This window comes from Microtus pennsylvanicus, chromosome 7 (assembly GCF_037038515.1).
Source record: "Microtus pennsylvanicus isolate mMicPen1 chromosome 7, mMicPen1.hap1, whole genome shotgun sequence".
In the NCBI taxonomy this organism is placed as follows: domain Eukaryota; kingdom Metazoa; phylum Chordata; class Mammalia; order Rodentia; family Cricetidae; genus Microtus; species Microtus pennsylvanicus.
Genome location: NC_134585.1, coordinates 53,708,275 through 53,957,453, shown reverse-complemented (window position 1 = coordinate 53,957,453; position 249,179 = coordinate 53,708,275). Strand labels below are relative to the sequence as shown.

The 249,179-nt window shown below is 46.1% G+C and overlaps 10 protein-coding genes across 33 annotated transcripts; 5 read left to right on the top strand and 5 right to left on the bottom strand.

The window, feature by feature from the left end:
- The first annotated feature begins 61,346 nt into the window (after positions 1-61,346).
- Positions 61,347-82,006, top strand: Abcc10 (ATP binding cassette subfamily C member 10). Of its 4 annotated transcripts, none has more exons than XM_075980762.1 (21): positions 61,347-61,576; positions 64,228-65,449; positions 65,556-65,783; positions 67,334-67,490; positions 67,908-68,017; positions 69,532-69,611; positions 70,555-70,726; positions 71,886-71,984; positions 72,390-72,579; positions 73,572-73,649; positions 74,103-74,297; positions 75,123-75,276; positions 75,431-75,611; positions 77,982-78,325; positions 78,544-78,713; positions 79,164-79,324; positions 79,603-79,865; positions 80,696-80,841; positions 80,921-81,018; positions 81,165-81,277; positions 81,604-82,006. In XM_075980762.1, exons 1-21 carry the CDS (start codon positions 61,416-61,418, stop codon positions 81,764-81,766), a joined length of 4,485 nt encoding a protein of 1,494 aa, XP_075836877.1. In that variant the 5' UTR covers positions 61,347-61,415; the 3' UTR covers positions 81,767-82,006. The 4 variants fall into 4 exon arrangements, 3 of the variants coding, with proteins under 3 accessions (XP_075836877.1, XP_075836876.1, XP_075836878.1); XM_075980761.1 differs by having other exon boundaries at positions 61,354-61,576; positions 79,528-79,865; XR_012911361.1 differs by lacking the exon at positions 81,604-82,006 and having other exon boundaries at positions 61,354-61,576; positions 80,721-80,841; positions 81,165-81,203.
- On the bottom strand, positions 81,970-87,370 carry Dlk2 (delta like non-canonical Notch ligand 2). 4 transcript variants are annotated; one of them, XM_075980764.1, is made up of 6 exons: positions 87,085-87,370; positions 85,950-86,080; positions 85,623-85,812; positions 84,338-84,468; positions 83,579-83,723; positions 81,970-82,888 (listed from the first exon to the last, which is right to left on the bottom strand). In XM_075980764.1, the coding sequence occupies exons 1-6, from the start codon at positions 87,132-87,134 to the stop codon at positions 82,156-82,158; spliced, it is 1,380 nt and encodes a 459-aa protein (XP_075836879.1). In that variant the 5' UTR covers positions 87,135-87,370; the 3' UTR covers positions 81,970-82,155. The 4 variants fall into 4 exon arrangements, with proteins under 4 accessions (XP_075836879.1, XP_075836880.1, XP_075836881.1 ...); XM_075980765.1 differs by having other exon boundaries at positions 85,623-85,686; XM_075980766.1 differs by lacking the exon at positions 87,085-87,370 and adding an exon at positions 86,555-86,772.
- A 17,663-nt stretch (positions 87,371-105,033) lies between these two features.
- Tjap1 (tight junction associated protein 1) lies at positions 105,034-131,549 on the top strand. 13 transcript variants are annotated; one of them, XM_075980748.1, is made up of 12 exons: positions 105,045-105,105; positions 105,635-105,725; positions 116,250-116,379; positions 123,886-123,983; positions 125,324-125,446; positions 126,873-126,901; positions 127,722-127,883; positions 128,065-128,131; positions 128,367-128,396; positions 129,104-129,211; positions 129,285-129,368; positions 129,879-131,549. In XM_075980748.1, exons 5-12 carry the CDS (start codon positions 125,348-125,350, stop codon positions 130,950-130,952), a joined length of 1,653 nt encoding a protein of 550 aa, XP_075836863.1. In that variant the 5' UTR covers positions 105,045-105,105; positions 105,635-105,725; positions 116,250-116,379; positions 123,886-123,983; positions 125,324-125,347; the 3' UTR covers positions 130,953-131,549. The 13 variants fall into 13 exon arrangements, with proteins under 13 accessions (XP_075836862.1, XP_075836869.1, XP_075836865.1 ...); XM_075980747.1 differs by lacking the exon at positions 116,250-116,379 and having other exon boundaries at positions 105,034-105,105; positions 105,606-105,725; XM_075980746.1 differs by lacking the exon at positions 116,250-116,379.
- A 613-nt stretch (positions 131,550-132,162) lies between these two features.
- Lrrc73 (leucine rich repeat containing 73) lies at positions 132,163-135,734 on the bottom strand. 2 transcript variants are annotated; one of them, XM_075980760.1, is made up of 6 exons: positions 135,069-135,732; positions 134,337-134,497; positions 133,909-134,031; positions 133,500-133,600; positions 132,606-132,828; positions 132,163-132,475 (listed from the first exon to the last, which is right to left on the bottom strand). In XM_075980760.1, the coding sequence occupies exons 1-6, from the start codon at positions 135,338-135,340 to the stop codon at positions 132,405-132,407; spliced, it is 951 nt and encodes a 316-aa protein (XP_075836875.1). In that variant the 5' UTR covers positions 135,341-135,732; the 3' UTR covers positions 132,163-132,404. The 2 variants fall into 2 exon arrangements, with proteins under 2 accessions (XP_075836875.1, XP_075836873.1); XM_075980758.1 differs by lacking the exon at positions 133,909-134,031 and having other exon boundaries at positions 135,069-135,734.
- Positions 135,735-137,572: 1,838 nt separating this feature from the next.
- On the bottom strand, positions 137,573-142,014 carry Yipf3 (Yip1 domain family member 3). Of its 2 annotated transcripts, XM_075980741.1 has the most exons (9): positions 141,781-141,912; positions 141,017-141,214; positions 140,777-140,883; positions 139,145-139,190; positions 138,952-139,044; positions 138,679-138,810; positions 138,392-138,505; positions 138,152-138,275; positions 137,573-138,051 (listed from the first exon to the last, which is right to left on the bottom strand). In XM_075980741.1, exons 1-9 carry the CDS (start codon positions 141,859-141,861, stop codon positions 137,903-137,905), a joined length of 1,044 nt encoding a protein of 347 aa, XP_075836856.1. In that variant the 5' UTR covers positions 141,862-141,912; the 3' UTR covers positions 137,573-137,902. The 2 variants fall into 2 exon arrangements, with proteins under 2 accessions (XP_075836856.1, XP_075836857.1); XM_075980742.1 differs by lacking the exon at positions 138,152-138,275 and having other exon boundaries at positions 141,781-142,014.
- An 11-nt stretch (positions 142,015-142,025) lies between these two features.
- Polr1c (RNA polymerase I and III subunit C) lies at positions 142,026-146,873 on the top strand. The gene is made up of 9 exons (XM_075980743.1): positions 142,026-142,229; positions 142,340-142,411; positions 144,753-144,860; positions 145,122-145,254; positions 145,686-145,805; positions 145,884-146,036; positions 146,122-146,271; positions 146,382-146,498; positions 146,599-146,873. Exons 1-9 carry the CDS (start codon positions 142,161-142,163, stop codon positions 146,715-146,717), a joined length of 1,041 nt encoding a protein of 346 aa, XP_075836858.1. The 5' UTR covers positions 142,026-142,160; the 3' UTR covers positions 146,718-146,873.
- Positions 146,874-147,196: 323 nt separating this feature from the next.
- On the bottom strand, positions 147,197-186,068 carry Xpo5 (exportin 5). Its single transcript, XM_075980740.1, has 32 exons — positions 185,792-186,068; positions 184,131-184,252; positions 182,328-182,400; positions 180,340-180,477; positions 180,000-180,182; positions 175,506-175,532; positions 174,967-175,152; positions 174,294-174,370; positions 171,523-171,622; positions 170,393-170,476; positions 169,504-169,629; positions 168,371-168,461; positions 167,880-168,008; positions 166,059-166,189; positions 163,426-163,581; positions 162,095-162,136; positions 161,585-161,674; positions 160,646-160,845; positions 159,333-159,432; positions 158,403-158,584; positions 156,185-156,285; positions 155,450-155,546; positions 154,803-154,938; positions 153,327-153,425; positions 152,017-152,063; positions 151,490-151,587; positions 150,915-150,977; positions 150,286-150,368; positions 149,854-149,961; positions 149,050-149,187; positions 148,714-148,878; positions 147,197-148,516 (listed from the first exon to the last, which is right to left on the bottom strand). The coding sequence occupies exons 1-32, from the start codon at positions 185,894-185,896 to the stop codon at positions 148,379-148,381; spliced, it is 3,615 nt and encodes a 1,204-aa protein (XP_075836855.1). The 5' UTR covers positions 185,897-186,068; the 3' UTR covers positions 147,197-148,378.
- Positions 186,069-186,176: 108 nt separating this feature from the next.
- On the top strand, positions 186,177-222,384 carry Polh (DNA polymerase eta). Of its 4 annotated transcripts, XM_075980736.1 has the most exons (11): positions 186,177-186,446; positions 191,053-191,194; positions 191,929-192,063; positions 196,043-196,257; positions 199,074-199,243; positions 205,381-205,484; positions 207,713-207,832; positions 212,018-212,141; positions 213,164-213,229; positions 218,702-218,871; positions 221,031-222,384. In XM_075980736.1, the coding sequence occupies exons 2-11, from the start codon at positions 191,058-191,060 to the stop codon at positions 221,875-221,877; spliced, it is 2,088 nt and encodes a 695-aa protein (XP_075836851.1). In that variant the 5' UTR covers positions 186,177-186,446; positions 191,053-191,057; the 3' UTR covers positions 221,878-222,384. The 4 variants fall into 4 exon arrangements, with proteins under 4 accessions (XP_075836851.1, XP_075836853.1, XP_075836852.1 ...); XM_075980737.1 differs by lacking the exon at positions 186,177-186,446 and having other exon boundaries at positions 191,129-191,190; XM_075980738.1 differs by lacking the exons at positions 186,177-186,446; positions 196,043-196,257 and having other exon boundaries at positions 191,067-191,194.
- Positions 222,385-225,050: 2,666 nt separating this feature from the next.
- Positions 225,051-233,409, bottom strand: Gtpbp2 (GTP binding protein 2). Its single transcript, XM_075980734.1, has 12 exons — positions 233,129-233,409; positions 230,376-230,402; positions 229,723-229,907; positions 229,306-229,414; positions 228,966-229,163; positions 228,534-228,708; positions 228,164-228,383; positions 227,770-227,905; positions 227,579-227,637; positions 226,922-227,093; positions 226,444-226,608; positions 225,051-226,238 (listed from the first exon to the last, which is right to left on the bottom strand). The coding sequence occupies exons 1-12, from the start codon at positions 233,312-233,314 to the stop codon at positions 226,062-226,064; spliced, it is 1,809 nt and encodes a 602-aa protein (XP_075836849.1). The 5' UTR covers positions 233,315-233,409; the 3' UTR covers positions 225,051-226,061.
- A 7,373-nt stretch (positions 233,410-240,782) lies between these two features.
- On the top strand, positions 240,783-247,478 carry Mad2l1bp (MAD2L1 binding protein). Its single transcript, XM_075980733.1, has 3 exons — positions 240,783-240,938; positions 241,346-241,602; positions 246,630-247,478. Exons 1-3 carry the CDS (start codon positions 240,893-240,895, stop codon positions 247,140-247,142), a joined length of 816 nt encoding a protein of 271 aa, XP_075836848.1. The 5' UTR covers positions 240,783-240,892; the 3' UTR covers positions 247,143-247,478.
- The last annotated feature ends 1,701 nt before the right edge of the window (positions 247,479-249,179 follow it).

The following is a 249,179-nucleotide window of genomic DNA, read 5'->3' as shown; positions in this document are numbered from 1 at the left end:
CACGTCTAGTCCAGTGTTACTGCTGCTGTGCACACGTCTAGTCCAGTGTCTTACTGCTGCTGTGCACACGTCTAGTCCAGTGTTACTGCTGCTGTGCACACGTCTAGTCCAGTGTTACTGTTGCTGTGCACACGTCTAGTCCAGTGTTACTGCTGCTGTGCACATGTCCAGTCCAGTGTTACTGCTGCTGTGCACACGTCTAGTCCAGTGTTACTGCTGCTGTGCACACGTCTAGTCCAGTGTTACTGCTGCTGTGCACACGTCTAGTCCAGTGTTACTGCTGCTGTGCACACGTCTAGTCCAGTGTCTTACTGCTGCTGTGCACACGTCTAGTCCAGTGTCTTACTGCTGCTGTGCACATGTCTAGTCCAGTGTCTTACTGCTGCTGTGCACACGTCTAGTCCAGTGTTACTGCTGCTGTGCACACGTCTAGTCCAGTGTTACTGCTGCTGTGCACATGTCTAGTCCAGTGTCTTACTGCTGCTCTGCACATGTCTAGTCCAGTGTTACTGCTGCTGTGCACATGTCTAGTCCAGTGTTACTGCTGCTGTGCACACGTCTAGTCCAGTGTCTTACTGCTGCTGTGCACACGTCTAGTCCAGTGTTACAGCTGCTGTGCACACGTCTAGTCCAGTGTTACTGTTGCTGTGCACACGTCTAGTCCAGTGTTACTGCTGCTGTGCACACGTCTAGTCCAGTGTTACTGCTGCTGTGCACATGTCTAGTCCAGTGTTACTGTTGCTGTGCACACGTCTAGTCCAGTGTTACTGCTGCTGTGCACACGTCTAGTCCAGTGTCTTACTGCTGCTGTGCACACGTCTAGTCCAGTGTCTTACTGCTGCTGTGCACACGTCTAGTCCAGTGTCTTACTGCTGCTGTGCACACGTCTAGTCCAGTGTCTTACTGCTGCTGTGCACACGTCTAGTCCAGTGTTACTGCTGCTGTGCACATGTCTAGTCCAGTGTTACTGCTGCTGTGCACATGTCTAGTCCAGTGTTACTGCTGCTGTGCACATGTCTAGTCCAGTGTTACTGCTGCTGTGCACAAGTCTAGTCCAGTGTTACTGCTGCTGTGCACACGTCTAGTCCAGTGTTACTGCTGCTGTGCACATGTCTAGTCCAGTGTTACTGCTGCTGTGCACATGTCTAGTCCAGTGTTACTGCTGCTGTGCACGCGTCTAGTCCTGTGTTACTGCTGCTGTGCACACGTCTAGTCCAGCGTCTTACTGCTGTGCACACGTCTAGTCCAGTGTTACTGCTGCTGTGCACACATCTAGTCCAGTGTTACTGCTGCTGTGCACACGTCTAGTCCAGTGTTACTGCTGCTGTGCACACGTCTAGTCCAGGGTCACAAAGCCTTCAACAGGCAGGAAGCACACACTTGGGAGACAGCAGCAGGAAGACCAGACCCGCAAGGTCATCCTCGTGGCCTTCCAGAGGTCCAGTCTCAGAAACTATAAACCAAACCAAACAAACCTTTAAACTTCATTTGGGGTAATAGCTCTAGCTTTGAAGCCTAGCAGGTTCAAGGGTCGGCTGGCTTCTCCTCAGCCCTGCCTTTACTCCCTGGAGTTCACTCCTCTTCTCTCTCTGCCTGGTGGCCATTTCTGACAGCAAGGTTTGAAAGAAAGAGGTCAAAAGAACAAGGCCTTTCCCGGGTGGTGCAGGATGCTGTTGTCTTTCAAAATCATTTCCTAAAAATGCATCTATATGGCTATCTTACAAATGATGGCTTTTTTCTCGGCTGTCACCTTGGTGGGTTTTTTAAAAAGGCAATGCTTACCTTTAATCCCAGTACTCCAGAGGTAGGGACAGACAGATCTCTGAGTTTGAGGCCAATCTGACCTGCATATAAGTTCCAGATCAGCCATGAATAATAATATATAATGAAATGCTATCTTTGAGAAATGCAATGATCCTTTCCCTGTTGACGGCCCATGACTCTCCCTTCCCATCCTTGGCCTTCTGAATGCTCGCTCACTTGGGTGTCTACACTGATGGTAATAGCCCTGCAACTATCTCCCTAGACCACACCTGTGCTCTGCCATCCTTACACATCCCCTTGAAGCCCTGAAGTCTCTGTCTAACTGGGCTCTGGGCAAAGGGGGGAAACCATCTCCCGTCCCACAGCAAAGTGATGGGAGAGGAAATGCAGAGCCCACAGGAAACTCTCCCACACAGTCCTCACTCTCTTACGCAGACTGTATTAGGAATGCTGACTGACCACACACTGTTTCTCACCATGTCCCTTTGAGATGACAGAATGGAGCACCCAGCATCTACTAGGTTGCTTTCTTCCTTTGAGGCCTCTGCTGAAAGGCCACAGACAATAGGAAGAATCTAATTAAAAACCGCCCCTTCTGTTGTCTGTCGTCAATTCAATAAATCCTCACTGGGCTTTGGATGAAAATGGTTAAAACGCTTTCTCACGCCGTGAGCTGAGCTGTGCGCCCCAGCCTAGCTCATCTGCAGACACTCCCATTCCTACTGTGATGATTCGGAGATGGTGCTTAGGGTTACAGGAGGTGGTGAGGCAGGGCTCCCTCAATGGGATTGTGCCCTCAGAAGAGGAAGAGACACAGAAGCTTTCTTCTCTGCCGTGTGAGGTCGCAGAGAGAAGATAACCATCTACACATTTCTAAGGAGTTGAATTGCAAACACCTTGATGTCAGACTTTGAAGAATCTAAATCTATGAGAAATAACTCCATTATTGTTATTTTGAGAGAGGGTCTCACATAGCTCTGGTTGGCTTCACACCTACTATGTAGCTGAAGATGCCCTTGGACTCCTGATCTTCCTACCTCTTGAGTACTTAGGGTTATAGGCATATGAAATCACACAAGGCTCTGTTTTTGTTTTGGAGACAACATCACTCGGTAGCCTAGGCAGGCCTGGAACTTACTGTATAGCCCAAACGCATCGTAGGGCTGCCCTCCTGCTTAGTATCCTTCATGCTAGGGTTACAGATGTGTAGTTCAAGAAATCCATGGATGTTTGGGAAGAAAATTTATTAAAGGATGAAAAAGGGAACATATACACTCATAGACAGAGTGGGAAGTGATGCCGTTGCCTCTTTGTCCACCAAGGAATGATGGAGAAAGCTCCGGACCAGGTCACAGAACGGTGCATCAGAAGCCTTCCACATCCAAGTGAGTGAGTGCGGACACGTCCCCAGCCACCACCATTGCCACTTCAGTTCTTATCCAATCACATAGCAATCCACACCCAGGGCAAGTCACCTCCAAATGTCATTGGCTAAACGGGTCAAGCTCCCACAACAGGTGTGAGATGCTGTGCCCTGCTAAATGTCTACTTTTTAAGTCACTCAGTCTAGGGTACTTTGTAATAGCATTCTGTTATGATCTGAATATGAGCTGCCCCCACAGCATTTCCTTGAAGGCTAGCACTTACCCTGGACCCTTCTTGTATTCCAGTCTCCTACTTCCTGGCCACCATGCTATCAGTCTCTTTGCTCTACCACATCGCTCTACAATGATAGAATAAGTTTTGTAAAACTGAGCCAAAATGAATAATCCTTGCTTAAGCTTTCTTCTCTCGGGTATTTGTCAATGTTTGGAACCTCCAGTTCACAGTTGGAACTTCCCCGCTTGATTTGAAGGCCCCATTCTCCCCACCACCACCACACACCCCCCATGCTGTACCTTTTCAGAGAATCTCTAAACAAAGGGAAGGCACCAAAAAGCTCAGTTCCACACTCCTGGCAGCTACAGTAGCTCAAGTCCCTACCCAAGCATTCCAGCTTGTGGCCATACTTGGACACAAGCCCAGCTTGTGGCAGACCCATCACCACCCCTTGCCTACAGGGTATTTAAGCCCCCAGCTTTGTTCAGGTGCCTGACTTCTGCCTCTTCTACCGCCTGGCTCTCTGGGGTTGGAGGGCTCACCTGGGAGTTGCTTTGCTTGAATAAATCTGTTCTTTTGCTTTTTCAGTTTGGCTTGATCTGGCTTACTGCTTCAGTGGAGAAACCCATTGTGCAGTTACAGAAACCCTATTAGTCATGGCTAGAAGAGGCTGCCCAATACAGAAAACGGTACCAGAGCAAGGGAGTTAATGATGGGGTTTGTTAATGCACCTACAGAACTGACTTTCTGGAAGAATTTGGAAGAGTTTGGGAAGTCAGACTAGATAAACCCTAGACTAATTTACTTCGTTTCATTTATCATGTATGTCCAGGCAGTGCTAAGCATGCACAGACAGCCCATTCATGGCATAACTCCAGTTGTTCCTGTCCTAGGAATCCTTGATGCTTGTGTCATTGCCATAGCCAGCATTCCACAGTCTTCCTCTATGCTGTCTACCCAGCATCTTCTGTGCCTTCCTCTTGGCCTTAATCCATGCACTCCTCCAAGCAGTACTATCTTTGGGTATCTGCCGTCATTCATTCTCATTACACGGCTAAAGTATCTCAAGTGTCGTTGCCATATTCTATAGTTTACTTCCTTCTGTAGATGGAGATGTTTCTTTTTTTTTTATTTTTTTATTTTTCGAGACAGGGTTTCTCCGTAGCTTTTTGGTTCCTGTCCTGGAACTAGCTCTTGTAGACCAGGCTGGCCTCGAACTCGGAGATGTTTCTTAATATCCTCATTGCGCAGCCTATCTATCAGTGTGACACCTAGAATCCTCCTGAGACACGTCATCTCTAACACATTCAGCCACTGTTCTGAGGAGCATTGCATTGTCCAGGTTTCAGAGTTGTAAAGAAGGCAGCTCAAGACAAGTGTCCCATGTACCTGTAATTTTGTTGTTGTCATTATGTCTCTTGCTGACCAAACCTTTCCTAGTGCCTGGAATGCAGCCCTCACTGTCCCTATCTGCCTCTTGATGTCTGAAGTAGTTTCCTCCTTTGAACTGAGATTTCCTCTAGGACAGACAAAGTTGACTGTTTGCTTGAGGTTCTGATTCTTTATGACAATGTTAAGATCCTTGTGCACCCTTCCCATGTGTTATGTCTCAGTCTTTTTTTTTTTTTTTTTTGGTTTTTTTTGAGACAGGGTTTCTCTGTGGTTTTGGAGCCTGTCCTGGAACTAGCTCTTGTAGACCTCGAACTCACAGAGATCCGCCTGCCTCTGCCTCCCAAGTGCTGGGATTAAAGGCGTGCGCCACCACCGCCCGGCTTCAGTCTTCTAGATGTTGACTGTCACATCAAGGCTTTCACTTACTTCCACTACTCTACTTACCATGATCCACACACCACCTAGCTGCATGCCTATCTCCTCATCCTGCAGGGCTGTTGCTGTCATTAACTCCAGGAATATATTGAAGAGTAGTGGTGAGAGGACACATCCCTGCAACACTCCTATGTTATCTAAAACTGATCACTCAGTTCTCCACAGACTTTGACTTATGCAAAGGTATCTTTATAGGCATTATCTAGTATTTTTATAAGTTTTTCTGGGTACCTGTAGAATCTCATTGTTTCCCAAAGTCCTTCCTCCAAATACTATCAAATACCTTTCTATAGTTGATGTAACAGACACGTAAGTCTTTTCTAAATTCTTCGTATTTTTCTGCCGGTTGCCTCAAAGTTCAGATCTGACTTATTGTACTCCTGTTAGCGCTGAATCTGCACTGGGCCTCTGCTAGGATTTTCTTTCTTCTGTCTTTGTTTTTTGCAGGCTAATGGAGGAGGAGATCTTTTTGCTATGGCACAACAGACTAATGCCCCTGTAATCGGAGCAGTCCAGCTTGCCCTTCTTCTTGTGTTTGGGAATTATGACTGAGTGCTTCCATTCCGTGGGAATCACTTCATGTTCCCATATCTCTCTGAAGAGTCTAAGAAGCACCTTGGCCCCTGAGCCTATTGCAAATTGCCTCCAGCTCCTCCACCACAATGTCATCCACTCCTGGGGCCTTCCTGTGTTTCACTCTCTTGATAGCTTCCTCTATCTTGCTCCTGTCAATATTTAATATTTCCTCATCGTCTCTGGTATATGATGTGGGAGTGTCACATATCAATCTGTTGATTTCATTGGTTAAGCAATAAAGAAACTGCTTGGCCCTGATAGGTTAAAACATAGGTGGGAGGAGTAAACAGAACAGAATGCTGGGAGGAAGAGGAAGTGAGCTCAGACTCGACAGCTCTGCTCTCTGGAGTAGAGACGCCATGCTCCCCTCTCCCGGGCAGACACGATTCAGCTCTGACCCAGGATGGACGTAGGCTAGAATCTTCCCGGTAAACGCACCTTGGGGTGCTACACACATGATTGGAAATGGGCTAGTCCAGGTGCGAGAGTTAGCCGAGAAGAGGCTAGATATAATGGGCCAAGCAGTGTTTAAAAGAATACAGTGTCCATGTAATTATTTTGGGGTATAAGCTAGCCAGGCCGCCGGGGTGCTGGGGACGCAGCCCCGCCGCTCCTATTACTACAGGTATATGAGTGGCTGCTGAAGTCTTTCTCATTGTAGTCTATGTTGACAGCATTAGTGTTATCATATAGGGTGTCAAAGTACTGTCTCCATCTTTGCTTTACTTCTCCTGATTCTGTTAATAAATGACCTTGCCCATCTTTAATCACCTGAATCTGAGGAGCACATCTAGCAGTTATCTGTCTGATAGCTTCATAGACAAGATATGCTTTATTATGGAGATATGTTTTATTATTACACATTGGAAAGGAACACAAGTACTTGTGTAAATGACTGCAAGATTATAAACTCAAGTGGAGGGGAAAGCACACAGTAGGTGTACCTTTAGTGCTATCCAGTTTGGCCCAAAAAAATGCATGCTCGGGTACAGACCTGTAAATGACCAATTTATATCAGCCAGATTTCAGACAATGACACATCCAGTAACTATCACACAGGTATGCTTGCCAACAGCAGAGGCAGAAGAAGATTCATCAACAGTTTCTACACAGGTCTACAGAATGAGGCCAGCAGGGCACAACACACATCTACAGAACGAGGTCAGCAGGGCGCATAGGAATGACATACTAATCGTTACAGGTGACTGCAATGCAAGAGTGCAATCTGGAGAAAGAACGGACTATCGTGTCATGGGAATGTATGGATTCGGACAAAGGAATGACTGCGGGGAACAACTGCTTGACCTCTGCTAGACAAATGATTTATCCATATCCAACACAAAATTCAAACGGGCCAAACAATCAAGATACTGGACATGGGCATCCCCTGACAAACGCACACACAGCCAAGCTGACTACATTCTAGTCAGCAGGAACCTCTTATCTAACATCCAAAACAGCCGATCATTTCCTAGCGCTGACTTAGGGTCAGATCACCAACTTGCTATGGCCAACATTCAACTTAGGAGGGGCACGCCAGGCAAGACGAACTGGAAGATTGATCGTAAACAACTGATGAACCCAACTGTACGGAGAGAGTACAGGAGAACCGCTGGAAAAAAGACGAGGGAAATCGTTAAACAGCACTTTACAGATATAGAGAGCAAATGGGAGAAAATCAGAAGAGCTCTCTATCCAGGAGGCTTCAAAGGAGACCCTTGGTTATACAAAAAGGGCAACACCAGTAGAATGGCGTACTACAGAGACGATCAGTCTGGCGGAAGGAAGAAGGAAGCCAAAGAGCAAATGAAGAGGAAATCCACAGGCATTAAAACACTACAACTATGGATCCAGGGAGGTCAGGAGGAGAGCAAAGAAGGACAGAGAGCTGTATATACAGGATATATGCAAAGAGGTCGATTGTTTTACTTAATGAGTGGTTTTTGTGGGCTCTCAGAAGACCAGAACGCTAGTATGAATGTGTTCATGAGGTTGCATGTGAAAATGAAGACTGTTGTGGACCAGACTAGAGTCCACTCCTGTTAAGAAACATGTCTAGTGGCTGGAGAGATACCTCAGAGGTTAAGAGCACTGACTGTTCTTACAGAAGTCCTGAGTTCAGTTCCCAGCAACCACAAGATGGCTCACAACCATCAATAATGTGTTCCTCGGTGCTCTCTTCTGGCCTGCAGGCACACATGCAGGCAGAACACTGTGTACATAATCAATAAATAAATATGTTTTAAAATGTCTAAATTTTATCCATGTCCTGAGACTTTGTAGGAGGCCAAGTTTAAATGTCTCAAATTCATCGGGCGGAAGAAATTTCAAAGCAATCTAAACGTTCAGAATGTGACATGGTTGTTTCTCTCTGCTTTTAATCAGACTTGCGATGAGAATCAGTAGCAGAAAGTAAATAAAGAAGACACGAGAAACTTGTAGTTCAGTTAAGAAAAGCCAGAACAAGTTCAGGCTAAGAGATGCTCGTGAGGGCCAGCCATGATAATCTAAGTCCGGGCAGAAAGAAAGTTCTTTCCTTCCTCCAACCATCATCACCTGGGACTCTGGCCATTGATGAATTTAAATGGAGTCTAGAGTCTCAATACTTTACCCTGAGACAAGGCCTGGCAGGCCGAGGTTACCCGACCCCCACCCAAGAGCAGACCATTCAAAGGAAATGCCTGGCATTCCAAACACTGTAGATAGAAACACCTGCCAGCACTTCACCAGGACACCCCTAGACAAATGTCAGCCAATCAGGGGTCCTGAACCTCAGAGACCCTTCACCCCCACCTTTACTATTATAAAAAACCCAATTCTAATTGAGCTCAGGGCACTCCAGTTATTCCAATACGTTGGATGTGTGGAGAGACCGAGTTTGCAAACTCGATTAAAATAAAGGCTCTTTGCTTTTACATATGGGACTCGGTCTCCTTTGTTGGTTTTTGTGGGGACCCACGGATTTGGGCATAACAATGCTAAGGAGGACGTGGTTTCTGAAAATATCAGCAGCGTTCAAAAGACGACTGAGTGTGGTGGTGCGCGCCTTTAATCCAAGCACTGTGGAAGCAGAGACAAGCAGATCTCTGTGAGTTCAAGGACAGCCAGGGCTATAGAGAGAGACTCTGTCTCAAAAAAAATGGGGTGGGGCTGGAGAGGTGGCTCAGTGATTAAGAGCATTAGCTACTCTTCCAAAGGATCCAGATTCGATTCGCAGCACCTATAGGGTGGCTCACAACTGCCCACAACTTCAGTATCTTTTGTGGGCATCAGGCACACACATGGCACACATATATACATGCAAGCAAAATACTCAAACACAAAAGTAAATAATTTTTAAAAAGAAACAAAGTAGCTTGCATCAGAAGATAGGAAACATGTCCAAGGAATGTAAATAATTGTACAGACTTCACTTTACCAACTCAAGAGTAAGAAAGAGTAAAGTCAGCTGGGCAGTTGTGGTGCACGCCTTTCATTCCAGCACTTGGGAGGCAGAGGCAGGTGAAGTTTTGTGAGTTCTGTGTCAGCCTTGTCTACAAAAGCTAGTTCCAGGAGAGGTTCCAAAGCTACAGAGAAACCCTGAGTCAAAAAACAAAAACAAACAAATAATAATAATAATAAAGTCATATGAAAGACCTCATTGGGGGAAAACATACCTCCAGGGCACCTTGCTCACACAGTGACACCTAAGAAGCTGTCTTCCTGGAACAGATTTCACCATGTTCAAATGCTCGGGGAGGCAAATGTGGTCATGGTTCAAGGGGCCTGGCTTGTGCACGAGCCAACAGATGATCTTGGAACTGTCCACACATTGCTGATTTTGTACAAAGAATATGCATGGTTGCAGAGATTTTTCACTCCAGTTTTAGAGGAAATACGAGAAAGCAAGCAGTATCTGAAAGGTCTGAGTCTTTGCAGGCAGCCCCTGAGAAAGCAATGCTCAAAGCTGTGAGAGTAAAATCTCAGCTTCATTGGTAGCCCAGGATGTTGGAGATGCCCAGAACATGGAGATTCCACCAAGGGAAGTGGTAGGCAACAATAAATGGAGCCAGCCCAATAAATATGCCACATGGGCAGAAATGTCAAGGCCAGACGAGCAGGGCTGCCCGAGTTCTGAGGACTCATGCTCAAGTGCCCTGCTGCCAGGCACAAGTTTACAGGACCCGCTGGGTTTTCATCCAATCTTTCCTTGCTAGTCCTCTCCTTTGGAATGAGACTGTTTACTCTATTCCATTTATAATGGAAGTATACATCTTATTTTTTTATTCTTCAGGGACCCACAATTAAGGATTGACTTTTATTATGGACTTTTGAACAATGTTGGATGTTTTGCCTGTGTGCAGAAAATGTGTACCCATTCCCCTGGAGGACAGAAGAGGACATCAGATCCCTCAGAATTAGAGTTACAGATGACTGTGAGCCAACCATGTGGGTGCTGAGAATCAAACATGAGCCCTCTGGGAGAGCAGCCAGTGCTCTTAACCACTGAACAATCTCTCTAGGTCCTTGAGCAATGTTGGAATTGTTAAGATTTGAGAATGGGACTGAATACAGCTTGTGTTATGAAAAAAATCCATGAATGGTTTAGGAGGTCTTTCTGTTTATGTAAAAATTTCCTGCTTTATGAAAATGTCTGCTGAATACTATGAGCCTGTAGGTTAAAGATTGATGCGCCAATGGTACAGAAGAACTTTGGGTGGCTGTACAGGCAGCAAGATGTCTCTGTCATTTCTAGAGTTTTGGAAGTTGCTCACTTCTCGTTTACTTAGGTGATATTATACCCTTCTGGAGTCTTTGATGGAGTTAAAAATAGATAGATAGTTATAGTTTTCCTTTGCTATGATAAAAGATAAAATAGATATAAATATTGTAACTGTAATTCTTGCTTGATAACTGCTTGGTTATATGTAATTTTACTATGTTAAAGTGAAAGCCTTTCTTTTTTTGTTTAAACAGAAAAGGGGAAATGGTGTAGGAGGTCCTTCTGTTTATGTGTTGCTTTCATTGGTTAATCAATAAAGAAACTGCTTGGCCTGATAGGGCAGAACTTAGGTAGGTGGAGTAGACAGAAGTGAATTCTTGGAGGAAGAAAGCAGAGTGAGAGAGCTACCATGGAGACGCCAGGTCAGACATGCTGAATCTTTCCCGGTAAGCCACGACCTCGTGATGAACACAGATTAATAAAAATGGGTTAAATCAAGATGTTAGAGTTAGCCAATAGGAGGCTAGAGCTAATGGCCAAGCAGTGTTATAATACAGTTTCTGTGTGATTATTTCAGGTGTAAGCTAGCCAGGCGGCAGGAACAGAACAAAGGGCCATCCACTCTCCTCATGTAACACACGAACCTTTGGTGATTAGAGGTTGAATGTTGTGATTTCAATATGAAATGTCCCCATGGCGGTGGTGGCGCACGCCTGTAATCCCAGCACTCGGGAGGCAGAGGCAGGCGGATCTCTGTGAGTTCGAGACCAGCCTGGTCTACAAGAGCTAGTTCCAGGACAGGCTCCAAAAACCACGGAGAAACCCTGTCTCGAAACCCCCCCCCAAAAAAAAGACTTAGTCCCAGGTGGTGATGTATTTCTGACCAGGGATGAAGATGTTAGGGACAATAGGATGCTAGGGGCTGCCCTTGAAGCCTCCATCATATGATGTTGAACAATGGGCTCTGAAGGTTACACCTGGCCTCCAGTGTCCCTTCCCCTCTCTGCTTCCTGTCTGCCACAAGGTGAGTAGCCCCAGCCTCATGTTTCCAAGGCTATCATGTCCACCTCACTATTGGTGCAGAATCAACTGTGAATGTTACTTTAACTAGGCAAAGATGTATTACATTTGTTTAACAATGTAAAGATGAGTTGGTTTGCCTGACTAAGGCACCTGATTACTCTAATAAAAAGCTGAACAACTGTTGGGTAGTGGTGGTGGTACATGTCTTTAATCCCAGCACTGGGGAGGCAGAGGCAGGCAGATTTCTATGAGTTCAGGGCCAGCATGGTCTACAGAGTGAGTTCTAGGACAACCAGAAGTGCTTCACAGAGAAACCTTGTCTCAAAAAAAAAAAAACCAAGCAAAACAAACAAACAAAAGCTGAACGACCAATAGGTAGGCAGTAGAGGGAGAGTAGGGGTTGGAGGGCAGAGAGACTAAGAAGGAAGAGGAATCTAGGCTCAAGGAGAGAATGGGAGAATAGAATGAGGAAAAACAGAGGGAGATGCCCAGGCTGGCCAGACAGACAGACAGACATGAAGTAGGACATACAGAATGAGAGAAAGGCAAAACGTAGATGAAGAAAAATAGGTTAAATTATAAGAGCTAGTGGGCCAAGCATAAGAAAAGGCCAAGCATTCATAACTAATATTAAGTCTCCAGGACATGATTTAGGAGCTGGTTGGTGACCCAAAGGGAAACCTACTACAATCAGTGACGCCAAGGACGCTGACACCAGCAGCCTAAAGACTTCACTCTCTTGAGTTGTCTTATGTCAGGAACCTTTCCCAGCAACGAAATGACACACAGAGCGGGAGCTGAGCCCCAGCAGATGCACTCTACAACTCTTCCTTCCCGGCACAGTGAAAATGCTGACACCACAGCCCACCTGGGCTCTGGAATGAATCTATAAATCTATAGATAAGGGTTGCTGTCAGTGTGTGGCGCCCTATGCGGAAAAGGAGATGCAAGTGCCACCTAGGAATAGGAGGACCTGAGCCAGATGTTCAGCTTACAGCCAAGGGCACCCTTGCCTCTGCATGTAAGATCAACAAGACAGTTGCCAACCTTCCGCCTGAGGCTACGTCTTTGTGGAGAGCTATGTGCCAAGTGAGTGGGAAGATAAAGTCAGGCCTTGGCAGTCTAGAGAACTAAGCCGAGGCACTCCTTGTACTATAGTTTAGATAAGAAGTGGCCCCCAAAAGATGCTTGTATTAAAAACTTGGTTGCCACCTAGCAGAGGTAATGCACACCTTTAATCCCGCCACTCAAGAGGCAGAGGCAGGAGAAGCTCTGTGAGTTCGAGGCCAGCCTGGTCTACAGAGCGAGTGCCAGGCCAGGCCAGCAGGACTACACCGAGAAACCCATTTCAAACAAACCAACACAATATAAAAGTGTATGTACGACTGACTGGGAAGTGTGAGGGTGACAGCCCTCACAGCCCGGAACTGTGATCAACAGGAGAGCAGGCCCTCCTGTTGATGTACTAATATCCCTCCATTTTCTCCCCTACCTCATGTCTCCAGGATTGTCTTCTTTTTTAAATGTATTTACTTTATTTTATTTTATTTTTGGTTTTTCGAGACAGGGTTTCTCTGTAGCTTTGGACCCTGTCATGGACCTCACTCTATAGTTCAGGCTGGCTTTGAACTCACAGAGACCCCTCTATCTCTGCCTCCCGAGTGCTGGGATTAAAAGCATGTGCCACCATCAGCTATTTACTTTTATGTGCCACCTGGATAATTTATTTATTCTTATTTTATGTGCATTAGTGTTTTGCCTCTGTGTGAGAGTGTCAGATCTTGGAGTTACAAACTTGAGCCTGACTTTACTCCAAGACAAGGGCCAAGGACTTGAAATCCCCCCAATCACTCGATTTGTCCTACAGGCCACAGAATCCCACCAACCCCCGAGCTTGTCCCCATGTCAGCCTCAGAATCCCATCAAAGTTGTTGGTTGTGTTTGGCTCTTTGCTCTTTGGCTCCTTTGGGGGCCTGCACCCAGCTCCCAAATAAATACACGGAGACTTATTTTTTCTTATGAATGCCTGGCCTTAGCTTGGCTTGTGTCTAGCCAGCTTTTTTTAACTTTAATTATCCTGTCTCCCTGAAACCACCAAGAAAGCCTCTGTAAGCTTGTGCCCTGTTCATTTTGCAGTTGCTTCATACTCTAGCAGAGGCAACCACCCTCCTGGTTTTTTTTCTTCCCAATAAATCTCTTGAGTGAGGTTTGTTGTGCAGTGTGACACCTTCCCCCCAGCAGAGCCCAGCTGTGATGCTTTCATGGGACTAGAGCAGAACTGTAACATTTTCCCTGGGGAAATTTTCCCTAGCAGAGCAGAGTTGCAATTCCGGGGACCTGAGCAGAGCTGTAACCCTTTACCTGGGGAACTTTCCCCAGAGCACAGCTGCTGTGCTTACAGGGACTTCATGGTGCTCCTTGGGTCCACCTGCCAGGACACCTTTCCCTCTGAGCTGCAATGCCTACACTCTGGGAGAGCAATGGATGCTCTTAACCACTGAGCAATGACTCCAACCCAAGATGATATATCTATATATCGCTAGATGTAAATACATATAAATAGGAAAAAGATATAATTTGTCTGGTAAGGACATAATCCTCAGATTGAGCAAGTAGTTTAGCTGACCTGTGTCCATGTCTAAGAAGCACCATCATGTCGATCCTTACTCTTCTGCTGCTTCTGGTTTTGTCCTTTACACCTGTGCCTCGGAGTCTCTGAGCCAGGTTCTGGTTTCTGGGGAGTCTAGGGTAGCATACTAATAAGAACATATTCATATATTTCACTTGATTAAAATTAACTTCTGCTTATCAGAAAACAACATTAAAAAATTGAATGGTGGCTGGAGAGATAGCTTAGTTTGTAAAGCGTGTAGACTTGTGATCCCCACACCTACCACACACACACACACACACACACACACACACACACACACACACACACTGACAAAGGCAGTGCATGCATGTAATTCCAATGCTAGGGAGTTAGAGACAAGATCACTGGGTCTAGCTCTTCAGCCAGTCTAGGAAAATTTGTGAGTACCAGATTTAATGAAACACAGTGTCTGAAAAACTAAGAAAAGGAGGGAGGGAGGGAGGGAAATGGAAGGAGAGCAAGAGAGGGAGAAATTATATGCTTGCCGCTAAACTGGCTTCAAAGGGGGAGACAACAGAAGCAATGACTACCCACCCCTCTATCTGGGTCCCAGTGACAAATGAAGGCATGATTCTGTTAAAGTTCACTCTGGGGGAACCAACAGGCCTATTGGGGCTTCTTTACTGAGTATAGGTGAAGGGTTACTTACAGGGGTGTAGATGCTCCTCCTCCTGAAACAGGCAGCACCCTGAAAACCTTCACCCAGTGGCAGCACAGGAGGAGCCCCCTCCGTTGGCCTTCCCTACCTATACACCCAGTGCCTTCTCGGGGCAACTCTGCCTGAATTGCAGGTCGCCGGCTACTCGGTTGAGGATGTCATGACCCCATCCCCACTCTACACATTTGTGTGGGTGTGTAAACAGTCAAGAAGACCAGTTGAGATATTCATTTTGCAAGGGAGAGAGCTGAACATCTCAAGATGGCTGTTGCTTAGCTTGGAAGACAGGCCATCACAGTAATACTACACAGAAAAAAAAAACACCCACATCAGTGCCCGGCATGGTGGAACCTTTCTTTAATCCCAGTGCTTCAAGAGGTAGAGGCAGGAGAATTTTTGTGAGTTTGAAGCCAGCCTGGTTCACATAGCAAGATATAGGTTAAGTAGGGATATACAATAAGACATTGTCTAAAAAAAAAAGAAAGAAAGAAAAGAAAAGAAAAACAAACAACAACAATAAAAAAAACTAACCAAAACAACTCACATAATTCTATAAACATTTGTAAAATGGCTCATCTCAGAAAAGTGGCTGACCACCTGAGCGAAGGGACCAGCCAGAGCTCCAGCATAGTTGTCCCCTGCCTATGGAGCCTGCTTGCTGGAAATGAGACGGAAAGCGGTCAGGTTCTAGAAGGACTAACCCTGCCTTCACAATCACTAGCTCTCTGATCAAAGCGTGCTTAAGATTGATTTCTTGTCTCTGTGCATGTGAGTGGTTCCAGACAGCATGAGCTTCCACATCCCAGTTAAATATTGTGGCAACTCTTCTGTGGTAGCTTTGGAACTCTCCAGTAGACAGGGTTAGTGCGGAGTCCTGGTGGCTGTCTAGACTCCAGACCAGGAGGCTCTCCTACTTGGGGTTCTTATTGCCACGATAAAATACCATGACCAAGAGCAACTTGCAGAGGAAAGGGTGTATTTCAGTTCCGCATCGGCCCATCACTGAGGGAAACCAGGACAGGAACTCAAACGGGGTAGGAGTCACAGGAGCAAACTGAGGCAAAGACAGTCGAGGATCACTGCTTACTGGCTTGTGCCGCATGGCTTGCTCAACCTGTTTTTGTTTCGTTTTTGTTTTTTGTTTGTTTGTTTGTTTTTGAGACAAGGTTTCTCTGTAGCTTTGGAGCCTGTCCTGGAACTTACTCTGTAGACCAGGCTGGCCTCAAACTCACAGAGATCTGTCTGCCTCTGCCTCTCTAGTTCTGGGATTAAAGGCATGCGCCACCACTGTCCAGCGTCAGCCTGCTTCTTATAGCTGGGTAGGGAGGTGGTGCTGTCCACAGTGAGCTGGGCCCGACCCCATCAATCACCAATCATGAAAATGACCCTGCAGGCTTTCCCAAAGGCCAGTCTGACAGGTGAGCTTTTTTCATTGCAGTTCCTCTTCCCAAATGACTCTGGTTTGTGTCAAATTGACATAAAATCAGCCTACACAAGGACCTTGTCGTGGTTGCCAAATGATTTCCCTAGAGGACTTCCTCTTTCCTGAGTCTCAGCTCCCCATCAGTTCACCTTACAAGTTGAAGCACTGCACTTTCTAATTTCCTTCCTGGTTTAAAAATATGTAGCACAAATAATAGAAACCCAGAGACACATATTGGGTTCAAACTGAAGATCAGAAAAACAAAGCAGCCAACCACTAGAGAGACCTTTTCCTCTACCAAATTTTTGTACTGAAAGGATGAGATCCTGTCTCCTTGAATCCTCAGACTCCACACTCCACTAAGACTCTGTCTCTTCCCTTTTATACATCTCTCTCTGCCTAGCCATATCACTCCTGTCTCTACCTTCCCAGTATTGGGATTAAAGGTGTGTGACTCCCAAATGCTAGGATTAGAATTATGAGCCACCACCACCTGGATCTGTTTCAGGATCAATCTTGTGTAGCCCAGGGTAGCCTTGAACTCACAGAGATCCACCTACCTCTGTCTCCTGAGTCCTGGGATTAAAGATGTGTGCCATCACTTCCTGGCTTCTAGTGGCATGGATCTGCATTCTGATCCTCAGGCAAATCTTATTTATTAAAATACTCCTGGGCTGTGGTGGCACATGCTTTTAATCCCAGCACTCAGGAGGCAGAGGTAGGAGGATCTCTGTGAGTTCCAAGCCAGCCTGGTTTATAAGAGCTAGTTCCAGGATAGGCTCCAAAGCCACAGAGAAACTGTGTCTCGAAAAACCAAAAAAGAAGAATAAGAATAAGAATAAGAATAAGAATAAGAATAAGAAGAAGAAGAAGAAGAAGAAGAAGAAGAAGAAGAAGAAGAAGAAGAAAATAAAATAAAATATTACTACAAGACTACATTGTGACAGATTCAATGCAATGCCCATCAAAATCCCAGCAAAATTCTTCATAGACCTCAAAAGAACAATACTCAACTTCATATGGAAAAGCAAAACACCAAGGATAGCCAAAATAATTCTGTACAATAAAAGAACTTCTAGAGGCATCACAATCCGTGACTTCAAACTCTACTACAAAGCTTCAGTACTGGAAACAGCCTGGTATTGGCATAAGAACAGACAGGAGGACCAATGGAACTGAATAAAAGACCCAGATATCAATCCACACATCTTTGAACACCTGATTTTGACAAAAAGCAAAAAATATCAAATGGAAAAAAAAGATAGCACATTTAACAAGTGGTGCTGGCTAACTGGATATCAACATGTAGGAGAATGAAAATAGACCCATATCTATCACCATGCACAAAACTCAAGTCCAAATGCATCAAAGACCTCAACATAAAGCCAGCTACACTGAACCTTATAGAAGAGAAAGTGGGAAGTACACTTGAATGCCTTGGCACAGGAGACTACCTCATAAATAGAAGCCCAGCAGCACAGATACTGAGAGAAACAATTAAAAATGGAACCTCCTGAAACTGAAAAGCTTCTGTAAAGCAAAGAACACAGTCAACAAGACAAAATGACAGCCTACAGAATGGGAAAAGATCTTCACTAACCCCACATCAGACAGAGGTCTGATCTCCAAAATACACAAAGAACTCAAGAAATTGGACACCAAAAGATCACATAATCCAATAAAAAAAAATGGAGTACAGACCTAAACAGAGAACTCTCAACAGAGGAATCTAAAATGGCTGAAAGACACATAAGGAAATGCTCATCATCTTTAGTCATTAGAGAAATGCAAATCAAAACAACTCTGAGATTACATCTTACACCTGTAAGAATGGCCAAGATCAAAAACACTGATGACAACTTATGCTGGAGAGGTTGTGGGGAAAAGGGAACACTTGCTGGTGGGAGTGCAAGCTGGTAAAAACCCTTTCAATGTCAGTGTGGTGATTTCTCAGAAAATTAGGAAACAACCTTCCTCAAGACCCAGTATACCACTTTTGGATATATACCCAAAGGATGTTCAATCGTGCCACAAGGACATGTGCTCAGCTGTGTACATAGCTGCTTTGTTTGTCATAGCCAGAACCTGGAAACAACCTAAATGCCCCTCAACCGAAGAATGGATAAGAAAAATGTGGTAATTTACATAATGGAGTACTACACAGCAGAAAAAAATAACAACACCTTAAATTTTGCAGGCAAATGGATGGAGCTAGAAAACATCATTTTGAGTGAGGTAACCCAGACACAGAAAGACAATTATCACATGTACTCACTCATAGGTGGTTTTTAAACATAAAGCAAAGAAAACCAGCCTACAAACCACAATCCCAGAGAACTTAAACAACAATGAAGACACTAAGAGAGACTTACACAGATCTAATCTTCATGGGAAGTAGAAAAATACAAGATCTCCTGAGTAAATTGGGAGCATGGGAACCTTGGGGGAGAGTTGAAGGGGGCGGGGAGAGGCAGGGAGGGGAGCATAGAAAAATGTAGAGCTCAATAAATAGCAATTAAAAAAAAAGATGGAGAGAGAGCTTTGCCTGATGCCTGTCAGAACTCTGTTAGAATTATTAGTGTTGTAGCTTCTATTTCTGACAACGCCTTTGTTGGAGCGTCCTGAAAGATTGGTCTCCTTTTACTTACAGCCCTTCGAAAACGGGAGAAAATGGTACATGACTGTAATTCAGTCGATCACGTTAGGTACTGAGTTCTGGGGTGCAGGGCTGAGGACAGTCAATAGGTGGATCTCTAAACTATTGCATTAGGAGCTGGAGAGATGGCTCATCGTTCAGAGTATTTGCTTCTCTTGCAGAGGAACTGGATTCAGTTTCCAGCACTCAAATGGTGACTCACAGTCATCTGTAGTTCCAGTCCCCTTCGACATCCATAGACACCAAGCACATGCATGCATGCAAACAAACACTCATTCACATAAAATAAATATTTTAATTAAAAAAACTAATTTTGCTGGGCTTAGTGGCACATGTCTTTAATCCCAGCACTAGGGAGGCAGAGGCAGGCAGATCGCTGAGTTCAAGGCCAGCCTAGTCTAATTCCAGGACAACCAGGACTGTTACACAGAGAAACTCTCTCAAAAAAACAACAAAAAATAAGCAAACAATAAACAAATAGATAGATGCCGGGCGATGGTGGCGCACGCCTTTAATCCCAGCACTCGGGAGGCAGAGGCAGGAGGATCTCTGTGAGTTCAAGACCAGCCTGGTCTACAAGAGCTAGTTCTGGGACAGGCACCAAAGCTACAGAGAAACCCTGTCTCGAAAACCAAAAAAAAAAGAAGAAAGAAAGAAAGAAAGAAAGAAAGAAAGAAAGAAAGAAAAAAGAAAAAAAGGAAAAAGAAAAAGCTCCTATCAGTCTGTATGACAACTTCAGTTTCTGATGTTTTGTTTTCATTTAAGGAAGTTTTATCTAAGAGTGGGAAACCTGGGAGAAATGGCTTGGCAGGTAATAGCACTGGCTGCTCTTCCTAGAGGGCCTGACTCCAGTGGCCCACATCTGTAATGGGATATGATGCCCTCTACTGGCATCAGATGTGCATGCAGACAGAGCACGCATCTAAATAAATAAATCTTATAAATATAAAAAAAAAGGTGGTAAATCTTGTTTCTCCTTCAATCTCCACTCAGAATTACTGTAATTGATTTTATGCCATTTTGTCTAAAATAGGATGAGAGAAAACTTAATCTGGCCCTGAAATCCCTGAGTAGCAAACCTGTGTCAATATTAGACTTAGGGCCCCTATGTTGTATTCATATTTAAATGAACATGCAAGCTCTCTGGGGCAGCCTGCTAGTGCTGAATCCCACAGCAAGTCTCCACCTGGTCTGCATGGCAGGATAATCTCTCTCTGCTCTTTCTTCTCCTTCGCTCTCTGGGAAAGTGGCCATTTATTATCTACCCTAGTTCACTGGGGACACAGTGGTGTCTTTATACAAAACTAACCTACAGAGTTAACATATAGAGATGTTTGGCTCTGTGTATTTTCTCTCCCTTCTGCCTTCTTGTTTATACCAGGGAACTCATTGTCGAAGGCCATTGGAAGCTTTGTTAAATGCAGCCAACTGATTAAGAAGTATAATATTCTGTAATTATCTCAGATTCATGTGGGACCAAGAGAAAAAAATAAGTAAAAAGAATTTTTAAAAAATCTAAGGCAGGCAATGGTGGCGCACGCCTTTAATCCCAGCACTCGGGAGGCAAAGGCAGGCAGATCTCTGTGAGTTTGAGACCAGCCTGGTCTACAGAGCTAGTTCCAGGACAGGCTCCAAAACCACAGAGAAACCCTGTCTCGAAAAACCAAAAAAAAAATTAAAAATTTTAAAAAATTTAAATAAATAAATAATCTAAGCAGCAGCCGGGCGGTGGTGACGCACGCCTTTAATCCCAGCACTCGGGAGGCAGAGGCAGGTGGATCTCTGTGAGTTCGAGACCAGCCTGGTCTACAAGAGCTAGTTCCAGGAAAGGAACCAAAAAGCTACGGAGGAACCAAAAAGCTACGGAGAAACCCTGTCTCGAAAAATCAAAAAAAAAAAAATCTAAGCAGCAGCTCTGTACTTGTGGCACACTCCCTTAATCCCACCACTCAGGAAGCAGAGGCAGGCAGATCTCTGAGTTTGAGGCCAGCCTGGTCTAAAGAGTACCAGGACAGGCTCCAAAACTATAGAGAAAGATATTCTGTCTCAAAAAAAAAAAAAAAGACAGAGAAAGAAAGGAAGGAAGGGAAGGGAAGGGAAGGGAAAAGAAAAGAGAAAAGAAAAGAAAAGAAAGGAAAAGAAAAGAAAAGAAAAGTAGAAGATGAGAATAACTCCAGAAAGTTCTCCTAGGACCTCCATAAATGCCATGTGAAGGTCCACACTAATATACACATACAAATGCACACACATATATGAATTTAAAGGCTTATATTTAACCAGGGTATTGCTTGTATTTCCTGAAACCTTTCCGATTTTAACCACTAAAGAAACTGAGCCTTAACAAAGTTTCTCCTTCTGCCTATGTTAATATCTTTCAAATGGTCACTTTATAAACAGCTCAAGAGGACTCCAGCAGGAGATGACTAACCTGCATTACATATTGCTAGACTTGCTCAAAATTATAGTCACAGCCATTCCTTTTTTGTTGTTTTTGTTTTTCGTGACAGGGTTTCTTTAGAAAGAAGTTTCTGTTCCACATGGTCCTGTAGTCATATTTCATTTGTATTTTAATAAATAAAGCTCAGCCTGAAGGTCAGAAAAGCAAAACAGTCAGTCACTGGCTTTTACCTCTACCTCAGTTTGAAATGGCGATGCTGCCTCCAAGAATCTCAGAATGAGACTGTGCCTGTGGGCTGTCTCCTCCCATTTTATAATTCTTTCTAGGGCTTAGATTAAAGGCTTACACCACTGGGATTAAAGACATGCACTGCCCAGTTTCTATGGCAAGCTAGTGTTGCTGCTGGGATTAAAATGTGATGCCCACTGCCTAGTCATAAGGCTGACCAGTGGAGCTGTTTTACTCTCTGATCTTCAGGCAAACTTTATTAAAACACTAATGAATTATCACTACATGGTCCCACATTCAGTCCCAAATAAACACACAGAGGCTTATCTTAATTATGTACTGTTTGGCCCATTATCTCAGGCTTATTATTAGCTAGCTCTTACAACTTAAATTAACCCATAATTCTTGTCTATGTTTAGCCACATGGCTTGGTACCTTTTCTCAGTGAGGCATTCTCATCTTGCTTCCTCTGCATCTGGCTGGTTACTATGTCTCTGCCTTTCCTCTTCCCAGAATTCTTTTAGTTTGGTTGCCCAGGTTATATTTCCTACCTGGCTACTGGCCAATCAGCATTTTATTAAACCAATACGAATGAGAAATCTTTACAGTGGATAAAAGCGTTATCCCACAGCAGGTTTTTTGTATCTTTGGCTGTTCTGGAACTAGCTGTGTAGACCAGGCTGGCCTCAAATTCACCGAAGTCCACCTGCCTCTGCCCCCCACATGCTGGGATTAAAGGTGTATGCCACTGCCACCCAACGTAATCACTGCTATTTTAAGCCATAGTTTTGGCCTATTTCTTAAAAATTCACAATCAACTCTGGAAAAATGACTCCAGAAAGTACTTCTTTTTCTCGTGAGTTTTCTTTTAATGCCTGTCCTTATTGTTTGTATTTTACATTGTACTTGTAAATATTAAAACTATTATTGTTGACATTGCACAGAAGTACAATTCTTAACAAAAGAACTTTTTTTTTCTGCATTGGTGTTTTGGCTGCATGTATGTCTGTATGAGGGTGTCAGATCCCCTGGAACTGGAGTTACAGACAGTTGTGAGCTGCCATATGGGTGCTGGGAATTGAACCCAGGTCCTCTGGAAGAGCAGCCAGTGCTCTTAACCGCTGAGTCATCTCTCCAGCCCCATAACAAAAGAACTTGAGCTGTATTTTATTTTCAAAAGATTTATTTATATTTAACTTATCTGTCTGGGTGTTTTGGTCTACATGTGTATCTGTGCACTGAAGCCAGAAGAGATTGCTGAATCCTTGGGAACAGGAATTACTGATGGTTGCTGCCACATGGATGCTGGAACTGAACCCGGATCCCCTGCAAGAGCAGAAAGGGTTTTTAACCACTGAGCAATCTCTCCAACCCATCTCTGAATCATTTTAATGTTTTAACAGTAATCTGGTGGTGGCAGCACGTGCCTTTACTACAACATGCAGGGGCAGAAGCATGCAGATCTCTGAGAGTTCAAGGCCAGCCTGGTCTACAGAGCAAGTTCCAGGAAACCCTGTCTTGAGAAGCAAAACAAAACTCCTAACAGTAGCTATCCAGGATTATGTCTGGTTCTCGTCTATTAGATGAATAACGCATGATCTGTATCTTTGAGATGCTCCCAGGGTTTTGTTCTAGCTTGCTTTCTGTTGCTCTAATGAACACCATGACCAATAGGAACTTGGAGAGAAATGAGTTTATTACATCCTACAGGCTACAGTCTGTTATCGAGAAGAGTCAAGGCAGGAGTGTGATAGCAGAAACCATGGAGGAATACTGTCTTCTGGCTTGCTCCTTTGGGCTTGCTTGGCCTGCTTAGCTTGCTTTCTTATACAGCCCAGTTCACCAGCCTAGGGAAGATACCAACCACAGTGGGCTGGGCCCTCCTACATCATTTAACATCAAGAAAATGCCTCACAAGTCAATCTGATGGAGGCAATCCTTAAATTCAGGCTCCCTCTTCCCAGGTGTGTCAAAGTTGAGAGCCAAGATCAGTCACCACAATTTTGTTAATTCTGTTCCCTGTAGCAGCTCAGGATAGCAATTTTAAAAAGCACATCACCCAGCTTACCTCCACTCCTGGAGACTCTGTGTGCTCTTCCTCCTGCAAACCCAGTTTAGCTCCATCCTGCAGCCCCTCTTGGTCGTCCCTTCCAGCCCATCTCCATTCCTTCAAGTCAACCTCCTAAACCTAAAAACACTGTCTGCCTAGAACCTAGTGGCCACACCAGGCTGGGACTCTGCCAGGTGATTTTCACTATCCTTCCTGTTTGCCACTCTTCTTTCTCCAGTCTCTCCTTCAGGCCTGTAGCAGCTTGCCTGAAGGTGGCCTTCCTTCCACCCTACCTCCACGTCTGGAGACTGCCTCTTAGTGGGGACCCACCTTAGCTCCTCCTGTGGACCCTCACAGCCTTCCCTTCCAGCCTGTCTCCATTCCTCTGTGTCAGTCACAGATGCCTAGAAACACTTTCTGCCTGGGACCCTCAGTGGCCACACGGGGAGGAGACTCAGATCAGGGCCTAGGAGAAGCTTCTGCTTGCAGTAGATGGGAACTAGCACAGACCCACAGCTGGACGGTGTGTGGAGGTGAGAGTCCTAAACAGGATGTCTTCATCACACCCCTCCTTCCGTGTGCAGGAGCTATGCTGAAGAGGAGGCAGAAAGACTGTAAGAGCCGGAGGGAAGCCTTTAATTCCAGCACTTGGGAGGCAGAGGCAGGCAGATTTCTGAGTTCGAAGCCAACCTGGTCTACATAGTGAGTGCCAGGACAGCCAGAGCTACACAGAAAGACCTGTCTTGGAAGACAAAACAAATAAACAAAAGCCAAAGGGGATTAATGACTCCAAGAAAACAGTGTCTTCTAGAAACAAAAGGGCTGATGTGCTCTCGGAGACTGTGGCGGCCTCACAGGCCTGCACAGGTTCAGAGACACAGGGATGCACTCGCAGAGACTGTGGCGGCATCACGGGCCTGCACAGGTTCAGAGACACAGGGATGCACTCGCAGAGACTGTGGCGGCATCACAGGCCTGCACAGGTTCAGAGACACAGGGATGCACTCGCAGAGACTGTGGCGGCATCACGGGCCTGCACAGGTTCAGAGACACAGGGATGCACTCGCAGAGACTGTGGCGGCATCACGGGCCTGCACAGGTTCAGAGACACAGGGATGCACTCGCAGAGACTGTGGCGGCATCACAGGCCTGCACAGGTTCAGCCACACAGGGATGCACTCGCAGAGACTGTGGCGGCATCACGGGCCTGCACAGGTTCAGAGACACAGGGATGCACTCGCAGAGACTGTGGCGGCATCATGGGCCTGCACAGGTTCAGAGACACAGGGATGCACTCGCAGAGACTGTGGCGGCATCACGGGCCTGCACAGGTTCAGCCACACAGGGTCCCAGCGCTAAGAGACAGAAGCGGACACTGGCTTCCACTCCTTAACCAAGAAGCTATCTGCCATTGACGCTTGCAAAGGAAACTTTATTTTTCTCCAATGGAGTCTCACTGAGTACATGAATCACACTTAAGTGCAGGTCCATGCCGAGCAGCAGAGGGTTAACACAAAGTGACCACAACAGAATTTTTGTAGACTTTTTGTCTCATACTACTTTGTTTGGACTTTTTTGTCTGTCTTTTGCTGGTATATTATGTTTTCTGAGTTTTTATGGATTTTTGTGTGTGTTTCTTGTGTTTGCTTTTCTTTCTTTTTTTCTTTTTGTTGCTCTGTTTAATTTTTTTTAATTCCAATTGGGATGTGCTTTTGTTTTAAATTCATTTTATTTTGTCTGTTTGTTTGCTTTCTAAAGAGTGAGAGAAAGAAAGGGTTTGAAGTTGGTTGGGTTGGGGAGGTGGAAAAGATCTGGGAGGAGTTAGGGGAGAAGAAACCATGATCAGAATATATCGTATGAATTTTTTTTTTCAAAACAAAAACTGGGAGGGGACTGGAGAAATGGGTCAGTGGTTAAAAGCACTGGCTGCTCTTCTAGAGGACCCAGCTTCAATTCCCAGCACCCACATCCAGTTCACAACTGTCTGTAACTCCAGTTCCAGCAGATCTAACACCTTCACACAGACAAACATGCAGACAAAACACCAATGCATATAAATAAAAATAAATAAATCATTTAAAAAAGAAAGATAAGCATAAAATCAAAGAAGTAAAAACTTTGTAATCTTACTTGTGAACAAGAAAATACAACCTAAACATATCATATTTTTCCCTAAAATGAACAAAACAAAACTCATCATGAGGTGTATCCAGGTGTAGTCAGGAGCTCAGTATATGAAGACCTCCTAGAGGATGAGGCTGTCCCGAGGAAAGGTTCCATTATGATGATTTCGGTGATGCCCAAGCCAATTTGGCTAGAGTGTGAGACAGTTTAGGGCAGAGAAGACAAAGACATTAACTGGAAACACAGGTTGGCACCGGGCTGGTGGAGGCTTGGATTTCGGGGCTCCACACACTAACTACCCTGTGGAGAGCAGAGACTGAAGAGACCTGCCCTTCCTGTGCTTTAGGAAAAAGGAACTACTAGGTGTGGAGGTGGGGGCAAGTTAGCTCCGAGGAAGAACTGGCGCTGGCTAACTTCCCCTGAAAGCAGCAGCTGAGGCTGTGGCTGTGTGTTGAGGCGTACTCCTGCGACACTGGCGCTCAGAAGGTGCGGGTTATCCTCAGCTACGTCGGAAGTCTGAGGCCAGCCTGGACTCCAGGAGACCCTCATCTAAAAAGGAAAGAGAGGAGTGGAGATGGGAGGGAAAGGTAGAGGGCTTGGGCTGGCAAGATGGCTCAGCAGGCAAAGACGCTGGCTGCTCAGCCTCACAGACCTGAGTTTGATCCTGGGAACCCACATGCTGGAGAAATAACGGACACCTGCAGGTTATCCTCTGGCTTCCACATCTTCCTTCCCAACACAAACTAAATAAATGTAGGGGAGAAAGGGGGAGAGAGAAGAGAGTGACATCTGGTTTAGCTGGTAAAATGACACCTATCCTAACTCCTTTTCAGTATAGTGCTTGGCACCCTAACTAGAGCAGTACGACCGGAGAAGGAAAATAAAAGGATACTGATAAGAAAAGAAATTAAACTATTTTTATTTGCATATGATATGATAAAATACTTAAGAGATCCCAAAGACTCCACCAAAAAAGTCCCTACAACTGGTCAATACTCTCAGCAAAGTGTTGAGACACAAAATAAACATCTAGAAGTCAGCAGTCTTTATATTTATGAAAAAACACACAAGGAGAAAGAAATCAGGGAATCAATCCCATTTACAGTAGCCCCCACAAACAAACAACAACAAAGAAACACAAATCCCTGGGCCTGGCCGTGTGTGTCTTTAGTCCTAGTGTTTGGAGGCAGAGGTAAGCAGATGTATATTAGTTGAAGACCAACCTGGTCTATGAGTTTCAGGACAGCCAGGACTACACAGAGAAAGAGAAAGAAAGAGAGAGAGAGAGAGAGAGAGAGAGAGAGAGAATATCCAAACCCAGGTATGGTGGTGTTTACACTTGTACACAGCACTTGGGAGACAGACGCAGGTGGATCTCTGAGTTTGAGGCCAGCCTGGTGTACATAGCAAGTTCCAGGCTATCCACGACTACATATAATGAGACACTGTTAAAAGGTAGGGGGCAACAACAACAACAACAACAAAAAAAACAGAATAAAAAACGAATAAAAACTTGGAATAAGCCGGGCGGTGGTGGCGCACGCCTTTAATCCCAGCACTCGGGAGGCAGAGGCAGGCGGATCTCTGTGAGTTCGAGACCAGCCTGGTCTACAGAGCTAGTTCCAGGACAGGCTCCAAAGCCACAGAGAAACCCTGTCTCGAAAAACCAAAAAAAAAAAAAAAAAAAACTTGGAATAAACTTAACCCCTTGATGAAAGACCTCTACAGTGAAAGCTTTTAATTCCCCAAAACAGAATGTTTTTTTAACAAGGGGCAAGTGACGACTTAGGATGCCAGTCACCAAGCCTGACAACCTGAATTTGAAACAGACTCTCACTATGCAGTCCTGACTGGCCAGGAACTGTGATTCTCCTGCCTCGACCTCCCAAGTATTGGGATTGCAGCCCTATGCTACCACACTTGGCTCTAAAATCCTTAATTGTTATTTGTACTTTGTTCTTCCTTCTCTTGGCTGTCATTTCCCTGCAGTGACAGGAATCACGGTTGCTCCATGTTCCAGCCACGTGTCTGTAGTAACTTTTTCCTTATTCTAGGCTTCCCAGTAAAAGAACTGTCCTATTCTGGAGGCATCACCATCCCTGACTTCAAACTCTACTACAAAGCTACAGTACAAGCCAGGCGGTGGTGGTGCACGCCTTTAATCCCAGCACTAAGGAGGCAGAGGCAGGCGGATCTCTGTGAGTTCGAGACCAGCCTGGTCTACAAAGCTAGTTCCAGGACAGGCTCCAAAACCACAGAGAAACCCTGTCTCGAAAAAAAAAAAAAAGCTACAGTACTGAAAACAGCCTGGTATTGGCATAAAAACAGAGAGGACCAATGGAACCGTATCAAAGACCCAGATATCAATCCACACACCTACAAACACCTGATTTTTGACAAAGAAGCAAAAAATATAAAATGGAAAAAAGAAAGCATATTCAACAAATGGTACTGGCATAACTGGATATCAACATGTAGAAAAATGAAAATAGATCCATATCTGTATATTACCATGCACAAAACTCAAGTCCAAGGGGATCAAAGACCTCAACATAAAGCCAACCACACTAAATCTCACAGAAGAGAAAGTGGGAAATACACTTGAACGCATTGGCACAAGAGACCACTTCCTAAATATAACCCCAGCAGCACAGACACTGAGAGAAACAATAACTAGGACCTCCTGAAACTGAGAAGCTTCTGTAAAGCAAAGGACACGGTCAACAAATCAAAACGACAGCCTACAGAATGGGAAAAGATCTTCACCAACCTTACATCGGATAGAGGACTAATCTCTAAAATGTACAAAGAACTCAAGAAATTGGTCATCAAAAGAACAAATAATCTAATAAAAAAATGGAGTACAGATCTAAACAGAGAACTCTCAACAGAGGAATCTAAAATGGCTGAAAGACACTTAAAGAAATGTTCAACATCCTTAGTCATCAGAGAAATGCAAATCAAAACAACTCTGAGATTCCATTTTATACCTGTAAGAGTGGCCAAGAACAAACACACTGATGACAACTTATGCTGGAGGGGTTGTGGGGTAAAGGGAACACTCCTGCGTTGCTGGTGGGAATACAAGCTGGTACAGCCCCTTTGGATGTCAGTGTGGTGATTTCTCAGAAAAATTAGGAAACAACCTTCCTCAAGACCCAGTAATACCACTTTTGTGTATATATCCAAAGGATGCTCAATCCTACCACAAGGGCATGTTCTGAACTATATTAATAGCAGCATTGTTTGTCATAGCCAGAACCTGGAAACAACCTAAATGCCCCTCAACCAAAGAATGGATAAGGAAAATGTGGTACATTTACACAATTGAGTAATCCAGAGCAGAGAAAACAGTGACATCTTGAAATTTGCAGGCAAATGGATGGAGCTAGAAAACATCATTTTGAGTGAGGTAACCCAGACACAGAAAGACAATTATCACATGTACTCACTCATAGGTGGTTTTTAAACATAAAGCAAAGAAAACCAGCCTACAAATCACAATCCCAGAGAACCTAGACAACAATGAGGACCCTAAGAGACATACATGGATCTAATCTATATGGGAAGTAGAAAAAGACAGGATCTCCTGAGTAAATTGGGAGCATGGGGACCATTGGTGAGGGTTGAAGTGGAGGGGAGAGAAAAAGAGGAGAGTAGAGAAAAACATGTAACTCAATAAAATCAATTTAAAAAATAAAGGGAAAAAAAGAAGTACTGTTCTATGTCATCTCACACTCTGGGTTTGTCTGTTTGGTGGTCTTTAGTCACAGGGCCAAACCACTGTTTAACTCATCCTTGGACCCAACCTTTGCAGGCAGCAAGAATAGGACAAATTCCCACATTAATCCTGAGCTCCTACCACTAACTGTTTCCTTATCTAACTCTTGTATTCCAACCTATGTCTCCTCTGCCCAGAATCCCTTAGGGCCAAGCTCCCAGCACTAGAAACTCCTCCTGTGTCCCAGAGCCTTATTCAAAGTAGCCACTCCTCAGCTATTTACTCTCCTGCATTGCATTTTCTTCAGAAACCTCAATAAAGCTTGTGGCCCATGCTTTCCTCTGGCTCCTTGATAAACTGTGGGCCTGGTCAAAAGCGTGTGGCTCAGGAGGTCACAGGCTCTAGGGAGAAACCTGCTACTCTGTCCTGCCAAGTGGACGTATTGTCAAACAGCCCTCTAAGTGCTTATGTTTATACACACAGGTTAGTGCTGCTCTTGACCTTGAGCAGCAGCGAATGCAGAGGGACTGGCACACTGGCGAAGGCTCCGGGAACATTTCGGAAGAGTGGCTGGGACCGGTGCAAGAACTGGAAGGCAGGGAAGAAGTGGTGTGCAGCGCTATCTTCACATTACCTCCCTTGGCCATGGCACTCAAAGACTCACTGCCGCTGTGGCTTCTACAAAGGTCAAGCCAACGAGACGGGCTAAGCTTCCAGTGGGCAGCACTAATTGAACTCAACGGCTTACAAAAATAACAGCAACAACCACAGAAGACAGGAAGGTAAGAAGGGGCTGCATCCATGAGCTTCCAGGCAAAGTCAGGGAGGAAGGAGTTAGGAGTAGAGGGGAGCAAGATGATTGTATACTTGTATGAGATTGCCACAGTAAATTAAAGATATTTTTAAAAATAAGTGAATGAAGAAGAGTTCGAGGGCAACCTAAACTACATATGGAGTTTCAGTCCAGCCAGGGCTGCATGGTGAGACCCTCCATAACCTAGTTACACTCCCAGGAAACAAATTAGAGAGAAGCAGGGAGATGAGAAGACTGTCTGTCTACTGACCAGAAAGTAATCAATGAGAAGACTGTCTACCAACCAGAGAGTAGTCAACGAGAAGACTGTCTACTGACCAGAGAGTAGTCAAGCAATTGTTTTGCCCAGAAAAGTCTGTCTGAACCAAAAGAAATGGAGAGAGCAAACAAGTGTGGTGCTCAGGGTGCAGAAGGTTTGCTCAGCAATAGATGACAAAGGCTATTCTTGGCACCCATGTTTACACAAACTTGGAACTACACTATGATTCCAGATGCTATGGTTTCAGTTGGAAATGGCTGTCGTGCTTCTCACCTCTAGGGGGAGCTTCTTCCACAATTGTTTGCATTCTCTGAAGTTAATTTTTTTTTAAGGTCTATATATCTTATGTGTATGAGTGTTTAGTCTGCATGTATGTGTATGCAACATTTGTTTTCAGAGACATCTGTTAAGTCTTTTCTTTGAGACAGCATCTCACTTTGTAGAAATAATTAAAGGTGTGTGCCACCATACTTTTTAAATTAATTTTTGACACTTAACTTTTAAGGCCAGGCTGTGAAATTTTATTAATTCATATTAAATGGTGAATTTAGACCTTTAGATTTGAGAAAAGAGACGGACAGTATTCATTTGACATGGAATACACAGCAGGAATTTTCCAGATCTCACCTCCATATTAGCGCCTCTCCTCCTAAGTATTAACTCCTTTTTCTCTGTTCTGAAATATGCAGAAACTTTCTTTCAAAAAATTACCTGCACGAGCCGGGCGGTGGTGGCACATGCCTTTTTTTTTTTTTTTTTTTTTTTTTTTGATTTTTCGAGACAGGGTTTCTCCGTAGCTTTTGGTTCCTGTCCTGGAACTAGCTCTTGTAGACCAGGCTGGCCTCGAACTCACAGAGATCCACCTGCCTCTGCCAGGTAGAGTTGGCACACGCCTTTAATCCCAGCACTCAGGAGGCAGATTTTTGTGAGTTTGAGGCCAGCCTGGTCTACAAGAGCTAGTTCCAAGACAGGCTCCAAAGCTCCAAAGAGAAATTGTGTCTCGAAAAACAAACAAAACAAAACCAAAAAAAAATTACCTGCATGACTGGTAATTAATCAGTTCTGGAACTCCACAGGCAAATCTCTGTGAGTTCTAGGCTAGCCTGGTCTACATTGTGAGTTCCAGGCTAGCCAGAGCTACAAAATGAGAGACTGTCTTAAAAATAAAAAGCAAAACAAAAATTACTTGCATGGGGTTGGAGAGGTGTTTCAGGAGTTAGGAGCACTGGCTGCTCTTCCAGGAAATCTGGGTTGATTCCCAGCACCCGGGAAACACTGGCAGCCTAAAAACTTCTAGTTCCAAGGGATTCAGTGTCTTGTTTTGGCCTCTGCAGATAACAGGCATGCAAGGGATGCGTGCATGCAGACAAAACATTTATACATATACAATAAAATAAAAAATAAAAATTAGGAAGGAATGTTTGTCCCTTTTTGAGTTGCTGCTGCCTCTTAAGCTACAGCTCTCCTAGTCAGCAACTGCAGCTCTGCCGCTACCAGTTCAGCTACAAGAGCCGCAGCCTCTGCTCTCTTGGGCACTGGCTCTTTCAAAGCTGCAAAGGGAACTTACCTGAATCTCTGTCCCTAAAAAGAACTCGAGATTAAAAGGCCGAGGTAGAACCCTGCTCCTCAGAGTGGCTGAATAGCAAGCAACTCACCTTAGTCTCCCAAGAAGTCCTCGTGCCTTTCTTCGCCCCTCCTTGTAAACCCTTCTCCACCCAGCTCCTCCTTACCGCTTCCTGTTAGCTGCTGCCACAACCTCCTGACTACAGGTGAAATTTTATTTAATCAAACACATCTTTGCATCATCAAACAAATGTTCCAGAGCATAAACAGAAGTAGCACACCTTAATTATTCTACAACATTCTTTGAAAGGCAAAAGACATACATCCGGGCAACAGCTGCCTGGAGCCTGGGTAAAGTGAAGGAATGACCACAGGGGGATGTGAAGAGAGATTCTTAGGCGATGGAAATCTTCTAGCTGTTGATGGTGGTGGGGTTTACATGGATGCACGCATTTGTCAGAGTCATGGAACTACAGTTAATTGGCAAATGTTGGCATATAGACTATACCTCAATAGATTTATTTAAAAACAGAAGAGAAGTGATAAAATATTTGTAACAAACTCAACTTTTTCTGGAAGCGTGATAAAGTAGGTCTTTATGTTCAAACTTCCTACTCAGAATCGTAAAATTCCTTGAATGCATGCATGGATGGCAGCAAGGAATGTTTGGGCCAGAAACCAGGAAAAGGCAGAAACTCAGGTTGTCGGGGAAGAAGAAGCGAACACTGTTGATAGCTGTGCACCTTTTGAACATTGCTGTGTCAAGTGAACCTTAGAGACTTGTGGTTGAATCCAGGGTGGAATGCACATTATTTTGGTGAATTGCCGTGTGTTGTTTGAGCACACTGAGAATCTGCCTCTGAAGTGAAGTTACCCCTCCCCCATTCTCGATCCAAGTATGTTAGTCTCAAAATCCTCCGGGACCCCTTTCCTGAGGATGAGCTGCTGCAGTCCCCACTCTGACAGGAAAGGAAGAAAACAGAAAGAGGACTGGAGTAAAAACATTGTATTCTTGAGAAAGTTTAGAGGTAAATCATTTCCAAGGATGTTGATCTCATTTATCCCACGATATAAAATGTTAGCAGTCAGGGGAAAAAAGCATATCTTCTTTAAAAAAAAAATAAAAAGAGGGCTGGAGAGATGGCTCAGAGGTTAAGAGCACGGACTGCTCTTCAGGAGGTCCTGAGTTCAATTCCCAGCAACCACATGGTGGCTCACAACCATCTGTAATGAGATCTGGTGCCCTCTTCTGGCCTGCAGGCATGGAGGCTGAACACTTTGTACATAATAAATAAATAAACCTTTAAAAAAAATAAATAAATAATAAAAAGAATAGCGCTAGAGGTTGAGTTCTGTGGCTTTATCTTCTTCCTTCTTTTCTTCCTAGGTCTCGCCTTTTCTTCTCTGGTCTATGGTGTGTGTATACCGTGTGTTCACTCAGAGGCCGCAGATGACTTCGTGAAGCTGTTTCTCTCCTTCCGCCTTTATATGAGATCCAGGAATCAACCTCGGCTCCTCAGGTTTGCACGAGTGCTCTGTCTGCCGAGTTATTAATTAATTAATTTACTTTTGAGAAAGGGTCTTATGAAACCCAGGCTGACCTCAAACTGAATCCTCCTGCTTCCGATTCTGAAGTGCTGGGTTATAGACCTGTATTACCCACACCTGCCTAGCTCTACAATAACTCCCTCCTCCCCACTGTCCTTCTTTCCTTCCTCTTCTTTTGTCAAGGTTGCCTGTAGTCCAGGCAGGCCTTAAACTTACTCCGTAGCTAAGGATGGCCTTGAACTTTTCACACTTCTGTCTACACCTCCTGGGTGCTAGAATTATGAATAGATCTGTCCTACCCCATCCTGTTTTTGCAGTACTGAGGATAAAGTCCAAGACTTCACGTATGCTAGGTAAGCACTCTACTGAGTTATACGCCCCATGTTATAAGAGTCTGGGCAAAACACCTTCATTGGTAAAAGACATTTGAACAAACACATTTGATGAGCTTCCAGGTTGGTAACAACAATGTTCAGGGAAGATGATATCCAAAGGAAAAGTATAAAAGTGTAAATCACACACACACACAAATACACCCCTTAATCTTGCCTTTTGCAACTCCATTTGAGTATTTCTGAGATGTATCCTTTATAAACCAGTAATAGTAGTAAAGAAAGCATTTTACTGAGTTCTTTGGATCTTCTTTTAGTGAGTTATAGAACATAAGAACAGGCATGGTGAATCAAGGGAACCCTCCAACTTTGTAACTAAGTCAAACAGAAGTGCCTAATACTTGTATCAGCCATCAGAAGTGGGAACAGTCATGAGACGGGTCCCCTCATCCATGGATTTCACATGCTGGGGGTGGTGTCTTAATTAAATTGTTGAGTTAGCATAGAAGATTCAGAGAGCTGGAGAAGTGGCATTGGGAAAGATTTAGGTTTGGTGTCAGAGAGGAAAGAACCCCTTATTTATAAAAATTAGGGGCTGGAGAGATGGCTTAGGAGTTAAGAGCACTGGCTGCTCTTCCAGAGGTCCTGAGTTCAATTCCCAGCAACCACATGGTGGTTCACAACCATTTATAATAAGAGCTGGTGCCCTCTTCTGGCCTGCAGGAAGAACACTGTATACATAATAAATAAATCTTTAAAAAAAAATGAAACAGTAACTAACTGTTCTAGGATTCTTGTGCAGCTGTTAAGTTATTAGATTTAAATCTCTAGGCTTAAAATAATTACAGAATAATAGTAGGTTAAAAAAAGTAAAATGAACATCAAATATGATTATTCTTTGGTTAAAAAAACATTGATAAACCTGGAGAAAGGTTGTTGAGGAGGTGACAGAGGTCAAAGGGTATTGCCAAAGTCAAGGTCTGCGGCTTCCACATTAGCATCTCCTCCAGACTTCAGGAGGGCTGCCATGAGCTCAGAGCCCTCAGCTTCAAACTCAGTCAAGAGTTGCTGCTTCCCTCCCAGAGATAACATTCCCTTGTCCATTAAAAAGGAATTATCTATTGTGTGTATGTATGTGCCTGAGTGTGTGTGTGCACCATGTGCCCAAAAGTTTAAAAAATGGGTGTTGGATCCTCCCGAAATTGGAGTTACAGGGGTTTGTGAGCTGCCATGTGGGTGCTGGGAACTGAACTTGACCCTGTGCAGAGCAGCAAATGGTCTAAACCTCTGAGCCATCTCTCCAGCCCCTCACTGCTTCTCTTTTAGCATAGCCTCCCTTGGCCAGTTCCAATAGCTGAGGGAAAGGAATGTCCTGCCGAGCCTTTCCTACACCCAATTTGCAATTCTACCCAAATCCATGAGCTGAGAAGAGGTCAGTTACCAGTGAAGGTGTTGTGCCCAGATTCTTGCCCCCAAAGAGACCACCAGAGATCGGGGACTTGGATGCAAAAAACAAGGTTTATTCCTGTCGCGTTCAGCCTCGACCAGCAAGGAAGACGCAACACCCGGAGCTCTTCTTGCAGCAGTTTTATTCAGAACTTTATTCACAGCAATCTTTCTCCTTCTCCTTCTCTTTCTCTCTCTCTCCCCGGGCAAACCTCTCCCAGCCCTTAAGTAGGCATAGGCTACCAACCCCGGATTGCCAGGTGGGCACTGCTCATTGTCCATGCATATGCAAGCAGCTGACAATCATTGCGTGGTGATAGCATAAGTCAGGTCTTAGCCAACATTCAGAGCTGATTATCACAGAGAGCACTCGCTTTCCGGATTGCCGAGGGCGGGAGCCAGTACCATCAGGTGTGGCTCCACGCAGCTCTCTACATTGCCATCAGGTGTGGCTCTCTACGTATTCCAAAGCTCAGTACGGGCCCAGGCAAGGAACTGGTCCAGCACACTCAATGCAGTGAGGGTGGGAGGAGCTGCCTTCCAGAGATTACGGAATGTTTCATAGACAATCTTGCAGGACCACCAGTTCCCACCTAATTTGCATACCCTGACCAAATTGAGGACAGCAAATGATTACAAAAGGGCACGAAATTCAATAAGCATGTTATGATTATGCAAATGAAGTATGGACATAAGTGTGTTCTCAGTTGGCGCATTCCTATCTGTCTTTGGGGTGTGTAGATGAAGTATACTATGGTCACATTTTTAATTGGCCAGTTCTTGGCTGTCCTTGAAACAGTGCTCTCCCAGTTGTTATCGGCTCCTGGCCCTGGTCACGTATGAAATGTTTTAGCCTAAACAGCGTGATTCAGGCAGAAAACAATTAGGTCACTCTGACCCGTTTTTTCATTTCTCTCAAATGGAAAATGTCTGATAGGTTGAAAATTGACTGCTACATTCTAACCGAAAATCTTGACTTTAGGGTGATAGCTCAGTTACAAAGTGCTTGTCTCACAGTGGGACCTGAGTTCCAACCCTCAGATTCCAGGTAGATGCTGAGTGTGATGGGGCCCTGGCACTAGGTGTGGAATATAGATGGCAGACCCCAGGAGCTCTCGGGCCAGCCAGTCTAGCCAATCGGTGAGCTGTGTGCGCAGGGAGCTCATAAAAATGCATCTTTGTCTTGGAGTTTTGGAGGATCTGATGTCATAATCTTCAAGAAAAAAAATCCCATCACCTCTTAAATGCACCTTAGCAACTTTCTTCTTATTCCTTTCATGGATAGAGCCACCCCTAACTGTGCTACGGAATGTGGGGTGCATTGATAACACTGAGGAGAGATTTCATGGGTAGCCAGGGAAAATATCTTCTGAAAAAAATATCAGTTGGGCTGGAGAGATGGCTCAGCAGTTAAAGACACTGACTGCTCTTCCAGGGGACCCAGATTCAATTCCCAGAACCCACATGGCAGCTCACAACTGTCTGTAACTTCAGTTCCAGGGGATCCAGCACCCTCATACAGATAAGCACAGAGGCAAAACATCAACACACATAAAACTGTCAATCAATAGACAGGACTCTTGAGTATCTTCACCTTTGATCATTATCAATGTGGTCATAGTACACATCTCTTATATGCATTATTACTTCCCTTTGAACAAAGTTACCTTTCCACTGCTGCAGATCTGTGTGAATAAGAAGCCAAGAACTGGGGAACATCCAGCCTAGACCCCAACCACCAGTAAAACACTTCTGAATAGAGACACTAAAAATGCCGTATTTGTGCCTTTCCAGCCTCCTTTGCAGTTGGTGGCTGGCTCTCACTTGGGCTGAGCCAATCACAAACACCTCTCTTGAGCTTTGACTCTGTTACCCTTGAAAAGCATGGAAGACAATGGAAGTGCAGTTCAGATGGCAGCCCCTTGTGGTTTCCATGGCAGCTACATCCTATGGAGTTAGTGATGTCAAAGGTGGTGTCTAGTGCATAAGGACGCCCTTACCAGACAAACACTGATCATGAAGCAGTTGGTCTGAGCCTGGCTCTCCAGTTTCCCTGGTGATTTCTGGGAACTATTCAACAGCTAACAGTATTCACTTAGCTTCACTATGGCAACTGGGAACTTGGAGAGATACAGCATTTCATAAAGCGTTCTGCAAGCCGAGATTATCTTTCTCTAAATCACTCATAATCATAGTAATCACGCTATTCTCTTAATGTGTTTATTTTGTGTGTTTGTACTTGAGAGTGTGTTTCTGTGCAAGTGGATGTGTGCCACGTCATGAGGACAACCTTTCAGGGCTGATTCACTCTTTCAAACAAGGGAGGCCTGAGAATAAAGCCCAGATTCTTAAACTTGAGGGCAGGCAACTTTACTCACTAAGCTATCTTGCTAAATTTTCAAAATTTCTGTTCCATTATCAAACAAACAAACAAACAAAGAACCCCAGCTTGGGCTGGAGAGATGACTCAGTGGTTGAGAATACTGTCTGCTCTTGCAAAGAACCTCAGTTTAGTTCCCAGAGTCCATGTGGCAGCTCATAGACATATGTAACTCCAGTCCCAAAGGATCTAATTCTCTCTTCTAGCCTCTGCAGGGAATTTCATGAATGTGGTACACAGAAATGCATGCAAGTAATACACATATGTACAGTGATATCTTGTTTGTACTCTACAAATAAACTTACCTGGAGATTAGAGGGCAGAGCTAGCCACTAGTTAACCATAGAGGTCTGGAGGTCTGTACAGGCAGACAGGAAGTGATATGGTTTGGTGGAAAGGGGAATGTAAGGTGGGAGGAGACAGGTGGTTGGAGTTACAAGATAAGTGTTGGCTGTGGTTTGCCCGATCCTCTCTCTGATCTTTCAGCATTTAACCCAATACCTGGCTCCGGGTTTTTATTACTAAGACCAATTAGAACTCATGCAACAATTGGTGCTCAATGTCGGGCAACTATGTCCACATAAAATCAGAGAAATTGGGAAGGGATTCTAGACACTAAAGAACACACTCAAGCATGACTTCTTGGTAGCAGCATTTTCTCAGGAGGGCTCTGTGGGCTCTGTTTGCTAGTGGCAACCAGAGGTGTGACTCCCTTAAGAGAGGCTTCCTGGCCAAGTGGTGGTGGCACATGCCTTCAATCCCAGCACTTGGGGGGCAGAGGCAGGTGAATCTCTATGAGTTCAAGGCCAGTTTGGTCTACAGAGCAAGTTCCAGGACAGCCAGGGCTATATAGAAAAACCCTGTCACAAAAAAACAAACAAACAAAAAATAAATAAATAAATAAAAAGAGACTCCCTGACTCCGTGTTAGTGGCAAAAAAACATGCTGTTCTTTTAAAGGGCCCTGCTACAAAACACTTAAATGGTGTTTATGAGCAACCAGTGGTATGCTTCTCAGTGGTTATATGGCCCTAGAAACTCAATAGAGTTGTGGCAATAAATGTGGCTCCTGCCAATAACTCTGCCATGAAGCTAGACTCTCAGGAAGCCAAGAAATGTGCAGAGCCAACCACCAAAACTGCCACTTTAATCCTAACCATGTTACTTAGCAGATTAAAGATTCATGTGGTTAGAAAAAGATAGGGATAGCCAGTAAAGAGAGATTCAGATGAAAATAACCTCTAAATGGTTTACAGTGTGTTTAAAAATATACATAGGCTTGGGGGAGAAAAGAAAAAGGATAGAGAAATTTCTTAAAAAAGAAATAGAGTAAAAAAAATAGAATAGGGGCTGGAGAGATGGCTCAGTGGTTAAGAGCATTGCCTGCTCTTCCAAAGGTCCTGAGTTCAATTCCCAGCAACCACATGGTGGCTCACAACCACCTTAATAAGGTCTGGTGCCCTCTTCTGGCCTGCAGGCATACACACAAACTGAATATTGTATACATAATAAGTAAATAAATAAATATTTAAAAAAAAGAATAAAGGGGACTGGAGAGAAGGCTTAGCGCTTAAGACCACTGGCTGCTCTTCCAGAAATTCCAGTTTCAATTTCTAGAACCCACATGGCAGCTCACAACTGTCTGTAAACTCCAGTTCCAGGAGATTCAACACCTTCACACAAACATACATTCAGGCAATACATCAATGTACATAAAATAAAAATAAGCTAAAAAAAGAAATAGAATAATAAAAAAATCCATGTAGCTGGATGGTGGTGGCACACACTTTTAATCCAAGCACTTGGGAGAGGAAGGCAGGCAGATCTCTGTGAGTTCAAGGCCAGCCTTGTCTACAAGAGATAGTTCAGAACAGCTAGGACAGTTACACAGAGAAACCCTGTCTCAAAAACAGCATCAACAACAATAGCAAAAGCCCTCTAAACATGGAAAATACAGAGTCTCAATACCGTTTATAATTATTTTGTCTTTGAGTTGCTTGACTGCTGAGGGAGGAGCAACAGTTGCTAAAACAAATTTGAGTATAAATGCTGCTGGATTAAACCAATCTATATATTTTAAAAATATCTTGACTTCAAAATTTTAGTCAAAAGATATGTTACTTTGGGAAGAAATACTGATTTTATTTCCACAGAAAATGAGAGGCTGTGAATTCATACTGGGTTAAGGAAAATCAAGTTTGACCAATGAAAAATCTCCAGCTAGGTGTGGATAGCCCAGATGATCCAATGTCTCAGAGAGTTTATATTGGAATTTCCTCTAAGTTTTATATCCATAACAACTTCAAGGTGACTGGTTGAGGTGACCCAGCCCTGTAGAATACTCCAGTCAGAATTTGACCATAGTCCTAAATTTTCTCAGAGTCCCCAAAGATTACCATCACCCCCAAACAGCAGGAAGTATCCTAGAAAACTATGGCCACATAAAAAATGGATTATGGATGTTTGTCTTTGTTTAAAGTGCTGGTTACAAGTTGTTATGAATAATGGTCAGGGAAAAGGCTGAACAAATGAGATTAGCTTCAGGGTTCTTGTTTTGAAAAAAGGGAAATGCTGGGGTATAATGCTCTTGTACACTGTAATGTTGCTCATATTGGTTATTAAAACACTAATTGGCCAGTGACTAGGCAGAAAGTATAGGTGGGGAAACCAGAGTAGGAGAATTCTGGGAAGATGAAAGGCAGAGATGCAGTTGCAAACCAGACACAGAGGAATCAAGATGAGAATGCCTTACTGAAAAAACGTACCAAGCAATGTGGCTAAACATAGACAAGAATTATGGGCTAATTTAGTTTAGATTGAATTGTCAAACTGTTTGATGAACTATCACCTCTTCTAATCAAGAGGTCTCTCTTGTTCAAATCTGATCTTTATAGTGTTTGCTTTATGGTTTCTCCCGAATTTTTTATTTTATTTCCTAAAGCTGATCTATCATCCAGAGCACTATGTTTTCTTACAATAGGCATTAGGTTTTTTAATTGCTCTGGGAAGGAGTTTCCTCCACAGTGACAAGAAATGACTGAACTAGATTTGGCATGGGGGCGTATGAGAAGTCTCTTAGGCCCTTTTCCAAAGGCAAAGGATTAGCTACATAGTCCAATACCTGCTCTTGCTACACCTTCTGCATAATCCAGAAGAGAGGGGTGTTCTGTTTTGATTTTGCTTAGAAAAATGTTGTTTCTAGGAATGCTCTGTTTACAATTCCTTTTTTTCCCCCAAGACAGGGATTCTCTGTAGCTTTGAAGCTTGTCCTGGAACTAGCTCTTGTAGACCAGGATGGTCTCAAACTCACAGAAATCCTCCTGCCTCTGCCTCCCGAGTGCTGGGATTAAAGGCGTGCACCACCGCCACCCGGCTACAAATCCTTTTTAGGTGACCGTGTTTACCACAATTGAAATACTTGACATTTTGATTTTTCTTTTTCTTCTTTTTTTTAAAGGATTTATTTATTTACTATGTATACAGTGTTTTGCTGGGATGCATGCTTGCATGCCCAAAGAGGGAGCCAGATCTCACTACAGACAGTTGTGAGCCACCATGTGGTTGCTGAGAGTTGAACTCAGAACCTCTGCAAGAGCAGCTGGTGCTCTTAACCTCTGAGCCATTTCTCCAGCACCTCAATTTTTTCTTCAAAACTCTGGAAATCACCTCTCCTATCCAAGTATCATCACTGTCATGAGATTCAACACTGATTGTGTCTCAGATCCATTCCTCCAAGGGTGCTGATCTTGCCTTTAATGACCTAATTGCCCTTTACATTGTGCATTAGCATCTTCAATAGCCAGAGATTCAATTATTATTTGTCTAGGTTCTGAATTTGGTATTATTCTATTTACTGCTGAAGTCAATCTTTGTAAGAAATACATGACGGTTTCCTTTGGTTCCTGTATAACTTTAGTACATGACTCAGTTTTCTTTCCCACTTCTCCAATTCTGTCCCAAGCATTCAGAACTGCTGTATGGTATAAATCCAGGGTGTGGTCAACATATAGAGATTGCCTTGTATATCAACATAACCTTCCCCTCCAAGAAGTTGGTCTTGGTAGACTTCTATACCTCTTACCTCTAGCCCTACTTTGTTGATCAATGGTCTTAGCTTCATCTTTCCACCAGTTCCTCTACTGTAATTGAGGACCAGGCTCTAAAACTGCTGTAACCAAGTCTCTCTAGTCTTGAAGAATTATTCTATTACAAATTGACCATCAGTTTAGCATTTGCTTCACAAAAGGTAAGTGCATATTCACCATATGCGACTATCGCTTCCTTGAATCTCCTTAAATCTAAAATTTCCACAGGAGTACATTTAATTCTTGCACAGCCTTGGGGATATCTATCATTTGGCAGTTGTTTCTGTAATATTACTGGATAAATTAAAGTTGTCTGCTTGAAAACTTGAGGCTGTTCCTCTCTTACCTTAAAGTTCAATGCTGAGATTGGTTCCCCTTTAAATTTCTCTGTCTGAATCTGACTGTCATTATGATCTGTTTAAATAAGTTTTTCTAAGACCTGTATCTTGACAATCATATTAACCAACTTTTTAAAGGATAAACCAAGAATTATGAAACCAATAATAATGATTATCAAAATGATAATTAACATTATGCCAATCCTACTTAGATTACCCTTCATTTAATTGTTCCAATTTTAGACCATTCATTGCGTAATCATACAGAAACCTAACTCCCTCCATCATAATAGTATTTCACATTTTTTAATGTGGAAAAAAACTCTTTTCTTTTTAAGTAACTCCCTGCTATAAGAATTCCCAGTTGTGCCACCTAATCTACTGATGGTGGAGCATGAGAGTGCTGTTGCATAGCATGTCTGAACAGAGAACACCGGCAGTGAACAGCCTGGTGGAGGACAGCTACAGCTGCCAGTGTGTAGGATGAGCTGAGAATGTGTAGCAGTTGCAACAACAGTAGAAGCCTGAGGAGGTATCAAGGCAGCATCTCAAGGGAGTTCAGGGGAAGCCTGCAATGCACAGGGCGAGGGAACGAGCTGTCTAAAAAATACACACAGGGTTTGTGTGGAAAAAGTACGTGTGGTGGGAGCTGCCTGAAGGCAGAGCCAGCTGGTCTAGGGTAGGTAAGTCCTGTGGAATTTGGAACTCAGGTACTTGTGGAGTTTGGGTGGCATCTGGAGACTTACAGAGAGACTACAATAGGAGAATCCCAAACTCACTCAGAGACTTGGAGGAAAAAGAAAAGAAAACCTAGCCAGTGGGGCAATGATTCTGGTGGGGGCCCTGCATGTGCTAGTGGCTACAAAACCACAGGCAAGCAGCACCCCCAAACAGCAGGAAGTATCCTAGAAAACTATGGCCACATAAAAAATGGACTATGGATGTTTGTCTTTGTTTAAAGTGCTGGTTACAAGTTGTTATGAATAATGGTCAGGGAAAAGGCTGAACAAATGAGATTAGCTTCAGGGTTCTTGTTTTGAAAAAAGGGAAATGCTGGGGTATAATGCTCTTGTACACTGTAATGTTGCTCATATTGGTTATTAAAACACTAATTGGCCAGTGACTAGGCAGAAAGTATAGGTGGGGAAACCAGAGTAGGAGAATTCTGGGAAGATGAAAGGCAGAGATGCAGTTGCAAACCAGACACAGAGGAATCAAGATGAGAATGCCTTACTGAAAAAACGTACCAAGCAATGTGGCTAAACATAGACAAGAATTATGGGTTAAGTTGTAAGTACTAGTTAGTAATAGGTTTGAGCAATGGGCCAAACAGTTTATAATTATCAAATTTATATATATGTCTTATATAATTATCAAATTTCTCAATCTGATCAGATATAATCTGACAAAAGGGAAACTCCCCAAAGTTAGGGTTGGGGCAGGGTTTTCTTTTTGTCTTTTCAAGAAAATAAAGACATCCAGCTAAGGAATCTGAAGAGCACTAGACAAATGAGACGTCTGAGGGAAAAGAATGTTTCATCCAGAGATAATGTCCCAAAAAGAAGAGTAAACTAGCCCTCGGTATATCACATCTCCAACAGGGTAAGACTTCATAAATCTTCCCAAATGTTTGTTTCTGCTGTTCTCTAAGGTTGTATAATGTAAATGGTCTTTTTGTAGTACCAGTCTAATTAAAAATTAAAGCTGGCTTTGGAGCTGCAGTGTGGCTCTCTCCGTGTCTAGACCCAAGCATGTTTGTTACAGTAAAATCCAAAATCTCTGTCTCATGTCAGAAAGACTACCTGATATGGGAGAAAAGAAAAACAAAAATTTAGAAACTATTGTATTGCCACTAAGCTCATAATCTTTTGGTTTTATTTTGATTCTTTAAGGTTTTTCTTGAGATATAAATATTATCTCGAAATTTGTAAGATTAATAAATATATTTTATACTTTTTATCATGATACTAATTGTAATAGAAAGTTCTAATTCTAGAATCAGGCTCCATCTAGCTTCCTGTGCATGATTTCAGGTTTGAGTCTCTACAAGGTAACTAGGAATTAAGTTTTTGTACTCTAGATGCACATAACAAGTATTGATCGTTTAACCTCTTTGAGATCTGCTTTAAAATGTTGAAGTTTCCTGCAGTGAATCATGAGCATGCCTAACAGCAACCTTTAATGTCTCCAAAAGGATGATGGGGACCCACAATGATGATTCCACGAGGACTATGATAACACCACTCAGCTGAAAACACCACCTAAAGATCCTATTTCTATATTCCCCATCTTTCTTTTCAGAGTAGACTCAATAATCTTCCTTTATATCCTTCCTTTTTATCGGCTTTGGACTACAAACTACTCAGGACAATTTTGAGGTGTCTAGCTGAGATGATCTGGTCTTACAGACTACTCTAGCCAGGACTTGAGAGAAGCCCTATGCTTTCCCATTACACAGAGACTGGACAACCAATGATACAGCTACCTCTCCCAGGACTTGAAAATTAACCTAAATTTTTCTTTTTAGGACCCCCTAAAGATGCTATCACCTCCCCTAGACAGCAAGAAGTAATAAGAACATGATGTCCATATTCCCAAGAAGTGAGGTGGTGGTTTTTGGTCGTTCAGTGGGCTATGGATGTTTGTCATTATTTAGGGTGGTTGTTTACAAGTTGTTATTGGTAAGCATCGGGAAGAAAGTAAACAAAGGAGTTTAGATTCAGGGTTCTTGTTTTGAAAAGAGAAAATGGGAATATAGATAGGGTATAAAGGAAGATTATTGAGTCTACTCTGAAAAATAAGAGGGGGAATATAGAAATAGGATAAAAAGGTAGATTACTGAATATACTTTTAAAACAAAGAAGCAACTGCTAGTTTTAAATATTTTACATTGATATGGATTTTGTATATTCATACAAATTTGAGATTTATTTTATTAGAACATACTGTACATATATTTCTAATCTTGTTCAAGGTATTGTACCTACGCAGCTAATTTAACAATGTATGCAATTTTCTACTCCTTGAAAGTTATTATTACCAACTAATAGAATATAAAAAATGCAAGTTAGTAGTTAGTTATTACAATCAAACAGAATCAGAGATCTACAGAATATGACATTTAAGATTTTTTTATTTGCTTTTTTTTTTTTTGCTTTCTCAAGACAGGGTTTCTCTGGGGAGTCTTCCTGAAACTCACTCTGTAGACCAGGATGGCCTTGAACTCGCAGAAATCTTTGCCTTCCGAATATTAGGAGTAGAGGTATGAGCCACCACCACCTAGCCCTCTAAGATGTTTTACTAACATAGGTTCATTTTTTTATGACAATGAGACATATCTGCTCTTGGCAGCACCAGTCTACCTCAGATAAGATGATAGGCATCAAAGAAACTCCATATGGAGTTTACTTTCTGTGTGACAAAACTAAGCCACTGGGCAAGAAAGTGCTCTTGCCTTGACTGCTGACAGTACACTGTCCATACTGGACAAGGACACAAAGGAAAGAACTGCTGACCTTTGCCAAGACAAGGAGGGACAGCCCTGCAGAATATGCTGCTTCACAGAAAAGTCTCCCAGATATGCTAGGCTGGTAGGCTGAAGATGAGTGCCCAACACTGCAGAGGAGCTGCAATGAGTGACTGTCCAGGCAGCCAGCTGTTTCTGTCATTTCTCACATTTTTTTGGAAGATGCTTGCTTGCACTTTTTACTCAGGTAATATTGTTTCCTTCTTGGGTCTCTGATGGAGTTGAAGACTTTATAGTTATAGTTTTCCTTGTTTCAGATTCAGAAAAGAAATTCACTAAAGAGGTGTAAAGTGTATAAGGTTGAGAGATATTAAAAGATAATTTTGGGTTGGTAATGCAAGTTAGAATAGAAAATGAATTGGGTACAAACTTTTGAACTCATCAAGTGATGTGGGAGTGATTTCTTATTAATAAAGAAACTGCCTAGGCCCATTTGATAGGCCAACCCTTAGGTAGGCAGAGAAAACAGAACAGAATGCTGGGAGAAAGAAGCTGAATCAGAGAGTCGCCATGATTCTCCCACTCCAGACAGACGCAGGTTAAGATCTTCCCTGGTAAGCCACTTTGTGGGCTACATAGATTATTAAAAATGGTTTATATCAATATGTAAGAGCTAGCCAATAAGAGGCTGGAACTAATGGGCCAGGCAGTGTTTAAAAGAATACAGTTTCCATGTAATTATTTTGGGTAAAGCTAGCCGGGTGGCGGGAAGCAGCCCTGCCGTTCCTATTACAACAATCAAGATAGGGTAGATATGGAATGTTTTCTCTGAATTTGTCAATTGCTAATGGACTAGACATTGTTGATGTATTTATTGCCTGTGTACACTATATATTGTCATTGTAGTTAATGAATATTTTTTCTTATATTATAACCTTTTTAATTTTAGGCAAAAAAGGAGAAATGTGGTGAAATCTTGTTCGTACTCTAACAAATAAAGCTTGCTTTAATATAAGACACAGACCTAAGTACGAGTTAACCACGGAGGTCTGGAGGTCTGTGCAGACAGACAGGAAGTGATATGGCTAAGCAAACAGAGGAATATAAGGCAGGAGGAGAGAGGACCTCAGCCCCTTTAGCTGAGGAGTTAGCAAAGTAAGAGTTGGCTGTGGCTTGCTCCTTTCTCTCTCTGATCTTTCAGCATTTACCCCAATATCTGACTCTGGGTTGTTATTATTAAGGCCAATTAGAACTCGTGGAACACATATGCCTAAGATAAATAAATGAAAGAAAGAAATTTCTTATTGTGACCCAAGGGAAACCATCACAATTATCTGTTAAACTACTTTTTATGTGAAGTAGACACTGTGTTCATGACTCATAGAGGAGGAGAAAAGATTCTTCTCTTCAAGTGGTTGAAGCCAAGAGTGAGCCTGAATTTGAAGTTTCCATTTCTGTCTCTGTTTTCTATTCTTTCTATTAACTGTGGTTGTATATATGTGTGTGACATCTGTTCCTAACAAATGTCTTTGTTATATATTTAGAGAACAGAAAACATGGTATTGGAAAGGAACAAGGGCTTCCTATATATCCCACAGACAAGGTTTTTCTGTTTAACAGTTCTAGCTATCCTGTAAGTTACTTTGAGGACCAAGCTAGCCTTGAATTCAGAAATTAGCCTGCTGTGACTCCCAAAGGCTGGGACTAAAGGCGTGTGCAACAACCAACAGGCTCCAAAAATATCCTTGAGACAAGGTTTCACTGTGCAGCATTGACTGGCCTGGAACTTGCATGTAAACCAGTCCGAATATGAACTCACGGAGACCTGCTTGCCTCTGCACCACACCCCCACCTGGGAATAAAGGTGTGTGCCACCACCCCTGGCTTTTATGCAAGAATTTAGCAGAGTTTTACAAGGGAAAAGTGCTTTACTTTTACTTTACTGACCACCCAACGAACCAGTATAGAACCCCAAACTGAAAACAGACGTTATCAACCTATATTCATACATTGCTTCCAACCTTTATAGAGGATATTTGCTTTGCTTAAGGTTGCCCTCAAGCAAATGGCTGCTTTTAGCAAATGATTAACACACACGCTATTCTGTCCGGATCAAGGACATGGAAGAATACATACTTTAAGATGAAAACTATGGGTTTGACTTAGGTTGTAAACACTGATTACATGAGAAGTCCAAGGCATAGTAAAGTTGACTCCATAATTTTCCTAAAGGCAAGTTAAACAGACTGAATACACAAGTTTGGTTGGGGGCTTCACCCCAGCCCCCCTGACACCCATTTTGGAAAGTTGGGTGGAAAGCTCCATCTCAAGCCCCCTCCCCTGGGAGTTGCCTCAATCCATACTCCACCTCCAAGAAAGCCCGCCAAGCCCTGGGTCAAGACCACTCCCATAGGCTACTTAAACCGCCCCCCAGAGAATGAACACATGGTTGTTCTGGTTCTCCTTTCTCCCAGCAGCATATGCAGTGGTCACTTCCACTAACACAGTTGAAGGCACCCGCCTGCCAATGGGAACCTCCTCACAAAAGGCTAAATTGCCTTGACTAGAGCATTCCAGATAGCCAAGGGCCAACGGGCTAATATTTATACTGACTCTAACTATGCCTTCTTCATAGCCCATACCCATTCTGCACTCTGGAAGGAAAGAAGCTTCCTTACTATCAATGATACTCCCACAGTTAACAGATCCCTTATAGCCAATCTCTTGAAGCCCTCCAGCTCCTCTTTACCCACCTTCCTCCCCTCCCCTTCCTCCTACTGCCTCTCCCTACCCCTCTATGCCACAACCCACCTCTTTGGACCCCTCCTACACACTGGCCTAACCCCACCCCCAATCCTCCCCTGTCTCCTCTCACCAGGTCTCACCAGAACCCTGCTTTTCTCTGCCCTCTCCAGGAGGTAACAGGAGGTAGGAGGTATTTTTAAAGTCCACGTTCCCTTTGTTAGAAAAGCCGTTGGGTTTCTTCTCTGCTAATCCTTCTGCTTTTATTAAGGAGTTTCGCTATTTCTCCCAGGCCTGTGATTTAACCTGGCATGATTTCTGTCATCCCGGCCTCTACTCTCACTCCTGAAGAGTGAAGTAGGAATAAGGAGTGGCTAGACAGACCCACCTAGTACACAATGCAGTCCCTGTGGGGGAACTGGCCGTGCAGGCTACAGAATCATATACCAGGATTATCAACCAGGCCTAAATGCCAACAGATGGAACATCATGGTCCACTGCCTCCTTCAGAATATGGAGCTGGTCTCGGAGAAAGTTGTTAACTTCAACAAACCCAAGAGATCATACAGCTAGCTGACGAAAACCCGGCCATTTTTTAAACCTATTACAAGAGACCATGGTTCAGCATACTAGGCTGGACCCAGCCTCCCCAGTGGAAGCCACGGTCCTGGCTACCTATTTCATTTCTCAGTTGAAAAACCCCCTGAGTGGGGAGACTCTCACAACCTCCTAGGAACTCAAGAGAGACCGTCCTTGCTGCAATCACACAAGATTTATTGACAGGACAGGAACCAGCTCGCTAGGGCCAAAACTCATTTCCCACACAGGGGTAGAGGAGTTCGACCCAGAGTAGCTGGGAGAGGGGGTATTTAAGGGAAGAAACCCCAATAACCCAAAGGGTATAGGAAGGGCATCACTGGAAAATCCCAAAAATACCAGTGATAATCACAAGGGAGTAACTCCCCGTTTCTCAAGATTATAATCTAACTTTATGGTCAGCTAGCTCCTGGAACAGAGTCACTGAACTGGCCAACCTAGATTTTTGGTTCTTCTCTCCCTGCTAGATTTTTTTGGCTCTACTCTTTCTGCTAGAGGGGTCTGAATTTATCCGGGTCTTTCACAGTCAGCACCAGATATTAGAAAAAAATTTAAAAAGGCTGAGAAGGGTCCCTGTTGCGGGAGGTCCTCCCACTCCTCCAGCCTATCGTCGCTGAGATACCAGCCCCTTGGGGCGTGGTCTCTCTCCCTTTAAAAAAGCGGCCACTTCCCTCTCCTCTCTCTCTTCACTTCCTGCTCCGCTGGCGACTAGACTCCTGGTTGCATTGCGTAGAGGGCCGTTGCCTGGGACAGTGATCTGTAAGTTTTTTCCCCTTTAAATAAATATCACCCTATTAATCATAATCCCAAATTGGTGTGGCATTGTTTGTGACTTACGCCTTCATTTTGGCGCCCAACGTTTGGTTTCAGAACCTCTCCCGGCTCGCAGCCGCGAGTTCGGCTTGGCGGCCGCAAGTTCGGCTTGGCGGCCGCAAGTTCGGCTTGGCGGGAGCCCTTGCTTCCTTAGCCGCTGCCTGTGCCTTGCAGCGGCGGCCTTGGCCTCCCGTGGTTTGCTCTTTTCTGAGTTGTTTTTAAATCTCCCTTGCAAGCACAGCTCTTAAAGTGGCGCGAACCAGAGCACGCGGTTGCTGAAAGCTGCAACCCCTCAGGGTGACTCTGTCACGTGGAGGCATAAGCAGCTTCCAGATTGCTCTTCTCTACCCCTGGATTCTGGGTTTCTGGTTCCATCTCTGGAATTGATTTAATTACATTTGCTTTGTTGAGAAACTTGCGTTTTCCAGTTTTTAACATCTACTAAGGCACTGAAACAGGACCATGTTTTCATCGCGATTCTGCAACAGCGCCACCTGCTGGACAATAGGTAATATGGCAATTTTCGTTTCTAACGCAAATTTTACTGCTTTGTTTTCACTAATACAATGGATTAGTAATTTTGTATTTACTAATACAATGAATTACATCATTCAAGGTTTATATTATTATGGGAATACCTTAATTTGCTTGTTACTAGGCTTCAGTTTTCTTTTCCATATTCTATCATTAAGGAAGAATATGGCACTCCTAAGAATGATAGAATCTTTACGAACTAATAATGAACAACTAATTGACAGGATTAAAATTATTGAAAATCAGAGGTTATCTGAACAAGTGGATACTATGACAGACAAAATTGATTCCATATCCAAGGGTATTAGAAAGTTACCTGAAAGGGTTCAGGCTGTTGAATTTGACCTTCAGAGTTTATCACAAAGTTTTGATAAGGTAACAGACAGAATGTACCTCCAAGATGGGAATCTACATGATATACAAGAAAAGTCTAAGGAGGACATGTTATCTTTAAAGGAAAAAATTAAAGCTTTGGAATCACAGGTGCAGAATGGGGACCAAAAAATTGATACCTCAGTGAAATCACTGGAAATATATACAGGTCAGGAGATTCAGGATTTAAGAGAGACAATGATAAAAAGATTTGAAAAGATTGGAGAAATTATTGCAGCTGGTGAACAGAGTAAGGAGGCACAAGGACAGGATACAATGCCTCCACCAGCTATTAGAACTGGCTTACCCAGGGTTCTAGCGACATACCCTATACTTAATTCTGACAAAGCGTCAACTTCTAAAGGCTCAAAGGGAGTCAGAGAAGCTAGATGGACACCAATAGCAATGAATGATCTGAAAGAAATTAAGCAAGCTGTTGTTAATTTTGGCTTGCACAATGCATATGTAAAGGAAATGATAAAGACTTGGGCTTCTAATGCTAGAGCTATCCCCCATGATTTCCATCAGTTAGTGTCTGCAGTTTTAGATAAGGGACCTTCCTTGATGTTTGGAATTTATTTCAGAGAAGAATCCAAACATATGGAACAGCAAGGAAGAGCAAAAGGTATTGAGGTTTCCCAAGATCAAATTCTTGGTGCAGGAGAATATGCTGATCCACAGGTCCAAGCTCTTTATGATGATGAAGTACTGTGTCTATGTCACCAAGCAGCTTTAAATGCTTTGAATAGGATACAAGATCCAGCAAAAAGGGTTGAATCATATACCAGAATTAGGCAGGGACAGAGAGAACCCTTTATTGACTTTTTGCAAAGATTGATTAAGGCTCTGGACATAGGGGTAACAGACCCAGAATCTAGACGAATACTTCTTGAATCTCTAGCTTTTGAGAATGCAAACATAGAATGCAAAAAGATAATTGGGCCTTTAAAGTCTAGATCAGCACCTATGGATGAATGGATTCAGCATACGATGAATGTTGAGACGTTTAGCTATAATGATGAATCTTGGGTAGGAGAAGTGATTTCCAAAGCAATGAGGAGACATCAAACTGCCAGGTGTTTTAATTGTGGTAAATTAGGACATTTACAAAGGGATTGCAGGCAAAGAATTTCTAGGAATAATATCTCTTCTGGGAATGACAAAAATAGGAGACCTCGGCCTTCAGGTATATGTAGGAGATGTGGTAAAGGCAGGCATTGGTCCAACGAATGTAGGTCAACAACAGATAGACGGGGCAATCCGATATCATCGGGAAACTCCATGGGGGGCCTCTCGCAGGCCCCCAAGCCAACAGTGGCCCAGTCATTCCCAGTCACAGTGGAGAACGTGCCTCACCAAGAAAATTAAAAGCTCCAATTTCTGCTGTAAAAAGTAATACTGGTCTAAATGATGAATTACGTGTGGAGGATGAGTCAAAAAACCCAGTAGGACAGAGTAAATGTATATTTTGGCAGACTTCTATTAATGATCAAAGACCAAAGCTAAGAGTCTGTATAAATGGCACTTTTATTGAAGGCTTATTAGACACAGGTGCGGATGTAAGTATCATTACCCCAGAATCTTGGCATCCGAATTGGCCTCTTCAAGAGGTAGATGTTCAGTTCCTAGGAATTGGAACCCTATCTCGTGTAAAACAAAGCACAAGATGGGTTGAATGCATAGGGCCCGAAGGGCAAATAGGAAGACTAAGGCCATATATAGCTAATATTGCCATAAATTTATGGGGCCGTGACCTGCTACAGCAATGGAATACCCAGATTAACATTCCTGTATTTCCAGGAATTCATAATTCGGGGAAGGATATGATGAGGTATTATGGAAAAAGGTCACCAGCCATTCAGGCTGTACAAGAACATACAGCAAATACCAAACCTTTAGAGGTACCAACAGCCCTACCTTTAAAATGGCTAACTGAGAAGCCAATATGGATCAAACAGTGGCCTCTAGCTGAAGATAAACTACAGGCATTGGAACAGCTGGTGCAAGAGCAACTAGATGCTCACCATATTGAAGAATCAACCAGCCCTTGGAATTCTCCTGTGTTTGTTGTAAAAAAGAAATCTGGTAAATGGAGAATGGTGACAGATCTAAGAGCTGTCAACAAAGTAATTCAACCTATGGGCCCACTACAGTCTGGAATTCCTTTGCCTTCTCTGTTACCAAAAGGATGGCCTCTTATAGTTATTGATTTGAAAGATTGTTTTTTCACTATACCGTTACAAGAAAAGGATAGAGAAAAATTTGCCTTCACAGTGCTTACTTATAATAATTCTCAGCCTAATAAGAGATATCAGTGGACTGTCCTCCCACAGGGTATGCTCAATAGTCCTACACTGTGCCAATATTTTGTAAGTAAGCCATTGGAAATAATTCGTAAACAATTCCCCAAGTCCATCATTTATCATTACATGGATGACATCTTGTTATCTGATTCAAATAAAGATACTTTAGAAAGGATGTTTGAAGAAGTAAAGAAAGTCTTGCCTAGGTGGGGATTACAAATTGCCCCTGAAAAGATTCAAAGAGGAAACTCTATTAATTACCTAGGTTACAGAATAGGGTTAGAGAAAATTAAAACGCAAAAGGCACAAATTAGGAGAGACCGCTTAAAGACTCTTAATGACTTCCAAAGATTGTTAGGAGACATTTCCAGTCTACGACCAGCTGTTGGGATAACACCTGATCTAGTAGTTCATTTAAACAAAACCTTAGATGGTGATAAAGATTTGAATAGTCCAAGAGAACTGACAGCTGAAGCAGAAAAGGAACTGACAATGATTGAGGAAAAATTACAGGAGGCACATGTGGATAGGGTGAACCCAAATCTTAGCTGCATCCTAGTCATATTGCCTTCCAGAATTTCTCCTACAAGGATTCTAATGCAGAGGGAAGATATTATTTTAGAGTGGATATTTATACCTAATAAACCAAGTAAAAAATTAAAAACTTATGTGGAAAAAGTCTCTGAATTAATTATAAAAGGTAAGCTGAGACTTCGTCAACTAGCAGGTATAGACCCAGCAGAAATTATAGTGCCCTTTACTACTGAAGAAATAAAAAAGTTATGGGAAGACAATGAACCGTGGCAAAGAGCTTGTGCTAATTTTTTGGGAGAAATTAATAGCAACTATCCCAAAAGTGGTAGACTTAACCTCATAAAAAGAACTTCTTGGATTCTTCCTAGAATTGTACGTGATGCTCCAATAACCGGAGCCCGTACTTTCTATACTGATGCAAATAAATCAGGGAAAGCAGGTTACAAGTCAGATGAATTGAGTAAGGTGGAACAAAGCCCTTATAATTCTGTCCAGAAGGCAGAATTATATGCCATTCTTATGGTGCTAAGGGATTTTAAAGAACCTCTTAATATAGTTACAGATTCACAATATGCAGAAAGAGTTATCTTGCATATTGAGACAGCTGAATTTATACCAGATGACACAGAGTTGACTTCATTGTTTATCCAGGTACAAGACATAATCAGAAACAGGCTTTGTCCGATGTACATAACACACATCCGTTCCCATACAGGTCTGCCTGGTCCTCTAGCCCAAGGCAATGCTGAGATTGATCAATTATTGATTGGAAGTGTGTTGCAGGCCTCAGAATTTCATAAGAAGCATCATGTCAATAGTAAAGGCCTAAAGAAAGAATTTTCCATTACTTGGCAACAAGCTAAGGACATTATAAAGAGATGTCCTACTTGTTCTTTCTATAATCAAACACCGTTGCCTGCAGGGAGTAACCCAAAGGGCACTAAGAGAAATGAAATCTGGCAGATGGATGTGTTCCACTTTATAGAATTTGGTAAATTAAAATATGTACACCACACCATAGACACGTATTCAGGTTTTCAATGGGCTACTGCCCTGAGCTCAGAAAAGGCTGATTCAGTAATCACACATTTATTGGAAGTTATGGCCATCATGGGTATACCTGCGCAAATAAAGACAGATAATGGTCCAGCATATGTATCTAAGAAAATGAAACGCTTTTTTGATTATTATAATATAAAACACATTACAGGTATACCAAACAATCCTACAGGTCAGGCAGTTATAGAAAGATCAAATCGTACTATAAAGGATATGCTGAACAAACAGAAAGGGACTGAAAATACCCCCAGAAATAGATTACATAATGCTTTATTAACCTTGAATTTTCTTAACGCTAATGAGAAAGGAACGACAGCAGCAGAGAGACATTGGATAATGGAAAAGTCTGCTGAACTAAATCAACTGATTTATTTCAAAGATGTGCTGACCTCTCAGTGGAAGCCAGGAGATGTGCTACGTTGGGGAAGGGGTTTTGCTCTTGTTTCCACAGGAGAAGAAAAATTGTGGATACCATCAAAATTAATAAAGTTTCGATTTGAAGAGGAGAAACCTCTTGGAAAGGAGAAATGACAACTCATCCACAATGATGATATTCATACAGGTGGTAAGAAAAACATATAGAATGGGGGCAGGGTTCTGTTCTTATCTCCACAGGAAAACACTCATCTTTGAGAAATTCAAGGGACCCTGGATGTTTGGATACTGACAGATGGAAAAATACCTGCCCGATAGGAAATATCAAGAAAACTGAATGGGTTGTGTAAGTAATATTAAACCATATTTCTAAATTTATAAAGCTGGTTTTGAAGTTGGACTCTGGCTCAGTCCTTCTCCAATTCCAAGCCTGTTAGTAAGAGAAAAACCCAGAGTTTCTGGAGTTTCTGTCTCATGTCAAGAGCCATGATATGGGACAGAAAGAAATATGAGTTTAGAAAACATCTTTGCTTTTCTTCATATCTATCATACTTTTCATTGAATATATCTATCATGTCTTTCACTGAATATATATATATATATATATATATATATGTCTATATGATTAATGCTTAAGTTTTTCATAATGAACAATGAGTTTTTCCTGAAGTGACATTTGAAGTTTCCAGGAAGAAGATGGGGCCCCATAACAACAACTCCACCTGGTTGATATGACGTCATGATACTGATAGCGCTACAACAAGACCTGCTTTGGGTACCAGCTGCACAAGACAGTTCCAACTTGGTTAGCTGAAATGGTGCACATCTTGTACAACATTCTGGCCAGACCTCCACAAAATACTCAGAGACTATTTGCAATTTTAAAAGACATTGATCTTGAAATTTAACCATCATTTTACTTTCACAGGATCCCCCAGAAAGAACGTCGCCCCTATGACAGCTGGAAGTAATTCTAGAGGACGACGTCCCCTCTCCCAGTAAAGTTTGCCCTTGGGTTTAGGGACATCATTTAGGGGTTGATTATAATTAGTATACGATTGAGGGTTGGGGGAGGAATTTTATAAGCTCAGGGATCATTTTGAAAAAAAAAAAAAGAGGGATGATGGGATAATAGATTTGTAATTGTGAGTTACTGTTGTTAGACAAATATATTGATATAGATTCTTGTATATTGATACAAAGTTAAATTGTATTGACTATTGTATGCATTCATGTTTCTACCTCTGTTTAAAACATTTTTTATGTGTTGACATATATTGTATTGATATATATATATATTGTATATATTTACCATATTGCAGTGTACATTTCTACCTCTGATTAAGATACTTATATAATGTTTGTGTATTGATATATATTTACCTACTGCAATGTATATTTGTACATTGTTTATATTTGGAGGTCATTGTCCTCATTTGTTTCACAGTCGTTTATTGTCTTAGTCTTTAAGTTAGATAGATATTGAGAATTATATAGACTAATAGTCATCTAAGTTTGTCATTTATAATTAGACTAATCAGGTTCTTTAGATATATAGAGATTATACTCAGTATAGATAGATAATCTTCAACTTCTTCAAAGAGCTGTAGAAAATGGCCTTTAATCTAACTCAGAGTTTTGTGGTAGTGAGACACAATTGCTCCTGGCAACACCACTCTATTCCCGAGAGAATGTTGAGCACCAAAGACACTCCACCTGGAGCATTTCTTTTTGGCAGAACTGGCCTTGGGGCAAAGAAATGCCCATACCTCAACCACTGACAAAGATACAGAGCATGCATCAATGGATAAAACAGGGCTGTCTTATCCTGCCAAGACAGGGTAAGATAGTTTTGAAAGTTGCTTGCCTTTGAAAATGGTGTGTCAGTTATGTTAGGCCTTAGCCAAAGTTGGTTGCTTCAACGCTGCTAATGTGACTTTGGGTGATTGCCTAGGTAGCTAGTTGTCTCTGTGATTTGATGCATGTTTTGGAAGTTGTTTTACTGAACTTCCTAATTACCCAGGTAACATTATTTCCCTTCTCAGATCTTTGATGGGGTTGAAGACTATATAAATGTAGTTACTTTCTCTCATGACTTGGCCAAGTTATTTATTATACAAGACCTAAGCTAGTTAGAATAGGATATTTGTACTTATTGTATATAATTTCATAGTAGGTTTAGAACTCTCTTATTTAAACAGAAGGGGGAGGTGTTGCGGGAGGTCCTCCCACTCCTCCAGCCTATCGTCGCTGAGATACCAGCCCCTTGGGGCGTGGTCTCTCTCCCTTTAAAAAAGCGGCCACTTCCCTCTCCTCTCTCTCTTCACTTCCTGCTCCGCTGGCGACTAGACTCCTGGTTGCATTGCGTAGAGGGCCGTTGCCTGGGACAGTGATCTGTAAGTTTTTTCCCCTTTAAATAAATATCACCCTATTAATCATAATCCCAAATTGGTGTGGCATTGTTTGTGACTTACGCCTTCAGGTCCCCAAACCCCCATACAGGAATTGGTGAAAATGGCCTTTAAAGTTTTTAATGCCCTAGAAGAGGCAGCAGACTCCTCCTGACAGGCGAGGCTGCAGCAGGTGGCAATGCTCCAAGCCCTAGCAACTGCCCTGAGGCCACTCTGGAAGGAAAAGGCTTCCTTACTACCAAGGGAACTCCCATAGTTAATGGACCCTTTATAGTCAAGCTATTGGAGGCCCTCCAGCTCCCTGCAGAAGTAGCCATAATTCACTGTCAGGGACACCAATCCTCCAAGGACCCAGCAGCCTTAGGCAATGCCAAGGCTAAGTCAGTGGCCTGGGGCCTGGCCTCCAGCTCCCTTGATTCCACAGAACATATTTTGTTCTTGACTCCCTCTTATCAGCCCTGTTACCAGCCAGAAGAGGGGGATGAGCTCATAAAAAGTTGAGGGTCACAAAAACAAAGGATGCAAGGTTCTACTTAAATAACTGTCTCATCCTTCCTCAAGACCAGGTATTGTCGATCATTTCAGACATCCACCAGACCTTACACATAGGCCGCAGAGCTTTGTTCCATTTCTTAAAGCCCCTCTTTGACCCCACCCATCTCCAAGATCATATTTCGCAGGTTTACTCCTTCTGCCAGACCTGTGCCCAGGCCAATCCACAGGGGGCTCTCCATATACGTCAGTCTCTGCACCAGCTTTGTGGTCATCAACCAGGCGAAGATTGGCAGGTTGATTTCACTCATATGCCTATTCATAAAAACCTCCGTTATCTCCTAACACTTGTGGACACTTAACAGGATGGATAGAAGTGTTTCCGGTCTCCAGGGAAACAGCAGATGTGGTGGCTCAGGTACTCCTGGACCACATCATTCCTTGGTTTGGTGTCCCACGAACCATCCAGACGGACAATGGGCCAGCCTTAACTTCTAGGGTTATGGAGCTTGTGTCAGAAGCTCTCAGCATCTCCTGGAAATTCCACAACCCCTACCATCCACAATCCTCGGGAAAGGTGGAGAGGGCCAATGGACTCATCAAACAACAACTAACCAAGCTCTCCATTGAACTCAGGTTATCTTGGCCCTCCCTTCTCCCCATTGCCCTTACTTGCCTCAGGGCCACCCCACATTCTCTTATGGGTCTGAGCCCTTTGGAGCTCCTTTATGGCAGGCCCTCTCTCCTTAACCCTCACCTCCCAGTCCAAACTCCTCCACTGGCAGGGTACCTACCCTACCTCTCCCTTTTAAGGTCCCTTCTCCATTCACACGCTGACAGTTGTCTCCCTGCCACCACACCAGTGGACCCTAATGCCCCTAAACCTGCCCCGCTCTCCCCAGGGGACAAAGTACTCCTGAAACAGTTAACACCTAGGTCTCTCAAACCTTAATGGGCAGGTCCTCACACGGTAATCCTCACCATTCACTCGGCTTCCAAGCTCTTGGGAACCATCATGCTGGTACCATCTCTCCAGGCTCAAGTGGGCATCTACTCAGGGTACTTGGTTTGTCCAACAGACAGGATCTTCCACCCTCCAGTTTTCCAGGATGCCACAATGAGGGGCCTAGCTACCTGCTCCTTGTCCTGACACACTCATCTTTGTCAAACAAGACAGGTAATAACAATATTTTTTCTCCTAGCCACCTGCCTTCTCACCTTCCTCAAGAAACAGATGCCTGATGTCTCCAGGATGGCAGTAAACTGGATGCCTCTCCAGCCACACCTCTTTCTGAGTGTGAGCCCACCAACTCCCAGATCTCCCCTCTCCCACATTGCCCCATGCCCACAGGAAGTAACCAGACTTGAGTGGGCGCCCCTTTATCCAATAAGTCTGGAATGTTTGTTTGGGGGCTTCACCGCAGCTCCTGGCATCCATTTGGAATGTTGGGTAGAAAGCTCCATTTCAAGACACCTCCCCTGGGAGCTCTGACATCAATTTAACCTGTGCTTTTTCTAATTCGGTCTGATTTGGTCTAATTTGGATTATTGCGTCGGTGGAGAGGTTTACCAGGCCAGGGAAAACTTAACAAATACACAACAGGAAAACGGACTGGGTATACAGTTTTAAATGTCTCAAGATACATCTTTAACTTGGTTGCAATGTCTTTAGTTTCTGAAGGCAAGAGTTATTTTTGAAAAAACTTTTCCCACAATACTGTACACCCCTGTGAAACAGATTCCAATACACGCCTTGTAGACATAAAGCTTAAAATGTAACTGGCCTATGTCATCACACTGTTAAAATTGGTGGGTCAGGATTAGAATCCACATCCATCTGCATAACTAGAAATTTTCCATTATTCTTTTTTTTAAAATATTTATTTATTTATTATGTATACAATATTCTGTCTGTGTGTATGTCTGCAGGCCAGAAGAGGGCATTACAGATGGTTGTGAGCCACCATGTGGTTGCTGGGAATTGAACTCAGGACCTTTGGAAGAGCAGGCAATGCTCTTAACCACTGAGCCATCTCTCCAGCCCCTCCATTATTCTTATTACTATGAAATATTTAGAAATGACTAAGCAAAGCACTTGACCTGAGCATTTTTTAAAAAAAATTCTATGTATGGGCCAGGCGGGGGTAGAGTGTGCCTTTAATTCCAGCACTCCAGAGGCAGAGGCAAGCAGATCTTTGAATTCCAGGTCACCCTGGTCTACAAGCAAAGTTCCTCAGCTAGGGCTGCACAAGGAAATCCTGTCTCAAAAACAAAACAACAACAACAAAAACCAAGAAGGCCTTAGATCCCTGGAGCTGGAGTCATAGGTGTTATGATTTGCGGCACAAGAGGGACCCTTGATGGGTGAGGACCGTGACAGGTAAAGGAACAAACAAATACGCCATGTCGACAGAGATTGAGTGTAAAGTTTTATTAAAGGGGGGTGTAGAGGGGAGGAAGGGTGAAAAAGAGGGGGGAAGAGAGAGAGGGAAGAAGGAGGGAGAGAGAAGAAAATTGAGAGTGGCCACTTCAGAAGAGAAGAGGGAAGAGGGCAGAGACCAGCTTGCCTCAACAGGAAAAAAAAAGAGAGAGAGATTGGGAGTGGGTGGAGCTTGTCTCTTAAAGAGTCAGTCAGTGTCTGGGTTCACACTACCAGGTGACAGGAAGGCCAGCATAATCCTAACAATAGGCAGTTGGACCGGCGTGGGTACTGTGAATCAAATTCAGTTCCTCTGCAAGAGCAGGAAGCACTCTTAACCCCTGAGGCACCACTTCTGCACGCAACGTAAGCATTATATACTACTTATGCAAATCAACTGTACGTGGGTATTATTATCCCCATCGTAAAAAAGTGGATAATTTCCGCTAAGGTCACACAGCCTTAGGACACGGGAATAAACGGTTAGTTACGTGTCCGTAAGCACTTCTCAGTATGGCAGGCATTTTTAGACCTTCCAGCTCTTTAAACATTAGAAGCGCTGTGCATGTGCCGGCTAGTACGCCGTAGATAAATTGGAGCGAGCACTCCACATGACAGGGTACTAAAAATGAATTTGCTGGGTCCCTGTGGAAGCACAATGACAGAATCATGCCCCAGCACAACCACGCTCTCGCAGTCGCTCGCGGCGGCGCTAGGCAGCAGGGAGCTGTGCGCAGGCGCAGAGGCTTGCATGAGGGCGGGACGAACAGCGCCCGCTGACAGGTTTGCCTCTAGGGGGCCCTCGCGGCCCTGGCCCAGCGCCCTGCCCTGCCAGCGCGTTCTTTCTCCCCCACCAACCACTCGAGATATTGAAACTTGGCACAAACGTCTTTAGGCTTGCAGTCCTGGATTCCGGGAGGCTGGAGGCAGAAGCGGCAGCGTAAGTACCAGGACCTAAAAACTCGACCCCTCTGGGTAGCGAGCCTTCCTTGCTAGCCCCGGAAGTCCTGCAAGAATGGGCGGACCCTAGCTGGAGGCGGAAGTGAGGGGCAGTCCGGATTGGGGGCGGGGTTTTGCGGGGGACAGGGTACCGAACCCTGTGACTCTCGGCTTCTGCCCAGGTGAGGTGTCTATGGAGAGGCTCCTGGCCCAGCTGTGTGGCACCGATGAGGCGCGACCGCTCCCGCTGTGGGAAGGGGACACCACGGGCCACTGCTTCACACAGCTGGTGCTCAGCGTCATTCCCCACGCGCTCCTCGCCGTCCTCAGTGCCTGCTACTTGGGCACCCCAAGGTGGGTAACTGAAGCGAGACGCCGTCTCTCCCAGGTGTCACTGGAATTACGAGGTCTCTCGGGTAGGGCAGACGCAGCAGAATAAAAGCTGACTGTTGGCACTTGGTTGAGTCTCAGCAGTGTCGAGAGGGTTAATGAAACAGGGCGTTTAAACAGATACTGCAGTACCGGACTGTGTCCTTAAAGTCGCCAATGCATTTCGTCCAGACACAGCTGCCATGAATTGGAGGCAAACATGGATGAGCGTGTTAGCTGAAAAAGATGACTTATGTTAGTTATAGGGCCAGTGGCACAGAACTTCCATCCATAAAGTCCTGCTGTGCTGTCTGTAGTCAGATGCAGACTCCGCTGAAGAGAAGCTGTGAGGAGAACAAAATCAGAACCCTAGAACTAACTTGGCTTCGTGTTGTAAGACGTTGGTGCTAACTAAACTCGCCTTGATCTTATATTTAGTTCTTGGATGGCCAAGTTGTTAATGAGGCAAAAGCCTAGGGGATCTTATCACAGATAACCACAGCCTGCTCAAATCGATCCAATCAGGAAGAGAGATTGCAATTTGAAAAAAAAAAAAAAAGTAGTGCCCTAGCGGGCAAAGTGGCACATGCTTATAGTCCAAGCTGTCAAGCTGTTCTGCAGGCTGAGGCAGGAAGATCATTTGAAGTCAGCCTGGTCTGCATAGTGAGACCATGTTCCAAAGTGAGGGAAAACAAAACCAGCCAAAGTATTTTGTTTACAATTAAGCTTTGTCGGCATCCCAAAGAGCGTAACAGACTGAGTTGAAATAGAATGTAGACCAGGCTGACCTAGAGATCTGCCTGCTTCTGCCTTCAGAACCCTAGGATTGCAGAAGTCTGTCTCCAGCCTCATGTCAAGGTTTTGAAGATTGATTGATTTATTTTTCCTGAGCGTACGTCTGTGTCCCACATGGGTACAGTGCCTGAGGGAGCCAGAGGAGAGGGCATCAGCTTACCTGGAACTGGAGTTTCAGATGTCTGTGAGCCACCTTGTGGTTGCTGGGAACTGAACCCCTTGGGTCTCTGGAAGTGCAGCCTATGCTCCTGATTGCTGAGCCATCTTTCCAGTCTCAATTTCTTTTTTTTAATTTTATGTATATATGTGTGTGAGAGAGAGAGAAAGTATGTATACATGTATTTATGTACATACATTTATATATACTACATGCATGTCTGGTATCCTTGGAGGGCAAAAGAAGGCATTGGGTGCCCTGGAGCTAGAGTTACAGAGGGCTGTGGGCTATCGTGTGGGTGCTTGGAGCCAAACTCAGATCTTCTGCAAGAACAGCCAACTCTCCTGTGCCATGCCTCCCTTGCCCAGTTTTCTTTTATGTAAACTTTCAATGCATTCTGATATTCACTGCTACATATTTTTTCTATAATTTTTTTTTTGGACAAAGTTTTGCTATGTAGCTTAGGCTGGCCCGGAACTCTCTGTGTAGACCAGGCTGACCTCCAACTCATGGAGATCTTTGCATTTCCACCCTGCCTGGTGCTAGGATTACAAGTGTATATCATCATGCCTGGCTCTGTGTTGGATCCATTTGTGGCGAGAGAGGTGTTGAGATGAGGTGTCCAATAGTCCAGTTTTGCCTTGAGCTAGTGGTCTTCCTGACCCACCTCCCAACTGCTGCGATTACCAGGTGTGCTCCACCATGCCCAACCTGTATTTGAGGGGTTTTGTTTTTCAGGATCTTACTATGTAGTTTCCTGGATGGCCTGGAACTTGCTAAGTAGACCAGGCTGGCTTTGAACTCAGTTCAAACTGACTACCTGCCTCTGCCTTCCTAGTGCTGGGATTAAAGGTGTGCACCTCCATACCTGGTTCTAGCTTGTATTTGATTCTTTTTTTAAAAAAATGCATATATGTGGGTGTTCAGTGTGTGCTGTGTGTGTGTGCACGCACGCGTGCACCTGCAGAGTCTAAAAGAGGGTATAGGATCCTCTGGAGCTGGAGTTATATAGGCAGTTGTGAGCTACTGGGAACTGAACTCGGGTCTTTTGGAAGAGCAGCAAGTACTCTTAACCACTGGGCCATCTCTCCAGCCCTTGTATTTGATTCTTAATGTAAACCTTTTGTTTATGAAAAACATTTATGTTAAGAAGATGTAGGCAGAACTGAAAGACTTTCCTCTCTAGCTGAGAGATCACAGGTTGGCCCACACCACTCTTTACAGTCAGGGGGGAAAGACTGGAGTAGAATATTCTGAGGCTTTGTAAATGGAGGCTCCCCTGTTAGAGGACAAGAGCTGCTTCTAAGTGCATGTCATCCCGCGATACTTCAGATGAGTTTAGTACTCTTGTGTGCATCGTTTTTATAAAAAGTGTTTATCTTCGTGTAAAATTTGTGGGTTTTTTCCTAATTAGAATTTTCATGGTACTTACAACCTTAACTCAGACTTGTTAGTGCCTGTAGCAAAGAAATGAATCAGAAGGCCTGTGGGTAGATTAGAAAATGCATTGGGCAATCTGCGAAGGCTTCCTGGGAGGAAGGCTTTGGGTTCCAGGGTCAAGTAGGGCAGGGATGCCATACACACACCAGAAAGGGGATTTATTTCATCTAGCTTGTTGGAGGCAATGGGCATGTCTGAGTCTAGAGTCAGCCATAATGCACCTCCTTTTCTCTTTTTCCTCTAGGACTTCCAATTATATCTTACCTTTTAATCCCGGTTGGCGCCTCCGACTTGCAGCTTCCTTCCTTCTCTCTATCTTCCCGCTGCTGGACCTCCTTCCAGTTGCTCTGCCACCAGGGTCGCGCCCAGGACCCATAGGGCTAGAGGTGCTGACAGGGTGTGTGACAGCTGTGGCCTGGTTCACCCACAGCCTGGCCCTGTGGGCATTGTTTCATTCCCCGCATGGCCGTTCCCGTGGACCCTTGGCTTTTGCTCTGGCAGCCTTCCTACCAGCACCAGCCCTAGTGCTGACGCTGTTGTGGCATTGCCAACGAGGCACGTTTCTGCCCCCACTTCTCCCAGGTCCCCTGGGCCGTGTATGTCTTCTCATTCTGCAGCTGACAGCTGTCTTGGCCTATGGACTGGGCTGGGCAGCCCCTGGGGGGCCACGAGAGCCCTGGATTCAGGAACGCTTTTTGTCCTCTGAGAGTCAAGAAAGAGAGGTGGCCGAAGATGGAGAGAGTTGGTTGTCACGTTTTTCCTATGCCTGGTTGGCACCCTTACTTGCTCGTGGAGTCCGTGGAGAGCTCCAGCAGCCCCAGGACATTTGCCGGCTCCCCCGAAGGCTGCATCCTGCCTACCTGGCCCGCGCCTTCCAAGCACACTGGAAGGAGGGGGCCCAGCTGTGGAGGGCCCTCTATGGGGCCTTTGGATGTTGCTACCTGGCTCTTGGACTGTTGAAGCTGGTGGGGACCATGCTGTCGTTCTCTGGGCCTCTGCTGCTCTCCCTGCTGGTGGGCTTCCTGGAGGAAGGGCAAGAGCCCCTGAGCCATGGCGTGCTCTACGTTCTGGGCTTGGCCAGTGGGGCCGTGCTAAGTGCGGTGCTGCAGAATCAGTATGGGTACGAGATACGTAAAGTGATGCTTCAGGCACGGGTGGCTGTGCTGAGCGTCCTCTACCGAAAGGCCTTGCAGCTTGGGCCTAACCGCCCTCCTACTGGGGAGGCCCTGAACCTCCTAGGCACCGACTCTGAGAGGCTGCTTAACTTTGCTGGCAGCTTCCACGAGGCCTGGGGCCTCCCTCTGCAGCTGGCCATCACCCTCTACCTGCTGTATCAGCAGGTGGGCATGGCCTTCGTGGCTGGGTTGGTCTTGGCACTGCTATTGGTACCTGTCAACAAAGTGATTGCCACTCGCATCATGGCCAGCAATCAGGAGATGCTACAGCACAAGGATGCACGGGTAAAGGTGAGAACATTCCAGGTTCAGCCAGACAGAGACCCGGCCCGGCGGCGAAGCAGAGGTGTGTGAGTGTTGCCTCACTGTCACCCCACTCTCTTGTCCCTGTCTCCAGCTCATGACAGAGCTGCTGAGTGGCATTCGAGTCATCAAGTTCTTCGGGTGGGAGCAGGCTCTGGGGGACCGAGTAAAGTCCTACCGCTCTCAAGAGTTGGGGAGACTCCGGGTCATCAAGTACCTGGATGCGGCCTGTGTGTACCTGTGGGCTGCTCTGCCAGTTGTCATCTGCATCATCATCTTCATCACCTACGTCCTCATGGGGCACCAGCTCACTGCCACCAAGGTGAGAGCTGGGGAGGGGGTCTTAGGGTTGCCGTGATGAAACACCACAGCCAAAAGCAACTTAGGGAGGAAAGGGTTCATTTCACACACAGTTCCATCATCAAAAGCAGTGAGGACAGGAACTCACATAGGGCAGGATCCTGGAGGCAGGAACGGATGCAGAGGCCATGGAGGGGTGTTGCTCACTGACCCCTCCTCATGGCTTGCTCAGCCCACTTTCTTATAGAACCCAGGACCAGCTGCCCAGACGACATGGGCTGGGCCTTCCCCCATCATTCACTAATTAAGAAAACACCCTACAGGCCTGCCTACAGCTGCGTTTTATGGAGGCGGTTTCTCAGGTCCTCTCTGATGACTGGCTTGGGTCAGGCTGGCATAAACTAGCCAGCACAGAGGGAGAAGGCGGCCCTAGGAAGAAATGGAAAGGGTCTACTGTGGTGTGACCATGTGGGTGTAGGCCCTTAGTGTTAATTGGGGACAGGGAAGAAGGAGGACCCCAGCCACCTTGCACTTTCCCTGCAAAGGAGGTGGTCTCTGAGGGATGCTTTCTGATCTTGTATATATAGCTCTCTGTGTGTGTAAGCAATTCCTTTTTTCCCTCCCTTTATCTTCAACTTCCATTCAGGGCCAGACTTGGGGTCCTCTTGTGGAGAGTGCCTGTTTTTGTTTTGTTTTGTTTTGTTTTAAAGATAAGATCTTTCTGTATAGCCCAGGCTGCTGTCTAACTGGGTTGGGCCACTTTATGTCTATTGACGTGGCCTCTGAGGCAAGGGATCCATAATCTAGTGTTAGGTATGGCCAAGGCTTGAGATCTTCATTGTCACTCAGCTTTTGAGGAAGTCTCAGAGTGACCTAGATTAAGTGCTTATCAAGAGAAGTTTGGGGGTTCCTGTGCAGCTCATGTCAGAGGCAGTGCTCACTGTATGAGGGTTCGTGTGTAGCTCATGTCAGAGCCAGTGCTGACCACATATGAGGGTTCATGTGTAGTTCATGTCAGAGCCAGTCCTGACCACGTATGAGGGTTTGTGAGCAGCTCATGTCAGAGGCAGTGCTGACCACATATGAGGGTTTGTGAGCAGCTCATGTCAGAGGCAGTGCTGACCACATGAGGGTTCATGTGCAGCTCATGTCAGAACCAGTGCTTACCCTGTGTGAGGCTCTGGGTCTGTCTCCAGCATCAAAAATAGTAACCTGCAGCTGGGCGTAGTGGCACACACCTTTAATCCCAGCACTCAGGAGGCAGAGGCAGGTGGATTTCTGTTAATTACAGAGAAATCTTGTCTCGAAAAACAAACAAAAATAGTAACCTGCATTCTTAAGGAACAGTTAGAATTTCTAGGATTCTCTGTCTTTTTCTCCCCAGGGTTTCTCTTTGTAGCCCTGGCTGTCCTAGAACTCTCTCTGTACTGTAGACAGGACCTGCCGTTGCTAACCCCAGGGTAGCCTCACCAGCTCCTCAGGTCTGCTGCTGTCCTGCTCCTGCCTGCATTGATGTGTCCACAGGGATGGTGTTCTACCCTGAGAACAAGACTCACCCTCACTCCCACTTAGGTGTTTACGGCACTGGCACTTGTGCGCCTGCTCATTCTTCCTCTCAACAACTTCCCCTGGGTGATCAATGGCCTCTTGGAGTCCAAAGTATCCCTGGACCGGATCCAGCGTTTCCTTGACCTTCCAAACTACAACCCTGAGGAGTACTACAGCCCTGGTAAGGAGGGGCTGGAGGGAAGGACCTAGCACATGGCAAGGGGGTGATCTTTTCATTTTAAGACTTACTTTATGTGTATGTGTGTGTATGTGTACCACATGTGTGCAGATACCATGGAGACCAGAAGAGGGCACTGGATCCCTTGGAACTAAAGTTAACGGGCATGAGCCTTATGAAGTGGATACTGGGAATGAAACTGGGGTCCTCTGGAAGTGTGCTCATAACCACTGAGTCATCTTTCCAGCCCTAGCCTCTTGAACTCTGTCCAGAGAAGCACAGGTGTCCAGAGAAGTCAGGAACAAAATCTAGACCCAGCAGACTCAGACTGAATTAGCTGTGGGCAGCTCGATCAGGGACAGGTGACTCGCTGACATGCCAGCAGATGAGTGGTGGATGAGCTGCGTCATCCCTGTTTAGATCCCCCCAGCGAGCCATCCACAGTACTGGAGCTGCATGAAGCCCTGTTCTCCTGGGACCCAATTGGAACAAGCCAGAAAACCTTCATCAGTCACCTCCAAGTGAAAAAGGTTTGTGGGACAGACACCCTGGGAGAGTTCCTGGAAAGCAGGATGCCCAGACGGGTACACGAGGACTAATGCAGCTCTACCGGGAGGGAAAGGGGGCTTGGTGTGCAGCTTCTGGTCTGAGGGGAGACAACCCCTCGATGTGTGCATCTCCTCCTCCATGCCCTCTCCTCACACTGGCCACACCTCTCCCTGTATAGGCAGCTGACATCCAGCTTCCTCTCCCGTGTCCCTTTCCAGCTGCAGGGTTCAGAATAGACCCCAGGGCTTTTCCACCATCCTTTCAGGCTGGGAACCTGGGAGAGAGGGCAAGCAACCTCTTTTGGGGACCTTTACAAACAGCTTAGGTGATCCCCCATTTACTCTTGTGAAAAATGTCATACCTTGTGATCCCAACGCAGCATATGTAGTCAGAGAGCTTATAATGGGAAATTCCTACAGGATGGTGACTTCTTCAGGTCTGGAGTTTCTGCTCTCCTGATCTCTGTGTAACCCTTTGCCCCACATCTCAACCTAGAGTTCTCCAACAATGGCTGAATGGCCTCAACCACATTTGGCTCACGTTTCTGGCTTTTGTTGAATGTTTTGTTTTTCTTCTTAGTTCAGGCAAGACAAGGCTGGAATTTTTCAAAGGAATTTTACTAGTGTGTTAGCTTTTTATTTTTACATATAGATAGAAGTCATAGAAACCCACTGGAGCTAGCCTAAGCAAACAAGAATTTGTAATAAGAATACATAGATGAATCACAGAGTTCAAAACAAGAGCGCAGATCTTAGGAGCAGCTCAGAGCCAGGCCTCAACTTGCAGCGCTTTGGGCCTTCTGCTTGTGTATTTACCTCATGCTGTCTGTGGATTCTCCACTGAGCAGAATTGTGACCGCAGTCAGCCTTCCAACTTGTAGGTTCTAGCCAAGAAGAAAGCTGCCTGAGCCCAGTCCATCATTTCAAATGATCAGAGAGCAGCCTGGTACCCATTTGCAGATAGGTCAGCCCTGGCTTGCAAAGTGTGGGCCTCGTGGACAAAGCTACAAGGACCCCTGCACGTTTCTAGGTTTTCTCCATGAGCCAGGAAAGGCTCTGTGCCTGTTCATCACAGCTGAGACGAAGGAAGAACAGATCACAAGAAAGGGCATGTCGCAGTGGGCTGCCTTTGTCCACTGTGATGGGACACTGAAACGTTAGCCAGCCCAGTCACCCCAAAGACAGGAATCCCTCTTCCCATGCCTGCCTCAGCATACCCTAGGAGTTCCTGGATATGTTCCTCTTCTCTGGCAGGTCTCATTCCCTCGAAGGCCTTTTACAGGCAGTGAACTTGAGACTAAAGCGTGTGCAGCTTCTCTGAGGCAGATGCAGGCAGTCACTGGGGCCCACATGGCCTGAGGGATGGAGAGATCTTTTTCCCTGAAGACTTAACTGAGACCAAGAGCGTCATCAGTTGGGGGTTGGCCAGTGAAGAACCTCAGCCCCGTGCCCTTCCTCTGTAGTCAGGCAGTCCTTACTGTGTGGCTTCCCTGCAGGGTGCACTGGTGGGCATCGTGGGAAAGGTGGGCTGTGGGAAGAGTTCGCTGTTGGCCGCCATCACTGGGGAGCTCCACAGGTAATGAACCTCAGTGTGCCCCTGACTCTGGCTTCACCTTTTAGTAGCCATTTGCTGGGTCCCTGGTGTGTGTGGGAATGTCTTGGGTCAGTGTATATGTGTATGTGGAGAGGCAGGGGCACATGTACAAAAAAGGTAAAAGTCAGCCCCTTTGTAGGGAGGGTTCAGTCCGGAGATGTGGAGGGAGGCAGGGTAAATCTGGGCTGAGATGAAGCTCAATTGGTAGAGTACTTGCCTAACTTGTACAGAAGCCTTGAGTTCAATTCCTAGTACCACATAAAACTGGGTGTAGTGGTGTAACTCTATAATCTCTGCGCTCAGGAGGTGGAGGCAGGAGGATAAGGAGTTTAGGTCATTCTTCGATACATAGAAAGTTCAAGACCAGCCTAGGATACATGAGACAAAACTAGTCAATAAAAGAAGCAGGGGAGATCATCATCACACTAGAGCAGTGGTTCTCACCCCTCCTCACGCTGCCACCCTTCAATAAGGCCTTCATGTGCTGACCCCACCCATAAAATGATTTTCCCTGCTACTTCCTAACTGGAATTTTACTACTGTTATGACTCATAATGTAAATCTCTATGCTTTATGATGGCCTTGGGAGTCGAGACCCACAGGTTGAGAACCACTGCAGTCGGGAGTCTTAGTGTTAGAACAAGAAGAGAGGTCACATGTGCTGTTAGCTGTCTTTTCTGAAAATGGGGCTGCACAGGGAAGAGGTCCACAGAGGGGTGAGGACTGAAGGGAAGCTATGCTTGCAGGTGAGGGTGAGCCCCACCTGAGCTCCACCGCATCTATAGGACGCTGCGGGGCTGGAGCCAAAGAGCTGCTTTCTCCAGCCAATAGTGGCCTCAGAGCCTGCCAGCTTCATCTGAGGAGGGCCTGGGCATGCAAGGGCTCATTAAGGAACTGGTCCCCATGCTGCCCTGGCTCTCCGCAGGCTCTGTGGGTGGGTGGCAGTTTCAGAGCTGTCCAGAGGCTTTGGACTGGCCACCCAGGAGCCCTGGATCCAGTGTGCCACTATCCGAGACAATATCCTCTTTGGGAAGACATTTGATGCCCAGCTGTACACGGAGGTGCTAGAGGCCTGCGCCCTCAATGATGATCTCAGTGTGAGTACCTACCTGTCTCAGCTGCCTGCTTTCCCGTATGTCCCTAACATCCCAGACTAGATTACATCTCTGGGAAGGGCTTCTGCACAGGTGTCACTCATCTAGGGCAAGCAACCAGCCTCTGGGCCTCCTAGAGTGTTCATCTGCTTGGTTCCCACTTCCCTGTAAAGCCCAAGAAGGATGGGAGGGTGTTGCACATAGCAGCCCTGAGGCCCCCAAAACCAGGCTAGGGTTCTCTGTGAGGCTTGGCTTGGAAGAGTCAAGGTCTTGTTTAAACCCTTGGGAAAGCTGCCAAGCCCATTAGATTGCCCCATACCCGCAAGCCAAGTACTAAAAACAACAGAGAGAAATCATATTTTTCTGTGAATTTTCCAGCCAATCCCCATGTCTCCTCTAGGACTGTTGTCACCACTGGCCTACTCAGATAAATGTGGAACTTCCTGGGCAGGAGGGCCTTTGACTTTGATCAAGGGTAATCTTGTGTCATTTTATCATTTGCTTTACATCTATGGGCGAGATGGTTCACCTACCTATGCTCTGGTCCCATTTGTGCGGAGGAAATAATGCCAGCCTTATAAGATCTGGCTTCAACTGATGTGATTCTGTGTCTCAGTTACTTTTTTGTTACTGTGATAAACACCATGACCAAGGCAACTTTCGGAAGAAAGAGTTTAGCAAGGGCTTACAGTTCCAGAGAGTTAATCCTTGACGATCATGGCAGGGAGCATGGCACCAGGCAGATAGACGTGGTGCTGGGAGCAGTAGCAAAAAGATCACATCTTGAGACAATAGTCACAAAGCAAAGAGAGCTAACTAGGAACAACATTGCTTTTGTACCTCAAAGACTAACTGCATTGACACACCTCCTCCAACGAGGCCACACCTCTTAATCCTTCCTAAAGAGTTCTACCATTAGAATGGGGGGCCCATTCTTTTTTAAACCACCACAGCCTAGAAGGTGTTAAGTAAGTGTTCAATAGCTCCCAGGCATTGGAATCTGGGCTTCTCTCCTCTAAACCACTTGTCCCAACTGAAGTGCAATCTCAAGCTTATGAGGCCTCTGATCTCTACATTTTCTTTCTTCCCTACAAAGGGAAAGGAGACAGAGTGCAAAGCATGGGGAGTTTGCTAACCCGCTGGGTGTCTTCTCTTCCTTCAGATCCTGCCTGCTGGAGACCAGACAGAGGTGGGAGAGAAGGGTGTGACCCTCAGTGGGGGACAGCGGGCTCGGATTGCACTTGCCCGTGCTGTCTACCAGGTAAATTGAGGTTGTGGGGCAGGGGAGTAGGTTGGTAGTCAGGGGTGTGGAAGCAGTCTAGCGCAGAGGGGGCTTGGCTGAGCAGGGCCAGGCATATTTCTGTTTGCATTTGCTTTTTTCCTCCCTCACTCCACGTTCCAAGGCATTGGCTATCCTACCACCTGTTTTCAGATTCAAGGCAAAAATAAAGGCCTGTTGTACTGGGGCCCAGCAAGGCACTGGACCCACATCTCTGACTTTACACTCAGTTGGAGGGAAGTCTATCGTGTCTCGTCTCTTTCCTACAGTGTAGAGCTGTTCTCACCTGTCATGTCTGATTGCCTTGAAATTTGGGTCTTGGAGAGCCTCCAAGCCAGGAGGCTCAAGGACTTGGGCCATAGTGCCTGCCATGTTCTTTCTGTCTAGGAGAAAACCTTCTATCTCCTTGATGACCCTCTGGCTGCTGTGGATGCAGACGTGGCCAACCACCTGCTGCATAGGTGTATTCTGGGGGTGCTGAGCCACACCACTCGGCTGCTGTGCACCCACCGCACTGAGTACCTCCAGAAGGCTGACGTGGTGCTGTTGATGGAGGCCGGGCACCTGGTCCGGACAGGTATAGAATGGCGGGGGAGTGCCACATGCAGAGCAGACCTGCCACCCTGCCACGTGCAGAGCACACCTGCCACCGTGCCACGTGCAGAGCACACCTGCCACCGTGCCACGTGCAGAGCACACCTGCCACGTGCAGAGCACACCTGCCACCCTGCCACGTTCAGAGCACACCTGCCACGTGCAGAGCACACCTGCCACCCTGCCACGTGCAGAGCACACCTGCCACCCTGCCACGTGCAGAGCACACCTGCCACGTGCAGAGCACACCTGCCACGTGCAGAGCACACCTGCCACCCTGCCACGTGCAGAGCACACCTGCCACCCTGCCACGTGCAGAGCACACCTGCCACCCTGCCACGTGCAGAGCACACCTGCCACCGTGCCACGTGCAGAGCACACCTGCCACGTGCAGAGCACACCTGCCACCGTGCCACGTGCAGAGCACACCTGCCACCATGCCACGTGCAGAGCACACCTGCCACCGTGCCACGTGCAGCCCTGGTGTATTTCAGCTCTTCCTTCCCTCCCCACAGACCCAGCATGAGAAAAGAGGAAAATGGGCAGGGAGTGGGGAGACAATGTGCTTGAGCCTTAGAGTTTAGCTGCCTGGAGCTTTGAGAGCAATCATGTGGCTTCAGAGAAGTGAGCAGTGACCTGAAGAATGGCAGAGCCCTGATGGCTTGTCCAGGGGGGCATGGCCACCTGCAGAGCTCAATGGCAAAGCAACAGGAAGAAGTGAGGCCCAGCTGGAATGATTTGAGCAGAGGCTCCACGGTAGTGACAGCTGACACTGTGCAGGTGGAGGGAAGGGGTGTTTATGTTCATGGTACGAGCTGCTGCTAGCTATGCTCCAGGTACACAGCAGTGGACCTAATGAGCTACTCAGATAGGCTAGTGAGAATGAGCAGAGAGAGGGGAAGCTGGGATCACACACACTTAGAAAAGCCTAGTGTGGACGGACCCATTACAGCGTCCTCCCTTTCTTCCTTACAGGGCCTCCCTCGGAGATTCTGCCATTGGTTCAAGCTGGCCCCACAGCCTGGACCAAGGAGGAAGAAGTGACTGACTCAGGTATGGTCTAGGGGTGGGAAGAAGAGGCTGGGATTTTCTCCTCTTTATTTGTGTCTATATGTGTATCATGGAACGTCCCAGACAGGATCTCACTGTACAGCCCAGGCTGGCCTTGAACTTCCTGAGTGGCCGAGACTGGCTTCAAGAGGCACAGATGTGTGTCACCACACATGGAAACATTGGTTGTCTCTTTTGTTTTAACTCCAAGTCCTGGGAGTCAAACTCAGGGCCCTGCCATGCTCAGCAGAGGCTGTGCTGCCCTTCTTCAGTCTCAGGGTTTGGTTGTTGTTGTTGTTATTGTTGAGACGGGGTTTCTCTGTCCATCACGTCTGTCCTGGAACTCGCTCTACTTTTTGTCAACACGCAATGGGAATGATTTTTAAAGCCTGCCTGCCCCTGTGAAACATTCACATACCAAGTGTAATTCCTCTGAGGTCTTCCTAATTCTCACAGGCAAGTCCCTGTCAGTACAGAACCTGGAGAAAACAACCGAGGGGCTGGAGGTGGAGCAGAGCACGTCTGGCCGCCTAGTGCAGGAAGAAAGCAAATGCGAGGGTGCCGTGGCCCTGCATGTATACCAAGCGTACTGGAGGGCCATGGGCAGTGGCCTGGCTGTCGCCATCCTGGTCTCTCTGCTCCTCATGCAAGGTGAGACTATCCCAGAAGGTCCTGGCCCGCCCCCTCCACCGCATCCCCCGCCGTGCTGTCCAGGCGCTCAGGACTGCATTCACCTGGGAACCACAAGTGCAGAACCTTACCATGCACAGATGACAGTTGATACAAAAAGTGTGCCCCAATTTCGAGGATTCCAGTGGTCAGCTAGGCGTAGTACTCCATCACGGTCCTCTTTTTTAATTAACAAAAATATTCATTTTCTGCATGAGTGTTTGCCTGCATGTATGTCTATGCGCTGTGTGCATGCTTGCTACACACAGGGGTCAGAAGACACCAGGTCATCTGGAACTGGAGTTACAGATGGTTGTAAACGATTATATGGATTTTTGAGGATTGAACTTGGGACCTCTGCAAGAGCAGCAAATGCTCTTAACTGCTGAGCCATCTCTCCAGCCCCCATGATGATCATCTTTTTAAAAACTGTATTATTACGGTTTTTTGAGACAGGGTCTCACTGTGCAGCTCATGCTGGTTTGGTTGGCCTTGCATTTGCAATCCCCCAGCCTTAGCTTTTGAATATGGAAATTATAGGTGTTTACCACCATGCCTGGTTTCCACAGCTAGCTATTGATCTGCCATCCAGGCAAGTTCTGTTCTGCAAAACTGGTCATGTTGTTCATGGAGCTGATGGGTCTAGGAACAGTGTAGAGTAGGAAGGACCAAGGGTAGTGGCAAGATGTGGAGGCCCAGGGAGGCGTGCAAAGGAAGGAAGACTCCACTGCGGGCTGAGAATGTGAATGTCTGAATAGAACCAAGCAGATGAATCTCTGCAACTTCTCCCTCCCCCTCCATGTCCAGCCACACGCAACGGTGCTGACTGGTGGCTCTCTTACTGGCTCTCTCAGCTGAAGACAGCAGGGAATAGCTCCAAGGAGGGTCCAGCTTCCTCCAGCCCAGACTCCACAGTGCTCTTCTCCCCACCGCTGCTTCTCTTCTCCTCCAGAAACTTCTAGTGAGTGGCTGAGGCCAGGAGCAGGTTTGCCTAAGGAGGGAGGGCATGCTTGGAGCTGTCTTTTAGAGGGTGGGAAGAGGTGGCCCTAGAGAAGGGAAGGGACATCTAAGGAAGCCTTCTTTGGGTCACCTACAGTCTCCTCCCCACTACTCAGCACTCCACTGCTCAACGTCGCTTCCAATGGCTCCTCAGATGTCCACTTCTACCTCATCGTGTACGGAGCCATTGCTGGAGTCAACTCTCTCTGCACCCTTCTCCGGGCAGTCCTCTTTGCGGCGGGTGCCCTTCAAGCAGCTGCCACCCTACACCACCGCCTACTGCATCGACTCCTCATGGTGAGGTGATGGGAAGGTGAAAGACATCCCCAGGCTTGTATCCCCCAGTGCATGGACTGCATTCCACATTCCCTGTCCACACAGTAGCCTCTGGCAGGTGGGGCAGCATTAATAGTCTCAGGCCAGAAAGTACCGAGTCGGGAACACCTGGGTGTGAGTCCAATAGTGTCAGCTTATAGCTTTTCATCCATAAAGAGGGCAAATGAGAGGACATTCCTCGGAGATTCATCTAGAACTTTGTAGTTCATTCAAGGCCTGTTTTCTCTTTTGTGTTCTTTATTTCCCTTTATGTCTACACTGTTTCCTTTTCCCTTCCCTTCCTTGATAAGCTTCCTTACTAAGGGTTTTTAATATGTTATCTTATTTGTTTGTTCATTATAGAATGGATGTATTTTATGTGCATGCATATTTTTAAATTTTTATTTCTTGTGTATATATCATTGTTGTTTTTAAGAGTATCTTATTATAGCTCTGACTGACCTGGAACTCACAGACATCCACCTATCTCTGCCTCCCAAGTGATAGGATTACACCCCATTCTGCGCATGTATTTTTAATCCTAGTTATTGATAACTTTTATCTAGAGCTATTTCAAAAATCCACTCCTACCAGGCATACTAATAAGCACCTTTGGAAGGTTGAGGCAGGAATCTCCTGAGTTTGAAGCTAGACTGGGCTACATAGTAAGCTCAAGAGCAGCCTGTGCTAGGATGAGACCTTGTTTTTAAAAAAGTAAAGTTAAGATGCATTGCTATTGTGTATTTTGTCCTTTGCTTTCTCATCTATATAATAAGAAATGAATTGGTTGACATATGAAAAATGCTTAAGTTAGTGCCTGGCACCCAGTAAGTGCTCATTTAGTTGTTATTTGATTTTGTTTTATTAGCAACAGGCTCTCACTGTGTAGGCCAGTCTGGCCTCCAACACTAGATCCTCCTGCCTCTGTCTCCCAAGTGCTGGGGTTAAAGGTGTGTGCCACCACCAATTAGCCCCGAGCCCTTTCTTAACCTGTTATAGTCTCACAGTGCCCTGTGGGGTAATCTTACCCCATTTTACAGGCAAGGGAACTGAAGAGCTGAGCATTGAAATGGCCTGGCCAAGTCTAGGTCTGTGGGAGCCAGTCCGTGGACCTCTCACTGTTTGGATTTTGGTGACTGCCGCATGGGAGCAGTCACCCCCTGTTCTCCCTCTCCTTATTGAGCCAAGGAGGACACTGGGCTTTGAGGGACTAATTTCTCCTAAGTGTGTCTGGAAAGTGACTTCCAATTCATCTGATCTGGTTCCTGCCTTTCAATGGGCTGTTTTTAGAGTAAAAGCAAATGAAGATAAAGACAGGGAAGAATAGTGTTTGAAGCTGTGACTCTCAGTGTTAGTCCAAGCAGCACTTATGAGCACTTATGCCAAGCACTCTGCCTCTCTGAGCTGTTCTAATTCTTTCTCGTTGCGGTCCTGTGAGATGGGGTTGAACTGTCATCCTCACTCTCCCCTTGTTTTTATGACAAGGTCTCACTCTGTAGCTCTGGGTGTCCGGGAACTTGCTGTATAGGCCACGCTGGCCTTGAACCCATAGAGATCTCCCTGCCTCTGCTTCCCCAGTGTTGGAATTAAAGGTGTGTGCCACCAAGCCTGACTGCCCCACACTTTTTTTTCAAGTAGATTGAGCATGGGTTTATTATAGAAAGGAGAGAACTCCCTAGAATGGGAGGAATAAATACCCTGTTGTCCCTGTTTTTAAGCTGAAGATCAGGGATTTTGGAGAGAAAAGCACATTCCTTGCCTGGGGTCTCACATTTCCTAAGTGGCAGACCTGGAAATCAAACTGCAGTCTGAGTACATCTGAGCTTTTGTTTGGTTTGGATTTGGTTTTGTTTTGTTTTTGAGGTAGGGTTTCTTATTGTCTCCGACCCTGAGCTCCTAACTCTCCTGCCTCCATTTCTGAGTGCTGGGATGTGCGCATGCACTAGCACAGCCAGGCTCAGAACCTGACCCTTCCCCACACCTTACCTGGCAGTGCCGCTCCAGCCACAGGCAGGCTTTTCCTCCTAGCGTCTAAGGCTCGCTCGTCGGCCCAAAGTGCCCATCTTGTGGAGAAAGATTAGCTCTCTTTTCTTGAAAGAGCAGTAAGCATGCCCAGCCCAGAGGACGATGAATGCTTAGCATGGCCTTGAAGGGTTCCCCGGTCAGAGGAACTGGGGTCTTTCTCACCTTGAGATAGCTCCCTCCAAGTTCCAGTCCCTCTCTTCCCACACTTTGGGGATATATTATTCTTTTCTCTACTGTAGGCCATCTTTCCTACCTCACCTCTCACCAACCTGCCCACCAACTCTTTTTCTTCAGCCCTTGACCTTGTCCAACCACCTTCTCTTCCAGGCACCAGTGACTTTCTTTGACTCCACGCCCTCAGGCCGGGTCTTGAACCGCTTCTCCTCAGATGTAGCCTGTGTCGATGACAGCCTGCCTTTCCTCCTCAACATTCTGCTGGCCAATTCCATAGGCCTGCTGGGCCTCCTGATTGTGCTAGGCTCTGGTCTGCCCTGGTTGCTGCTGCTGCTGCCACCTCTGAGCTTCATCTACTACCGAGTGCAGCACCGCTACAGGGCCTCCTTCCGGGAGCTGCGGCGCCTGGGCAGCCTCACCCTGTCTCCTCTCTACACCCACATGGCTGACACCCTGGCCGGCCTCCCAGTGCTCCGGGCTGCAGGGGCCACTTACAGGTGCATCTCCCAGCTGGAATCGGGGGTGGGAGGCAAGGTAATGGGGGTGCATTCAGAGGTTAGGAGTAAAGGACACTGGGAAAACGTGAAATGTGAGAATCAGAAGAGAGTAAGGTGGAGCCGGGGTGGGTATGTAGGTCAGTCTCCGGGAAGGGTGCAGGGAAGGGGATATCAGTACAGCAATGGAGTGGCCTCCCTTCCTTCCTGACCTCCTCCAGATTTGAGGAGGAGAACCAGCGACTCTTGGAGCTGAACCAGAGATGCCAGTTTGCTTCCTATGCCACGATGCAGTGGCTGGACATTCGACTGCAGCTCATGGGGGCAGCAGTGGTCAGCGCCATCGCCATCATTGCCCTGGTGCAACACCAGCAGGGACTTGCCAACCCAGGTACCACCGTGAGGCCCATTACCCTTACTTTAGGAGCAGGTCATTCCAGATCCTTGACTCAGACCCCCCCCCACGTCTCCCTCCCTCATCCTGCACCTCTGTCATCTCCTACCCAGTGTTCCCTGTGAGGATGCTTCATCAGAACTGTCATCACCCTCATTTCAGTGCTGAGGAATCCATGGGCAGAGGTGGATCTGGGACCAGACCAAGGCTTCTGCCATCCTCCTTCCCTTGCTCCTGTCTACCCCACTACTCTATCCCATCCCCCTTCATCTCTGGCTTGCCACCCTTCATTGCCTCCTTCTCCAGGTATACTCCAATCCTTCCCTGTCCTCTGCCCACTCCGTCACCTGCAGTCCAATGCTGGGATCCTCTTGCTCTCCACACTCCCTCCCACACACTTGTCAGTGTGTCCAGGTGTCCCCTAGCGGATGGCATTTCTCTCCCTAGGGCTGGTGGGCCTCGTGCTGTCGTATGCCTTGTCCTTGACGGGTCTGCTCTCGGGCCTGGTGAGCAGCTTCACCCAGACAGAAGGCATGATGGTGAGCGTCGAGCGACTGGAGGAGTACTCTTGTGGCGTTCCCCAAGAGCCCCGAGGTCAGCCATTGCAGGTAAGTCGGCCCCTCCATCTAGGCCAGGGGTGCTGGTCCTGGGGTGTCCTCCAGTCTTCCCAGGTCCTTTCCTTTAGCTCCCTGCTGTCTTTTCACATCCCCGAGCCTCTTGGTTTGACTGCTGACATTCTTCACTGTACCCTCATTCCCATGTCCATCCTCCCGTCTGCTCCCTATTTTCTCCACCTGTGCTATCCCCCCAGCCATTTCCTCCGTCTCCCTCCTCCATCCTCCCACTCTGTCCTTGCCACCGTTCTTCCTTCCCCTCTTCCCCACAGACCCCCTACCAGGGCATCAGGTGGCTGACCCGGGGCAGTGTGGAGTTCCAGGATGTGGTGTTGGTGTATCGGCCAGGACTGCCAAATGCCCTGGACAGGGTGACCTTCCGAGTGGAGCCTGGGGAGAAGCTGGGCATCGTAGGCCGCACAGGCTCTGGCAAGTCTTCCCTGTTCTCGGTGCTCTTCCGGCTGCTGGAGCCCAGTGCAGGGCGGGTGCTGCTAGACGGCGTGGACACCAGCCAGCTGGAGCTGGCGGAGCTCAGGTCTGGGGCCAGGTGGTTTGGGGAAGGGGGAGAGGGCAGTGGGAGCCACTCTGGGAAGGTGAAAGGAAACTCAGGGCAGCCAATCAGCAGCCAAGGAAGATGAGATGGACAGGTAAGCTGTGACCCCGGCTGGCTGCAGGTCCATCCTCATCTTTCCTGTACTTCCCAGAAGACACCGTCTCCTCCAAACCCTAGCATAGCATCTAAACCAAGATGCCATGAGCCCTCAGCCTGTGTATTGGTAGCCAGCATGTGGGGTAGCTTGGGGCCTGGGTCAGTTGTACTCAGCCAGAAGTGATCTATTGCATCTGAAACTGTAGGTGCCCCAGCCCATTCCCAGTTTACCTTAGCATCATTTTATCTCAGTTCCGTAACATGGAAGTCTCATCCTGGGCCCACAGCTCCCTGGCCTGCCTCCTCTGCCCTCTCCTAAGTCATGGTGGTTTTTCCTTCTGGCTTGACCTTCTAGCTCCTTGGCCTCCTCCCACTGAGAAGTGCCTCCATCCCCTCCCACTCTCTTCATTTCCTGCCTGGCCACTGCAGGGGTCAGGGTCTCTGGGGCCAGTCCCACAGCTCAGCACAGTGTTCTCTGGTTGGCAAATCTCACTGGGCCAGAGTCTAGGCCTTTCTCTCTTTGGTCCTCCTCACAGTACCAGTGCTGTCCTAGGTGTGTGGCTAACCAGTGAGCTGGTGGATAAAGGGTGGGAAACAGAGGGAATGATATTTCTGTCTCATTCCCATATTTCCTTAGAAGTGCCAGGCCCATAGGTAAACCTATGCCACAAGAAAATGGACACATCCTCAGCCTGCTCCCCCTGTCCTGTTCCCAGATCCCAGCTAGCTATCATCCCCCAGGAGCCTTTTTTGTTCAGCGGGACTGTGCGGGAGAACCTGGACCCCCAGGGCCTGCATGAGGACGGCGCCCTGTGGCAAGCCCTGGAACAGTGCCACCTGAGTGAAGTGATCGTCACTGTGGGTGAGTCCTGGGCCCTGGCCTGAAGAGCAGATGAGAAGCCAAGGGTGGCCCATCGGCAGTGAAGATGCTCTGCTTACAGGGGGTCTGGATGGAGAGCTGGGCGAAAAGGGCCGGAACTTGTCCCTGGGACAGAGGCAGCTGCTGTGTCTGGCCAGGGCTCTCCTTACAGATGCCAAGGTAAGACAAGAGGAAGACACATCCAAGAGGCGGGGATGTGTGCAGGGAGGAGGTGGGTTGGTGAGAGTTTCACGGAAAAGCAGAGGTGGGGAACTGTAGTGATGTTACAGTTTTCTTCTGCTCCCCTCCTGCTCCACATGGTCCAGATCTTATGCATAGATGAGGCCACGGCAAGTGTGGACCAGAAGACAGACCAGCTGCTCCAGCAAACCATCTGCAAACGCTTTGCCAACAAGACCGTGCTGACTATAGCCCACAGGTGTGAGAATACTCAGGGACAGTAGAGGCACAGACCTCTGACCTTTGCCGCCCCAGGGAGATCAGACTCCAGAGATGGCATTGGGTAGGCAGGGGATCAAAGGTCTGGGGACCTCAGCTCTTCTTCCTTCAGGTACAGCCCCAGGGCCCCTGGTAGCACACTATCTGGAAAAACACCACCATTCTTCCCATAGCACAGACCCCAGGGACTCCAACCTGTGGGGGACAAGCCTGTGCAGTCTGGAGGGATCTGGAGGGAAATGGGGTGAGCTTTCTCTTTAGGGCATTGTACCCCTCTCCTACCACTGACAGTCTTCTCCCACACAGGCTCAACACAATCCTAAACTCTGACCGAGTGCTGGTGCTCCAAGCAGGAAGGGTGGTAGAACTGGACACGCCCTCTGTCCTGCGCAGCCAACCCCAGTCTCTGTTCCAGCAGCTCCTGCAGAGCAGCCAGCAGGGAGCCTACCCCCGCCCTGCAGGATGCTGAGCCTCCTTCCCACCAGGGTGGCTCATTTACCTCCCGTCTGAGCCTCTACCTCTCCTCCGCTTCCCCAGATGGGAAAGGGCACCCTGGCTTCCCCATGTAAATCACACGTAGGTGGGTTGAAGGCTGAGGCTTTCTCAGAACTGGTCCACCACGGGCCTCTTCATCCAGAATTCTGGGACAGTTTTTCTTCCATAGACGCCCACTTTTATTTTCATAATTTTATTTGATAAAATTCCTATTTTACATTCTGTGTTTTAAAAAAATAGTATTTCTGGTATGAGGCTGAAATCCCCTGGAAGGGTGGACCAAAGTTGAGGGCTGGTGAGAAAGGACCTCTAGTCTGAGATGTGAAGGAGACAAGGAAGGGGGCCAAAAAGCCCCTGCCTCCATCACAATGCTGTGGTCTTGCCAGGCTCGGGGGGCAGGTCTGGTGGCAGAGGGAACCCTGCTGGCAGCATGCTAACCTGGCACTCCTGGTCCTGCCGAGCTGGGGCATAGTGTGGGGCTGGGTAGCAACAGGGTCCAGTGGGGCAGATGCCCCGGCGCCATGCCCTCAAGGTCAGCAACACAGTGGCCAGGACCAGGGCAGCAGTGAGGGACCCAAACACCACCAGGGCCACCAGGCTAGACTCACCTAGCCCAGCCTCTTGCTTCCGCACCACCTCCTTCACTGAGATCCTCAGGAGGCCTGTCCCTGCACTGTGGGGGGCGGGCCCTGTAGCCGGCACAACTACAGCTGAGGTGGGTGTTTGTGGGATGCCCATTGTGGCGGGGGCTGGAGCGCGTAAGACAAGCTCACAAGTCTTGCCACCATAGCCACTGGGGCAAAGGCAGTCAAAGTCATGGATGCGATCCCGGCAGCGAGCCCCTCTCTGGCATGGGCGGCTGGCACAGTCGTCTAGGTTGATGGTGCAGAATCGTCCAGCAAAGCCCTCGGGACAGAGGCAGGAAAAGCGGTTTATGCCGTCAATACATGTGGCACCATTAGCACAAGGGCGCATCAGGCAGTCGTCCACGTTCACCTCACAGTGGGCGCCCATGAATCCTGCCAAGCAGCGGCAAGTGAAGTTGAGGGCAAAACCCTGGTTGTCCTGGCACTGCCCACCATTCCGGCATGGGGAGCTAAGGTGAGAGAGAACATTGGTATCAACTTGCCAGTCAGTGTCCTGACCACTGCTGCCCCCTTTCTTGCTGTGTCACCTTGGGCTGTTCCTTTTGAGTTTCAAATAACCTTATTTTTAAAATGTGAATAAAAATAGCCACATCGGCTAAATGAGAGAAGCCAAGCAGTTAGCACACATGCGGTCAGGCCCAAAGTCAAGGCTCAGAGAAGTGCTCTGTATTAACTCCACAGGCTCTTAGGCCTGCAGCGGAAATGGGGCAAGTCTAGCCCTGTGGCCGTTTCATAATCCACATAGGAAGAGCCAACTCGTAAGGTTGCTTGTCTGCTTTTGTGAGGAAGGACAGGGAATCCTAGGAGCCTCCCTCCCTGTGCCACCCTCCTCACCATTTGTGGTGAAGAAAGTTTAGAATCTGGAGGGCTGGAGAGTTGGCTCGGTGGTTAAGAGCACTTCTTGTTGCAGAGGACCTGGGTTCGATTCCCAAAACCCTCATGGAGGTCCACCACCTCCTATGCAGGCAAAACACTCATAACAGAAAACAGAAAATAAAAGGTCGAGAATCTGAACCTGGCACACTGTCACCTGAGGTGTCCTTGTCTGAGTCTGACTCTGTCTCCTGCCCTACTGACAGCCCTGACTTTCTCTCACTGCCAAATTCTAGCCCAGCTTCCTCAGGGTCCCGGCAACTCACCCTGCCTGCTCACAGGGTCCGGCCTTGCGCTCACAGCCACGTCCGTGGAAGCCTGGCAGGCACACACAGTGGTACTCACCGCCCCCGTCATACACACACTGGCCTCCATTCTGACAAGGTGACTGTGAGGTACAGATGTGCTCATCTAAAGAGATAAGAAGAGTGGGGTAGCCCCTCATATTGGTCTCCAGAACTCTTGTGGACCAGATCCAAACTGTGAATGTGGCTCATACCTCAGACCCGCCCCTGCCAGTATGGTATGTTGGGGAAAGCTATGCTGAAGTAGGGTTCTGGAAGTTCCTGGCCTCAGCTCTGGCAGTCTGGGTCAAACTGACTTCAGACAAGTCACAGCTCTTGTGTGGACTGTAGTTTCATCATGTTTAAACTGGGTACAACTTTTTTTTCTTTTTTTGGTTTTTCGAAATAGGGTTTCTCTGTAGTTTTGGAGCCTGTCTTGGAACTAGCTCTTGTAGACCAGGCTGGTCTCTAACTCACAGAGATCTGTCTCCCGAGTGCTGGGATTAAAGGTGTGCGCCACCATCGCCCGGCTAAACTGGGTACAACTTTTTAGCAGCTGTCTTTCCAACAGCGCGAGTTGATGTTGAGGATCCTTTCAAACTTCAAGTAGGAATGACATCAATAAGGATGTTCAAATCAATGAGGATTTGAGCAAGACACAATATGTTCTCAGTAAATAGTAAATATTAACGGTTGTTCTAGAGCACATGGGCTCTATTGCCAATAGCCCCTCTACCCTACCTTTGTCACAGAACTTTCCTGCCCAGCCACTGTGGCAGATGCACTGCCACGGCTGGTGGCAGGAACCGTGCTGGCAGCCGGGCATCCTCACACAGCGCTCACAGTGCAGCCCCTCCCAGCCTGGGTCACACCTAGTGGGAGAAAGCACAGGCTCAGGACGTGTGTGTGTGTGTGTGTGTGTGTGTGTGTGTGTGTGTGTGTGTAAGGTAGAACTAGCAGGACATGCAACAGTCCTAAAGGAAAAGCAGACCAGTCCCGGGTAGGTGGAGGGCTGTGCCTAAGCCAAGTGCGAAGGGCAAACACAAGCATCAGACAGACATCAAACTCAGCACCTACATTTTTTTCTGGCTTCTCATAATCTGCTTTCTCACATGGAGGTGAGAAAACACCTTCCTTGAAGGGTATTGTTAAGGAAACAAACCGTGTCTGTAAAGGCCACTGGTGCCCTCCCTGGAGTCTCATTATACACAGTTGAGAGTGAGAGACCCTCCGAGATCACTAGGATCATCTTCCCTTCGGGTTTCAGAGCAAATGGCTGCTGTTTGTTTTACTTTGCTTTTATCAGAGTCAAGAAGACAAGGCTAGCCTGGAATCCTGACCTTCCTGGCCTCACTTCACAATCACTAGGACTTTTGTTGTTTTATTTTTCCAAGACAGTGTTTCTCTGTGTAGTTCTGGCTGCCCTGGAACTCTGTCTCTGTAGACCAGGCGGGCCTCGAACTCAGATTCACCTGCCTCTGCCAGAATTAAAGGCGCACACCACCATTGCCAAGTGACTTATTCTTTTACAAGCCCTCAAGGATGTCTGGTTTCAACCCTCCAGCACGGAGCCCCGTGTAACAACCTGCCTTCGTCGGCTCACTTCTTGTGTCCAAACTTTTCTGCCACAGAATTTGCCCAGTCTGCCCTGGTGAGTCAATTGCAAGATGTGCTAAGAAAACACCCATCCCCACTGCAGCTTTTTTCCAAAGCAGAACTTCTCTTTATATCCCCCTTCATGTGGCTCTGTCTCTAAACTCAACCTTCAGGCGCCTCTACCGGCATCGGCAGAGACAGAAGCCCTTGAGAGAATAAAAGCTCAGATATCCAAGCTCTCCAGTAAGAGGCAAAATGAGATAAGGGGAGGGGAGAAGGGGAGATCGGGGATTGGTCATCCTGTTGTGTGAAAACAAACAATAGGGTCTTAAGCTCCTAGACACTGTTTTGGGTTTTTGACCTGCTCATGGGTGTGGAGGGTCGAAAAGTGGGGAGCAAAGGATTTGAGACACGTGTGCAACAGAAGTACCTGCAGGAGCCGTCAGGAGCGCAGCAGCCGTGGGCCAGGTCACAATGGGAGCTGCAGTCATCCGCTGAAAGAGATTGGTGTAGTACGCGTGAGTCTGAATCAGGGTCTGGCTTCCTGGGACGTGGGACTTGGTAGAAGTTTCTGTAGTTAGAGGTACTCGGCTCTGGGCATGGCAACACCGACAGGCTTCCTATTCCAAAGGGATAGTACTCTCCAGCCAGACGGAATGGGGCAGCTGCAGTGCCGTCTCTAGCCAGCAGAGGTCAACGTGCCAGCGAGGACGGCTTAACAGGGCCGCGACCCGAACCCTGGGGCGCGCTCGCTCACCTCTGGCAGGCTGGCTGGTTGCCCCCAGGATGCACAGCAGGCACATGAGATGTAGACAGCGGCAGCCGCTGGGCATGGTCAGTTCCGGCCCCAGGAGGGACGGACGGATGAACGGCCAGACGTGTAGACACCTGTGGGATGACACTGGCTAGGAGACGGCCAGACTGAGATAGCGGTACTGATACCGGTTCCAAGTGACAGGAGCAGGAGGAGAGGGACTCAACGACTGGGGTGGGAAGCAAAAGGGCGGAGGCGAGGAATGGATGAGCAGACGAAGGGACTGGAGACAGAACCCACTAGCCAGGTCTGAGAGAAGAGGCCAAAGATGGGCAGCGGCGAGCGTGGCCACAGCGTGGGAATGGCCAGGGCTGGTGGTCCAGGTGGAGGGGTCGCAGGGATGGGGACAGCGCTAAGAGGCCAGCGCGACACGACCTGGGGCCCTGGGGGGACGAGGATCGGCTCCCAGTTCCCAGCCACCAGCGGTCTCCGCCAGGGTCCTCCGACACCCACCCACCCACCCAGGCCTGGCTCTCAACCACCCTACTCGCTCCACGGCGCTCGGGCCTGGGGTCCCACCACGCGCCCGTGTCCTCCTGGCTTCTCACCTCCGGCTGGGAGGCGACCGGTCCCCAGGGCGCAGAGTCAAGAGGGATCCGACGGACTGGGCCGGGGGGGGGGGCGCCCCTAGCTGGCCGCGGGGCTCGGCGCCGAGGTGGCTGCCATGCCAGCTGAGCGCTTGGGAATCTGGGGCTGCAGGCGACCCCGAGCGGCAGCGGCGGCTCCTCGCGCGCTCGGCCCCCTGCCAGGGGCGGCGTGTGCCGGCGGAGCCCGCCTCTCCCCTCCCGCCGCCGCGGCCCGCCCCGCACCGACAGCTCCCCGCGCCCACCCCCGCCGCGCACGGCCACACCTCGCGCTGCCACTAGGCCCTGGCGCCCCCAGTCCTCCTCGCCCCCCACGTGGCGACCCCCCAGCTTCCCAGACCCCCAGCCTCGCTTTCTTCACCCGAAACCAGAGTATCAAAGGAACTGAAATGGGCACACACTGTAAAGTGCGGGCGGCCGAAGGTGAGCGCCCTGCTGTTTCTCCATCTCCCACCCCACCCCACCTCCGCCTCTTGCCCCACTCTGCCCATTACCCAGGTCCCGCCTCTGCGCGCCCCTGTCTGCTGCTCATCATGATTCTCATTAGCCCTTCACGGTTCTAACACACTGAAGACATGCTTGCCACCCTCCCCCTGTCACCAGCCCACGCCTCCCAAGCTTGCAGAGCCTTCGTCACTGGCTTCGTAGGTCAGCGCCTGCTCTCTGTTGGCTTCTTTCTTTCTTCGTTACCTCTCCCAGGATGGACCATACCCACTTAGACACCATCCTAGTGTACCCTCCATTCTTGGCTCCCATCTGCTCAGGCTCCTCAGCCCGTTCCTTTCCAAGGCCCGGAAAGTCTGCCTAGACTAGACTGCCGCTGCCTGTCGGTGTTCCCGGCAAGTCCCTGCCTCTGAACATCCCCACATCCTTCGCTGCCCCAGATCTCAAGACTAAGATTTTTGTGGGATGGTGGGGAGAACTGACCTTGTAGGCCTCTTTACCCTCAGAGCCAATGAATGACTCAAAAATCGGAGCAAGACAAAAACCCAAATGTGTTTTGTTGTTCGGTTGGGTACCGGTGCAGAGAAGGGGAAGGCTGTCCACATTCTCCAACGGGCACTTCCCCATCTTTAGATGAAAACATTGGAAGGTGATGTCCCTAGCCTCACAGAGTGGCCTCCTACTGAAGTGGCCACAGGAGCAGAGCAATGCCAGCGCCTACGCCTGACAGAACACACGAGCTCAACCCCAGCTCTCTAGAGGACTTCCTCTTCACTCTGCCTTTTGCTGCAGGCTCTCTGGACTGGAGTCAGATGTGGCTTCTATCATTTATTTTGTTTTGTTGTTTGTTTTTAGCAAACATTGCAAGCTCATAATATCAACAATTAGTGTAGAAAATATAAGCCTGGGGGCTGGAGAGATGGCTCAGTGGTTAAGAGCATTGCCTGCTCTTCCAAAGATCCTGAGTTCAATTCCCGGCAACCACATGGTGGCTCACAACCATCTGTAATGAAGTCTGGTGCCCTCTTCCGGCCTGCAGACATACACGCAGACAGAATATTGTATACATAATAAATAAATACTTTTTAAAAAATAAAAAGCATGTATCTTTCAAAAAAGAAGAAAATATAAGCCTGGCATGCCAACACTTTCTGAGTATTTAACTTTCTGGATTATAAGGATTCTAAAAAATGAGGATTTCAACATGAAGGCAGCCTTAGCTATGTGAGGAGATGGGGGAGAGACACAAAAAGTGGACTTCCATGTTGATAAGATGATGAAACCTCTGCTTGCCTTCTTGGTTAATTGATTCCTTTCTTCCCTTTCTTTCAACAAGGTCTCAAGTAGCCCAGGCTGGCCTGGAACTTACTATGAGCTAAGGATAACCTTGGATTCCTGGTCCTCTTTCCTGTCAGAATTACAAGCATACGATTACCACACCTGGCTCCGTTTTTTTCCTATCAATACTTTTCATCGTCTCTGTTTTTCTCACAGTGAATATGAATAACGTCTTAAAGACTGGAGTAAAACAAGAGCCATCTGTGACCCTTGATCTCCAGAGCCACTATCAGTATTGGTCCCCCATTTCCTACCCAGGAATACATAGGTATAAATACAATGTACTTACAATGCACCATCCTGTTTCAAGAAAACCCATGCCCTATGCTGATAGTCCTCAGAAGCATAATTTTAATGGTTGTATAATAATCCATCACAGAGGGACACTATAATTTACCAACAGAGCCCTGAGCATTGGCCACATACAACTTTTTTTTTTTTTTTTGGTTTTTCGAGACAGGGTTTCTCTGTGACTTTGGAGCCTGTCCTGGAACTAGCTCTGTAGACCAGGCTGGTCTCGAACTCACAGAGATCCGCCTGCCTCTGCCTCCCAAGTGCTGGGATTAAAGGCGTGCGCCACTGTCGCCCGGCACAACTTTTTTTTTTTAAACTTTTTTGGATCATTATAAATTCATTCAATAGGGCTGGAGAGATGGCTCAGGGGTTTAAGTGCACTGACTGCTTTTCCAGAGGACTTGGGTTCGGTTCCCAGCACTCACATGGCAGCTCACGATTGTCTGTAACTCCAGTTTAAAGATAAATATGTATTGGGTGCCTAGGTGCAGTGCCAGGCCATGGGTGCCGTCTTAGGTACTGGAAATGCAGATTCCTGAGAAATAGTAGCTAGTTTTTCCAGTGCTGGAGATGGTCTCTGATCCCCATACACGGTAGGCAAACACTCCACCATGGAGCAAGCAACACCGTTTTCACCAATGAGTCACTGAGTCAAAGGGCTGTGAAGAAAGAACAACTCCTTTTCATTGATGAAATATATGAAAATTCATTGATGAAACTATGAAGATAGTGGAAGCTTTTGAAGTTGATGGAGTCGCTAGCCTCCCCCTCATTCTTTGATGATCTTTCCACCTGACTTATTGTCATTCCCTTCACGCCCACATCTTTCTAATTCCTGATGGCTTTTTTCTTCTTTTGGAGGGGAGTGGGAATTGTTCCAGGCTCTGTGACTCAACAGAGAGTCCCCCCAACTGAGTGGTAGATTGCGCATAAGGACAGCCACCACACTACCTCCTGTCCCATATGACCCATTCCAGGGGCTTGGCTGCTCCCCAGCAGGAGGTGAGTCCCTTGAATTTGGGCTGACGTTATGACTTGCTTTGACTAATAGGATGCAGTAGAAATGACTCTATCTGAGGTCCTGTAGTCAGGGTCTACAGATATCTTGAAAGTCCCCTTGATCTTCCTAGAAAACCTCAATGTCAGTTAAAGAAACTCACGCTAAGAACTGATTGCAATGATGCACACCACACACCTTTGACCCCAACACTTGAGAAGCAGAGGCAGGTGGATCTCTGTGAGTTCAAGCCCAGCTTGATCTACTAAGAGAGGTTTAGGACAGCCGGGGCTACACAGTGAAAGCCTGTCTTAAAAAAAAATGCCATTCAGTGGTGGTGTTTAATCTAAACACTTGGGAGGCAAAGTGAGGCAGATCTCTGTGAGTTCAAGACCAGCCTGATCTACAGAGACAGCTCTGGCTACACAGAGAAACCCTGTCTTTAATAAACAAAAGAAGCTTTCTGTACCAATATCACTCCTGCCAACATGGTGAACGTTCCTAAGACCCGCCTCGAAAAGAACAACAACAAAAAAACCTAAGACCCGCCAGAAAGTCTGCAAGAAGGGGCAAGCACAAACCCCGCAAAGTGGCACAGGACAAGAAGGGCAAGGATTCTTTGTATGTCCAGGGAAAACAGTGTTATGACAGGACACAGTGGCTATGGTGGGCAGACTAGACTAAGCCTACTTTCCGGGGGGGGGTGGGGAGGCTAAAACTACAAAGACTGCGGAGACTTGAGTGTGCTGAGCAGATCTAAGAGGATGCTGGCTAGTAAGAGATGCAAGCCTTTTGAACTGGGAGGAGATAAGAGAAAAGGCCAAGTGATCCAGTTCTAAGCTGATCTTGTTATGAAGACAATAACATCATGAGCTCTTACGCAAAAAGGAAAAAAAAAGATAGAAAGAAAAGAAAAACCAAAACCAAAAGAAAAAAAAGAAAATTGAGAGAAAAGACAAAAAGATAACTTCTGGTTCTCTGCAGATTCCAGCTGCATTTTTTCCTGCTCCCCTTTATTAAAAATGCTTCAAAAATATTTGTTTAAATTAGCTATGGTGACTCACACCTGTGATCCAAGCACTCGGGAGGGTGAGGACCACTGCATATTTCAGAAAGAAGAAAGAAAGAAGCTGTCTTTGCTGTTGCCGGCTCCTTTCCCATTGTACCATCAAGATTACTCCAGTGCCAAGGTCCCCAGTGTCCCCATCAGTGCCAAGGTCCCCAGTGCCCCATCAGTGCCAGCCCGATAATGAAATCTCAGCAGTCATCTCACTGATTGTCAAGTCACCTGACCTAATTCTCCCCCAGCCTGGAGGGTCACTCTCAGCTTCTCTGCCTCTGTAATGGCCACTTCCCCACCCCCTTCGCATCCTCCCATCTCCCAGGACTCCTCCCTGGTCCTCTTTCCTGTCTTTTCTTCCTTCCTCCCTGATGCCATTCAGCCCAGTTACACCAATAACTTTATAAGACACTCATTTCTGTCTTCCCTGCTAAGCTTTCTCCCTGAAATCCAGACTCAGGGACTGTCTGCCTAACCCCTCCACATGGATTAACAGATTTGGCTTTTGCAAACGCGAACCCCTGATTTCTACTCCAAACACCCTTCTTCTGTAGGTCTACCCATCTCAATTAGTGGCTGTTCCACCTGTCATATATTGGAGAGGACAGGTCCTTTGACTTCTCAGGGGCTCTCCATCCACCTTGGTTTTGTTTCCCTTTCTCCCCGCCCCCCAACCAAGACAGGGTTTCTCTGTGTAGCCTTGGCTATCTCTGTAGCCCAGGCTGGCCTCAAACTCCCTGAGATCCACCTGCCTCTGCCTCCTGAGTACCGGATTGAAGGCCTGCGCCACCACTGCTCGACCACCTTGTTTTTGGGGTCACTCACTGGCCTAGAGTTCATGGAGTAGGCAAAGCTAAAGAAAGCTGTCTGCTGGTCAGTGAGCCCAGGGATTATTAAAATGTGCCACCAAATTTGGCTTTTTTTATATGAGTTCTGGAATTAAACTCATGACTTCATGTTTGTATAGCAAACACTTTACTGACTGAGCCATCTCTCCAGTTTTCCTCCTCTTTCTCTTCTATCTTTGTGTGTGTGTTTATGCATGCATGTGTATGATATATGTATGGACATGTATGTATGATGTGTGTGCATGTGCATGTATGGCATGTGTATGTATTTATAGTATGTGTGTGCATGTGTGTTTATGTATGATGTGTGTATGCAAAGGCATGTGAGTGCCTGCACATGTATGTATGATATATGTTTGTATGGTATGTGTGGACATGCACATATATGTATAATGTGTATTATAGTATGTGTGTGCATGTGCATACATGTATACCTGTGGCATGTGTGCATGCACATATATCTATGGTGTGCACATGTGTGGGGGCACATGCCTGCATATGGAGGTCAGAGGACACTTTGTTTGAGGCAGGATATCTTTGTTATTTCCCAATGCACTTATAGTGCCAAGATAGCTGGCTCACAAGCTTCCAGAGAGAGATCTTTCCATAGGAACACCAGAATCACAGAGCTGCAGTATGCCCAGTTTTGTGTAGGTTCTGGAGATTCAGACTCAGGTCTTCATGGTTGTTCAGCAAGAACTGTACCTTCCCGAGCTATCTCCCCAGTCTCTCTTCTTTCTCTTACAATTCACATCCTGCAAGTTCTGCCTTCTAATCTGTCCATATTAGCCAGACATGGTGGCGCACACCTTCAATACCAGCAGTCTGGGGGCAGAGGCAGGTGGATTGCTGAGCTTGAAGCCAGCCTGGTCTACAAAGTGAGTTCCAGGACATCAAAAACTACACATAGAAACCCTGTCTCAAAAACCAAAACCATCACAACAAAGAGAATTTGTATTTGACTCTCTCTCTCTCTTTCTCTTTTTCGAGATAGGGTTTTTCTGTGTAACACTTCTAGCTGTCCTGGAACTAGCTCTGTAGACCAGGCCTCGAACTCACAGAGATCCGCCTGCCTCTGCCTTCCAAGTGCTGGGATTAAAGGCGTGCGCCACCACCGTGCAGCAACATTTGACCACTTTTCACAATTGACGCCAAATACCCTGGTCTGTGCTGCTGTTACTGCTTTCCTTTTCCCAACTTTATTTATTTATTATTTATTGTTTATGTTTATGGATGTACATGTACCACAGCCTGCAGGTGGAAGTCAAAGGAGAACTTTCAGGAGTCAGTTCTCTCCTATGTAGGTTCTAGGGATCGAACTCAGCCTTTAGCCTTAGCCGCAGACACCTTTACCTGCTGAGCCCTCACGGGCCAACTACCACTGCCGTTTCATTGAAATATTGCAACTTTTCAGGAGGGTCCTCTGATGATCACGTATCAGTCAGGGCGATCCTGATAAAAGTGAGGTCAGCTACTTAGACATATTTAGGCATACTTATGACATGGTATCTGAAACTAAATCCTGAAAAACTAGTTGGTAGAGGGCCAGTGAGATGACTCAGCAGATTAAAGCACTTGTCATCAGGCCTGATGTCATGATTAGATCCTGGAGCTCCACACAGTGAGAGGAGAGAACTGACTCCTACATGTTATACCCCGACCTTCACCCGCAGCTACACACATGTATAGACCCAAAATAACTATAGTAATAAAAAACAGATAGATAAACTCCTGTCAAAAATAATTAGCAGTGGGGCTGGAGAGATGGCTCAGTGGTTAAGAGCATTGCCTGCTCTTCCAAAGGTCCTGAGTTCAATTCCCGGCAACCACATGGTGGCTCACAACCGTCTGTAAAGAGGTCTGGTGCCCTCTTCCGGCCTGCAGGCATACACACAGACAGAATATTGTATACATAATAAATAAATAAAATAATTATTAAAAAAAATAATTAGCGGAGGGGTTGGAGAGATAGCTCAATAGTTGGGAGCGCTGACTTTTAGAGAAACCGGGTTCAACTTCCAGAGCCCACATGGCAGCTCATGATACCTTCACACAGACATATATGCAGGCAAAACACCAATGCACATAAAACTAAAATTAATTGGTTGGATTAATTAATTGGTCAATTAATTAATTGGTTAATCAATTAATTAGTGGGAGCCTGGAAAAATCTGAATTAAATCTGGAGTTTATTTCAAGGTTTCTCAGCTTTGACAAATATACCATAATATAGAGTTAACACTAAATAAAAACGGACAAAGGATATATGGGAATTCATTTTCATGCTTTTGTAACTCTTTTTGGTTGTTCTTGTTTCCTGTTTCATCTTTAAAATTTATTTTTATTATTTGTGTGTATGTGTGCATAGTTTATGTTCACATGTGTGTAGGTACCCTTGGAGGCCAGAAGGGGGCATCAGATTCCTGGGAGCTGGAGCTACAGGGGCTTGTAAATTGGCCCCTGTGTGCTGGGAACTGAACTAGGTCTTTTCGAAGATCAGCAAGTGCTCTTAAATATCATCTCTCCAGTCCCCATTTAGTCTTTTGTTGTTGTTTCGTTTTTGTTTTTGTTTTCCTAGGCAGAGAGAAACTGTGTAGTCCTAGAACTCTCAGAGATCTGCCTGCCTCTGCCTCCTGAGTGCTGGGATTAAAGGCGTGCACCACCACACCTGGCTGCTCCCAATGTGCTCTTATGCTGTGACTTTGACCTCATTGAGAGGTGGTGTCTTGTAACAAAAGTAGAAGAGACACTAAGTGACTTCTTTTTCTGTTTGTTTGTTTGTTTGGTTGATTTGTTTTTTGTTTTTTTTTGTTTGTTTGTTTTTGAGACAGGGTTTCTCTGTAGCTTTGGAGCCTGTACTGGAACTAGCTCTTGTAGACCAGGCTGGTCTCGAACTCACAGAGATCCACCTGCCTCTGCCTCCTGAGTGCTGGGATTAAAGGCGTGCACCACCACCGCCCAGCATCATGTGACTTCTAATGTTAACTGGCAAAACATGGCACAGGTTCACCTGATTCTCTTGAGATATGGCATTTGGAGTATGATGAATTGCCATGTAATCAGTCTGAGTGCCCTGAGACCACTGCCCTAGGCGGAGCAGTCACACAGAGAAGCCCCAGACTGTGACACCCAGACAGACCCTGCTGCTTCAGCACCAGTTCCCCAACTGACTGTGTCTGCGTACAAGACAGAGCCACCCAGCTGAGCCTTGCCTCAGTCCCTGCCCACAGGAATCTTAAAGGCCGCTAAATCAGTGGGTTAGTGCAGTGATAGACAACTGATAAAAGGAGGGATGGTGCACTGGTTTGAATACCAAAGACCAGCATAGGTTCATATTTGATTGCTTAGACAATGGCACTATTTGAAAGGATTAGAGGCGTGACCTTGTTGGAGTGGGTACAGCCTTGTTGGAGGAAGTGTGTCACTGAGGGTGTGCTTTGGGGTTTCCAAAGCCCAAGCCAGTTCCAGAGTCTGTCTCTCTTCCTGCTGCTTGTGGATCCTCAGCTATTCCTCGGGCACCATGGCTGTCTGTGTGGCGCCGTGCTCCCTACATGATGACAAAGGGCTAAACCTCTGCAACTGTAAGCTAGCCTCAATCAAATGCTTTCTTTATAAGAGTTGTCATAGTTGTGATGTCTCTTCATAGCCACAGAACAGTGAGTAAGACAGGTGGAGCATCAGAAGCGTCCCAAGGGAGCAAAGTCTCCTATTTCTGGGCCCAAGTTTCACATAAAGAAGGCGTTCATTCAGTGGACTCTAAGGATGCTCCGGCGGCTGTGCTTGATAACACTGCCATATCACTCATTGTCGATTTCACCTCTTCTTTGACATCTGGCAACTATCTTACCTTAATTTCTTAATCCTATAGAGAAATCAAATGCGTGTGGATACCAGTGGCTGTCTAGGGGACAGGTGGTGAGCATCCCTGGTGCCATCTGTCCAGGCTCTCCTGAAGGAGAGTGTGGCACCTGAAAGTAAAGGGACTGGAACTTAGAATCTGGCTGTGGGGACCCGAGGATGGGGGCTTTCTTGTGTCTGTTTCTTTGTATGTAAAATGGAGACATCCCGAGTTCTCAGTGGCCTGCTCCCTGCCCACCCCTTCACCCTCCCTTACCCCATCCTCCTTCCTTCCCTCCCTCCCTCCCTCCCTCCCTCCCTCCCTCCTTCCCTCCCTCTTTCGCTGTGAGGATGGAATGGTTTGTAATGAAATGAACCTTTATAGCAAGCAGGGGGACAGGGGTGGGGGCAAGGTGAGCTAGTGGAGGGTTCCTTGTGGAGTCAAAGTCACTTTTTTGCCCCAGAGTAGGTTTGGCCAGAAGAGTCAGGACAGGAGATGGAGCAGGGCTGTGCTGGACTGTACTGGGACTTGTCTCTCCAAACTGTCTCTGTTGCAGTGGGAATCTGTCCACTTTCAGCCCCTTTACATGTCCTTCGGTCCAGGCTTCTGGCTCTGCAAGGCTTTTGCTAATACACACCCTCCTTCCTTTAAAACCCCCAGGAATAGCAACTAGACTCACCACGTCTCAGGTTTCCCCATCTTTGGCAGAAGCCTCACTTCTCTCTAGGTAACTGAGTCTCCTCCCTTTACCACAGTCCAGGGACCCTTCTATCCCACTGCCTCTGCTCTGCCTAGCATTTCTGTCCTGGTCTTTGCAGCCCATTCCCCCCCCCCTTTTTTCAGTATGCCTTGAGGGTAAACATTGGCCGCCTAAGTTATCCTCTGCTCCTCTCTCCTGCTGTGACGTCATTGCAAATGTTAATGTGATGATACCTAACGATACTCTGCTATACTCATAGATCTGTCCCTAGCCCAACTGTCATCAGAGGCTTCACCCAGCAACTGACGGAAATAGAGACAGAGACCCTCAGTCGGACATTAAGCTGAGCTCAAGGAATCCTGCAGAAGACAGAGAGGAAGGATTGTAGGAGCCAGAGAGGCCAAGTCATCACAAGAAAATGCACAGAATCAACCAGTCTGTGCTCATAGGAGCTCAAAGTCTGAACCGGCATGGGACTGACCTATGCCCTCTGCACATATGGGACAGTTGTGTAGGTTGGTCTTTGTGTAGGACTTCTAACAGTGGGAGCAGGGGCTGTCTCTAATGCTTTTGCTGGCTATTGGGACCCATTCTTCATACTGGGTTCCCTTGCCCAGGCTTAATACAAGGGGAAGTGCTTAGTCTTACTGCAACTTGATATGCCATGTTTTGTTGATATCCATGGGAGACCTGCCCTTTCCTGAACAGAAATGGAGGAGGAGTGGATTGGGAGAGGCAGAGGGGAGATGGGAGAGAGTAACTGGGAGGAGAGGTGGGCGGAGGAACTATGGTTAGGATGTAAAATAAATAAATTAATTTCAAAAAAGAGCTCCGGGCATGGTGGCCCATGCCTTTAATCCCAGCACTTGGGAAGCAGAGGCAGGCAGAATGTGTTTATACAGATATTTGTGCTTTCTTTCCTCAATATCTTTGTTAAGTGATACAATATCAATTAAGAGAATATCAATGGTTATCACATTTAAGTTTGATATATTAAAAGAATGTCCCTCAAAGGACATTCTAAATTTAAAATACATTGCAATTGTACAAGAGATAGTTATAGCATATTAGGTGTAATTATGACCTTGTTAAATATATAATGCATTCACCACTGTACGTGGGATAGCTATATCACGTTAGGAATAATTACGACATAGTTATTGTTTTCGTTTGGAGATTAAGCATGACATGTAGAGATGTGTGTGTCAAGCTTACAAAGGGTGGGAAGTGATGGCTAGTCTCGGTTGTCAACTGGCCACACCTGGAGTTCACTAATGGTGCCCGCGCACTCCTGTGACAGATTTTTGCTTAATTTGTTGAAGTGGAAAGATCCACGTCTAATCTGGATCTTTGAGATGGGAAGACAGACCTTCAGTCTGGAGCACAGCTTGCTAGAAGCCCATGTAAGGGACCTGGAAGAGAGAAGCTGCTCTCTCTGCCTACTTGCTCTCACCTCGCCAGCAAGTCCGTTCCTTCACTGGCATTGGAGCCTACTTCTTTGGGAAGACCAGCTGAGACGTCCAGCCTCATGGGCTGAACAACTACTGGACTCTTGGGCCTTCTGTTCGTAGGCAGTCATTGCTGGGTTAGCTGGACCACAGCCTGTAAGTCAATCTAATAAATCGATATAAATAATATATGTAAAATCTACATATATATATATATATATATTCATTCTGTAAGTTCTGTTCCTCTAGGGAACCCTGGATAACACCCTGACCATGCATTCAGTGTGATCAGCTGCCTCGAGCCCCCCACATGCCGTCTCTGCATTACACACTGTCTCCCCGCAAACTGTGAGTCAGAACTCAGCCCTTCCTTTCTTAAGTTGCTTTTCTCCGAGATTTTGTCACAGCAACCAGAAGGTAATACAGTGACCTTCCAGACACCTGACTTCTCTGAGCCTCAGGGTCCTTGCTGGTGAGAGACCATCCTATGAACTAGGCACTAGCCCAAGTGCTTTGTGGGTATGCAATGACTACCATTAATTGCTACTTGGTACAACCTGCCATCACTTAGAGACAAGCCTTCAAAAGAGATGAGAGCGTTTGTAACCTCTGGTCATGTAGATGAAGGATTGTATTGATAGGTGACTTGGGAAGACTGAGCATTGAACCCGGTGCCTCTTGCCTGCTGGGCACACACTGTACCGAGTGAACCACTCCTGTAGCCCACATTTATACACACACACACACACACACTCCAGATGGACCTGCGGGCTCTGGACCCCGTGGAGTCCTGAGGACGTGCAGATATGGCCTTTGTTCTCACAAAGTTAGGGCAATTGTCTGCTCTGCTGTTTGGTCGTCCTGCTTTCTCTAAGCCAGTTCTAGCCAGTCCAGCAGAGGCCCTAAGCAGTGGGGTTTTTTTCTTTTTTTCTTTTTGTTTTTCTTGACAGGGTTCCTGGGATTAAAGGTGTGTGCCACCCGCTCCCCAGTTTAACCTTCCTAATACTTTGACCCTTTAGTACAGTTCCTCACATTGTAGTGACCCCACCCATAATATTATTTTCATTGCTGTTTCATAACTGTAATTTTGATACTGTGATGTAAATATCTGATGTGGAGGATGTTTGATATGCAACCCCGTGAAAGGATCATTTGACCCCACCCCAAAGGTCGCGAGCCACAGATTGAGAACCACTGTACTAGCGTAGGGGCTGAGCTGGTGCTGGGAGACATATAGATTACATCTTTCATGGGGCATTCTGCCAGCAGAGGGGCCCTTGGGTCCTGCAACAAATGTTCCCTTCCTCTGGCTGCTTCCTGTTTTCCTTCCACCTCCATCCTACCTCACAGCAGTGTCAGAGCCAGCTGTTCAGGAGCTGAAGTCCAAGTTAAACTACTGTTCCCTGCTTACGGTTAGTGTGTGTGTGCACGCATGTGCGTGCATGTATGTGTCCTCAGGGACTGCTGTGCCTAGTCTCAGGCCCTGGATACCATGATTGGGATACCTGGATTTTCCTGTCTGAGCTAGGGTGGGCACTGAGGGTGGACATCCGAGAGCTGAGAAGTAATAGGGGACTGGTCATGCCTGAAGATGGGGTGAGGATGCTCCTTTTGAAAATGCCTGGAGAGGGAGCAGGTCCATTTAGACCCACAAGCCTGTGTAGACACAGGCACAGACCTGGGAGGACAGGAGTCCCACTCATCCAGGCGGTGAGTGTAAGGCCCAATAGTACCAAGCCTTCCCATACTGTGCCGCTTCTGCCACCTGCACTGCCTGGGGTGGATAAAGGGTGACCCTTTTCTGTGTTTTCTGTCTTAAGACATGGTCTCACTAAATTGTCCAAGTGCCTTGAACTTGTGATCCTTGTGTCTAAGCATCCCTAGTAGCGGGAATTACAGATCTGTGCCCCCAGGCTGGGTTCCAGGGTGGCCTCCCATTGTCCTTCTTAACACCTTACTCCACTCTTCGTAGTGTCCTCAAAATCTGTGTATACTGCTGCGCATGTCAGGGTCTCCATGGCTCAGGATAACGCTCATTATGGAAACCAGGCTGGCCTTGAAATCAATGCCTTCCTTCTGCTTCAGCTCCTGGGGGTGGAGATTCCTGGCATGAGATATCATGTCTAGGTTCCTGGATTTCCAATTTGAGTGTGTGTGTGTGTGTGTGTGTGTGTGTGTGCACGCAGATGGATATTAGGGTAGTTTCCATCTTTTGGTTATTGTCAGAGAATGCTGCAATGAATAAGTGCAAATATTAAAGTATTTAAATTTCTGATTTTATTAACTTGCTCGTAGGTGTTGAAGGATTTCAGGAATATGAAAAAGGATCTGGAGAGGTGGTTTGGCAATTAAGAGCATGTCGTGTCCTTTCAGTAGAACTGAATTCGGTTTCCAGCACCCACGTCAGGTGGCCTCCTTGGATACCTGCACAAACACAGCACACACACACACACACACACACACACACACACACAAATAAAAATTAAAATAAAAATTTTTGAGACAGAGTCTTACTGTGTACTCTGGCTAGCCTGGAACTTGCCATGTAGACCGAGCTAGCCTAAAATGGACAGTGATTTGCATGCCTCTCCCTCCCGAGTGCTGGGACTAACAGCACGTGCCACCAAAACAGGAAAAACTAAAAGATCTTATGGTTTTTTTTCATTTGTTTATTTTGTTTGGTTTGGTTTGGTTTTTTGAGACAAAGTTTCTCTGTGTAGCCCTGACTCTCCTGGAACTTGCTCCGTAGACCAGGCTGTTCTTGAACTCAGAGATCCACCTGCCTCTGCCTCCCGAGTGCTGGGATTAAAGGTATGTACCATTACTGACCAGCTTAAAATAAGATTTGAGAAGGAGGAGAAATAGGAGGAGGAGAATAGGAGGAGGGGGGGAAGAAGAGAGAAGAAGAAGAGAGAAGAAGAGAAAGAAGGAGGAGGAGGAAAAGGAGGACGAAGGACCTGTAAAATGGTTCAGTTATTAAAGGAGCTTCCCATCAAGCCCGATACCTTGATTTTGAGAAGAGAACAGATTTCTGAAACTTGTGTTCTAACCTCCAACCTAAGGCTGTGTTTATGCATGAGCTCTCTCTCCCGCCCCTAATGTTCACACACACTCACTAAATTCCAAGATTTTTTTGCTTATTATTTTAATTGTGTGTCTTTGTGTGAGTCTGGGCATGTGCTTGTAGGCACCCGTGGAGGTCAGAGGTGTGAAATCCCCCTGGAGCTGAAGTTACAGGTGCTTCTGACCACCTGACGTGGGTGCTGGAAACTGAATTAGTTCAGGTCCTCAGCAGGAGCCATTTCCTCAACCACTTAACAAATATATTTCGATATGTGCTTGAAAGTAAGAGTTAAGGGAAGGAGAGGTGGTCAGAAAAACATAAAACACACCTGAGAACATGGGTGTGGGCTTCTCCGAGACAGTCAACCAAAGTAAGCTGTACCCAGGAGTGGGAATGGTCACTTTTTCTTTCTTCCTTCCTTCCTTCCTTCCTTCCTTCCTTCCTTCCTTCCTTCCTTCCTTTCTTCCTTCCTTCCTTTTTGTTTCCTTTTGCTCTGTTCTGAGATAGGGTCTCATTCTCTAGCCCAGGCTGGCCTTGAATTCGAAGTGATCTTAGTTCTGAAGATCACTGAAGCAGTGCATTTACCACCATATCCAGCCCAAACTAGATTTCTTAGACTTCCATCAAACTCAATATCCTAAGATTGAAGAAAGGTTATATAGCACAACTTTATCCACCAGAATGGTGGCAAGGGATTTCATTAATAAAAAGAGTTAGCAGACATGGACACAAACTGATCACTACCCTTTAAAGTTTTGAAATTCTCTTTATGCTGGTTTTTTTTTTGACAAGGGCTCATGTGGAGGCATTTCAATTGTATTTTAATAAATAAAGACTGCCTGAAGATCTGAGAGTAAAACAGTCCCACTGGTCAACCTTATAGACTAGATTATGATAACACACATCTTTAATCTCAGTAGCCACAATGACACGCACCTTTAATCCAGGAAGCAACCCTAGTTGTCATAGAAATCGGGTGGTGCACGCCTTTAATCCCAGTCTTCTAAAGGAACATAAAACGGGGATGGAGGGAGATAGCTCTCAGACACAGTCTCATTCTGAGATTCCAGGAGGTAGGATCATCATTTCAGACTGAGGTCGAGGTAAGAGCCAGTGGCTAGCTGTTTTGCTTTTCGCATCTTCAGGTTGAACTCCAGTTTTTGACCCTGAGTTTTTATTAATCTATCTATCCATCCATCCATTATCTATCTATCTATCTATCTATCTATCTATCTACCTATCCATCCATCCATCCATCCATCCATCCATCCATCTATCTATCTATCTATCTATCTATCTATCTATCTATCTATCTATCTATCTATCTATCATCTACCTATCTATCCATCGATCATCTATCTATCCATCAATCTATTATCTATCTATCCATCCATCCATTATCTATCTATCTATCTTCTACCTATCTATCCATCAATCTATTATCTATCTGTCTATCTGTCCATCTGTCCATCTGTCTACCTGTCTACCTGTCCATCCATCTATCTATCTATCTATCTATCTATCTATCTATCTATCTATCTATCTACCTATAGACAGGGTTTCTCTATGTAGCCCTGGCTGTCTTGGAACTCTCTGTTTAGATGAGGCTGGCCTCAAAAGATCTTCTGTTTCCTCAGTGATGGGATTAAAGACATAAGCCTCCACCACCGCTCACTCAGAATTTAAAAAAAAAAAAGAAATCTTATTCCCTTTGAAAACTGGTTTTGCTACCACTGCCCAGCTCATAGTTTTCTATGTAAACCTTTCCTCTCAAGCTAATTTATCTTTATTCTGAGTTTTGATTTCCTTCCACAGCAAACGTCTTGTTTGAAAGTTTTGAATGAGTGACTAAGGGGAACTAAATGGAGATGTGTAATGATCAGGAGTCATTTTGGTTTATTTTGAGTGGGAAGATCAAAATAGGGACTTATTTATGCAAGTAAGGAAGTTTACAAATAAGCAAGCTCCCCCAAGCTACACTTCCAGCCTTTTGTTTTGAGTTTCCTTTAAAAAAAACTATGTGATTAATTTATTCAGTGTAATTTATTTGTTTTAGAAAATATATGTGTTAGAAGAGCAGGAAGGGTGGGAAATAAAAAGTAGGCTCCAGCTGGAAGTTGCAGTGAATCCCAGCACTTGGGAGGCAGAGGCTGATCTATATAGTGAGTTCCAGGATAGTCAGAGCTATGTAGTGAGACCCTGCCTCAATAAATAAATAAATAGATAAGTAAATAAACACATGATAGAAAGGATGAAAGGAAAGACGTGAAATTCTTCTCTAGAGACCTGGGATCCTCTCCGGAGGTTTTGTTTGTGTTGATGGAAATCAGCTCACCCAGAGACAGATCCAACTTCCATCCTGAGCCAGGGAAATGGATACCTCTGTGCACTGAAACCTTAATGAACTGTACGGGGATCAGCACAGGAGCAGCAGATGGAATTCCAGGACAATTGTTCCGGCTGTCACCAGAGAAGACTGGATGGCAGGGGCACTGGATAATTTATAGAGGGACAGATGCTAAAGCTTCCTCGGAACCATCTGGTCAAGAGGGGCCTGGGTTTGGAGTAGATGCCGTCTTTAGATCTGAATAAACTCTGGCCACGTGCCTCCATATCTCCTTTATCCAGTTTCTCCTTCTCCAGGAATCTTTTCAGAAGAGCTGAGCTCCCTGACAACCCAGATGCAGAACTCTAGCTGGTTCTCAGCTCAGGTTTTCCTCCGCTGAATCTGGGGCTTGTTATTGGCTACCTTTCCTGCCAGGACCAGGTGGTGTCGTGGGTGTGGGTGACTTTTCTTGTTGTTCTGTATTTTCGAGTCTTCTTCCCCACTAGTACATGCCAGAATCTTTCAGTCACTCACTTCCCGATCACTTCCTGAATGACAAATATTTATTGAGTACCTACTTTGACAAGCAGTTGTTCGGACACTGAGGCCATAGTGTCCTCCATAGCTGCTGAGGGGGGAGAAAGTTCTGGGGTTTTCACTGTAGTGGGACAGATGGTTGATAGACAGAGACATTTAAGATGATGTCAGGTAATGATAATCTCCGTGGCAGCAAATGTTAAGTGGCGTGGTGGAGGGGAGTGAGGTGCTGAGTGACCGGGGAAGGCTTCTTTGATGTGACAACATTTGAGCAAGGACACAACTGTTGGAGACTACCTAGAAGGAGGACATTCAGTCACAGGAAACATAAGACTGGAAGACCACGGCACAAATATACCGAGCACATCCATCACAGGAAAATCTGCCACCTCGTCACTGAGTATTGCGTGCCACGCACCTGCTGTGGAATAGAGATATACTCAGACATGCCTTGTGACTTGTGGAATAAAGATGATATACTCAGACACACCTTGTGACTTGAAGAAACGCTAGGGTAAAAGGGATACAGTGAGTAAACAATAATTATGGCGCTGAAGAGATGGCCCGGCAGTTAAGAGCATTTGCTGCCCTTGAGAGGACCCAAGCTCAGCTCCTAGCACCCACAGGGTGGCTCAGAACTGCCTATCACCCCAGTTCCCAGGGACCCAATGCCCTTTTCTGACCTCTGCAGGCTCCTGCATGCACTTAGTGTAGGTACGCATAAAATAAGTTAATAGTTACGGTACAGGATATTCATAATGAACGTCTATGGGACTTGTCAGAGCTGTCTAGTAAAAGGTGCCGTCAGAGGTGGTCTGGAAGAGGTGACAAGTGAAGATGAGGGCTAAAAAGCCGGGCGGTGGTGGCGCACGCCTTTAAGCCTTTAATACCAGCACTAGGGAGGCAGAGGCAGGCGGATCTCTGTGAGTTCGAGACCAGCCTGGTCTACAAGAGCTAGTTCCAGGACAGGCTCTAAAACCACAGAGAAACCCTGTCTCGAAAAACAAAACAAAACAAACAAACAAACAAAGGACTGTTTAGGAACCTGAAAACATTGAAAGAGGTGGGAAATGGGCTTGATGAAGGTGGTCATGCGTTGTCTTCTGCCAGGTTGGAAGCTGGCATTTTTCCTTGTAGTATGTGACACTCTGGAAGCAGAGGCAAGCGGACCTCTGTGAGTTAAAGGTTAGCTTGTTCTACAAAGCGAGGTCTGGGAAAGCAATGGAGATCCTGTCAGGTAGCCCTGCCAGGGGTGGGTGGGAGGTAAAGAGGGAGGCGGTGTGTGTTGGTATTTTTCTTTGGATGAGGGGCATCGCCTACTGTATTTTAGAGCGGTGTTCTCTATTATTATCACATTAACAGTCTTTTCCCCTTTCCTGCTGTTGGGCCCTACTCCCGACACCGCCTACTTTTTTCCCTTACCAGGTTTCCTCAGCCTGCTTGGAGGAAATTCTCACTCCCCCCCCCCCCCCCCGCCCCCCATCATCAGGAGTCCCAGGTCTTCAGCCCGTGGCCCCGCCTCCAGGCCCCGCCCCCGATGACGCAGGGCGCCTAGTGCGTGGGGATTCCCGCGGCCCTGTTCCCTACCCGGCCTGCCCCGCGGCAAGATGGCGTCCTGAAGGTTCGGCCCCGGCGGAAAGTTTGTTGTGGGATTTTTGAGTAGTCAAACTGAAAGGCGAGAGTTGGGGAGGATTGCGGAACCCTAGCATGGAGTAGGGATGGAGGGAGGGACCAGCTCCGAGGTGGAGGATAGAGGAGGGTTGGAGGCGAATAGAAAAAAAAAAACAAACACTGGTGGGGGCGGAGGGGAGGGGGCCTGTAATCCTGTGGCCGCCTGAGGGGAGGAGATGGGGCGGGGGAGTTGGTGGAGCCAGAAATGGGTGTGGTTCGGATTCTAGAGAAGCAAACACTCCTGAATTGAAAAAGAATTTCTTTGCAGAGAGTAAAGAATCTGGAGTCTGGGGCAGAGGCCTGGCTGCCTCAGGCCAGTGGGAAGGGAAAGGGCTCCCGTAGTTGTCGGGAGGATTGGGAGTGAGAGCTGGAGTTTGCAGGGCGGTCCTAAGGAGCGGACCGAAACCAGTTAGATGACCCTCTTCCAGGCTGAGCTCAGTCTTTCCATAGCTCCTGTAGCTACATCTACCCCATTTCAGCCGAAGACCAGGGCCCCAGGGACTGGAAGAAATCTCACTGCCTGCCTGGAAAGAAGAGGTAGCGACTTGCCCCAGCCCAACCCCAGAGCGGGTAAGATGGTCTCCAAAGACAGGTTTCTGAGTGGTATTCTCCCTGGGAGAGGATCCGTGGGCTTGGAGAGTCAGTTCATACCAGAAAATTGCTCTTCTAGAGGGTTTGGCTGTTGGCTGTGATCCTTAAGTTGGTGTTTTGGTAGATTGCTGGCTATCTTTTGGGAGTTAATAGAGAATTGAGTTTTGCCTGCCTTTGTCTGTATAAGCAACCCATGGCAAGTAGAGATTAAATGAAAATATTATTGTTATTATTATTATTCTCATGAGAGATAGGGTCTCCATGTGTAGCCTGCCTGGCCTGGAACTCTGGAGACCAGGCTAGAAGTATTCTAACCTGTTCCTGTCAGAAAGCAGTTTCCCACTTGTGTGCCATCTCCTCTTCCCTTTCCCCCTCCCCGTCAGTGTGACGTTCTGCCTGGAGGTAGACCTATTGAGGTGACATGATGGTGCGTCATAAGAAAGCACATTTCTGGTGGGCTTCACTGGCATTGAGGTCTTTTCTATGGGCAACTCCAGAATGTCCCAAAAGCTGCATGTCTGCCTTTTCATTTTTCTTTTGGTAAGAAAAGTTCCTTGGGTGTGGCCTCGGGGAACTGTGCCCCAGGTGAGAGAAAGACAGGATGGAATAGGAAGAAACCCAGATGAGCTTACATGGTAAGGGGTCAGTGTAACTTGGGTAAAGTTTAGATGTCTCTGTATCCTTGATAGAATGTTACTGTGCACTGGGTGGTGATGGCGCATGCCTTTAATCCCAGCACTCGGGAGGCAGAGGCAGGCGGATCTCTGTGAGTTTGAGACCAGCCTGGTCTACAGAGCTAGTTCCAGGACAGGCTCCAAAACCACAGAGAAACCCTGTCTCGAAAAACCAAAAAAAAAAAAAAAAAAAAGAATGTTACTGTGCAGTGGACCAGTGAGATAACAGCAGGACAACGAAGGAGCTTGCCCTTGTCTGTTAGCTTTCTCTCCATCCATCAAATCACACTTAAAAAGAAAGGCAATCCCTGCAGCTGCTCAGAGGAAGCATGGCCTTCCAGCTAGCGAGCCTTCCAGCTAGTGAGCCTGCTGTTGGAGAGGAAGGACTGAAGGCAGAGTATTGTCCTCACTGCTGTTGCTGTCCTAAGTAGACACAGAGCTAGGAGCAGGCTTTTGGCAGTTGATTGTTGTTGGTGGGTTTTTTGTTTGCTTGTGTTTGTTTTTGAGTCACTGTTGAGCCTTGGGTGGCTTGGCACTCTTTAGTAGACCAGACTGGGCTTGAACTCATAGATGTACGGTCTCTGCTTCTGGAGTGCTGAGATTAAAGGTGTGGAACACTATGCCTGGCTTAAGTCATTTATTTTAAATATTTATTTCTATTTTATGTTTGAGTCTTTTGCCTGCATATATGTTTGTGTACCACATGTGTGCCTGGTACCCTTGGAGGCCAGAAGAGAGTGTCAGATCCCTTCGAACTGGAGTTACAGATGGTTAGCTGTAAGACACCATGTAGGTGCTGAGAATTGAACCCACATCTTCTAGAAGAACAGCCAGTCCCTTAACCGCTAAGTCATTTTTCCAGACCCTATTTGTTTACTTTCTATGGGTTTGTGTGTGCCTGCGTGTGTATGTATGTGCACCATGTGTGTGCAGAAGAGGTCAGAAGGGGGCTTCAGATCCCCTGGATTTACAGGCAGGTCTGAACTGCCCTGTGGGTGCTGGGAATTGAACCTGGGTCTTCTACAAGAACAGTACACACTCTGAACTTCTGAGCCATCCCTCCAGCCCCCAGTTAGGGTTTTGAAGATAGTCTCATTCTGGTCCAGTCTGGCCTGGAGCCCACTGTATGCTCAGGCTGGTCTTGAACTTGTGGCAGCTCTTTTCCTGACTTGTCTCTCTCCCAGTTACTGGGATTATCGACATGAATGACTGTCAAGTGTGGACTTTTATTGTTGTTGTTGTTTTGTTTTTCTCTTTTTTCTTTTCTTTTTTGAGGGAGTTTGCCTAGGCTAGACTTAGACTTCTGGGCTCATGTAATCCTTCCACCTCAGTCTCAAGTAACTGAGTATATAGGACTGTAGTTCTGTGCCCAGTGGGATCAAGTTTCTTATTGAAGTCTATTTTGGGACCTGCATCTGTGACGATTGGACCGGAAGGTCTGCCTTGATCTAGAAACTCACCAATCATGTCTTGTTTATTGCACATATGCTCCCGCCCCCAAAAGTTTACTCCAGCTGGAACTCCTTCAGCGTCACTAGTCTGACCTCAGTGTTTCCAGCTCCTAAAGATTTGAGGAGATTTATGTAGCTGTATATTTGTTTCTAGAAGTTTGGGAACCCTTTCTTTCCCTGAGGAGACCTTGTGTTTGTGAGTTCTTGGAAACTGTAATCAGCTAGAACTGTATGGTCCCCATGTATAGTAGCACACACCTGCAACCCTAGCCCTCAGAGGCTGAGGAAAGGACTGGTAGTTTGAGCCTGCGCTGTCTACACAGACCCTGTTTCCAAGAAAAGAAGAGAGAGGGAGGGATGAGGGAGGGGGACAAACGATGTTGAGCAGTTAAGAGTTGAAGCTGGTATACACTGGTAACTTCAGCATTTGAGAAGTGAGGCAGGAGGATCAGGAGTTCAGGATCGCTCTCCAGTTACATATTTGAGCCTGGCCTGGGCCACATGGAACATGTTTCAAAAAGGAAAACGAGAGCTGGGTGGTGGTGGCGCACGCCTTTAATCCCAGCACTTGGGAGGCAGAGGCAGGCGGATCTCTGGGAGTTCGAGGCCAGCCTGGTCTACAAGAGCTAGTTCTGGGACAGGCACCAAAGCTACAGAGAAACCCTGTCTCGAAAACAAAACAAAACAAAACAAAAAAACAAAAAAAGCAAAACGAAAGAACAAAACCTGACACGTAGAGCCAGGTTGCTAGTTGGATCCTGACTGTAGCTATTTGGCCTTCTTAATTGCGTAGTTCTGTGCACCTCAGTTTCTCATTGCTCAGTGGGAGCACCTGTCTCACCGGGTCGTTGTAAAAGTTCATATATTAATGTGCTTTGATTCTATCTGCTGCTTGATAAGTATTGTTATGCCTGTCAGATCTCAGTACTGCCCTATGCCTCGTGACTGACCCTGTGATCTCTGGAGGATTTGTACTAGTGGGCTGCTAGCCCGATGCTACAAGATGAAGTGCAACCTTTTGATAATGGACTGTCTAAGCTGTGTAAAGTGATGTTAAGATGCTGTGAGTTGGGCTGTGGTGGCGCACGCCTTTAATCCCAGCACTGGCTTGGGAGACAGAAGCAGGCAGATCTGGGTTTGAGGCCAGCCTGGTCTACAGAGTGAGTTCCAGGACAGCCAGGGCTACACAGAGAAATCTGTCTTGCAAAACCTTAAAAAAAAAATAAAGATACTATGAGACTGGAAGTTTTGTGTTTGCTGTTGAGCAGTAATGACAGTGAAGAGTCTCTGTGTCTGATACTGTCGGGAATACTTTGCACACAGTAGCTACGTTTTTGGTAACCACTGTACGATGAAGCTAGCATTCTGTTTCACAGATGAACTGAAATAGAGTGGTTGTCGTTTATTCAAAGTACTCCAGTTAGTAAGGGGCAGAGCCCTATAGGATATGAACTCAGGATACCTGACTTCAGCAATTTAATGAATTGGTTTGCGGTTTAAATTTAATTATTTTGTTTGTTTGTTTTGATTTTTTTGAGGCAGGGTTTCTCTGTGTAGTCCTGACTGTCCTAGAACTCACTCTGTAGGCCAGACTGGCCTCAGACTCTCAGAGATCCTCCTGCCTCTGCTTTCCGAGTGATAGGATTGAAGATGTGCTCCACCATCACTCAGCAAATTTAATTAAATTATTTTTGGGCTAGGCATAGTGGTGTGCACCTTTATTCCTTGTACTCAAAAAGGCAGAGGCGTTTGGATCTCTGAATTTGAAGCCAGTCTGGACTCCTTTGCAAGTTCCAGACCAGCCAGGTCTACATAGTGAGAGTCTAACTTTAAAAAAAAGTTATCATTATTACTATTTTAAAAATATATTTATTTTTAATTGTGTGTATGTTTGCATGTATAGGTATGATTATGTGTGTGTGACTGCAGGTGCCCTTGGAAGGTAGAGGTGTAGGATCCCCAGAATTAGAGTTACACATGCTTGTGAACCACCTGATGTGGGTTCTGAGGATTGAACTCAGGTCCTCTAGAAGAGCAGTGCATGTTCTTAAGTGCTGAGAGCCCTCCAGCCTCCTCTCCACCCAAATATCTGTATTTATATGAAGTTACCCTTTTTTGTGGCCCAGCTAGTCACAGCCTCCTGGACACCTCATTGTTATGTGGTGAGGAAGCCCACTGTGCTGTGTTAGCCAGACCTGTTCTCTCTTTTCAGGATTCAGTTTGGTGACTACCCATTGCAAAATGACGTTGGGATTCATTCTAACTCAGGCATGGTAGTGCCCCTGGCCAGATTCAGGAGGCCAGGCTAGCCAGGGCTATGTGTCAGTATCTACGAAACAGCACAGCACCCAAAGCATGCTCTTAGAGTGATCTGTGCCTTTGTGTTAATCTAGACATAAAAACTAAGGCTGCCATTTGATTTTGATCACTAACATGAGATAAAATAGGCACAGTATTAAATCCACAGTCTATATATAATCACTCTTTTAAAAATAACAGCCTACGCAGAGGGAGAGATAGGTGGCATTTTAAATAGCTCTTCCTCCTGCATGTTTTGAGGATGGAAAACAGATGTTCCTGTCCTGAAGCTGTGTTGCCTGCCTGCTGCAGGCCCTGGTGCAAGCTGTGAGTGAGTCTATTCCAGGCTGGGGCAGCCCGCAGCCTGAGGGCAGAGGCTAGTTTCTGGTTTGACTAACTGGCTCTTTTCTGAGTCATGTCCTGTCTATTTAACATACCCTCAGGACCATCTTTTCCTTCAGTAAGCGACTCTCCACCCTGCCACCTTGCCAGTAGGCGCGTGCCTGGTATATAACTGGATTTTAGGGGACTTGGAGGCTCAGGTCTGTGGATTTTCCCCGAGACGTCTGGCCTGGCCCCATAATGAACTTTTCTATCTGTTGTGACACCTGGAAGTCTTGTTCTTGTCCTCCATTGTCTTAGAAGCCACACATCCCCGGGTAACATGCTTTGCCTTGGTTGTGCAGGAGACAAACGTGCTGCGACTCGTTCTCTTAGTAGAGTAGTACACCTTCTATTGTAGTGGAAGTCAGCGGACTGGCTGCATTCAGGTCATTTTAGCCAGTCAGCCCTCCCGCCTTCCCATCGCGTAAGTCAGTTTTCTCTTGAAGTGCCCTTATTTGAATATTACATTCAAATCTCTTCCCTTTATTGCCGTCTCAGCAGATTTGAAAACCCCCCCTGATGAATTGAAACTTTGTGTCTCACCTGGATAGGCTTTCATTTTTTAAAGATTTTTTTTTTTGAGACAGAGTTTCTCTGTAGTCCTGGCACTTGCTCTGTAGACCAATGCTGTGGAATAACCCTTCTGTACACTGTGAATATGTATTACTCTCATTGGTTACTAAAGAAGCTGATTGGTATAGCAAGCAGGATAAAGTTAGGTGGGACAATCAAATTGAGGATACTGGCATGAAGGATGGAGGCAGGGCAGTCTTGGGAGATGCTAGCCAGACGCCTAACAAACAGGATGTGCAAAAAATGAAGTAACGGCCGGGCGATGGTGGCTCATGCCTTTAATCCCAGCACTCGGGAGGCAGAGGCAGGTGGATCTCTGAGTTCGAGACCAGCCTGGTCTACAGAGCTAGTTCCAGGACAGGCTCCAAAGCCACAGAGAAACCCTGTCTCAAAAAAACCAAAAAAACAAAAAAAAAAAAAAAGGTAACGACTCATGAGCCACATGGCAAAGTATAAAAAAGTGGGTTAATTTAAGTGTAAGAGTTAGATAGTAACAAGCCTGAGCTGTCAGCCGAGTATTTGTAGTTCATATTCAGCCTCTGAATTGGTTATTTGGGACTGGGGTGGGGACAGTAAAGGATAAGAAAGGACAAGCTAGCCTTAAACTCAGAGATCTTTCTGCCTCTGCCTCCTGAGTACTGGGATTAAGATGTGTGCCACCACTTCCTGGTTAATGAGGTTTTCTTCTTCTTTTTTTAGTTATGTGTATGTGTGGTTATTAGTTATATGCACTTGAGTGTAGATAACCACAGAAGAGGGCATCATTCTTTATTTATGCTTTGTTGTTTTGTTTTGTTTATTTGGGAGGCAAGGTCTTCTATGTAGTATTTTCTTGCTTGAAACTCACAGAAGAGATCTCCTGTCCTGCCCCCTATATGTTGGTATTGAGGACCCTCGCCATAACACCTAGGAGATCAGGAGATAAGTTTCATTTCTTTTTTTTTTTTTTTCTGAGACAAGGTTTCTCTCTGTAGTCCTGTCTGTCCTCTGCCTCCTGAGTGGTGGGATTAAAGGTGTGTGCCACCACTGTTGGTTCTGACAGCTGTCTAGATTTAGCACATTTTTCTAGCTTCTGGGCTTTTGGACACATAGATACTATTTTCTACTTTCCTGGACCCCTCTCTTTGTTCTCTTCAACCTTCCTTTTCGTCCTTCAGATCTTGTCTTAAATGCCCTTTCTTTAGGACTCTGCCTCTCTTTAATCCCTTTCTTCTGTGCTGGATTCTAGTGCTGTATTTGCACATTTTGTTTTATCTGCCTCTTACAGGTGGTAGGTGTCCTGAGAACAAGCACTGGTCTCATTTACTGTTGTATCTCCAGCATGTGGAGGATGGATAAGGACAATAGGCATTCTCTCCCTGCTTCAGCCTGCCATGTTGCTGTTAAAGCGTTTTCCTGTTAAAGACTCTGCCCTAACAAGGATGACGACCAACCTATAATCTAAGCACTCAGGTACCAAGACAGGGTTTTGAGTTCTAGAACAGCCTGATCTATTATATCCCATGACTCTGTCTCCAAAACAAAACAAACCCAACCTTTAGAAATACTGGAGTTCTCTTTTATTTAACTTAAAGTTTATCCTTTTTAGCTTGGCATGCAAAAAAAATCACCTTGCATTCTGGCCCTGGCCCAAGCATAACTCTTGTCCTGGTTTGCTTGCTTCCCTTCCCTCCCCTCCCCTCCCCTCCCCTCCCCTCCCCTCCCCTCCCCTCCCCTCCCCTCCCCTCCCCTCTCCTCCCCTCCCCTCCTCTCCCCTGTCTTCAAAGTCACAGAGATCTGCCTGCCTCTGCCTCTTGAGTGGTAGGATTAAAGGTGTGAACCACCACCGCCCGGCAAAGCTAAGTTAAACACATTGACGTCATAGCACATAGCATAGTGCTTGGTATATGAAAGGCAGTCCTTAAATATTTGAGAATCTATGGATAAGGACTTTTTTTTTAATACAAGCTAGAATAAGCTTCTTGATTTCTGTCATGTTTTTAGGTAGGGAGTAAAATGGAGAGGGTCTCCTTTCTGATGAAGCAGTAAGGAGGACTCCAGCATAAGAAAGGAGCACCATCAAAGAATAGCTGTGAAAATCAGATTGCAGCGCTGCTCCCAGCTCTTGGGCTGCAGAGGCTCTTGACAGACCACAGTATGTCTGCCAGTTTCCTAGTCCTGGGGAGGTTGGTAGAGACTTCCCGTGTGTGACCATTGGACGGTGGATTGTCATCACTAGAAAGAAGGTCTCATACTGCAAATGGCTGGATGGATTGTGTCTTAGTCATGTTCACTATGCTGTGATGAAACTCCATGACCAAAGCAACTTGGGGCGGACAGGGTTTCTTTGGCTTACTCTTCCACATGACTGTTCATCATCAGAGGACGTCAGGAGAGGAACTTAAACAGGACAGAAACCTAGAGGCAGGAGCTGATGCAGGGGCTACAAAGGAGTGCTTCTCACTGTTCCTCTCCACGGCTTGCTCAGCTTGCTTTCTTACAGAACCCAGAATAACTAGCCCAGGGGTGGCCCCACCTACAATAGCCTTGACTCTTCCCCATCAACCACTAATTAAGAATATGCCCTACAGGCTTGCCTACAGCTCAGTCTTACATTGACATTTTCTTAATTGAGGCCCCCTTTTCTCTGATGACTAGCTTGTATTAAGTTGACAAACCAGTCAGTACAGAGTGCTTTGGGACCCATGTTCCCAAGTGTCTTAGGGACTGAAAAAATGTCGGGAAACCACAGGAAATTATGCAGGCATTGAGTAAGCCAGATTCCTGGGGCCTTGTTGTGGTCTTGGACCTCACCGCTGATGCTCTTCCCAAATGGGCTGGTGACTAAGTCACCATCTGGTCTTTGCATTTGTCTTTCTACTGTAGAGGATGGGAATAGTCTTTAAGGTGCCAGTTCTCAACAATTGCCAGAGGAATTTGTTTCTAGAAGTTAGGATCTCTGAAACTCTGTGTACTCCGGCTGGAATCTGCAGTCAGACGAGGAGGAGCTCCCAGTTCTTTGAAGAGCAGACTTGTTTGGCTACAAATCTCAGCCAGAGCTAGTTGCTTGTCTTGGTGATCTCGAAGCATGTGCCACACTGAGTCACTGTTAACCTGTGTCCTCTCTACTAGAGGGAAAATCGGAGTCTGAGGCTACTTAGGAACAAGGTTCTTACCCAAAGCAAACTTTAAGACCTGTGAGAAAGTGCTGAGCAACCCTGGTTGCCGTGTCACCCAGGCCATCCTTCCTGAGCAGGTTAAAGCAGAGGAGATCGCTCTGGTAAGACCTTCCCAGCTCATAGGATAAAGTCTCATTCTGCAGCCTAGGCTAGATTGAATCTCACTATTTTTTTGGCTTTTTTGAGGCAGATTTAGCTCAGGCTGGCCTCCAACTTTGAGTCCTCCTTTGGTGGCCTCTACACTGGGATTTTGGACATCCACCATCATTCCCAGTATTTTCCTCTTTTCTTTATTTTTTTCTTTGTAGCCCTGGCTGTCCTGGAATTCACTATGTAGACCTGGCTGGCTTTGACCTTTCAGAGAGTCGGCCGCCTCCCTCTCCTGAGTGCCGGGGTTCAGGCAGGTGCCCTCCACCACTCTCCACCACACCTGCTGCTCTACCTCTGGACAGCAGGGCAGACCTAGCTATTGTCTTGAGTTCTTGATGGTGAGGGTTCTGAAGACCGCCTGTCAGTAGCGAGGCTTTCTTCCTTTTTTCCTAGGGAAGAGTTAGTGCTTGTCTATAGACTAGTGATTCTCAACTTTTGAATCAAGACCCCTTTAGGGGCCAAACAACTCTTTCACAGGGGTCACCTAAGACCATCGGAAAGCACTGATATTTACGTTATGATTCGTAACAGTAACAAAATTACAGTTATGACACAAGCAATGAAAATAATGTTATGGCTGGAGGTCACCACAGCAGGAGGAACTGTGTTAAAGGGTCCCAGTGCTAGGAAGGTGCGAACCTTCTTTTCTCCAGGCAGGTGTTGGCTCTTTAAGCTTAGGGACAGTAGGCAGACCAATATGGGGATCTCAGTGAGTGGCAGTTGGGGACTCTGTTGGCTCTTGTTTTTGGTGCCATACTGTGTAGTAAACAGTCTTGCGATGTTAAGTAAACACACTGCTGCTAAGCCATAGCCTCAGTGCCCTCCCCCTTTTTTTGAACATTAAGTAAGTACTCTGCTACTCAGCCATATCCCCAGCCCCCCCCTTTATTTATTTTATTTATTTATTTATTTTGTGATTTTGAGGCAGAGTCTAAGTTGTCCAGGCTGGTTTTGAACTTGTCATCCTCCTGCTTCAGTGTTCTGGGCAGCTGGACTGCCTGCCAGACCCTCATGTGAGGGCAGCATGGAGATGGTGCTTCCGGTTTTGTTGAGGATCTTTCTGTTCTTTCCCTGATGTGTTGGAAACGAACTTCCTGTCCTGCTGCCCAGGGGACACATGTTGTCGGATTCCACTGTCGTGACTGGCACTGACTTCCAAGTTTCTACGTTGGAATATATCACCTCCCCCGAAGGCTTTGGGAAGGGTTGGTGCTTCTTCCTGTCTTACTAGAGACTAGGAGTCTGACAGGGTGGAAGAGCCCCTGTTCGAGGCTGGGGAGCCTTGCTTTGCTTTCACTGTAGTTTCTGGGGTCCTTTGAGGGCTCCCTGGGAAACCGTCTGTCTGGCCTTATAGAAACTGTGAAGTGGCAATGTACCAGCTTTCCCTGACTGGCCCAATTCTGGGCTAGGTCGTACACTGCTCCATTGTACTGTGTGCTCTGATGCAGCTCTTGTCACACACAGCCTTTGACACCCCCCCCCCCCAGCTAGTCTCTTACAGTTCTTTCTCTCAGAGCTCGTGGGAGGTGCTGGAATACACTGTTGGCATAGGCCTGGATGGGTGGTGACTGCAGCTGTGGGAGGATTTGTTCTTACGAGCCCTGGTGCAGCCTGGCAGCAGTGTTTGGGAACTAGGGAGACAGCTGCCTTCCATAATAACTGCCTTCTCTTGACCAACCAGAGAGCCTTGTTGTGTGGGTCTTACTTACAGCTGGACTTACTGTTGGCAAAGTTGGAGGTGCTTTCCCGGACAGAAGAGCAGAGTGTACACCTGAGGGATCCTGCAGCTTGTTCTTCTGTGCTCTTTCTTTGCAGCTCCAGAGTTGGGCTGCTCACACAAACAGCCATCTGTTTATATGGAGTGCCTGGAGGGCGTCTACCATGAGTCTGTTGCTAACACCACTAACCAGGAGAACTGGCTGGCTGGGGAGAAGACACTAACCCTGTGAGTCTGACCTTGACTAGCTAACCTGCCCTGGGATGCCACCAGCAGTGTGCATTCTCCTGCATCCTCTGCCTGGCTGGCTGCCTCTTTCCCTCAGTCTTGCTCCCTCTGCTTTCTGAGTTCCTTCCTTTCCTCTTTTCCATGATGTGGGCAGGATACACCTTCTTTGTCTTAGGTACTTTTCTGTTGCTCTATGAAAACACATGGCCAGGGCAGCTTAGAAAAGAAGGCATTTATTTGGCTCACAGTTTCTGAGGGTTAGAGTCCACGATGACAGATGCAAGACAGCTGAGTGCTCCTGTCTTGATCCACAACCTTGAGACGGAGGGAGAGAGAGAAACAGATAGACACAGAGACAGACACTAGGAATGGTGGGAGTCATTTGAACCACAAGCCAGTCCTTCACAAATGGTTCACCAGCTGGGGACTACGTATTTAAATGTATGAATCTGAGAGGCTGGTCTCCCTCGAACCATCACATCCTTCATGGCCAGAAAAGAGGCAGCTTGCTACAGGACTCCTCTGCCTCTGGCCCTCTTCCGTGCTGGACACTTCAGTCTCCCATGAAACAAATTGATTGGTGTTTCCATTCTTTTTTGTCCTTTTAGCAACAAGGAATTGAAGACTTCTTCAGTTACTGCGCTGTTCCTACTTTTCTACTTCAGAGACGGGTAGAGGCAGGGTAGGAATAGATATACCTTCTGGACCCCTTTAGTTTCCCTCCCTTTGTCCAGAGGATGCAAGTGGGGGCTGGAGAGATAGCTCAGTAGTTAAGAGCGCTGACTGCCCTTCCAGAGGTTGCGAGCTACCACGTGGTTGCTAGGAATTGAACTTGGGACCTTTGGAAGAGCTGGCAGTGCTCTTACCACTGAGCCATCTCTTCAGCCTATTCTTCCAGAGGGCCCACGTTCAGTTTCCAGCACCACATGGCAACTCACAATTATTTGTAACTCTAGGACCCAACACCCTCACACAGACATACATAGAGGTAAAACACCAATGCACAGAAAATAAAAATAAATTTAAAAAAAAAAAGAAGGTGAAAGTGGATGGTTCCACCATTATTCTCACTCAGAATAGGAAGTTAGGTTATCTTCTTCATTTTTGGCTTTTGATTTTGTTGAGACAGGATTTCTCTGTGTAGCTCTGGCTATCCTGGAACTCACTCTGTTGACCAGGCTGTCCTCAAACTCACAGGGATCTGCTTGCCTCTGCCTCCTGAGTGCTAGGATTAATAGTGTGCACCACCACTGCCTGACTAGATTCTCTTCTTGGTTGGGAGGTTGAGGTTTTCCTTGGCTTGGCTCTGGAGACTTCTTGGTAAGAGAGCGGAACAAACTAAGTGCCAGATTCAGGAGTCTGTGCAATGATGTAGTTCCCACTGGTCACTGTTGCTCTGGGAAGTGGAGTTTGGTCTCTTACCTGTTTCCACTCAGAGTGTCAGGTGGACTTTAGCCGAGAACTGGGAGGGTGCCTCAGCGAGATGGGGCAGGTCCTGGCCTTCGCCGGGAGATTGGTGAGTGTTGTCTGGCATGGAGATGCTGCTCCGTACTTGGAACAGAGACGGAACATCTGACAATCCCAAGAAGATCCGTTACCTTATTCTACCTGGTGGTCCAGCAAGGAGCTCTTTACATATACTGTGTCTCCAGGTGAGGCTGGCCTGGAGCCTTGAGACTCCAGGCAGTTCCTGTTCCTGTTGACTGAAGGGAGAAGGCAGGGACCTGACTACAGTGTGGGAAGGGCATGTGTGAGTATGAGGGGCATGGGTGTTTCCAGGCTCCCTAAGAAATTTAGTAGGGAGTTAACAAGCTGAAGGGGGTTTGGGCTTGTCTCTGACTAGAAAAGCCAAAAGGAAGGCACAGCCTTTTTTTACTTCCTTAGGAGAGCACATAGTCTAATGTCAAATACAGGCCACGGACTTGGACACTTTGGCACTGCTTTTGTTGGGAAGGTTTGGTTTGCTTGGATTGCCATCAGTAGTCTTTTCTCCTTTGTTCCTGTCAAGTGTTTGCTGGGTGAGAGTCCGAGTGAATAGATAAGGTGTTTGTTCAGGTGGGAACCCGGTGAGTTCTCACAGGTCACCAGCACTGGTTCTGAGGCTTCATGATTCCTGTGGTTAGAAGGATTCTCTCCCTGTTATGCCTTGAGAGCCCTGCCAGGGTATTCAGCTTAGTGTAGGCAGGGGGCCAGGTGAAAGCGGCAGGCGGCTTATCCCAAGAGGGTGAGGTTGTACTTGTTCAGAGGCATGTGTTGGAGGGGCAGCAGGACTGGTCTGGGCACAGACTGGCATCTTCTACCCTAGTCATCAGCCCAGAGCAGCATCTTTGCCCAGGCCCCACCCTGTGAACTGCTGGCTGCCTGCCTGCCACGCGCCCAGGATTGCTGAGGACTTTGCTCATGTACCTCAGAAACAGCTGCATGCCGGAAACTGGGGACGGAGGCAAACGAAAGGGGCTGGGGGTGCAGTGGGAAAGGCTAAGTCCAGCTTTATTAGGGTCAGCATTGTACTCAGGCCTCTAATCACAGCAGGCAGAGGGTAGGGCTGCAGTGGAGAGGTGGCGATTCTAATGAGCTCTTCTCATGGCTACATTGCTGGCTCATAGGGTTGACTCTTTCAACATGGAGTTTTGTGTTTGGGGGCTTTTTTGATGGAGGTAGAGCCTGGATTTCCGAGGCTCAGAACCATCTAGGTTTGTATGGCAAGCATGTTGCCTACTCCTGTGATGTGCAACTTCCCGAGGTGGCAGAGGTCAGAAACTCCATATCCAAGGCATGCGACTCAGGAAAACTAAGGCAATACCTTGTTTCCTGTGTGACCAGGGTGCTGTGATTTTGACTGATGGGGGCTTCCAGAAGGGCTGGTGTTTGTTTTATTACCTATTTATATTCTGCTAGGTTCCTGGAAAATTAAGACTCTATACGTAGCTCAGCTATCTTCTGAGTAGGGCTGAATTTTCCTTTCGTTTAGAAAGCAGTAGTGGTTACTAACTTCTCTTGAAGTATTATGAATAAAAACTTTAAAGATTCTTATAGTGTGGGCCCCACCCTGATTTAAAAGGTCGGGTTCATTGACCCGTCAAGGTCCCCCAGTAACGTGGTTCTTTTGTAGTTGTGAGCATACTTAGCAGTAAGTTTCACAGTAATCTGAGACCAGATAAATGGCGTCCTTTCCTAAAGAAGGTGCTGGGGGGTAATAGGGAGATGGTCTAATTGGGTCGGATGCTGATCAGGGTCAGCGAACTTGTTCATACTAATAGTACAGAATCTGAGGAGCTGAAGGGACTTTTTATGGCAGAAGGCTGACAAGAAAAAACAAAGAGCAACATCCATTTGGGGCTCAGTCCTGTACCCTCGTCTGTACCAGTGATGGTGTGGGGATGGTAACTTCTGAGTCCTTTATAGGCAGAAAGCTGAATGCAGACCTCAGTAGAATGGCAGGAAGGAATAGGAGGGCATTCCAGACTCTTGGGCTTCTGTTTGCTATGGTCCCTTGAAACATTTGCTGAAAGAGAACAAGAAGAGTAGTTTGGGTGAGTCGGATCTGAAGAGGTTTCTCTTAGGCCATCTACCTCCAGGAGCAGCCATCTCCAGCATCAGTGGACGATGGCCATACCCCCACAAAGGGGGACAGATATGAGTCCCATCTTCAGCATCAGTGGACGGTGGCTATACCCCCACAAAGGGGGACAGATATGAGTCCCATCTCCAGCATCAGTGGACGATGGCCATACCCCCACAAAGGGGGACAGATATGAGTCCCATCTTCAGCATCAGTGGACGATGGCTATACCCCCACAAAGGGGGACAGATATGAGTCCCATCTCCAGGCTAGAGTGCTGTCTTGTTCTTATCTGTCTTCTCTCTGCTCGGCTGCTCCATGGTTTGCAATGCAGGTCCTCTGTACGAGCCTGCCGAGTCCCATTTCTAATGAAAGTAGACTTTGTTCTCTGAAGGCAGCTAATCGTGCCCCATGGGCTGTAATCAGGGAGAAGGTATTTAATACAGGGCAGGTGGCAACAGGCGGCCGCATTGACTGGCAGATTGCAACATGGCAATTAGCGAGCTATCGCCCTCCTCCCCAGCAGATACGAGGTAGTCTTTCCTCTGGATCGACTTTGGGTAGTGAAAAATGAATGCTATGTAAGAGGAAAGAGTCAGTAAGGTTAGCTAGGGTGAGGTGGGGGTGGTGAGGAGAGCCCCTTCTGCTGCAGGGTTTTGGGCGTCTCCCACTGCGGGTCAGCAGGTTCATCCCAAAGAGGCACAGCCCATGCTGGGTCAGCCAGGGGTTCCACCTGGGCATATCCCTTTTAATACATGCTGGTAGCCCCCATCCTGAGTCATCTGACCCTGCCTCCTAAAGGTAGTTGGAGTGCAGTTCTTCCCTGCTCATTGCCAGGTTTTTCTCAAAAAGAGCCTGGCAGCCAGAAGGCACGAGGCCCCACAGGCCAACCTTGGCTGTGGCTTGCTCATGGTGGCCCAGGGGACCTTCTCTTCTTAACGCAAGTCTGGAAAACCTTGAGGTAAAGGAGTTGTGGTCAGTGGAGGCTGTAGCTGCTGTTTGAGACTTCCTGGTGAAACTGCTTTGATGTCTTCTAACTTACCTTTTTGTCTTCTCCAATTTGGGGGCCCCCAAACCCAGCTGTTCTTCATGCTTCCCTGGCCTATTCTCTAGTCCAGGACAGTGGGCTGTCAGGCTTGTTTTCTGTCCAGTGCTGCCCCTTACAGGTTGGATCCAGGGCACTTAGTAGATTGGAAAATTGAAACAAAGGTCCAGGTGTCCCAACATGCTCAAGTATTTATGGACAGAGGGCAGGGAGTGGCACAGATCTGCCTTGGGGAGTAGGGTTGGGGAACCCGGAAGGTTCTCTGGTACATTGTCCCTGCTTCCTAGTAGGAGTGTTTCCCTCCTTGTGATACAGACCTGTTGAAGGGGTCTGATAGAGAAGTAACCTTTGACCCCCACCTCCATCCTTAGAGTCCCTATCTGCATTTACTATCTCTGTCCTTGTCACACCGAGATCATCCCTTAACTCAGCAAACCAGATTGCCTCTAACCTCAGAGGAGGCGGCGCTGTCAGGGCAAGGGAGGGCAAGCTATGTGGTGCCTCAGTGAGGGAGCTCTGCCCACAGACAGAATTACCAAGTGCCTGCATGTGCCCTGCCTGCCCACCGTTCTCATCAGTGCCCTGGTGCCTGGAAGAGAATGTGAGCCTTGGCAGGAAAGTAAAGAAGATGCTCAGGTTGGAGGAAAAGCACACAAAGAGCCTGCAGAGTGAAGGGTTCCTTAACCCCGGGCCGTGGGGGGAGGACACAGGAAGGCCACAGAGAGCTGGCTTGTGGAAGAGAAGGGAGAAGGCAGTGCTAGCTCCTGGGAGCTCTCCCATCATTATCTAGAAACTCCTGTCTCTTCTTTAGTCCATGGCTCTGCTCCTGCCTTGTTTTCCAGGCGTGCACTCCCACTCACACATACCTTTGAGTGTTAGGGCCTGGGTACCTGACTGGTTTAGGACCTTTCAGGGCCCTCTGGAGGACAGCCACAGAGGACTTGTGGTTTCTCTTGTTTGTTTCCCCTTACCCCAGGAATGTGGTGTCCTTTCTGGCCCTCCCAGATTCCTGTGTGGGGAGTCAGCCTGACAGCGTGCTGCTTGTACCCTGTGGGGACACGTTCTGCCTCCTGTCAAAGGGGCGGAGGCTGGTGGCTCGCGCTTCTGCTACTACACCAAGCTTTCCTCCAAACCCAGGCCAGGGACCTTATAGAAGAGGGAGACTACTCCTGCTTCCCCACCCTCCTTTGCCCCCACCCTGATGCCCCAGGCCCTGTTGGAATGTGACAGGAGTCATGGCCAGGGCATGTCCCAACAGTAGGAACACGCTACAGCCTGTAAGGCCTCCTTCAGCCCCCAGCTCTGTTTGGGTTGATGGGGGTGGGAAGAGATTGTTTTCTTATGCTCAGAAAGCCACCTAGGGTTACTATTTCCTCTGATCAGTGTGGTGCCTGCTGCCCCCATGCTGCCACCCAGTTTATTACAGGTGCTTCTCAGAATCCCAAGAAGCGGAGGGCAAGTGCATAGGTGTAGAACAGACTTTTGCAGTTGGGAAGTATGTTACCCGGGCACTTCAGTGTGCTGGAGCAGCCCTGGACCTGGAAACAGGTCTTGGCTCCCCACACTTGGGTTTACATTTTTTTTTCTTTTTTCTTTTCTTTTTTTTTTTTATGAGACAGGTTTCTCTGTAGCTTTGGAGCCTGTCTGACAGGAACTAGCTCTTATTGACCAGGCTGGCCTTGAACTCAGAGATCTGAGTGCTGGGGTTAAAGGCGTGCACCATCATGGCCCAGCTGGGTTTATATTTTTCTATTACTTTTATTTTGAGTGTATGTTCATGGGCACATGATGCTGTAGTGCACTGTGGAGCTCATTTCTCTCCTTTGTGTGAGTCCCAGAAGTCAAGCTTGGGTCGTCAACCTTGGCAGCAAGCACCTTACTACTGAGCCATCCTGCCAGCCCCACAGTGTTTCCTATACAAGCATACCAGCAGTTTCCGGCCTCAGCTCTGTTGACCTTTTACCTTGCCAGCTCTTTGTTATGGCGGCTGTCCTGTGTGTGGTACTGTGCATGGTAGGATGATTCATCAGTGGATGTCCTGGCCTTGACTTACAGTGGACCTCTTCCTCTACAGATTTTGAAAATTAAAAATGTCTCTATGACATTTGCCAGTTGTTCCTAAGAGAAGTAGTGACAAACTCATCCTGATTGAGTACCATTGCTCCCAATTGCTGAGTTTTGGGTGTTCTTTCTTGGACCTATCTTTGCTCATTGCTAAGCTTATTGACCACCATTGTACACAGAAATGGTCTCTGGGCTTCTTGTGGAACTGTTGGTAGGGGCAGTCTCCAGCACCATCGTCATCTTGCTCCTCTTGGGTTCTTGGTAATCTCATTTACAATCTGTGTTCCCGAATTTGCTAGCTGTTTATAGACTCTGAGAAGCCTGGGAGATGAGCAGGACAAATAGGAGGTAGGAATAAGAATAGTGCAGGATGCCGGCAGTGGTGGCTCACACCTGTGATCCCAGCACTTGGGAGGCAGAGGGAATCTCTGAGTTCAAGGCCAGCCTGGTCTACTGAGAGAGGAGAGTTCCGTGACAGCCAGGGGTGTTGCACAGATAAACCTGTTTCAAAAAACCAGACAGAGAAACAAACAAACCAGACAGGCAAAAAAGAATAGTAGCAGAACTATTCCAGAATGGAGCCTATGGTAAGTTGAGACAGTGAATGCATGCACGTAGACCACAGGTGTTGTCTGGACAAAGGCAAGTACTCGTTATTTCAGTTATTTCTTTTTTGAGTTGGCTTCACTATGTAAGCCATGCCACTATCAGGCTACCACCTCTGCCTCTGCTGTGTTCCCCATGCTTGCTGCTTTCTTAGAACCTTCCAGGTCGCACACTGGGCAGGCAGGCGACTGACAGCTGGTGTCCACTTTCTTCCCTTCTCTGGTTTCAGGAGCTCTTGGCTAGAGGAAGTGGAGAGGCTGTGGGATGTGGAGAGCCGAAAGCTAACTCCAGGACAGCAGAACAGCGAGAGCTGCCAACGAACAGACGGTATGTGCTGATGAGGCCTGGATCTCCTACTTGTTCTCTTCTGGGAGTCTGGCAGGTGAGGTGGATAGGTGCTCTCTGTTAGTAGGCGCTAGTGAGAAAAAGAATGTGTCAGCACTGTTGACAGTGTCCAGAGTGCTCTCAGCGTGGAGACACTCATCTCGGAGCCTGAGCTGGGTCAATATCCCCAGACTTTGGAGGACAAACCTGTATTTAACATTCCCTAAGTACTGGGCACTGTTTTTGCTTAAATAGTTTTCCTGTGGAGCCCAGGTGGGCATTAAATTTAGGGTCCTTTTGCCGTTGCCTTCCCCAGTACATAAAATTACAAATGTATCGCTAGCTATGTCTCTATTAAAGCAGGGTTCCAGTGTGTAGGTCTACTGGCCTGAAACCCACCATATAGAGACCAGGCCTCACGCTCACAGAGGTCCACCTGTCTCTGCCTTCTCAGTGCTTTCATAGAAAGTGTGGGCCACTATACAGCCCCATCTGGCACTGTTCTTTCTGATTTTTTTTGTGGATGTCCTGGAACTTACTCTGTAGACCAGGCTAGCCTTGAACTCACAGAGATCATCTGCCTCTACCTCCCAATTTCTGGAATTAAAGGCCTGTGCCACCACTGCCTGGCTCAGACACTGTTGGGTTTTTTTTTTGTTGTTGTTTTGTTTTGGTTTTTTGTTTGTTTTTTTGAGACCGGTTTCTATGTAGCTTTGGAGCTTTTAAACCAGGCTGGCCCCGAACTCACAGAGATCCTTCAGGCACTGTTCTTACAGACTGCTACAGTCTTCACAGTAGCCCTGTGAAACTGGTGCTGCTTTTAGCCTCAGTTTAGAGGTAAAGAGAATTGATGCTTTTGAAGCTCTCTGTGGCCACACAAGTATGAACTGTTCCTGAGGTTCTCACCCCACTTGAAGAGCAAGGCCTGCTCACCCTAGGCCTGCCTTTCCCTCCTGTCTGTTCTCCATTAGTGTCTTGCCCTCATCTCCAGCATTCCTCTGATCGATCCAAAGTCCAGTCCTTCTAATGACTCAGCTGTGACGCAGGCCCGCCTGCCTGTGTGGTGCTGTCTGCAAACATCCTCTGATTCCATGGGCTGCTTACAGTCTGCTTTCCATTCACGTATTTAGTGTCAGCATGGTGTGCGTGTGCCACAGTAGCAGCTGCAGAGGCCAGGGCTAGCTTGTGGGGGTGGGCTCTCTTCTTCCATCATGTAGGTTCTGAGCACAGAAGTCAGGTCGTCAGGAGCAGTGAGTGCCTTTACCCACTGAGCCATCTTGGGGGCCTTTAAAAGCCTCTTACCCACATCTTTGAGCCTGTGTCTTCCTGGCTTCTCTTGGTAGGTAGACAAGCCTGCACCTTCCAGAATGACCAGTGCTGCCCCTGCTAAGAAACCTTACCGGAAGGCACCTCCAGAGCACCGAGAGCTGCGCCTGGAAATCCCTGTGTCCCAGGTCGAGCAAGAGGTCAGCAAGACGTATCTGGCCCTGGCTGGCAGAAGTCAACTGTCAGCTGGCTTCTCAGGCCTGAGATGCTGGTCGTAGTTAAGGCGAGAGATTCGCATTGCTGGCACGGCTGTGGCACTGCCAGTGGGGTTATCTGTATGTGTTCGTGTCCCAGGGAGCCTTAGCAGAATTGGTCCCACATACTGCAGTTCCTGTAACAGCCAGCCCATGTCCAGGCCCTGGCCGTGGGAAGCTGAACCCAGGCTTCTGTAGTGGAGGAAAGTCATTCAGCCTTGGCTCCATAGGGAGCCTAAGGAGGTGGTGCTCAAGCTTCTTCCTACTAACTGTTCCCCATTGTCACTCGGAAGTCCAGCCCTTCCCACAGCTCTCTTCATAACTTCGTATTTTCTGCCAGGAACCATGTTAGGTTTGCCCATAGGAGGCCTGTGGTCAGCTGCCAGACCTTCCAGTTTGGCTCTCTTCCCCTCATTCTACTGAGCATGGGTGGTTTAGTCAGCTTCTTGTTAGACTTCCTCCCACCCCACAGTGCACAGAGTACAGTCTCAGATGCTGAGCATCAGCTGTGTCATGGCTTCCTGTGGACTGTCTGAGGAGAAAATGCTATGATTTGTTCATTGCAGTTCAGGGAGCATCGGGTAAAACTTGCAATTTTTATGCATTTTGCTTGGTACTCTGCGTATATAAATGAGGGAACTACGATTAAGTGAGGTGACGCCCACTAGTGTGTTGCTGAGTAGGTCAGACCCCATTGTCAGGCTAGAGTCCGTTTGCCTCCCTGACTACTCATGGCCTGCAGTGCTAAAGTGTCCCTTCTGCATAGCTTGGGCCTGCTCTGGCACTTGGGTCATGACCGTTGTGGGAGCTTGGGAAAGTTGGTGCAGGGGTTTCAAAGCAAGACACAACATGGTTTGGTGGTAGAGGCTTACACTGGAAGATGGTGGCAGTAAGATCAGGAGTTGATAGTGAGTTAGAGTTCAACCTAGGCTATGTGAGAACCTCCAAACTCAGCAGCCAACAGCCCCATAGCATTTTGCTCCCCAGAGGCTCTTCAGACATTCAGTGTTTCCACCCCAGCCTCCAAGGTCCTTATTCTCTCCATCTCCGTCTGTAGGGGATGCCGTGTTTGGGAGGAGCGTGGTGGATACCTGAGAGGTGCTTTCCAGGAGAGATGGCATGGCTGCCTCGTCCTCTTTGAAGATGGTTTTAGGACTAAGGGTAGATGTTGGAAGAGGTTCTCGAATTTTCTGATTGGCACGGGAGAGGGCACTGTAAACTCATCCAGACATTACTGGGTTTCAGCCATCGCTTGAGGGCCCTCGCTCTCTTCTGTGGCACAGCCCTTTTCAGGCCTGTCTGAAGTGCGAGGCAGCCAGGAGCCCAGTAGCTGCAGCTGAGTCTCACTCACGCTTTTCCTCTTTTTGTCCAGGAGGCCTTGACTGACGCAGAGAGGATGAAGTGAGTACTGACTGCCTGTCACTGTGCTGTGCACTGTGTCCCTTTTCACTCCCTGTGTAGACTATTGGTACTACCACGTTTCTCCTCACATCTGGTCTTCTGACATTCCAACTTCTGACTTTGTGGCACAACGTTGTGACCTGCAGTTGTTCATGTTGAAGAACTATAAATTTGAATTGCAAAACAAACAAAAATTGCAGAAAAAAATATTTTATGTAAGTTTGTTATTTTTGTGTTGGGTTGTTTCTATAGGCTCCTTGGCCACATGTGGCCCATGGACTACTCATGCTTAGCAGAGGTAAAGATGGGATGGGGTGTTTTAGGTGTTCTCCCTGGGAAAAGGGTTTTCCTTGATCTGTGGGCTGAGGACCTGCCTTTGCCCAGCTCCTGGCTCTAGAGAGTGACCTGCCTGGCCAGCTGCCTCTTAAGGCCCTTCCTGTCAGTATTTGAGGCCTCCTGGAGACTATGTTGGCCTGAATTCCCAAGAGATTAATAGTGGAAAAGCCTGATTGTGAAGTGTGGGAACTGGAGCTGCAAGACTTGGTGGCCTGCTGGCCTGGGGGGTAACTGGAGGCAGGTTGGGAGCTGTGACCTTTTGTTCTGACCTAGTATTCTTCTGTATTGGGTGGGGCACTCTGCTTCCACCCCATCCCATCTTCAACCTAGGCCTTGAAGCCAGAGGGCTGTATCTAAAGAGTCTCCCTAGCTAGACTGAAGCTGAAGGGACCCAACCCACCTGTCTGTCCTCTCTTTTCCCAGTCCTGTCTGGTGCTCTAGGGTTAGCTGTCTCTAATGGCTCCCTGTCCGTCCCCCACCCCAGACTTTTGCAGCAGGAAAATGAAGAGCTTCGTCGGCGCTTGGCCTCGGCCACCAGACGCACCGAGGCCTTGGAGCGGGAGCTGGAAATAGGGCAAGACTGCCTGGAACTGGAGTTAGGCCAGAGCCGCGAGGAACTGGACAAGTTTAAAGACAAATTCCGCAGGTGTGGGAATAAGGGGCCAGATATCTCCCCATTCTTGGGAGGTCAGCTGGATGAGCCTCAGATCCCACCTGATTTTATTTAGAAACCCAGGGACTGTCCCAGATCCCCATGTGGAGGAGGGTTTGTAGGGCCTGAAGAACAGGATCTTGACCAAGGCTTTCTGCCTTGTATCCTTCTGTAGGTTGCAGAACAGCTACACAGCTTCCCAGCGGACTAACCAGGAGCTGGAGGACAAGCTGCATACGCTGGTACTATGCTGGGATGGGCAGTTTGACTGGCACTGTGCTACAGCATAGCAGTGGGCCAGGACTTGCCAGGGGGTGCCATTCACCATGGCACTTGGGGAGGGTAGGGCAGGGCAGTGTTGGGGAGGGGACTGCAGTGTGCTGTGCCAGTCGGGACTGTCTTAATGCTCACACTGTTTCTCTTCTCTCTTCGTCTCCCCCTCACGCTGCCACCGCTGCTGCTGCATTCTCCTCTCAGGCCTCTCTTAGCCACAGCTGGATTTTTGCAGTTGCGTCTGAGTTTGTGTGTTCTTCCCCCTGGTCCTGGCCTCCTTGGTCCATTATCAGGGATTGTGGGGCCCTGGCTGTTTCCCTCTGCCCCTCCATTCTTCTCCATCGCTGTGAGGCCCAGTTAGTATTCAGTGCTAACTGGGAAAGAGCTAAGGCTGGGGTTCTGCTCATTGCTGTGGCAGAGGTACTGGCTGATAGCAACCCTCAGAGCTTTCCCAGCTTCCAGCTGCAGTGACAGCAAGCCTGGGCCATAGGGACACGCTAAGGGAACTGAAGATGAGAAATCTACTTGAGCCTGTAGTTCCCTCTGCCCAGCCAGCTAATCTCATAGGCGCCCCACTCCTAGCTTATCCTGGAAACAGCTGCTCACACAGGCTTTAGTCCCTGGCTGAAGTTACTGTCTCTGAGACGCCAGTGCCTTCCTTGCCTGGTGCCTAGTGTCCCTTAAGCTCCCTCAAAGGATGGGTAGTTTCTTAGACTGCCTCTGTCCTGGGTTACCGTGGCATCAGGTCCTTCTCAGAATCCCCTCTCCTGAGCAGCCTGCAGAGCAGGAGAAAGGCCAAGTCTCCTCCTGTCTGTCACCATCTGTCTGCTCTGTCTGCCTTGGCTGCCCTAGCACCTGTGGCCTTGTGTCTGGACTGGAGGTGGTAGAGGGAGCGGGCTGGCTGGGGTCTGGGCTGCCTTTACCACAAGTCTGTGCTTCAGATCAAGAAGGCTGAGATGGATAGAAAGACACTGGACTGGGAGATTGTGGAGCTGACTAACAAGCTACTGGATGCCAAGAATACCATCAACAAGCTGGAAGAGCTCAATGTATGTACCCGTTAGCGTGACTGCGTCTTATCCCCTTGGGTGGCTTGGGCTCTAAGCAAGTCTGTGTCTGCAGGAGCGATACCGGCTAGACTGCAACTTGGCTGTGCAGCTTCTCAAGTGCAACAAATCCCACTTCCGGAACCACAAGTTTGCTGATGTGAGTGACACACCTGCCGGCATCAGTCCTGCCTTTAGGACTCTGAGTCCCCTTCCACTTTCCTTCCTTTTGCTCCCGGTTGCACTTCAATGTGTTTAACCCTGTCTTGCTCCTGGGCACCGCTGAGGCCTGTTACTAGTGTTGGAGCTGCTGTTAGTATTTCTGTAAGGTGCTCTTTGAGCCTGAGGAGCCTGTGTAGGAAGAAGGGGTGGCCAGAGCTAAAGCCCATCTGATCCCACCCTCTCAGGGGCAGAGCCTCTGCCTCCCAGCCTCCAGCCCAAGGCCTCACTGACCTGCAAAACTGGAGGTGTTGACAGGTCATTGACTTCATGTTAAATACCATACCAACTTTTTTCCTCTGTGAGGTGGGGTGTAGAAGTTTAAAAGCTAAGTGCACAGTGTTAACCAGGATATGGTGACTGTTGTTGACCCTGACGCGCCAGCTGTTTTTGCCATGGGTCAGGCTCTCTGCAGCGGGGCTCATTCCTGTCTCTCCCCCTCTTATTCCAGCTGCCCTGTGAGCTGCAGGACATGGTTAGGAAACATCTGCGGAGTGGTCAAGAGGCTGCCAGCCCCAGCCCTTCTTCCAGCCTGGCCGCAGGGGCTGTGGTGCCTACATCAGTCATTGCCCGGGTCTTGGAGAAACCGGAGTCTCTCTTGCTCAATTCAGCCCAGTCAGGCAGTGCTGGACGCCCCTTGGCTGAGGATGTCTTTGTGCATGTGGACATGAGTGGGGATGCACCAGGTGACTCAGCCCCTGGCAGTCGCTCTCCACAACCCAATGGGGAATGCTGCTCTGTGAGCACTGGAGGAGGCTCCCCAGAGGAGGAGCTGCCCCTGCCAGCCTTTGAGAAGTTGAGTCCCTACCCTACCCCTTCTCCGCCACACCCATTGTATCCTGGGCGGAAGGTAATAGAGTTTTCTGAGGATAAGATTCGGATTCCACGCAACAGCCCCCTTCCCAACTGTACTTATGCCACTCGACAGGCCATCTCCCTGAGCCTGGTGGAGGAGGGGAGTGAGCGGGTCCACCGCAGCCCCGTGCCTAGCAGTCCTGCCTCAGCCCAAGGCTCACCCCATCACCAGCCTAGTCCAGCCCCCTCAGCACTCAGTGCCCCAGCCAGCTCTGCCAGCTCTGAAGAGGATCTGCTGGCCAGCTGGCAGCGTGCATTTGTAGACCGCACCCCGCCTCCTGCCGCTGTGGCCCAGCGCACAGCCTTTGGACGCGACGCACTCCCTGAACTACAGCTTCATTTCTCCCCGAGCCACGCTGAGGCCCCACAAACCTCTCCACGCAATGAGAGTGGACTTTTGCTACCAACACAGCCTGACTCTGTCTTTCCCAGGGAAGAGGAAGAAGAAGTGCTGAACCTGCCTGTCAGCCCCGAGGAAGAGCGCCAGAGCCTGTTGCCTGGTAATGAGGGCACAGGGGAAGGACCTAGTACTTCCCACATTGATGGCAGGGCCTGGCCACTCCCCAGTTCCAGCCGCCCCCAGCGCAGCCCCAAGAGAATGGGAGTACACCACTTGCACCGCAAGGACAGCCTAACGCAGGCCCAGGAACAGGGCACCCTGCTTAGCTAAGCCCACTTGCCTTCCTGCCACCATCCCTCAGGGCTGCAGACGGCTTCTGAACCCTTTCCTCAGACCTGGGTAGCTGTGTCCTATGTGCGTGAGGCCCACACCAAATCTTGCACCTGCGTCGGCACTGACTGATACCAGCTTGCCTCCTGATTTTTTCCTTTCCTCTTGGGGTGCTTGTTCTCCAAGGGTAGTGAGAGTCCTGAGCGCTTCCCGCCATTCCGTCTGCCCAGGTGTTTTCATGGGGAAGCGCCCAGCTTGCCAGTGTTCATTTTCCATTCCTCTTCCGTATCCAAGAGCTTTGGTTGTTAGGGGAGGGTATCACTGAAGCTCCTGACCTCTGATTACTCTTTCTGCTGCATGAGCTGCTCTTAGGCGTGGCCCAGCTGGCCCTAGGGACAAGGGTGGACTCACTCAGGGCTCCCCTCTGCTGTTCCCACCATCCCTTCCAGAGAGAGGGTGGGACTTTAGGGGCCACAAGCTAGGCTCCAGGTGAGGCCTGGCCCCCTCTTAACCTTGGCTCTAGACTGTTACTCTGAGATTTGGAAAATTTTTCACATTAATGACTTTTAAAATCAAATAAAACTTATTTTACAGGTATGGTTTAATTTGCCTTAATGACTTTCTCCTTCCTACTGTAATCCCCGTTCTTATTTTTTATTTTTGAATGGCATCTCATGTAGACCAGGCTGGCCTGGAATTCACAGAACCCTCTGCCTCCAGTGCTAAAATTAAAGGTGTGACCTACCATGCCTAGCTAACATTTTTTGAGTGTTTGTGTGTGCGTACGCATGTGCACAGACGTGCATGCAGGTGGCCACAGAGGCCAGAGGTTTGGTACTCTGGAACTGGGGTCATGTGTTAACTGCTGAACACCTGTCCAACACTTGAGTATTTCTAATCCAACTTCTCCTAGTCTTTTCCAGAGACTCCCCTTTAGCCTGTTCTACCTGGCTTCCCTTGGCCAAGGCATGAGGAAGAGGTGTCAGATAACAGCGGGGCTAATATTAAGCTTCCCTGTAGAAGGAGGATAAAGTTCAGCTCAGCTTCTTGCTCCGGTTATCTTCAGGCATCTGAACTCCCAGAACCCCTAGGTCCTAGACCTAGGCTGACCTCTTAAGAGTCTGAGCTGTAGAGTGATATCCCCCTAACACTGATTAGTGGTACTGCCGGTCCCTCCCACTGGTCATCCCCCAGTGACTACAGCTACAAGCCAGGTTGTGCAGTTTATAAAATCTGTTCCGAGCCAGCGGGTTGCAGCCAGAGCTGCCAACAAGTTCAAAGTTCAGTACCCTGGGTTCAAGTCCCATCCCCACCCCATCCCCCAAGGCTGTTGCCCAGTGACAGCTTCCAGAGCCTCCCACCACTGCCAGGAGCTGCCAGAGCCCACTGCCATGTGGAAGAAGGTAGTGGGGACACACAAATGCAATGATGTGCAGAAGCCCACATGGAGAGTCACATCTCGGTCTCTGCTAACAGACTGTCCCCTAGTCCTGATGTCATTAGCACCATCTGAGAGCTGGGATCTGTGAAAGGGTAAAGGATGTTCCTTAGTGAGTGTCACAAACAGATGAAAGCCATGGCCTGGTTTCCCAGCACCACCCCCTTGTTCCAGATCTTCCAGACCTAGCTCTCATTCATTCTCCAGGTTCTTACCGCTGGGGCACATCCAGGAGCTGCCACCCCTCTGGTGGGGAGCAGGCTCCCGGCCTCTCCCCCACTCCTGGGTGTCAACAGCCCCTCCTGCTCCCTCTTCCTCTTCCTCCCCCTCAGAGAGAAGGTCACAGATCTGCTGCTGCAGCTCTGGGCTAATGCTGTTCTCAGCCAACACCAGGCTCCGCAAAGCAGTCGGGTAATTTTCTACCATGTCCAGTAGGGTCTGGGGAAGGGAGAAAAGAGCACAGGAAAGAATGAACAGGAGAGGTGTGGCTCTGTGGTTAAGAGCAATGGCTGCTCTTCCCAGCATCCACACGGCTGTTCATCGCCATCTATCTCCAGATACAAGCTATGTGACATCACCTTCTGACCTCCATGGGCACCACAGACATATAGGTAAAACATTCATTCACAGAAAATAAATATTAAATTATAAAATTAAAACAATGGGGCTGGAGAGATGGCTCAGTGGTTAAGAGCACTGCCTGTTCTTCCAAAGGTCCGGAGTTCAATTCCCAGCAACCACATGGTGGCTCACAACCATCTGTAATGAGGTCTGGTGCCCTCTTCTGGCCTGCAAACATACACACAGACAGAATATTGTATACATAATAAATAAATAAATATTTAAAAAAATAATAAAATAAAATTAAAACAATGAAGCTGGGTGGTGATGGTGCACACTTGGGAGGCAGAGGCAGGTGGATCTCAGTGAGTTCAAGGCCAGCCTGGTCTACAAAGCAAGTTCCAGGACAGCCAGGATGGTACACAGAGAAACCCTGTCTTGAAAAAAAACAAAACAACACAACACAATTTAGGCAGCCCTTGGGTCTGTCCCCGGCACGGATTATCTCAGTCTTTCACCTAGTTGTCTCCAAAACATTGCCCTCTCACCTGAGCTGACTGGTTGGTGAGCCCTGTGCCCTCCAAGTCTAGGACTTCTAGGGTACGGCTTGAGGCCACAGCTACAGCCAGCATCCCTGCCACATGGTCACCTAGGGAGACAGCACAAATTCTCAGCTACCTGAGATTACAGAGGTCTGTTAATCCTTAGTCCTGGTCAGGACCACCATGCCTGGCCGGGAGACGCAGGTGAGTGGCCAGAAAAGGAGTGAGATGCATCAGATCCACGGGTTCTGATGGAGGCTTTAACCTACCTGTTGGTCATCTGGCTCCTTTACAAGACCCCTGGGAGTTCTCATTCATCTTCCCTTCATTGCATGGGGGTTACTATGTGTAGCAACTGGTGGTCTCTGGATGGGGAAGGAGCAGTGAAAATGGAAGGGAATGATCTTAAGCTCACCCAGGGGATTGTAGTCCAGGTTGAGGACGCGGACTTGGGAGCTGTGGGCCACAGCAATGGCGAGGCGGCTCCAGCCCTTAGGGGTGATGCCAGGGTTGGCACTCAGTGTTAGCTCCTTCAAACCTAGGCAGCAGCATCAGTGAGAATCCAGGATGGGTGGAGTCAGGCCCTTCTCCAGTCCCTTCTCTACCATGCATCTATGGGATTAGCCTAATGGCTGGGAGACACCTTGCCCCCAACCATAGTAGTCTGGAGCAATTAGGGACCTACTCACGCCTCCCCTGCTTGGATCACCATTGTTTCCACTTGGCTCAGTCCCTGAACTTCTCCCTTCCTAAGAAGGGTAAGAAGGCATTCCCAGCTCTCAGCACTGGGCCACACCCCCTTCTCCCGCATTCAGCCCATGCACTCAGAAGGGCCCTGCTCACCAGACTTGGCCCCGTCTGGAGGGAGGAGGCCGCAGATGAGGTTGATGGCTTCATCACCCAGCATGCAGTCTCCCAGGTCAAGAGCCACCAGGGCAGGATGGAGAGCCAGGGCAGGGTTCAGCAAGGCCAGTCCCGCATCCGTCAGTGGGCTCCCGTGCAGGCTGAAGGTTGAGATGAGATTACATTGGAATCACGAGCTTTATCTGAGAAAGCTGCCCTTACCCCGAGACAAGAATGGGAGGAAGAACGGAAATTCTAGATTTGAAGGCGTACGATGGAAAGGGAGTGTGGTTTCTTTCTGTTGTAGGAATTGGTAATGAGAACATTGCACAGGGAACGGTGTGGGTAGTGGACTGGGGAGCTGGCATATATGCTCACGATGTCTCTAAGATCTTTCAGTGGGAAGGGCTGGGGTGTAGTCTCCGTGGGAGGTGACCCTTCCTCAGAAATGAGGGGTTCACAATGAAGTAACTGGGGATGGGATGGGGAGGAACGACATTCCCTACCAGGAAGAGCTAGGCATTCCAGCTCTCCTGCGGGGCTGAATGTGGAGCAAAGTCTAGAAATGATCCATGTTTCTGGGAGGGTGTGGTGGACCCAGAAGAAAGATGTGTGCATTAGAGGTTGCGAAGGCGGGACGGTGGAAAAACAGGTACTGGAAGGTAATGTGGAGATGCAGGAGGTGGTAGGGGGTGCAGTAGCCGGGACCCCCTTGCGAGGGGACACACTCACAAGAGGGACTGGATGGAGCGGTTGGTCCGTAGCGCTTCTGCCAGCTGCTTGATGCGGCTGGGGCTGGACACGACGCCCAGGTTAAGGTTGAGCTGCGCCAGGGATGTGGCTCCAGCTAGGGCCCGGCAGATGCGTCCGAAGTCGCGGTCACACAGGCGACAACCGCGCAACGAGAGCAGGCGCACCGCGTTGTCGCGCAGGCCGCGGCAGATATCCCGCACCTCAGCGCCTGACAGCGGCTCCCCGGAAATCTGGATGGAGCTGGGCAGCATGGTCCCCACGAATGGGCCTGGGGGCTGGCACCAGTGTCCCGGCCTGGGCAGAAGTTGGCCCGACTGCGGTCTGGGGCGGGGCAGGGACTGAGGTCTCGATCTCGGTTGGGGTCGCAGCCGGAGCGGAGGCGTCCGTGGCTGTGGCGGGGACGAAGCGAGCCCGGGCCGCGGCGGGAGCGAAAGCAGGCGCGGGCCCGGGATGCGGAGAGGCGGAGGAGCGGCACGGGGGAGGGGGCGGCCCCGGGACAGAGCCGCAGCCGCCCGCGCTGGTCCTTTCCCTCGCGGCTTTGGAGGCCGCGCCCGCTCTGCGGGCCCCGGGCCCGGCAGCACGGCTCTGGGGGACAGCCGGGGCGGGATGCAGCTCAGCTTAGGCTGCTGCAACGGAGCAGGCGGCGAGTTCCTATAGCAACGGTTGCGTCACTGGCTCTTGCCCCGCCCCTCCCGGTATGAACCACGCGGCCGGCGCACGATGCTTGTCTTAGGGCGAAGAACTGGGATCCGAGGGCCTGACAGCTTGAAGAGTACAGGGATTCAGGGTGGAGGCAAGTCACGTTGAGACAGCCTTTGGTGCCATTTCGACTTCATTTACTTATTCTCCAGTGCTTTTCCATTCTTAAAGTCTAAATCCAGAGATTCTGCGCCGTCTCCAATACCCTGAACAATCAGTCCCTAGGCCCTTTAATCCGTGCCCCGCCCCGCCCCATAACCCAGTGACGCGAGGCGTAGCATGCGTGGGGATTCCGGTCCACGGGGACTTCCCGGTCAATACGGCTGCGCAGGACAGAATCCCTAGGGTAGGGCAGGTGAACCAGCCTTGAAGACGTTTTAATATCCAGGAGAATGGGACTGCCAAAATCAAAGGGTGTCACATCAACCCAAAGCTGTGGGGATCGGTGTGGGGGTGGGGATGTGTAAAGTGACTGGAGCAAAGCGAAATCGAATTTTATCCCTATGATTGCAGTGGGGGCTTCATTTGTGCAACAGGGCAGTATAATAGGAAGAAGTGTCATTTTTTCCTTTTAAAAAAGTGAGCTAAAAATTGGACTGTGGTGGCACACACCTATAATCCCAGCACTTGGGAGACAGGCAGGCAGATCTTGGTGATTTCAAAACCAGCCTGGTCTACAGAGTGAGTTCCAGGATAGACAGAGATAAGCTACATAAAGAGACTTTGTCTGGAACTCTCCCTAGCCCCCCGCCCAAAAAAAAGCCCCAAACAAACCCAAAACCAAAAAAAAGAAAAAAAAACCCAGTAAAGCCAAAAGCCCTCCTCCCTCCGTTAACTATTTGAATTTATGTAAATATTTTTAAATTATTATTTTTTTTATTTTTGTGCACACTACAGGTATATAGATGCTTGCAGAAGCCAAAAGGGAGCTAGAGTTACAGGAAAATCTGAGCCAGCCACCTTGGAAGCTGGAACTGAACTACTGAATTCAGGTCCTCTGCAAGAGCAGTGCACTCGTTCCCGAGCCATCTCTCCAAGCCCCAGGTTTTATTTGTAATTGTGTACGCATGTGTCTGTGCAGTGAGTGCAGGTGACCTCGGAGATCACTGGAGCTCCTGGGGCTGGAGGGGAGTTACAAGCAGTTGTGAGCCACCCCCCATGGGTGCTGGGAATGGAACTCAAGTTCTCCCAAAAAGCAGCATCTGGTTTTACCAAGCACTCTGAATTTATTTTTATTGAAACAGGTCTGGCCCTAACTGGCCTGGAACTCACTTTGTAGACAAGGCTGGTCTTGACGTCACAGAGAACCACCAGCCTCTGCCTCCTGAGTGCTGGGATTAAAAGGAATACACCATCACACTCAGCCTGAATTTACTTCTTCAATGGAGGCTAAAGGGTGGTGGTACTCAAAAATAACACCTGGAGGGAAAACAGAAATCTAAGCCTCAGTAGAACCATCTTTGGCTTCAAATATCAGCTGCATGTGGACATTATCTGACAGTGCCCAGGTGCAGAGGTCCTTGCAATGATGCCAGTGGAAACTTATTCATTTGTCATTGCTGCATCGGCTTCTCCAAAGTACAGCCAGCCTGGACTTAAGCCTGGTGTACATGTATGTGAGGATTGTGGCTCTCATGCTTGGTCCTGCCTGCTGTTCTGTGGGTCAAGTATCTCTAGCCCTCAGGGCAGTGTCTATAATCAGAAGACATACGGCATCAGCACTGCTGACAGAACGGAAATGTGTATCTGAGGTAGGGTGACAGGAGAATGGCTGGAACAGGAGCTGTAGTTCCAGACTTCAATCAATATTTTAATTACCAAGTCTATATTTAGCAAGACAGGAGGGAAAGGGAGAGGAAAGAGGGGTAGGTGGTGAGGGCCTCAGAAGAGCTGACCCATATTCTGCACTTGGCTGCAGAGGCTTGCAGTCCTGGCCAGGAGTTTCTGGCCTCGTGCCTTTGAGAAGCCAAGCCCCATGCCAAGGAGGTGTTTAGGAGCGTCAGCTCAGTGTCTGCTGCAGACCTCATCAAAGAGATACACGTCCTCAGTACTGTCCTTCAATCTTCCTCTCTCCAGAGCTGGGGGTCAGGGCTGGCCAAGGCTTTCAGGTAGGGTCAGTGTGACTGCAGGGTCACGGCTATTGCCTTGGCGGTGGCATTAACCACAGTAACAGGAAGCCTGACAGCAGGGAGCACCGCAGGGATGTCTCTTGGGACCCTCTGCATGGGTGGGATATTGGGGCCCTCCAGGGTGTCCAGGATCCCTAAAGGAGGAAGGATGCAGGATGAGTGAGAACTGGCTAGGCAGGCCCCCGGGTCTGCTCATCCAGCCCACTCCCCACTACAGACCCTCCTGCCACTTACCCTCTACCACCTTGTGGTAGGCAAAATGCAGATAGAGCAGAAAGAGCATGTGCAGCGCTGCCAGTGTGCCACAGAGGAGCAGCCGCTGGGTGGGGCCTACAGTCCGTGACACCAACACTGCCACCTAGGGCCACAGGTACACAGTTCAGAAGGCCTGTTTTAAAGGACGGATGGAGAAGATAGCCAGGGCAGAACCTGTAGAGTCCTTTGTGGGTGAACAGCAAAACCTGCTCAGCTTACCATGCGCAGGGTGGAGAGCCCACCCACCAGCAGCCAGAAGAGGTAGAAGAGGGAATGAAGGTGAATGTTATAGGTGATGAACAGGACAATACAGTGCCCGAACAGGCCATAGCCCTGCGGGGAGAGAGATGAGAGCACCATCACTTGGGCTGGAGTGGCCTTTGGCTCCATGGAGGGCTCTCTGGCCTGCTCCTCCCATCCCAGGTCCACAGATGCCTGGAGAGCAGCGGACCAGGACCTTACTGACCTCAGGCTCTCCTTGTCCACTCCCAGGACCGGCTCCTTACCAGCAGTGCGAGCATCTGGAGCATTGTGATCTGGGCATTGCACAGGTAGGCAAGGAAATAAATGAAGGACGAGACACCCAGCCAGTATCCGAAGCAGGTGCCAATGGCTGTGCCCATCAGGGTGCCCTCCCGCTGCGGGGTGAAGGGTGAAGGCTTTGCTTAGGGCTGAGACACTGTGATCTCGCCCAGGTCATCACTCAGGTGTCACACCATCATATCCTCAGCAGTCTTCAACTACGTCAGCCCCACCCCCAAGGTCTGTGTCCTGCTTACGATAATGGTGTCAGAAGTCTTCATCCCATGGAGGAGGATGGCGACCAATGTGAAGACCAGCATGAGGGGTCCGTAGAGCTCACCTGCGACTTTCTGTCAGCACACAATACATTCAGACTGGAGGCTGGGCCTCCTGGCCCACACTCTACCCTGAAGCCTCCCCGGCTCTGCACACATGCCATTCCCTAGTCACCTGGGGGAAGCTGACCATCTTGATAGGGATCATGGACTCCAGGAGCCTAGGAGAGGGGAGAGGAGAGCAGATGCAGCAATATGCTGAGATTCTGAAGGGCAGGGTCTGTATCTTACTCAAGCCTCTATCACCAGGGGACAGGGAGGGGCCAGAGGACATACTGAACGAGGGGGAGGGGAAAAAGACAGGGAATGAAAGGAATCACTTTGTGCGAGGTCAACTCTCTGAGGTGAGTGGAGTAGCAGCTACCTGGAAAACTTGGAGAGAGCCGAGGATTTACTACATGGCCTATAGAAGACAGGCGAAAGCAAGTGGAGGGTACCCAAAATGTGGAAGCCCCGAGAGCAGTGCAACCACTTATATTTTTTCAGGCAGTGGGCGTTTCTCTTGAAAAATGTATTTAAAGTGGTATGGACATGCACACAGAATAAAAAAAGAGGTCATTTCTCTCTTTGTCTACGACTACTATACCTTCGCTTATTCTTGTGTTTTAGCAAGGTTTCTTGGATTATTCTTTTTAGTTTAGACATTACTTCTTCTGGGAAGCTTCCCTTTCGGGCTCAAGTGTCCTTTCTGTGTGTCCCACAGTCGTACTAGAGCACTGTGTTGTGACCGCACTCAACGGCAAGGCTCCCACCTATCCTCACCAATGAATCCGTTATCACAGAATAAAACCTCAGTGTACAGAGCCCTGGGTTCTGTATCAGCACTGGTTCAAGGCTCAGAAAGAACCAAGCCAGGACTGAATCCAGTTCTTGAGAAGTCAGTGAATGACTATGCTCAAGGCGGCAGAGCTTGCTTCAGAGGTGTAGCTGGTCTCTGGGGAGACCAGCCCAGGAATAAGAATGTATTGCTGTCTGAAGAGCTGCCTGGTGGAAGAAAGAAGAGTTGTCTAGGAGTCTGGGGGAATGAGAACAGAGCGAGCACTGTTGGAGCGAGGTGTGGAGGGACAGTGGCTAACATGCTGGATAGAGGACACAGCCGACGGACTTTTGCCATGCTGCAATCGGCAGCAGGTTTGGTGACTAGGGTGATGGGGTTACAGTAGGGGAGCCCGCCAGAGCTTAGGGTCAGTATCTGACTGTAGTCTGGGTGATGGGGTTACAGTAGGGGAGCCCGCCAGAGCTTAGGGTCAGTATCTGACTGTAGTCTGGGTGATGGGGTTACAGTAGGGGAGCCCGCCAGAGCTTAGGGTCAGTATCTGACTGTAGTCTGGGTGATGGGGTTACAGTAGGGGAGCCCGCCAGAGTTTAGGGTCAGTATCTGACTGTAGTCTGGGTGATGGGGTTACAGTAGGGGAGCCTGCCAGAGTTTAGGGTCAGTATCTGACTGTAGTCTGGGTGATGGGGTTACAGTAGGGGAGCCCGCCAGAGTTTAGGGTCAGTATCTGACTGTAGTCTGGGTGATGGGGTTACAGTAGGGGAGCCCGCCAGAGTTTAGGGTCAGTATCTGACTGTAGTCTGGGTGATGGGGTTACAGTTGGGGAGCCCGCCGGAATTTGGGCTCAGTATGACTGAAGGCTGGGTGATGGAGTTACAGAAGGGGAGCCCACCAGAGCTTAGGGTCAGTATCTGGCTGTAGTCTGGGTGAGGACTGGACGTGAGAGCAGACTGGTCTGAGAAGGCTCCTCACCTGCTTCGGACCTGGGCAGGCTCCACATCAAAGTATGGTCTCAGGATGTCGATGTTGGCATACAGACTGAAGGCTCTGGAAGCTTGTCTCTTCCCTGCCTGCCACATCTGAAGGGAGATGGTATTATTACACTCTCGGCTCCGGGCTGTCATCCTGTCTCTGCTGGATTTCTGTGTAATTCTAACTGAAAAACCTACATCAACATGGGACGTACACGGGTCCACTTTCCCATCTGCTTACCTGGTCAGCCACCTGCCGGCTCAGCTGTCCCTTAAAGCCTTTCATGCCAAGGAACTCTCCCTCCTCCTCTTCTGCAGCAGCTGCATCAGCGTCCACTTCTTCCTCACGCAGGCGCTGATGTAACTCACCCATATCCTCGAAGCTGGAGCCTGAGGTATCATCCATGTTCTCCATATCAATCACAGCCGAGCCCCCACCCTGTGAAGACAATGGCTCCTAGAGTGAGGGGCCCATCTGTTCTCTGCTCATCTCATGGGCTGAGGCTGTGCTCCTCCACTGATGAGGATACAGAATTGCTACCCACTAGGCCACACTCCTTCCTTTCATTGCTGGCACACTTGGTGGCCACACTTTCGTGGTCCAGAAAATCTACTACTCGTCTCGGATTCACGTTGTTTTCCTACTTTCTCTCTCGAAGCTCCAGAGAGCGGCACAAGAGCCCATCTTCCTTCCTCAAACAAGCCTATGCACACAGTCCATCTTTAAGGCGTGCCAGTGAATCCTATCCCCTTAGCCCTACACTGTGCCTGACCCGGACAGACTTCCCACCCCGTCCCGCACAGCTCCGGGCAGGCAGAGACCCGAGGCCCGCTGGAGCCTCAGCCTGGCCCTTTCACGTCAGCACAAGCTCTACAGACTTTCGCGTGGCCGACTCAGAGAGGTCAGAAGGTGGCCGACTTCCACGCCGCGCGCGAGAACAGCAGCCACACTCGGGACGGCCGTCAGCCGGGGGCGGGGGGGCTGGCAGCCGGAACTCTCAATACCTGAATGTTTTCTTCGAAGCCTCCCCATTCCGGGCCAGCTCCATTTCGGACGCCGCTGGCCGGCGTCGCCGTAGTCGCCATGTCCCTCGAGGCTTTCCGTCGCTGAAGCTCGTGCTCGTGGGAACAGTGTGAGACCTGAGCCCAGGTGAAAGAAACGTCCAGGGAGAGAGAGGGGCGAGGTAGTACCAGCAGGAATGCAAAAAGGAGAAACCCGGATGTTTGGCCCCAATTGACGTCCGGAAGTGAAGGACGTGGACAGAGGCGGGGCATGCTATCGCGACATTTGAGAGCTCAGGAGGCGGAGCGTTGCCGCGGAGACAGCCACGGGCTGCGTCTGCGTGCGCGGGTTTGGAGGCTTCTCTGGCGGTGCATGGTGGAAAATGGCGGCGGCTCAGGCTGTGGAGGAGATGCGGACTCGCGTGGTTCTGGGAGAGTTTGGGGTTCGCAATGTAAGCTCTGTCTGAGCTGAGGAGAAAGAGGCGGGACAGGGAGGAGGACGCCCTGTTTGGGGCCCGGCTTCGCTGCTGTTTCGTGAACGGATCTCCTCTGTTTGCTCTAGGTCCACACCACTGACTTCCCGGGTAACTATTCGGGTTATGATGATGCTTGGGACCAGGACCGCTTCGAGAAGGTGGGTGGAGCTGGAGGTGTCCCGACGGCTTGAGGGGCCAGACCTCACAAGTTTTGGGGTTGGGAGTCGCTGCTTTCGTAAAACGTAAATTGAGCCATGTGCTAGGAGCTCCATGGACGTCAGGACAGCTCCTGTTCCTGGAACAAGTTGTTCGCTCTCGGTGGGGTAACGGGTCCTGTAAAGAAATGATAATAAATTATCGGTGACGGTGGCTGGGGCGGAGGAATCACATAGATAAACCTAATCCAGCCCATTGGAGGGATGTAGTTAAAGGTCAGTGAAGAAAGAGACATCTGAATTAAGCTTTTTGTGTGTGTGTGTTTTCGAGACAGGGTTTCTCTGTGATTTTGGAGCCTGTCCTGGAACTAGCTCTGTAGACCAGGCTGACCTCCAACTCACAGAGATCCGCCTTCCTCTGCCTCCCGAGTGCTGGGATTAAAGGCGTGCGCCACCACCGCCCGGCTGAATTAAGCTTTTTTTTTTTTTTAAATATTTATTTATTTATTATGTATACAATATTCTGTCTGTGTGTATGCCTGAAGGCCAGAAGAGGGCACCAGACCTCATTAAAGATGGTTGTGAGCCACCATGTGGTTGCTGGGAATTGAACTCAGGACCTTTGGAAGAGCAGACAATGCTCTTAACCTCTGAGCCATCTCTCCAGCCCTGAATTAAGCTTTTTAACTTTGAATAAAGGTTGAGCAATGGCCAGGCAGTGGTGGCGCACGCCTTTAATCCCAGCACTCGGGAGGCAGAGGCAGGCGGATCTCTGTGAATTGGAGGCCAGCCTGGTCTATAGAGTGAGTTCAGGACAGGCTCCAAAGATGCAGAGAAACCCTGTCTCAAAAAACCGAAAGGAAAAAAAGGTGAGCAACGAAGACTCAGTATGCACGGTGTTCTAAGGTTTGCTCTGAGCCTGTTCCAGCAGTTCGTTACTGTCAGAGGTCAGCACGTCGGCATGAGTGGTAGACAAGATTGGGGTGTATCTTAAGCTCTGCAAGATAATAGAGAGCGTTTTGTTTTTTTTGAGGCAGGGTTTCTCGACGTATCCTTGTCTAGGCTAGAACTTGCCTCTGCTTTCCAGGTGCTGACATTAAAGGCGTGCAATACTGGCTTAATGAGAGTTTTTCAGTAGACCGATCAAATTTTGTGACCTTACTAGCTGGGAGGAAATGAATTCTGACAGATCTGCTAGATCTGCGTGTGGCAGCTGAGATCGAGGGCATGGATATGCCACTGATAGTGGAAGTGAGAACTAACAAGTCTGTATCATTGCTTTGGTGAGGGCTGTGTGAGTGAAAATGGACCTTGTGATTTGGAATGTAAGAAAATGTTTTGGGTTTATTTGTTTGCCTGCATGTGTGTTTTTTATGATTCATGTGTGTGGCTGGTGACCCGGGAGGTTGGAGGAGGGAGTTAGGTTCCTGGAACTGGAGTTATGGATGGTGGTGAGCCACTATGTCGGTGCTGGAAACAAAACCCAGCTCTTTAAGTGCTCTTAACTGCTGAGCCATCTCTCCAGCCCCACTGGAGAACTATATCTCGAGAGCGATGTGTGTAGATCAAGAGGATGATGTTTGAAGTGACGTTAAAGGTGAGACCTAGTTTCGGGAGTTGCCGAGCAGTTGCTTAAGCCAGAAATGTGGTTGAAGTCACCCAGGAGGTTAGAATCTAGGGGAAAGTAATATTTACAGGGTGACTGAAAGAGAGACTTTAGGAAGACTGTCAGATAAGAGAACCAAACTGGTGTTTAGAAACCAATGGACTAAGGTTAAAAAAAGAGGGATTAAAAAATAAACAGAAATGCAGCAGTAACTGGTCTAAGTAGTGTGGGAAGTTCTGCTCTTTAGTGCAGCGCTTCTGTGGGTTGTGTGGAGCCATATTGCTTGGCGTCTTCAACTGAAGACAAAACTGAGAAGCCAGACATGGTGGTGCACACCTTTAATCCGAGCACACAGAAGAGCCAGTATGATGGTGCACACCTTTAGTCCTAGCACAAAGAAGAGCCAGAGGTGGTGGTGCACACCTTTAGTCCTAGCACATAGAAGACAATGGCAAGTATTTCTGTGAATTTGAGGGCAGCCAGGGCTATGTAGGGCAACCCTGTGTTTAAAAAAAAAACAACACACACATTCACAGAAAAAGACAAACCAGGCAGGCTTCTTAGGAAACTCAAGAAACTCTCCAACTCAGGGCTGGAGACAAAGGTCTAGTCATCACCTGGGCAGAGGAAGCCTTCAGGTGAGAGAGGGTACAAATCCATTGAGGGTGGGAATAATCAGAGGGAGATGAATTACACAAGAGAACAGGTGTCCCATCAGGTTTTTCTCCATCCCTCTAGAATTTCCGTGTGGACGTAGTACATATGGATGAAAATACATTGGAATTCGACATGGTGGGAATTGATGCTGCCATTGCTAATGCTTTCCGGAGAATTCTGTTAGCTGAGGTAGGAGAAGCATGGTGAGGGGGCTGGAGTGGGGAGTTCTGTCATCACCTCGTAGAAGTGTTCCCCAAAGCCATCCCTTCCAGGTGGGTGGGGTGTAGCACACCTATAAGATGAGCAAGTCTGAGGCCAACCTGGACTAGTGAAACCCTGTCTCAAAAATCTGAAGAACAAAATAAAGGACCATCTCTTAATTTCCTGTGGAGGCAGATAGTTGGACATCACTTGGGTTTTGCAGCTGCATGATTCTGCTTCCTTGAACAGGTGCCCACAATGGCTGTGGAAAAGGTTCTGGTGTATAATAACACATCCATTGTCCAGGATGAGATCCTTGCTCACCGCCTGGGGCTCATCCCCATTCTTGCTGATCCTCGTCTTTTTGAATATCGGAACCAAGGTGAGGATGACAAGATGAGATTCCCAGTTAAGTGGAGCTCTTGGGTTCAGATACCAGGTTTATTGCTGGTACCGTAGTCGAGGTAGTCCGCATTGAGAACGCTTGCCCTTATTATGTCAATATATACATATACATACATAAAACATACACACACAAGCTTTCAGCATTAAAAACTTTATGTGCGGGTGCACATGGGTGTGAAGGTCAGAGGACAACTTTGTAGTAGGTTTTAACTTGAGTTTCAGGGATTGAATTCAAGTCTCCCAAGTTGGCTTGACACCTTTACTGTGTGAGAAGTTACTAGTTAAAGCTAGGACCAGACATGGTGTTGTACATCTTTATGTCCAGCACTGAGCTCAAGGCCAGCCTGCTATGCATAATGATTTCCAGGACAGCCAGGGCTAGTGAAACTCTGCTCCTTACTTATACAGGTGAGGAAGAAGGAACAGAGATAGACACACTGCAGTTTCGACTGCAGGTCAGGTGTACCAGGAATCCCAGTGCTGCTAAGGATTCCTCTGACCCCAATGAACTCTACGTGAACCACAAAGGTGAGCAATGGTAAGGAAGAGGGGGGCTGGTGGGTGCTAATTTTAGGATCCGGGATTTTCTGACATATTTCTCTCCAGTATATACCAGGCATATGACATGGGTCCCCTTGGGAAACCAGGCTGATGTCTTCCCGGAGGGCACAATTCGCCCCGTACATGACGACATCCTCATTGCTCAGCTTCGGCCTGGTCAGGAGATTGACCTGGTCATGCACTGCGTCAAGGGCATTGGTGAGAACCCCTCAGTCTGCCACTGGGTGGGGCAAGTCTGTTTGCAGTGGCCCCTGGCATAGGAGAGTAACAGAGTTTCTCACAGGCAAAGATCATGCCAAGTTCTCACCAGTGGCAACAGCCAGCTATAGGCTCCTGCCAGACATTACTCTGCTTGAACCTGTGGAAGGGGAGGCGGCTGAGGAACTGAGCCGGTGCTTCTCACCAGGCGTGATTGAGGTGCAGGAGGTGCAAGGTATGATGTGTGGTGTGCTGTTGGGATCAAGACCTTTCTGTATTTTCTTCGAAGGTGGCAGAAAATAAAAGCTCTTAGACTTGACTAAGGTGTAACATTGTTTTCCTTAGGTAAAAAGTTGGCCAGAGTTGCCAATCCTCGGTTGGATACCTTCAGCAGAGAAATCTTCCGGAATGAGAAGCTGAAGAAGGCTGTGCGGCTTGCCCGTGTTCGGGACCATTATATCTGTAAGTGGGGGTGGTATTGGTGCTCTTTGGATAGGATTTAGAATTAGCTTGTAGTAAAAGCTAAATCCTGCCAGGGCTGAAGTGTCTCTTTGGTCCCTAGTTTCAGTCGAGTCAACTGGAGTTTTGCCACCAGATGTGTTGGTGAGTGAAGCCATCAAAATACTGATGGGGAAGTGCCAGCGGTTCTTGGACGAGCTGGATGCGGTTCAGATGGACTGATGCTTCATAGCATTTCTGGGATGGCCATGCCAAGTGTGACTAGATGTCCGATTCCAGTCTTATTTCCAGTCAATACATTTTATTAAATGTGCCACAGACTAAAACTTATGCCTTTGTAAGGCCTTTGATGTAAATAAATTGATATCCTAGCAAAAATGTTTTTGGACTTTGTCTAAAAATATGGGGCCTTGTCATAGTTAAGGTTGGCATTAACTAAGGACCAAGCAAAGGTTTCCAGGTCCTTGTCCTAAAGATGTTTGAGAAAGGCCGAATTACCATCGCTATGTAGATGCGGGGGAGAGAAGCTGTAGCTAGTTGCCACTGACAGCTCCACAGAAGATAGCCATTTCCCTAAGAGGGCCAGCTGCCAGGTTTTGGTGGTCAGGGATAGAACTTTGCCTAATAGCTTGGCTAGCCCATCAACAGGTTAAGTCCCCCTAACCAGATTCTCACTGGTTTAAAAAAGGAAGATAGGGCCCTTCTGTATGAAACGGAGATTTTTACTGACATGCACGTACTTTAGAGTTAGCATTTCTACAAAAGGTTCTATAAACAATAGAAAATTCCTAACATGAAGTCATAGGATGTTAAAAATATTACAACATAATAAATACAACTACATCCTCCACAGCCCTAACCAGATAGGAGAAGGCAGCTATCAAGTTTGGAGGGAAACACTGGAATCACCTTGACAACCTGTAGACCCCAAGCACCAGGCAAAGAGGGATGGCCACAGCAGGGACAGTGACCTGGCACTAGTTCCCATTGCCCAGCCTTCTCTCCAACGGCCTAGCTGTGTGCCTGTCAGCACAGACACACACAGAGATCTGCCTTTCCTAACGGGCAGGGCCAGATCTCACACCCATCTTGCTTTGCTGCATGGCCCTCCCAGAGAAAAAGCGATCCTTGAGACGAGTCATCAGAAACTTTCAAAGGCACCTGGACTCAGTCCCAGGGCAGTGGCTTTGCTAGCTTGCCAGGTCTGGATGCCAGTGGTGTCATGTGATGCTCAGTAGGCCCTGAGGCTGGGGAAACCCCTGAGGGTCACTCATAGAAGGGTGCATGTGCATTTTAAGGAACAGTGTTCCTTAAACTCTTGTCCTGCTCTTGTCCCTGGATACTGTGCTCAGTACATAGCAAAAGCCTGTCCCATGGATCCCACCAAGTGACCAGATTCTTGCTTAAGAAAAGGATGAGAACTGGCTAAGGATGGTTCAGCTCGTAGCACCTAGGCCAAACGCCCCTAGGAGTAGAGAAGGACCCCTGCCCGCCTAGCAGCAAGGGGCTCAATTGGGTCCCTTGTAGTCCAAGCCATGCTGGCTGAGCCCTTGCAAGTTTGGTCAGTGGTGTTGGACACAGCACCCTCTCCTGTCTATGCTGGTGCAGCTGCTGTGGGGAAAGGCCATTGTACTCTAGCTTTTCTTGGAAAAGCCAAAATTGCAAGTTGAATGCCAATTCCCTAGGACTCTATGGAATGATGTAAGCCCTAACTCGCTTTTCTCAATACTTCAGTAGAGGGTGTGGGCTCCACACAGGGCCCACTCTTGTCCAGGCTGACACAGTGGAAAGTGAGGCGACAGTACAAGATGGGCCTAGAGATTAGCTACAAAGGGGAGAAGAGATGACAACAAAGGCCGAAGAAGGATGCCCAAAAGCGTGATTCAGGGTTCAAAGAGAGTGGCCAGTCCGCCCCCCTCATTGTCCAACACTTCTGTCTCTAGCATTGGTTTTGGTTTTTTGAAAAGCATAGGAAGGTTCTTAATGTGAACTTCTTTCCGAAACTGTTCTCCCAAGGGTTTCTGTAGAGAACAAAAGAGAAACAGCTCACAGTGGGTCTGGGGTGTGGGTCAGAGGACCCCCCACCTCCAGTCTTAGACACACACACACGCGCGCGCAGAACAGTCAGTGACTAGTTGGTTTCAAATTCACTCACAACAGTGTAAGACAGTACACAACTGTGTGGGGCTGGGAGCCATAACAGGGATGTATGACTTACTCCAATGCAGCCAGCAATGAGACGTTTGAAGTGGTCCTTCCGGCGTTTATCAGCCGTTTTTTGAAGAGAGGGGTTTAAAAGCTTGCAGTCAAATTGGTCCAGGGACTCCTTGTGTATTTCAGGGATCTGCTCCATCACTGCTCTTATCTCTAGATACCTGGGGCGCTGGGTAAGTGGGGGATAAACTCAGTGGATGTAGGTCTGGCCTGTCAGCTTCCCCAACTGCACACCACACCCACCTCTCAGGCAGCACAAGCAGTATGGTAGATGCTCGAGGTCCTGGGAGGTAGGGTAAGTGACTGCCAGCCATCCTGCCCTGATGCCCTCTCCACTTACCAGTGTCTCGTATATCTGGAAGGCCAAGTGGACCAGGGAAGCCATGCACCCATCGTGCTGCCCATGCATCTGTAACCCTTTCAGCACACTGGTGAAAAGCCACGTGACAGCATCTGCGAGCAGGGTCCCAGACATCACCTGGGAAGACAGCTGTGCTCAGGAGCCACGGGAGCCTCAAGGGCCCACCTCCCAGTTCTTCCAACTGACTTACTCTACAAGCCTGACTTAAATTTTCTGAGGCAAGGAGAAGGGGGTGGTAATGAATGAGCCTCTATCTTGTTCTGAATACTCAATCTCTTGATATTTTGAAGGCAGTGGAGCCTTTAGAAGTTGGGGCCTGACTGGCAGAAGTAGGTCACAAGGCTATGATTGCCCCTGGTCAAAACCTCTGCTCTCGGCTTCCTGTCTAAGATGTGGGTAACTATCACTGCGGCTCTTGCCACAGTGAACTTAGCCACGCTTTACCCACCATAGATTGAAATCTCCCTGAAATGGAGTAAAAATAAACCCTCCTTCCAGTCTATATTAGGTGAACTTGGTCACAGCAATACAAAAGTAACTGGTAGGATCTAGGTCTGTAGCCTCAGCTACTCCGAAGGATGAGACAGGCCGGCAAGATGTCAAAGCCTCCCTGGGGTTCAAGGCTAGCTTGGGAAATTTAGTCAGACCATTGTCTCGAAAGAAAAAGGACTTAGGGATGTAGTCCAGCAATAAAGTGCTTGCCTAGCATGCTTATAGCCCTAGGTATGTCTCCCACCATCCCCCCCAAAACAAACCCATCCCCAAAACAATGAACAAGCATACCTGTTTGAGGAGAGGCCAGCAGAGCTGTGTGGTTGCCCTCTGGCAAGACAGAGTATCCTTCCAGGTCAGAGAACTAAATGCTGTAATTAACAGTGCTGTGCAAATATCCTGAACAGGAAGGAAGAAAGATTATTTTTCATCTGATTGCATTATACATCAAGTCGGGCCTGTAGTACCAGCAGCCAACCTGGGCTGTGAGTTCCAGGCTAGCCAGAGTTATGCAAGTGAGACCCTGTCTCTTAAAAAAAAAAAAAACAAAAACAAAAAAACGGGGGGTGGGAGTGGAGAGAACAGGCAAAAAGCTCGGTCCTACAGAGGCTAAACACCAGGTTTCTGTAACAGTGCGCCTGCATTTTACCGAGAACATCTGCCCAGAGCAAGAAAGTGGAATCTGGACCAGGAGAAAAGGTACTATCTGTCCCCTCTACCCACCTCGTGCTTCATCAGGCATTTGCCCAGGTCTGTGAGCTCTGCCACAGATGAAGGGGTTACTTCAGTGGCCATCATCTCTTCATCTGTAAGCAATGCAGACTATTATTAAGCTTCATTCTTTCACAGCAGAGGAATACCCAATGGGAATGTCCTCAGCTGACTGGTCCTGAGCTACATAGCCCTCCCTGCCCCAGGAAGGCTGCTGAAGCTCAGATGTGACACACTCACATATGGATGGTACCCAGAGCACTGCAGGAGATACTAGGATATTTCATATGTGAGTCCATGCTAACAGGCATGGGTTCTGTTACAGGAGTATAAAAGGAACAGCACAGTCCCTTCCCTGGCAGCCTACATAGTGAGGGAGACAATAATAATAATAATAATAATGAATAAATGAATTTAATAAAGGAATTCAGGTAGCTGAAATAAACAGGAAGAGATTACTCAGGGTTTGGGCATGTGAGGTTCGGCAGATTAGACATGAAGGCCTCTTGGAGGAGACATTTGAGCAGAGACTGAATGAGCAAGAGCTTAGAGTCATGTCTATCCTGGATAGAGGAAACAGCATAGACTACAGCTAGATATATCCCAGCTCTTTCTCCAGAGGGGAGCCACAAATGACTCACCATCTCCATCCACAGTGGGAGCAGCGCTGTGCTCAGCAGTCTTCTTTGACACACAGCAGGCCGCTGGAAGAGAGCACAGTTACTAGACCAGAAGAAGGCATCCACCCACGGATGACAGTCACCTCTCCAACTGATCTCGGGCCACTTCTACAAGGAATAAATCAGCTTCACCATTAGAAGGAAGTATTCTGAGAGGACCCCAACCAGACTGTGGGTCCCTCTTCCAGTCAGACTCCTCTGAGAATAAATGACCAGGGAAGGTGACTAACACATCCTTAACGACTTCGGGAATAAATGACTAATATTGAATTCTTCAACGTTTCTGAAAACAGAAAATTGATGTTCGTGTCTAAGAACTGAACTTATAGCTATCTTGATCAAGCTAGAAAGTTACTGCAAACATTAATTCAAGTTCCTGTTTTGGATCCTTGTCTTCTTATATGGCACAATTAAGTTTACAACTCATAAACTGACTTAAGAACTATTAACTTCTGCTTGTCAGTGTGAACCTCTACCACAGCCTAGCCCATGTGGGGCGGTTGAGTGAATTCCCCTGATCCCCACATGCCACTTACTGATTAGGTCCATGACTTCTCGGGTTAACATCCTCACCAGTTGTTCCTCCAGCATTTCTTGAGACTCAGGGTTGTCCTCTGCAATCTCATCCTCTCCACTGCCGAGAACCAAAGGGCAAGTTCCATGGGAGAACAAAGGGAGCAAGATCAAGGAAAGTAGTGACCTCACCAGCACCTGCCCCAGGTCATCCATCCCTCTTCTGGCTCTACCCAGGTCTGTATTCTAAAGGTCCATCAGAGATGGTCAGCAGTCCACTGAGGGACATTATCTCTTGTGACTCTGCTTGGTTGGATGGAGGGCTCAGGATCAAAATCCAGAGTAGGTAAGGGGAAGAAAAGCTTAATCTCAACATCAGGTCACTCACTGGTAACAGCCTGTCCAGATACAAACCATCCCATGCAAGCTTGGAATGACTATACCACTGCTATTTTAGTCCTAGGCTAGTCGAAACCCAGCCCACCCCTTCTTCCTCTACCCTCCCAAAGCTGGCTGCTGGCTCACCCGCCAAGGAGTGGGCACTCCTTACCACAGCACACTCCTCTGGTTGATGATGTGCCACTTCTGGGAAAGTCTCTGGAGAAAAAGGAGGAAGTGCTAAGATGGAGAGAGGCTAGCACATAGCCTACTTCTATTTTTTTTTTTTTTGTGTAAGAGGCTCTTACTCTGTAGCCTAGGTTGGCCTAGAACTCACTATAAATCCCAGGCTGGTCTTAAACTTGTGAGTGATTATCCTCCTATCTATCAGCTTTCTTAGTGCTGGGATTATAGGTATAAGGATCTATACATAGCTGTTAAGGTTTACTTTAGGCAGAACTAATTGTCAAGAAACTCCTTGTATCAACTTAGAGACACTTTCTGAACTATAAACTTTATTGTACCAAAGCCCAAATATTAAAAAGGAATCCAAAATAAATAGGAACTTGAATTAACTTAGCAATACCTTCTAGTATGATCAAAATAGCCAAGAGTTTAATTCTTGATCATGAACATCATTTTCTGGGTTCAGAAATGTTGAAGAATTCAATATTGGTCATTTACTGTCAATACAAGGTAGTCAGGGATATGTCAGACACCTCCCTGGTCATTTATTCTCCCCCTAGCCCTAGCGGACCACCAAATACAATGGAACAAAGATTTAGTTTCTATAACCTTACTCCACTAATGACATGGACACATGCCCCATATCTCTTAGATTAATGATACTTTGAGAAGTTTTGGGTCTCTCTGGGCACAAGTGTTCTCTGTTGAGCTGGACTGTTGCCTCATTCCAGAGCCAAGGACAGACCCAGGGGAAACAGTTCCTTGATCACGTCTACTTGCAGCAAGATGGGAGCAGAATTTACACTTGAAGGCCGCCCACAGCAACGATGCTGAGTTCTTTGGGGCTGTTTAACCCACAGCAGCAGTAATCTCCTGGGATGGTGCTGTACAGCCAGAAGGACAGGGCTGTGACAAACTTTCAGGGTCTTCTCAGGCAAAGATTCAAGAGCAGGCATCCATCTCTGTGTATTTGGTCTATGTGGCTGTTTGGTGTAGAGGCTGGAGATGGATGTCAGATGTCTTCCGCCTATCACTGCCTGCCTTAGTTTCTGAGTGTGATCTCCCTGAACCTGGACTTATTAACATAGTCTCCTTGGCAAAAGAGCTCCAGGGTGTCACCCATCTCTCTACTTCCCGGTGCTGAGGTTACAGATGTGTGGCACCACATCAGGCTTTCATGTGTGTTCTGGCGATCTAAACTTATATCCTTATAGCTGTGGGCACTATGGAGAACATCTCCCCAGTCTGGACCACATATTTAAGAGTATTTTTGTCACGCTTCCCTGACTCACTTACCATGTGGAAGTAGGTGAAGAGAGGTCCAAGGATGGGAGCGATCAGGGTCTCATACTGTTCTGGGGGGCAGAAGAGCACGAGGGGCTTCACAAAGACACGTGCTGCCGTGAGTTAAGTTTTAGCACATAAGTAGACACTTCGCTTTCCAGCCAATAGGCTATGCTCCTGGGCAGTCTACTATAGGGCTTTCAAGACAAAAACATCCCGTGATGGTCCCCTCATCCACAAGGACCTTTCCTGACAGGCAGTCACAGGAGATTAGGATGATCCTTCTTACCTAACGCTGTTTTTTCAGACTCAAGTATATCAACATCCCTCTTTGTCCTAGAATCATAAGCTGTACATATACTCAATTCTTTTGTATTCTTAGCTTAACTGCCTTTTTATTTATCTAAACATTATGGCCCTGGGTTGCTAAAGAGTAGAATTAAAGACACACTCATGTAAAAGGTCTGAAAGATGATGAGGTCTTGAGTGTTCCTCTCAAAAGAAAGCACGTAGCTGGGTGTATAGACATTTGCCTATAGTTCCAGCTAAAGGAGGCTAAGGCGTAAGGGTCACTTGTGCCCAGGAGTCTCAGGTCAGCCTGGAGGACAGTGAGATTATCGCTTAAAACAAAAATCAAAAGCCAAGTGTGATAGTGCCCAGAACTCAGGTGGCAGAACCTGGCCAAGGCTACAGATACCCTGTCTCAAAACCCCAAAGGAAATAAATACAAAACAAAAGCCAGCTGGTGGGGCATGCCCAGAACCCCAGCATTCAGGAGGTAAAGGCATGTTTAGGGCTAGCCTAGACTTCACATATTAAAAAAAACCAAATTGGCCGGGCGGTGGTGGCGCACGCCTTTAATCCCAGCACTTGGGAGGCAGAGGCAGGAGGATCTCTGTGAGTTCGAGACCAGCCTGGTCTACAAGAGCTAGTTCCGGGACAGGCTCCAAAACCACAGAGAAACCCTGTCTCGAAAAACCAAAAAAAAAAAAAGAAAAAAAAAAAACCAAATCAATCAAGAAAGGAAGCACCAAGCAAAATGTAGAAAAAGAAATAAATTAGAAAATACACACACACACTCTTCTTTGATTTTTTTGAGACAGGGTTTCTCTGTGTACCATTGAAGCCTGTCCTAGCACTCACTCTCTAGGCCAGGATGGCCTCGAACTCCCAGAGATCCTCCTGCCTCTGCTCCTAAGTATTGGGATTAAGGGTGTGCGCCACCACCGCTTGGCTAAACTTTTACATTTCTAAGACAATAATCTATAGCCAGAGAAAAGCTCATGGGGTTTTGTAAGATACCCTGTCTTCACCCTGACCTGTCTGCCTGTCCCCTGCTATTTATCTACCTGAGCCCTTCTCTGTAAAGAGGTCAGGATGTACCGAAGTGCACAGTCCCACCTGTTCCTTGCATTAAGCTTTCTTTCCCTCTGTCCCATCTCTAATTTTCTGACCTTCTGGGTTTCTTAGGGTCATTTCAAGGATATGAAGCATAGATTTGAGCCGGAAGTCAGGAATATTGTTCAAGTTGACGAAGGCTGAACCAAGGAGCTGTGTAGCAAGGTCCTCTACAGTGTAGAAATCCTGCTGCATGGAAGGGCCTGCCTTCCCCAGGATGTGGTAACTGTAAGGCAAAGATCACACTGACGGCTGTGCTCATTTATCAACAAGTCTTTAATATTTGGTTAACTGAGGCTACAGCTCTGAATACAATCTGGACGGAGCCAAGTATCACTAAACCCCACAACCAAGACCCAAAGACAAAGATCTGGCTAGACGCTTCTCACTGTTCTATGAGAAATATGGATATTCCTATGGCCTGTGAATACTGCTATGACTGTTTCTTACAGACTACAAGCATTAAGGAGCCAGAGCAGATGGAATCCCACTTCTCTAACTCTTGAGCCTCATCATTATGCACTAGAAACACACAGTGGGCATAAATCTGAAGTCATGGCTAGGACTGTGAGGTGCATGCAACAATTAATATCTAATGCAGGAAGGCAGGTTGCTCCCGTGGACTTAACGCTGCTACCAACTTGCCTTACCTTACCTCTACACTACAATTCTGATCCAAAGTCTCTGTGTTGCCATTCCTACCAAGGAAGCATGGAGCAGCAGAGATAAGTCCTTACCAGTTTTCATAGAGGATGCCAAAGAAACGCTGCATTCTTTCCAAAGTACTTTTGTAGACAGGGTGTTCGTTGACCTCCAAGAGAGGCTGAGGCAATCCTACCAAAAAAAAAAGTCCGGAACATGCTATTCTCAAAGTGCCAACAACTACATGTCTCTGTCTGTGAACATGTGTACTGTATTCCAAAGCAGCTGACCATTCAGTCTCGGAGGAATACTAAGAGTTCTCGGTGGGAAGGTGTTAGTCCTTTCCCTCCGTGCCAACCTTTCCTAAATGGGGACTAGACCCAGGGCCAGGCACATGCTAGTTAAGCTATATTCCCAACCAAGTATCTCCTCTTGCATCAGACATAGTTAGTTTCTACTGGTTCATCAATAACCAATTTCCCAAAGGTACAAGATGGAAGAGAGGTAAAAACACACGAGACAAAACGTGCATTAATATAGATTAATTTAAGTTCTAAGAGATACTGTGACAAGCCTAAGCTATAGGCTGAGCTTTTATAATTAATAAGTTGTCTCCATGTTGTTTTTGTGAGATGGCAGGCCAAAGGAAATCCCTTGACAGGGATAATTAGGGGGAAAGCAGCTCAGAAGACTCTCATAGTTAAGATGAAGAAGAGTGATGACACGTGGGCCCTTTTAGGACCTCCAGGAGCTCCACAAATACATTTCTGGACAGGTGGTTGGTCAGAGGAGGTTAGGATGAACACAGCAAGGAGGCAAAACCTTCTTACCTAATATTGCTGTTTTTTCAGATTCAAGTATATCCAAAACTTTGGTGAAAGGCTCTGCCATTTTGGCTAGCATTTCTGGTGTGTATAAAGTATTGTGGGTTCTGAAAAAAAGTAAGGATGTTATGGAAACATATAGTTAGTCTTTCCAATAGATTTCCCATCAGCATTACTCATAGCAGGAGAAAGGAAACAAACCTTTAGGTATCCCCCAAGAAATGTGCGTCCTTGAAGCCGCTAACTACAGTGTACAATCCCCAGGGCCTAAAGACACAGCAAACGCTGAGATAGCGAGTGACTTAAAACCAAATCCTACTGGACTCGAGATGGTGCTTGACACCACCAGTTTTCAGTGGTACTGGATGAGAGAAATGCCAGCGACACTGTCTGTGCAAAGAACAGGACACAGAGTAATATGACCCATCTTTTCATTTCCTGTCTCTATGTATGGAGCACAGACCTGGCAAAAGTCACTAGAGCTTCTAGAGGAACAAATCCAAACATGCTCCCCATCAGAATGACTGTTGCTAAAGGAAAAGGACTGTGGACAGGACACACCTCCTGCGCACTAATTACATCACTAGTCCGTTTCCCACTATTGCCTTTTTGGAGCGATAAGGAAATATTCAACATCCTTAGTCATCAGAGAAATGCAAATCAAAACAACTCTGAGATTCCATCTTACACCTGTAAGATTGGCCAAGATCAAAACCACTGATGACAACTTATGCTGGAGAGGTTGTGGGGAAAAGGGAACACTTCTGCATTGCTGGTGGGAATGCAAGCTGGTACAGCCCCTTTGGATGTCAGTGTGGCGATTTCTCAGAAAATTAAGAAACAACCTTCCTCAAGACCCAGTAATACCACTTTTGGGTATATATCCGAAGGATGCTCAATCGTACCACAAGGACATGTGCTCAACTATGTTCATAGCAGCTCTGTTTGTCACAGACAGAACACTGAAACACCCTAAATGCCCCTTGACCGAAGGATGGATGAGGAAAATGTGGTACATTTACACAATGGAGTACTACACAGCAGAAAATAATAACGACAGCTTCAATTTTTCAGGAAAATGGATGGAGCTAAAAAACATTATTTTGAGTGAGGTAAAACAGATACAGAAAGACAATATCACATATACTCACTCATAAGTGGTTTTTAAACATAGAGCAAAGAAAGCCTACAATCCACAATCCCAGAGAATTTAGACAACAACAAGGACACTAAGAGAGACTTACATAGATCTAATCTACATGGGAAGTAGAAAGTAGAAAAAGACAAGATCTCCTGAGTAAATTGGGAACATAGGGACCTTGGGGAGGGTTGAAGGAGGAGGATAGACAGGGAGGGGAGCAGAGAAAAATGTAGAGCTCAATAAATATCAATAAAAAATGAATAAAAAAAGAAAAACTCCCCATTATCTTGTTAAAATTCGAAAACTGGAGGGGTCCCTAATTCTGCTGGTCTCACAGTGAAGCACAGCTCAAAGGGGAAAGACAGCTTGCGTTCCCATGGCTAGCTGAGCCAGTGGATGCTTGGCCTACAAGTATTCAGTCATTGGTGAGGAATTCACATTGGTGCCCATGGACATCCCCTGGAGAAACATTACAGAAATAAACTATTCTATTCCCAACAAGCCATTCCCTTACTGGTAAAATTTTAAATAACCTTAAAAGTAGGCATGCACAATGAAGAGGCAGAGAAAAGGGTTAGGAGTACCTCAGCGGTATCTTGCTGCCTTGAACACATAAGGCTCAGTTTAGCCCCAGCAGTACCATCAAAATGACAGCAAGCCAACAAACAAAACAAAATCCCAAACACTATTTTCAAAAAATGATAAAATAAGCTGAGTGGCTGTGGCACATTTGTTTAATCCTAGCACTCAGGAGGCAGAGGCAGGCAGATCTCTGTGAGTTCGAGACAAGCCTGGACTACAGAGCAAATTCCAGGATAGCCAGAGATACACAGAGAAAACCTGTCTCTAAAAACTAAACCAAAAACAACAAGAAAACAAAATCAGAAAGCACTATTCTGGGATTATTTCAATCGTGTACATCTAAAGAGTATGCCTTCCACAAAGGGGATAACTGTCTTTAGAAAGAAAGCTCCTCTCTCAAAAGAACCAGAACCTAACTCAGTATCACCACTATGATCAGATATAAAGATTAAAAATTTGAGATTAGTGGGGTTAAAATAAATACAAAATATTCTGACTCACCTTACAAGGGCAAGCAAATTGTCAAGAAGTCTCAGGATCTGCTCTGTGCAGGGGTTACGGAAGATTGGATTTCCACTAGGTGTGTAACCCACCAAAAAACCCCCAGCTCTGGCCTCTTCTAGGTCGGAAGGCCAGCTAGTTCGTCTCAAAACCCCGAGAATGCCATGCACACAAAAGGTTATCTACAGAGAAAAATGGGAAACAGCAGGGAGTGAGAGGCAAAGCATTATGTACTCATGGTGACAGCACAGCAAGAGGCAGAGAGAGGAAGAAGCCTGTGTCTCCCACCCCGGCAAGATTCCTTTCTTTTCTTTATGGTCCAGTTCAAGAGGGGTCTTTTCACTGCCACTTTGGGACCCTGGTAGCTCTGGAAGCTTCCTTCTCATCAGGACGTCCTTCCAGGGTTAATGACCCTCTCATGGTGGCTTGGATGAGATCTACTACCAGTGTGTTGAAACTGGTGTTGAAATGGCCACTTGACCTTCCACCTGGGACTCCAGAGCTTGCACCCTAGCCCCCAACCCCACATGCCAGGCTGATCCTGTGGCTTTCACCACAGAGGCTGATCTGAATGCGATGCACTGGAAAGCCTCAGGCCATCACTTAGGACTTCACATGCCAGAGAGCAATAGCAGGGAGGACTCACCCTGCGACCAAGTTCTGACCTACTTCCTCATTACACCTCCAGTCTTCCGAGCTACTTAGGAATCCTTAAAGCCAAAATAATGACTTCATAGAAAAGACCATCTGCTCTGTTGTGAGAACTAACTCAAGAATTCAAGACTAAAGAAGAAAAGAAAGGAGAAGCTTAGGGCAGGAGGAAATCCTGGGTTTCTCACCAGCATAGACAAAACAAATCTGAGAACTTGTCAATGGCCACACCCTACTCCTGCCCGTGGCAATGTGACTTCCCATTCCCAGCAGTCTTACTCTGGCACGATTTGCGCCACATGGATCCTCCACAGCTGGGTCACAGGCTTTCACATCAGCACCCACATAGGCAATGAAGGCATCAATATCTGTCAGCACTCTGAAGGTTGGGAAGAAGAAAAGTACATCATGATTTTTTTTTTTTAAGATATAGATTTACTTTATTTTTAGCTAAGTGTATATTTGTTTGCCTATTTGTGCAGGTGGAGGCCAAAAGAGGCCATTGGGTTCCCTGGAGCTAGTTACAGACAGTTGTGAACAGTCAACTTGGTGTTTAGCACTGAACTCTGGTTGTCAAGAAAAGCAATAAGCTCTCATAACCACTGAGCCATCCCTCCAGCCCCTACATCATAATTCAAAAAACAAAACAAAAACAAACAAAACAAAACAAAAAAAACCCCCAAACCAGTTTTTTCCTTGGAGTGTTTGTTTGCATCTATGTCTGGGTACGAGTGTGTCTGGTACTGCAGAGATCAGAAAAGGCACTGGATTCCTTGGGACTGGAGTTACAGGTGGTTGTGAGACACCACATAGATGCTTGGAAATGGATGAACATGGACCCTCTCCAAGAGGAATAAATGCTCTTTTAATATCTGAGCCACCTCTCTAGTCCCCCTCCCCCCAGAATGGACTGAAGGCCTGCATGCGCCACAGCTTCCCTGTATCATGACAACTTCCTCCACAAGAGCTAACAGCAGATAGAGCAAACGTGACTTTCCCTGGTGTGCAATCCCAGCCCATGAAAGGAAGAAGACATTAAGGACCAGCAGCTGAAGGTCATGCTGAGCCCTGTGGTTACAGAAGACCCTATCTCAAGAAACCAAATTTAAAAGCTAACAGATTGTTAGACACCAAACATCAGTTTTTATAGTGAGAGAAATTTAATCATATGAATTATAAGCTGCCACCTGAAAGTTTATGTTAATATCCCCACTTCCAAATATCACTGCATTTTTTTACATATTTATCTTGCATAAATTAAGAAGTTGACAAACAGGTTCTCTACTATGTGGACAACACAGGTCAATCACTGTGATTATTTCTCCAAAGGGGTTGAGGCTGCACGGCACACACCGCGTGACTTTACGTGCTCTGTCTCTGCCCACTGCTTCCCCCCCAAACCTCCACGAGCAAGGCCACATTTCAGATAGGACAATAATGTTAATGCTGGCACAGCTCCGCATCTTTACACCTTCCCCAGACTGGTACAGCCCCGCATCCTTACACCCCTCCCTTACTCTGGCACAGCTTTGGAAATAGACCAGTTCTACTCAAGTGCAGTCAAAGTTAGTGGTCCCCAAGATCTCCTGTACCTGCACATTTCTTCAGAGAGCCAGATGTTGACCACTGGTGCCATCAGCTCTTCTAAGAATAACTTCTGTCGCTCATAATTCTTAAATTGGTTACTAATGAGAACCAGGGCTTCCATGAGGGCACTCTTCTCCATCTGGGTCAGGAGCAGCTCATTGGAGAGAAGTTGTTTCACATGGCTATAAAGCATGTCAAAATTGGGCTGCAAACACAAAGAAAAAAGGCCTGACTTTCAGAGAGATGGGACACTCAAGAATGCCAGAAAACCAAGACAGTCTCTGGAGATCAGGCTGTGTAATTTGTTATAATGTCTGTCTGTCTGAACAGTAAGGAGACAGGCCAAAGGCAGTTGTGTCTGGTGCTTTTCTACATCAGTGTTACTGTACCTTCATCAAAATCAATCTATTGTCTACACACAGAAACAGCTACTATGCATTCAGAAGCAATTTCAAAGTAACTTTTCTAAGTGGGCTAATGTTAACTTTTTAAAGAACCCCCACAAAAATTGCTAAAATCTGCATCTGGATTTTCTCAAAAATCAGACAACCACTTGCAATAGGAATTGAAAACATCACAGAGTAAGAGTGTGTTCATTTATAGGAGTAAACTCACTCATTCACACAAACAAAAATAACCATTCATCTTGAGGAGCTAATTCAATTAAATTTTAAGCTGTATCACTAGGTCAGTGGTTCTCAACCTGTGGGTCATGATCTCTTGATGTCCTACATATCAAATACTTACATTATGATTCATAACAGTAGCAAAATTACAGTTATGAAGCAGCATGAAAATCATTTAACGGTTGGAGGGAACTGGATTAAAGGGCTGTAGCATTAGGAAGGTCCTAGGTAAAGGAAGAACACACCAACTCAAGCCATCTACAAAAAGGTCCAGCCACACAGGACTCAGTGGTGTCGCAGCCAGGGTGCAGCACTTACCAGAACAAGATCAGGGTAGTCCCGACACATCTTGTTGATGGAAGAACAAGCATGTCTCCTCACATTCCTCACTGCACGGGTCCTGGGGGCCTAGAGAGACAGTCCCCAAATACAGAAATATCGATACAACTCATTAATGTAGCTGGAAAGCAGTGACAGTCAGTAGATTCATGATCTCCATAAACCTGTGTTCAGATTTGTCCCAGATGCCTCCAGAAAAACACCTTATGACTACATGTTTTGCTAACCCTTCCATACACCAAAGGAAAAAAAGAAAAACAAAACCAAGATTAAGTATGAGTATGAGGTATCACACTTAAGCTTACAATAAGTTAGAATCCGATAATTTAATGAATCGACTCTGCTGGGCATGGCGGCACATGCCTGTAATCCTAGCACTGGGAGGCAGAGGCAGGAAGGCTGAGTTTAAGGCCAGCCTGAAACGCACAGTAAGACCCTGCTTCAAGAAATGACCCTCCCCCCAAAAAAACCCAGAAAAAATGGTCTTACCTTACTTTCTCCAACAGTTTCAAAAGTAACAGATGAAAATAGCTGCGGGGAAAAGAAAATAAATGTTCACTCCCGTGTTTTTAAAAGAGCATGGATTCCCAACAAACACTGCAAGCATATTCTTGGCATCAATCTGGTGGCAGTGGAGGCAAGGCAGCAGGAGGAGCTTCCCACTGGTGTCATGGACGTCAGAAGTCCACTCTTTCAGACATCTCTGTAAGAGGCTCAGGAGTCCCATCTTGACCTTTGCAACATTTATAAAGCAGAAGGGGGGGATTCTCAGACCCATCAGTCTGTGTCATCGGCCAACGACATGTCTCTTTTCTATTTTTAAACAAGAGACAGACCACCCGAGTCCATTTTGACTGGTCCTCCGCTCCTTCACTAAAGCAGGGAGGGTGTTTCCTCAGCCTTCACAGTAGAAGGCCACTCGCCTGAGGGCAACTCAAGAAAGCCACTGGACTTCTCTAACTCTCCGTGAACTTCGTGCGGCTGGCATGTGCACAGCATTGTCTTCCTCTCCCGAGTGAGCTCTTCCTCCTGGGATGGGCAGGCTGGGGTCTCTGCACTGCTGCTCCACTAACGCTGATACTGGATCCCTGCTAGAGTTAGGCCCTTCCCAGGTGTATACGCAGACCGTCTCCCATGGTTAAATGTCTAGCCTTTTTTCTTTCTTTTTTACATTTATTTATTCATTTTACATGTGTGAGTGTTTTGTCTGCATGTATGCCTACATCACATGCTTTCCTGGTGCCTGAGACCAGCAGAAGCGTCTAAAGGGTCTCTGGCACTGGAGCAGAGGTTGTGAGCAACCACGTGGGTGCTGGGAACTGAACTCTGGCCCTTTGCAAGCACAGCAAGTGTTCTTAAACAGCACTCCAAGAATCCTACACTTACAGTCTTGGTATGAAGTTTAGACACCTAAACTCCAATCGCCGTATTGGGAGCTACCTTAATTTTAACGCTTTACATTAACTTCAAATGCACTGGAACAGAAACCTGAAAAATTACCCAGCCTCTCACAATTCCCACCACCAATCTAACACACTTGGAAACCTTCCTTAGCTCTCCTTTCTGTTTCCTAGCAAGAAAGCCTACTCACTGCAATACCATATGGGTAGATGCAGTGTCTGTTGATGCCTTTCTTCACAATGGTCCTGAGCACTAAGGTACTAGCATAGTGCCCGATCCACAGGAAGCACCAAGCAAAATCATCTAATAAATGAACACATACAGCTGCCTCTTCAACAATTTATAACATATACTTTCAAACAGTTACAAAATGTGACTCACGTTTTAAAATAAAATTTGCAAAGAAGAAAGGCTTATACCTTGGAGAAGACGTGGGGCAGTAACTCAGGTTTGTATGTGACAAATGGGAAGAGTGCGGAAACATTGGTGAGGACACAGGACAGGATGAGAGGATCCTTCATCTCAAAGTTCAAAACCATCTGCAGCAGTTCTATCCCATCACTCACCGGGACTTCCTGGGACAGACAGGAGAGAGAAGTCAATAGGATCACCACCACCACCACCACAGGCACTGCGTTCTCCTTCTCCTCAGATCTGAGGCTGTGAATATACAATACAGCTGGCATACATGTCCGAATCAACTGCACACACAAGTGGTGTGTTGTATTTTGCTGGGACTGAACCCAGAACCTCATGGAGACTAGGACAATGCTCTACCACCAGTAAGCCTCAGTTCTTCCCCCTCTGCCCCTACTTTGCATCTCGAGACAGTTTAAGTTTGTCCAAGCTGGCCTTGAGCTCAGTCTGAAGGCCAAGATAACTTTGAACTTGTAATCCTTCTATCTTAGCTTTTCAAGAAATGGGGATTATAAACCTGCAGTATGACGCCCAGTTTATACACTGCTTTTTAACCATTAAAATCTAAATCACTGTCCCATTTTATTAAAAAAATTTCTGCTGGGCACTGGTGGTGCATGGCTTCACCTTTAATCCCAGCACTTGGGAGGCAGAGGCAGTCATATCTCTGTGAGTTTGAGGACAGTCTGGTCTACAGCGTGAGTTTCAGAACAGCAAGGGCTACAGAGAAATACTGTTGGGGCTGAAGAGATGGCTCAGTGGTTAAGAGCACTAGCTGCTCTTTCAGATCTAGGTTTAATTCCCAGCACCCACATTGCAGCTCACACTTGTCTGTAATTCCAGTTCCTGGGCTTCTGACATCCTCACACAGACGCACATGCAGGCAAAACACAGATAAACATAAAATAAAAATTAAAAATTACATATAAAAAAGAAACCTTGTCTCCAAAAACAAACAAACAAACAAAACCCCCAAATTCCATAAGTGACTACATCACAGAAGGGATATATCATTCCCACCAGACACACACACACACACACACACACACACACACACACACACACACACACACCCTTAGCTAGAGATTATAGAGATCACTGCTACTGAGGACTGAAGAGGCAGAACTGTGGCAGGACAGCCAGCCAGCCAGCACAGCAACACACTGTCTCAAGTAAATAAGTAAAATAAATCCTTTTGCTTAAATTTCTAATTAGTTTATTTGAATAAGAGATTTTAGGAGAATGCCTAAATCTGTTGTGTCAAGCTCTATTTTTCTTTTAAGATTTATTTTTATTATCTCTCTGTGTGTAAGTGTTAAGCTGCTTCTATTTGTCGTGGAGGCGAAAAACAGGCAGCCTGCAAACCGTCACACTAGCAAACAGAGGCAGGCTAAGTTGTCACCTGCACACAAACACACACACACACACACACACACACACACACACACGGGACAAACACTAAAGGCTTCACAAGATGATAAAACCTTATCACCCACGTATTCACCAAATACTTATCTCTCAAGATTAACTCTAACCCAGGGCTGGGCGATAGGTAAGAAGTCAGGTGCAAGATCTGAGATGAAATCACCAGCAACACAGGAAGGAGGAAAATAAGGGCCCACTATAAAATCCAGCCACAGCAACCAGACAGACATCATCAAACCATGAGAAGTCTATCTCCTGCTTCCAAGCAAGATCAGGCCCCCCATATTTATATGCCCACTGGAAGTGTCTGCACTACAGAGGACAGGAAGGGAGTCAACAGCATTGTTTCCCTTCACTGGTAAGGGAAGTTTTTATAGCACCAGACGCACCAGACTTACTCTTAGGCCAGGGTTTCTGTTTGAGGGCCCTGACTGTCCTTTAACTTACTTGGTAAACCAAGCTGGCCTTGAACTCAGAGACCTGCCTGCCTCTGCCTCCAGAGTGCATGGTTTAAAGGTGTGTGCCACCACTGCCCAGCAATGTACTTACTCTTTTAAATAAGTATAATACTACCTGTAAATAAACACAGCTTGGAAAAAAATGCAGAACCCAAGTAGGTTTTGCTATGTTATGGGCCAAACTCAGAGTGTCTTCATTTCAAACTGAGAAGCAGCCAACAGCCACCCTGAGATCTGTTTACACAGCTAAACAAGAACACATTGTGGTGCAATTACCCCAAACTACCTGTGGTTTAATTATTTTGATTTAACTAGCACAGCCAGTACAGCATATGCAGCTATCCGGTGACTTACAGCGAAGGTAATGTTCTAACTGAAGGCGAGCAGGTGACCCCCAGCCCAAATCTTATGCTGCAATCGCACAGCGGAGAAAGCTGATTTATGAAGAGCACCTCTTAGGATGATCCCTGTTTCTGTCACCGTCCTGGCTACAGTTCAGCCTCCATGTGGCTTCCATGCACTAACAGGCTCAACTAGCCATCCCCTCAAAATAGACACTAAATGTGCAAGGGTTTGGAGTCACAGCTGAGCTTGGTCTCAGTTCTACCATGTATTTTGTGTGCACCTGAGTATGTATTTACCCTCTCAAAATCTGTTTTCTCTTTTGTAAGATGCACATCCATGTTTCCCTATCCATCTACCAGCTTACAAAAGATCAAAAATTATTCAGTCAGCATAGGAAAGTTACTTACTTCTTTGTCTATTGTTCGAAACATATGGTTGATCACACTTTCCAAAAAGAAAGTCATAGCTTCCCACTGCACAAATGATGACGAGAAGATGGAGCAGTAGCCTCCCTCTCCGGCTCCAGCTGTAGAACACGCTTTTGAAACACACATGCAGATACTTATCAGTGTGGTAGGATAGCAGAACACAGAGACATAGCCAGGGGCTCAAAGAGCACTTGGTAATTTCAGAGGAAAAAGCGCAGAGATCTGACAGCTCTCACATGTGAGGAGTGAGAAGGCCGCTCTGCTCCCCAACCTGTTTCCACAAACAGTCTGCTGAGACTGTGCATGTGAGTATACATGTGGCTTACAAAGCACCTGAAAAATATTAACTGCTACCCTTGTTAGATGGCAATCTAGGGGACTCCAAATAATTAATATTTGAGATCATAAAGAACTATTCCAGCCAGATGGTGGGGGCGTGCATACCTTTAATCCCAGAACTTGGGAGGCAGAGGCAGGCAGACAGATCTGTGAGTTTGAGGCCAACCTGGTCTACAGAGTGAGTTCTAGGACAGCCAAGGCTACAAAGAGAAACACTGTCTTGAAAAACCAGGAAAAGAAAAAGAACTATTCCAAGCTAGGGCTGTTGCTCAGTGGTAGCATTCTTGCTTAGCATTTATTTACAAGGTCCTGAGTGTATCCCTGCGGTTTAGGAGTAGTGAGGGCATGGATGGACATTGGAATCTTAGCACTCAAGCACTGGGGGATGAGGACAGTTGAGTCTGAGACCAGCTTAGGCTACACAGCAAGTTCTAGGTCAGCCTAGGTTACACAAAGAGACCTTGTTCCAAGCATATATATGCAAGTACTCGCAGACACACACTCCAATACCAACAACAGAAAGAAAAGAACAATTCTTCCAACAGGGAAATTACTTAAGCTATAAAATGCTGCTTCACATCCGATAGCCTCACAGCAATTCTCAGGGCTACATCTAGAGAAATGTGCTAGGGTCCAAGTTGATAGAGACCACCAAACCAGATGACCCAGGAAGAAGCCACAGATAGAGACGAACAGGTTGACAGTCAGCCTCCATCGAGCGCTGCCTTCAACAGTCAAGTCACCTCACCTTCAGAATGGAATCAAGACACTCACAACTGAATGCGGAAGCTCACAATTCAAATCCTTAGTGATTTGGTGCTCTTAGTGACCATCGCCTGGCATGACTTTACACTTACATGTCACCTCTCCTGTTTGATTAATCCCGCCCACAAGGTAAGAGAACTAGTAAGAGAATTAAGGTGAACAGACAAGTTGAACTGGCTGCAGCGCTTGCATAGGGGGCAGGGATTTTGGTTCCACGTAAAGTGAGACTGCCCAAAGGCTCTGAGGTGCTTCATATGGTAAGTCCTTGAAGTGTTCCTGCTAGGACTAACCAGAGATTCTTTCTGAATTTAGGGCTAGTACTATATATTGGCACTTGGTTGAAGCAAAAGTTAGGTCTAGATATGCATTTGATTAATGGTGTCCCTGAGGGGAAACATTAAAAACAACACCTGTTGATTCTATTAGAAGAGAAAAACAAAGACAAAGCTTACAGGGATATGGTGGCTTCACCCTAATTTAAACAACAGCCGCATACCGAGTATTATCTATTTTTTTCCTCTGTGATGAAAGGAAAACATTACCTAGGGGAAAGGAAGTAGGCAGTGGTCAATGGGATTTTTTTTTTTAAAACAGTATTAGCAAACTGCTCTGATATGTAACTCTGGCTTATCTCCTATACAAAGTTTTCATACAACATTAACATTTAGCAATAAGACAAAAAGCAGAATAACTAACAGTTCACAGGTCCCGTGTCAATAGGAGCCGACAGCTGGTACTTGAGCCACTCTGCGGCCATCTGGAAGCTGGTCTTGGTATCAAGGCGGCACACCCATCTCAGCACTTCGCCTTGCTGGGCTCGGGAGGCTGACAGAGAAGAACATGGATCAACACCTGGCACGCAGTACTCAGCAGCCAGTCGTATATCCAGCTGTGAGGACTGGGGTGACGTTCATGGTCTAGATCTAACAGTGGCTCATTATAGGATTCTTGAACTCAACTAAAGATGGTCTAGCTGCTGTGGAGAACAGCCTTATTTCTCAAAAAGTTCAATAAAAGAGGGTACTGGAAGGGATAAACACAATTCATGGGCATAGAATGGTGTTGAAATGTGGCAGCATCCTTCTGTAAGAATCTGGAACTTCAGATTGTTTTCCAGGTTTGAAGATGCGTCACAGCCACAATCACAGCACAAAATGCCATTCTGAGAGTGCTGGAAGGAAGCTTACCGTTGAAGAAAGCATTGAAGTCCTCATCACTATCAAAGTCAAACCGAGAATATTCACAGCTGGGGCTGTCTGTCTTAGAAGGAAAGCCCATCTGGAATAAGAAAGACAATTGGGGAAAAGAATGGACCTACTGAAGAGTATGTGACCAAAGTCCTTCATGATTCACCTAAGAGGAACTAAGGGTTTGCATGACAGCAACTACGTGTGTTCTACCCCAAATCCAGCCAGCACTCCAGCTGCACTCTAGACAGTAATTCAAGGAGAACGCACCCAGCTGATATGCTCCTCAGGGACGATAACTCCCAGGGTTCATTTAAGATCCAAGTATGAACATAGCTCAAGAAGAAGTACTAATTCCATATGCAATAAAGTTGAGGGATCAGCAATTGCTTGTTTCATCATATTACACAACCAAGCTGAGTATGATGGCACACATCTACAATCCCAGCATTTGAGAAAAGGCAAGATGACCTCCAAGTTCAAGGATAGTTTTAGCTACACAGTTTTAGCTTCCAGGACAGACTGAGTTACAGTGAGACCCTGTCTCAAAAAACAAACCAAAACAAAAAAAAAAGAAAAGAAAAGAAAAAAGTACCATAAAACTAGAACACAGTATGTGTAGGATAAATTCTTGAGGAACTAGAGTCCCACTCTATGACTTTACAATCTACAATGAGGGCTAGGCTGTGTTTGTATGTCGTGTGCATCTTGCCTAGCATGTATAAGGCCCTGGAAGGAAGGTAAGAAGGGAGGTCCTCCAGCTGCAGCTCTCAGCAGATCTGAGAATTTCTAGAAACAAGTCTTTGAAGGGGGAGCAATCATAGCTGCTACCCTCATTCCTCACGTGCATTCCCAACTTGCACATGCCCTTCAGAAACAATCCTTAGATATGATTCCATCTTAGAATCCACCTGGTTCCACTGTTTTGTATTTCCAAAACGGTCTACTAAATCTGCTTTTAATTCCTCAGCAGCGATTAGCTCATGGCCCTGTTCTTTCCTTAGGACCATTCTGAACAGCTTCCTTCCTCAACAAGAAAACTTTCTTAGAGGATTTAAAGAGACTCAGTCATGCCAATCAAAGTCTTCTGTCTGCTCAACAACACTCTGCAACTTAGGATTTCCATTACTTACCTTAACTAAGTTGGTCATGGATGCACGAAGATATTTTGGTATTATTGCTAACAGCGAAGGATCACGGGATAGAATCTCATGCCTGAAGAGGGCGCCCCAGGTCATATGAGTTGAAGAGCGTAGAAACTAAAACAAAACAAAAATCCATACAGCTTAGCCTATGGGTTTGGATATGCCTTGACCAAGATTGTTACTCAGCCTAACATTTATCAACAACCATTTTACAGGAGGAAATCTCTGCATTTTGCAATCACTTCTGCAGTATATCAGCAATGGGTGACTGGATAATGACATGCAGAGGCAAGTGGGTCAGGTGTGAACCCTTGGAGCATGGTAAGGATGTCACTTAACCCTTTCTCTGTTCAGATGGCACTAGGATCACAAAGCGAATGTAATCAATCAAAGTAACACAATTCACTAATCTTGGATTTAAATTTTTTCTTGTTTAAATCAACGGGGCCACAACCCATCTCATGGAGCACAATCAGAAAGCCACCTGTGTGGAAACCTGCTGACCAAGACAGTGACATGCTCGAGGAACAGAGCCAATAATTCTTTCATAAAATGTTTGATTGTTTGATTATCTATCTATCTATCTATCTATCTATCTATCTATTTATTTATTTATTTATTATTGTGTGTGGCTCTGTGTGTTACAGCCAGAGGTCAGAGGCCAACTTTCAGAAGTTGGTTCTCTCTCCTGTCACTGTTAGTCTCAGGGACTGAGCTCACACTGCCAGGCTGGTGTAGCAGTGCTTCTTACCCCCAGCCGTCATTCCTTAGGTTCAGTGACATTTGCACACACGTAGGAAATACTCCAGGACACAATACTTAATGTCAGTTGACCATACAAAGTTTGTTAAGTTATTTGCATAAAGTTTTTTTTTACCTGACTTGGATGGGTTGTGAAAGCAAGAAAAGATTCCAGGTACTTTCCAAAATTTACTGGTGTTTGTATATTAGCATCTAAGCCCTAAAGAAGAAAAAGACCACATTAAAGGTATTGAGTAGGAACCAGCTGAAGGGAGATGGCTCAGGGAAAGTAGGGGGAATGAGTAATAAACAGATAACAGAAATAACATTTTGAAGACTAGATGTATTGGTACACGCCTGTTATCTTAACACTAGGAGAGCCAAGGCAGAAGTATGCTGAGTTTAAAAATAGACTAAATTACAAAAAGATACTGTCTCAGAAATTTAAAACCAAGGCTAGAAGAAGACAGTAGTAGCCGGGTGGTGGTGGCGCATGCCTTTAATTCCAGCACTCAGCACTGAGCAGACAGAAGCAAAAGAATCTATGAGTCAGGCTGGCCTGGTCTACAGAGCAAGGTCTATATAGCAAGTTCTGAATTAGCCAGAGCTATTACATGAAGAAACCCTGTCTTTAAGAAAAAAGAAAGAAAAAAAAATATTATTCCATCAGACCTATTCTATTTATATTTTTGTGACCCAATCTGTTAAATACCCATTCAATCCAGGTGTGATTACAGTTACCTTTAATCCCAGCTCTGAAAGGCAGAGGCAGGTGGATCTGTGAGTCTGAGGCCAGCGTGGTCTACACTGTGAGACCCAGGCCAGCCAGGGCTATACAGTGAGATTCTATGTCAACAACAAGCAAACTGCCACCAACAAAAAAACAACAACATTGGGTTGGAGAGATGGCTCAGTGGTTAAAAGCAGCAGCTGCTCTTCCAGAGGTCCTGAGTTCAATTCCCAGCAACCATATGGTGGCTCACAACCACCCATGATGAGACCTAATGCGCTCTTCTGGCAGACATACAGGCAGAACATTGTATAAATAAATAATATATAAAAAAAAAAAACATCAAAGAACCCAGCAACATCAACCTATGCATCCACGCCCACCTTTTTATTGAAGATGATTTACTGTATAGAATCATGTGAAAAAACTGGTAGAGCAATGCCTCATCTATCCCATCAGTGAAGTGGCAGTGCTTCTGATTCCTAAGTAAATGATCCCTCAAGCAGCCCCATGCTCTCCAGAGCACATTTGCTCACCAGCAGTGCACACAGAAGATTGCCCAGTGCACATAACACCTGACAAAGTCTTTTCAGGAAGAGGTAGTGTTTTTCTTCCAAGCCTCCTCCATCTGCGGTCCTGTTAAGGAAGAGAATTGTATGATTAGTTACATGTCAACAAAAGCAAGGAGTCCCACCAGGAAGAAGTTCTACTGACTGGGCCTCACTAATACAATCTTAGTGTTTACTAAGTCAAAAAACAACAGGCCAGTTGTGGTGGCGGAGGCATCTCTGTTGAGTTCAAGGTCAGCCTGGCCTGTAAACGGAAGGCTGTCTCAAAAAACAAGCAAACAAACATACAACTCAACAAGCCAGCATGGTGGCACTTGCCTTTGACCCCAGCACATAGGAGTCTAGCTAGTCCCAGATCAGCCAGGGAGACAAAGTGAGACCCCGTTTCAAACAATGAGCGACAAAGCCCAGCTCTGATGTGGGATATGGTTTCAATGCAGTTTCTTGCCTCATCATTAAACACTCTGATCTGGACATGATAAAAGTGCTTAATACTTTAGGACTTGAATTGTGTGTGACTGATAGAGACAGCATATACACCCAGAAGCAGCAGCACAAAAACACTGGTTGAGACCCAGGGAGATCTTGTAGAGATTCTCAGCATTGGAAAACATGGCATTAATGTAATGATTACTTACACCAGGGATCAAAAAAGGATAGAATAAAAATACTTTATGTCTTCAGCCAGTCAGATGACTTAGTAGGTAGAGAGAGGCACTTGCTGCCAAGCGCAAAGATTTGAGCTCAATTCCTGGGACCCACTGGGTGGTAGGAGAAAACTGGATCTTACAAATTGTCCTCTGATCAAATACATACCATAATGTGTGCCTGTGTATACTTCCGTGCAAATAAAAATAGGTAAATATAATTAAAAAAATATTTTGTTTAAGCATGGTGGTACACACCTTTAACCCTAAGAGACAGGCATTTCTTAGGATTCGAGGCCAGCCTGGTCTATGTACTGAGATCCAGAACAGCTAGGGCTATATAGTGAGACCCTGTCTCAAAAAAAAACAAAAACAAACAAACAAACAAACAAACAAAACAAGCAAAATAAAGTATCTCACTTTCCTAAATTTCCTCCAGAGTATACGTCTGTAATTCATCCATAATCAAATAGCTCTCATAAAAACAAACACACACACACACACACACACAACAAAAGAGACTATAGGGGCTGGAGAGATGGCTCAGTGGTTAAGAGCATTGCCTGCTCTTCCAAAGGTCCTGAGTTTAATTCCCGGCAACCACATGGTGGCTCACAACCACCTATAAAGAGGTCTGGTGCCCTCTTCTGGCCTGCAGACATACACACAGACAGAATATTGTATACATAATAAATAATGTTTAAAAAAAAAAACAAAAGAGACTATATCTGAGTTTTTTTGTTGGTGAAAATTAGCCTAAGACAAAGAAGATTACTGAACCTCAGAAGCAACAACTCATGTGCATTGCAGAAGCAATAACTGAGACCTCAAGGCAGGAGGATGAGAAAACCCGGTCTCAGGGGAACCAGAGACTGCAGGGATGCAGACAGACAGCACATTCTGCAGCCTGCCTATTCTGAACCACAGCCTTCCTAACTGCGGGTGGGTATAACATGTACCAACTGGAGACCTCTGGGAGCATATCACAGTTGTTACAGATTTAAGAGCTAGACCTTAGTAGCAGTAACCACAGTGACAGCCAAAGATATATTATTCAGGTAACAGAATTCCTTAAAAACAGATGCACCCTTCTTAAGACAGCAAATGCCATTCTAGAGTGGATAGTGAGGGATCACAGGCAACAAACACATCTTGTTTCTTACACCCCTTTCCATACTTGTCTTTGGGACTCAGATAAGAGCATCACAAAGAGGGTAGGCCCAGAGAGATGGTTCACAGTGTCTCATTCATTCATATTCTGTCTCTCTCTCTCTTAGACACACATACATACACAAACGCGCACCAGGAAAAACATACTGTAGGAGGGAGGACTTGGGAAGACCTGGGGGAGAAGAAACTGTGGTCAGAATACATTCTATGAAAATAAGCTATTCTCAATAAACTTTAAAATTATTAATTTTAGGGAACTGGAGAGATGGCTCAGTGGTTAGGAGCGTTGCCTGCTCTTCCAGGGGTCATGAGTTCGGTTCCCAGCAGCCACATGGTGGCTCACAACCATCTGTGATGAGGTCTGCTCTGCTGCCCTCTTCTGGTCTACAAACACACACAGACAGAATATTGCATACAAAATAAATAAATAAATATTAAAAAAATTATTAATTTTACTGTATTAATTATACTGTAGGGCTAGGTGGGCTATCAGTGGTATTTCAGTATTTTCTCAGTACGTACAAAGCTTAGCACCAAAATAAGCAACAAACAAACAAACGACAAAAACCCAGCTAAACTAAGGGCTGGAGGTAGCACCAACAGGTTCTGCCCTGTATGAAGACCACAATTGGACTCTCCTGTAAGAGCTGAATTTGCACCTGTAACCCTGGTGCAGGGAGATGAAACAGGCAGACTTTAGAGATTATTGGCCAGCTAGTCTAGCCAAGTGAGTGAATTCCAGGTTCAGTAAAATGTTGGCTCAAAAAACAAGGTACACAGCAATAAAGGAAGACACTGGTATTGACCTCTGACCTTCATGCACAAACAGACATCTATAAACACGATGTACATAAAATGAAAGTAACACAGCAAAAAAACCCACATCAAAACCCCACAAGATATAGAAAGGCAAAGACTCACTGTGCAGCGGAGAGAATATAATGCATAGCAACATCTCCAAATAAGATCATCAACGGTTTCCGGTCTTCCAACTTGCCCTGGATCCAATTTTAGGAAAACATGGTCATATATACTAACTATAGTATAAAAAATAAAAACAAAAAAACCCCTCATAGTACTGATATCTTCTATACCTCTGACATCAAAGTAAGCTTTAAACTTTAATGCTACTTTAATTAAATATAGTGACAAGAATCATGGCTATTTCAAGGAGCCCCTAGCCTAATACATTTTCATATACTATGTTCACGATTTCAATATTTCAATGTTGCAAACTTTTATCTAAAGGCATTGGAGGCAGCTAGTAAGTTGAGGTTAAGGGATAAAATCCCCAACCCTTTAAGCACGAGACACACAGCTGAACTGGGTTTAATACATGCTGGTTTGAATGAGAATGTACTTGGTCTCAGGTGGTGCTGCTGTTTGAGGGAGGACATGGAACCTTTAGGAGGTGCATTCTTGCTGTAGGAAGTAATGTGAATGGGGGGGGGGGTGTCTTTCAGAGTATACGGCCTTCCCTTTTCTAGTTCTCTCAGCTAACCATTCTTATTACCATGGCTGCTGTCACGATGGCCTCCCATCCCTCTGGAACCACTTCCCCAAGTCACCTTTGTCACTGATAGCCAGGGCTTACTTTTCTGCTGACTGCAATGAGCAGACACTCAGCGGCTCCCAACTGCAGCTCCTCTTCATTAAGAAGCAGGCAGAGTGTCTCCAGCAGTTTGCAGTTTTCAGCGACAATGTGATTCAGAGACACCCAGTCAATATAGCCTGCCAGGGTATTCAGTGTTGCAGTGCTTACTCGGCAGTTTGCTTTAGCCTGTGTGAAAACACTTGAGTAAGAGGGACTGAATTAAAACTTATTTTTCAAATTCTGAAATAAAAATAATTCTTAAAAAAAGTTTTCGCATAATTACTGATGGGGAGCTCAAATTTCTTTCCCGATAACGGAACCATTTCTTATCAGCACTGATCACTAACAACAGATTGGCAAGTATGGCATTATATCTTCTTTGAAAAACTCCCACACTGTCATTGTACCTCCTACTATAGTTAAGTGAGGATGGGGGCTTTAGAAGGCTGTGGCCATTCGGAGGCCGCAGTCATTAGGCACACCTACCCATACCTGAGAACTTTAAGAAGCATCCTTCCAACTCCACACAGTGCTCTTACCTCCGCCTCCCGAGAAGCATCAGCCTTCTGGAAGAGAAGTATAAAGAACCCAAGGATTTACTGAGGAAAAGACTCACAATAACTTACTACTCTCTAATAAAGGGGCTGGAAGGATGAGGGTTTACATAGAGCCAACTATTTTGGTTTCTTTTCAGACAAGGTCTTGCTAGTATAGCTCTGGTGTGCCTGGAACTCACTATGTAGTCCAGGCTAACCTCAACCTGAGAGTATCTCCTGCCTCAGCCTCTCAAGTGCTGAGATAAGAAGTCTGAGCAGCTTGTAACATTGGCAACCAAGAGACTGACCAAAAAACAGGTTAAAGAAACAAAACTAATGAATAAAGTTTATGACTACCTATGTATAGTAAATCACGCATGACAAATTAGTAAATACCCAAACACCAAAGTAATGGCTGCTATGCAAAAATATGTACAAATACAGCTGATTTTTATTTATCCTATGTATCAGGCTCTAGGCCAGCCAGGTGACTGTTTCAAATACCTAAAACTCCTCAAGAAAAGGAGAAATAAAAACAAGTGAAAGTAATGACTTCCTACAGTACTTGAAGGCAACTATCATGAGTCATAAAGGATCTAAGCTAGGTCCAGCTTCTATCTTCCATTCCAATGATCCTCTACAAGCCCTGGGGCCAGTGCAGGACAGGGAATGGAAGCCAATAGGCAAGCCTCTTTATTTATCTGAGTTCAAAATTCAGTACTCTCCTTAATTGTGTCTGTGAAGGGATACAAATTAATTGGGACTGAGAATGAATGACACAGAAATTCAAAATACCAGTGCCAGGTAGACTGCGCATGTCTATAATCTCAGCATTTGGAAGGTGGAGGTAGTAGGATGGCGAGTTTGAAGCCAACCCTGGGATATGAGACCATATCTCAAACATGAGTAACAAAGAATAACAAAGTGAAGGAAGGAGACCCCTGTGTGTTTATTTCTTTTCTTTTTTTTTAAAACTTTCTTTTTGTTTTATTGAGAAAAAAAAAACAATTTCCGCCTCCTCCCAGCCTCCCACTCCTCCCCCCCACTCCTCTCCCTCTCCCCCCACTCCTCTCCCCCTCCCTCTCAAGTCTGAAGAGCAGTCAGGGTTCCTTGCCCTGTGGAAAGTCCAAAGTCCTCCCCTCTCCATCAGGACCAAGAAGGGTGCACCCACCCACGGAGACAGTGGGGCTGATCTATTGGGAGCTCACCAAGGCCAGCCGGACTGAGACTGAAAAAGCAGGGGATAAAACCGGACTCTCTGAATATGGCGGACAATGAGGGCTGCTGAGAAGCCAAGGACAATGGCACTGGGTTTTGATCCTACTTCATGTTCTGGCTGTGTGGGAGCCTAGCCAGTTTGGATGTTCACCTTCCCTGTGTGTTTATTTCTAATTTATGTTCAAGCCATAGCCATCACCAATCTGAGCTGCTCTGGCACACACTCTGCTGAGTGCGCCTAATACATAGAAACCAATAGACTGCTCTAACAATAGTTGTCAGCAAGGAAAAAAGTTTTGTAAGCAGAGAAAATGTATTCTTTTTTTTGTAGGGTATATACATGTGGTATATGTACATGTAATGATATGTCTACAGTGTACAGACATATGTGCATGTATGTTGGAGTGATGGAGAGGTTAGAGGTCAACATCGTGTATCTTCTATCCACCTGTTTTTGAGAAAGGGTATTTGACTGAAGCCAGATCTCATTAGTTGGCTAGCCTAGCCATCTAGTAAGTTCTGTGTCCATTGCTCATTACTGGGATTACAGACACCCCCCACACAAAGACGTCATGTGGGTGCTGGAGATCCTAGCTTGGGCCCTCATATTTGTGTGGCAAGAACTTTATTCACTGAACCATTTCCTCAGTTCCTACTGCCTACTGAGTTTTTGTATAATACAAATTATTAGGGGGGCTAGAGAGATGGCTCAGTGGTTAAGAGCACTGGCTGTCCTTCCAGAGGTTCTGAGTTCAATTCCCAGCAACCACATGGTGGCTCACAACCATCTGTAATGAGATCTGGCGTTCTCTTCTCGCCTTCAGGCACACATGCAGACAGAATACTGTATACATAATACGTAAATCTTAAAAATATATATACCATAAGGATTTTCATGACAGGGTTTCAACATGTACCTCTGGCTGTCCTGTCCTGGAACTCACTTTCAAAACACAGATAGCCCAACCTCACAGAGATCTTCCTGCCTCTGCCCACCAAATGTTGAGATTTAAGGCATGAACTACCATGCTCAGCTAACTTTTTCTTTTTAAAAGATTTTTGGGGCCGGAGAAATGGCTCAGCGGTTAAGAGCACTGACTGCTCTTCTAGAGGACCCGGGTTCAATTCCCAGCACCCACATGGCAGCTCACAACTGTCTGAAAATCCAGTTCCAGGGGATCTGACACCTTCACACCAATGCACATAAAATAAAGATAAATAAATCATAAAAATTTAAAAAAAAAAGATTTTTATTCTCACTGGGTGGTGGTGGCACATGTCTTTAATCCCAGCACTCTGGAGACAGAGACAGCTGGATCTCTGGGAGTTCAAGGCCAGCTTGGTCTACAAGAGCTAGTTCTATCTAGGACAGGTTCCAAAGCTACAGGGAAACCCTGCCTCAAAAAAAAAAAAACAGAAAAATAATTATTTTTATTCATGTAAATATGTGTGTCTGCATGAGTGCATGCCACTTGTGTACAGGTATCAGTGGAGGCCAAAGGTTATGGGGTCCTTTGGAGTTGGGATTACAGTTATGGGATGTCATGTAAGTGCTGGGAACCAGACAGGTCCTCAGCACTCTTTCCTGATGAACCATCTCTCAAACTCCAAGATTAATTTTCAAATGCCTTCTGAAAAATTAAAGGTGGGAAAGGCGTTTGTCCACTCTTTTCTGTGGTGTAGGAGGTCCTTCTGTTTGTGTGTTGCTTTCATTGGTTAATCAATAAAGAAACTGCTTGGCCTGATAGGGCAGAACTTAGGGAGGCAGAGAAGACAGAACTGAATTCTGGGAGGAAGAAGCAGAGTCAGAGAGAGAGAGAGAGAGAGAGAGAGAGAGAGAGAGAGAGAGAGAGAGAGAGAGAACGAGCGAGCGCAAGATAGCACCGCCATGGAGCTGCCAGGTCGGACATGCTCAATCTTTCCCAGTAAGCCATGACCCTCGTGGTGACATGCAGATTAATAGAAATGGGTTAAATCAAGATGTGAGAGTTAGCCAATAAGAGGCTAGAGCTAATGGCCAAGCAATGTTTTAATTAATACAGTTACTGTGTGATTATTTCAGGTGTACGCTAGCTGGGCAGCCGGGACGAAAAGCGCCCTCTCCTCTTCCTGTAACATTTCTGCAGAAGCAAAACCCACTGAGAACAAAACACCACATCGCACCTTGACAATACCTACTGCAGCCAACCCACAGCAAAAGGAACCAGGACCAAAGGAACACCCTGACTTATCAGGACTTTATAGACTTGTCAAAAATCTAAAAAGGTTTTGTGGTTGTTGTTTATTGATTATGTGTATGGGTACCAAGTGTGTGTCTGGTTCTTAAGAAGGCCAGAAGAGGGCATGAGAGCCTCTGGGACTTGATTTACAGACGACTGTGAGATACAACGTGGGGTGCTAGGAATCAAATACCATCTAGAGTTTTAATAACAAATTTTAAACTGCAGCTTTATGCTTCTTAGGTTTTGCAGACAAGGTCTCACTATGTACCCCTAGCTAACCTGAAACTCACTAGTATACCAAGCTGGCTTGGAACGTGGGAGATCTGCTTCCCTCTGCTTTCCGTGTAATGGGAATAAAGGAGTGTGTCACCATGCCTGGCTCTTATGCTATTTTAAAAGAATGCTTTTATTTTGAAAGAAATTTACATATAATCTCATTGAGCTGAATATCTGAGAAAATGGTTTAATTTTTCTGACATTTCCTAGAAATTTTGCTCTTAAGATGGCCTTTCCTGCCAGGCAATGGTGGTGCACGCCTTTAATCCCAGCACTTTGGATGCAGAGAGGCAGGTGGATCTTAGTGAGTTAGAGGCCAGTCTGGTCTACAAAGCAAGTTCCAGGACAGACAGATCTCTTACACAGAAAAAAACCTTGTCTTGAAACTCCCCATTTCAAAAAAAAGAAAAAGGCCTTTCTTTTTGCGAAACCATACACTCTCATATCCTCATGGAAAGTCATTTTCACAAAAACAACAAATAAACACCCCAAAACAAAAAAACATTACATTCAGGTCAAATACAGGACATCTGCTGTACCCAGCGCATAGGTCTGCAATCCCAGCTACTCAGGGGGCAAAGGAAAGGATCACAAACTCATGGCCTGCTTGGATGGTAAGTAGGGTCAAGGACATCCTTGGCAACTTAGCAAGAACTTCACTCAAAACAAAAGGCAAGAGTGTGGTAAAGGTACAGCTTCACAGCAGAGTGCTTGCTCAGAATATAAGCAGGGTGTAAGTTCTAGCCTGGGAAGAGAGGACCTTGCGGGGAAGAATCCATACCATTTGCTGGTACTTGTTTACATTTTCCTGAAGTGTGCTGAGCAGAAAGCTGAAGATTCTTTCCATGTTCTGCGTTAATGTTTGTTGAATATCCCTTCTTCTTTGAGTGGGAAGTGTCTGAAAGGTCACTACATCCTCTGCCAACCGCAAAAGGATAAACATCACTAACTCCCTCTGCGTTTCCTAGGCCAACAGAAACAAGCTAGTTAATCAAAAGCACTTTATTGTGTACATATGCTAACAGATGACCTGCTATTGATAAACCGTGAACACGAATACAAAGCAAACTCAACGACTGCTCTAACCATGAGCACACACAGCCAGCACGCACGCTCCATACCCCTTGTCTGGAGAGAGTGTCCAGTTCCAACAGCAGGTCAGGCCAGTGCTGTGGCCATTCTCGTTTGATCATCTCTACCATAATTCTGGACAGAACATCTTTAATGTGGTTCTCCTCTTCCAGAATACTCAACGTTCCCTGAAAGAAAGACATTATGAAGACAGTAAGACTAAACTCTAGGCATAAAAACTCAGAGCCCTTGGACTTCGAATGTGACCCAGTTGGTACAGTATTTGCTGGATCCTGGCTTTAATCCCCAACAGGACATAAACTGAGTGTGGTGGCACACATCTATAATCTCACATATGGGCAGTGGAGGAGGATCAGAAAGTCAAGTCACCCTCTGAGCCAGTGAGACAGCTCAACAAGTAAACAAGCTTTCTGTGTAAGCGCGATGATTTGGGTTCACTCAAGAAACCCATGGCAGAAGGAAAGAACTGACTTCTCAAAGTTGTCCCTTAACCTCCATCAATGTCTGTGCTGCGTATACGCTTGAGTGTGCACACACAGTGACAGAATAGTGTCATTCTCTAAAACATATCAACTTTGTGCCCAGCCTGATCCACATGAAACTGTGCCTCAAAAGAAGGGGTGAGAGGTGTGTGTCAGTGAGGAAAGGTGCTGTGTCCAAGGCTGACAAGCTCAGTCCCATCCCCATAACCCATATGGTAAAAGGAAAGAACTGATCCCCTCTAGTTGTCCTGACTCCCAACGCACGCCATAGTACTCATGCCACACCCAACCCTCCACAGAGACGAATGGAACTGAAAGAATATTCTCCTCTAAACCTAAACCTGTTCTCCACCTATGAATCACTTGTCTTGTGTTCTCAGCAATCCATGTTCCCACGTAAAATATAAACGACAGTTTCAACAGCTAAGTGGCTGTCAGAGTCAGGAAAACACTGCTGCTCTTATTCACAAATGGAAGAGGCTTTCGTATTGCTTCATGGTTTTGAAGATCACAGGGGATGCAGAAGTAAGATGTGCACTGGGAAACTGACAGACTGCAAGGGCATCGAGGAGTGCTGTAACACCAGTAGTTCCAACATTGAAGATTAACTGTCACTGTCTCCCAAGAATTTAAACGTTAAAACTGATAATTCACCACTGCTAGCCTCCACAGGACTAGTAAATTACAAGTCGTAACTAGTTAAACTAATCTAATTTTGTAAAACATCTTTTCCCAATTAGAAGTAGAGAAGGTCAGGTTGGTAGTACTTGTCTGTAATCCCAGTACACAGGAGGGCCAAAAATTTAAGTTTATTCTCAGCTATATAGCAAGACTGAAGTCTCATGGACTTCATGAGAACCTATCTCAAAAACCCCTACTAACTACACATGTATCCCCCTATTAATACACTCTTATAAAAGAAAGGATGGGCATGGTGGCTGATGCCTGCAGTCCCAGAATGCAAGAGGCTGAAGGCAGGTGGAGGCCAATATGGGACACAGAATGAAGTCCTAGTTCAAAAAAAAAAAGAAAGGCTAGCCAGACACGGTACAGTACCTCCGGAACCCCAGTACTTGGAAGGCAGGGGAAGGAGGATAGTTTGAAACCACTCAGAACATAGTGAAACTAACTAAATTAAATAAATAAAAAGGCCACCAATTTATAGTATGTTTGAAGTCTTATTAATGACTGAGACAAATCCACTCTCTATGGTTTCATCACATGGCTCACAGTAGTTAAGCTTTGATATAAAGGAAAAAAGATTCAAAGTGAATGGTGTTGTAATCAACTAATTTACATCTAAGAATCTTATCTATTTATTTTGAGGCAGGATCACTGTAGACCGGTCTGGCCTTGAACTCTGAGAGCTGCCCACTTCTGCCTCCCCAGTGCTGGGATAAAAGGTGTGTGACCATATCCGGCTACATCTAAGAATCATATTCATTCATTTGCTGAGATGTTTAATCTCCTCTGCTCTGTCTTTAAGGTCATGTGGATGTCTGGGAACACAAGCCTCCCAATAACCCTTTGCTCACATTTACGAGCAGCTCCATGACACTGTTCTTCAGATAAACCTTCTCCAATCGTGACATGCTGTTCCAGCGAAACCTGACCACCAAAACAAAATCAACAAAACCATGTTAGAAGACTTTTCTTCATAAGAGAATATCTGTTTCCTGCTTTACATTTTGTAAGAAGTTTCATTAAGAAATTATACTTGCTGTGCTATGGTGGTGCACGCCTTTAATCCCAGCATTCGGGACGCAGAGGCAGGTGGATCTCTGTGAGTCTGAAGTCAGCCTGGTCTACAGAGATTTTCAGGACAGCCAGAGCTGTTACAGAGAAACCCTGTCTTAAAAACAAAAAAAACAAAAAAAAAAAACTACTTTTGGTCAGGTATGGTGGTTGTCACCTTTTATCCCAGCATTAGGGAGGTAGCAGCAGGTGGATCTATGATTTCAAGGCCAGGTTGGTCTACACAGTGAATTCCAGGACAGTCAAGGTGTCATAGAGAGACTCTGTCTCAAGAAATCAAAAACTCATGCTCCCCACCCCCAAACACACTTTCTAGGATGGAGAGGTGTCTCAGTGATTAAGAAGATCTGAGTTTGGTTCCCAGCACCTATGCTGGGCAGCACACAAACACCTGTAAGCTCCATGATGATCACATACCATTATGTGCACTCTACCTTCACTCACAAGCACATACCCATACAAATGCACATTAATTAAAAATAATAAATTCTTGCTGGGTGGTGGTGGTGGTGCACACTTTTAATACCAGTACTTGGAAGGCTGAGGCAGGTGGATTTTAGTGAGTTCAAGGTCAGCCTGGTCTACAAAATGAGTTCCAGGACAGCCAGAACTGTTACACAGAAAAACTGTCTCAAAAAACAAAACAAAACAAAAACTCTTAAAAACATCCTTGGTGCTGGAAAGATGGCTCAGCAGTTAAGAGTACTTGCTACTTTTGCAGAGGATTTGAGTTTGGGTGCCAGCACCCACATGGCAGCTCATCACCATCTGTAACTCCAGTTCCAGGGGATGAAATATGCTCTTCTGGCCTCTGTGAGCACCAGGCATGCACACGGTGCACATATATACAGGCAGGCAAAACACTTATAAACATAAAATAATTAGGTTGACCTATTTAAAAATTCTACTTTTGATTCTGTGCTCCTCAGAGAATGAACAAAAGTCCATTTTAAACAAGTAACACAGAGTCTCGAGGAGCTTTGTAAATGCTTTTGTGCATTAACCAGCATTTACATGAGATTTATGCCACAAACCAGCTTTTCTCCTTGATTCTGTTGAGAGCTCAAAGACAAATTCCATCTAGCATCTACAGTGTCAATGCTTTTCAAAAAAAAAGTTCTTTTGGCTGGGTGTTGGTGGCACATGCACGCCTTTAATCGCAGCACTTGGAAGGCAGAGGCAGGTGGATCTCTGAGTGCAAGGACAGGTTCCAAAGCTACACAGAGAAACCCTAAGGGGTGTGTGCGTGTGTGTGCTCTGTTTCTTTTTTAAATTTTGGTTTCTTGATACAAAGTTTCACTCTATAGCTCACTATACTGGAACTATGTAGCCTATGTGAGCCTGAACTTGTGGCAATATTCCTGCTTCAGTTTCTCTGTGCATGGCCAATGTGAGCCACTATCCCTGGCTTGTTGAATGCTTAGCGTGTATAACAACACATTTACAGAGATGTCTTAACTGAACAAGAAGTAAAAACCCTGAGTTCTGTTCTCTCCTAGCCATTGGAAAAGCACCTGTGGAGGACATGAAAGGATTAAAGAGTTGCTCTCTTCAGCAGACTGTAGTGGCCAAGAGCTCCTTACTTGACAACATGTTCCAGGATCTGAAGGCCAAAATGTCTGACGATGGCAATCTGTGTTATTTCAGCCAACCTCAAGCCACACGGAACACAGATAGGGCACTTTTCTTTAAACTCTTCACAAAACTGAAAGAAGAAAAGTTATTATTTCCATGGGGAAACATGAGAAAATGCATCTCAAGAAAATTCCAACCTTAGCTGATCGCGTGCATCTTCACTGGGAACTGAACCTTCCGTGTGGCAGGCAAGCACGCCATCTCTAAACTAGATCCTCAGCTTTCTCTGTTTGATAAGTGTATGCAGTATATTTAAGTGTGTGCATGTGTATGTAGCTGAGCAAGCAAATGAAAGCCAGAAACTGAACCTGAATGTCTTCTCTCTTGGCTAGACTGGCTAGCCAGCAAACTCAGGGATCTGCTAGTCTCTTCCACAGCTATGCTTGGATGCCAGCACCCAGCAGCTACAATAGCACTTCACCCTCTAAGCAGTTTGTTCACTTCTTGAGAAAGGGTCTCTCGAAATTGCCTGGGCTGATCTTTAACTTTTGAATTTCCCGCCTTAGTCTCCTGAGTACTGAGGATTATAGGCCTGCCTTTTCCACTGTATTTTAAGTTGCAAGATCTAGATTAGTATTACTAATGATCCACTTTCACAGTAATCATGTTAACACTAAAAAGAAAGTGGCCCTAAAAGAAGGAAAAAACGTTAGAGATATACCCATAGAGGGGGAATGGCAACCCCTGGGATTAGCTTTAAAAATTGTGGGTGACAGGAAAAGACAGTAAACAAACACATCTGTGCATCTGCGTTTCGATCACAGGCCTATTCGGGATCTCTGTAGTATTCTATTTCTGTGCCTATGTAAAACTCTTCACAATAAAAACAAAACAAAACAAAACAAAAAAACAAACACACAGCTGTTTGATTCCAAACCCTGTACCACATACACCTATATATTGTTGCTCACTCTAATGAGGAAGAAGCTCTGTTGCAGGTTCCCAAATAGCAAAAGTTGAGATAGACCTTGGGGCAGCACCTGGGACTCAAGAAAACTATTTCCAGGAAAGCAAAGTGCCCTTGTGAAAATGCAAAGCCAGTGGTAAGGCTCATCTTTGCGCAAAAATAGCAGAAGAATATCTCACTCCTATAAACAGTGGAGGAGTGTTAACGAATCAGCGAGAGATGCCCAAGACTAGAAAGAAAGTCATGTAAGACCGTAAGAAAAAGGGATACTCGGGGGTTTGAAATCACCACAAGTCTGGAATGGATCGGCAATGCAATGAGGATGGCACTGGGGACAGAATTTGCACGTGCGCTCCTAGAACGCCAGGCAATGTGGGGCTTGCCCGGGCGTCAGAACGAGCGCAGCCTGCTGTGGTGGAGATCCGTGGGGAGGTCAAGAGTGAAAAAAAGTGAGCAGTGGGCAGAAAGGCTACTGCGAAGTGGCTGGGGAATGCGCAGCACTTAGGGACAGGCGCGCAAGCGAAGAGAAGACCCAAACGAGAAGGGGTGAGGCGGCCAGCGCGACCAGAAGCCACTGTACCAACTGCGAGTGGGAGGTCCAATGGCCGCAGAGGCGGGAGACAAAATGAGCTTGGAAAGGCCGCCGGGGAAAACTGGGATGGGGGTCTCGGGGCAGGCCCAGGGCGCCAGGACCCCAGCTACCTTGAGGGCTTCCAGCCGGTAGCGCTGAGTGGAGCTGGGGTCCATCATGACCGTCACCGCTTTCACTAGCTCCTCGCACAGCGCGTTCACTTGCTCCATATCCATGGCTAGAGCCGGAAACACCACCGCCGACCCGGGAGCACGAGGCGCACACGGCTCCCCTGGCCGGACCACACGTTGATAACCAGGCCGCGGCGGGCTGGGGGTGGGGAACCGGAGGAGGAGGGTGAGCAGCAGAGGCAGGAGCTGGGACGAACACAGCGCTGCGCACGCGCCAGACCCGCCACCGCGCATGCGCGCACGGAAGTGGCGGCTCATTGAGTCGGCCCTGAGTGGGCGGGGCGCGGGAACGGAAGTTTGGCGATGCGCAGGCGCATCAACCGTCCTTCGCTGCGCGCGCGGAGCTGAACTCTATCTCTTCTGGGTTTGCTGTGGGACGCAAACTTTCAGGCTGCGCAGGCTCTTTGCTTGGCGGGATCCTAGGGATACCGGCTCGATTCTCCGTCGACACGGGCAGCCGGTCTCTCGGAACCCACTGACCTGCTCCTGGGAAGGGGACGAGATTGTGTAGACGCCGTCATTTTCCCTCCAGGGGACTCAGCCCGGAGCCCGTAGCACTGCTCTTGGCAGTTTTGACAGGTGCCCGCCGCCGAGGGTAAGGACGTTAAAACTCGGGGTTCGGAATCGCTGTTTCGGATTGCTTCCGTTGCCTTGGCTGTTGGTTTTTCTTGGATAACTGGGGGTATACTTGGCCGAAGTGGAAACCTGCTTCAGTGGCGAGAAGGCCCTGGAATTGTCTCTAAGGAGTGTTGTCTTGTTGAAAGGATTATTTACTTGTAACTTAAACCTTCCTCTCCACCGGTACATATTTTCTTGTGCGTGTTCCTACGCTCCAGATGTGTTTTGTACAGAAGGGAGTAAACCAAAATGTTTTAAAACGCATCCCACTACGCCTCTGGAGGCTGAGACAGTAGAATTGCTTCGGGTTTGAGGACAGCCTGAGCCACAGCGTGAGATTCTGCTTCAGAAAAAAAAAAAAGGAAAAAAGCCAAACCTAAATTAACATAATCCTTTCGGAAGCAAAGTTTCGGCAGTGCGCTGATTTTACACTGATACAGACATTAGTACGAAAGAAACACGTATAAGGTGTTTTTTCTACTTAGTTTATGTTTATGCTTGCTGCCCTTAAATCACGGATTCTTGTTTCACATCTGATATCGATATCGAATGTAGCACTTCCCTGTATTGGCAGCACATTTGCCATTTTCTGGCTTTATCTGTTCCAGTATTACAGAAAAACTTCTTCAAAACAAAGGCATGCCTGACTTGCATAGGTGAGTGATTAGATGGATTTGAAAGGAGTTAAGGCCTCGAACATTCCGATCTTTAATTATTTATTTATTATCTTTACATTAATACTGCAGCTTATTTTTAAGGTGAATGCTCATTTGAAAAAGAAAAATTCAAGTTACGGTTAGGTACTCACTCATCTGTATAGCCTGTTTCTTGTATTTAAATCATGAATTTCCTGTGTTCTTGTGAAAGTGTTAGTTATGATAGGCCATTGGTATGCAAAGCTGCTGTGTAGTGTAAGTGCCTCGAGCACTTACATGATGTACAGCGGTTAGCAGAGCAAGTTTTGAGGCCAATTTGGGCTATGTGACATTCTGTCTTTTAAAAATAAGTAAGTACAGGGGGATAGAAAAAAATAAAGTAACCACTTCTCATAACAACAAAGGAATTGCACAAATAGAAAATCACTGAGCCCCACAAAGTAGTTGTAAGAGGTAGGAGCCTCACAAGGTAGGAGCTGTTGAGAGTTTGCAGAGAAACAGGGTATTTATGTAGTATTAGATTATTCTCTCTCTCTTTCTCTCTCTCTCTCTCTCTCTCTCTCTCTCTCTCTCTCTCTCTCTGTATGTATGTGTGTGTGTTCTTGGAACAAAGTTCTTTCTACATAGCTCAGGTTGATCATGAACTTAAAATCATCTTGCCTTAGCCACTTGAGTGCTAGAATTACAGAAGCATGCCACTATTCTCTATATCCAAAATTTTTAAAAATTATTTCAAAATAAACAGTTTTACCTGATGATAGTTGCAGTGGCAAACACCTTTAGTCCTAGCAGAGGCAGTTGGATCTCTGTGACTTTGAAGCAAACCTGGTCTTTATAGGGAGTTACAGGGTAGCCAGAGCTACACAGTGAGACCCTGTCTCATGCCCCTTCCAATTTTGCATGAATGCTATGATATTTTAGATAGATAGATATAGTCCTCAGGAAGATTGATTCCAGAATACTCTTCCTGAAGCCTGCAGGATACCCAGACTGCAGATGCTTGGGTCTCTTACATAAAATGTCATGTGTAGTGTTTGCATATGACCTATGCCATTGTATATATAGACACACACACATACAGAGTCACTTGCTAAGGTTCAAAGTTGTAGTCTTGAGAATGCTAGGAAAGAGCTCTAACAGTGAGAAACATCCCACCCCACCCTCTCACAAATAGTTCAAATCCTAATACCTAGCACAATATAAATAGATAATCTGTATCTCATAGAGAATGATGGGAAGTATCCATATACAGTCATTGTGCATGCTTTTCCTTGAATGTTTTCAATCTGAGGTTGATTGATATACAACATTTTCTTCTTTTTTTTTTTCCCTAAATTTACAGTTAGGGTTTATCTATCAACTAGATTACCCTTTTGCCCTCTCTACCTAGTGTACTTTGTGGGTTTTTGGTCTGAGTAGTTTTAATGTTCATTTTCCTATGAATTATGATACTGAGTCCATTGTTAGGCACTGTGGTGGTTTGAGTGACAGTGACTGTTCCACCCCCATAGACTCATATGTTTGAATGCTTGGTCTTTAGGTAGTGGAACTGTTTGGACAGAGTTAGAGGTATGACCTTGTTAGAGGGGCTGCGTAAGTGAAAATTCCCTGTCCCAGCAGCCACTTCACAAATAACTACTCAGTCTTAATTATAAATGCTCAATGAATAGCTCAGGCTTGTTGCTAGGTAACTCTTACATTTAAATTAACCCATATTTCTTATCCATGCTTTGCACCATGCCTCTTGACTTGTTACCTCATTTTCTGCACAACCTGCTTCCTCGGCTTCTGGCTGGAGTCTACTCTGACTCCAGAGTCATCTGTTTCTGGTTGTCCCACCTATGCTTTCTGCCTCACTACCAGCCTGTCAGCTTTTTATTAGCCATTGAGAGGCATATATATTCACAGTGTAGGGAGGATTATTCCACAGCAGAGCTGTGCCACTGGGGGTGGGCTTTGAGGTTTCAAAAGCCCACAGTAGGCCCAGTCACTTCTCTCTGCCTATAGATCAGGATGTAACACTTTCCAGCTACCGCTCCAGCCCCATGCCTGTCTGCTTCCTGCCATGATGACCGTGGACTAACCCTCTGTAACCAAGCACCCAATTAAATGCTCTCTTTTATAAGTGTCCCTTCACACAACAGAACAGTAATAAGACAGGCAACTTTGTCTATTTATGAAATGTCTGTTACTGAGAATGAGTAGCCAGGTGTTCTGATGCATGCTTGTAATCCCACCACTTGGGAAATAAAGGCAGGAGAATCTGAGCCCCCTGAAACTGTATTTAAAGCTTTATGTATTACCTTTATAAAATTGTATTACTTATTCTCACGTCAACAGTAAGGAAATGCCTTCCATTCTTCTTAGTTCCCATGCTCCTATTCATGCTGTGGTTCATCAGTTAGAATGTGGAAATACAGTTGTTACTGTTGTTTTGAGAAAGGATCTCACTGTGTAGACCTGAAGATCCATCAAGGGCCATGAGAGGTATAGCAAGATGACTAGTATTCCACAGACTGACCTACCAGATGGGTCATAGGGAGCCACACCTGGAAAGGCTGTGGAGTTACTGGCTGTGGAAATTGGCTGGTCCTCTCTGTAATTTCTCTTATGAGTCACTTCATCTCTTCCCTAGGAATAGCTTTACTGTTTCCCACTATTTTTTTTTGTTTTGTTTTTCGAGACAGGGTTTCTCTGTGGCTTTGGAGCCTGTCCTGGAACTAGCTCTGTAGACCAGGCTGGTCTCGAACTCACAGAGATCCGCCTGCCTCTGCCTCCCGAGTGCTGGGATTAAAGGCGTGCGCCACCATCGCCCGGCCTGTTTCCCACTATTTATCTCATCTACTGGGCTCATATATCTGTGGCTAGCCTGGAAGAGGACTTTTCATTACTGTATAATTTTGATATATAGAATATATACTGGGTGCCCTGAATTCTCCCACAGTCAACTTGGGAAAGCAACCTCAGTTTACCCCTATTCTGCTCTTTACTGCATCGAGTAAAGGATGGTTCCTGCCTTGCTCATGGCTTTACTGATTACAAACGTTTAGCTCTTCACTTAGTCATTTAAGAATATATTGTAGCACATGGATCCCCCTCCCTAGCTTCTCTCTCTTAATTAACCTCCTTCCCCCTTAAGAGTTCACAGAGGCTTTCACAGACCACTCCCACTTTGAGCCAAAAAGTAAGCTGACTGCTACAGCTTTGTGTAAAAATTCTTATCTGTAGTGGTATTTTATTTATGTTTTAATAAATAAGCTTGCCTGAAGATCAGAGGGTAAAACTAAGCCACTAGAGGCCAGGCAATGATGTCACACACCTTTAATCCCAGTACTGAGGAGTCACATGCTTTCAATCCCAGCACTAAAGGAGTATAAAACGGGAGATGACAGGGCTCAGGGCTCAGTCTGCAGTCGCCCAGCCTTGGTAGAGGTGAGGCTTCTCTAGTGGCTTGACTGTTTTGCTTTTCTGATCTTCAGCTTGAACCCCAATATCTGTCTCTGTGTTTTTATTTTATTTTATTTATTTTATTTGTGCCTTTAATGACCCTGAAGGAATTCCAGCCCTGTACCGTGCTATTGCCAGAGAATTGTTGATTGTGTCTATATGTGTATATAAGCTAGGCGAAACTTTTGCAGCAGGACAGAAGAATAAATGGGACGTGATAAGATGTGTGTGAGCTGATTCATTTCCTTTACTCTCATTCCTATAGCCAGTTCCCTCACTTGCTGTAGCATTCCTTTTGGATCCTGAGAGGTTTAGGGGCTGGTACCCCAATAAACCTCAATAAAGATCTATATGCCCCTGCCTCCTGAGTGCTGAGATCAAAGATGTGCACCTACCACACATGGTAGACATATAATAGGGGTCTTTTGTTGTGTTTTTGTATTTTAGATTAATTATTTTCTATTTCTGAATGTCTTCCAGAATAAATGGCTGCTGGGCAGGATCGAGTGGTTGCTCTTGTGGATATGGATTGTTTTTTTGTCCAGGTGGAACAGCGGCAAAATCCTCACTTGAGGAATAAACCTTGTGCAGTTGTACAGTACAAATCATGGAAAGGTGGTGGGTATGTATAATTGATGGTGTCGTGTGTGTGTGTGTGTGTGTGTGTGTGTGTGTGTGTGTACATGTTCACATGCATCAGATTCAGCTAGGCTGACTGGTCAGCAAATCTAGAGAGCCACCTGTTTCTACTCTCACAGACCTGGAATTAAAGGCATGTACTACTGCACCCAGCTTTTTCTGTGGGTCCTAGGGATCCCAACTTAGGTCTACTTACTTGCATGGCAGACACTTTACTGAGACTGAGCCATCTTTCCAGCCCCTCTTAGTATTTAAAAAAAAAACCTATGAGACTGAGCCATCTTTCCAGCCCCTCTTAGTATTTAAAAAAAAAACAAAAAACTATGTGTGTGTTTTGTCCACTTCTGTGTCTGTGTACCACCTGCATACAGTACCCACAGAGGGCAAAATAGGGTGTCAGATCCCCTGGGACTGGAGTTACTGATGAGCCATCATTTGGGTGCTGGGAATCAAGCCCAGGTAAAAAGAGCAAGCAGTGCTCTTAATACTTCACCATCACCCCAGACCCCACTCTTATTTTAGTCTTTGGAAACTCAATGATTCTATTCTAGGTCTTATTTTTGAGGTTTCTGAACTGCTGTGTCTGCAATTGAATAATAGCATCTGTGGTCACAAAGTTTCTAATTTTATGTGTTTACAGCCTACTTCTGTTAACGTTTGTTGTTTGAGATCATGTAATACTTTTGGTTTTGTTTCCTTTTCTCTCCCTAACTTTAGAATTATTGCAGTGAGTTATGAAGCTCGTGCATTTGGGGTCACTAGAAACATGTGGGCAGATGATGCTAAGAAGCTATGTCCAGATCTTCTACTGGCACAAGTTCGTGAGTCCCGTGGGAAAGCTAACCTCACCAAGTAAGCAAAAAACATTGTAAAGGAACATAGAGGACTTAGGCAGTGTTTTGTGGATATGGGAGTGTGGCCTGTGATAGAGTGGTTGCCTAGCATTTATTCAATCCTAGGTTTAATACCAAGGGGCCACTTAAAAAAAAAAGCTACAGGTGATACTTGTTATGCTAGCTTGTTGTTCCCTGCAGTGTACTCAATCAATTGTAGTTCAAACAAATATGAAATGTTTTTCTGTCGACATCCTGTGTCTATGAGTTAAATATTTTATGTGTACTTCAGTAATAATTTTATTACTGCTTTTAAGTTCTTGTCTTTAAGGAACCACTTATTATCTTCCTTGTTTAAAAATCAGTCATGGGGAGATGAAAGATGGCTCAGTGGTTAAGAGGAGGTACTGTTCTCAGAGAGGACCTGAGTTTGTTTCCCAGAACCTACATTGGGCCTTGTTGATGGTGAATGACCCTTCTTATTGCCACCTTCTTTGTGGGAGCCATTTTCCTGACCCCAAGTTGGAAAGGATGGGGGGCACTTTATTTGCCTAGTTTTTTAAAAAAAATTATTTATTTTTATTTAATGTGCATTGGTGTTTTATCTGCATGTATGTCTGTGTGAGGGTGTCAGATACCCTGGAACTGGAGTTATAGACAGTTTTGAGCTGCCATGTGGGTGCAGGGAATTGAAACAAAGAACAGCCAGTGCTCTTAACTGCTTAGCTACCTCTCCAACCCCTGCCTTTTTTCTTCTTCAGTTGATTTTGTCTCTTCAAACTTGAAGGTTTGCCCTAGAATGAGAGACGTGTATAGAGGTAGATACAAGTTCCAGTCATTATAATGGTCCTGCTTTAGTCAGTGTTCTGTTGCTGTGAAGAGACACCAGGACCATGACAGCTCTTATAGAAAGAAAACATTTCATTGTGGCTTGCTTAGACTCTCAGGGGTTTATTAGTCTTTTATTTTCATGCAGAGAGTATGGCAGCACACAGGCAGACAGGGCAGCTCAGAGTTCTTTTTAATTATTATTGTTTTTATTGAGCTATATATTTTCCTCCGCTCTCCTCCCTTCCTATCCCCTCCCCTTCTACCTTCTCCCATAATCCCCATGCTCCTAATTTACTCAGGAGATCTTGTTTTTTTCTACTTCCCGTGTACATTAGATTTATGTATGGCTCTCCTAAGGTCCTCGTTGTTGTCTAGGTTCTCTGGGATTGTGAATTGTAGGCTGGTTTTCTTTGTTTTATGTATAAAAGTCACTTATGAGTGAGTACATATGATAATTGTCTTTCTGGGTCTCAGTTACCTCACTCAATATGGTGTTTTCTAGATCCATCCATTTGCCTGCAAATTTCAAGATGTCATTGTGTTTTTCTGCTCTGTAGTACTCAATTGTGTAAATGTACCACATTTTCCTTATCCATTCTTTGGTCGAGGAGCACTTAGGTTGTTTCCAGGTTCTAGCTATGACAAGTAATGCTGCTATGAACATACTTGAGCACATGTTTTTGTGGTAGGATTGAGCATCCTTTGGGTATATACCCAAAAGTGGTATTGCTGGGTCTTGAGGTAGGTTGTGTCCTAATTTTCTGAGAAATAGCCATGCAGGTATCCAAAGCAGCTGTACCAGTTTGTACTCCCACCAGCAATGCAGGAGTGTTCCCTTTACCCCACATCCTCTTCAGCATAAGTTGTCATCAGTGTTTTTGGTCTTGGCATTCTTACAGGTGTAAGATGAAATCTCAGAGTTGTTTTGATTTGCATTTTTCTGATGGCTAAGGATGTTGAACATTTCCTTAAGTGTCTTTCAGCCATTTGAGATTCCTCTGTTGAGAGTTTTCTGTTTAAGTCTCTACCCTATTTTTGTATTGGATTATTTGTTTTTTTTTTAATATTATTATGTATACAATATTCTGTCTGTGTGTATGCCTGCAGGCCAGAAGAGGGCACCAGACCCCTCTACAGATGGTTGTGAGCCACCATGTGGTTGCTGGGAATTGAACTCAGGACCTTTGGAAGAGCAGGCAATGCTCTTAACCTCTGAGCCATCTCTCCAGCCCCTTATTTGTTCTTTTGATGACTAATTTTTTGAGTCCATGTGGTTGCTGGGAATTGAACTCAGGACCTTTGGAAGAGCAGGCAATGCTCTTAACCTCTGAGCCATCTCTCCAGCCCCTTATTTGTTCTTTTGATGACTAATTTTTTGAGTTCTTTGTATATTTTGGAGATCAGCTGTGTGTCTGATGTGGGTTGGTGAAGCTATTTTCCCGTTTTGTAGGCTGCTGTTTTGTCTTGTTGACTGTGTCCTTTGCTTTACAGAAACTTCTCAGTTTCAGGAGGTCCCATTTATTAATTGTTTCTCTCAGTGTCTGTAGTACTGGGGTTATATTTAGGAAGTGGTCTCCTGTGCCAATGCGATCAAGTGTCCTTCCCACTTTGTCTTCTATGAGGTTCAGTGTAGCTGGCAGCTCTGAGTTCTACATCCAGATCCAAAAGCAGCAGGAAGAGGCAGAGACACTAGGTCTGGCCTGAGCATTTGAAACCCCAAAGCCCACCTGCAGTACAAGCATTTTCTCAGTTGAGTTTTTCTTTTCCCATATGACCTTAGCTTGTGTCAAGTTGACAAAAGGCTATCCATGTCTTAGATAGATCTATAAGATGGTATTCCCCAAAAGAAGGTGACCTCCCTGCCCAAATGTATCACCACATTCTAGGCACTTGTCTTCATAATTTGAATGATAGCATGTCCAGAGCGATTGGCTTACACTAGCTAAACACCATTGACTGAAACTGAAGTCCATAGTCAGTTTGTTAATTTGTAGTGAGAGTGTAGAAAGATCTGTTGTGCTGAGTGCCATGTTCTGCATAAGTTGTCTTGTTTGAAGATAGACTCTGAAGCAAAAGATATTTTGGTTGTATGTAAATAGCAAAGGGATAAGTGAATATAGTTGTAGTGATGCCGAGCGGCGGGCCTGCTTTTCATCCCACCCGGCTCCCGCAGGGCTAGCTTTACACCCAAAATAACAACACACAAATTGTATTCTTTTAAACACTGCCTGGCCCATTAGCTCTAGCTCTTACTGGAAAACTCTCACACCTTGATTAACCCATTTCTATTAATGTGTGTAGCACCACGAGGTGGTGACTTACTGGGAAGATTCTAACCTATGTCCTTCTTGAGCCGGAGCTTCATCGTGTCTTCCTCACTGCCTTCTTCCTCCCAGCATTCTGTTCTGTCTACTCCACCCACCTATGTTCTGACCTATCAGGCCAAGCAGTTTCTTTATTAATTAACCAATGAAAGCAACAGATAGATAGAAGACCCACCTACATCATATAGTAGAATGTTTCATGGTGCAAGGCATTTCTTTTCCTTTTAGAGAGGTCTTTTTTTGTTTGTTTGTTTGTTTGTTTTTTTTTTGTTTGTTTGTTTTTCGAGACAGGGTTTCTCTGTGGCTTTGGAGCCTGTCCTGGAACTAGCTCTATAGACCAGGCTGGTTTCGAACTCACAGAGATCCTCCTGCCTCTGCCTCCCGAGTGCTGGGATTAAAGGCGTGCACCACCATCGCCCGGCTAGAGAGGTCCTTAACGCATGAGTATGTTCAGGGTCTGTATGCTTTTTAACTTGGCATAATGCTAGCACTGCATGAAAAGGTTTTCCTAGGATTCTTCCTTTTTCTTGTTTCTATTGTTTGTCTACCTAGCCATTGTTTCCTTCAGTTGAGTAATTAATACATCTTTATTAAGCCACTTGTCACTTGCTTATGGATTTTTTTTTTTTGAGACAGAGTTTCTGTGTAGTCCTGGCTGTCCTGAAACTCATTGTGTAGACCAGGCTGGCCTCCCAATTCAGAGATCTCTCTGCCTCTGCCTGTGCCTCCCATGTGCTGGGATTACAGGCATGTATTCTTGTTCATTATGGAAAGAACAACATGGGGCTGACAGTCTCAAGGTTGTATTCATTTATGGCCTGCATGTATGATCCTTATACTTAGGTACCGGGAAGCTAGTGTTGAAGTCATGGAGATTATGTCTCAGTTTGCTGTGATTGAACGTGCCAGCATCGATGAGGCTTATATAGACCTAACCAGTGCTGTGCAAGAAAGACTTGAAAAGTTACAAGGTCAGCTTATCTCAGCAGACTTGTTACCCAGCACTTACATTGAAGGGTTGCCCCGAGGCCCTACAGTAGAAGAGACTATCCAGAAAGGTACTTGTATCACATTACTTCTGCTTCCTGCTTTTGGAACCTGCTTTGCCTGGTTATGCTGATTTTTTTTTTTAGAATGATACTTAAATTGTTGCCTGTATGTATCACAAAAACTCGCATGAAAGGATATACAATTTTTCTTTATCTTTCCAGGAATATGCATGATGAGAAGCTGTGAAATTTGTTTGAAAGTAAATATCTCTTTAGCTATATAACCACGTCAGTTTAGTGTTATCAACAGAAGGTAGAAGGCTGACTGCTTCCTTCATCTGTAGATTAATTCATAGTGTTGAACCCAGGTCCTCTGGAAGAGCAGTCAGTGCTCTAACTGCTGAGCCATCTCTCCAGCCCCAGAATGAACTTTTTAAATGGAGAACCTTTTTAAAAGTAGGGGTTGACCAATTTAAAATTTTTTCTCAAGAGAAAGGGTCTTCCTCTGTAGCCCAGGCTGCCTCAAATTCTCCACACCATTCTCCCCCCGCCCCCCCAGCCATTGTAGTTACTAGGATTACAAGCATATACTACCACACCCAATCACACATAAATCTTTTAGGTTGCAAGTTTTGTGAGAGATATCTGCAATTTAAACAGGAAGATAAGGTTGATAGATTGATAATATTAGTAGTTGAGAGTGTTTAAATTATGGGCATTATATGGTGAGTTTTGAGTTTGAGGCTTTTATTTTGTTTTACACTAGAGACAAACACAGGACCTCCAGTGTACTAGCAAGTGCTTGTCCTCAAGTATACTCTCAAACCAAGTGGGAAGAGTTGAGGTGGATGTCTTACTTTTCTATTGCTGTGCAGATGCCATGATCAGGGCAACTTATAGAAAGAGTTTATTGGGCTTACAGTTTCAGTTGGGGAGTCCTTGACCGTCATGGGGAACATGGCATAAGTCAGATAGTCATAGTGCTGGAACAGTCGCTGAGAACTTAATTGTTGGACAACAACCTTGAGAGAGAGAGAGAGAGAGAGAGAGAGAGAGAGAGAGAGAGAGAGAGAGAGAGAGAGAGAGAGAGAACGCTAACCAGAAATGTCATGGGCTTTTTAAAAAAACCTCAAAGCCTATCCCCAGGGACATGCCTCTTCCAACAAGACTATACCTTCTAATTCTTTTCAAACATTTTGTACCAGCCGAGGACCAAGTATTCAAATATATGAGCTTCCAGGACACCATTCTCATTCAAAGCACCACAGCAAGTGAAGGCACTTACTGATGCCTGATGACCTGAGTTCAGCCCCTAGAACCTGCACTGTGAATGGAAAGCACTTACTCCTGCAAGTTGTTCTCTGATCTCCACATGTGTGCTTTGGTGCATACCCCATTCCCCAACTTACAAAATAAATACATCTTAATTTGTTTTTAAATTAAAGAGATGGCTCAGTGGTCAGGAGCACACACTGCTCTTGTAGAAGACCCACATTTGGTTCCCAACACCCACATCAGACAGTTTACAACCACCTGTAACTCCAGGAATTTGATGCTCTCTTCTGAGAACACCTGCACTCACATGCACACTCATACAAAAACACACAAGTGTACACATAATTAAAAACAAATACTTTTTTTAAAGAGTTAGGGTAGTGTAAGTAAGAAACAAAAGGTGAGTAAAGCAGGAATAGTTATACTGTTGTGGGAAATAATTTTGAAGTGGGCTCTGTTGACTGACTGCACAGTGGAAAATGGGTGGGGGTGGAGTTAATTCTAAACTTTTATTAAGAATAGAGTGTAGACTGGGCGGTGGTGACGCACACCTTTAATCCCAGTACTTGGGAGGCAGGGGCAGGCAGATCTCTGTGAGTTCAAGACCAGGCTGGTCTACAAGAACAAGTTCCAGGACAGCCAGGGCTGTTACACAGAGAAACCCTGCCTCGTTTAAAAAAAAAAAAGGATAGAGTATAACCCAGCAGTGATGGTGTATGCCTTTAATCCCAGGCAGATGGATCTCAGAGTTCAAGGTCAGCCTTTTCTACAGAGTGAGTTCCAGGACTATCAAGGATACACAGAAATGTAAAGAAGAAAATTTGAGGGAACATGCTTTTAAATCATAGTTGCTAGACTGGGAGTATAGATCAATGGTAGCATGTTTGAAGTATGGATTCTAGCCTCAGCACTGCAAAAATCAATAAATCATTATTCATGAATGATTATTAACATAAAAAATATTTGTTACACATTATTACTATAAGTTTTAACCTAAGCTGAAACTAAGCTGCAGCAATTGGTATGTTTGAATATGATTGGTTTCATAAATGTATGTATCTAGGGCTGGCGAGATGTTTCCGCAGATAAAAGGGCAGCAGCCAAACCTAACAACCTGGGTTTGATCCCTTTGACTACGTGAGCTGAAGAGACAGATGGCTTAGTAGTTAAAAGCACTTGCTGCTCCTCTAGAGGGCCCAGATTTGGTTCCCAACATTCACATTGTGAGACAACCACCTTCAACTCTGGCTCCAAAGGATCCCAGATCTTCTTCTGGCTCCCAGAGGTGCCCACACACATGGTATACACGGACACACAAAATACGGTTTGAAGTAAAACTATGTGTCTAAAGTACTTGAACTCAAGCCATTGTTGCATTGAATGGCAAATACAGTTATGTGCTACTTAATGTCAGGCTCTGGGAAATGTGTTGGTGATTTCATCATTGTGCAAATATCATGTACTTGGAGAAAGCTAGATCATATAGCCTACTATACATTAAGTTCTAAAGCCATATACCATGATATATGTAGTCTTCCCTTGAGAAAATGTTACGTGATTCATGACTGAAAAATTTTAAAATGTCTAAATGTAATCTCAACTTTTTTCAGAGGAAAATCGAAAACAAGGCTTACTTGAGTGGCTTGGTTCTCTTCAGATTGGTGATACCACCTCTCCAGACCTACACTTGACCGTGGGAGCAGTGATTGTGGAAGAAATGAGAGCAACCATAGAGAGGAAGACTGGTTTTCAGTGTTCAGCTGGAATTTCACACAATAAGGTGAATGCTTACTGTAGACTTCAAAGAGGAAGTACAGCAAGGATGAATGTTAGTGGATATTAAAATGCATGTGGAGAGCCTGATGATGTAGCCCATGTCTGCACCTCCACCACTTGGGAGGTGCAAGCAGGAAAATCAAGAGTTCTACAGTTCCAGGCCAGTCTACTCTATGTAAGACTTTGACTCAAAAAAAAAACTTAAAAAAAAATAGAAAATAAAAAATGAGGGACAGGAGAGGGGACTCAGTGGTTGAGAGCACTGGCTGTTCTGTAGAGGACATGGATTCAATTCCCACCATCCACATGGTAGTTCTCAACCGTCTGTAAATATAGTTCTAGGGACCCAACACGTCTTCTGTCATGCTGTAAGACATGAATGCAGGCAAAACACCTAGACACATAAAATAAATTTTCTTAATTGTTTGGAGTTTTGGGACTGGTGAGATGGTTCGGTGGGTAAAGGCACTTGCCACCAAGTTTAACGACCTGAGTTGTACCTAGAATACACATGGTGGAAGACGAGAACCAGGTTGTTCTTTGACCTCCATATGTGCAATGCCCCTCAAAATTGTAATTTTTAAAAAACTTAGATAAAATAAAATTCATATTGAGATTCAAATAAAAGCTTAAGTAATGACATTAATTGACATTACATAAGTACTTTCCTAAACAGCAGCCTAAAATCTGACCAAAAAAGAAATTATTTTCTTAATGTCTGAACCATCTGTATAGAAAAGCTGAGACATGAGCTGGAGAGATGGCACAGCGATTAAAATACTGGCTGTTTTTCCAGAGAGGACCTTGGTTCAATTCCCAGCACCCTCGTGGCAACTTATAGCTGTCTGTAACTCCAATTCCAAGGGATCCAACACCCTCACACAGACATACATGCAGGCAAAACACCAATGCACATAAAAGTAAACTTATATTATTATTATTTTTTTTTAAAAAAGCAAGGTAGTTGGATATCTGTGAGTTTAAGGCCAGTCTGGTCTACAAATTGAGTTCCAGGACAGCTAGAGCTGTTACATAGAGAAAGAGAAACTCTGTCACGAAAAGAAAAAGAAAAAAAGCTGAGGCTTTGAAAATTTATATATTAGCCTATTTCTTTTATTTTCACTTGCTGTATATTTTGTTGTTGTTGTTTCATCCTATATATTTTGACTTTTTGACGCAGGGTCTCATGTAGCTCAGGTTAGCCTTGAACTTCTTGTGTACCAAAGACAACGTTGATCCTCCTGTCTCTACTTCCCAAGTCCTGGGATTACAGGCATCTGCTACTACTTTTAGCTCTGTTGTTTCCTTATATGGAATTGCCTGGATATTTTATGCGTTTATCTGTTCCTTGTCCATATATGTATATGGGTGTGAGTTTGACATGTGTTTGTGATGTGTGCATGTGTGTCATACTCTGTCATTCTCTGCTGGACTTCTTTTAGGCAGGGTCTCTTTCTGAACCTACAACTGCATTTATTTGGAGGAGAGTGGGCTATCCTAGCAGCCAACAAGTTCCAGAGATGTTTCTGCTCTTCCCCTCCAGTGCTGGGGTTGCAGGTGTGTGCAGGATTATGCACAGATTGATTCATAGTTGCAGGCTTGAGCAGTTGGGACAATAAGCAAAAGGTGGCAGTAAAATTTTACTTTGGACCACTATTTTGTTTCACTTTGTTTTTTTGTTTCTCCAGACAGGTATTCTCTGTGTAACAGTCCTGACTGTCATAGAACTCGCTTTGTAGACCAGACTGGCCTCGAACTCACAAAGATCCACCTGCCTCTGCCTCCCAGGTGCTTGGATTAAAGGCATGCACCACTACTGCCTGGCTGGACCACTATTTTTAAAATAGGAAAAACAGATAATTCTCAAAAATCCAGGAGCAGAATAATTCATTTATAAGTAGCTGTGACTGAAGTGCAGTGAGACTCTGAGACTTCAGACCCTCTAAGCAGGCTCAGTCATTGAGCAGTAGCTGGCCAGCTTGTTGCCACCTGCTTCTCCCTCTAATAGAAGGAAAGTTGCTAAGCTGCCCACAAGAAATTTTGGGGTTTTTTAGCCATATGAAAGGAAGGGAAACAATATTCCTAATGTAATATAGATTATACTAAATGTTGCCTAGTTGAAGTTACTAAGGATTCTTACCAATAGCTGATCATGGTGGTGCACATTTTGTATGTGTTATTGTTGTTTTAATTCATATATTATTGATTGCTTGATTTTTAAAGACAGGGTTTCTCTGTAGCTTTGGAGCCTGTCCTGGAACTCAGAGACCTCCCTGCCTCTGCCTCCCAAGTGCTGGGATTAAAGGCATGGGTCATCACCGCCTGACCTTATCTATATACATCCAGCACAGCCTCCCCCCATTCTCCCCCTCAGACCTTCTTCATCCCCCCCTCCCACTCCCAATGCCCTCTTCTTTCATCTCTAGGAAAGCACAAGGCTCCCAGGAGAATTAATAAAACATGGCATATCAAGTTTCAGTAAGGCTAAGCACCGCCCCATGTGTTAAGAATGGGCAAGGCATCCTAGTATGAGAAGGGTCCTGAAAGCCAGTAAGAGTTGGAGACAGCACCCGTTACCACTGTTAGGAGTTCCATAAGACAACCAAGCTACACAACTGTAACATATATGCAGAGGGCCTAGGACATTCTCATGCAGGCTCCTCCCTGGTTGTCATTTAAGTCTCTCTGAGCCTTTACGTGTTGTCCTTGACCCCTCTGGCTCTATACTCCTTTCTTCTTGGTAAGATTCTCAAGCTCCACCTAATGTTTGGCTGTGGGTCTCTGCTTCTGCCTCTGTCAGTTGCTGATGGCACCTCTCTGATGACAACTGAGTCAGGCACCGATGTGCTCACAGGAGATGACCAGTTCAGGCTACTTATCTGTTCTTGCTAGGAGTATAAGCTGGGGTTCTCCCCCATAGACTCCTGGGAGATTCCTCTGCACCAGGCTTCCATCTGACCACCAAAATGGCAGTCCCCCTCAGCGCTCTCCCCCTCCATGCATCCCGCCCACGTGATTGCTCAAGGAACCATCCTCATCTGCCCTCAGTCACTCACCAAATCTCTTCTATTTCCCCCTCCAGGGAGATATGGGTCTCCCCTCATGAACCCTCCTTGTTACCTAGTCTCTCTGGGTCTGTGAGTTGTAGCATAGTTATTTATTTTAGAGCTAATTCCACTTAGGAGTGAGTATATACCATATTTGTCATTCTCAGTCTGGATTACCTCACTCGGGATGATTTTATCAAGTTCCCTCCATTTGCCTGCAGATTTTCTGGTGCTCTTAACAGCTGAGTAATCCTCCATTATGTAAATATACCACATTTTCATTATCCATTTCTCAGTTGACGGACATCTAGGTTGTTTCCAGGTTCTGGCTATTACAAATAAAGCTGCTATGAACATAGTTGAGCAAATGTCCTTGTGGTATGATTGAGCATCCTTTGGGTATATGCCCAAGAGTTGTGTAACTGGGTCTTGTGGTAGGTTGATTCCCAGTTATCTGAGAAACTATCACACTGACTTCCAAAGTGGGTCCAAATTTACACTCCCACCAGCAATGGAGGAATGTTCCCCAGGTGGTGCACACTTTTAATTTTTAATTTTTTAATTTTTTGATTTTTTTTTTCCATTTGGGAGGCAGAGGTGAGTGGATCTTTGAATTCTAGGCCAGCCTTGTCTAGTGAGTTCCAGGACAGCCAGAGCCTGCCTTATAATAGAGAGACTGTGTATTAGTCAGGGTTCTCTAGAGCAGTGGTTCTGAATCTGTGGGTTGCAACCCCTTTGGGTGCTGAAAGACCCTTTCACAGGGGTCAGAAATCAGATATTCTGCATGTCAGATATTTACATAATGATTCATAACTAGCAAATTACAGTTATTAAATAGCAACAAAAATAATTTTATGGTTGGGGGGTCACCACAACATGAGGAACTGTATTAAATGGTTGCAGTGTTAGGAAGGTTGAGAACCACTTCTCTAGAGGAACAGAACTTACAGAATGAAAATATATATATATGTATATATATGTGTGTGTGTGTGTATATATATATATATATTAGATTTATTAATGGCTTACAGGCTGTGGACCAGCTTGTCTAACAATGGTGTCTACTAATGAAAGGTCCAAGAATCTAGTAGTTGTTCAGTCTGTGAGGCTAGATGTCTCAGTTGGTCTTCAATATATGCCAGGATCCAAAAGAAATAGGCTCTAATGCCAGTGAAGGAATGGACTTGCCAGCAAGAGTAAGCTTCCTTCTTCCATGTTCTTTAAATGTAGGCTACATGTAGAAGGTATGTCACAGATTAAAGGTGGAACTTCCTACCTCAACTGATTACAACTGGGTCTTGCCAGGTGGTGTTGCATACCTTAGTTAATCCCAGCACTATGGAGGCAGAGGCAGGCCAACCTCTGAGTTCAGGGCCACCCTGGTTTATAGAGTGAGTTCCAGGACAGCCAAGACTACACAGAAAAACCCTGACTTGAGGGGGAGAAAGGTCTTCCCACGTCAAATTATTTAGTAAAGTACAGGAAAAATTCTTTACAGGTATACCCAGCCACTTTGGTTTTAGTTAATCCAGATGTAGACAAGTTGACAACCAAGAATAGCCATCTCAGACCATGCTGCAAAGAAAGAAAAAAAAAAAGACTCTTACTAGTGAAATTAAGGAATGATTTTATTTATATATATATCAATGTATATTTGTGTGGAGGGAGGTAAACTTTTTTTAATTTTCAGTTCTATGTGCTTGTCTGTGTGTAGGTCAGGGCCAGTCTTGAGCTCCTGCTCTTCCCACCCTCACTTCCAAACATTTGAATGACAGGACTGCACCACCTATTCTAGCATTTTCATATTCACATAAATATGTGAATCTTACTTGCATTTTTTCTCTGTTTTTTAAATCTATTTTGAGAAAAATCTCAAATAGATGGAAAAGAAAAAATGACACGAGGAAAATTGATATTAGGAGAGTGTGGGGAGACTTGCGCCCAGACTTCTTGCCCCCAAAGAGACCACCAGGGAACCGGGACTTGGGTACAAAAGCAAGGTTTATTCCAAATGAGCCTAGGCATGGAACTTGTCCAGCACACTAACTCAGTGAAGGTGGGAAGAGTTCTCTTTCAGATCAGAGATTATAGGATGTTTTATACACAACTTCGCAGGACCACCAGTTTTCACCTAATTTTCATACCCGGACCTAATTGAGAACAGCAAATTCAATAAGCATTATGTAAATGAAGTATGGACATGAGTATATTCTATTCTTGGTTGGCTCGTTCCTCTCTGTTTTTGGGTTATGTAGATGAAGCATACTATGGACATATTTTTAATTGGCCAGTTCTTGGCTCTCTTTGAAGCACTGCCCTCCCTGTTGTTATTGGCTCCTGCCCTTGTCACACATGAAATGTTTATTCTTTTAGCCTAGCCTAAGCAGCGTGGTTCAGGCGGAGAGCATTTAGGTCACTCTGACACTCTGACCAGTTTTTCATTTTCAATGGGGAAAATGGTTTCCCAGAGGATTCTGTGTAACACAGCGGTGTAGTACAAATTCTAAGTGCTCTTAATAATAAAATCCCAGAGTCAGATATAGGGGTAAATTCTGAAAGACAAAGGAGCAAGCCACAACTCAACCTGGACAACTCAACCTGAAAGGGGCTAAGGTCCAATTCTACAAATTCTCAGACTGAATGGATTGCCCAGGAAACCGTGTCCACCCGCCTTATATTCTCTCTGTGTCCAGCCCTATCATTTCCTATCTCCACCTCCCTAGTGCTGGGATTAAAGGCATGAGCTTCCCAGTGCTGGGATTAAAAGTGTGAGCCTAGCTCTGTTTGTCTTGTAGCCCAGGGTGGCCTTGAACTCACAGAGATGCACCTGCTTCTGTCCTGAGTAATGGGATTAAAGGTGTGTGTCACCACTGCCTGGCCTCTATGGTTAACTAGTGGCTAGCTCCACCTCTGTTCTCCAGGTAAGCTTATTTGTTAGAGTACAAACAAAATATCACAGAGATTTTCAGGTGTTTTGAATTTCTGATTACATTTTGATTCTCTGTGTATGTGTATGCATACTTTAATATTTACCAACTCTACATAGTTACCTTACTAATAATATTAATGATCTTATTGTTCTCTGTGCTTCCAGGTCCTGGCAAAACTCGCCTGTGGACTAAACAAGCCCAACCGCCAAACTCTGGTCTCTCATGGGTCAGTCCCACAGCTATTCAGCCAGATGCCAATTCGTAAAATGTAGGTATTCAGTTTCATCATGTGAACGATCCCTGCTTGTAGTGGCTCTTGTGCCTCGTAGTGATTCAGTCTCAGAGAAAATAGGTACCAGTCAGAGAGGCAACACTGAAAAATTTATAAGCTACATTTAGGCCTTTTTTCTAGATGAATTTTCAATTTGTGGTAATCTGTGGTATATAACTAATCCTGAATTTAAGGGCAAAACAAAACTTCCAGGTGTAGTGGTGTACACCTTTAATCTTAGCATTCAAGAGACAGAGGCAAAAGGCTCTCTGAGTTGAGTCAACCTGGTTTACATATCAAGTTCCAGGACAGCCAGGACTATGTAAAAAAAAAAAAACCTGTCTCAAAACAACAACAACAACAAAAGAACTGAAAGTTAGATTGCTGATATATGCATATATGCTGTAATCCCAGCACTGGAGGGGCGGGGATGGTCAGGAGCACCACTGAGGAACTCACAGCCACATAGTGAATACTTGGTCCCCCAGGGCTGCATAGCTGGACCCTCCCCAAATAAAACTAAGGGGGCTAGGAAGATAGCTCACTGGGTAAGACACTTGTTGCCCAAGTATAAGGAGCAGAGTTCAGAATCCCTAGTACATTCATAAAAAGGCAGATGTGATTGCTTGTGCACTCCTTGTAACCTCAGTGAGGTGGAGGGAGGAGAGTGCCCTAAAGCACCTAAACTGTAGGGGATGGAGATGGGCTTTCCCAGGGCTTCGCTGGCTGCCACCCAGCCCCAGATACAGTGAAAGACCCTGTCTCAAGGAAATCATTCTGAGAATGACGACAGGACATTTAATATCCTGTAGCTTCCACGTGTGCACATATACTACACATTTCACACATACACCTGAGTTTTAGCTCTGTGCCTGACTTCCTTCTGGCTTTTTATTCAAGTGTATTAAATGTGTAACAAATAAAAATTTCACTTCTCTTGGGAGGGTGTTGAGATAAGGTCTCACTAAACAGTCTAGGCTGACCTCATTCTGGTGGTGTTCCTTCTGCCTCAACCTCCTAAATGCTAGGATTATGGGTACAAGCTTCTATATCCAGCTGGAATTTTACTTTACTATCAAATCGAGAGTTTATAAAATCTGCTTATTGAGACAGAGTTTCACTCTGTAGTCCAAGCTAGCCTGGAATTCACTATGCCACTCACTTAAAACTATTTAATTCCCCTGTTTCAGCTTACTGAATGTAATTACAGACAGAAGTCCCTTTACCTGGCTCAGTCAAGGTTTTCAGTTCTGTCAAATTGCTCTCCAATGAGGCATGAAAATGAAACTGATCTGAGAAAGGTTTATGAACTGGAGGTGACAAAGCAGCATGGAGACATTTAGCAGAAAGAAGGAAAGTTTAATATGTTCTCAGTGAACCTAGGGAGACATGAAATAGTCCGCATTGCTGAAGACACTCAACCCGAAGGACTGAGGGTAGACCAAGTACGGGTTGTAGGTCACTTCAAAGCCAGCTGGCTATGGAAAAGATTTGTTTTGGGTTTGGAACGTTTAGAGGGGTAGTTTTTATTTGTTTGTTTGTTTGTTTTTCAAGACGGTTTCTCTGTGTAGCTCTAGCTGTCCTGAAACTCACTCTGTAACTAGGCTGGCCTGGAACTCTGAGATCCCTGCTTGCCTCTGTATCCCCAATGCTGGAGTTAAAGGCGTGCACCACCTCTGCCGGGCTTGTTTGGTTTCAAGACAGGGTCTTATTATGTAGCTTTGGTTGTCCTAGAACTTACTAGGTAGAGTAGGCTGACCTCAAAAATGTGCCACTACACCTAATTTTAATCTCCAAACAGGACAGACGGTAGATTAAACACAACTGAAAATTTAATATACAAGACCATGAAAAATAAAGTTTTATGTATACTTGACTTGATAACAAATTAATGATAAATCTTTATTTATGCTTCTGTTAATCTTCCCAGCTCCCAGCTGGGAGGAGTCATCAGTTTTCTTCATTTGTACTCTGTGTGCATGTGTGTGGGAGTACAGGTGCACTCATTGAGATGGGGGCTCAGGGGTCAGACTCTAACCATCAGCACCTTTACTTGCTGAGCTCTCTAGCCCTTGGCTTTATGCTGTACAGTAAGAGTCTGCCGAACAAAAACATTCTCTGATCTCTGAATCTTTGGGAGAGCTGCTTGGAGCAACAGAATGTCTTGGTTTTTGTTAACTGTGTATTTAAATGTGACCTAAAAATTCCTTCTCTTTATTGTTTAGCCGCAGTCTTGGAGGAAAACTCGGGGCTTCTGTCATTGAAATCCTTGGGATAGAATACATGGGTGAACTGACCCAGTTCACTGAAGCCCAGCTACAGAACCATTTTGGAGAGAAGAACGGGTAAGTAAGTGGTTTATAATAGTTATTATTATTATTGTTTTGGTTTTTCAAGACTGGGTTTCTCTATGCAGCCCTGGCTGTTTTGGAACTCAGAGATAACCTGCCTCTGCCTCTGCTGGGATTAAAGGTGCATGCCACCACACTTACCTGTAAGTGGTTTATATTTTTTTTTTTATTTTATTTTTACTTTATGTGCATTGGTGTCTTGGCTGCATGTGTATCTGTGTGAGGGTGTCAGAACCCATGGAACTGGAGTCACAGAAAGTCTTGAGCTGCCATGTGGGTGCTGGGAATTGAACTTGGGTCCTCTGGAAGAGCATCCATCTCTTTAACCCCTGTTTATATTATTTTTCACACATAACCTTTATACGGATATTAAATTCAATATAGATAAAAGCTTTTAATAGACAGGGTCAAATAGCCCAAGCCAGATTTAAGCTTGGTATATAACCAAAGGGAGTATTGAAGTGCTGATCCTCTTGACTCTCTACCTTCCAAATTTTTAGATAACAGACATGCACCAGGATACCCAGCCTGTGTTTCATGAGGTCATTTCATGGTTTGGTCCTTTAGAATATTAGATTCCAAAGCCAGGCGGTGGTGGCACAAACTTTTAATCCCAGTACTCAGGAGGCAGAGGCAGGTGATTTCTGTGAGTTTGAGGCCAGTCTGGTCTACAAGAGCTAGTAGTTCCAGGACAGGCTCCAAAGCTACAGAGAAACCCTGTCTCGAAAAAAATAAAGAAATACCAAATATTAGATTCCACCAGACATAGTAGACTGTTATCTTAGTGTTTGGTAGACAGAACCACAAGTTCAAGATCAAAAAGAAAGGCTTGAGATAGGATTCATTGGCGGACACTTTTCTAACATGCTACAAGGCTTCTGGTTCTATCCCCAGCACCGAAAACATTCTAAAAGTAAAATAATTCAGTCTCTATGGCCAATCCCTCTAAAATAGCTTTGTCATATTCCTGGGTAGTTGATAGGAGCCTGGATATGTACTCTTTATATGTTTGTTTTTGCAATACTGGGAATTTAATCCAGGGCCTTGCACATGCTAGACAAGCATCCTACTATGAAGATTAACAGCTTTTTGCCTTTACTTTTAATTCAAGTCTTACCAAGTTGTCCAGGCAGGCTTTGAACATGTAATTCTTCTGCCTCAGATGCTCCAGGCTTGTCCTAATATATCATTTATATTTGCTATTTTGCTGATGTTATACTCAAATCTTTGTGTTTCAGCCCTAGTAAGCACAAAAAGATGAATTGGTAGCTTATTAATTGGTACTTTGCAAAGAACACAAATAGTGACTTGCTTTAGAAAATAGGATTAGTTCTCCCCTTACCAGTGTCTTACATTAGAACTATCTAAGAAGGGTAAGAGCTCTGTCAGAACTTAGGTATGTTTTATTTTAGAGATAGTTTTCTTTCTTTGGTTCTTTTTTTCCTTTTTTGAGACAGGTGTTGACTGAGGTTTCTGTCCCACCTGGTCCCATAGCTGTTCAGTCCCAAAGAAGCACACAGAAGTCTACATTAATCATAAACTGGTTGGCTATTAGCTCAGGCTTCTTATTTCTTATTGACTCTTATATCTTATATTAGCCTATTATTCTTGTCTGTGTTAGCTACATGGCTTGGTACCTTTCATCAGCAAGGCATTCTCATCTTGCTTCCTCTATCTGGGTGACTGCAGGCTAAACGTTTCCTCTTCCCAGAATTCTCCTCGTCATCCTACCTCTACTTCCTGCCTGGTTACCCCGCCTATACGTCCTGCCTGGCTACTGGCCAATCAGTGTTAAAATACAAGTGACAGGATACAGGCCATTGTCCCACAGAACCTCCCCCCCCCCTTTTATTTTTTCAAAACTAGAACTCTTAATTGAATCTCCTTTGGTTAGCTTTTCTCCTGACCATTATCCATAACTTTTAACCAACATTCTAAACAAAGGCAAACATCCATAGTCCATTTTTTTGGAATGTGGGCAGTTTTCCAGGCTACTTCCTGCTGATTGAGGGTGCAGATAATCCTATAGGGACCTAAAGAAGATTTAGAATTATGATCAAGTCCTGACTGGAGTATTTTGTGAGGCTTGATCATCTCAGCTAGCAGTCTTGAAACTATTCTGGATGCAGAACTCCAACAGAAGTCCTCTGAAAATGTTGGATCATCTGGACTCTGCTCCTATTGGAAATTTCTCAGGTGGTCTTCCTTGATCAGACCTGATTTTTCTTAGCTCAGAATGAATCCATAGCCTCTCATTTCCTGTGGAAACAAAAGCAAAATCTCTTCTCCAAAGTAACTTACCTTTTGACTTAAATTTTGAAGTCAAGGCATTTTCAAAATACATATGTTGGATTACTCCAGTAGCATTAATAATCAAATGTCTTTTAGCAGCTGTTGCTTCCTTAGCAGTCATACAATTCAAAGACAACACAACAGTATCCAGATTCTCTGTGTATTTTTCATCTTTACGTGACTTTATTTTAAACTCTATTTTATTTTTACTTTTTGGCTTTTTGAGACAGGGTTTCTCTGTGTATCTTTGGTTGTCCTTGAACTCACTGAGATCTGCCTGCCTCTGCCTCCCAAGTGTTGGGATTAAAAATGTGTGCCACCACACTCAACTATTCTCTTTCTTAAGGACTTTATTTTTTTTTCTTTCCGAAGCCTACATATATTTTTTTAACACACTCTAAACTGTTTAGAGGGGTATTTTTTTGTCTGAATCTGTCTGTAATTACTGTATATCTCTCTTTTTCTGACCACATGAGTCTTTAATTTTCTAAGTGATAATGGCTAGGATTAAAGCCGTGGCTTTGAAGGCTGGATCTACCACATTCCTTACCTTTCTGAGAGTCTAGCTTCATAGCAGAGGTACTGGTGGGAGCCATGTTTACTGCCACAACTCTGTGGAGTTTCAAGGTCTCTGATACCACCAAGAAGCATGCTGTCAGCTATTCATAAACACCATTTAAGTGTTTGGTGGTGGGACCATTTAAAAGAGCTGCAAGGTTTTTGCAGCTAAAGCTGAGTCGGGAAGCCTCTTTTAAATGAGACGTGCTTGCCTCTAACAAACAAAGCCTACCTGAGAAAATGCTGCTAAAAAGAAGCCATGCTTAACTCTGTTCTTTTTGTTTGTTTGTTTGTTTTGTTTTTCGAGACAGGGTTTCTCTGTGGCTTTGGAGCCTGTCCTGGAACTAGCTCTGTAGACCAGGCAGGTCTCGAACTCACATAGATCCGCCTGCCTCTGCCTCCCCAGTGCTGGGATTAAAGGCGTGCGCCACCATCACCCGGCCTAACTCTGTTCTTTTATGTGTAGAATTACTTCCCAAACTCTCTCAGGTTTTACGTGGATATAGTTGTCCACGTTGGCACCATTCTGTTGACTGAGGTTTCTGTCCTGCCTAGTCCCATAGCCATTCAGTTTCAAAGAAACACACAGAGGTCTACAGTAATCATAAACTGGTTGGCCTATTATCTCAGGCTTCTTAATTCTTACATCTTATATTAGCCCATTATTCTTGTCTGTGTTAGCTTTATGGCTTGGTACCTTACATCAGTGAGGCATTCTCATCTTGCTTCCTCTCTGGGTGACAACTGCAGACTGAACCTATCCTCTTTCCAGAATTTTCCTATTCTCATTTCCCTCCCTATACTTTCTGCCTGGCTACTGGCCAATCAGTGTTTTATTAAAATACAAATGATAGGGTAAAGAACATTGTCCCACAGCAGACAGGGTCTCAAGTAACACAGGCCTTGAGCTCCTTGATCCTTTACCTCCACCTTACACATACCAGGACACACCTAGCTGTTAATTTTCTTTGTTTGTAGTGCTGGGGATTGAACCTAGGGCATTGTACATGTTAGCCATGTGGTGTACCCTTGAGCTATATCCCTAGCCTCAGTCATTTGTCAGGAAGAGTATAAAAGGCTAATGTAGGTGTTTTGTTTTAACAAGGGTGCTGGGGCAGGAGGATCATGAGCTGGAGGCCAGCCTGAGCTGCACAGTTAAATGCTGTTTATAAATAGGTAAAAAAACAAGCCATGGTGGCTCTCACCTGTAACCCCAGTAGAATCACAATTTAAGGTCAGTAGACTACTGTGAGATCCTCTCTAGGAAGCAAAGAAAAAACAAGGAGAATGATCATGCTTACATCTTAATGTTGTTTGCTGGTTTTATAGATCTTGGCTGTATGCCATGTGCCGAGGGATTGAACATGATCCAGTTAAACCCAGGCAGTTACCTAAAACTATTGGCTGTAGCAAGAACTTCCCAGGGAAAACAGCTTTGGCTACTCGGGAGCAGGTAAGCAAGCTTCTGAACAGAGTACTGCCTCTCTTTAAGGAGAGAGTGGATCTTGGTAGCTGTGCAAAGTTACTGGGTTAGATGATTACCTTTATTATGGGATAAGAAAATTATAAATTTTGATGAAATTTATTTTACCAAATGGAATAGGAATTGCTTTTTTTTTTTTTAAGTTGAAATAACTAGTGTCATTTTTTCCCCTCTTCAATCTAAAAAGGTATAAGATAGGACTGGCTGAAATGGCCAGTGGAGGAGTTTCTTGTCTTTTTCTGTAGGTAGGAACTTCAAAAACCTAAAATATTATGCTTCACTCAGTTTGAGTTCTTCCTTGGAATTGGCCCACGGTAGAATTTACCCGATGGCACCAGCAGGGAAAGTGAGGTGAAAGACTTGGAGCCTGAGCCTAGGAGGGCGTACCTATAATCCCGGCACACAGGAAGCTGAATCAGTACACTAAGAGTTGGAGACCATTCTGGGTTGTAATAGCGGCTAAACAAATTATGTGTTGTGCGTGTGTGTTGGTGTGTGTACCTTTACACGCATATGTAGACAGTAGAGGAAGCTCTCAGATGTCCTGTTCTATCACCCTGCCTTATTCTCTTGTTGAACCTGAAACTATGCTGGCAGCCAGCAAATCCCAGTGACCCTATTGTCTAGTTCCACTAGTCCTGAGTTATAATAGCTCCATATGCAGCTATGCCCAACTTTGTGTTGTGGGTGCTGGGAATTCATATTCTTGTCTTCATTCTTGCACAGCATGTGCTCTTTTCCCTTTCCCCGTAATTTAAAGCCATTCTTTTTTCTTGTTGTGGAGATAAGTTTTTGCTATATAACCCAGCCATGATCTCATGACCCTTCTGCCTCAACCTCTAGAGTCTGGACCTAACTGAAAATCTTCATCTAGAGGATGACAGAGTGCTGAGATCTTCCTGATCTAGTTATAGCGACAAATCCACTGTCTGCTTCCATATGTCTACTTAAATGAAAGATTAATTTTAGTTTGTTTGTTGTTTGTTTTTTAGGTACAGTGGTGGCTCTTGCAGTTAGCCTTGGAACTTGAGGAGAGACTAACCAAAGACCGAAATGATGTAAGATTTTTTTGTCTATTAGTCTTTGGGATTTAAATGCCACGTGCTCCTTACCCTATGGAGAAGGAACAAGAAAATAGCATCAGCCTAGGAAATTTTAAGAAAGTTTGTTTGGCCAACATGGTAGTGCACACCTTTAATCCCAGCACTAGGAAGGCAGAGGCAGGTGGATCTCTATGTTGGAGGCCAGCCTGGTCTACAGAGAGAGTTCCAGGAATCCAAGGCTACACAGAGAGACCATTTCCAAAAAAAAAAGTTTGTTAAAATAGTAGTCCAGGTAGGGAGGCAGAGGTATGGATCTCTGAGTTTGAGGCTACCCTGGTTTACAGAGTGAGTTTTCAGGACAGCCAGGACTACACAGAAAAACCCTGTCTTGAAAAATCAATATAAATATATTTTTATGGTAGTCCAGGCTTAGCCTTAAACTGGCTAGTCCTCCTACCTTTAGGCTCTCAGTTTCTAGGATTATAGTCATGAGTTACCAAGCTTGGCTGAGAATTCTTTCTTTTAACACTTTCTTTTAAAATGGAACATCCTGGGGTTGGGTTGAGGGCACACCTTAGTTGGTAGAGTGTTTGCTTAGCATGCTTAAAGTTCTGAGTTTGACCCCTAGCACCCCACAAATACCAGGGGTTAAGGTCATCCTGACAAAAAAGGCGTTAGACCTCTGAGAGTTTCTCCTCTCTTTTTAAGGATCTGTGTTTTGTTTTGAGATGGTTTCTCAGTTGGCTGTGCTGGAACGCAGAGTGATCCACCTGCTTCTACCTCCCAAGTGCTAGGATGGGTTATGGTCTACTCCCTGCCCCGATTATATGTGCTTCATATACATAAAGTATATCCAAGTGTACAATTCAATGGTTTTAGCACCTTCCAGAGTTGTATAACTCCAATCAGTTTTTTTTGTTTGGTTTGGGTTTTTGGTTTTTGGGGTTTTTTTGTTGTTGTTGGTGGTGGTGGTGGGTTTTTTTGTTTTGTTTTTGAGACAGGCACTCCCTGTGTATACCTGGTTGGCCTGAATGTAACATTATACAGACTAGGCTGTCTTTGAACTGATAGATCTGTCTTCCTGCCTCTGCTTCCTGAGTTCTGGACTACAGGTGCATGCCACCACACCCAGATTTTCAGTCAGCTTAGTATTTTTAATTACTCCCCAGAGAAATTCTGTACCCATTAGCAGCCACTCCCCATTTCTTCCCTCATCTGAAGTCCCTGGCATCCATGTAGTATGATTTTTGAGCCAAGAACAGTGGTGCACACCTTTCATCCCATCCCTGTATGAGAGGCTGAAGTCGAACTTCTGTGACCATTCCTTCAAAAAGAAAGAAGGAAGGAAGGAAAAAGTCCTGGACATTTCATATAACTGAAATCATGCAGCCCATGGCTCTTTCGACAGTCTTGAAGAGTCTTTCACTTAGTTGACACAGGTGATAGTGTGTGTCAGTGATTACTTTTTTTAGGACTGGGTAAGAGTTATCAGTAAATAGTTATTTGGGTTATTTCTACCTTGAGTCTTTATCAGTAATGCTGTTATGAACGTTGCACATTTTCATCCTAGGGGCACAATTCACTGGGTCACATGGTAATTATGTTTAGCATTTTAAGAGATTTGGTGACTGCTTTCTGTAGTGGCTTATCATTTTAGATTCCTGCTAGCAATGTAAAGAGGAGCGATAAACATGTTATGGGAGCCCGCTTGTTTGTTCCTGGCTGCTCAGCCTTGAAATAACCACACAGAAACTGTATTAATTAAATCATGCTTGGGGGCTGGAGAGATGGCTCAATGGTTAAGAGCATTGCCTGCTCTTCCAAAGGTCCTGAGTTCAATTCCCAGCAACCACGTGGTGGCTCACAACCATCTGTAATGAGATCTGGTGCTCTCTTCTGACTTGCAGGCATGCATGCAGACAGAATATTGTATAATAAATAAATAAGTAAATAAATATTTTTAAAAAATCATGCTTGGCCTATCAGCTCTAGTTTTTTAATGGCTAGCTCTTACATCTTAATTTAACCCATTTCTATTAATCTGTATATCACCATGTGGCTGTGGCTTATGGGCAAGGTTCCAGCTGTTCCCACAGTGTCTCCTGACTCTACCTTGTTTCTTCCCCATTCAGTTTAGTTTTCCCCACCTAGCTCTACTCTGCCCTATCACAGGCTCAAGACGGTTTCTTTATTAACCAATGGTACTCCCAGTATACAGAGGGGAATCCCACATCACCTCCCATTTTCTGTTTAAATAAAAAGGAAGGTTTTAACTTTAACATAATAAAACAGGTATCAATTAAGAATTACAGTTACAAGCTGGACAGTGGTTCCGCATGCCTTTAATCCCAGCACTCAGGAGGCAGAGGCAGGCGGATCCTTGTGAGTTCAAGACCACCTAGGGTCTACAAGCTAGTTCTAGAACAGGCTCCAAAACTACAAAGAAACCCTGTCTCAAAAAAAAAGTTAAAATATTTATATTTTTATCATAACTAAGGAAAACTATAAATTTTAACTCGATTAAAGACTCCGGAAGGATATACTATTATCTAAGTAAACAGAAAGTGTATTGTAAGCAACTTCCAAAACTCTAAACTCTAGAATTGACAGAGCCATCCACTGTCTGGACAGTCACCCAAAGCTTTTTGGTAACATTGTAGGCACCCATCTTCAACCTGCAGGCCCATAGTATCCAAGCAGACTTTTCCATGAAGCAGGAAATTTTACAGACAGTTTCACCTATATTGGCAGTTTGTCAGTCACTTTTTTCTGTATCCTGTAGAATGTCTGGCAGACTCTTTCATGAAGCAGGAACCCTGAAGGACCGTCTGACCTTTAGACAGGTTCTGCACTTCCAGTTCATACAGCATAACATTAAGCAGTCCGGGCAAGAGCAGTTTCTTGCCCAATGGCTAGCAAACTCCATCAGGAGCCTCTTTGGTACCCATCTTTCTCTTGAAGTTATTGGTGCTGCCAGGGCAGATATGTCTCATTATCATGAAAAATCTTAAGTTTTTAAAACATTTAAATGTCATATTTTGTTAGCTTTTGAAAGATTTGAAGAGCTGGGCGGTGGTGGCGCACGCCTTTAATCCCAGCACTTGGGAGGCAGAGGCAGGCGGATCTCTTTTAATCCCAGCACTTGGGAGGCAGAGGCAGGCGGATCTCTGTGAGTTCGAGACCAGCCTGGTCTACAAGAGCTAGTTCCAGGACAGGCTCCAAAAACCACAGAGAAACCCTATCTCGAAAAAAAAAAAAAAAAAAAAGATTTGAAGAATCCCTATCTAACTGAAATATATCTCTATATCTAGAAAACCTGATTGTCTATTAATGTATTTTTAATTATACATTATATTTTTAAATAAGCTGTACAAACACAATACCTTAATCAAGAGCAGAAATGCACATACACAATATAACAAAATTGACCTTAAATTTGTATCAATAAACCAAGATCCATACCAATGCAAAGTATCCATCTCTACAGCATAGCCCCCTTTAAATGTAAAGAAACATTTATAATCAATCATTTAGGGAATTCAGACGTGTACGTACACGTGAGTGCAGGTGTCTGCAGAGGCCAGAAGATTGGATCCCTTGGAACTGAAGTTACAGGCAGTTGTGCGCCACTTGATGAGGATGCTAGGAACTGAACTCTGGTCCTAGGCTAGATTTATATTTACTCTTTTTTTGGGGTTAGGGGTAGGGGGTGTTTCAAGACAGGGTTGCTCTGTGTATCTTTGGCTGTGCTGGAACTCTGTAGACCAGGCTGGCTTCAAACTCACAGAGATCCACTTGTCTGCTTTCCGAGTGCTGGGATTAAAGGTGTGTGCCCTCCTTGATTTATATTCGTTCACTCTTAACCACTGAAGCATCTCTTGAGCTGACTCATTGTGATTTTTGTTTACTTTTTTCTTTTTTTAATGAAGCACAAATTTTCCCATATTTAAGGCTACGCTGATCTTCTCTGTATTCCAGTTTTAGTTTGTATGATGCTTAATCTGATAGCTAAACCTATTTTCATGTGGGTTTTTTGGTTGTTTGGTTTTGTTTCTAAGTCAGGGTTTCCTTGTGTAGTCCTGGCTGTGGTGGAACTCAGTCTGTAGACCAGGCTGACCTTGACTCACAGAGATCTGCCTGCCTCTGCCTCTGGAGTGCCGGGTTAAAGGTATCCACCACTACACCCAACTATTTTCATGTGGTGTATTGACCATTTATGCATCTTCCTTAGACGAATGTTAGGCTTTGCCCTAGTGCTGTGAGTGGCAGGGACCAAAGGATCACGGAGGCTTGGAGGCTGACAGCCTAGAAAGGAAAAGGCAAGCTGCAGTTCAGTGAGAGACCCTGACTTCGGGGAGTAACACTGAGAGCACTGCAGGAAGACATGTCCTCCTCTGGAGCCACATGAGTCCACGCATGGGCATATATACCCTACACAGCACGCACACACACGCACACCTATAAAAAAAAAATAAGACCATGAGGGTCTAAGCTTTAGTTTTCTCTTGCATCTCTAGGCATACATTACATCCAGCTGTAATTACAGAACTCAAATTATCCTTTGTAATCTATTCTTTAAAGATGCAAACCTCTATCTATAACTATGTTTTATAAACCACCCCCGGGTTGCACTCTTGACTCATGGAGTTTCTGGGCATTCTTGCTAGTCTGACTTTGAAAAGGAGCCTTACATAGACTTTTGACCTTACATACTCTACATAATGATCTTATTTGTTTGCTGGGTGTGGTATCCAGATGCTCTCACTTGACTGAAGAGTCTGCTGTCTCTGGAGGTATTCTACGTTATTTTCTTTTTTCCCTTTTTCTTGTTTTAGTGCTGAGGATCAAATCCAAGATCTCACGCATGCTTCTTTTTTATATAATTTATTTAATTTTACTTTTATGTACATTGGTGTGAGGGTTTCAGATCCCCCTGGAATTGGAGTTACAGCTGTGAGCTGCCATGTGGGTGCTGGGAACGCAACCCGGATCCTCTGAAAGAGCAGTCAGTCCTCTTATCCGCTGTGCCATCTCTCCAGCCCTCATATATGCTTCTTATGTCTAGAAATAGCACAAACTCTTTTTTGTGAAATCCTGTAGTCAGATTTTTATTCAGAAATTTTACTATAGTCTATGTTCTGTATTTTTTGTATCCTTTATAGTACTGAAAATATATCCTTAGTAGGTGTTTAGTGTACATTTGTATTTTATATAAATAGGTACTAGAATAGCCTCATTTTTTTTGTCTACTAAAAAAATATTTTTTTTAAAGGAAGGGTCTTACTATGCAGTAAGTACTGGGTTACCTGGAACTTGCTATGTGGACCAGGATGACTTTGAACTCACAGAGATCCATCTACCTCTGCTTCTCAGTGCTGGAATTAAAGGAGCCCTATTCTTGGATTTTAATTGAATTTCCCAATTATTGTATTATTCTACAGATGGTCTTAGTAACGATTTCTGGTCTCAATCCTTTACTTTCCACAGAATGACAGGGTGGCCACTCAGTTGGCTGTCAGTATTCGTTTTCAAGGAGACAAACGTCTGAGCAGCCTGCGCCGTTGCTGTGCCCTCACTCGCTATGATGCTCATAAGATGAGCCAGGATGCATTTGCTGCCATCAGGAACTGTAATACTTCTGGAGTCCAAACTGAGTGGTGAGGCTCCTTTTTTTGTTTGGTTTGGTTTTTGTTTTTTTAGTTTGTGTGTGTGTGTTTGTTTTTTAAGAAAAGGGCCAGGGCCGGGCGATGGTGGCGCACGCCTTTAATCCCAGCACTTGGGAGGCAGAGGCAGGCGGATCTTTGTGAGTTCGAGACCAACAGAGCTAGTTCCAGGACAGGAACCAAAACTACAGAGAAACCCTGTCTCGAAAAAACCAAAAAAAAAAAAAGGCCAGGAAGTGGTGGTGCACGCCTTTAATCCCAGCACTCAGAAGGCACAGGCAGGGGGCTGGAGAGATGGCTCAGAGGTTAAGAGCACTGCCTGCTCTTCCAAAGGTCCTGAGTTCAATTCCCAGCAACCACATGGTGGCTCACAACCATCTGTAATGAGGTCTGGTGCCCTCTTCTGGCCTGCAGGCATACACACAGAATAATGTATACATAATAAATAAATATTTAAAAAAAAAAAACAAAAGAAGGCACAGGCAGGCCGAGTTCGAGGCCAGCTTGGTCTACAAGAGCTATAGTTCTTCCAGGGCAAGCTCCAAAACTACAGAGAAACCCTGTCTTGAAAAACCAAAACCAAAAACAAAAAAGGTATTGTGTGGCTTCAATCAGTGAGCCTCTGAACTTTCACCTGAAGTAGCTTGTGACTTGACTAGCCACACCTCATAGAGAGGGTGATCAAGGGCTAAGGAAGGTGAGAAGAAAGCAAGTTCACTCACAAGGTTTTTGTTTGTTTTTCCTACATTTGATACATTCTGGGACCCAAGGGTGTAGTAGTATCTAGAAGACAACATGAACTAGTGCCAGCACGCTGCCTTCAGGGAAATGACCGCCGGTAACAGTATTAAGCTTTTTATGTCCTGAATTATCAGGAATTTTTTTTAAGATAAAGACTCCTGTATTCCAGGCAAGTAGCTAGAGATGACTATGTACATCTTTTTTGTTTGTTTTGGTTTTGGAGACAGGGTTTTGCTGTGCAGCCCTGACTTTCCTAGAACTCACTTTAGAGACCAGGAGGGCCTTGAACTCCACCTGCCTCTGTCCCCTCCCCAAGTGCTGGGGTTAAAGGCGTGTGCCAGCACACACTGGATTTTACACTTCTGATGCTCTTGCCGCCATCTCCCAAGTACTGAGATTACAGGCCAGGACTATCACCTACTTGAAGTGCTGGGATTAAAAGCGTGGCCACCCCTGCCTGGCAATAGTCTGGATCCTGAAGATTAAACCTAGGTCCTTGAACATGCGAGGCAAGTGTTCTACTACTAAGCTACACCTTCAGATTTTTCATAAGAACTTTAGGAAAGAATGAGTAAATAAATATGTAAAACATAATACAACAAATCGACCAATATCTTGAAATGTTTCCCTTTGGTTGTATTTCTCGAGACAGAGTTCTCTGTGTGACCACTCTGGCTGTCCTGGAGCTCACTGCAGACCAGACTGAGACTAGAAACCAAAAGCTTGATAGGGAATTTCATCTTGAAAAATTCTAGAGTTATGGATTAGGATAAGAATTTTTTTCCCACTTATCTTGTGTGTGTATGTGTCGTAATTTGTGTACTACTTGCGAAATATCTGAGTTGGTCCTACACACCAAACTCAGGCCATCCAGTTTGGTGGCAAGTGCCACCCCGAGCCAACTGGGGATGACCCTGAGCTATGATTTGCTTATTTCTCCTGTTGTTGTCTTGAATAAAATTTGTGTAGTCCCAAGCCAGGTGTGGTGGCACACACCTTTAATCTCAGCACTTAGGAGGCACAGTCTGACTGATCTCTGAATTCAGTGCTAGCCTGGTCTAAAGACCGAGTTCTAGGACAGACAGCCAGAGCTACACAGTGAAACTCTCTCTCAAAAAAAAAAAAAAAAAAAAAAAAAGAGCAAGGTGGTGGTGCACACCTTTAATCCCAGCACTCAGGAGGCAGAAGCAGGTGGATCTCTGTGAGTTCGAGGCCAGCCTCGTCTTAGCCTCATCCTCAGAGCGAGTCTCAGGACATGTTCCAAAGTTAGAGAAACCTTGTCTTGAAAAGGGGGTGGGGAGAAGTAATAGAATTTCCTTTCATGTAGAACCAGAACTTGTCATTCATTAATAAAATCTAGGCTCTTAAAACAGTGACTTGGTAATGTCCTTGTTCCATTACTTTGTACACAGGTCCCCTCCCCTCACGATGCTCTTCCTCTGTGCCACCAAGTTCTCTGCCTCTGCCCCTTCATCTCACACAGATATCACCGTCTTCTTGAGCAGTGACTCAAGTTGTCAGTCAAAGGTGCCAACTGCCAGCTCTGAAACTAAGACCCAGGGAACTGGTGCGGCTTTGCCCACATCTAGAAAGCCAGCCACCTCTCTGGAGTCTTTTTTTCAAAAGGCTGCCAAAAAGCAGACAGTGAAAGAGACTTCCCTTGCTCCTCTCAACACATCCACAGACAAGTCACCAGTCAAGCCCGCACTACCGTTCCAAAGCAGCCGGACTGCAGGAATCGAGCCCTTCTTCAAGCAGAAGAGGCTGTTATCACAGCAAACACAGCTTAATAGTCCTTCAGCTCCTCACTCTCCACAGAAGAACTCAGAAGCGATATCAAGCTATTTTCCCACAGTGTGTGCAGATGGTGGTCCTCTTTATGAAAGAGTGTTGAAACCACTATCTTCTAAAGCAATTTCTACAGAAAAGGATGTGGCTGGGAACAGTCCAAACATGCCTAATTCTTCTGTTTACAACTCTGAGGAGGTGGCCCACACTACAGCTGAGGACCAAATGCTCTGTGAGAAGTGTGACTCGCTGGTCCCAGTGTGGGACATGCCAGAACACATAGACTACCATTTTGCATTGGAGTTGCAGAAGTCTTTTTTGCAGCCTTGTACTTCAAAGCCCCACACTGTTCCTGCAATGTCTCCTCAGGGCAAAAGAAATCCCAAGAGTCCTTTGGCTTCCAGTAATAAACGGCTTAGGCTCCAAGGCATGCAGACACTGGAATCATTTTTTAAGCCATTGACACATTAATGCTGCCCTCTGGCTTGTAGAACTTTACAATAGTTAGTTGTAATTGAGCGATGGGATCACGTGGATTTCTCAAGGGAATCTATAAAATTGTTAATACAAAATTAGGTTCCTCTATTCCAGTGGGATCCTGATCCTGTTTCTGATCAAAATGTTTTTAATGTCTTTAGGGAGACGGTGTCGTAAAAGGTGTAAGGAGCCTGGGCAAACTCCTTCAACATTGAGCTTTCTTACTCATCTATAAAACTAAAGACCATACGTGATATATTTAGGGGTGTAACTCCTAATAACCCCCCATGCCAGGCGGTGATGGTGCACGCCTTTAATCCCAGCACTGAGGAGGCAGAGGCAGGCAGAACTCTGTGAGTTCAAGACTAGCCTGGTCTATAAGAGCAAATTCCAGGACAGACAGGGCTATACAGAGAAACCCTGTCTCACAAAAACCAAAAGACCCCCCCCCTCAAAAAAACAAACAACAACAACAAAAAAAAAAAAAAAAAAAAAAACAAAGTCCTAACTTGAAATTGGAACAGAATGGGGGAAAATTGAATGGGGATATAACTCAGTGGTGGAACACTGGCCTAGGGTAGCATGTGCAACACCCTGTCTGTGTACAATTCCCAGTACTGAGTGGGAATAAAACAAAACAGTACATTAGCCAAAAGGCTAAAGTAATGGATTTAATAAATAATCTTTTTAATGAGACGTGTAATCTTCCTTAGCCACCCAGGTGTTAGGCTTTTCTGATATGACCTTGAATTTTATATGCAAAACCAGGTAGTGGGTTAAATGAGTAGGAAGATAGCACACACCGCTCTTCCCATACTAAATACAAACCAACTTTGTTTTCCATATTTATAAATTGTGCCTTTGTATTTTACTTCAAGGGGAAGGTTTAAAGCTAACTGTGTTTAGCAGGAATTGACCTCCCTTGAATTTACTGTGGCTTTTCCCTAGCTGGGTCAGTAGCTTCTTAAAGGCAAGAATTCTGGCAGTGCCTTACACATAGTGTGTTCTTGATTATTGGTTGATGTATGTAATAAAAATTATACATGATTGCCCACACTAGGAAAATAAAAATGTACTCTTTGAGGACCTGCCTTGCACACTTTTATTTCCTCTAAATGTTCTGTTAATGTACTGGTAACTTTGGCATTGGGGTGGGTAGGCTAGGCTAAATGGTCTTCACAACTCTGATCCTCCTACTTCAGTTTTCTGTGTGCTGGAATCGTATGTGTATACAAATGTACCTGTGCAACTGTCCTCTCCTTTTGGTTGCAGTTGGGATGACTGCAAGGAGTAGTCGTAGAGAAAAATAAGGTGTGGCGAGGTGTTTTGTACATGCTTGGAATCCCAACACTTTAAAGGGTAAAGGAAGGAGAATCGAATCAATCTGGAGTTAAAATCATCCTGACTGGCTAGATAGCAAGTCTGGGGCAACCTGGGCTACATGAAGGGAGTAAAGATTGGGGGTGTAAGCTAGTGGTAGAGTACTTGCTTAGTATGACATTTTAAAAGGGAAGAACAAAAATCTAGATGTGACAATGTGTAAGCCTAGGATTCTGGAGGTGGAGGCAGGAGGATCTGGAATTAAGCTCCAGGTCATCTTGGTTAATTCAGTAGCAGAAACTTAGGTGTCACTTGATCTCTAGAGATAAGCGGAGGTCAGGTGGAGGGTGGCTAGTGACCAATGGAAGGCAAAGCCAGCAGTATACCTTGTCCTGGGCAGCCCTGCCCTGTTGCGCACAGTCTATAGGAGAACAGACAGCAGGCCTTCATCAGTGCTGGGAAAGTACCATTATGCTACAAGGTGACCTTGCCTTCCTCACTGCTCACAGCTTTTAATACAGGAGGCAGTCTACCCACAGGCTTCTTAGTAGTATGTTAAGCCAATGGCAATTTTTGGTTTTTGTTTTTCCAGATGGGGTTTTTCTGTATAGCGTTGGCTGTCCTGGAACTCATTTTGTAGACCAGGCTGGCCTTGAACTCAGAGATCCAACCATCATGCTCGGCTACCAATGGGTATTTAAAAAAAAAGATCAGGGGCTGGAGAGATGGCTCAGTGGTTAAGAGCACTGGCTGCTCTTCCAGAGGACCTGAGTTCAATTCCCAGCACCCACATGGTGGCTCACAACCATCTGTAATGAGATCTGGTGCCCTCTTCTGGAATGTGGGCATACATGCAGGCAGAATGTTGCATACATAATAAATAAATCTATAAAAAAAAAATCAGATATGGTGGCCCATACCTGTAACCCTAGCTGAAGAAGGCAAGGTAGGACTACTGTTAGTTAAGGCTAAAGAGCCAAGAGCCTGTCTAAAAGTACTACATATAGGACTGGAGGATACAGCTCAGCAGGTGCCTAAAATTCAGAAGACCTACGTTTGAGCCTTAGCATGGGGTAAAATCAGGTACGAGTCGTGTCTGTAACCCCAGCAATTGAGAGGTAGAAGGATCAACAGTTTAAAGTCACCCTCAATTACATAGTCTGATGCCAGCCTGGGCTAGAAACTTATCTCAAAAAATAAAACTCCGGTGGCAGAATGCTGCATAAGGCTTTGGACCACATGTATGTATAATTTGCTTTGCCAGGATTAGTATTCCAAATAGATTCCCTACTTTTGCAGTAGTCCTTTAGCCTTAGACCCTACTTAATATGGGATAGGCTGGGAATAGAGCTCAATGGTGGTATCTGGTTAGCATGGACTCTAAATCTATGATAGTCTGAACACAGAAATAGGAAAGGCCAAGGTTTCTCCAAGAACCTAGGCTTAAAAGAAGTGTGAGGACCGCATTACCATTCCCCTCTGAGTCTTCACCCCTGCACAGCTGGTACTCTGAGGAGAGTCTTCATCCCTGCACAGCTGGTACTCTGAGGAGAGTCTTCACCCCTGCACAGCTGGTACTCTGAGGAGAGGGCTCCTCCTAGTGAACACTGGCAGGCGCAATGCAGCTAACTATTTGAGCTGAAAAGGCCTCTTCACTCTGCTCACTTGCAGAATGAAGCAAATAGTCAGAACACACAGAATGCTGATCCTATGGGGATAGGAAAAGAATGGCCAATGAGATAAGGGATGACTTCTTTCACCAATGGTAGGGAGTCACTTGTCTGTAATCCTGAGGGAGAACCCAGTTGTGGAGGCGGAACCTTTGTCTTAAGTATAAGCACAGAATATCCAATAAAACATTTTTATTCTGTACAATATATATGTGTATTTAAATATATGTACATATATATATACACATGTGCAGAGAATCTTCAGCCAACAAATCCCTGAGTTCATGGGAACCCAGGATGCTAACAAAGGGAAAGGAGGGAGTCCATGCCTAGAATGACATCCTTCCCTTTCCTCCTGGTTCCCGGCACTACAGAGTACTAAAACAAGAAAAATTTATGTGGGAGCAGGAATGGGGATGAGGATGTCAGGATACATAACTGTGGGTCAAGGTCCTGCAGCTACCAGTCTGGGAAAGGAAACAGAGTACTTGATCTAGTATGAAAACCAACCGATGACTTGAGAGGAGAAACTGACATGCAGCTGGCCTTCAGTGTGCCAAGTCTTAGCTTGGCAGCCCCACGCCTAGGCCAGCACCACAAATAGCACCAAGTGGGGCCTATAACAGGAGGATCTGGGCAAAGGGCCCTTGAGTAAAGGACAATGAAATAAAGCCAGAAATATGCATCAGGACTCAACACAGGGTAGGAACACAGTCTTTCATGGTCTCTGTGCCATTTCTTCCGTCCCTGGGTCCACAGATAGTGAGGGGCACTGCCTTTCATCCAGTCAGGTGGAGAAGGGAACTCACGTGGCCCTGAGAGGAGGTGTAAGAAGTACTTTCAAGGGCCAACCCAGGTATGACAATTCCTGAAGTGCAGAGGTCACACTGGTGAGTCATGCCCAGTCCTGAGAGTGGCGTCCAGTCGACAAGGTCACGCAGCTGCCAGGGTTAATGAGCCAACCGGGGGGCACACAGCTGCTGAGAACTGCCCTGAATTGTCTTCTCCCTCAGGACTGCCCCTCCCTGACCACGCCAAGCTTGACACCTCTCCAGAGGGTGGCAGGAAGCAAGTGGCAGCAGACACTAATCTGCCTAGCCTATGAACACACAGAGCCGCCGACGGTGGGCAGCATGGCCGGAAGTCACCTTATTATTGTAGCGACAGCAGTAGAGCTGTTTTGAGGACTCAGAAGCCCATGCTGGCCTGGGCTTCTCCTGCTGTGATGGCTTGCACATCTGTGACATGACCGATGCCCTTGGTAACACCCTCCCGGAACAGCAGTTTGGCGCCCACCTTCAGGTATTCTGGGTGTTTCAGGAAGCGGAAACGTACTACTGCTTTCTCCCCTGTCCGCAACTTGTCCTTCAGGAGAAAAGTGGTCACAGCCCTGGCCAATGCCTCTCATCCCATCCTCTGTCAGCCTTGGCTCCACCCTTGAAGTCCCCAGGTGGGCTGCGACCCTTCCTGTATGGGCTTTGTTCCCTTTATGGGATCAGGCAACTCTAAGCCAAGTGTAATGTGTAAAGTGTAAGCCAAGGGCTCCCTCCCATGGCTGGGTGGCTCTCACCTTTGCATGGATCTTTTCCACCACTGCTGTTTGACGTACGTTGCCCACATGTACTGTCACCTGGAATCCCCGCCGGAAGGTGGTGGCATGGAACAGCAGGACTATCTCTGCCTCAAACACTGAGCAGATGGTGGGATTCATCTCGGGACTCACCATCACCATGCCCTGGGGAGGCACAGCCAGGGAGACACAAGCCAGATCCAAGAAGGGCAGACCTGGCGTTAGACTCCATTTCCAGACATTCTGCACACTTTAGAACTCCTGAACCCCCTTTTCTTCTATATGCCTCCAGGGAAAAGCCTCAGAAGGCCATGGTACCATGGTACCATGGTACCTGTTTTGAGTATCCTAAGCCCTTTCAATAGTCTATATAGCCAGGCCTACACTCCCAAGTTAGAGACCACCATGTTTCCTTAGGTTTCAATGGCCAGTCTTTCAGACACTTGTATTCCCTCTCCAACCCCCCTGTTCACCTCACCTTGCGAAGCAGTGCACGGTCAAAGTCTCCAAGGGCTAGTGTAGCAGCCTGACCAGCTCGCAGCACACGACAGGCAGAGCGATTGCGCTGGATGCTGCATACTCTCAGCTCCAGGAAGCAGCCATCATCTGTTGGGCCTACCACCAGCTGGTCACCCTCACGGCAGATCCCACTGCAGCCCAGACAGCAGGTAACACATGTCAGCATAGGTCCCTCTGGCTTCTCTGCTAGGGACACTCAGAATACACTCGCCCTCGAATTAGGGCAAAAGAACCCTAAATTCCAGCTTGGAAGTAGGGAGATGACTGCCTTGTCCAGTCTAGCATTTAGATTCTGAATGCCAGCAGTAACGGCTGGCAGGGCCACACCTGTGGCTTCGCTAACACCAGCTCACTAAACAAGTCACATCCTCGGGCTTCCTCACTTCCCTGCTCTGAGATGCTAGGTGAATGCACTGCTTCTTCCTAGAGCCCATGACCATAGACTCGGGACCTGGAGAGTCCCCTAAAGCAGCAATGCCATTGCTCCCTCAGAAGCCAAGAGTACTAGGATCCCACGTTCTGTGCATGAGCTCAGCCCAACCCAGGGCCTGCTTCAGGCAAGAGGTCTTCAAGTACAGGGGTACACAGGCAAGGACGAGTAACACAAGGCAGTCACCTGGACAGTGTTCCTCCAACCACAGTCCCCACCTCTGGGACTGTGTAGATTTCATCCACCTAGGGCCAAAGAAAACTCTGTCAATATCCTGCCACTAGGGCTTGTAGACCCAAGCTTTGTAAATACGCTCAGGCTGTCAGAACTGGGCTGGCCCTGCCCTGCCCCTCCCTCCTGTTTGTTGGATCAACTACCTGGAATTCCGTCAACTGCTGCATAAGCTCTTCCTGCTCTTTGCTGTTTGTGAGTGGAGGCAGGATATTCAGGAAGACTTTAAGAAGGTCCAGACTCTCTCCAGACACACTGGACAGTGTGAATATAGGCGTGACACTGTGGAGAGACAAATGTGTAACAACAGTCTTAACAGGAAACAGTAGCCAGAGGCCCCTTCTGACTGTGAGCAAGCCAGGGAATTGGACAGGGAATGTCTTCAAGGGCCCAAGCATAGCTCCCTCCCACAATCCCAAGCTGAAAAAGGCAAAGAAATGAACTACAATGGATCTGGCCCTAGAGGTGGGACACCATGCTCCTGGACCCTGTGGCAGCCTTCCCTGTCCATCAAGGCTTGAGGGTGAGAGGCAGGCTCACTTGGGTGACTGGGCAAATTGCTGAGCAGCAGTGACAGCATCATCCTCAGAGGTGACCAGCATAGGGACCTTGTGGCAGCCAGGCTGCTTGAGGACCCGCTCCAGCTGGCGTACTGTCCTCTCCACTGTGGTCTTAGCACACAGGTCCACTTTACTGACCACGATGAAGAAGGGCACTTTCAGGGCCAAGGCCAGCCCCAGATGTTCCCGTGTGGTGCCGGCTACCTCATAGAAAAGAGGTAGGTGGCAGGAGAGAGAATTTGGGAGGAAGGAAAAGGAAGAGTTGGTGTTGCTCCCAGCTCTGAGGGGGCTCAGGGCAGAAGAGAGTCAGCTCCTCCCTTTGCCCTGCCCCTCTGCTCAGTATCTCGTACCGATTCCAGTGTTGGCACTGACGAGGAGCAGGGCACAGTCAGGGCAGTAGGAGGTGAGGCCGAAGATGGTGGTGTGCAGGTATTTATGGTGGCCCGCCAGGTCGATGAAGGTGATCATCTTGGAGCTGCTTTCACAGATCTCTTCTGCAGTCCGTGAGTCGCTGTAATTCACCACCTAGCCCAGGGCCAGGGCTCTCAGTGTCCCTGTGACCTCCCCAACCCTTCAGAAGTCACCAGGACCTAGTCTAGTCCCTAGCCCATTTTCTATTCACTCCGTAGATTCTCACTTGGTTTTTAAGAAGGAAAGAACTGTTCACAGGTACCCTCAGACTTCTCCAAGAGGTCTCCGCACCCTGCCCCCAGCCTCTGCCTTCACCTCTACCAGCCCATCCTCAGAGTCTGGCCCCACTGGGTCCCGCTGATCCCATGCACCTCTCCCTTGCTGTTAAAGCCCAGGATCTCAAAGCTGATGCTGGAGGTTCGGCCAGACTGAATCTCATGCAGGTGGCGGAAAAGGTTGAGCCGGGCTCGGCCCCGCCCGTTGTCCAGCTCTCCTTGGGTCAAGACTCCAAGCAAGGTCGACTTCCCCGAGTCCACATTCCCTAGGACTGCCACTCGGAGATCTAGGAACTGTGAGGAATGTGGCAGAGGTGAGTTCACCTCACACTGAAGGTTAAGGTTCTCATACTCCCTGGAGCACCCCCTCAGGAGCCTAGGCCAGTGGAAAGCCTAGCAACACAGCTTTTGCTGGGAGGAGAGCATGGGCGCTCACCTGCTGATTGTCAGGAACCTTTCGCACCAGCACCTCAGTGATCTTCCGGGGCACGTCACTATCATAATCCACTTCTCGCTCCCGGAGAACAGTGATGTCTGCCCCAACCCTGTCACAGAGAAGCCACAGCTGCCATATTTCACATTATTCCCCTATTCCAGTCTGGCTCTGACCACAGAGGTCCTGACACCTCACTGAACTTCCTACCCCCCCCCACTTCTTTTGAAACAAGCATCTTAAATCAAAAGGAGTGGGGAGTCTAGGCACAGTGAGATGAGCGCAACAACCGGACTCACTCTGCCCCTGTCAGGAGACTGCTACAGGAGGAACCCACCTCACCCCAGTCCCTCTGGACCTGGCTGGCTGGATATGTATGGGTCCTCCCTAAAGTAGGGGAGAGGGGAGAAGGAAGCATACTTCTCTGCCATCCGGTGCAGGGTCTTGAGGGAAGCCCGCATCTCCTCCTCAGCCAGCCCCACCAGCAGCCCATTGTCCTCTACCCCAATCTGGTAGACAGCCTCACCGCGACCCTCCTGGAGCCGCCACTTCATTTGCGTCACCAAGTGTTCAAAGCGGTACTGTGATGGATTCACCAGCTTCAGCTTGGGACAGATGTGGTATCATGAGAAGAAAGCAGGGTGCTCCTCCCAGACTCTAAATGTGGTCCCTACCTGTCCTGCTACAGTAACCAGCACCTTTCTTTTCCACTTAAAACCCTTGCCCCTGGGAATGGAGAAATGGTTCAGTGGTTAAGAGAACTCAGGTCAGGGGCTGACAAGTGCCTGAAATGACAGCTCAAGGGGAATCTGACACCCTATTCTGACCTCTGAGATACTGGTACTCAGAAGTACATAACTACCTACACACACACACACACAAATTAAAAATCTTAAAAAAACCAAACCCTTACCCCTGACCACACTAGCAGTGATTCTCCCCCTGACACAGTGGGGTTCAGAGAGCCCAGCATGATGACCATGCAGTGTGGAGTGGGAAGGATAGCAGAGAAATCACCTTATACTGACTAGGGCAACTACTCTATCCCATCTCCTCCCCAACCTAAGACTCACTTTATATTCGATGTTACCATCTTCAGCCTAAAAAGAAACAGGAAACAGTTAGCACACCCTGTTCAGACCCAATCCCTACTTTCTCAATCCCCAATGACCTCGGGCATATAAGACAAGCCATGGTGGCCCTTGCCCATGCTCCCAGGTAGCCTCTGAGGAAAGGCTGTAAGGATCCAGTGAACCACCCACTTATCCAAGGACGGAATTGCAGATCCTCAGCATGTTCTTTCTAGATGCAAGATCACCTCTTCCTCCCCAACCTCCATAGCTGACACTGCTGGCCAGTCTGGGTGTTCTGGTTTTGGTTTCGTTTTCTTTCTGTGTTCAGGCTGTTGCTGCCTTTCTTTGACACTCATCTAGTAGACACCACTTCCTTCTTGCCCCTCCCTCTCAGCTGATGCCATAAAGTGTAAGAGATTACAAGGGACTCTGGGCCAGCTCCAAAGTGTGAGCTCAGCACTGGTCACTGCAAACTCACTGACATAGGAGGCCCAGGTAGAGGAGTAAAACTCCAAAGTTGGGGCTTACATTTTATTTTTTTTTATTTATTTATTTATTTTGGTTTTTCGAGACAGGGTTTCTCCGTAGTTTTTGGTTCCTATCCTGGAACTAGCTCTTGTAGACCAGGCTGGCCTCGAACTCACAGAAATCTGCCTGCTTCTGCCTCCAAAGTGGGGCTTACATTTTAAGAAAAAGAAAGAAAAGAAATTTATTAAAGGGACAGATGTCATAAACTGAACTTACTATGGCTTTTTCCCCTGTTCCTGCCTCAGTTGAGGCGAAACTCTGAACAATCCCATATCATAGGCTCTCTCAGAGCTGCCACCTTTTGGGCTGTGTGCTACACATACCTGCCTCACCCCACCCACCCCCTGTACTTTTTTTTTTAATTTATTTATTTATTATGTATACAGTGTTCTGTCTGTTTGTATGCTTGCTGGACATGATGAGGGCACCAGACCTCATTACAGATGGTTGTGAGCCACCATGTGGTTGCTGGGAATTGAACTCAGGACCTCTGGAAGAACAGCCAGTGCTCTTAACCTCTGAGCCATCTCTCCAGCCCCACCCCCTGTACTTTTTTTTAATATTTATTTATTATGTATACAATAGTCTGTCTGTGTGTATGCTCGAAGGCCAGAAGAGGGCACCAGACCCCATTACAGATGGTTGTGAGCCACCATGTGGTTGCTGGGAATTGAACTCAGGACGTTTGGAAGAGCAGGCAATGCTCTTAACCTCTGAGCCATCTCTCCAGCCCCCCACCCCCTGTACTTTTGTCACAAGGTTGTGACATCTTCTCATATTTCTGCCCTTCTCTATTTCTGCATTCTTCCTCTCTGGCGTTTTATTTTTCTATTTCCCTTTCTGTCATGATTCCATCTTTAAAGTCCTTAGAAGAGTCTTTACCCACAATCTCAATGCCATGGAATGTGTGGGAGCTCTTTCCCCATCAACAAAAACACTTTTTTACTATTCTGCTGATGGTGAACAATTAGGATAGTAGACTTTAAAGATGGTATAAAGATAATCTAGGCCGGGTGATGGTGGCACATGCCTTTAATCCCAGCACTCGGGAGGCAGAGGCAGGCGGATCTCTGGGAGTTCGAGGCCAGCCTAGTCTACAGAGCTAGTTCCAGGACAGGCTCCAAAACCACAGTGAAACCCTGTCTCGAAAAACCAAAAAAAAAAAAAAGATAATCTAGGCCAATGGTTCTCAAAGTGTGGTTCTGAGACCAACAACATTATAGTGTAAGAAATGCCAAATTTGCTGGGTGGTAGTGGTGCATGCATTTAATCCCAGCACTCAGGAGGCAGAGGTAGAAATATCTTTGTGAGTTCGAGGCCAGCCTGGCCTACAAAAGCTAGTTCCAGGACAGCTAGCGCTGTTTCACAGAGAAACCCTGTCTGGAAAAACCAAAGGGGAAACAAAACCAAAAGAAATGCCAAATTCTCAGACCCATCCCTCACCTAGTGGATCAGAAATTCTGTGAACAGAACAGCAATCTGGATAACTCTGGCGCATACTTAAAGTCTGATAACCACTATTTGAAGCCCTTCCCACCTTGGGTCCTTCTATCTTTTGTTTGTTTTGTTTTCAGAAACAAGGTATCCCTGGCTGCCCTGGAACTCGCTCTGTAGACCAGACTGGCATGGAACTAGGAGAAATTCTCCTGCCTCTGCTTCCTGAATGCTGGGTTCTCCTATATAAAGAGGAAGAAGGAAGGTGGTCTTCTTTGCTTTAAGGACTCATGGAGCATATGGGGGCTCTTCTCTGTCTCCACGCCCCAACAGGACAAGGGAAAGGCAGAGGGCTATGTCTAACTGTTCTCTGTTTTGTGTGTGTGAGTACCGAGGGCGTAGCGAAGGAACACATTGCTCTAGTCCAGACTACTCCCCTCCCTGTGGACCAAGTTTAGAAAAGCGGTGGTTACTCTGCTAGCCTACTTAACTCAGTTAGGCTTCTTTCCCACTCTCAGGGGGATGGGATCCCCGTCCTCACTTCTCCAAAGGTTGTTAGTGAAAGGGGCAGTCCCTTCCCGAGGTCCTGACACCGAAAAGAATCGTCTAGTCTTGACGCCCCTCTTTTCTAAGGGGTCCTGAGACAGGAGGAGGGGTTTTCTTCCCCAGTCCTTCCTCCCTGGGGTCTTGACACCGGAAAGGGGGATTAATTATCTCTGTCCCGCCTCCCTGGAGTCTCGGGGACCGGAAAGAGTAGTTCCCTGTGCCCCGCCAATTTTTCAGGTGCTCACCTCTGGGGGCAGGTACGGAGGGTTGTTGGCTTTACCTCCTCTGTTCCTTCCGTTCTTCTTCTTCCCCTTTGGGCCCCCGCAACTGCTGCTACCGCCGGCCCCACGAGCTTTGAGGTTTCCGCCCATGGCCGGGCCTCCTCCGGGCCGGCAGCAGCCGCCGAACAGCTCCGATACCCGCGAGTCCATCCGCTGCTGCCACCAGCCCCCCGCCCGACCCCTCCCCCCCAGCCACTGCCACCGCCCCTACTGCCACCGCCGCGTCGGGCCAGCCGGAGGAGAGCGGGGTGTGGCCCAGCGCAGGCCACGCCCCTGCCTACCCTGGCCTCCCCGTCGCGTCAGAAAAAGCCGCAGGGCACCAAGGGATACCGAGTTCGCGGGCCTAAGATTTAGTGCTAAAGACTATGAGCTTGAACTACAATTCCCAGGAAGCATCACTACGCAAGGACTGCAGGTGGTTTTGGGGGCGTGGGTAGCAAGCGCGCCTTGCGCGCAAAACCCTAAGGGAGTTGTAGTCCGCATCCCATTCCCTGCGCTGCTTTCGGCTCCTTTTCTAAGGGCAGTAAGAAAGCCCTGCGACCTGATATTGAGGACAATCACCGGAGGCAAAGGGCTCATATCAGAATCAAACTGGGTTTGACCACTCAGCGCGGATCCCAGACAACAAGTTAAAATTCAGGGCTGCTGACATCCTGCTGGCTCCACCTCTGCCTCAGTTTCTTCCCGACAGCTGGCGTGCTGTCGAGTGAGTCAGGGCAAAAGCCAGGGCGGAGGCAGATGGTAGTTATAGCATAATTAGAGCTGTTATTGTGACGATGATTATGCCACTCTTGCACCGTAGTCACTGCTTTATTACTTGCCTGGCACAGTCTGTGGGCTGGTTTTAACAGCCCCAGGCACCGCGGCCGCCAGACACGTGTCCAGAACCCTTAAACCAGCCAGCTGCTTCAGGGGTTTGAGGATGCTTTCAGCAAGTATCTCTCCTCCCCTTTGTTTTGATGTTGAACCAATCCGGGAAAACCGAGTTTGATTTAAAATTAGTCCGGAGGAGGGGCCTGGCCCCCACTTGGGGCGGAGCTGGGATTCCAGACACGTCAACCGCCAGGGGGCGGGGGAAGTGGCCAGGAATAGAAACTTGTCCGAGGTCCCAGGGAATTGTTGACCTGTCTTTCTAGCCAAACAGTTTCTCCTGTCCTTTAGAACTCTGGAAGCGACATAAACCAGTGTACAAGGCACCAAAAGGGCACAGAATTGCATGGCCAAGAGTCAGGACGCTAGGGTTCAAATCCCAGCTCCGTAGTTAGCTTATGACTCACAGTGTGTCCACTCCCTTCTGCACAAACAACCAGGTGTTTATATATAGTCAAGGAATTAAACAGCTTTTGCCTCCAAAATTTTGAAGTTTTCCCCGGTAAACTAGGAACAGCAATAGAGTCTTACCTCTGGTACACTCTGCAGGAGCTCAGGCCTGGTCGAGGCCATGTCTTCATAGGCCCACGTGGAAGGAGGTGGATCTATCGCACATGCAGCTGCTGTCCACATTAGATAACTTCCACACCAACGAGACCAGAAGAACCAAGATCTTAAAAAAAGGCCTTGCAGGTCTAGTCAATGACATGAGTCTCCAGGGAGGAAAAGCAGGTCTCCCTTCTGTACGCTATCCTGTATGGTTGAGGACAACCTTAGCCCAGCCCAGGACTACCAGGAAAACTTTTAGAGACTGAGACGAGAGAACTCAGAAATCGTAAAGAATGGGAATTGAAAGGCAGAGATAACGCCAGGCAGCAGTGGCTCATGCCTTTAATCCCAGCAGAGGCAGGCAGATCTCTGTGAGTTCAAGACCAGCCTGGTCTACAGAGCTAGTTCCAGTACAGGCTCCAAAGCTACACAGAGAAACCCTGTATCTCAAAAAACCAAAGAGAGAGAGAAAGAGACAGAGAGGCCCCACCCACACCCATAACATTATCACACTATCACCACTAGCAGTCCTGGGCCTGAACAGCTGCAACTCAACAGATAACGTTTGTTGTTGTTTAAATACCCATGGATCTTCTAGCAGTCTACTTTTCACACACAATTTCACCCCACCCATTCCAATCCCCATATGAGATGATGATGGGGGATAACCCGTTCTTGAACAAAATGGCTTACCGCCACAGACAGAAGTGAAGGCTGACAGAGGAACAGGTCAACAGGGCATCTGCCAGGAGAGCTCAGGGTCCTGGGGAGTGGATGTGATGTAAGTGACCAGTTTCCTGGACCAGTTGCTTATGAGGTGCCCATGATGTGGTTGGCTATCGGCTGTGTGTGTATACTGTTGTTACATACACATCACATGCAAATATTTTTCCTGGCTGGTAATGAGTCATTTGCTTTTATGCGTAGTACCTCTGTGTGCACATGCATTTTGTGAATGGCACCTTTATATGCTCTGGCTTATTGCAACCCTTTCCCTCTGCTTTCTTGCTTTCCTATCATCCTTATGTAAACTTCACATATTATTATGTAATATATCTTTGAGGAGATTTAAAAAATTTTTACACTTGGGGCTCTAAAGAGATGGCTCAGTAGTTAAGTGTTCTTGTTGTTCTTACAGACGCCCAGAGTTCAGTTCCCAGCATCAATTTTGGTTGAGTTAGCACTGCCTTTAACTCCAACTCCAGGGGACCTGGTAGCCTCTTCACGAGATTACACTTATGTGCACAGTCCTAATTATAGATATACACATAATTAAAAATTACATCTGTTAAAATTTTACATTTATTCTATGTGCACGTGTGTACACTATGATGTACATGTGGGGCTCAGAGGGCAACTTGCAGGAATCTATCATGCCCTATTACATGGGCTCTGGAATTAAATTCAGGTCACCAGACTTGGCAGCAAGTGCCTTTACCCACTAAGCCATCTTGCTGGCCTTTTGGTGTTTTTTTTTATACTAACATTTGAACCCAGAGCCTCATTGCTTGATGTGCAGCTTTCCACTGTGCTTCTCTGCTAGCTTCCTACAGCGATTTTCCTGCATGTTCTGAGACAGGGTTTCTCCATGTAGCCCTGGCTGTCCTGGAACTCACTCTGTAGACCAGGCTGGTCTTGAACTCTCAGAGATCTGCCTGCCTCTGCCTCCTGAGAGCTGGGATTAAAGTAGTGAACAACCACCACCAGCACCCTGCTGTCTTTCAGGTGTATTTTACACTTACTTTAATCCACTTGAACTATACCATTTTTAGTGTATAGTAGAAACTAATTTTATTTTTAATGGATCTCCCCCATCCTGTTTCTCAAGCATTCTACTGTACACCTATCTTTCCTGACCCTGTTTTTCACTTTTTGAGAAAGTACCTTGCTAAATTATCCAGATTAGCCTTGAACTTGTTGACTCACCTATCTCAGCTATCCACTGAGCTGGGACTGCAGGCCTTCAGCACCAGACCTGGGTTTACCTTGTGGTAGTTACTTGAAGAAGCTGCCACTATTGTATACTAAGATCTACATATACACCTATCTGTTCTGGGTTCCAATGTTTAATTTCTTTTATTCTATTATCAATTTCCTACACAGTGTTGGCCCAAACTGTCGTGCATTCTAGCCCAGCATTCTACCACTGTGCTATACCTCCAGCTCAACACCACGCCACTTTTTCCCTGTATCTTTTTAGAGATTGGATTTCTCTGTGTAGTCCTGGTTGTCCTGGACTTCACTCTGTAGAACAAGCTGGCCTCAAACCCAGAGTTCCAGCTGCCTCTGCCTCCAAAGTACTGGAATTAATGATGCACACCACTCTGGTCAACTTCACAGTGTTTTTAATTGTGTAAGTATGTGAGTGAGTTTTACAAATGAGGGCCATGCCCTTAGAGGTAGCAGAGAGTGTCGTGTCCCCTGAGGCTGATTGTGACCCACTTTGAGGGGTTGATGGGAACTGAACCTGGCACCTTTGCAAGAGCAGAATGTACTCTTAACCACTGAACCATCTCTCCAGCCTCTTACAATATATTAATCATTGTGCTATTACAGTATGTTTTGACCTCTGGTCCCTACTTCCCAAAACACACTCTAGTCTTGATCTCTGTGCCCTGGCCCTTGCCTCTTTCTTCATACTTTTCTCAGCATTCCTCGGTGGCTCCTGCAGGCTCTTTTCTCTCCCTAATGGCTTCAGGATCTGGCTTATTCTGTTTTATACATCCTCTCTGGGTCATATAATCAGAGTTCATACTGAGGACTCCCTCATACTTGCCTCTATTGTAAATAAAGTATGTTCTACATATACTACTACTGTATCCAAGAGATATTTAACTCTCCCTGGGAAAAGCTGAGCTTATCTTTCCCCCTTCCTAATATGCCTTCATCTCCAATTTTGTCAACCACTATACAGCTGGTCCTATGGCCGCTGAAGTCAGAAACCTACTTGTCTTTTTCTTTTTCACTTTATTATTATTTTTTTTTTGAGACAGGGTTTCTTAGTAGCTATGGAGCCAGTCCTGGAACTTGCTCTGTAGACCAGGCTGTCCTTGAACTTACAGAGATCCACCTGCCTCTAAGTGCTGAGATTAAAGGCGCGTGCCACCAACCATCTTCATTTTTTGTTTGTTTTAAAGAAAGGGTCTCAAGGGTCAGCGAGAAGATTCAGTGGGTAAAAGAACTTTCTGTTTAAATCTGATGACAGAAATTCTGTTTCTGGAACCCACAGGCGACAGAGTCACTATGTATGTATTCTAGGCTTGTGTCAAAATCTCCGAGGTGCTGAGATCTCAGGTGCTGGCCACTGCATGGCTGCTCTTGTCTTCCTGAGGGTGACTTTCTATTTCTTCTCCTCTTCAAACCCACCGCTACATTAAATTATATTCACTAGACATGCTGTTGATTATTTTTCACTCTTACTCTTTTGACTCTTTACTTGTTGGAGGCCCACCATCCAGCTCCCAAATCAATCACATGGAGACTAATTTCTTATAAATGCTTGGCCTAAGCTTGGCTTATTTTTAACTAGTTTTTTTTTTAACTTAAATTATCTGTCTATCTTTTGCTTCTGGGCTTTTACCTTTCTCTAGACTTCTTACTCCATGGCTTGACTTGTTGTGTAGCTGGGTGACTGGACCCTTGAGTCCTCTCACACTTTCCTCCTCCTTCTATTTATCCTCTCTGCCTACCAGCCCCGCCTATCCTTTCTCCTGCCTCACTATTGGCCATTCAGCTCTTTATTAGACCAATCAGGTGTTATAGACAGGCAAAGTAACACAGCTTCACAGAGTTAAACAAATGCAACATAAAAGAATGTGACATATCTTTGCATCATTAAACAAATGTTCCACAGCATAAACAAATTTAACCCATCTTAAAATAATATTCCACAACAAGAATATTTTCCTTCTTAGATGGAGACAGGGTTTTTCTATGTTACCCTGGCTGTCCTGGAACTAATTCTGTAGACAAGGCTGGCCTCAACCAGGTAACGAGCCACAGAACAGAATGCAGATTAGAAAAAAGGGTTAATATAAGCTACAAGAGCTAGTGGGACAAGGCTAAGCTAAGGCTGACCTTTCATAATTAATAAGAAATCTCCATGTCATTTCTGAGCTGGCAGTCCTAATAAAATCCGACTACATCAGTCTATCTTTGTATTAGAGGAACAAGCACATCCATTTCATTAGGATGAAAATTTGCTTTTGTCTCTAATAAATAGTAAAATTATATGTACATCAAAGAACTGTTTTAGAAATCTATTTAAATGTTTCTTAGCCACTTAAATTGGGATAGGTTGTGTTATACCCAAACCTGTGGGTCCCCACAAAAGCCAACAAAGGAGACTGAGTCCCATATGTAAAAGCAAAGAGCCTTTATTTTAATCAAGTTTGCAAACTCGGTCTCTCCACACGTCCAACGTATTGAAACATCTGGAGAGCCCCGAGCTCAATTAGAATTGGGTTTTCATAGTAGTAAGGGTGGGGGTGAGGGGTCTCTGAGGTTCAGGACCCCTGATTGGCTGACATTTGTCTAGGGGTGTCCTGGTAAAATTCTAGCAGGTGTTTCTATCTACAGTGCTTGGAATGCCAGGAATTTCCTTTGAATGATCTGCTCCTGGGTGGGGGTCTGGCAACCTCGGCCTGCCAGGCATTGTCTCAGGGTAAACTATTGAGACTCCAGATTCCATTTAAATTTATCGATGGCCAGAGTCCCAGGTGATAATGGTTGGAAATAAAGAACTTCCTTTGGATGACCTGCTCAGACTTGTCTTTCAAGGCTGGCCCCCACAGGTTGCACTTTTTGTAGTTCTGGGAATCAAACCTATAGGGTTCATGCACAATACGAACTGAACCATGTCCCCAGACAGGTTTAAAATAAACTTCTTCGATTTATTATCGTCAAATGTTTAATTTGTATGCCCATTTTTGTTGGTTTCTTATTTGGTTTGGTTTTTTTTTTCAAGACAGGATTTCTCTGTGTTGCCCTGTCTGTCCTGGAACTCACTCTGTAGACCAGGTTGGCCTCGAACTCAGAGATCTGCCTGCTAGGATTAAAGGTGTGTGCCAGGACTGCCCAGCTGTATCACTCAAAGTCAAATAAATATTAGGTGGGATGGATGGGGGGGGCACACACCCTAATCCCAGCACTTGGGAGGCAGAGGCAAGTAGATCTCTGTGAGATCCAGGCCAGCATAGCTACATAGTGAGACTTTGTATCAAACAAAACAAATTTCTCTAGTTGCAACCTCTTTCACCAAGCACTGAACCACGTTGGTACCACCTCTAACTGGGAAGCCTGCCTCATCGTCCCTGTCAGTCAGTCTACACTGTAGCAAGTGTAAGGGTTATGTTTACAAAAATGTAAATTAAAATGGTTACATTTGTGTGGCACTCATGTGTGGTGCTGAGGTGAGAGGACAGCTTGTGGGAGTCTGTTCTCTTCTCCTATTATGTGTGTCAGGAGAATTGTATTCAAGCCATCAGTTCTGACTGCAAGTGCCTTTATCTTCTCAGCCATCTTGCATGCGGGCCCCCAAACAGGCAGTTTGCTACTTTGTGTTTCTGTGTGAGCCTGTCATAGAGTAGTGTGGAGGGAGTCTGTCCTTTCTTTTTCTTCCTTCCTTCCATCCTTCCTTTTCTTGTTTGAGACAGGGTTTCTCTGTCGGTTTGGAACCTATCCTGGAACTCACTCTGTAGACCAGGTTGGCCTCGAACTCAGAGATCCGCTTATAGTGTTAGGATTAAAGTCATGTGCCACCACCACTGGGAAAAACCTTTAACTCTATATTTCTTCTAGTCCTTGAACAGAGAACGTTGTCTCTCAAGATCTCAAACACTAGGATCTTCTTTTTTACCTAGCTAACTTTACCTATAGGTCACAGGGCATACACTCAGGGGACCACCCTTCCCCTACACTAACCCTAACCCTGCCCCAACCCGCTCTGGGGCAGGTGTCCCTGTTCTTCACACTGTCTAATCCTAAAGGGGCCTGAGATTGACTTGACCGCAGCTGAGTCTCCAGCACCTAGGACAGGGCCTGCCACCAAGCAGGCGCGCAGTGGGGTGCGCGGGGAGCTGGCGTGAAAGGAGGCGCCCTTAGGAAGGCAGCCCCGGAGGACGCGGATCAGCCAAGTGGGAAGGGCCAAGCGTTCCTTTTCCCGGGTGTGCAGCTAATTCTAACCTCCACCACCCAGAGGCCGCGCTGAGCTTCTTCCGGCCAGTAGGAATCGGAAGTGGAGTTGAAGCTTCCCATGATGCTCCGCGCGCCGTCTCTTCTAACCGCAGGGCGCCTAAGCAGGCAGTAGCTATGGCTGCGCCCGGGCCAGAGGGTCTGTCTCCTGCGGCCGCCCCCGGTAAGGCGTGGGATCCAAAACTTGGGGGCCCGTTTCTTCCCTGTTTCTACCTGCCAAAAGGCATTTAGTGACTGGCGCTTCCTCCGTCGTTCCTCCCTGTCTCCTTGGTTCCCGGTGTCCTGGCCGGAGCTGGCTCTGTGGGTCACTTCCTCGCGTTGGGTGGAGCTGCTTCTCCTGTCCTGTCCTTTTGGGTGTGCTGGCCCCCACTTCACACTTCATAGCGAAGCCTTGGTCTCTGCCTCCGAAAGTCCCCCTCCTGTCCTGATGTCGTTTAAGTCGCTCCCAGTCAGGATCAGGTCTCCTGTCACCGTCCAGAGTATATGTGGGTGTCTGCAGGTGTGACCCCTGGGAAAGAGAAGACTGATGTTGATTTTAATCCCCCCTTTACCCTTTCATTCACGGACTAGATTTGGATTGGTATGAGAAGTCGGAAGAAACTCACGCTCCTCAAGTAGAGCCTGAGACCGTCATCACGTCAGTTCAGGAACCTTCGGAGCCCTTTCGCCCAAGAGACTTGGTGCCGGTGGTGTTCCCCGGGCCTGTGAGCCAGGAAGGCTGCTGTCAGTTTACTTGTGAACTTCTAAAGCATGTCATGTACCAACGCCAACAGCTACCTCTGCCCTATGAACAGCTCAAGCACTTCTACCGAAAATCTCCTCCCCAGGTTCGCGCGGGCTTTGGAAGAAAATGGGTGGGAAGACTTCGTGACTCTTAGATGGTGGGCAAGTAGAAAAGTGAGCTAAGAACTCAGCTTCCGAGGAAGCCTGGGCCTTTGCGAAGGCTTTCTTTTTCCTTTTTTTCCCCACTTGGGCCTTGGTGTTTTCTCTCCTTGTTCTCTTACTGAGACTCGTCCTATTATGTGTTGTATGAGGAGGTCATGGGTTAGTTGTCTAAATTGTATATATTTTTTGAAACAAGATTTCACTGTGTAGTTCAGGCCAGAGATCTGCCTGGCTCAACTTCCCCAGTTGACTGCTGGGGTTACAGGTGTGCACTGCCATACCTGGCGTATCCTTAATGCTCTTTCTCCTCTCTCCTCCCCTCCCCTCCTCTTCTCTCTCCCCTCCACACTTGAGAATCCAAAGCCTCTCACATGCTAGACAAGTGTTGTACTACTAAGCTATAGCCCCAGACCTGAACTGGCTGTTTACATTTGAATTTCTTTTTCTCACATTTTCACCCGTTTCTGGTTTATTTTAATGTATTTTCTTAGGGATAATTTCTAGACTTTAGAGTCTAACAATTTTTTATTCTTAATCAGTTTGGGATCTTTTTTTTGAGGGGGGGGTTTAGAGTTTTTTTTGTGTTTTTGTTTTTAATGGTATTGTGGTTGGTATGGTTTTGAATGTGTGAACTTTAAAGTTTTTACATTCACTTATTTAGTGTGTGTGGGGAGTGGAGAGCAGGCATCACCATGCAGGTGTGGACGTCAGAGGACTATTGCAGGAGGCGGTTCTCTTCTACCGTGTGGGGCCAAGGAATCTGGCAGCCAGGGCCTGAGCCATCTCACAGGCCAGTGAGCTTGTGAATTTCAGTGATCTCCTACTTCAGCCTGGGTCCTGGGATTATAGCCACCATGCTCTCAGGACCATAAAATTCTCTCTCTCTTTGTGTGTGTGGGACTTTCCCACTCTCCTTCTTGCTGCTTGCAGTGTCTTTCTTCCAGAATCCTTTTCCTGTTTGTTTCTTTTACTTTTGGTGTTTGCTGTTGGAATTCTGTCTGGTGAATATTTCAGGATAGATCACTATCTGTGATGCCTGGGCCTTATGAACTGATATTTATAAGGAGAACCTGGTGATCTCTTCGAAAACGCAACAAACATGGTATAGGAGGGCCAGGGATGGAGCCCTAAAACCAGCATTTAGGAGAGAGATGGGTGGATCACTTGGGTTTGAAGTCAACCTGGTCTTCATAAGTGGTTCCAAGCTAGCCAGGGTACATAGACTTTTTTTTTTGTATTTTTTTTTATTTTTATTTTTATTTTGTATTTTTGAGACAGGGTTTCTCCGTAGCTTTTGGTTCCTGTCCTGGAACTAGCTCTTGTAGACCAGGCTGGCCTCGAACTCACAGGCCTGCCTCTGCCTCCCGAGTGCTGGGATTAAAGGCGTGTGCCACCCCCCCCCCCCCCCGCCCCGGCTTACATAGACTTTCTTAAAAAATGCTTAAAAACCCGGAAGGCGGAAGCAGGCAGATCTATGTGAGTTTGAGGCCAGTCCTGGTCTACAAGAGTTAATTCCAGAAAAGATAGGGCTGTTACACAGAGAACCCTGTCTTTTTTTTTTTTATTAAAGATTTCTGCCGCCTCCCCGCCACCGCCTCCCATTTCCCTCCCCATCCCCCGATCAAGTCCCCCTCCCTCATCAGCTCGAAGAGCAATCAGGGTTCCCTGACCTGTGGGAAGTCCAAGGACCACCCACCTCCATCCAGGTCTAGTAAGATGAGCATCCAAACTGCCTAGGCTCCCCCAAAGCCAGTATGTGCAGTAGGATCAAAAACCCATTGCCATTGTTCTTGAGTTCTCAGTAGTCCTCATTGTCCACTATGTTCAGCAAGTCCGGTTTTATCCCATGCAGAAACCCTGTCTTGAAAAAAAGAATAAAAAAGAAAGAAAGAAAAGCCAGGCAGTGGTGTGCAAGCCTTTAATTCCAGCACTCAGGAGGCAGAGGCAGGTGGATCTCTGAGCTTGAGGCCAGACTGGTCTACAAAGTGAGTTCAGGATGGCAAGGGATGTTACACTGTTACATAGAAAGATTCTTTCTTTCTTTCTTTTTGGTTTTTCGAGACAGGGTTTCTCTGTGGCTTTGAAGCCTGTCCTGGAACTAGCTCTGTAGACCAGGCTGGCCTTGAACTCACAGAGATCCACCTGCCTCTGCCTCTCAAGTGCTGGAATTAAAGCCATGTGCCACCACCGACCGGCTGAGAGATTCTTCCTTGAAAGGAGAAAAGAAAAGAAAAGAAAAGAAAAGAAAAGAAAAGAAAAGAAAAGAAAAGAAAAGGAAAAAAAAAAGACAAAATTCCCCCAAACTATAGTATTACAAACTCTCCCCAGACTTGTGTCATACAGATTTGTTCAGCTCCGCCCATCATGCTTCCTGCATGCCTGTACTGTCTAGTTCTGCAGTGTGGACTTGCTTATTGGTGTGTGTCTTACTTACAGTTGCCAATCAGCTCTCTGTCTCTTTTTTTATTGATTTTTATTGAGCTCTACATTTTTCTCTGCTCCCCTCCCTGCATTTCCCATCCACCTTTCAACCCTCCCCCAAGGTACCCATGCTCCCAATTTACTCAGGAGATCTTGTCTTTTTATACTTTCTATTTCCCATGAAGATTATATCTATGTAAGTCTCTCTTAGTGTCCTCATTGTTGTCTAGGTTCTCTGGGATTGTGGTTTGTAGGCTGGCTTTCTTTGTTTTATGTTTAAAAATCACCTATGAGTGAGTACATGTGATAATTGTCTTTCTGTGTCTGGGTTACCTCACTCAAAATAATGTTTTCTAGTTCCATCCATTTTCCTGCTAAATTCAAGCTGTCGGGTTTTTTTTTCTGTTGTGTAGTACTCCATTTCCTTATCCATTCTTCAGTCGAGGGGCATTTAGGTTGTTTCCAGGTTCTGGTTATGACAAACAAAGCTGCTATGAACATAGCTGATCACATGTCCTTGTGGCACGATTGAGCATCCCTTGGATATATATCCCAAACTGGTATTACTGGGTCTTAAGGAAGGTTGTTCCCAACTTCTGAGAAATCACCACACTGACATCCCACCAGCAATGCAGAAGTGTTCCCTTTCCCCCACAACCTCTCCAGCATAAGTTGTCATCAGTGTTTTTGATCTTGGCCATCCTTACAGGTGTAAGATGGAATCTCAGAGTTGTTTTGATTTGCATTTCTCTGATGACTAAGGATGTTGATCATTTCCTTAAATGTCTTTCAGCCATTTTAGATTCCTCTGTTGAGAGTGTCTGTTTAGGTCTGTACTCCATTTTTTTTATTGGATTATGTGTTCTTTTGGTGTCCAATTTCTTGAGTTCTTTGTATGTTTTGGAGATCAGACCTCTGTCTGATGTGGGATTAGTGACGATCTTTTCCCATTCTGTAGGCTGTCGTTTAGTCTTGTTGACCGTGTCCTTTGCTTTACAGAAGCTTTTCAGTTTCAGGAGGTCCCATTTTTAATTGTTTCTCTCAGTGTCTGTACTGCTGGGGTTATATTTAGGAAGGGGTCTCCTGTGCCAATGCGTTCAAGTGTATTTCCTACTTTCTCTTCTATAAAGTTCAGTGTGGCTGGCTTTATGTTGAGGTTTTTAATCCATCTGGACTTGAATTTTGTGAATGGTGATAGATATGGATCTATTTTTATTTTTCTACATGTTGATATCCAGTTATGCCAGCACCACTTGTTAAATATGCTATCTTTTTTCCATTTGATATTTTTTGCTTCCTTGTCAAAGATCAGGTTTTCGAAGATGTGTGGATTGATATATGGGTCTTCTATTTGGTTCCATTGGTCCTCCTGTCTGTTCTTATGCCAATACCAGGCTGTTTTCAGTACTGTAGCTCTGTAGTAGAGATTGAAGTCAGGGATTGTGATGCCTCCAGAAGTTCTTTTATTGTACAGGATTGTTTTGGCTATCCTGGGTTTTTTGCTTTTCCATATGAGGTTGAGTACCGTTCTTTCGAGGCCTGTGGAGAATTTTGCTGGGATTTTGATGTGCAGCCAATCAACTCTCTTAACTCTTAATGCCCATCTTACAATTGGGTGGGGAAGGCAGCATCTACTTTTTATCTTCGAAGCTTCTTGCCTTTGACCAATGTTATTCTTTAGTTCTTTCTCTATAGGCAGTTCTAACTCATTTCATTTTCTCCCTCCCTCACTGAATGTTCTCTCTCTCTCTCTCTCTCTCTCTCTCTCTCTCTCTCTCTCTCTCTCTCTGGTGTATATTGCTCTCTTCCTTATTGACTTGAGACCGGGTCTCATTGAATCAGAAGCTCAGCATTTAGGCTGACTGGCTGGCCAACAAGCTCAGGACTTTCTTGTTTCCGCCACGTAATGCTGGATGTTGCTTTTTACCTAGTTTTGAGAATTTGAACTCAGGTCTTCATGCTTGTAGAGCAAGTGCTTTTACCCTGTGAACCATCTCTCCATTCTCAATAACCATGTATGTGTTCAATTGGAAGGCCTACTCTAGAATTATCTTGATTAAACCAAGTAATCCTCATTTCTATCCTCCCTGTATAACAAAAACTTGATACCTTCATCTATGCCAAGTCTTTAACATTTAAAAAAAAATTTTATTGCTCTGTGTGTGTGTGTGTGTGTGACTGCATACTTGTGCCACAGTGGAGGTCAAAGGATAATTTTGTGAACTCATTCTTTACTGTTTTTACTTGGGTTCTGGGGATCAAACTCAGATTGCCAGGCTTATGCAGCAAGCCCCTTTTAATTGCTGGGCCATCTCACTATTTCCTTGCTTTCATTTTGATATCCTCCAGTTTTGAATACCATCTTTGCTATTCAAGTCATAGGGAAACTGTAGTTGGTACAGTGTATAGATTTCCCTTAATTTAATGCTTTCTGATAAAGCTCAGTAACAGAAATCTTGTTTATCTACACATCTCAATGGGGTTCCACCAAAGGCCATCCATTTAATTCTACCGTGTTTTTTTCTTCTGTCACTCTTTGTCTTTATAGTCAGAGGACACTGCAAGGAAGAAACCTCGGCTCACCGCAGAGGTGAACAGCAGGAAGTGTCAGCAGGCTCTGGCGGAACTGGAGAGTGTCCTCAGTCACCTAGAGGATTTCTTTGCCCGAACACTAGTCCCAAGAGTGTTGATCCTTCTTGGAGGCAATGCCCTGAGCCCCAAGGAATTCTATGAACTTGACTTGTCCAGACTAGTCCCCTTCAGCGTGGACCAGAGCCTGAACACAGCTGCCTGTTTGCGTCGTCTCTTCCGAGCCATCTTCATGGCCGATGCCTTTAGTGAGCTGCAGGCTCCCCCGCTCATGGGTACCATTGTTATGGTGCAGGGGCACCGTGACTGTGGAGAAGATTGGTTTCTACCCAAGCTCAACTACCGAGTGCCCAGCCGGGGCCACAAACTGACTGTGACACTGTCCTGTGGGAGACCTTCCGTCCCAGCCATTGCCTCCGAGGATTACGTTTGGTTCCAGGCACCAGTGACACTTAAAGGTTTCCACGAGTGACTGAACGAGGACAAGGGCTGACTTCTCCCTGTGCTACCAAGGCACCCATCTCTTGTTTGGAATTGAAGCTGCTTCCTGGTGAGGGAGGAAGGCTTGCCCTGGCGGTATGCCACCTCTCCCCAGACTGCCTGGAGACTGATGGTACGTGGCCATCGCTGTGGTACTCATCATCAACGATGGACTCCCAGAGGCCTCTATCTGAGATTAGAAAGCATGGAGGAGGACGTTCTCTGCTCTATGCTGACTGCAGAACCTTGGTTACCAGGGTCATTATGTAGGTGTGACTCAGGCATTAAATATGAAGTGACTAGAGTCGTATTAAATTTTCCTAACACTTTTGACTTAGACTTTTTGCCCTTGGGACTCAAGGGTTTTTGTTGTTTGTTTTTAGAAAGTCCTGTGTATCCTAGGTTGGCTTTGAATGTGCTGTGTGCAGGAGAGAGTAACCTTGACTGTCTGAGTGTTGGCATCCTGGGCATCCATTCAAAACACGGTTACCTGGAGCTTCTGCTGCTGGTCAGTCCACCAGAGGGTGCTGCTGTATGCAGGCTCATGACGTCACCTGATGATGACCTTAGCCTGTACCGCGTGCCCAGCGCCAGGGGCTGAGTGGGGGAAGGCCCTGCAGCCTCTCTGGCTGTTCTCAAGTCTCGGTGGTTCAGGTAATTTGTATTAATTCTGCTCTTCAGATCTGAGAAACAAATTCAGAGGAAGGGGACCAAGAGAATAGGCTGAAAACAGAAAAGCAAGAGGCTCTTCCTAGAGCCAGATGGAACTGGGGCTCAGGCTCCCCAGACTGTCCCGGGATTTTGAGGGGTTTTCTCCCCATGTTCCTGTTCCTTCCAGAGCTTTTGTCCAGCCTTGTCTCTACAGCTTGATGGCTGCTGACATTGCCCTTCTGTCCCTCCTGGCTGCGAGTAGAGTCGAGGACGGACACCCACCCTGCTGAGGGGGAAGGTGTGTAAAGTGCTTGAAACATGCATATTCTTCAAGATGTTTTCAGACAGTTTCATGTTACCTGAGCTCCCGACCCTCCTGCCTCTGCCTACTAAATGCTAGGATTATAGACTAGCAGGCCACATTTTTTTTTTTTGTTTTTTTGTTTTTTGAGACAGGGTTTCTCTGTGGTTTTGGAGCCTGTCCTGGAACTAGCTCTTGTAGACCAGGCTGGTCTCGAACTCACAGAGATCCGCCTGCCTCTGCCTCCCGAGTGCTGGGATTAAAGGCGTGCGCCACCACCGCCCGGCCTAGCAGGCCACATTTTTACTGTGTTTCTTATCCTGTGTTTTGGAAGCTGAAAGTCCAGTCTTGGGGAGCCTGTGGCAAACCCCGCCCCTTTGGATCATATTCATATCAAACTCCCACTTCTGCTTCCCCCACTGCTCTGCGTGACCTTTCTTACCTTCATGTCCTTTCTAACATGGCACTTCAATTCTACATACTTCAGTATGCCCCACAATGGAGACCGTTTTCACAATCCATTGTGTGTGACACCAGGCTGGCCTCTGCGCATCTGCCCCCTGCTCCTTGTGCCTATGTACTATGTTAAGCACTTACACGCAAGGCTGAGGAGGGTAGTGCATGCCTCTAATCCCAACACTTGGAAACAGAGACAGGCAGATCTCTGTGAGTTCAAGGCCAGCCTGGTCCACAAAGTGAGTTCCAGGATAACCAGGGCTACATAAATGGACCCTGTCTCAAGAAACCAAAAAGGAAAAAGGGTACTTATACACCTTAGTTAATGCTAACTTATATGTATATGTTAGCATGTTAAACCTGAAGATTGTGAGAAAAACCAGGTCCACAATTGTCTGGTTAAAGCAAGCTGTATTTTAGGGTATGCTGGGATTTTAGGTATGGCCAGTCCGAGGCTGCTCTAAGTCAGGATTTCAGAGAGCGGTCCCTGCTGGCCTATTGAAGTCCCCTTTTTAGGAGAGATACAGTGTTTACAGGGGCTAGAGAGTCAGTTCTTACACATTGTTAGTGTGGTGGCCAGCCATGAAAGCTAAGTCTGGGCAGGTCATCCAAAGGAAGTTC

Bases quoted from the DNA above. Each gene is read 5' to 3' on its own strand.
- Abcc10 (XM_075980761.1), top strand. From the start codon at position 61,416: ATGGAGAGGCTCCTGGCCCAGCTGTGTGGCACCGATGAGGCGCGACCG. The intron at 78,326-78,543 runs GTGCATCTCCCA...GACCTCCTCCAG, and splicing joins GCTGCAGGGGCCACTTACAG to ATTTGAGGAGGAGAACCAGC. The intron at 78,714-79,163 runs GTACCACCGTGA...TTCTCTCCCTAG, and splicing joins GCAGGGACTTGCCAACCCAG to GGCTGGTGGGCCTCGTGCTG.
- Dlk2 (XM_075980764.1), bottom strand. From the start codon at position 87,134: ATGAGAATCATGATGAGCAGCAGACAGGGGCGCGCAGAGGCGGGACCT. The intron at 86,081-87,084 runs GTAATGGGCAGA...GTCATCCCACAG, and splicing joins CGCGCAGAGGCGGGACCTGG to GTGTCTACACGTCTGGCCGT. The intron at 84,469-85,622 runs GTACTTCTGTTG...TTCTCCCACTAG, and splicing joins GCTCCTGACGGCTCCTGCAG to GTGTGACCCAGGCTGGGAGG.
- Tjap1 (XM_075980747.1), top strand. From the start codon at position 125,348: ATGACCAGTGCTGCCCCTGCTAAGAAACCTTACCGGAAGGCACCTCCA. The intron at 127,884-128,064 runs GTGTGGGAATAA...ATCCTTCTGTAG, and splicing joins TTTAAAGACAAATTCCGCAG to GTTGCAGAACAGCTACACAG. The intron at 129,369-129,878 runs GTGAGTGACACA...CTCTTATTCCAG, and splicing joins GGAACCACAAGTTTGCTGAT to CTGCCCTGTGAGCTGCAGGA.
- Lrrc73 (XM_075980760.1), bottom strand. From the start codon at position 135,340: ATGCTGCCCAGCTCCATCCAGATTTCCGGGGAGCCGCTGTCAGGCGCT. The intron at 134,498-135,068 runs GTGAGTGTGTCC...CTCAACCTTCAG, and splicing joins CGCTCCATCCAGTCCCTCTT to CCTGCACGGGAGCCCACTGA. The intron at 132,829-133,499 runs GTGAGAGGGCAA...TCCCTTCCCCAG, and splicing joins TCACCAACCAGTCAGCTCAG to ACCCTACTGGACATGGTAGA.
- Yipf3 (XM_075980741.1), bottom strand. From the start codon at position 141,861: ATGGCGACTACGGCGACGCCGGCCAGCGGCGTCCGAAATGGAGCTGGC. The intron at 139,045-139,144 runs GTGACTAGGGAA...GTGTGCTGACAG, and splicing joins AGATGGTCAGCTTCCCCCAG to AAAGTCGCAGGTGAGCTCTA. The intron at 138,052-138,151 runs GTAAGTGGCAGG...TTCCTCCTTTAG, and splicing joins CTACCACAAGGTGGTAGAGG to GGATCCTGGACACCCTGGAG.
- Polr1c (XM_075980743.1), top strand. From the start codon at position 142,161: ATGGCGGCGGCTCAGGCTGTGGAGGAGATGCGGACTCGCGTGGTTCTG. The intron at 146,037-146,121 runs GTGAGAACCCCT...AGTTTCTCACAG, and splicing joins GCACTGCGTCAAGGGCATTG to GCAAAGATCATGCCAAGTTC. The intron at 146,499-146,598 runs GTAAGTGGGGGT...TTTGGTCCCTAG, and splicing joins TGTTCGGGACCATTATATCT to TTTCAGTCGAGTCAACTGGA.
- Xpo5 (XM_075980740.1), bottom strand. From the start codon at position 185,896: ATGGATATGGAGCAAGTGAACGCGCTGTGCGAGGAGCTAGTGAAAGCG. The intron at 170,477-171,522 runs GTGAGCAAATGT...TTTCTTCTTTAG, and splicing joins ATCTTCTGTGTGCACTGCTG to GGCTTAGATGCTAATATACA. The intron at 150,978-151,489 runs GTAAGTGGCATG...GCTCTCTTCCAG, and splicing joins AGAAGTCATGGACCTAATCA to CGGCCTGCTGTGTGTCAAAG.
- Polh (XM_075980736.1), top strand. From the start codon at position 191,058: ATGGCTGCTGGGCAGGATCGAGTGGTTGCTCTTGTGGATATGGATTGT. The intron at 199,244-205,380 runs GTGAATGCTTAC...CTGTGCTTCCAG, and splicing joins CTGGAATTTCACACAATAAG to GTCCTGGCAAAACTCGCCTG. The intron at 212,142-213,163 runs GTAAGCAAGCTT...TTTGTTTTTTAG, and splicing joins CTTTGGCTACTCGGGAGCAG to GTACAGTGGTGGCTCTTGCA.
- Gtpbp2 (XM_075980734.1), bottom strand. From the start codon at position 233,314: ATGGACTCGCGGGTATCGGAGCTGTTCGGCGGCTGCTGCCGGCCCGGA. The intron at 229,415-229,722 runs GTATGCTTCCTT...TCTCTGTGACAG, and splicing joins CTGCACCGGATGGCAGAGAA to GGTTGGGGCAGACATCACTG. The intron at 227,906-228,163 runs GTGAGCCTGCCT...GTCTCTCCACAG, and splicing joins CAATTTGCCCAGTCACCCAA to TGTCACGCCTATATTCACAC.
- Mad2l1bp (XM_075980733.1), top strand. From the start codon at position 240,893: ATGGCTGCGCCCGGGCCAGAGGGTCTGTCTCCTGCGGCCGCCCCCG. The intron at 240,939-241,345 runs GTAAGGCGTGGG...TTCACGGACTAG, and splicing joins GTCTCCTGCGGCCGCCCCCG to ATTTGGATTGGTATGAGAAG. The intron at 241,603-246,629 runs GTTCGCGCGGGC...TTGTCTTTATAG, and splicing joins ACCGAAAATCTCCTCCCCAG to TCAGAGGACACTGCAAGGAA.